At 43.9% G+C, this 288358-nt stretch overlaps 4 protein-coding genes across 10 annotated transcripts in view; 2 read left to right on the top strand and 2 right to left on the bottom strand.

Moving 5' to 3' along the window:
* Positions 1 to 95433, top strand: part of XPO5 (exportin 5) — a 149803-nt gene extending 54370 nt beyond the window's left edge. For both annotated transcript variants that reach the window (XM_033936609.1, XM_033936608.1), the window contains 17 exons: positions 1249 to 1290; positions 11130 to 11219; positions 15363 to 15562; positions 24845 to 24944; positions 38952 to 39133; positions 53465 to 53565; positions 57858 to 57954; positions 71668 to 71804; positions 81271 to 81368; positions 82509 to 82555; positions 82700 to 82794; positions 84100 to 84159; positions 84348 to 84430; positions 91749 to 91856; positions 92109 to 92246; positions 92576 to 92740; positions 93893 to 95433. In XM_033936609.1, coding sequence (XP_033792500.1) covers positions 1249 to 1290; positions 11130 to 11219; positions 15363 to 15562; positions 24845 to 24944; positions 38952 to 39133; positions 53465 to 53565; positions 57858 to 57954; positions 71668 to 71804; positions 81271 to 81368; positions 82509 to 82555; positions 82700 to 82794; positions 84100 to 84159; positions 84348 to 84430; positions 91749 to 91856; positions 92109 to 92246; positions 92576 to 92740; positions 93893 to 94054 — 1905 coding nt within the window. In that variant the 3' untranslated portion in view covers positions 94055 to 95433. The remainder of the gene's footprint in view (positions 1 to 1248; positions 1291 to 11129; positions 11220 to 15362; positions 15563 to 24844; positions 24945 to 38951; positions 39134 to 53464; positions 53566 to 57857; positions 57955 to 71667; positions 71805 to 81270; positions 81369 to 82508; positions 82556 to 82699; positions 82795 to 84099; positions 84160 to 84347; positions 84431 to 91748; positions 91857 to 92108; positions 92247 to 92575; positions 92741 to 93892) is intronic.
* Positions 95434 to 120326: 24893 nt separating this feature from the next.
* On the bottom strand, positions 120327 to 134303 carry POLR1C (RNA polymerase I and III subunit C). The gene is made up of 9 exons (XM_033937081.1): positions 134160 to 134303; positions 131425 to 131496; positions 131037 to 131144; positions 127156 to 127288; positions 126538 to 126657; positions 124793 to 124945; positions 123932 to 124081; positions 122659 to 122775; positions 120327 to 122327 (listed from the first exon to the last, which is right to left on the bottom strand). Exons 1-9 carry the CDS (start codon positions 134232 to 134234, stop codon positions 122209 to 122211), a joined length of 1047 nt encoding a protein of 348 aa, XP_033792972.1. The 5' UTR covers positions 134235 to 134303; the 3' UTR covers positions 120327 to 122208.
* Positions 134304 to 134305: 2 nt separating this feature from the next.
* On the top strand, positions 134306 to 168384 carry YIPF3 (Yip1 domain family member 3). Of its 4 annotated transcripts, none has more exons than XM_033937082.1 (10): positions 134306 to 134438; positions 141516 to 141643; positions 143830 to 144042; positions 148549 to 148655; positions 149747 to 149792; positions 150842 to 150934; positions 154564 to 154695; positions 164873 to 164986; positions 166389 to 166512; positions 166947 to 168384. In XM_033937082.1, exons 2-10 carry the CDS (start codon positions 141572 to 141574, stop codon positions 167069 to 167071), a joined length of 1026 nt encoding a protein of 341 aa, XP_033792973.1. In that variant the 5' UTR covers positions 134306 to 134438; positions 141516 to 141571; the 3' UTR covers positions 167072 to 168384. The 4 variants fall into 4 exon arrangements, with proteins under 4 accessions (XP_033792973.1, XP_033792975.1, XP_033792976.1 ...); XM_033937084.1 differs by having other exon boundaries at positions 134361 to 134489; positions 141544 to 141643; XM_033937085.1 differs by having other exon boundaries at positions 134389 to 134438; positions 141544 to 141643.
* A 16853-nt stretch (positions 168385 to 185237) lies between these two features.
* TJAP1 (tight junction associated protein 1) lies at positions 185238 to 283273 on the bottom strand. Of its 3 annotated transcripts, none has more exons than XM_033938793.1 (10): positions 283215 to 283273; positions 244354 to 244414; positions 239978 to 240082; positions 235374 to 235532; positions 227756 to 227784; positions 214037 to 214198; positions 210700 to 210766; positions 193232 to 193339; positions 192440 to 192523; positions 185238 to 188532 (listed from the first exon to the last, which is right to left on the bottom strand). In XM_033938793.1, exons 4-10 carry the CDS (start codon positions 235500 to 235502, stop codon positions 187306 to 187308), a joined length of 1806 nt encoding a protein of 601 aa, XP_033794684.1. In that variant the 5' UTR covers positions 235503 to 235532; positions 239978 to 240082; positions 244354 to 244414; positions 283215 to 283273; the 3' UTR covers positions 185238 to 187305. The 3 variants fall into 3 exon arrangements, with proteins under 3 accessions (XP_033794684.1, XP_033794682.1, XP_033794685.1); XM_033938791.1 differs by lacking the exon at positions 283215 to 283273 and adding an exon at positions 250178 to 250359; XM_033938794.1 differs by lacking the exons at positions 244354 to 244414; positions 283215 to 283273 and adding an exon at positions 250178 to 250359.
* Between the last annotated feature and the right edge of the window lie 5085 nt (positions 283274 to 288358).

Below are 288358 nucleotides of genomic sequence, written 5' to 3'. Positions count from 1 at the left end.
GGTTAGCCACTTGATATAGAGTCCTTAAGCTTGCTCCTGCGGTTCCGTACTTGGTGCGTGTGGTGGACCTATGTTCTCAGGATTTGGCAGCTGCCTATGACAGAACTTATTTTTTGGATCTTTTTGCTAATATTTCCCTCTTCGTGGGGTCTACTGACCTTAGAGAAACACAATTTAAAATCTTATACCGGGCCTACATCTCCAGAGCTAAGGGTAAAGCTATGGGTCTTTGGGAAGATGCCACTTGTTCTCATTGCCAGAAGGCCGTGAGCAACCTGGTTCATATGTTCTTGGAATGCCCTCACGTGGCCGTTTGGTTCAGGTTCTCCCCTTTTTGGATGACTTGGTTAGGTAACGAGTGCCCCGGGATTATGGCCTGCTGCTATTGGGGGATCAGGGTTTGCTGCTGCAGAAGGGGTTTTCTTTTCCACACAGGAAGTTTCTCTACACTGTGATTTTGTTGACGAAAAAACTTTTGTTACAGCACTGGGTGAGTCAGACGCTGGCCTCCTTTAAGCAATGGGTCCAGCGGATGCGGAGCTTGCTTCCTTTGAGATTCATACTTATCAATCCGCTTCTTCCACCGATAAACGCCTTTACATTTCTCTGTGGAGGGTGTTTCGTATTGCAGCTGGGGCGGCTGAATCTCTTGCGTCGCCTTGAGTTTGCTTTGCCGAATCTTGGCGACTCGCTAAAGTCTCTGGGATCTCTTGAGCCGGTGTGTGGTTAGGGTGTGCATGGGTGGTATGAATGGGGGGTTTGACAGGCGCATGGCTGGTGAGATAGGTATGGTGTGTCTGGTTGGTAGGTATGTGTTGGACGAATGGTAGGTGTGTATGGGACGAGGAGTCCATTTATCCACTCACTAAGGAATCTACTTGTAGCTCAGGAAATGAGCGCTCTGTAGATTTTGGAAGGTCAGGCTCAGCAATCTAGAGCATTCCCTTTTCCGTAGCCCATTCAGGAAATTTTGTCTTCAGGGTGGAGCATATTAGATGTAAGTCCCTCCAGCTGAGGCAAAGTTTGTCAGATGCAATCTTCAGATTTGTTTGTACACTCCCAGTTTATTTTCTAGGCTCCTCTTTTTGTCATGCTTTCTATGGTGGTGTCCTCTCTCTGGTTTCCTCCCCAAAGTATATACCACTGTATCTCACCTTTGTATGTTTTGGGATCCTTTGGGTGTATTTGATTTAACTATGAATACAGGGTACCTTATTAATTAATATGTGGTATTATTCTATTCTACAGCTATTTGCCTCGGTCACATTTGAAGTTATTGAGGAGAGTAAGGTGAGTGTTGCATTCAAACAATACTGAAGCTTGGGCTGTGCTTTTCTATACTTCTTTAGATATGCTTTTGTTTTGGGTACTCTGCTTTTGAAATGATATTTCTCAAAGGAGAAGTTGTAAGAACCTTGAGGAGAGGAAATATAGAAACAGTTCTATGATAGATGAAACGAAGAAAATATATTTGTTTGTTATCTGTGGAAAGCAAAGTAATGAAAATGCTTCTGAAAGGTTTAGTAATAATAAAATACCCTGAAGCCAGTGGGTTACAGGATCAAGGACAAAATTTTATCACCTGGGTAAAAAGTTGGTTTAGCAACAGTACTCGAGGCAATGTTCTTTTGTGGATTAGGAATTAGTCACTGGATAGAAAACAGAGGGTAGGGCTAAATGGCCATTTTTCTCAGTGGAGGAGGGTGACTAGTGGAGCGCCACAGGGATCTGTACTAGGACCAGTACTGTTTACCATACTATTGAATGATGTGGAAGTCAGAATGACAAACAAGGTGATTAACTTTACAGATGACCACAAATCTATTGAAAATTAACACACAGGGACTGAAAAATTACAGGGTGAATTCAAGAAAAGTGTAGTTACTTACCTGTAACGTAGGTTGTCCGTGGACAGCAGGATAGTCAGCCACATATGGGTGTTGTCCCAACACCTCCCAATTTGCGGATAAGCTCTCCAATAGCTCAGAGAGATTTTTTTTTTTTTTTTTCTCTGAGCATGTGCAGTGCCCGGGCCCCACTGGGCATGCCCGAGCCCTACCCATTTCCCCCTGCTTCCCCCTAATCCCCAGGATGTTCCTAGCTGTGGCCGGGTCGGCCGTATGGGGAGGCGGGTGGGTTGTGTGGCTGACTATCCTGCTGTCCACGGAGAACCTACGTTACAGGTAAGTAACTACACTTTCTCCTAGGACAAGCAGGATGAGTCAGCCACATATGGGTGACTCCCTAGCCGAGGGATGTACCGACTGGACCTGCGCCTTAGCGCTTTGTGAATCCCTCGCCTGGCTGTGGAGGCCGAGCCGGGCAGGGTAATCAGGCAAAGCAGGTAAGGTTGTGGAAACAAGGTTTTAGATAAAGTGCTGTGTTAACTGAGCAATAATACTCACAGAACAGTGAACTGGTCAATGACAATCAATGAACAGTGAGAAACCAACTGGTCCAAAGTGACAATTCGTACTTGCATGTGAGAATTCATACTTGCCTATTCCACATTCAGTCTAGACAGGAGTGCTGGAAGACCTACTTAACTCACAGAACAGCGAAACTGGTCAATGACAATCAATGAACAGTGAGAAAACCAAATGGTCAACAGTGACAATTCTTAACTGGTCAACAGTGACAATTAGTACTTGCATATGAGAATTCATACTTGCCTATTCCACATTCAGACTAGACAGGAGTGCTGGAAGACCTACTTAACTCACAGAACGGCGAAAACTGGTCAATGACAATGAATGAACAGTGAGAAAACCAACTGGTCAACGGTGACAATTCATAACTGGTCAATAGTGACAATTCGTACTTGCATATGAGAATTCATACTTGCCTATTCCACCTTCAGACTAGACAGGATTGCTGGAAGACCTACTTAACTCACAGAACAGTGAAATTGGTCAATGACAATCAATGAACAGTGAGAAACCAACTGGTCAACAGTGACAAATCGTACTTGCATGTGAGAATTCATACTTGCCTATTCCACATTCAGTCTAGAAGGAGTGCTGGAAGACCTACTTAATCAATATCTATAACACCCTACTTGAACAGTGTTTGTCGATATTTATAACACCCTACTTGATCAGTGTTTGTCAAGGCTGTGCTAGTGGTTGCTGTCCCTCCTGGGAGGGAACCTGTGCTTGGTGAAGGTGTGCATGGAAGACCAAGTGGCTGCATCGCAGATGTCCCCTATTGGTGTGTGGTGCAGATGTGCCGTTGTGTTGGCTATGGTTCTGCGCTGGTGGGCGTTGGCTCCCACCTGCGGTTGATGCTGCGCTTTTCTATAGGTGAAGGGGATGCACTCTTATATCCAGCGCGCGCGCCTGCGTTTGGTGGCCGGAAGTCCTGGTCTGTTTTGGTCGTAGGAGACGAACAATTGAGGTTTGTCTAATCTGCTGCATAGTCAGGGCCCGCACACAGTCCAGGAGGTGTTGCTGAGGTGGCAGTGTGCCTCCCTGTGGGGAGATGTAGAGTGCCGGGAGGCCCGCTGAAGCCGCCTTCGGCAAGAATCGGGGGTGGGTACTGGGTACCACCCTGTTCTCATGAGGGAGTGTGTCGGTAGACACGATGGTCAGGGTTTTCCCAGCCAGGAATACGGGATCTGCCTCCCCCAAAGGTTTGAAGGGGTCGAGGTGAGATGATGCGGCACCAAGTTGAGGTCCCATCCGGGCGGTGGTGGTCTGACCGGTGGGTGCAGATTGGACAGTCCCTTCATGAAATTTTGTGATTACTGGATGCCTCGACACTGGTTTGCTGTCTAGGCCAGCGTGGTATGCCGTGATTGCACTTAGGTGGACCTTGATGAAAGTGGGTTTTAGGTCCCCCTGAGATAAGCTCAGTATGTACTGCAGGATGTCCGGTATGGGGCAGTTGTAGGGGTCTCGCTGCGTGTCTGTGCACTGGTAGCGGAACCTTCTCCCTTTCAACCCATAGCGTTTTCTGGTTGAAGGTCTTCTGGCTGCCATAAGAGTGTGCTCCACGTCTTGTGGTAGGTTCATCCTCTCATCATCCATGCGGTCAGGGCTAAGGAACGCAGGTCGTGGTGGAGGGGGTAATGAGAACTGCACTGATCTGGAGCGGGGAGAGGTGGGTGAACCGCTATCCCTTGCCAGAACGGGAACCATGGTTGCAGGAGCCCGATCAGGGCAATCATGATCACCGTTGCTCTGTCCTGAAGAATCTTCTGCAGGACTTAGGGTGTTCCAACTCACAGACAGACCGTCGGGGCTGAGATGGCGATGGGTTGATCTCTTTGCGCAGAAGGTCGAGTATTTTGAGTTCGGTTCGGTTGCAAACAGGTCGATGCTCGGTGTGCCCCAGGTGCTGAAGATCTTCTTAATCGCCGCTGGGTTGAAACACCACTCATCGGGATCCAGCTGGTGGCTGAGTCTTTCTGCCAGGTCGTTCTGCTCCCACAGGAGGTAAGTTGCCTGGATGGTGCATTGAATGGAGTTGGAGAATTCCCACATGTGGCAAGCTTCCTTGCATAGCGAGGTTGACCCTGTCCCTCCCTGTTTGCTGATATAGTGCGAGGCCACCTGGTTTTCTGTTTGGGTGAGGACTGCCCTGCCTGTTTGAAGGTTTCGAGGGCATTCCCTAAGGCCCTGAGCTCCAGTGGGTGGGTGGTCAGAGGTTGGGTACACTGGTCTCAGTGATGTCTGAGGTGCCCTTTCAGGGATCACATGAGTAATCTGGTGTGCTGCACAACAAAGACCGGAGCGTGCTGACGATGAGCTGCTGGCAGGGATGCACTGGGATAGGGATGTCATGGCGTCGATCTGGTAGTCCCGTAGGACGACCTTGGTCTGCGTGGTGTCGATGACTGCCCAGATGAACGATATCCCCTGGGTGGGTATCAGGTGGGGCTTCATGTAGTTGATGAGGAACCCCAGTTCTTGGAGGAGGGTTATGGTGGTTAACGGGGCTGCCAGCTGTCGAGATAAGATAGGACGCGCACCCCTTGAAGGCGAGGATGTGCCACTGCCACGCACTTTGTGAACGCTCTTGGAGCCGTTGAGAGTCCAAGGGGCAGGACCTTGTACTGGAGGCGTCTGTCTTGGCTTTAGAAGCGACGATGCCTCCTGTGGGCTGGGTGCATGGGATACTAGCCAATACTCGGGCTGTAACAGGGCCAAGACTGTACCCAGAGAGTGCATCTGGACCTTGTGTATGTATCTGTTGAGCTTACAGAGATCCAAGGACGAGCGTTGTCCTTGTCCATGTTGAAGCGGGGGTTCCTGGAGTAGAAACCCCTTGGTGATCTCCTCTGTTCGTCACCGCATCTATTGATTCTGCCGAAGCAGGTCCTCTCCTTGCTGCAGGAAAGTTGGGTCGTCAGATGGAGGGTGCCCCGCCCACTCGGGGGGGGGGGCGGGAGTGGAGACGAATTTGGAATCCCTGCTTGATGATGCTGAGGGCCCACTGGTCGATGGTGATCCTGGGCCAAGCCTTCGCCGACAATCTGTTCCTGCTGGGCCGGAGGGTGGTCAAGGTTCTGTTTTTGTCTCAGGTAGAGGGCTGCCCTTGGATGCCCCTGCCCCTCGGGCGGTGCTTGTTTGCATAGCAGTTATGTTACTGTTGTGAGCGCTGGGGCACAGACTGCTGCCAGTGTGGACTGGCTCAGTTGTGAGCTGGAGTCTCTATTTTATTTTATTTATTTATTTCCTCTCACTGGCCTCCTGATAAAGCCGCATCTGGAACTGGAGCGCAGCAATTCGTGCGCTCAGCATTGCACCCTCGAAGGTCTTTTTCCCCGTGGAAACCAGGGTTTTTCAGGTTCTTCCCTGACGGGGGTTGGAGGGGGGGGTCGTGCTGCCCTGTTTCTCTTAAGCTACCGCAATGTCCATGTATGGCTGCTGCGGGTTGTCGAATCCCTGGGCTGGAAAGATCTGGTACTTCAATCCCAGTCTCCTTGATGTTGGTTGCCCTGAGGAGGGAGTCAGCCAAATCTCGTCTCTGCAGTCCAGGAGGTTCTTGTGGACTGGAATCGCCACTGCCTGCGTGAAGTACTGGTACTGGTAGTTCAGGCCTTGTAGTACTCTGTCTTGGGTACTTGTTGTCCACCCACGTGGATCTTGAGAAAGGCTGTGTTTCTGGAGGGACTTGGGGTGAGTCCTCGTTTGTTTTTGTGTTTTTTTGTTTTTTAGTAAATATTTATTTATTTTTGTGGGTGGTGACTCGGGGCGTGGCTGGAGGCTGGTGTGTGGCTTGTTCCTCCGTTGCTTGGGTGCATGGCCTGCCGCTGAACCGCGCCATGTTGTTGTGCGTGGCTCCCTCTAAAGGGGGGCATTGTGGGGAGTGTAGCCCGCTGAGAGAGGAGTGGGTCAGCAGGAGGATTAACTGTGGCTGCTGGTCCCACCCCTGGTGGTTCGCAGGTTCATGTGCTGCTCCACTTGACTGGTTGGGTGGCTCCATGTACCCCACCACCCTTCTCTGTCCTTCTTGAGAGGGGGGGAGAGCCTGCAGAGAGGGGGCAGGATGCACCCCTTCATCTGTGCCAGTGCTCCTGGCTGCGTTTCCCACTGTGCCTGGAGGCAGAGAAAGAGGAGTGATAATGCCTCTTGAGTGGGCTTCTCCTGCTGTACTGCCTATTGTATATTAAACTGTACAGCGCTGCATATGCCTTTCAGTGCTATAGAAATCATGAATAGTACAGAGTCCCTCATGCTAGCTGGAAAAACACTCTGCCTAGGTTTTATGAAGAGCAAACAGCTTTTTAGACTGAGGAGTTTTAAACCCCCACCCTTGGAGAGGCATGGTCTGACATGCCGCATCTCTGAAGATATCAGCACCCTGCTGAGAAAGGCAGACTCCTTGTTCCCAACCTGAGAGGGGGAGGGGGGAGGGGTGGGAAAGGTGTGAATTGTAGACTCTGCAGGACCCCAAGAGGGAAAGAAACATCGAGTTGGTCTTTTTTTTTTTTTTTCTTCAGCATGTCCTTTATAAGCTGAACTCTGGGGCAGCATGTCTCCTACTGGGGGGAGAGGTCTGCAGGTCCCCTCCAAGGGAAAGAAGCATGGGAGATTCTTTCTCCTTAAATTCAGATTGGGAGGAGGGTGGGGCAGAGCCCTCGGGGCTGCAACAGATTATCAGAGGTTTTCCCAAAAACAAGCAGATAGGACTTACCTTTGAACCCCAATCGGCTCCCTTCAGAGGCCGGCTGTAAGAGGCAGCATGCCGTCTGGAGGGTGAAAGCCCCGATCTGTTGCTTGCAGAGGCTGTGGATTTACGCAGCAGCATGCAAGACTCCTATCGGCTGCCCTGCAGAGGATGGCTGCGTGGCAACATGCAGGGATTCCTGGAGAGATCTCTCGGTCTGGCGAGACTCCTATCGGCTGCCCTGCAGAGGCTGGTTCTAAGCGGCAACATGCAGGGACTCCGGGAGATATTTCTCTACCGGGCCAAGTGCAGGCGGGGGGATTAGCTGAGCCAGGGCATCCTGGAGGCTCCTTGCCACTGTAGCATGTGGATCCCCCGCTGCTGCATTCTGATGAGGATGGCTGCTGGAGGAAGATTCTCGGGCCTCACTTCTCTTCATGCCCTGCGGAGGCTGGCTGTCAGCAGCAACATGCAGGAACTCCTGGAGAGATCTCTCGGTCTGGTGAGACTCCTATCGGCTTCCTGCAGGGGCCGACGGCTAGCGACAGCATGCAGGACTTCCGGGAGAGATTTCTCGACCGGGCAAGTTGCAGTCGGGGGGGTTGACTGAGCCAGGACGTCCTGGAGGCTCCTCACCGGATTCGTCTGTGGATCCCCCGCTGCTATGCTCTGATGAGGATGGCTGCTGGAGGGAGATTCTCGGGCCTCACTTCTCTTCATGAAGTCTCTCAGTGCCCTCTTCCTTAGCTTGCGTGCACGTGGTGACATGTGCGCACAATGCAAGCCACACGGAAACCTTGAGCGCCGGATCCAATCAGTGGGCGCACAATTCATGAGGATCCAGTGTGTTCATCCTCCTCCTGCATCCCAGTTGTTTCTTTAGATGATTCAGGCATCTTCAGGTTGAGTAGAAAAGTTGTAATGGAGAGCTGTAGAAAAATCCGACCGATGGGAACGGGCGGAAACTAAAGACTGGGGATTAGGGGGAAGCAGGGGGAAATGGGTAGGGCTCGGGCATGCCCATGCTCAGAGAAAAAAAAAAAAAAAATCTCTCTGAGCTATTGGAGAGCTTATCCGCAAATTGGGAGGTGTTGGGACAACACCCATATGTGGCTGACTCATCCTGCTTGTCCTAGGAGAAGTGCAAAATGCAAAGTGATACAAATTGGGAAAAAGAATCCAAATTATAGTTACCAGATGCTAGGGTCATTATAGACAATTTGCTGAAATTTTCTATCTAGTCTGTGGTGATGACAAAAAAAAAAAAAAAAGTAAATGGGGTGATAGGAATTTTTAGGAAAAGGATGATAATTAAGATACAGAATAATATTATGCCTCTGTATTGCTCCATGGTGCAACCTCACCTTGATTACTGCATTCAGTTCTGGTCATTTTATCGCAAAAAAAAGAAAGAAATAGCAGATTTAGAAAAGCTTCAAGAAGAGCGACCATAGTCTGCTATTGAGACAGACATGGGGAAAGCTACTGCTTGCCCTGGATCATTAGCATGGAATATTGCTACTATTTAGGTTTTTTTGCAAGGTACTAGTGACCTGGGTTGGCCACCGTAAAGACAGGATACTGGGCTAGATTGAGTATTGGTCTGAATCAGTAAGCCTATTCTTATTTTCAAGTTAGCCTCATTTACCAGTTGGCCTCCGGCTGGGTCAAAAATACAGTTCCAAGTTTTACTTGGCCTACCTGTTACAGTTGCAGTCAGATACACGGTGGAGGCCTGTGCCTCTCTAACCTAGCTGTGCCTTGACCTTTAATCTTCTTGGATCCTCCCATGTCATTTCTCCTGTGGTCAGGCCTTTGAATTTTCAGATGGTTCCACCAGGGTGAAGGAGTGTCAGTAATGGGGGAGACTCCCTCACAGGCTGTTACAGATAAGCAACTTGGATTCTGATTTTCCTTATTTATGCTGTTCTTTGGATGCAATGAAGATTAGTTGATCAGAAATGTTAGTTTCAGTGCTTTTAGATTTTCAGTGTTCTAGTTTATAATTGTATACAGTGGTGCCTCACACAACGAACTTAATTCGTTCCAGGAGCAAGTTTGTTATGCGAAAAGTTCGTTATGTGAAACGCATTTTCCCATAACAATACATGTAAAAAAAAATAATTCGTTCTGTAGCATAAAATATGCTAAGATGACATAAAAAAAGATAAATTTACCTTGTTAGAGCTGTTAGCATGATATAGAGGGGATATATGTGAAGGGGAGGGGAGACAGGGGTTTTGTTGATCCTTGCTGTGTATTATAATCACCCCCCACATACTCCCCAGTACCTTTTTTAATTCCTCCCATCTTTCCCAGCCAGTGGCGTACAGGCCAGAAGCGCAGAGATCAGGAGCAATTCCTCTGCACGCCTGTGTGGGCCCATGCCGATCTCCGAATGGCTGCAGTTAGTTCTTGTGAGTCCCGCGAGAGCTGGCTGCAGTTAGTTCTTGTGAGTCCCGCGAGAGCTGACTGCAGCCATTCAGAGATCAGCGCAGGCCCAGGCGGCGGGGGGGAGGTTTAAAAATATGCGGTGGCGGCGGGGGGAGGTTTAAACATATGCGGTGGCGGCGGGGGGAGGTTTAAACATATGCGGTGGCGGCGGGGGGAGGTTTAAACATATGCGGTGGCGGCGGGGGGAGGTTTAAAATATGTAGCGCCAGTTAAGCGATGCAGCTCGGGCGACTTCGTTGTGTGAAACGAAGTCCGTTGTACGGATCAAGACAAGAAGTTCGTTGTGCGCAGCGTTCACTGTGCGAGGCGGCCGTTATGCGAGGCACCACTGTATTTAAGTGGGGGGGGGTCATTTACAATTATGCATGTAATCATGGTCTTTGGTTTTTAAATAAAAGAAAATATTTTTTTGGTTACTACATCAAATCACAATGTGCAAAAGAAAATCAATTTCAAGAAGTCTACCTACAGCCAGACCTGATGCAGAACTTGCGTGTTAGAAATTTATCAGTTTCAGTATGGTTCAAACGTCTTTAATGCTTGGGATAATGAAACTTTATTTTCGGAATTTACACCAAGATTTTTCTGGACAAAGAATTTGGATTGATCTGGATGTATCTAAGATAACACAGGACCGCAGAAAATAATTCCTTTCTATGCGTGATGAAACAAAAAGTTTGGGGGCTTCCTATCTTTTGGCATATCCCTATAAATGTTTGATTTGTTACCTGGGGATCAAGTACACTTTCTTTTTACCATCACAATTGAGAGCCTTTCTAGACCTTAAAAAGATCTCTGGAGATTTGTAATATATATGATCAGCTGGATTTAAAAGACAAGTGGGGTTGTTGAGCGTAGTCAGCTTTCCTAACAATTAGGTTTCTTGTTTTATTTCTCTCCACGGAATTAATGGATCTCTCCTCTCTTTAAATTAGTGGTCTAAGAAAGATGATAATTGAAATGCCACATTGGCAATGTTTCTTTTTGATGCTTTTTACTTTCTGTATTTCTGCAACAACTTGTGATATTTTTTTCAAATTAATAAAAATAAAGAAAAAAAAAAAATGCTTGGGATAATTGATATAAACAAAGAAAATGTTGCCTTATCAAAATATTTTGTTATGAGAATGTGGTATTAAGGCAAGTAAAGAACAAGAGAATATTGCTGTGGTATAAAGACTGTATCACTGAATTAGAAGGACCTTCATTGACCTTCATTGTAGCAGTCAAACTAAAGAAGAATGAATCGAAATCCTCATCGACTGCATGTCTTTCATACCCCTTGTGTATTAAGTGACCTAATGCGGTGCTTAACGCTGTCCTAGAGACATACTTAGCAAGTTAGCTTTCAGGATTACTTCGGTGAATATATAGGATATGTGTTTTGTTTCCAGTATGCAAATTTATCTTCTGCATATTCAGTCTGGTAATCCTGAAATCCCCTTTGATTAGGTGTGCCTTTAGGAGAAGGTTGAGAAGCACTGGTCTGATGGTTATGATGATGTGTATTGCTACTGTTAATGTGCTGTATCAACAGTAATTGGTTTTCTGTTCCTGTGCAGGCTCCCAGAACTCGAGCTGTGAAGAATGTCAGGCGACATGCGTGTTCTTCTATCATTAAGATGTGCCGTGACTATCCGCAGCTGGTCCTGGTATGTGATGAAGCTAATGTGAGGCACAGAAGGGGTTAAAAGAACTTATGTGAGGCACAGCTTTCTAGTGAGGTATTCAAGATTACCACAATGTATACACATCGGATAAGTTTGCAGACTTTGGATATACATTCAGGATAATGCTGAGAACCAGACTGATTTAGACTTGCATCCAGGAGAGGGTTTGGGTAACTATCTTTCCATGAGATGAAATTCTCATGTCAAGAAAAATGCACAAAAAAAGACATAACAATGCAGGGGTGCCTATTATGAGCTGTCTTAATATATATTTAATTTATTTGTTTTAAAAATTTATTGTCAAATATATTTTATTGAGCCCAACAGGAACAATAAACAAAACAGCACAGCAATACCAGCTCAGAGTTTCAACAAATATCCATCCACCCCAACCCCCCCCCAGTCCTCCTTCACCAAAAATCAATCAAAGGTAGCGAGCCAAACAACAGGTCAAAACAACAAATTAACAGTTCAATAAGCGGCTACGTGCCACTGGAGTCAAGGTATTCCAAAAGGGTTCCCAGGTGTGTTGAAAGGCTCACCCAATCAATGAGGAGAAATCCTGCATTCCCACATCAGGAGTGTAATCATGCGACAGCGCCAGAGATAATAGTCAGAAGCCTCCGCCTCCAGCCACTTGAGCAAAATGCACTTCAGCGCAATCAATACAGTCCACTAGAGGAAAATTCCCGCCCCAGGTCGATGAGGATGAAAGTGAAAAGAGGCACCAAACAGGAGAGGAGAACGTTGTGTGGTAACGCTCCAAGTACTGTCTACAAAGAGAAAAATAGTATCCCAAAAGGATTGGATGGATGGGCAAGTCCAGAACATGTGCCCTGCTTTGGGGGCACTGCAACGAAGGCAGGCAGCAGAGGCTCAAATCCCTGCCAGGTGGGCTCGCTTAGGAGATATGTAGAAGTGAAGAACCAGTTTATAATGAAGTTTCAAGTTTATTAAAATTTTGATATAAACGCAATATCAAATATTTTCAATGCGTATGGACAATAAAAAAAAAAATTGGGGGGATGACAACAAAAAACAATTTAAACAGGCAAACATACAATCAATGTACACAATTAATAAGTGATACATAAGGAAAAAGGATTGAACTACAATTATTAAAGAAAGTAAGAGAACATTTAAGGAAAAACAACATCAGGAGGGTAATTAAAAATGTTTTACAAATAAAACAAGGTCTAAAAATGAAAGGGAGAAGTTGTGAACTATATATAGATCTGGTTAGATATAAGTATTTGAACCTGAGATTGTTGATAAAAGAGTTATCCTGTTTATGACTCGAATGCATCTTTGTATAGGTGGCTTTTTAATGTGCTTTTAAATTTTTCTAAAGAAGTTTCACCACGCAGATAAATTGGTAACTTGTTCCATAGATGGGGGTGCTATGATTGAAAAAGTTGTAGCTCTTCTGGTGCCTATTATTTTCAGAGACGAGATGGTCAGCAAATGCTGATCTATTGATCTTAAAGATCTGGCTGGGGAATATGGTATCAAATAACGATGTAAAAATATTGATGTGTTGGTTTGTTGAATTTTGAAGGTTAATAGTGCAATTTTATAGATTATTCTATGTGAAATTGGTAGCCAGTGTGCTTTTTGTAACAGGGGAGTGACATGGTCGTAATTTTTGGAGTTAGTAATAATTTTTATTGCAGTATTTTGTATAATTTTTAACCTTCTTATTTCTTTCTAAGATATGCCATAGTATAATGTATTGCAGTAATCCAGCCTGGAAATAACCAAGGAATGAATCAGAACATTAAGAGCTTTTGGTTCTAAGACTTTGGCTAAGGATCTAATGAGACATAGTTTGTAAAAAACAGTTTTTAACTACGGAGCTAATGCTGCTCCCAAAAAGTCGTGTATTTACCTAAAGCAGGCAGTTTTTTAACTGCTTTCAAAATCACATCCTCGGGCAATTCTACATTGAGATCACGAGCCCAGGCCTCCTGCATTTGAACAGAATCAAGCAGGGGAGATGTTTTAAAAATTTGTATCCTACACTATCCTATCCCAGGGAGGTTATAAATAAAGCATACATAATTAAAACATAAAATTAGCTATTACGTTTATACAATTCACAAATGTCCCATTGGAGTAGACAAAATAAACTGGGATGCCTCGAGTATTCTTGTAGGATGAGCTAAATAACAAGCTCTCATATATGGGTGACATCTGACAAAACTGGTGATGGTAAGAGGCTCTCTAAGGATTTCATTAACTTTCCAGAGCAATGTACTATACATGTGCAGGAGTTCTGCTTTGGTTAGAAGTAATTTTAAAATGTATTATTACAACTCTAGTTACAGGCAGGGATAGTGTTCTATCCCTTGCTTTTATGCATAATAAAAGCTTCTCGGTATAATAAAAGCTTACTTCTCGGTATAATAAAATTCATGTATTAAGGGATTGGTTGGAGGAGTTTCAATTGGAATTTCTGTTTATAACTAAGTCTTAGTTGAAATCCTCTACAGACCTTATTAATGAATTATGTCCTTTGAGATATAAAATAACTTCTTTGAGTTAGAATAGGACAAAAGGGTGGAAGTATTGCTTTGCTTTTTAGAGATATTTTTACAGTTAATGCTAGACTCTCTTAATGTTCAAGAGCTTGAAATCTTTGCTTGTCAGTTGAAGAGATGGTTTTATGCATTGTATTTTTATTGTCCTCCTGAAAAATGGTCAAAGGCCAAAGATTTGTTTTGTGATTTTGTTTTTAGGAATTCCCTACAATCTCAAATATGATTCTAGAGTAATCAGTCTTATCATTTTTACTTGCACTGAATTATTTCTTGCCTCAATTTCAATCTACTCAAATAAAAGCTCATCTAGATTTGATAGCCTACATGAATAATAACTTAGACTGTTCTTCAATAAGATATCTCATCTATCTTGGTCCCCTGTTATTTGGGTAAATCATTATAATAGTATAGTAAATGATGGCAGATAAAGAACTGCATGGTCCATTCAGTCTTGGTGGATCTGTGAAGCCAGCCTGCTATTTGCCACATTCTTAGACTTGGGGTCCGTTCCTCTGAGAGTTCGCTTGCCCGCTGACCTTGTCACAGGTTTTAAGCGCAGGCTATATGCATCTGGAGCACAACCCCCTGGATTTCAGGGTGCAGGCTGCATTTCTTGCCCCCCTATTGCATGGAGAGGATCGTGGGGGCAGAGGTTACAGTTGGTGTTCGGCCAACTGGCAGTCCAAAGATCTTCAAGTCTGGTCATTTGGTACTGTTTCTGAGGCATAAAATCTTTTTCCTCCATTCAGCTGCTATAAAAGTGCTGACAGGCCGGCACTGTTGAGACTGAGTAAACTTCCTCCATTATTTTGTATGGGAACTTTGGAGGTGACTTGTTAAATGCTTTAAAACACATTTTTCACAGTTTGAAGGTAGGATTCTGGTCTCCCACCTCCCAGACCCCAAATCGCTATTTTTTTTATTTTTGAATTTTGTTTATTTTTGCCATTTTTGGTGTGAATTTGCTGATGGCAGCCATTTTTTAATTTTAAACTATCTTTTTTCAAAATTTGACAGGGTGATAAAATACATATGTATTTAATTTTTTGTTTTTGTTTGTGAATTGTATGTTGCTTTGTTATATATATTGAGCAGAATATAAATTTTTAAAATAAGAGACAATACAGTATTACTTGGAAGTGCTGTCCTCGGAGAAGTCTTCAATACCTTCCTACCTACCCACCCATCTTCCCAGGAATTAACTTCTACCAACTTTTAGCTTTATAAAATAAAAAAACAAAAACCTGAGATGATTGTGGGCCTCAGCACTGTCATGGAAATCCCACCCATGTGTGATACACCATTCTGAAAACTTTAAAAACGTTAGGAGAAATCTCAAAATAACACCTATTTGTAAGAACATCTGCTGTCCTTTGAGAAGCCCTGCTACAGATAAGTAACTTCACTTTCTTTAACTGTCTTTGGTCTTGTAAGCACAGTGTAGTAGGAAGTCCCATTGGAGCGGGTCTTGTTCTTTGCCTCTCTCCAGGTAAAAACACAGTACTGGAAAGCCCTAATTGATGCTGTTCTTTCTAGCATTCTGCATTTGCTGTACTAACTCTAAATGTGTCTTTCTGTTTTTTAGCCAAACTTTGAGATGCTGTACAAGCATGTGAAGCAGTTGCTGGGTAATGAACTACTGCTGACTCAGATGGAGAAGTGTGCACTGATGGAGGCCCTTGTGCTCATCAGCAATCAATTTAAGAACTATGAACGCCAGCGTGCTTTCCTAGAGGAGCTGATGACTCCCGTCGCCTCTCTGTGGCTTTCAGATGAAATGAGCAGGTAATGTTCATACCAATGTTTCCCATAGCACCTTGGCAATTGAAGCCAGAACAGATACTATTCTGAAAAGCAACCAAAATTCAGCCAGTTCATATTAATATTGTGTACCATCTAGAGCAGTGGTTCCCAACCCTGTCCTGGAGGACCACTAGGCCAATCGGGTTTTCGGGATCGCCCTAATGAATATGCATGGAGCAGATTTGCATATCTGTCACTTCCATTATATGCAAATCTCTCTCATGCATATTCATTAGGGCTAGCCTGAAAACCCGATTGGCCTGGTGGTCCTCCAGGACAGGGTTGGGAACCACTGATCTAGAGGTAAAGAAATGTTATTTCCTTATCCTGCTGGACCAGTACAGGCTAGTGGATTTTGAAATGGAAGCAGAAGGGAAAAAATCCCTGAAGATTCTAATGATATCACTAGTGTAACATGGTGCAGCCAGGTTCCTGTTAATATTTATTTGCCTTCAGCAGATGGTGCAGATCTGACTTGATGCAGCAGGACGTTTGTGGGAACAGGTGACTCCCCTAGACACATGCAATGGTCTGTGTCCAGTAACTGAAGCTGACTGATGTAGGTTCCCAGGAGTCTGATTATGATCCTTCTACTTGAGCCCATAAGGAGTTTGCTCTGAGTTTTTGCTGAATGAATGAGACTATCTAGCATTGGTTTTTTATGGGTTATTACCAGAGAGGGTACCAAACATACTCACTCTCTGCACAAATTAAAAATAAATTATTTTAGATCTTTTAACTTTATTCTCTTGCTAAGGGAGTAAAATTAACTTCTAAAAACAAAAGCTGGTCAGACAGCTCAAGCTTCAGTCCCTTACAGCATAAGGGAAGAGTTGCCTGAAATAGCAGCTGTGTTTAGCATTGTCTTTTTTTTTTTTCTCTCCATGGTTGTTAAGCAGAATTGCTTCAGCCACACAATTAGTGGTGATAGAGATGCTGTACTAGTTGGTGTGCACGTCCAGAGCTTTTTTTTTTTTTTAAACAAAAAATCTCGAATAACTGAATCTGCGGATACTGAAACCGTGAATTCGGAGGAAGAAGTGTATAAGCATCCCAATATAAAGGGACAAGAAGAGCAAAGATACCATGAAGGATCTTGAAGGCAATACAGACACATTTGAAATGAATCCTGCAATAAGACGGGAAGCCAGTGAAGTTTTAGGAGCAATGGAGACAAATGATCGAATTTACTTTTTCCAAAGATCAGCTTAGCAGCAGTGTTTTGTATTAATTGAAGTCAATGCAAGGAGGTCTTAGTTATGCTCGAATAAATTGCATTACAGTAATCTAACTGAGCTAATATAATGGATTGGACCAAAACAGAAAAATGCTGCTAGTGAAAGAGGGCCCCTAGCTTTTCTTAACATATGAAGACTGAATAAACACTTCCTAACAAGGGAATTTATTTGGTCCTTGAAAGTAAGTGAAGAGTCTATGAGAACGCCCAGTATCTTAGAAAAAAAAATCAATTTGTAAAGATACTCCGGAATCCAAGGTCACAAAGGAGGGAAGACAATCCAATTTCGGACCCAACGATAAGAGCTTTGTTTTAATTTCATTTGAACCGACATTACCCAAAATTGAAGTTTGGAGATACATTGAGTTATTTTAGAAACAATGTTGAAAAGATCAGAGTCGACCTCAATCAAAATGAAAATGTCGTCTGCATAAGTGAGTAGAGTTTCCCAAGCTGTCAAGTTGTAATGTTTCAGTGTACTTGTGTAAAGATTAAATAAAATAGGAGATAATGGGGAGCCCTGGGGAAACCCCACAGGGAGGCACCCAAGACTTCGATATGTCACCTTCAATGTAACTGAATAAGAGCGGGACGAAAGAAATTTAGAGAACCAGTCCAAAACAACTTGATCAAGACCAGTGTCTGAAAGTAAATAGAGTAGGATGTCATGATGGACGACGTCAAACACCGCAGACAAATCAAACTGAAGCAGAAAAGCATATTTGTTCTGTAATTGCAATTGTTGAATTTTTGAAAGTAAAGTGAGTAGAAGAGTTTCAGTAATACTTATGGGGAATTTAGGAGACACCTAAAACATATCTGTTCCTGAAGTACTTAGGTAGCTGATTTTACAATCTTATTTCACAATAACTGATCTTTAAAGCTTTTTAGTTACTAGCTTTTAACTTTGTAAGTTTTACTTAATTTGTAGCATTTTTAACCATTGTAAACCGCATAGAACTTCACGGTCCTGCGGTATATAAACTGTTATTATTATTATTATTATTACTGAAGTTGGAACGGAACCCATGTTGAAAAGTAAGAAGAATTGTGAATCTCTCCAGATAGGTAGCAAGTTGACTGGGGACAATAGATTCAATTAATTTGGTCAACAATGGTATATTAGCAATTGGTCGGTAATGAGAAGGAGTGGTAGGGTCCAAGTCAGCTTTCTTTAGAAGTGGAGTAAGACTGATCCGCCCCATATCATGCGAGAAGTACCCTTTTTCTAGTGAATAATTCAGTAGTGTTGTCAGCCAGTAAATTGCTTGGGAAGGAATATTAGCGAAAAGGTATGATGGAAAGGGATCCAGAGAGCATTTACATTTTCTAATTTTTTCAGATAGTTGAGAAACTTGAAATTGAGTTACTGGGTTGAAAGAACACCGGGAACGATCCACTGGGATATCCCTTGAACCATCCTTAGAGTCTATAACAATTGGTTCAAAGTCCACTGAAGGAAAAGAGTTCCTGATAAGAGAGATTTTATCTTTAAAAAAAAGAAGCTAAAACATCAGCTGTAGGAGAGAGGGATTGTTCAGACTTTGTATTTGTAGTAATCAGAGAGTGCCAGAGTCAACAGAGTATTGTTTTGATTATCAGACTTGATTATTTTGCACCCATAAATTTTTTTTCTCGCTTTCCTTAACTCTAGGTTATATTTCCTAATATTCTCCAATTTAATTTATCTGAATCTAAATTAGATTTTTTTTTCCATTTTTGTTCCAGCTTACTGCAATTTTTTTTTTTTAGATCCCTATGAAAAGTGGTAAACCAGGGAGCTTTCTAAGCATAACAAATTATTTTAGAAGTGAGAGGGGCCAAGGAATGATAGGTGTTTTCTGAGATATTACTCCAGCTACCAGCAATAGAGAGGTCACTGGGTGAACGAGGGAGAGAGTCTAACAACTGAGACCAGAAGAGTTCTGGGTTAATTTTCCTTCTGAAAGTGATGAGCTTTTTTTGCTGAGATTTCTCCTGAATATGAGACATAAAAATAGGCAGAAAGAACATAAGAACATAAGAAACGCCTTCACCGGATCAGACCAAGGTCCATCTAGTCCGGCGATCCGCACACGCGGAGGCCCATTTAGGTGCTCCTTTTTGGAGACCCGGTTTTCCCGTATCCCTCAATATGATCTGCAATAAGGTGTGCATCCAACATGCATTTGAAACCCAGCACAGTATTTTCTGCCACCACCTCCTCCGGGAGAGCATTCCAAGCACCCACCACTCTTTGTGTGAAACAGAACTTCCTGACATTTGTCCTGAACCTGCTGCCACTCAGTTTTAGGCTATGACCTTGGCTTCTCATATGATGTCCTAAATTGTTCTAATTGTGTACCAATGTTGCCTCATGCCAGAAAAGATAGAGCTATTAAACTAAATGAATTTTTGAATGGCTTTCCTTTTTCAAATCAGAAGGAACAAAAATTGCATGATATTAAGAGACAAGAACACAAAAATCCATGGTTCTCACACAGACAGTTGAAATAAGGGAATATGGAATGTAAAGGATGATAGCTCTAAAAGAGCTATAAATAAACTCAAGAGATCGTTTTTAATAATAACAGTTTATATACCGCAGTCTATGCGGTTTACAATGATTAAAAGTGTTACAGATTGAGTAGAACTAGCAGAGTTAAAGTTTAGCGGTCAATTATTGTGAGGAAAGATTGTGCAGAGCGGCTGCCTAAGTACTTTAGGAACATATGTTTTTATTTATTTATTTAATTTTATTATTTATAAGATTTTCAATTTTTAATACAAGCATTGCGTTTGCAAATTGCTACAGATCCAGAAATTATATTCAATAAAACATATAAAGGAAACATTAACTATCTCTTATTTAGTCCACAAAAATGAGGATCAGGAAAAGAAATATACTTCCATCAGAATAACAAAAATTAACTTAAGGTCACGGCATTAGATTCCCGAATTACAGCCAGATGGTAGGTCATACATCACTAGACATGGTTACTAACCTTTCTTTTGATTCAATAAATTCTAAAAGTTGTTTAGGCTCAAAGAAAAGAAAATTCTTATCTTGATAAGATACTTAACACTTTGCAGGATATTTAACAAGAAATGAAGCCCCCAAAGCAAGAGTTCTTGTCCTCAAGGACAGGAACTCTTTCCTACGTCTCTGGGTTTTCTGAGCCAAATCTGGAAACACTCGAACATTAGAGCCTAAAAACTTATCATTTATATGACAAAAATACAAACGAAGAATAAATTCCCTATCGCTCTCCAAGGCTAGGGTTAACAGCATGGTAGTTCTTTGAGTGACAACCTCAAGGGAGTTTTCCAAAAATGAAGACAAATTCATGTCCACTGCTTTATCTACCGGAATTTCTGTAGGAGTGGATTCCCCTTGTGGCGTCTTTATATTCAAATAATAAGCTCTAACAATTGGAAATAAATTTTCTGATGGAATGGTTAAAGTTTCACGGAAATATTTTCTAGCCATCTCAACTGGTGATATAATAGGGCACTTTGGAAAATTCAAAAATCTTAAGTTATTTTTCCTCAGTTGATTCTCAAAATTCTCCATCTTACGAGAAACATAAAATCTCTCTTTAACCAATTCCATTTGCACCTTCTTTACTTCACTCAAATTATTTCTTTGTTCCTCCAACTTTTCACTCAAATTAGTTAGAAGTACCCCCTGTTGTTCCACCTTGGAGAAGACAGTTCCATAGTCTGTTTTAATAGTAGAAAGAGTCAATTTAAGGTTGGAGTCCATGACTGATATGGCCTGCCACAACTCCTCCATATCTATTTTCTCTGGTTTCTTCATCTCCCCAAAGCTGGTAACATTCCCTCCCGAAGCACCGCTCACCTCCTCTTCTCTGTAGTTCTGATGACTCCCATCTCCACCTTCTTCCAGAGAGTTCAGTAGAGATATCCCTCCTGTACTGGGGTCGAACTCTCTCTCTCGGGGCTGCCGGACTCCAGACATTCCCTGCACTGGAATGCTTACGGGTTGGGGAACATAAGAAGTTGTCCCTGCTGAGTCAGACCAGAGGTCCATCTTGCTCAGTGGTCCGCTCCCGCGGCGGCCCATCAGGCCTAGTGCCTGAACAGTGGTCCCTGATTAATTTTATAACTTACCTCTAATCCCATCACTATAATCTACCTCTACTCTTATCTGTACCCCTCTATCCCTTTGTCCTCCAAGTACCTATCCAAGGCTTCTTTGAAGAACCAGCCTAGCTCAGGGCTTGCTGATTTTCTTTCCTTTTGGTCCAGACACCCGCCCAATTTGTACATTCTGGTTTTATCTGTATGTTGCATATACTTCAGCTTTTAGGTCTTCTCTGTAAAGCTTTTCAAACTGACTTCAGTTATTGCTAAAATTTGAATTTAAGCTCCATATTTTTAAACAAAAATTAAAATAAAGGAGAGGATAAAAAGAAAGGAGAATTAATACAATTTGAGGTGTCTTTGTTCAAATTCTAAACCTGTCTGTTGGAGCTAATGAAAAGAAAATTAGCAGGTAAGACCTAATTTCTCCTTTTTTTTCCCTCTGACTCCTAGGCTAGTCTAGGACTTAAAGCCTGGAAAACTTAGGGTTTTGGAATATCTTTGGGTTCTTGACCTGCTACTGACTCTGTAGAGGTGTCCCAAAATATTGTATCTGTTTTTATAATAGTAGCTTTGGCATTAGCATACCAACAGGGCTCTGGATGCACTCTGTTATCCCAGTGATGTCATTAAAATCTTCAGTTGTTTCTTTGCTTCCATTTGTTGGGAAGGGTCAAGCCTACTATTCTGATAGAATTCAAGGAAAGTAAATTATTAGGCAAGTAATTCTAATGCAATAGTTGTGTCATTCTGAATGGATGGGTAACATCCCAGTGCCTGCGAGCTGTGCAGAAGGAATCCACTCTGGTTTATGAATCCCTCCTACTTCACCAGAGGGCTCTGCTGCCCCTTTAGTTTGTTCCTTCTGCACGTGAGCCTGAAGGAAGTCTTTCTGATCTGCTCTACTTATTTTTTTTTTTATTTTTGTTGATTTATTTCAGTCTTTTCAAGGGATATTCAGAGGTAATCATTGCTACTCTGCTGGGATCTAAATAAACAAAACAACGGGGTCTGCCTATTCTAAGGCTTGGAAAACTTTCCAGCACTGGTGCATCAAGGAAAAGGAGGAGCCTTTCTCTGCTCCAGTCTCAGTGATGTTGGCCTTCTTCCAGGCTGGCCTTGACAAGGGACTCACAGAGTCCAAGTAGAAGGATTCTCTTGTTTAAGAGCTTGAGATCAAAGAACTACACCAACGTCTCATCCAGACATAACTAGATTGCTAAAGGGAATACTATGTATCGGACCCCCCTTTTCCTTTCATGGGATCTTAACGTAGTTTTGCAGGGTCTCAGCCAGGCTCCATTCAAGCCACTGAAGGAAGCGTCCTTGATGGATCTGATGATCAAAACTGTTTTTCTGGTGGCTATTTCCTCAGTAAGAAGTGCGTTGCAGGCCCTTTCTTACAGAAAACCTTTCCTCAAATTTACTGAAGCTGGAGTCTTTGCGTGCCATTCCATCATTTTTGTCAAAGGTTATTTTGGCATTCTATGTGAATCATTAATGTTTTCTGTTTGGCATGATTATTTCACTGTTCTGGTTGTTCATTGTTTAACATGTTTGTCATAATTTCAGATGAAAACAAAAAAATCCTCTGGATATGTGATATAAATATTCAAGACTATTGAAATGGAATAAATCGGCAAACACCACTGTATGGTATAGATCAGTGGTCTCAAACTCAAACCCTTTGCGGGCCCACATTTTGGATTTGTAAGTACTTGGAGGGCCGCAGAAAAAAATAGTTAATGTCTTATTAAAGAAATGACAATTTTGCATGAGGTTAAACTCTTTATAGTTTATAAAACTTTCCTTTAACAGTTTTACTTTATGCAAAATTGTCATTTCTTTAATAAGACTAACTATTTTTTCTGCGGCCCTCCAAGTACTCTATTTTTTCTGCAGCACTCACATTTAAAGTTTAATATATTTTCTTTCTCAAAACTGGCACATTTCTATTACTAAATTGAAAATAAAATCATTTTCCTACCTTTGTTTGGTAATTTCTTCAGTCTCTGGTTGCACTTTATTCTTCTGACTGTGCATCCAATATTTCTTCTCTTCTTTCAGCCTCCTGTATGCTTCCTCTCCTCCAGACCTCATTCCCTCCCCCAACTTTTTCTTTCTTTTTCTATGTCTGTCTTTCTCTGATTCCTTGTCCCATTTTTTGCTTTGTTTCTGGCTCCCTGTCCCCCCCTTCTTTCTTTTTTCCTTCTGGCTCCCTGCCCCCCCCCCTTTCTTTCTTTCTTCCTTCCTGCCCTCCCCCATGCCACCGCCACTGGGGAATAGGCTGCTGCTGGCGCCATTGGGAACAGGCCGAGATCTCCACGGGGCCGACCAACTCTCGCTGCCCGACGTCAGTTCTAACGTCAGAAAGGACGTTCCGGGCAGCCAGGCAGCGATTGGCTAGCCAGAACGTCCTCTTGACGTCAAAATTGAGGTCGGGCGGAGAGAAGCAGGGAGATCAAAGAGCATGGTGCCGGCGGTGAGAAGGGAAGGGAAGCAGTTGGGCACCCCTGCTCTAGACGAGCCGCGAGCCGCACTCTATGAAGAACAGTGGAGGGTGACCAGTTGTGCGGACCGCCCCCCCCCCCCTTGGTACGCCACTGGAGCAGCAGCGTGTCTGGCCGGCTCATTCCATTCAAAGCCACGGGTGGCGGCTCCTTGCGAGATCTGCGCCTGCGTCTGAAGCCTCTCTGATGTTGTGATGTCAGAGAGGCTTCCGATGCAGGAACGAATAGCGCAAGGAGCCGCCAACCTGCGGCTTTGAACGGAACGAACCGGCCAGACCCGCTGCTGCTCCAAAAGGAAGGAATTATCCAGTCCAGACCGCGGGCCGCAAATAAAACTTGGAGAGCCACATGTGGCCCGCGGGCCGCGTGTTTGAGACCGCTGGTATAGATATATGTAGTGTTTGTGAGGGTCCTCTGTTCCTAACGTAGGCTCACCAGGACTGAACCACATAGCAAAAGGCTTTTAGGCCACAACCCAGAAGGGTACAGTCGGTGAGAACATCCCAGGATCTCTCGCAAACACTACATATCTATACCATAGAGTGGTGATTGCCGATTTTATTCCATTTCAATAGTCTTTGACTATATTTCATATCCAGAGGATTTTTTGTTTGTTTCTTTTTATACCTTTGGTGTGGGTTTTATTTGTTATAATTTCAGCGCAGAACAGATTTGTTAAGGCAGTTTCCCCATACCCCTCCTTCACATATGTTTTTAGAAGGGGTTATCGCCTGCATTGGAACAAAACTGAAGGGGCAACAGAGCCCTCTGGTGAAGTAGGAGGGATTCACAAACTGGAGTAGATTCTTTCTGCACGGCTCGCAGGAACTAGGATATTAACCGTCCATCCAGAATGACATGCCTATCTACTAGAAAAGATATTAGCAAGGTAAAAACCTAATCTTTTTATTCCACATATATGTATGTCTCTTGAAAATTGCTATGTTGATTCCCAAGTGTGGCTCGGCAGAAATAATTTTGATGTCTAGCAGTGTAAAGCCCCCACAAGGCTTTCAGGTTCACTGTATTAAAGGGAAAAGGGATGGGACTTGTATACCGCCTTTTGAGGTTAGCACATTCAAGGCGAGAAAAATATATATACTTACCTTGTATCTATGGCAATGGAGGATTAAGTGACTTGCCCAGTGTCGCAAGGAGCAGCACTAGGATTGACCTGACCAACAGCAGCTCTAGCACTAGGCCTCTCCTCACCTAATGATTGTCTGCTGTAGAAGAGGTAAAACGGTGATTGCAGGATGCTATTGGAAGAGATGCTAACCTTACATTACAGTAACAAGATGTACTCTAGGTAGAGAAACTGTTGAAGTAGATTAGTGCTTCTCAATAAGCTCTTTTTAACATGATCTAAAACCCCATTATCCCCAAGAAGGGCTAATACTATTCTTTTCTTCATCCCATGGATTTACCCAGAATGTTGTCTAGCCCTGAAGCTTTCATCTCTTATGTTGGTGCGGATAAAGAGATCAATGACCCAGTGCTGGAAGACCCCAGTGGCTTGAACCGTTCAAGAGTAAGTATTCATTACCTTAGTGCTTCAAAATCCACACAGAGTGACCGGCAAAACAGGTAAAACAAATCATATAATGGCTGGAAATGCAATATAGTAGATAGCTCTGTCTAGAGCAAGTGACAGTATATCTTTTAAATGGAGGAAAAAAAGACCTCAGTAGCCAAATGTTGCAAAGAAATTATTTGTGGTAAAAGGCTTAGGATTTTAATGTTTGGTTTAAAAAACAAAACGCTCCTAAGTTATTTGTACTTTTACTTAATTTCTGTTATCCGCATTGACATCCCAAAAACCTATAACATCCCCCCCCCAAATTCACTCCTTAAGCCCCTTAGTGCATATACAAGAGATTCAGTGCATATCAAAAAGACTTATCTTTCATTCTTGTCTCCTTTTCCATTAATTCAAACACACAGCTTTATCTACATCTAGGAACTGTATCTGCTATATTGTATTTCCAGCAATTATAATACCTTAAAAGCAACCATGGCCTTTGCCCAGCATGACTAGGGTGATATCCTCTCTTAGATTTCCTGTCATATACTTGGGTAACAAATGGATGACTATGTATACACGTGAAGGTTTTCCCTGCTTTGGTAATCCTTTGTTTCAGGTATCTCTTGTTGGCAAGAAACTATTTTTGTATTGTGGTGTAGCAGCTCTGAGATTGAGAAGGAAGCTTAACAATAAAAGTACTCTGTACAGTGCTGCATACATCTGGTAGCAGCGCTCTGGAAATAATAGTAGCAGTAAAAGTGATTTTCTAAATATCCCTGCTTAGCAGAATCTTTTGAGCAGGCCATAAATGACAGGGTGAGGGGCTTGTTAAATAATTCTTGCTAAACCATTACTAGGTATCTTTGTTTTCCACCTGTTAGTTAGGCAATGCAGTTCTATTTCATTCTCTTTCAGATCTGTACTACTGAGTACAAATCCTGTGGCCAGCAACTTAAGCTAAGAGCACTTCCCCACTCTTGGCAGTTTTTTTTTCTTTTTTCCCCCCGATGATGGTTGACCTCCCTAGTTACAGGGGATGCCTTATCGGGGGTCATGCCTCTCAGAATCTCCTCTTAGGTGACCTTCACAATGATGCCGGCCTGAGCGGCTGGGGAGTAGACACTGACACAGGGATAGAATTTGTCCCTGTCCCCATGGGAAACCATCCCCATGTCATTCTTTAAGCAGAGAAGGAACAATCGGAGTATGATTGGGCACAGCCATTGACCCTCAAGCCTTCCATTGAAGAATGCTGGTGAAGAAGGACTGATGAATGACACAGGATGGTTTCTCACAGTTATCTGTGGGGATGGGGACAAATTCTGTCCCCCTGCATTCTCTACTGAGGAGTCCACTGCTGCCGTCACCCTCTTCAGGGTAAATGGTCTCCATTGGAAAGCAAGTGGTAAATAAATTATCTGGAATTGAGAGTCATTCATTTGCCACTGAAGGAGCTGCAATCTTTGCTGTTGGGGAAGGCAGTCGGGGTTTTTTCAGACAATGGCTCTGTAGTAACTTATGTGAATGGACAAGAAGGCACCAGAAGTGCTCCCCTATGCCTGAAGGCACAGATGATGGTCCAGTGGGTGGAAGTTCACTTACAAGCCCTCTCAATTGCCCATTTGGCAGGAGTAGAGAACGTCCCAAGTTGATTTTCTCAGCAGGCAGACCCTGGATCTGGGGGAGTGGTCTCTGTCCCAGAGGGCGTTCTCCCTCATTGTGCAGCACTGGGAAAGACTGGAAATGGATCTTATGGCCTTGCGAAGGTGGATCGCTTCTACAGTCGAAGAACCGAGCCAGGAAGTGCAGGGATGGATGCTCTTATTCAGCCCTGGCCCACCGAGTTTCTTCTCTGTTTCCACCATGGGCCATGGTGGGCCAGATCATCTGCAGAATAGCCGAGCCACCAGGAGCTGGTAGCTCCGGACTGGCTTCGTCTGCCTTGGTATGCCTCCAAAAAGGCAGACTTCTGTCTGCCGGTTCATCTTAGTCTACTCAGCCAGGGTCCAGGGCATTTTGGTCTTGAGCACATGGCCCTAACTCATAAGGGTTATTCAGAGGTAGTTGTCTCAATCCTCCTGAGAGCAAAGAAGTCTGCAAAGTTTGTGACTTCTTCGAAGAACTGGAAGGCTTACCAGGTATGGTGCACCAAGGAGCAGGTGGAGCTTGAGAGGGCTCCCATCCTGGTGATTCTAACATTCCTGCAAGCCGGACTAGAAAAGGGCCCAGCAGTTTTGTGTCTCAAAATACATAAAATACATCCTGATGTTACTTCCTTTGTGTGGAGTACATTTGTGTGTACATATCCACATACCTGGGTTCAGCAGCACGAGAATCCAAAAGGGTTTGCAACTCTCCTTGTGCTGCAGTCCTTGGGCAAGGAGACAAATAGCCCTTGCTCTGCATCACCGACACTAGAGGGCATTTCCTTCTGCATTAGTACTGGCAATGTGCAGTCCATGACAGGGGAAAGGGCTGAACTGTGCTGAAAATTTAATCCATTTTGGCTACTGAATAGATTTTTACTCCACATCCCCTCTCCCTACCAACCACTTTCAGGTACAGCATGCCATAAGAACAACATAACATAAAATTTTATTTGTATACTGTGATATACAGTGAAGTTCAATGTGGATAACAGAAATTAAGTAAAAGACCATACATGAGAGGTGAAGGTACAAGTACAAATAACTTAGGAGTATGACAAGATCAGTGTTGAATGCAATCATGGTAAGTTAATATAAAAAGCTCAAGTAACTCTTACATGTAAGGATCATTGAGTGGGTACCCACATCTAAAATCCACCAATACGATACTTCCTAATTCCCAAGAAATCAAGGGACATGCCTGTAATCCTAAATATCAGGAAATTTTAAAAAAAAAATTCATCCACAAGCAGAATTGCCAAATGAACTCCTTGGGCACCATCCTGCTCCTATTGAGGATGGATGACTGGCTAGTTCTGCTCGCATCCTCATTCATCCGCAGATAATTCCTTTTCTTGCTATCGATATCGGGTGCAATTTTTTAATCTATCATTAGCACCTTGAGTCGTTACCAAAAGTGTGACTCTCCTAGCAGCCCATTTACGCAAGCCTTTTAGAACAGTATTTCCCTACTTTAGTGATCGACTGATTAGGAAGTGAGCACAATAAGAGGCCTTGGAAACATTTCACAAGTCTTTCCACACATCCGTTTTGTCATTGTGGAAAAATATTTCGCCACAATCAAGTCATTAGTGTTCATAGGGATTTATTTGGATGACTCTCTTCAAAGCTATATTCCCAGCTCACCAAATACAGGCTAACCGTGCATTAATGTTGTCTCATCTACACCAAAGATGACAATAGCCAGAAAGTTCCTCTGCCTCCTCAGACATGTCGTGGTGGTGATGCATATCATTCAGCTTGTGAAACTACATGTGCGTCTCCTTGTGGTATTTTTGGTCACAGTGAAACCAGAAAGGTTATAGACACTTGAACAGTTGTAGTAGCGGTTATTCAACACCATTCTCCTTAGAGGGAGCCTAACCCACAACCACGGCATCAACTAGTTTTAAAAACAGATGCTTTGAAATAGGGCTGGCAAGCTTATTTCCTTTTGTATAAAAATCCAAAGTCTTGGTCCCCCTAATCCAGTGGTCTCAAACTCAAACCCTTTGCAGGGCCACATTTTGGATTTGTAGGTACTTGGAGGGCCGCAGAAAAAAATAGTTAATGTCTTATTAAAGAAATGACAATTTTGCATGAGGTAAAACTCGTTATCGTTTATTAATCTTTCCTTTTGGCTAAGTCTTAATAATAATATTGTAATTTATAGCTAAAGAGACATATGATCAAGAAACTGTTTTATTTTACTTTTGTGATTATGATAAACATACTGAGGGCCTCAAAATAGTACCTGGTGGGCCGCATGTGGCCCCCGGGCCGCGAGTTTGAGACCACTGCCCTAATCAGAGAAAGAGGCATATCAACTGAGAACTAAAGGTGATTTACTGTGCTCTCAAAATGTGCTTCTAATATAAAACATCATAACTTGATTGCCTGTATCAACAAGCAAGGCGAAAATGATTCCCTGATATTTTGTGTAGGTGTATCGCATACAGGTGTTTCTGTGTCAAATTGTTTACTGCAAGCAATCTATCAGCCAGGAAATAGCTTTCAGACACATGCACACATTCCCAAATTAAACCTACATGAATGGTGCAGCAATAGTAAATATCAACCATAGGCTTCTTTTCAATTAAAGAGAATGGCAGGTACAGCCAGTTGTCTTCCAGAAGACCAACTGAAAATTGGCTGACAGATACGTATGTTCTTAATTTCACTTCATGTACACATTCACTCCAATTTCACTGATAGCCAGAGTTCTTCAGAAGATAAAGCAGGATGCAACTATCATTACCCTAATAGTCCTGTTTTGGCCATGTCAAATCTGGTTCTTGTATTGCCACCAGTTGGCGTTCTGAACTCTGCTGACATTCCTGACACACCTGGGCCTTGTGACCTACAGTAGTAAAAATGACTCTTTGCTTCATCCAGACGTCTTAGCCCTAGCACTGACTATGTGGAGGGTTGAAAGGGTCTTGATTAACTCTTTTCATCTTTCTAAGGAGGATCAAGAAATGCTAGCATCAAAACTTCCTAACAAAATAAATTATAGTTTCTTGCAATGGTGCAGTTCAAGACATCAAATCCCCTTCGCTTGCACCATAGGACCTGGGGAGAGGAAGAAGCGATATGGATTGCTCTGAAAAGAGAAGATGGAACTTCTATCTACGTGGGTGTAGTCTACAGACCTCCGACTCAATCGCAGCAAATTGATAAGGATCTGATTGTGGATATCCAAAAGTTTGGAAGGAAAGAGGAGGTTCTGCTGTTGGGAGATTTCAACCTGCCGGATGCGGACTGGAATGTTCCGTCTGCGGAATCGGAAAGAAGTAGGGAGATTGTGGATGCCTTTCAAGAGGCTCTGCTCAGACAAATGGTGACGGAACCCACAAGGGAAAAAGCGATATTGGATCTGGTCCTCACAAATGGAGAGAGTATCTCTAATGTTCGAGTGGGTGCTCACCTGGGTAGTAGCGATCATCAAACGGTTTGGTTTGATATAACGGCTAAAGTGGAGAGCGGCCGCACGATACTTAAAGTCCTAGATTTCAAACGTACGGACTTTAATGCAATGGGAAAGTACCTGAAGAAAGAGCTGTTAGGATGGGAGGACATAAGAGAAGTGGAAAGACAGTGGTCTAAGCTGAAAGGAGTGATAAAAATGGCTACGGACCTTTATGTGAAGAAAATCAATAAAAACAAAAGAAAAAGGAAGCCGATATGGTTCTCCAACCTAGTGGCTGAGAAAATAAAGGCGAAAGAGTTGGCGTTCATGAAATATAAAAAAACCCAAGAAGAGGAGAGCAGAAAAGACTACAGGGTGAAACTGAAAGAAGCCAAGAGAGAGATACGTTTGGCGAAGGCACAGGCGGAAGAACAAATGGCTAAAAATGTAAAAAAGGGAGATAAAAATTTTTTCAGATATATTAGTGAAAGGAGGAAGATAAAAAATGGAATTGCTAGGCTAAAAGATGCTGGGAACAAATATGTGGAGAGTGATGAGGAGAAAGCAAATGTGCTAAACAAATACTTCTGTTCTGTGTTCACAGAAGAAAATCCTGGAGAAGGACTGAGATTGTCCGGCAAAGTTACACGAGAAAATGGAGTAGATTCTGCGCCGTTCACGGAGGAGGGTGTTTATGAGCAACTTGAAAAACTGAAGGTGGACAAAGCGATGGGACCAGACGGGATCCATCCCAGGATACTAAGGGAACTCAGAGAGGTTCTGGCGAGTCCTATTAAAGACTTGTTCAACAAATCTCTGGAGACGGGAGTGATTCCTGGGGATTGGAGGAGAGCGGATGTGGTCCCTATTCATAAAAGTGGTCACAGGGATGAAGCAGGAAACTACAGGCCGGTGAGCCTCACTTCAGTTGTTGGAAAAATAATGGAAGTGTTGCTGAAAGAAAGGATAGTGTATTTCCTTGAATCTAATGGGTTACAGGATCCGAGGCAACATGGCTTTACAAAAGGTAAATCGTGCCAAACGAACCTGATTGAATTTTTTGATTGGGTGACCAGAGAGCTGGATCGAGGACATATGCTAGATGTAATTTATTTGGATTTCAGCAAAGCCTTTGATACAGTTCCTCATAGGAGGCTGTTGAACAAACTTGAAGGGCTGAAGTTAGGACCCAAAGTGGTGAACTGGGTCAGAAACTGGCTGTCGGACAGACGCCAGAGGGTGGTGGTTAATGGAAGTCGCTCGAAGGAAGGAAAGGTGACTAGTGGAGTCCCTCAGGGTTCGGTGCTGGGGCCAATCCTGTTCAATATGTATGTAAGTGACATTGCTGAAGGGTTAGAAGGAAAAGTGTGCCTTTTTGCAGATGATACCAAGATTTGTAACAGAGTAGACACCGAAGAGGGAGTGGAAAATATGAAAAAGGATCTGCAAAAGTTAGAGGAATGGTCTAATGCCTGGCAACTAAAATTCAATGCAAAGAAATGCAGAGTAATGCATTTGGGGATTAATAATAGGAAGGAACCGTATATGCTGGGAGGAGAGAAGCTGATATGCACGGACGGGGAGAGGGACCTTGGGGTGATAGTGTCCGAAGATCTAAAGGCGAAAAAACAGTGTGACAAGGCAGTGGCTGCTGCCAGAAGGATTCTGGGCTGTATAAAGAGAGGCGTAGTCAGTAGAAGAAAGAAGGTGTTGATGCCCCTGTACAGGTCATTGGTGAGGCCCCACTTGGAGTATTGTGTTCAGTTTTGGAGACCGTATCTGGCGAAAGACGTAAGAAGACTTGAGGCGGTCCAGAGGAGGGCGACGAAAATGATAGGAGGCTTGCACCAGAAGACATATGAGGAGAGACTGGAAGCCCTGAATATGTATACCCTAGAGGAAAGGAGAGACAGGGGAGATATGATTCAGACGTTCAAATACTTAAAGGGTATTAACGTAGAACAAAATCTTTTCCAGAGAAAGGAAAATGGTAAAACCAGAGGACATAATTTGAGGTTGAGGGGTGGCAGATTCAGGGGCAATGTTAGGAAATTCTACTTTACGGAGAGGGTGGTGGATGCCTGGAATGCGCTCCCGAGAGAGGTGGTGGAGAGTAAAACTGTGACTGAGTTCAAAGAAGCGTGGGATGAACACAGAAGATTTAGAATCAGAAAATAATATTAAAGATTGAACTAGGCCAGTTACTGGGCAGACTTGTACGGTCTGTGTCTGTGTATGGCCGTTTGGAGGAGGATGGGCAGGGGAGGGCTTCAATGGCTGGGAGGGTGTAGATGGGCTGGAGTAAGTCTTAACAGAGATTTCGGCAGTTGGAACCCAAGCACAGTACCGGGTAAAGCTTTGGATTCTCGCCCAGAAATAGCTAAGAAGAAAAAAAAAAAAAAAAATTTTAAATTGAATCAGGTTGGGCAGACTGGATGGACCATTCGGGTCTTTATCTGCCGTCATCTACTATGTTACTATGTTACTATGTTACATAGAGACACTTCCTCGATGTATCTTGGATCCTATCAAACTTAGGGTGCCTCTCTGCACAGTCGCAGCTTGCCTTGATCTTATCGACAAGCCAAGTCTTGTTTCGCACTTAAAATGCATGTTTTTAGAAAGATCTGTCCAATATTTGAGCACCCTTGAAACTATCAGTGCCTGCTTGGAACCTTGCCATAGTCCTCACACAATTCATGCAAAGTCCTTTTGAGTCAATGAATGCTACTTTCTCAAATTAGCCTCTTGGAAAACCTTGTTGCTAGTAGCTATTACATTAACAAGTGGCAGTCTTCTGAGAACTTTGTGTAGTGTATAAAATTAAACCAGGATATTGTACTACAGACTCAACCAGAACGCCTTCCAAAAGTGGTTTTACTACTAATTATTTCAATAGTGCCACCAGACGCATGCAGCGCTGCAGAGTCACAAAGAATAAGAAAACAGTCCCTGCTCAAGCTTATAATCTAAACAGGCAAGACAAACAAAACAGGGTCAACAAACTCCATACCTTAGATTCTGCACATTTGCTAAATTCTTCATAAGAACATAAGAATAGTCATACTGTGTTAGACCAATTGTTCACCTAGCCCGGGGGTCGGCAACCTGCGGCTCCAGAGCCGCATGCGGCTCTTTTCCACCTTTGCTGCGGCTCCGGTAGTGTGTCACGCAGGCACTTACAAGTCCGGCGTCGCGGCGGGAAATAGCCATGCTGAGTGAGCTCAGCACATACACAGATGAAAGCCTTGCTTGCTGATTGGTCCGGCGGCCCCGCCCCGCCGTGCCGCCGGACCAATCAGCAAGCAAGGCTTTCATCTGTGTAGTGCTGAGCTCACTCAGCATGGCTATTTCCCGCCGCGACGCTGGACTTGTAAGGTGCCTGAAAAAGAAATCATCCTGGCCGGGGTCGGTGTCATGCTCCGGAGATCTACAGCCTTCCTATCTCCCTCTCCCTTCTACCTGCTTCCGGCCACATCCCCTGCTCCGCGGCTCTCTTCGGCAACTCAGCAACAGCGATCGACACAAGCTTCTGACGTCGGGGCCTACCCTCTGCGAGTCCCGCTTGTTTCAACTTCCTTTTTCCACAAAGGCGGGACTCGTAGAGGGAAGGCCTCGATGTCGGCAGCTTGTCTTGATCACTGCTGCTGACGAGTTGCTGAAGAGAGCCGCGGAGCAGGGGGGTGTTGCCAGGTGCAGGTAGAAGGGAGAGGGCCAGATGCAGGACTCGTGGGTGAGGGAGGAGAAGAGAGAGAGAAAGAGAGAGGGGAGGGAAACAAAAGGAAATATTTCATACTGGGCTGGGCCGGAGTGGAGGGAGGGTGGAAAGATTCTAGCTACAGGGTGCAGTAACAAAGGAAAAGGGGGGAAAGCTGAAAATGGAGATAGTGACACAAAGAAGAGAAAGGGTAAGCAGGACCTACTGAATAAGGATAGAGATACAGAGGGGACATGAATAGGAGGTGAAATAGAGACATAGAAGTAATGCTGAAAAAGTGTGTGGGGGGAGATAAAGACATTGAAAGGGCAAATGGTGAACATGGCGTAAAGATAAGGACAGAGACAAATGAAGATTCTGAAAAAGTGGTGAGATAGGGATATAGGTGAGATGGACACAAAGAAGGGTGATGCTGGAAAATAGGTGGAATGGTAATTCTGACAGACACAGAAGGGAAATGCTGGATCAAGGAGAGATGGGGCTCAGGCTGGATGGAATGAGGAGAAATGCCTTGTTGGCCCGGAACTTCCTCTCCTACGTCAGAATTGACGTCAGGGAGCGGAATGCTGGTCAGCGCAACACTTCTGCAGGGAAAGCTTGGGACGGCGGTGGCTTGGGGGCTGTTCCCCGATTGCGGTGGCAGCAAACCGAGTGGCTTGGGGGACGGCACGGAGACAGAAAGAAGGGGGAACAGGGAGACAGAAAGAAAAAGTTGGGGGAGAGAATGAGGTCTGGAGGAGAGGAAACATACAGGAGGCTGAAAGAAAGGAAGAAAGATTGGATGCACAGTCAGAAGAAGAAAGTGCAACCAGAGACTCATGAAATCACCAAACAGCAAAAGTAGGAAAAATGATTTTATTTTCAATTTAGTGATCCTGTATATAGCATTAAGATAAGAAACAATATATGCAGTGTTAGATTTGTTTTATAATGGTTTTGCGGCTCCAAGTTTTTTTTTCTTTTCGAAAACGGGTCCAAGTGGCTCTTTATGTCTTAAAGGTTGCAGACCCCTGACCTAGCCCAGTATCCCGTTTCCATAGTTGGCCAATCCAAGTCGCTGGTATATGGCAAAAACCCAAATAGTAGCAATGTTCCATGCTATTGATCCCAACGCAAGCAGTGGCTTCCCCTATTTCTGTCTCAATAGCAGACTAAGGACTTTTCCCCCAGGAACTTGTTCAATCTTTTTTTTTTTAAACCAGCTGTGTTAACCACTCTTACCACATTACTCTGTCAATGTGTTCCAGAGCTTAACTATTTGAGTGAAAACATATTTCTTTCTATTGGTTTTAAAAGTATTTCCCTGTAATTTCGAGTGTCCCCCTAGTCTCTTGTAATTTTTGATGGAGTAAAATATCGATCCACTTGTACCCATTCTACACCGCGTAGGGTTTTGTAGACCACTCAGCTATTTGTAACTTACGTTCCAAACAGACCAGGGTACTTTGCAAAAAGAGCCCTTTTACAGTGGGTCTCCAATTGCATTTCCTTCTGCTACCAGCAAAAAGGGCTTCAGCTTGTAACAAAGTGAAAGCCCATCAGCTTAGAAAACTAGCAATAACCCGCAAGCAACAATGGTATCTGTAGAGCAGTAAAAGTGGTCATCTCATAATTTCAAGCAGTACTGACTCAGAAAACATTTGAACTACCAGTGAAAGAGCGTAGAGTTCTTTTGTATCCTTCCATTTTAATTCTCTTCTAATGGTAGAACGGATTGCAGCACATTACAGCCAAAGTTCTGAATTCTTGAAACCCTAATGAAGACAAGATAAGAACATAAGAATGCCTTACTGGGTCAGACCAATGGTCCATCAAGCCCAGCAGCCCATTCTCACAGTGGCCAATCCAAGTCACTAGTACCTGGCCAAAAACCAAGGAGTAGCAATATTCCATGCTACCAATCCAGGGCAAGCAGTGGCTTCCCCATGTCTTTCTCAATAACAGACTATGGACTTTTCCTCCAGGAAATTGTCCAAACCTCTCTTAAAACCAGCTACGCTATCCGCTCTTACTGCAACCTCTGGTAACTCGTTCTAGAGCTGAACTATTCTCTGGGTGAAAAATAAATTTCCTCCTACTGGTTTTAGAAGTATTTCCCTGTAACTTCACCGAGTGTCCCCTAGTCTTTGTCATTTTTGACAGAGGAAAAATTGATCCACTTGTACCTGTTCTACTCCACTCATGATTTTGTAGACTTCAATCCTACCTCCTGTCAGCCATCTCTTTTCCAAGCTGAAGAGCCCTAACCGTTTTAGTCTTTCCTCATACGAGAGGAGTTCCATCCCCTTTATCATCTTGGTCACTCTTCTTTGAACCTTTTCTAGCACCACTATATCTTTCTTGAAATAAGGAGACCACAATTGAACACAATGGTCCAGTTGAGGTTGCACCATGGAGCGATACAGGGGCACAAAAAAGGGAAAGGGTGTGTGTTTTATAAACTTCTTAACATAAATACATTTTTGTTCGATTTGTTCACCAACACCATGGTGATTCCCAGCATTTAGCTGGTCCAGAGCATAACACTGCATGTTTCTTGTTGGAAGTATTATTGAAACAGCCTAATACAGGAAATATAATTGGTTGTTTTGCTTATTTCATGAATAAAATTATTAAAAAAACAAACACTTGTTGCACTCCAAATCACTGTGTTCCTATAAGCAGCTTCATCTAACCAAAGTATGCACAGGATACAAAAAGCCTCAAAACAGGGTGGGGGCAGGGATCAATCCATAGCTGGTACCTTTTGCATCCCTAAGCTTTGGGAGTTACCAATGGGTGACTGGGGCTCTCTGTAGACAGCAAGATAAGTCAGGCAAACAAACCATCCTCATCATCTCTAGTAGCAACTTTGGGAACAAATGGTTAGTACAAAGGCAGAAGATCCTGCACATGATGTGGGAAAGTGAATGCAGATTTGTCACCTTTGGATAGTGTCCCCAGTGTATGGATGACGCATTTCGCTGTGTGGAAAATCCCCCATTTCAGGTAAGCATCATCAATGTATTTAACTGCAGAAAAGGCTCATCTTTAAAACAATGCAGATTTATAGTTGTTCCTTTTCTAGTTTTCTTTTATTTCAATAATCAAGCAAATACGTTTCCCCTGCTGCAGTCATAATTAGGTAAAAGATGTGGTTTAGCTTGTTGCCATCTTTGGTGAGAGAGATTTCTTCAATGATAGTGTTATGGATTCATTTGTACATTAAGATTTATAAAGACTCCACAAATTGATCAAGTTTCACATAAAAACTGAGGCATTCTGGAGTCAGTCAGTTGGATAAATGAGGGATGTGTTTTGTTTTGGTTTTTAATTTAATTTCTCAAGCCACTAAACAGAACCTTTGATCAATTATATATTTAAAATGAAGAGCTGGAGGATGGCAATCAGCCACATTAAACTGTCATCCAGTTGAAGGTATTGGCACTGACTTATCTGGTTATCTCCTTTAAATATCCAGTTGAAGAACAGTTTTCCAAAACTCAGTCCATTTTTTGTCAATTTTGAGCTATGCAATTTAATTTTGTTCATCGAGACAAGATTCATTTGCTGTAACTTATTCCTGTGCCAAAACTCATTAAGTCTATAATCTATAGTAAACAAATCTTGCCTTGAACAAAGTTAATTACATAGATCAAAACTGACAAAAAAAAATTGACTTGAGTTTTTGATTAATGTGTTGACGCTGCAGAATACATTAGTATCAAATATTATCATTTTATGTATTATTTTTGGAGTTCAATGAACTTTGTCTGTCATTTTCCAAGTAGTATTAGAGCACCTTGAACGTGCATTCACAGCTGCTCAGGAATGGGTTGTTCTGTTTGTTTTGGTTTTATTTATTTTTTTTAATTCCCTAACCCTGTGCTATCACAGCTCTGCTTTCAATGGGAGCCCTTGAGTTCACATATACCCCTGTTTCACCTGTGAGTTGTTATTCTTTTGTGTTTCTGGTATTACCTATCCCTTGGCATTGCCAATTCTGGGAATGGAACCCAGGACTCGCACATGCAGTTGTGTAGCACTAGCTTTCCTGTAGGTACTCCCAGACAAAACAAGAAAAGGTTAAGCCAGATCTTTCATTCTCTTGACCACTGACTCCCAAAGAGTTAAATCTTACCGATTAGAATACATCCTTATTACTAGTCTCATGAGACACACAGCACATGAAGACCTTGAAATATCCTTCACTAAGCTTACTTGTGTGTGGTATAGCACTGGATTTATGTGTAGAGATTTCTGCTTTAAAGGTACCCCAACTTTGCACTATCGGAAGGTAAGGTTCCAGATTTCTGGGCTGGTGGGACAGGATTCTGGAGTGTTGTAATTCTGGAAAACCTGTGAGCTGGTTTTTAGCTGATTTATGCATCTGTTCACAAAATGGATGCTGCTAGTTAGATTCCTGCAAGTGTATGTGTTTTTGTACAGTAAACAGTAGCTTAAACATACTCTTGTACACTTAATCATTTAGAAGTGTGTCCAGTTTTCTCTCTACCTCAAGAAAGATAGGATTGTGGCACTGGTGAATTTCTAAGAGCCTCACTAGATGGTTTGTAGCTGCTGTTCTTAAAAGACATGAATTTGAAGCCATTGTTTCTTATTGAAGGGTCCCTTATCATGCTTGGCAGTCTTATGTATACCCCTCCTCTGCCAGCTACATTGCTGTTCAGGTTTTTAGCATGTTGCAGTAAAGCTGCTGTGCAATATGTAGTTTCTGGCTGATTACTCTTCTGGCAATCTATGATAAAGCATATTAAAATCCTCTTCATATGAAAGGTGCTGTATACATTAGTGAAGAGCCAGAAACTCACACTTATAAGTCCCACTCATAGTCCATGGGTTTGAGTGGAACCCCAAAGATCAGATTCTAGAAACATTCCAAAACACTGGGGACAAAATTATAGTCCCCCACATAGGTTCTGGGGTAATTCTTAAACAATTTTCATCTGATCTTGCACAGTAAACATTGTGCAATATTAAATGGCCAGTTTATGGGCAACGCTCTTGATTAGATGCTGGTTGTGGCGAGACTGGCAGAATTCACATGTATAGATTATGTCTGAGGATACTGAGTAAAAAAGAGGTCTTCCTGGTGGTATAGGGACCCCCCAGGTGGCATTTCTCTGGGTTCTCTTTTCTCCTGCTGTGTTTTGAAAAGAGTTCGCTCCTTGTCTGTTCTTTCTTTCTCCCCTTTTATTTGATCTTTATGTTATTTTTTTTTTTTTTTTTTTTTGCTGTAGATCAGCTTTTGCGTGTACACCATTCTGGGAGTTGTGAAACGGGCTCGTTGGCCCAGTGACCTGGAGGAGGCTAAGGCTGGAGGATTTGTGGTCGGTTGCACGCCCTGCGGCAATCCGATCTACCGTAACCCCTGCACTGAGCAGGTGCTGAAACTTCTCGACAACTTGCTCGCTCTCATAAGGTGGGTCGAGTTGACGTGATACAGTAACTGCAGACTGTACCAGCCTGTCTTCCAGTAATGCCTGATCTGTATGTTGTGCTCCAAGCCCGTTCTCTCATTGAAGGCAGTGGGAGCACAGGCTGGGGGGTGCACCCATCAGTGCTGTTCTTCACTGGTCTCCGTGGGGAATAGGACTGAAGAAGCCTCCAAAGACGCAAGGCTCAGCTCTCCAGTGCCTCCCTCTCTCCAGCTCCCATCCTTCCTTTACACTCGTTTCTGTTCACAGTAATGGAAACTCGTGCAGAGGCTGTCCATCAGTTTGTTCTACCAGCAGTACTAGCTTTCATTATGTGCAGTGGGAGATGACACTGTTCTTCTCAGCGAGTTTGTCTAAATTCCTTTGCATGCACTCTAGAATACCTTCAACTTGATCTGCTTCACAAGGTTGCTTATAGTGGGTTCAACTTTTCTATGTGGTGGTTCTCTTTCTCATTAGGGTTTGTATGCATAATCTTGATCTAAGTTTCTATTAGTTTTGTCCTTTAATTGATGGAATGGCTTGTGCCTTTTTCTATAAAAAAAGATTCCCAAGATCTAGTTCAGAGCCAAAAATATCGATCAAAAGAGAATTCCTCAAGAGGAAGACTTCTTAATTTCCATTTAGATGTTATAAACACTTAATCTTTATATGATGGACATGTTATAAAGTATTTATCACAGCTGTGGAGAACTAGTGTGCATACCATAAGTATAGCTAAGGTTCCAAACCAAATACATATGTAAATGCAAACAGGTTTCTCTGTCCTATGAAGAGAGAGACTCCCTGTTCTGATGAGAAGGGGAAGACAGAATGGGAAAGGGTAGGGTCCTTTTTGGAGGAAGGGCAGAGCCAGGGTGAGTGTCTATTCTGGGGAAAGGGAGGAATATAGTTGGGTTTTTCCTGGGGCTAGAAAGGCAGCTGTCTGAGTGATAAAAGCTAGTCCTGTTTTGGGTAGATTTAGAATCTGTCAGAAACTTAGTCTCTCTTAGCCCAGCTTCTGCTTTCTGAGGCTGCTAGGCTGGGTTTGCTGCAGAGCCAATACACTCATCCCTACAAGGTAACTTGCTTAAGTTACTGGACAACCGGAAGATGTCATTTGACTTTATTTTGGCAAATCCCATGGTGCAACTGAACTACTGAAATGAGGTAAGGAGACTATAAGAAATGGGCAGAATCCTAAACAGTGGTAAGTAAAGGTCCATGGTTACCTGGATGACATATCGCTGATAGGAAATGTTACTCCAGGGGGAAATCTGTACTATTACATAATGTAGAATTTGTGCACAATTCTCCAGAATGCAGAATTTTCACAAGTTTAAAGGTGATAAAACCATTATTTAGAAAAGTGGTTCCCAATTCTATCCTGTAGGGCCACCAGCCAGTCAGGTTTTCGAGATAGCTCTAATGAATATGCATGAGAGAGATTTACATATAATGGAAGTGACAGGCATGCAAATTCTCCGCAAGCATATTCATTAGGCTATGCTGAAAACCTGACTGGCTGGTGGTCCTTCAGGACAGGATTGGGAACCACTGATTTAGAAACAGTTGGTGCCATTGTCTCCCTGCATGGTTCTGAAGTCTTATACTGTACTCGTAAGACTTGAAAAATAGTAAATGATTTAAAGTACCTGTGTAGCATAGAATTACATTTTGAATAGAGCTCCATGATGCAAGAAGAATGATTTGCACTGGGTGAGCTACCTTCACCTCTGGGGTAAGTGCTGGAGAGGCAGTGTTTGGGGAAGAGACTTGCTGGAGAAGAGGCTAAGAAGATATGAGGGAGAAATAAGCAGGAGGGCGGGAGTGGAATAATGGGACTTATTTGTATGGAAAGATGAGCTAGAGAAAGTGGGGTACAGAAAAGAACTGAAAGAGAAGGGGTAAGAGTCCATGCAATGGGTGATGAGCTAGAGAGACAGCATATAAGGAACCATGTGGTGGGAGATGAACTGATGGAGAGGGGGGATCAAAGTCCATGTGGGTGAATCTCATAGCTGAAGAGATGGGGAATAAGTTGACATATTTGGAGGGAAGATGAGCGGAGAAAGAATGTTGAAGGGGGTGAGTTAAAGGAGGAAGACTCCATGTTTGTAAGGAAAGAATAATCTAGTGCCGTATGTTACATTGTTTTTTAATTTCAGGGCTTTTCATTTGAAAATCCTGCAGTGGCCAAGACTATAATCAAATACAAAAGATTGTGTAAAGCTCCCCTTTCATAACCTGATGAAGGAGACTATGCTTAAGAATTGGGAAGCACTAAGAAAGATAGAATAGACTCCTTTATATAGCATACAATCATGTCTGGTTTTTGACAAACCACAGCTCCAGCATCGGTCACTCCTGGTAGTCTGCCTTAAAATTTTTTTTAAAAAAGCTAGCAGCTCTAGAACTTATGCAAGCACCCCTCCAGGTAGGGAAGGAAGAACCTTAGACAAATTCAGTCAGAGGCTTTTTCAAAACTCAGTGCTCACCAGCAGGATTTTGAGCTATAATTTTTATGACTTTTTATATGAAGTCATTAATTCAGCAACTTGCACAATTTGAACAATATCTTCCAAATGACCAACTACAGTGTTTTTCCTACATATCACAAATGACCTGGAAACAAGAAAATTTATGGCTAGGTCAGTGTTTGACACCTTTTGATGTCACCTCAAGAGCATCTGCATTATCTGTCACCTTGAGGAGGCAAACGTGGCTGTGAGTATCCAATTTAGATGCTAATGTTCAAGAACGACTAGCATTCCCTGCTTAGGAGATGAGCTGTTTGGGAAGAAAATAGAGAAGCTACCAAAAGATCACTAGGCATAAGCAATCCATGACAACATTATTTGCATCCAAATCTTCCAAAGCTCAGACTACAAAGCACCTTTGTGATCCCAAGCTCTCATCATATTGCTCTTAACGAAGATATGTACCATCATCTACCTCATCCAGGCCTCCAGCGCAAAGACCTCAAAAGACCCAAACTCTAGCAGTCTTTTTGATTTGATACTAGAGAGCCTAGCCAGTATACAGCCTCTTCCCTAGTCACTTCCTGTCAGGGTTTTCTCATTAATTTTCATCAACATTGGACTCTCATTACATCAGACAACTGGGTCCTTCAAATTGTGAGACATTACTATTCATCTACAAAAAAACACTCCCCAAACCATCCGCCGTTTTCAACTCCCAGCAGACAAACCACCTTCACCAGGAGCTCTCAGCCCTTCTCCAACTCAGTGCAATAGAACTAGTTCCTCTATGGGAGAGGGGCTGAGGGGTCTACTCCAAGTATTTCCTCATACCGAAAAAGCCTGGAGGCCTCTGTTCTCTCAACTAATATTGGTGAAGGAAAAGTTCAGAATGATTTTATTGGGAATCTGATTGCCACTGTTGGAATAGCTTTGCTCTCTAGATCTTGGAGGTCTACACACATTTCCATCCTCCTAGCCCACAGGAAATACCTTCGCTTTCAAGTAGGCACACACCACTTCCAATACAAGGTGCTTCTTTTTGGCCTGGCTTCAGCACCTAGGGTGTTCATAAAATGTTTAGTTGTAAGGGCTGCAACACTCCGCTCTTAAGGCTTTCATGTGTTCCCTTACCTGGTAGACTGGTTGATCAGGGCACAGATACCTCAAGCAGCTCACCTAACTCTCAACAATGTGACTCCTAAGGTTCCTGGGATTTGCAATCAATTACCAGAAATCCCATCTCCAATCGACACACCCTGGTGTTTATTGGATCCCTTCTGGACACAATGTAAGTTTGAACATTCTTAACCACAACAGAGACTGGACACCCTGGTTCAAATCTGCCACGGATGTCTGCTCTCCAATGCATCAAATGATGTGTCTTCAGGTCACATGGCATCAACAATTCATTTTAACTCTATTTGCCTGTCTATATCGCAGGGAATCTCAATGGTCTCAAGCCTTACAGCTAATATCCCAGAGGTTGCAAGTGACCTCAATAATTTGTTAGTCACTTCAGTTGTGGTTACAACCGACCAATCTCTCAAAGCCTTCTCTTCCACATTCTGCCTCATTAGAAAATATTTACAACATATGCTTCCATGTTTGGGTAGGGAGCCCATCTCAGTGGCCTATATGCTCAAAGCAATTGGAGTCTTCAACAGAAATCTCTCCACATTAGTCTCCTTGAATTGCGAGCAGTCTGCAGTTCCATTCATACCTTTCAAGATTGCCTTCTCAGTCAAGTAGTACATATTCCGTTTATTGTAAAAAATTATGGAGGGATTGGTACACACCCAACTGATGGATTATCTGGATCAGTTCTCTCTCTTACATGAAACTCAATCCAGTTTTAGACCGTTATTCAGTACTGAGACAGTAATTGCTGCTATTTTAGACAATCTGCGCCTACTGTTTAGTAAGGGCCTTAATGCCCTGGTTATGCAATTCGATATGAGTTCTGCCTTTGATCTAGTAGACCACGGGAAACTGCTGCAATGCCTAGACGCCATTGGTATCAGGGACGAGGTGCTGAATTGGTTCCGTGGCTTCCTTATGTCCCGCACTTATCAAGTACGTTTTAATTATGAACTTTCAGATACCTGGAGCAATCCATCCGGTGTGCCACAAGGGTCTCAGCTATCTCCATTGCTCTTTAATGTCTACATGTCCTCACTAGGCACGCAGCTAATCCAGTTAGGGATAAAACTATTTAGTTATGCAGATGATTTTACGATCATCATCCCATTCATTAATTCTATCTCTGAAACTATTCCTAAAGCTTCAGAAGCCATAAACGTGATGGAGCACTGGATGACAGCCTTTAGGCTCAAACTTAATTCAGAAAAGACAACTTTCTTTGTTGCTTCGAAACATCCGCTTGACACAAATCACCACTATGTATCAATAATCTTAATTACCCTATCCAACCTACCATAAAGATACTAGGTGTAACTTTGGATCAGTGCCTAACCATGAGAGACCAGGTGGACTCCTTGATCAGAAAGGGATTTTTCACTCTCTGGAAACTCAGATCCATTAAAGCTTATTTCGATACAGCGGCATTCAGAACCCTAGTCCAATCCCTCGTACTGAGTCTACTTGACTACTGTAACATCGCCTATTTAGCAATTTCCCAAAAGAACATGCAGCGTTTACAATTGATGCAAAATGCAGCGGTCAAACTGATCTTTGGGCTGAGGAAGTTTGACCACGTGACACCCTACTACCGGCAGCTGCATTGGCTGCCAATGGAGGTGCGCGTAAAGTTTAAATTTGCCTGCTTCTGCTTCAAAGCACTACACGGACTTGCCCCTAAATATATAACTGACCTTTTCATCTTCTCAGCCAACAGACACAAGAGAAGCTCACATTCCAACTTCATTTCCCCCCCAGTGAGAGGTTGTAAACTGAAAAAACACCATGAACATCTTCTCTCGCACCAAGCAGCATCATGGGGTAAAGACCTAGAACAATTGCTTTCGCCCACTACTTATGAGGAATTTAGGAAACGTCTGAAAACACACCTGTTCCTAAAGTATCTAGACAACTGATCCTCTCTTCTCTCTCCCCTCTATAGCGATTAACTTGTTCTATTGATCACTCTCTCCTCAAAAATGGATTTCCTGTCCTATTAACCCTCTTTCTTCCTCCCCTCTTAAAGTCAATCAATTTGTACCTTTGCTTAATCTTTGTAAACCGCATAGAACTTCACGGTATTGCGGTATGTAAGCTGTTGTTGTTATTATTATTATCTGAACAGATAATCAAATAGTCATGTGGTATGTGAGCAAGCAAGGGGGGGGCGGGGATAGGATCTCACCTCCTTCATCAAGAAGTGATACATATTTGGTCCTCGGCAATTCCCTTCAGCATATTCCTCAAAGCAGTTTATCTAGCAGGAAAACAAAACATTCTAGCAGACAATCTGAGCAGATTCCTACACCTCAACTCAGTTGTGTTTCATCAGATATTTTCCCATTGGGGAACTCCAGAAATAGATCATTTGCTTCTCCTCATAGTCACAAACTTCCAGTTTTCTGTTCCAGGGTATATACTCCCACTTGCCTGGAGTCAAATACCTTCCTTCTGGACTAAGCCAACAAATTTCTCTGTTTCCCCTCCAGTTCCCTTAATAGGGAAAACATTGTTCAGACACTACCAAGAACCAGTTACAATGATCCTCATAGCATCTTGGTGGCCGAGGCAACCATGGTGGTCTTTTCTTCAACTCAATGTTTGGGGATCCATCACACTTCAACTTTTTCCAGTCTTGATCACAAAGAACAAGGGTTGCCTTCTTCATTCCAATCTCCGTTCATTGACTTCCACAGTGTGATTTCTCTTTCAGTGAGAAGTTGTGGTTACACTATCCGTTCCAGTCTCAGCTATCATTGAAGCCTTCAGAAAACTATTCACGCAGTGTGGTTACACTATCCTCTTCGGTATCAGCTATCATTGAAGGCTTCAGAAAACTATTCACGCAGCGTGGTTACCACTTCAAATGGGCTCATTTCACTCTCTGGTGTAACCAACAATCATTACACCCAGACACGTGTCGTCTCCCATCAGTCCTCTCCCATCTCCTACATCTTTCCAACTCTGGCCTTAAGACCACTTCAGTCAGAGTTTTCTTGGTGCTATTAGTGCTTTTCATACACCTCTCGATAAAAGGCTCCTGTTTGTGCATCTATTGATCTCTAGATTTATGAAAGGCTTTTTTTATACCAAACCACCAATCAAACCTCCAGTTGCTTGGGATCTCAATATTGTGCTTTCAACACTAATGAAACCATCCTTTGAGCCATTTGTGTCTTCATCTCTCAAACATCAGACTTGGAAAGTAGTATTGAGTAGCACATTGAGTCATTGAACTTCAAGCACTTGTCTCAGTCCCACCTATACAATGTTTTACCATGATAGGATGGTTCTTTGCACTCATCCCAAGTTCCTCCCAAAGATCTCAGAATTTCATCTGAACCAATCTATAGTTTTTCCTGTCTTCTTCCAAAACTGCACTTGCCCTGGTGAGGCTGTTCTCCACACATTAGACTGTAAACATGCTCTTGCTTATTACTTGGATCACAGAAAATCCACTCAGCTGTTCTTGTCATTTGATCCTAACAGACTGGGAGTTTCTGTCACCAAGAGAACAATCTTCTACCTGGCTTGTGGACTGTATTACTTTCTGCTTTGCTCGGGCTGGACTGACATTAGAAGGTCATGTCACAGCACATAAAGTTAGAGCAATAGCAACTTCAATAGCTCATTTCCAATACACTCCCATTGATGACATCTGTAAAGCAGCCACTTGGTCCTCAGTTCATACCTTCACATCCCACTACTGCGTAGAGAATTATTCCAGACAAGATAGTCAATTCAGTCAAGCAGTTTTACAAAATCTATTCTCTATATAAAGCCACTTCCCTCCTCCTTTTTTAAGTTTCATCTAGGGAGTACCACATGTGAGAATATACTGCCTGTTTGTCCTGGTTAAAGCACAGTTACTTACCTGTAATGGGTGTTATCTGGGGACAGTAGGCAGATATTCTCACAACCCTCCCACTTCCCCTAGTTGGCTTTTTAGCTTTTCTTACTGAAATAATGGTCCTGCGAGCCATCATTGGATGGAAAGGTACCAGTGCATGTGCAGTACAGTCAGTCTCGAGACTTTGACTTTTGTATTGTCCATACTGGGCTCCGTGGATGACATCACCCACATGTAAGAATATCTGTTTGCTGTCCCTGGATAACACCCATTACAGGTAAATAACTGCTTTATCTACCTTCATTGGAGGTGAAGGAATAGTTCTTCTGTACACACATCCTCCTATATCTCTAATTTTCAATACCTTAATAAAATTCAGATTAGACTTGAACAAAAAAAATTTAAAGTTGGAATCTTACACAGCCCTAAGCACTCAGAGTGTGAGATCCATTGTTTCACCCCAGCAACCAAGCTGTGGTGCACATGACCTGAATATAGAGGGAGATGCATTAAAATTCTGTCTATCTTCAAAAGCACCCTTTGGAAAGGAGTCCCACCATAAGATCTTATAGCTTTAAATACTGTGCATTGCTTTTAAATCTTTATGCCTTGCTGGACCAAAATATTTCTATCCATTTACATAGAAACAGAGAAAACTCTGCCCACATTACTCTTCTCAAGTCACTTCATTGACTACCTATCCTTTTCTGCATACAGTTTAAACTCCTCTGACCTAAGAGTGTATTTGCTCCACTGTTCTTCAATATCTCTCATCTTTCCCCACACACACACCCGGACACTCTACTCATTGGATAAGTCTTTTCTGTACCCTTCTCTACAGCCAACTCCACTTCTACCTTGCTGCACCATATGCCTGGAACAAACTGCAGACTCTATACGTCAAGCTCCGTCTCTAGCAGTATTCAAATTCAGACTCAAAGCCACTTCTTTGAAGATGCTTTCAATTCCAAACTCCAACCTACCTTCTAAGCACCAGTCTTATCATTCCCTCGATAATTACCCCACCTGAGCACAGTGCATTGATGTACCTTCTTGTCCAGTTTTTCTGTCTTGACTAGATTGTAAACTCTTTTGAGCAGAGACGGTCTCTTCTGTGTTTTGATGTACAGTGCTACATACAGTCATGTGAAAAAATTAGGACACCCCATGAAATATTCAGTTCTTTCTTAAGAAATGTTCATTTATCAATTGTCAAATCTTTTTTTATTTATCTCTGGAAAATAAAATGATGTAATTGCAGGTAAACAAATATTTTCCTTGATTTACTCATGAAACAAAAGATATCCACAAAAATGTGTATTCTACCTGAGGAATAAATTAGGACACCTTACACCCTAATAGCTAGTGTTACTCCCTGTGGCTGAAATAACTGCAGTGAGACACTTGTAGCCATCTACCAGTCTCTGACATCGGTCTGAGGAAAGTTTGGCCCACTCCTCAATGCAGAATTCTTTCAGCTGTGAGATGTTTGAAGGGGTTTCTTGCATGTACAGCCCATTTCAAATTGCCCTCCAGCATCTCAATGGGATTAAGATCAGGGCTTTGACTCGGCCACTCCAGGACTCTCCATTTCTTAGTTTTCAGCCAATCCTTGGTGTATTTACTGGTATGTTTGGGGTCATTGTCGTTTTGTAGGGTCCCGTTCCACTTCAGCTTTAATTTTATTTTCAGATGGTCTCACATATTCCTCAAGCACCCTCTGATACATGGTAGAATTCATGGTGGATTCTGTGATGGTGAGCTAGCCAGGTCCTGCTAAAGCAAAGCATCCCCAAACCATGACATGCTTCACAGTTGGTATGAGGTTCTTTTCCTGGAATGCTGCATTTGGTATAAACCAAATTTGTCCTCTTTTCTGGTCAATTTTAGACTCATCTGTCTATAGAACACTATTCCAGAAGTCCTGGTGTTTGTCTGTGTTCTCTCTGGCAAACTTCAGTCTTGTTTTGATGTTTCTTGAGAGCAAAGGTTTCCTCCTTGCACACCTCCCATGCAAGTTAAATTTGTGCAGTCTCTTTCTGATTGTAGAGACATGCATTTTTACATCAACAGTAGGAAGAGCCTGTTATAGATCCCTTGATGACATTTTAGGGTTTTTAGAGACTTCTTTTAGCATCTTGCAGTCTGCTCTGGAGGTCAGCTTGCTTGGACGATCAGATTTGGGCATATTGGCAGTTGTTTGGAAAGTCCTCCACTTCTACACTAGTTTCAGGACCATGAAATGGCTAATGTCAAATTCTTTCGAGATCTTTTTAAATCCCTGACCAGACTTATAAGCTGCTACAATCTTCTTTCTGAAGGCCTCAGACAGCAATTTTGATCTCACCCCATGGTGTTAACTCTGACTGCAGCAGTCATGAGTCATGTGGGATCCCTGAGAGGGTGGAGTTAAGTATGGGTCATTTGGGGCGTCTCTAGAGCAGACTTAGGGGGTGGGTCTGTGGAGTGGGCAGACTTGATGGGCTATGGCCCTTATCTGCCATCATTTTTCTATGTTTCTAAACTAAATGTCTGTTTAAGTAGGGCAAACTTCCTTCAAAATGCTGAGTAATGATGTTCTAATCATATGCACCTGATGTCATACACCTGTGTGTGATTTGAGCCACTTTAAGTGGGAGGATATGTGGGGATGTCCTAATTTATTCCTCAGTTAGAATACACATTTTTGTGGATTTTTTTAAATGAGTAAATCGAGGAAAATTTGTTGTTTACCTACAATTACATCACTTTCTTTTCCAGAGATAAATAAAAAAAAGATTTGACATCGATATGTGAACATTTGTGAATATTTCTTAATAAAGAAATGAATATATTTCATGGGGTGTCCTAAATTTTTCACATGACTATATGTCTCGTAGTGCTATAGAAATGATTAGTAGTAGTAATAGTAGTAAAACTGAAGGCAGGTAAAGACCATATGGCTTATCCAGTCTGTCCATCCATGCCATCTACTATCCGTTTCTTTCTCTTTGAGGACCTGTGTACTTGTCCCAAGCTTTCTAGAATTCAGATAGTCATCTTACCACAAGGATAGTCTACTACCTCCAGCAGGAAACCATTCCATGAAATAGCATTTCTTTTGACATGGTATATTCTATCAATATCTTTTCAATATGAGAAATATCTTTTCAACATAAGAAATAAGAGCTGCCATACTGGAAGAGACCGTATGTTCATGAAGCCCAGTATTGAATTCTCAACAGAAGCCATCCCAGGTCACACATACCTGGCAAGATCCCAAAGAGTAATACTTATTTTATGCTGCTTAAAATAAGCAGTGAAACAGCAAAAAGTGTTTAAATAAAGAATTAAAAAAAAAAAAAAAAAAGCAGTGGATTTCACCACATCTATCTTAATAATGGCCAACCTGAGTTTTATTAAGGTTTTGGAAACTAGAGATATAGGAGGATGGGTGTACAGAAGACCTACGGTAATTCCGTACTTTGTTAAATGTTCCAGATTAAATTTAGAAGTTTTGGAATAGATCTGTTGTTTCTAGTCATCTTGCTCTGTTTTTGAAAAATCTTTCCTTTGGATTTTTATCAAGATACTGTTTATTTCACAAAAAGGCAAAAACTTGGCTCTTTGGATGTTTTATTTATTGGTATAGACACATGACAGTGACTTATGAATTGGGAGGGTGAGTAAAGTGTCAAGAGGGAGATGGTTGGGCAGATCAGTATGTAGTAGTTTTAATATTTAGTCATTTTTATGTTTGTGGGTGCTTTATATTGTAACTCACTTTGAACTTTGTTGAAAAAACCTGTACTGAAACACAATGAATACATTTAGGGCTCCTTTTACGAAGCCGCGTTAGCGGTTTTAGCACACGCAGCTTTTTAGCGCGAGCTAAACCTGGGCTTCATGGCTAGAACTAATGCCAGCTCAATGCTGGCATTAGCATTTAGCGTGGACGGCAGTTTAGCGTGCGCTATTATGCGTGTTAACCATTAACGCGGCTTGGTAAAAGGAGCCCTTAATAAACGAAGAAGCTCTTCAAGTCAATGTGAGGGCAAATTCCTAGATATCTGCTCTTGTCCCACATAAAATTTGCTTGGATGTTTTCTGCATCTTTCAAAATCTGTCTTTAAACTCTCTATTAGAATTAAACTAAAACTTGAGTTTATAGATCATGTCATCTCTATAACAATAAAGCTCGACTCAGTTTACAGTAAGTAAAATAGAAAAGAAATAGTGGGGGTGAAGACTTTATAATTTGGAGAATAGCCATTTGCCTTGGAGTAATTGATGCTTATCGCCAGTCTTGACCAGATTTAAATAGTGTTTGTTTCATGCGACATCTCTCTCAAGCCATCCACATTGTCATGGAACATCAATATTTTCTCAATGGAGTTCTTCTTAAATTGAGCTTCTTGTGGGCTTACCGTATATACTCAAATATAAACTAGGATTTTGGGGCCAAAAATTGGCCCCAAAATGGGGGGGGGGGCCCGGTTTATATTTGGGCCAGAATTATTGCAGGCCACCGCCAGGCTCTACACCCTGTCCCCCTACCTCCTCTGCCGATCCCTGGTGGGTCCAGAAGTGCAGCGGGCAGGAGCGAGTATTCCATGCTCCTGCCCCGCTGCTAACCCAGTGGGCGCTAAGTGGCTTCTTGACTGGCTCCCGCGAATTCTCAGCACCGAGCAGGAGCACCATTGCTGCTCAGCAACAGAAGAAACCAGGTCTCACGGCAGCCACCACTGACTGGATTAGCAGAGGGGCAGAAGCGTGGAAAGCTCGCTCCTGCCCACTGCACCTCTGGACCACCAGGGATTGGCAGAGGAGGTAGGAGGATAGGACAAGGAGGGGACAGGGTGCAGGGCCTGGGAGGAGAGGGGCTGGGTGCAGAGTCTTACAGGAGGGAGGGAAGGAAGGGGACTGGGTGAAGAACTTGATGGTTGGGAGGGAAGGGAGCTGGGTGCAGAGCCTGACAGGGGACGGAAGGAAGAGGCCTGGTTACAGTGCTTGACAGGGGCGGGAGGGGGGCTGGGTGCAGAGCCTGATGGAGGAGGGAGGAAAGGGTGCAGTGCCTAACAAGAGGGAGGAAAGGGGGCTGGGTGAAGTGCCTGGCAGGGAGGGGGCTGAGTGCAGGGCAGAGCCTGACAGGGCAGGGCACTTGAATATTATATGCAAGTCAACCATTTTCCTCCTTTAGGGGGTTAAATGGGGTCTCGACTTATATTCGAATATATACGGTAAGTACCTTGACTGTAAGGATGCATTTTTGGTGGCAGTTTTGCTTTCCAGTGACTTATGTACCTTGTACCAAATTATATCACGTTTTGATACGCTGTGTATCTCAAGTTCTTTTCTAAGTTATCCTAAATTTTTTTCCTAGAATTTATCTCCTTGAAGGTGAATAGGTCCTTCCCTCTCATTGGACCTTAAGTATGTTTTCGCCTATCTGAAACTGACTGTAGTCCCTGAAGTCCATATAACTTTCTTTATTTTGACCTACATAGCCTTTTGGACTTCTAAAACCTGCTATGTCAAATTAGATAGTAAATTATATCCCCTTTTAGGTCCAAGTAGTCCTGATCTTAGAGCAGCATGTAGGCATTAAAATTTGAAAGTATTTTATGCAGGAAAATTCTGCTTTCCCATATGCTAGCAATACTTTCCTCTCCCCTTCCCTTTTTTAAACTGTAAGTAAGTCTTCCAAATGGAGCTTTGCTTTTTTGTGACCTTTATGCACTGCTTATCTTCAGAGGACATCTAGTCCCCCAGATAGATAGGAAGAGAAGTTGAGGACATGAGTTATTTATCTACAGTTTCTTGTGGGAGTTTATTTATTGTGAAAACAGAAATGTTCTAGGCTAGGGGTGTGAATTATTATTATAGCCTGATAAAGAACAAAATGAAGATAAACCCCCCAACAGTGTTTCTTCCATGTTGTGAGAAGCAATATAAGTGAGATGGATGAGAAGAGCCTCTAATAGTGATCTGATTGTCCTCACCTTTCCCTATTCCATTGTTTTTGTTGGGGGGAGAGGGTGGTTGTTTCTTTACACAGAAGTTTAAAAAAAAAGTTCTACCCTGAGCTCTGCACCCTTTAAAGAAAGAATTAAGGATCTTTAAGACAGCTGTGTTACATCTAGAAGAGATCTTATTTAGCTTTTGCTGCCACCCCTGGCGATCATGTGGGAGTTGTATACAGTAGGGATTTAAGAAAAGCGTGGGATAAAAGAAGAGGATCTCTAATTAGAAAATGAAGGATGTAAATTAAAAAACTAAGGCCGGTATTGGACAGACCTGCACGGTCTGTGTTTCACATATGGTGATTCGGTGTAGGATGGGCATCAATAAGAACTCCACTAATGTAGAACATGAAGATGTTACTAGCCAGACTTTACAATAGATATCCTGCAAACAACGGGATGGTTGGATAGGCTGGAGTGAGCTTGGACAGCAACTTCAGCATTTGAAACCTAGGATAATACCAGACTTTACAGTCTATGGCCCAGAATATCAAAAAAAGAGACGTTAATCTAATCATGTATTTTTTTAATGTGTATAACTTATGGGCAAACTGGATGGACCGTTCAGGTCTATCTGCCGTCATTTACTATATTACTAGTTCTCTAGCAGGTGCTCAGATGTTGGAGGAAGGACTGTTAATCAAATGGTGAAACTGTCTGGCTGAACCCCTGTAGTGCATGGTTTATGATTTTTCCTTCTTCCTATTTGCTAAAGGAAGAAAATTATACAAGAAACAGATTGAATCTCTCTTACATTCACTAATGCCATCCTTTCAAGGCTCCATACTTAAACCAAAGAACCTCCTCTTAAAAGGGTATCTCCTATTCAGTAGGTGTATGAAGCAAACTTTTTTCTCTTTACAGGACTCATAACAATTTGTACATGCCAGAGATGGTGACTAAGCTGGCTGAGCCGTTCTCTCGAGCACTGGATATGTTGGAAGTGGAGAAGAATGCCATCTTGGGTAACAGACTTTCTTCCTGGAGCTGTCCATCTTACAGTGCCAGACTTGTCATCTCCTTGAAAGACAGCTTGTGTGTTAGAGCCATGACTTAAAAGGGAAATCTAAAAGTAAATGAGGGTCAGATGCACCAGAATATAGTGCTGTGTACTCTGAAAAGGAGAGCATCTCTTTCTAAATTAAGGTATTAACACAATTTAGGATTTGTTTCAGATGCCACAAACCAGTCAGTTGCCTGATAGACCCTATAAGAATCTAGTATATGTTTTAGAAGGCACTAAGGATGGATAACACTAAGTAACAAAGTTTTACTTTTTTTTAAATTGCCTATGCCACAAAAGTACAGAAAATGGCTCATTCCCCCCTCAAACTTTGATTTTGTGACCAGGACATTGATATTTTGAAATTTACCTTTTTTGCAAAACATTCCAAATAAATTCTAAGCTGAGTAAACTTAGGGGCCCTTTTACTAAGGCGCAAACATCCAGCAGATGCATTTTGCTATGCATGCAGCCAATTTATGAAGATGAGGGAGAAAAAGTACTTTATAGAAACATCTGCTAAGATGTGCAATGCCTACAAGGCTTATTTCAGCATGCCTGTTGGGGATCAAAAGTTCAAGACAAATCTTGGGCACCTCACTTCACATGCTAACACTGCCCAAAATTTCTGGAAGGTAAGATGATTTTGTTTCTCACTAGGGTGGTGGAATTTTCTGCTATAAAAGTTCTTAGAATGCTTAATTATTTTTAATATTTAAATTTTAAAATTTTCAGTGTTTGAAAATATATAAAATATGTTGCGAGAATCTCATCCACATAGGTGAAATAAATTTGTTTTCATTACCACAATTTCATTTTGTTCTACAGGATGATACAGAGGGGAAAAGAGCCATGAAATTCACTATCCCAAGAATTTGGTGGGAATCCACTGACCACTTGAGCAACTGCTACTTCTGCATGCTGCACCCTTCCAAACATCGAACTGGCAAGCATGCATCTTCAATCACATATCCAGATATTTTTTTCATATATCGCCCTGGTGCCACATTGCCCTAAGCTCCCCATACCCACTCCCCAGAGAAAGTGAGCAGCTGTCTTCCTAAGAGAGCAACAAGTCATAGAGTGAGGGAGACGTTGTACATCCAGTTTACAATATCAGTGGTGCAGCTGATGAGAGAAGCCCAAACTATCCGACCCTAAAGGGCCTCAACAACATGATCATAGATCTTGGTCTCGCCAAGTCCAATGTTTATGTTTATTAAAAACTTTATATACCGCATAATGGCCTAAAAGGATCCAAGTGGTTTACAATGCATAAATCACATTCATCAAAAAAAGAACTCCATTAAAAATAGAAAAGGAAAGATTAAGAACAAAAGTTAATTTTATTTTCCATAAATATTATAACAAGCTACATCTCCATAAAAACCATTCTAGTGACAAAACAGTAAAACATTCAAATCTCAATGAACCATAATTTATACAGACAGCTAAAAATTGTCCATTACAAAATCAACCATTATATAAACCCAGATCACAGTCCCTAACTCCATTCTAATTTGGGAAAGCCAATTTAAAAAAAAATGTGGCTTAAAACATCTTTTAAAATTTATATAGGATTCTTCTTTTCTCAAGTCTAACACAATGCCGAGCTTTTGATGTCTAGTCTCAAGCAGTGGAACTTAAATGAAGATCAGAGGTAGTGTCACCAAGCTTTTACCACCTTTTTTACCCATCAAGATGGGCTCTGCTTCTGCCATAGTGTGACCAGTCTGAGGCAATTGGAATCGCCTGTAACTCAAGAGTGGCATCTCTTCATTGACAACTCATCCAGGAGCATCAAAGCCGTGCTGCTCCATAATGGGGAAAAAGTACTTGTCTCTTCCACTGGCTCATTCAGTGCAACTCAGAGGATTACAATAACAGCATCAAGACCTTACTAGACACCTTGAAGTATGATGAGTACGGCTGGGAGGTCATTGGAGACTTTAGAATGGTGGCATTCCTAATGAGTCTCCAAGGTGTTTTTACCAAATTTCCCTACTATCTCTGCCTTTGGGACAGCAGAGCACAAAAGCTCACTACAAAAGGCAGGTCAATCCACAGCACAGAGTTCGCTGTGGGGAGACAGTGTCAAATGGGAACCACATTTGAACCTCCAGAAGGTGCTGATGCCACCACTGTACATTAAATTGATCTTAATGAAACAATTTGTCAGAGCTTTAGATAAGGAATCTGCCTTCATATACCTTCAAGACATATTCCTTAATCTGTCTGATGCAAAGGTCAAAGCTGGTGTCTTTGTCAGACCACAGGTAAGATCCTGGAGTGCAAGGAATTTCCCAAGAAGCTAACTAGGAAGGAGAAAGTGGCTTGGCCGGCTTTGTCACAGTGGTTCGGGGCTTCCTGGGACATCAGAAGGCTGAAAACTACATGAAGTTGGTTGAGAATCTGGTGCAGAATTACAATAAGATGTGCTGTCTCTCAAAGTCCATGTCCTTGATGCTCATTTTGAGACATTCAAGGAGCATACTCGGAGAAGCAAGGTAAGTGCTTCCATCAGGATATACTGGACTTTGAACACTGAGACCAAGGATAATATAATGAGAACATGATGGGAGATTACATCTGGGGGCTGATTCGTGAAAGTGACTTACAATATAATCGCAAATCTCAAAAAACTACTCACTTCTAAATCTTCTGTGGTCATCTTTTTATAACTTCAATATAAATACATGTTAATTGTGATGCATATATTGCTTTTTATGACTTTGTAAGAATAAAAAGGTGGAAATTTGGTGTTTTCACATTTTAAATAGGTAAACTACAAAATTTGACTATCCTGGTCACAAAAGCAAATTGTAATAGTATATATCCATGCAAAGAATTCAACAGAGTTCTGTGGAGAACAAACACTGTACTAAGTCATTCATAGGTTGCTGTATAAGAGAGCCTTGCTGTACTAAGTCATTCATAGTTGCTATATAAGAGAGCCTTACTGATTTCTAGTTCATATTTGTCAGCTTATTAATTACATATCTTCATATATTTGGCCTGCAACAAAATTTAGTGGGTTGCCCTATGCTGAAAAATCTGTGCTGTCAGCTGTGGGTTCCTCAAGGAACCACTTAGATGTTTGTTCCATAAGCTGTGTGCCACAAGGTAGCAAAACTGAATCCCATTCTCAACTCAAATGTGTGCAGCATTAGAAGTAACTTCTGGGGATGCTCTATATTCTGATAATATTGCACAAGATCTTTGCAATTCGTTTATAAATCTAGTAGATGCTGTGCAAATGACGGTCCTTTCCTCTAAATCGGTAAAGAGGAGAGGTCAAGTTTGACATTTGATATACCACCTATTGCTTTAACATCTGTGCAGATTACAAAAATAGTATTAAAAAAATTGCAAACAAAATACACATACATATATGAGTACAGTGGATCCTTGATGGAAAGAGGTGAGGTGGGAGGATGGGTATGCTGGAGCAATTTAACTTAGAAAAATCAGTATACTTTACAACAATTTTAACATAAGAATTGCCGCTGTTGGGTCAAACCAGTGGTCCATCGCGCCCAGCAGTCCGCTTACGCGGCGGCTCCCAGTTCAAAGACCTGTGCTCTAACCGAGACCAGCCCTACCTGCGTTTGTTCTGGTTCAGCAGGAACTTGTCCAACCTTGTCTTGAATCCCTGGAGGGTGTTTTCTCTTATAACAGGCTCACGAAGAGCATTCTAATTCTCTACTACTGAATAGTTTCTAAAATAGAAAAACCACAACTTGAAATCTTCCCTAAGGAGAAAAATAGCTTTTCTAGATACCTGCCTAGTTTGTGGTTTGACACATGAGCTAATTTCAAAATTATATAACCTTTATGGGATCACACAACTTAATACTATGAGACTGCTCCTGAGGCAGAGGACGCTGACTCGGTGTTAAGTGTTGTTCCTCTTGTGGGCCACGTGTGGCAGTGGTGGTGTCAAGGCACATTCAGCTCAAGGGACAATACTTGGCAGTACCTGTGGTATCACAGGTGGCAGACCCACTTTTCTTACCCAACTTTGATTTGATCAGTTCAGCCTATTTTAAAAAATATATATATATAAATTTGGTTAGATTTGAGTCAAGAGATGCTGTACTAGATTATGAGGATATAAGTCTTTTGTGATTCTTAAGCCCCTAAGCAGGCAAATGTACATTGACTGTATTACTGTACTTTACATTTCAATTAAAAATAAAAACCTATTTTCATTTTGTAGAGCATAATATATATGTGTCATTTCTCTCTCATCAGGCCTGCCTCAGCCTCTTTTGGAGCTTTATGACTCTCCTGTGTACAAGACTGTGCTGGAAAGGATGCAAGGCTTCTTCTGCACCCTCTATGACAACTGGTAAGGAATTCAGAGAATCTTGTTCTGACCATGGCACATCCTTAACACCTCCCTGCCCTCTATGCTACCTTTTTGTGAGATCCATACTCTCTCCGCCTCATAGCATGATCTCACACCACCTGCTGCACATCCTTAAAATCCTCCATTCATAGTGTTTTCTTAAGCTAGAAATATGCTATCTTAAAAAAAAAACTAAAAAACCCTGCCTCCTTTATATAAACATTTTCTCTTCCATTGACAAGCAGGATAATATCCGCACAAGTGGGTGGTGTTGGAAAAGTTGGACAACCACATTGCACAAGCTATCTCTTTTTGCTCACCTATAACTAGATACATTTTTTTTTCTCTTGTGGACTGATTTCTCCCTTTTTATTTTGAGTCATCTTGATTGTTCCAGTAGATTCATTAGTTGGGGAATTTTGCCGTTTTTGAGTTTTTCTGTAATAATCCCTTCCTCTTTGACAGTTGGTGTTTACCATTTATTAAAGTTAATTAGTTTTCTTTCCAGTTTATTAATATCAGTTAAGTAATAATTGCTATCTGACAATTTGAAATATATGCTCTTGACTTATACCCAAGATGAGCTTTATCTGATTCCATCCCTTTGTCCATATTCTTGCAGATTAGTTGAAAAAAAAAATAAATTAAGTGAGCTAATGTGCCAGTCTGTATATGACAAGCCCAAAACTTTACAACAGGGGTTCTCAACCCATTCCTCAGGATAACCCCCAGTCAACCTGGTTTTCAGGATATCCAATGAATAGTCATGAGGTAGTACATGCAAATTTATCTCATGCATATTCATTGTGGGTATCCTAAAAACATGGCCAACTGGGTGCATCCTCAAGACTGATTTGATAATTCCTGCTTTACTACTACTACTATCAACACTATTAACACCAGGAAACGTCCCTATTTCAGCTGCTGTCCACAAGGCAGGTTGAGCTAAAAAGTATAAAGAATGGGTTAACATTTATTTATAGGGATTTATTTAACCGCCTTTATGAAGAGAATCACTCAAGGCAGAACCTTCTTCTCAGACTTTAATAACTTCAACAAAGTATTGACTACTTCAAGTTTTCAGAAACAATAACATTTCAAGAGCTCTGGGTTGCTTAGAAATAAGCAACACACCTGAAACATTGAGCTTGACAGCTTTTTGTTGCTGCTGTTAAATCATTTTTTTTTTAATTGAAAAATCTATTTACAAATCAAATAGAAGGATATATAAAAGAGTCCAAGCAATATATATAGGAGAAAAATACATATTGGTAAAACATTCATCAGTATTAACTTCATCTTATTTCATCATAATATATACTGGAACTGTATCAAACCCAAAAATAACATGCAGAGTTTGGATTCTTAAACTTTCTGGGTTCTTAGAACATCCTTTGGACATTAACATCATGGTCCCATCCCAGTCCTTGGGTTCTGAAACCCAATTCTAGTGCAATAGATGAGACATTCTAGACAAGTGGATTATCTCCCAATGACTGAGCCATCTGCAGAAGGAATCCACTCTAGATTTTTTTCTCGGACCCTTTCTGTACTTTACTGAGAGCTGTACTGCTACCTGTAGTTTTTCTTTTCTGCACATGAGCCTGAAGGAGTGTTTCTGTTCTGCTCTCCTTTTTTCTTATTTTTTTCAGTGGTTTTTCTCAGCTCTGTCTTTTGGCCTGGCAACAGTACCTCGTACCTTAACCAAAGTGATGGTGGTCATGGCAGCTCACTTGAGGAAGATGGTGCTGCAAGTATACCTTAACTTGGAACAATTGTCTAATCAGAGCCCCCTTGTTGGCCAAAGAGTTAGAGCACAGTGAATCAGGTGGTCCAAGTCCCGGAAGGCCTGGGTTGGATTGCGAATTACAGGAAAAATAATATGATCCTGACACAGTCCCTGGAATATCTAGGGGAATTAACATAGAAACATAGAAAGTTGATGGCAGATAAGGGCTATAGCCCATCAAGTCTGCCCACACCATTTACCCACCCTCTTAAGTCTACTGACCCCCTAAAGTACAATTGTAATTATACTGTCACTCTACTGACCCGCTCATTCAAGTCCTAGTGACCCTATCCCTTGGCATGACCTCATTAGGGATCCCACATAGGTATCCCATTTGTTCTTGAAGTCTGGGATGCTGCGTGCCTCGACCACCTGTACTGGAAGCTTGTTCCAATGCTCAATCACTCTCTCCGTGAAGAAGTACTTCCTGGCGTCTCCACAAAACTTCCCTCCCTTGAGTTTGAGCGGATGTCCTCTTGTGATCGAGGGTCCCTTGAGAAGAAAGATATCATCTTCCACCTCGACCCGTCCCGTGATGTACTTAAATGTCTCAATCATGTCTCCCCTCTCCCTACGCTCTTCAAGAGTGTAGAGCTGCAATTTGCTCAGTCTTTCTTCGTACGGGAGACCCTTTAGCCCCGAGACCAACCTGGTGGCCATCCGCTGAACCGATTCAATTCTGAGCACATCCTTACGGTAATGTGGCCTCCAGAATTGCACACAGTATTCCAGATGAGGTCTCACCATGGCTCTGTACAATGGCATCATGACTTCAGGTTTCCTGTTGACGAAGCTTCTCTTGATACAACCTATCATCTGCCGTGCTTTAGATGAAGCCTTCTCCACTTGAGTGGCTGCTTTCATGTCAGCCCTGATGATTACTCCTAAGTCTCGTTCTTCCGTAGTCCTGGTTAAAGTTTCTCCATTCAGGGTGTAGGTTCTGCAAGGATTTCCGTTACCGAGATGCATGACCTTACATTTCTTGGCGTTGAAGCCCAGCTGCCAGATCAAGGACCATCTTTCTAAAGTACGCAGGTCTTGCTCCATAGCATCCTGTAGATTATAGCCGTTTACTATATTGCATAGTTTGGCGTCATCAGCGAATAAGGTTACCTTGCCTTGAAGCCCTTGAGTCAGATCCCCAATGAATATGTTGAAGAGGAGTGGGCCCAGGACTGAACCCTGTGGCACTCCGCTAGTCACCTCTGACATTTTAGAGAAGGTACCGTTAACCACCACCCTCTGAAGTCTGCCACTAAGCCAATCTTTAACCCATGCAGTTAGAGTCTCTCCTAATCCCATCGATTTCATCTTGTTCAGCAGCCTGCGGTGTGGGACGCTGTCAAACGCTTTGCTGAAGTCCAGGTACACGACGTCCAAGGACTCTCTTGAGTCCAGTCTTCCTGTTACCCAGTCAAAGAAGCTGATTAGATTGGACTGGCATGACCTACCCTTGGTGAATCCATGTTGGCTGGGATCCCGGAGATTTCCCTCGTTCAGGATCGTATCTAATTTATATTTAATTAGTGTTTCCATGAGTTTGCACACTATTGAGGTGAGGCTTACCGGTCTATAGTTCGCAGCCTCAGCCTTGCAACCCTTTTTATGTAGAGGAACGACGTTGGCTGTTTTCCAGTCCAACGGAACTATCCCCGTACTTAGTGAGAGATTGAAGAGCACTGCCAACGGTTCCGCCAGAACATCTCTCAATTCTCTGAGCACTCTTGGGTGTAAATTGTCCGGTCCCATGGCCTTGTTTACCTTTAGCCTTGCCAGTTCGTTGTAGACGTCCCCAGGTGTGAACTCAAAATTCTGAAACGGGTCATCCATGTCTTGTTTTATCATCAACTGTGGTCCGTGTCCCGGTGCTTCGAAGGTGAAGACTGAGCAGAAATATTCATTTAGTAGTTCTGCTTTTTCAGAATCCGCCATCGCGTAGTTTCTGTCCGATTGTCTAAGGCGTACTATACCATCTGTGTTCCTTTTCCTATCACTGATATACCTAAAGAAGGATTTGTCCCCTTTTTTAATGTTTTTTGCCAGAGTTTCTTCCACTCGAAGTTTGGCCTCCCTAACTGCTGTTTTGACCGATGCAGATCTGGTCTTATATTCTACTTTAGTTTCTCTTCTCTGCGTACGTTTGTAGGAAAGAAATGCTTTTTTCTTCTCCTTAATGAGGTGCGAGATCTCTTCAGTGAACCATTGGGGTTTGTTGTTTCTTTGTCTTTTATCTACTGATTTTATGTAGCGATTAGTTGCTTCGTGTATAGATGATTTCAGGTATGACCACATAGTTTCCACATTGCCGGTCTCTGCTTGGTCCTGCAGCGTCTGATGAACGAAATCTCCCATGCGTGCGAAGTCGGTGCCCCGGAATTTGAGCACCTTTGTTTTTGTAATTGATTTAGGGGATCCTTTCCCAAGGTTGAACCATACCATGTTATGGTCGCTGGAGGCTAGCGTATCTCCTACCGAGACCTCTGAGACGCTTTCCCCGTTGGTGAGTACCAGGTCTAGGATCGCCTGGTCCCTAGTGGGCTCCGTTACCATCTGTCTGAGATGTACTCCTTTTATGGAGGTCAAAAGCCTCCTGCTGCTGCTGGTTGTTGCTGAAAATGTGTTCCAGTCTGCATCAGGCATGTTGAAGTCTCCTAGCAGTACAGTGTCGCCCCGTAGAGTTATATTCTCTATGTCTTCAATTAATTCTGCGTCCATGTCTTCCGGTTGTCTTGGAGGTCTGTATACGACACCAAGATACAGGCATTTTTTGCCACCTCTTGCCAGGTTTACCCAGAGGGACTCCCCGGTATACTTGACATCAGTGATCCTGGTGGTTTTGATGTCCTCTTTAATGTATAGTGCTACCCCTCCACCTAACGTGCCCTCTCTGTCCTGACGAAGTAGATTGTACCCCGGTATAGCCATATCCCACCCATGTGCGTCCGTGAACCAAGTCTCGGATATTGCCACCACGTCCAGGTTGGCATCCCTAATTTCAGTTTCCAGTTCTAGAATTTTATTGCCTAAACTGTGTGCATTAACATACATGGCCCTCCACACTTTGTGTTTGTTGAGTCCCTGTAAGGCTATTCCTGACTGAGTCTGTGTGGCTCCTAGAGAACTGTTTGCAAATTGGGTCCTTACCTCGGAAACAGAGTGTCGACTTGTCCCATCAGGATAGTTCCTTTCCACACCAGTATATGAGTAGGTTCCCTCCCCCAACTTACCTAGTTTAAAGCCCTGCGAAGCAGGCGGGCTAGTCGGTGTCCGAAGATGTTCTTACCTCTGCTGGTCAAATGGCGTCCGTCTGGTCCCTGTAGTCCCTGCAGTGCCTCTCTATGATCCAGGAATCCGAAGTTCATATCTCGACACCATCCTTGTAGCCATTCGTTCGTTCTCCGGATGCATTCATCTCTGGCTCTTCCCTTGCCTCTAACTGGGAGGATTGATGAGAAGACCACCTGCGCACTTGTCTGCTTCAGCCTCTCACCCAAGGCTCCGAAGTCTCTGGTGATGGTCTCCGGGGTGTTCCTGGCAGTGTCATTCGTACCTATATGGATAAGAAGCATAGGAAAATGGTCATGAGGTGTAAGTAGTTTACCCAGGCTGGTGGTGACGTCCCGTATTTTGGCTCCAGGCAGACAGCAAACCTCTCTTGAGTGTGCATCCGGTCTGCAGATTGGTCCCTCGGTGCCCCTCAGCATGGAGTCCCCAATGACTATAACTCTGCGCTTCTTCCGCTGTGGAGGGGGAAGTCGGTCAGCAGATGGGGTTGCGTGTTGGGCCTGCTCCTGTTTTTCGAGTTCTTCGTGCTGGGCCTGCTCCTGTACCTTGTCAGCAGCTTCTTCCTGAAGAATCTGGAATCTATTCTTCAGGACGAGTTGAGGGGTTGATGTAGGGTTGGCCTGTTAGGAAGAAAAAGAAGAGGATGAAGAGATTGAAAAGGGGGGGGGGGGGATCTTCTATGTTTACCTGTGGAAGAGGTCACTAACTGCCAGGTGTCATTGCCGCCAGCCATTTCCTGTATCCCAAATGTTGGCTTCAAAGCTGATGATTTGGGTGTCTCGAGAATGGACTTGTCGTGGGTCTGCTCTGTAATTTGGGACAACTCCTGAATGACTCCGTCGATGTAGGCTTCATCCTCTCGGATGCTTCTCAGGCGAACCACCTCCTCCCTGAGACTCCACAGTTCCTGCATGAGGGCTCCATCCAGCTGAGCAGCCTCCTCTGTCTGCGTGGAGACTGTAGTGTAGTGCCGGGGGGTGGATTCGGTCTGCACGGAGACCTCTGTCCACCGTCCTGAGTCCTCCTCCCTTCGTACACCGTCCGTGATCTCCTCCAGGGTCCCCATGGTGGCTGGAATGCTGGATTTGATTGTAGCCTTGGCGCTTCTAGTCCTCCCTGCCATTTCCAAGTTGTGAATTAGGTCTGCCTGTTAGTAATTAGAAAAGGAAAAAGAGAGTTAGAAAAAATCTTACTGAGAGCTAGTGCGAGATTATGAAAGATTTGGTTGTCTGAGAGAATAAGAAGTTAAGAGCTGAGAGTATCTGAAAGGGTTGGCTGAGTGTGAGTTAGCTCGGCGTGCAGCTAGCTGAAAGAATAGGGAGAGAAGAGAAGAATGGGAACAGAAGAAAAAGGTTTTGTTTTTTTTTTGTTTTGTTTTTTAGTTAGAAGTTTAGGATTCGCTGCTGGGCTGCCTGGGCTCCTTCCAAGGCTCCTTCGTAAAGGTGCTCTCGCTAAGGCGAGTGCCTTTGCCGCTCGCCTTCGCTGCGTGCCGAACGGCCGCGCGCCGTTGGCACCACCCCTCTTAAGGGGGAGTCCGGGCGCTTGGTGTCACGGCTGGTGACGCGGGTGGGCGGAGCTAACTCTCGCCGCTACCCGCTCCTCACCGCCGCTCTTCTCCTCTCCCGGCTACCAAGAAGCTGCTGCTTCTTTCTTCTGCCACGCGGCTGCTGTGGCTTCCTTCTCGCCGGCTCCCTTCTCTTAAGGGCATGGCAACTGGTTGAGTTTATCTTCCAGAGGCATACAGACAGAAACTGTGCTCTCGCATTTCTTGTCTTCTGGACAAAGCACCTCCATCTGCAAGAGACTGTCTCCAGGTCCTGGGGTCCTTGGCAGCCTCCATAGATGGGCAAGAGCGCATATGTGACTTCAACAGCACGTGTTGCTCTCTTGCTGGGCTCCACAGATGGAAACATTGTACATAGCTCTTCCTTGGACTCTTGAGGCCTGGGCCAGCAAGAATGAGTGGTCATCCCACAGTCCTCCAGGGGCATGTCACTGCAGATTGCATCTTGGGTGGTTGTGACGACAGATGCCACTTTCTATGGCTGAGGAGCCTATTACACCTGTCGTCCCATTCAGAGGCGTTAGATGCCCTATCAAAAGATATAGTCAATCAACTGATTGGAACTGTGGGCCATTTGCTTGACTCTGCTGAAATTTCAAATGACTCTGGAGGGACAATGCGACAGTGGTGGCATATGTCAATCGCCAGGGAGGAACCAAGAGTGCTTCTCTGGCTCAGGAAGCCCGCTTGCTCTTTCTCTGGGTGGAGCATTTCTTCAGGTCCTTTCAGCAGTGCATGTGGCTGGAGTTGACAATGTTCAAGCAGACTTCCTCAGCAGACAGACCTTGGATCCAGGTGAATGGGCGATGTCCTTGTCAGCATTTCAGGCCATTGTGCGACGCTGTTGTTGGCCCCACTTCGACCTAATGGCAAAGAACTCGAAAGCCATCCAATTCTTCAGTCGAAGATCCGAGCCCGGAAGTGAGGACCTAGATGCTCCGGTACAGCTGTACCACAGGGAGTTCTACTTTGTTTTTCCTCCCTGGCCCATGTTAGGTTCGGTCTTATGCTGGATTGCGACTCAGCAGGGAAAGGTCATTCTGGTGGCTCCAGATTGGCCTCGCAGACTGTGGTACACAGATCTGATGGCGTCTTCGCGTAGGTCATGGCCTCCAGCTGCAGGCTCTTCCAGACCTTCTCTCTCGGGGTCCAGTCTGTATGGAGGATCCCGATCGCTTTGCTCTTATGGCATGGTTATTGAGCACGAAGCATTAGAGTGCAAAAGATATTCTGATGCAGTCATTTCTACTCTTCTAAAATCTAAGAAGTCTGCCTATGCTAAGACGTGGAAGATTTTCCAACATTAGTATGACCAGGCCAGCGTGGATCTGTACCAGTTTCAGTGGTGCTAGCCTTTCTCCAGGTGGGCCTCGATAAGGGCTTCACCATAGCTTCCCTTCGGGTCCAAGTTGCTGGGTTTTTTTGTTTCAGAGCCAAGGACCTTAGTCCTTTGCTTGCATCTCACCCTGACGTGGTCAGATTTTTTAAAGCTGCTCTTTGCATTAGACCTCCAGTCAAACTGCTGTTCCCGTTGTGGGACCTTAACTTGGTTTTGTCTGACCACACCAAAGCTCCATTTGAATCTCTGAAAGATACTTCTCATCTTGGACCTGACACTATAGTCAGTTTTTCTGGTCGCCCTTACTTCAGTGAGATATGTTTCGGAACTCCAGGCTCTGTCTTGTAGAGAACCTTTCCTGAGGATCTCTGAGACAGAGATATCTCTCCGCACAGTTCCTTAATTTCTGCCGAAGGTGGTGTCTGTATTCCATGTTAATCAGGTAGTGCATTTGTCTGTTTTTCAGCCTACTGGTTCTAAGAAACAGGACCGCATTTTGCAGAAATTGGATGTCCGCAGATATCGCTATTTAGAGGTCACTATTGAGTTTAGCCATGACCTTTTTGTGCTGCCTCATTCTTTTAAGCAGGGCACTCCCACATCCACGGCTACTATTTCCAGATGGATCTGTAGGGCTGTTTTGTCAGCCTACTTTCTTTGTGATAGTCACAATACATGGAAGGGTTCTTGCTTGTCGCATATACAAATCAATCCCCCTCTTTGAATAAGAAGTCAGTTCTTTACACTCTGTACACCTAGAATTTCAAATTTGCCAAGAGAAGTTCAGATGGATACAACATCTTTCAATTGCCTACTAGTCCTCCTAAATAATGTGAAACAGCTCTTCCTTCCCCACCCCTCCCATCCCTATGTTACCATCCCATCCCTATGTTACCTATGTTCATTTCAGTCTCCAAGTTGTGAGCTTTCTGGAATGCCCTTCATTTCAGGATTGCCTTCGCAATCAAGTAGTACCTATTAGAGAATGACTTAGGGAAAAAATTTGTGCCCGTCACCACCCCGTCCCTGTCACCGCCCCATCCCCGCAATCACTGTCTCTGCCCCATCCCCGCGACTACTATCCCTGCAGCATCAATACAAGCCTCAGTACTGCAATATTTAGCTTATTCCTTCCTTGTAAATCAAAGTTCTGGCTGCTGAACTAGAGAAAGAGATGTTCAGCTGGCAGGGCTTTGTTTATAAATTTTTATCAACACAACTAATATACTACTTTAACTTAAAGCAAAAAAGAAATAAATAAATAGAAATATTTTTTTTTTCTACCTTTGTCTGGTTTCAGCTTTCCTCATCTTATCATTCAATTTCTTCCATCCATTGTCTTGTCTTCTCTCAGCGTCTTCCATCTGCTCTGTTACTGTGCCTCTCCCTTCACCCCCCCAATTGGTCTGCATCCATCTTCTTCCCTCCGCTCCCCCATAGTCTGGCATCTCTGTCTTCTTCCCTTCCAGCGTCTTCTCCCCACTCTCTGTTCCCCATTTCCCTTCAGCGTCTTCTCCCAACTCTGTCTTCCCCGTTTCTCCCCTTCAGCGTCTTCTCCCCACTCTGCCTTCCTCATTTTTTCCATTCAGTGTCTTCTTCCCACCACCACCCTTCCCTCTCTCCACCTCACCACCCTTCAGCACCCCTTGCGTGGCCCGAGAATCTCCCTCCCTCTCCCTTACCTTTGTGGCGCGATAGTAAAGTAATTTGCTCAAAGCCAGCCAAGCCTGCCTGCAGTCGCGTGTGTGTGAGCAGAAGCTTCTTCTCTGATGCAAACGGAAGTTGCATCAGAGGAAAAGCTTCCACCCACACACACACGACTGCAGGCAGGCTCTGCCGGCTTTGAGCAAGTTATTTTACTAATGCCACAACACGCCACGAAAGTAAGGGAGAGGGAGGGAGATAGATTTGGTAGGTAGGAAGGAGGGAGGGGGCCGCACGCGATCGGTGACCTTGCATGTTCCCTCTCATAGCTGCGGGGACAAGGCGATTCATCACTCCATGGGGCGGTGGATGGCCTTGTCCCCGAGCACTTTTTCCCCTCCACCGTTTCGGCGGGTTACCCGCGGCTAGCCGCAGGTAACAGCCACCATGTCATTCTCTAGTACCTATTCGAACAGACAATCAAGTAGTGATGTGCTATGTCAACAAACAGGAGGGAACAGGATCTCGCCTCCTAAGTCAAGAAGTGATACAGATCTGGTTCTGGGCAATTCCCTGCAACGTATTTGTAAAAACATTTTATCTAGTAGGAAAACAAAACATTCTAGTCAAGCTGAGAAAATTCCTACAGCCTCACGAATGATCCATCAACTCAACTACTTTACTTCTGAAATTTCAGTCAAACCAAGAATAATGTTAGGGGAAAGAAAATATTAAGATCAAAAGATGAATATATAAAAAAATAGAATTCAGTGATCCCTGTTTTGAAATGTTGTATAATCACATAATCTGTGGTTGAAACGGTGACATACGCTCAGAGTTGGGTAATCTTCTCATGCCCAAGAAAGGCTCAGAAGATTGGAGGCCTATTCTGGATATGCAGCTCGTGAATGTAGCTTTCAAATGGAGGCCGTACATTCAGTTGTTGCAGCAGTGGCCCCAGGAGAGTTTCTTACCTCTCTGGATCTCATGGAAGCATTTTGCACATTTCCTTTATTCCGGCCCACCGCAACTTTTTTCAGTTTCATGTTCTTGGACAGCTGCCAATTCTCAGGTCTGGCGACAGCACCCCGGACCTTCACCAAGGTGATGGTTGTAGTGTTGGCTTACATGCGAAAAATGGGTCTCCAGGTTCACCCTTACTTGAGGTGCTGGAGGACTTGGGCTGGATTGCTAACTACAGGAAGAGCCATCTGACACACCCGCAATCGCTGGAATACCTGGGAGTTCTCTTTGACTCAGCTGCGGGCTGAGTCTATCTTAAAATGCCTACTGGCAGACACTGACAGCTCCGTCGGCATGGGATTATCTTCAATTTCTGGGATTCATGGTTGCCACAGTGGATGTGGTTCCATGGGCGAAGGTGCACATGCGTCCTCTTCTGTATGCTTTGCTCTCTCACTGGGCTCTGCATAGGGATGCTTTGCCAGCCTGTCTGCCTTAGACTCTGGAAGTTAGAGCAAGCATGGATTGGTGACTTCTACCGTAATCGCTCCATGGGGGTGTACCACTACACATTGCTTTCTAGATCGTGGTGATGTCAGATGCCAGCCTTTGAGGCTGGGGAGCCCTTTGTAATCATTCTCCTGCTCAAGTTAGTTGGACATACTCTCAGCGAAAATGGTCACTCAACCAGTTGAAGCTCAGAGCCATTTGGCTAGCTCTGAGGAGATTGCAGAAAACTGGAGGGCCAAGCAGTCAAGGTCTTCTTTGGTAATGCAACGGCAGTAGTCTATGTCAATTGCCAGGGAGGAACCAAGAGCACTCCTCTGGTTCAAGAAGCCCGCCATTGTCTCAGCTTACATTCTTACAGGGAAACAGTCCCCTGTTTCCGTCAAGGTGCTTTCTACCAGGAGTGTGGCTTCCTTGTGGGCCGAAGCTAGATCTTCTGAGGAGATTTGCAAAGCAACAACATTGTCTTCTCTTCACACATTTGCGAAGTTCTACAGAGTAGATGTGGTGGCAAGACTCCACCTTTGAGTCCTTGGTCTAAAGGGTCGGCATAGCAAGCCCACCCTAGCTTTTTGGGGGACTGCTTTTGTACGTCCCTACTGTCTAGAATGTCTCACCTATTGAACTGGAAAAAGAGATTATGTACTTACCCTGGTAAGCTCTTTTCCAGTAGATAAGTGAGGCATTCTAGACTCCCGCCTAATCCTTCCTGCGCCTGCTTACACTTTTCAGTCTGTTTATGTTTCTTCAAGCTGATTCTTGGGTGTCTATCAGCCCTTGAGGGCTGGGAAGAATTTGTATATATGTTTCAATTTATTGGGGAGTGGTTTCTAAGCCTTTGTTGGCGGTTACTGGTACTGTTTACTTACTGTTTGTGCAGAACAATTTATTTAAGCCTGTTGCTACAGGTGCCTCTACTTCATGTGTATTGGGTGGTTCTATGTGCTTGGGTACTAACTGAAGGTGGAGCTAGAAAGCCCAGTGAAGTACAACAGATACAGAATGAAAAATCCGGAATAGATTCCTCCTGCAGTAGCTATGAGGAAATAACCCTACTGTTTAGAATGTCTCACCTATCAACTAGGGTAAGTACTTAATCTCTCTTTCATGAGATTGATTTACATATACTGCCTCCTTGGTATGCAAATATCTCATTCATATTCATTGTAGATATTCTGAAAACCTCTGACAGGCTTGGGTTCCTCCCGGACATGTTTGGGAACCCCTGACCTAGGGACTGATCATACTACTCTGAAGTCTAGGAAAAAGCCCAGGAACCATCTACTCTTCCAACTCATCAAACTAGTATTCCTCCACTTTGAAGTTGGCCTTGAAATGTTTTGGCACAGAGTATCAGGCATTAGAACTAAGGCACTATTGGGATCAGTAAACCCCATGTCTTTGAGAAAGTATAACAGCTTATGACGTTGATTATGCCTTTATGAAATGAAGTTTCTAAGTTTTTATTAATAATTTGCTATACCGACCATCAACATGTATCTGGTCGGTTTACAATATTAAAAAATAGAGATTTAAAAAATATAAATTGGTGGGGTGGGGGGGCTGGTTAAAAGCAAATCAGTACGAAGACATTGACATAGATACAAGAGGAGTTTGGGAAAGGGGAAGGTGATAATTACATCATAAAAATAAAATACATTTATTATGCCTTCCAAACTTGTGCTGTTATGAAATTATGTTCTGGTGAAGTTATTGCAGCTGCTCCCAAGCCCATCTCAACCTCTTTTACAGAAATGGTGGCAACTCTTAGCCCAGTAACCTTGGCAATAGCTATGGCAGCAAGTTGCCCTAGTTTGAGGAGTTCTAAACAGATAACTAGAAGCGATACGAGTACCCTCATAATAGTTTTCCATATATCTTATCCCTGGACTGGTCATTCTACTGTATACTATTTAAAACTATAAACGGAGACAGCCCAATCTACCTAAACAACCGCCTCATCCAAACTACCTCTACCAAGCATAGAAAAACACACACCCTATTCACTTACCCCCCAATCAAAGAAGTAAAACGGAAAAAACTATACGACGGCCTACTAGCCACTCAAGCAGCAAAAATAGATAACCAAATCTCCAACCTATTGATAACAACCCCAGACTACAAGATGTTCAGAAAGGAAATAAAAACTATACTCTTCAAGAAATCCCTGAATAAAGCTTAATACCACAAATACCTCCTTCTTACCATCCCCTCCCTAACCCCTGATCCTACTTAACCCTCTCTTGGAAACTATCTCTGATCTAACTTTGTAACCCAACTTCCTTAACTCTTTTGTAATCCGCTTTGAACCGAAAGGTAATGGCGGAATTGAAATCTGTAATGTAATGTAACTCTAATACATGAAAGTTTAAACCTAACATGCTTTATCAAGTTTCCTTAAACCACCTTCTGATATGTATCTATGATCATTCTCCAGGGCGGTCTTGATGAACGCCTTTAGCACCTTTCAGTCTTACAGTGATCATCACCTGACTTCAACTCATTAAATATTTTTTCTTCCTCTTGGTGCTTTATTCCTCTTTCAGATGCACTGGGAGCACAAGTAAGCTTGCTTGTTGGTTTCATTACATTTCTCTTCTGATGTCTATTGTCTGATTACAGTTTCCACATACTGGGGAATGCGGGGCCTTCTATGCAGCAAGATTTCTACACCATCACTAGCCTGGCGGATCAGCTGCTCAACTCCTCCTTCATCAGCCTGAACAACATCCCAGACTATAGGCTGCGCCCCATGCTACATATCCTTGCTGTTAAAGAATTCTACTCTCATAGCAGAGGATATTTTAGATTTTATTGGTTTTGCGATATGGAAAATGATGGGAGATTTGTCATTTGAAAATTTGTGCTGCGATTTTCTGTGGTTCAATCATTTTTCTCCTTTAATAGGAAATTGGCAGTAGAAGGAGTATGTGCAGTGTTGATTAGATGAATTAAAGGGTTAACATTGGATTTCTGGACATGTTAGGACATTTGTTGAATCAGGAGAGCAATATGTAAGTGGGTGAGATATTGAACAGTGGTTAAAGAATCTTAAGGAGTGGATAAGGTTACTCCTTAAAGCAATTAGTAGGAAAAAAGAAGCCGGCTCTCTGGTTTAAATATTCATTTAAAGAGCTAAAAAGGTTTAGGGAAGTTAGTCTTTGATGGAAGAGTTGCTTAGTAGAGGTTAGGGAGATTTGGAAGGAATGTACTACAAAGCAAAAGTAGCTATTGCATCAATCTAAACGAGAGTATTTTTTTATTTATTTTATTTTATTCATTTTCTATCCCTTTTACTCAAAGAACTCAGAACGGGTTACAGGATAGACATACATATACTATACAGCTAACAGGTTATGATTTTCCATAATTACAGTACATGTTTACAATGCAAGTTTTTTATCATAACTTGACACATACTAGGGGTTTTAATACTAATATACAGTTTACAGGTTACAATTTGCCATAGTGCAAAACTGATCAATACAAGTTTTTTCCTAATGTGACACATACCGGGATCTGGTACCAATATATATTTCTTTGTAATCCATGGGTCACGGACAGGGGAGTTACGTGAAGAGGTATGTTTTTATTGCTTTCCTAAAGTTGAGGAGTCCTTCAAGGAATCTAATCTACGGAGGCAGTCGATTCCAGTGGCTTTGCATGACGTGGGAGTAGGAATGTCGTTTTAATGGGAAAATAGAGCATATATCAGTAACAGACAAAGTTGATTTTGCTAAGGGAATTGGTAGGTGGATATTCAAAAAGAGGTGAAGTGGATAAGTGGTTACATTGTGAAGATTTTGCGGGTTTATATTAAACTAAACTAAACCTTAGGTTTGTTTACCACAGCTTCTCCACAATCGTAGGGAAGGTGGTTCAGGTTTGGGAATTATTGAAGGAAGATAATGTAATAGAAGAGATGAGCATGGACCTTTGTTAGAGGAGAAGCAGGAGTCAGATGGCTTATTGGAGAGTAGTTTAGTAAAAATAAGGGTGGAGTAAAAGAAAGGACTGTTTGAGTCTGTGGATGAGAAACAAGTACCGTATTTTCACGCAAATAACGCGCACCCGTATAAAACGCGCACACGGGTATAGCGCGCAGAAATCACGATGATATGTACAAAAACTTTGGTATACCGCGCTCACGGGTATACCGCGCATGCTGCCCGACGCTCCTTTCGCCCGCCCTGACTTTCCGTGCGCTGTCCCGACTCTCCGTTCACCCCCCCTGACTTCCGTGCACTGTCCCCCCTTGAAGGTCTGTCCCCATCCTGAAAGCCTGATGCCCCCCCCGACGTCCGATACATCCCTCCCCCCCGAAGGACCGCCGACTCCCCAACAATATCGGGCCAGGAGGGAGCCCAAATCCTCCTGGCCACGGCGACCCCCTAACCCCACCCCGCACTACATTACGGGCAGGAGGGATCCCAGGCCCTCCTGCCCTCGACGCAAACCCCCCCCCCCCCAACGACCGCCCCCCCCCAAGAACCTCCGACCGCCCCCCAGCCGACCCGCGACCCCCACGACCCCCCCACCCCCCTTCCCCGTACCTTTGGTAGTTGGGCCAGAAGGGAGCCCAAACCCTCCTGGCCACGGCGATCCCCTAACCCCACCCCGCACTACATTACGGGCAGGAGGGATCCCAGGCCCTCCTGCCCTCGACGCAAACCCCCCTCCCCCCCAACGACCGCCCCCCCCAAGAACCTCCGACCGCCCCCCCAGCCGACCCGCGACCCCCCTGGCGACCCCCACGACCCCCCCACCCCCCTTCCCCGTACCTTTGGTAGTTGGCCGGACAGACGGGAGCCAAACCCGCCTGTCCGGCAGGCAGCCAACGAAGGAATGAGACCGGATTGGCCCATCCATCCTAAAGCTCCGCCTACTGGTGGGGCCTAAGGCGCGTGGGCCAATCAGAATAGGCCCTGGAGCCTTAGGTCCCACCTGGGGGCGCGGCCTGAGGCACATGGTCGGGTTGGGCCCATGTGCCTCAGGCCGCGCCCCCAGGTGGGACCTAAGGCTCCAGGGCCTATTCTGATTGGCCCACGCGCCTTAGGCCCCACCAGTAGGCGGAGCTTTAGGATGGATGGGCCAATCCGGTCTCATTCCTTCGTTGGCTGCCTGCCGGACAGGCGGGTTTGGCTCCCGTCTGTCCGGCCAACTACCAAAGGTACGGGGAAGGGGGGTGGGGGGGTCGTGGGGGTCGCCAGGGGGATCGCGGGTCGGCTGGGGGGCGGTCGGAGGTTCTTGGGGGGGGGCGGTCGTTGGGGGGGAGGGGGGTTTGCGTCGAGGGCAGGAGGGCCTGGGATCCCTCCTGCCCGTAATGTAGTGCGGGGTGGGGTTAGGGGGTCGCCGTGGCCAGGAGGGTTTGGGCTCCCTTCTGGCCCGATATTGTCGGGAAGTCGGCGGTCCTTCGGGGTGGGGGTGCGAGTGGTCCTGCCGGGGGGGGGGGATGTATCGGACGTCGGGGAGTCGGCCGGGCAAGAGGGCTTGGGCTCCCTCTTGCTCCGATCGTGGATGCGGGTGCGGGTGGGAGCGCGTGCGAGCGGTCGTTCGGGGTGGGGGTGAGGGTGCGAGCGGTCTGGCCAGGAGGGTTTGGGCTCCCTTCTGGCCCGATATTGTCGGGAAGTCGGCGGTCCTTCGGGGTGGGGGTGCGAGTGGTCCTGCCGGGGGGGGGGATGTATCGGACGTCGGGGAGTCGGCCGGGCAAGAGGGCTTGGGCTCCCTCTTGCTCCGATCGTGGATGCGGGTGCGGGTGGGAGCGCGTGCGAGTGGTCGTTCGGGGTGGGGGTGCGAGCGGTCCTGCTGGGGGGGTGAATCGGGCGTCGGGCGGGGTGGGAACTATGTTTTAAAACTTTTGTATACCGCGCTCACGCATATAACGCGCGAGGGGTATGCGCGGTAGGTAAAAACGCGTATAACGCGCGCGTTATATGCGTGAAAATACGGTAGTTAGTGTGTGTTGGAACCTGATCTTTCAGCAATTGGGTAAGAGGAAAGGTATGTTGCCTGATCCTTTGAAAAAGGCTTTGGTGAAGCCAGTATTAGATCCTGTGGTTCTGAGTAACTATACGAGGGACCGCTGAGAAGTTCTCAGCCCAACCAAGAAGAGAATGATGTGGAGCCATGAAACTTAATTATTCAACACTTGTCTTAACACTTTTTGTTTCATTTCATATTATTGAAATGAAAAGTGTCAAGAAAAGTGTGGAATAACTAAGCTTCATGGCTCCACATCATTCTCTTCTTGGTTGGGCTGAGAACTTCTCAGCGGCTCCTTGTAGGCGTGTCTCTAATAGCCCTTTTTGGGGGGAGTTGATTCAGAAATTACACTAGATAGAGTTTGAGCCCACCGGGATAGATAGGGAAATATGATAAAGTACCTGAATGTAAACCACTTAGGATATAAGTGGTATATAAATAATAAATAAAAATAAAAAATAGAACACTTGGTGCAGCATTCTGTGGATAGCAAGTTTCAATCAGATTTCTAAAAACTATTGTAGCACTAAAGCCTTTTTGATAGATTTTATGTATCAACCACTGAGGGATTCTAGATTTGGTTGGTGATTTTGATATAATTCAATTTTCCTTCTTTAAAGATGATTGAAGAAAATAAGTATTAGGGGTATAGTTCTCCAGTAGTTTTGGTTCATTGTTAGAAAATAGAAAGCAACAGATGGTGCTCTATAAGTATTCTTGCAAATGGGAAATGCATTGTGGCATTCCACAAGGGTCTGTTCTCTGCTTAGCCCTTTTAAATATTTTTATGACTTTCCTTTCCAAATAGGAGTTGTTAATTTCTTCTCATATATACTGACTGCAAGCCATCAAATTTGGATTTGGTATAGCAAAGTGGCCTAATGCTTAGAGCAACTGCTTCAGCACTCTGAGGTTGTAAGTTCAGTTTCCACTGCAGCTCTTTGTGACTCTGGGCAAGTCACTCAACACTTCATTGCACCTAGCCCAGTTCCATGGCACTACCTCCAAATACTAGGCTCCATTGCGACCATAATAGAAGTCTTCTCCAGAGCATGGACTCCGGAAGCCAGGGCCAGTATGAACTTGTGGCTCTTCCACAGGCATCATCAAGGGGCATGCCTCTCAGAGTAGCCTTGAGGGTAATTGTGACAATGGATGTTTGGCTGTGGGGCTCGCTGCAACAGACGCCTGATCCAGGGGCATTGGTCCGCCTCTCAAAGGAAGTGGTTGATCAACAGGTGAGAACTTTGTGCCATTCGAGGAGAGGCAAGCTGTCTGAGTCTTCTCAGACAGTGCTACTGTGGTGGTATATATCAATCACCAGGAAAGCACCAAGAATGTGCAGTGGAGTGTGGAGGCCCATTTATTCAGGAGGGCAGAGTTTCATCTTCAGGCCCTTTCAGCAGTGTATGTATCGGAAATGGACAAAGTTCAGGCCAATTTCCTTAGCAAATAGATACTGGATCTGGGAGAATGGACACTGTCTGCAGAAGCCTTCCAATCCAATTCTTATCACTGGGGTCGCCCAATGTTTGTTCTGATGGTGACTGTAAAAAAAAACAAAAAAAAACAGGAAAGCAGACCACTTCTTCATTCGAAGATTTGAGCCCGGAAGCACAGGGCTAGGCACTCTGGTCTAACTGTGGCCAAAGACTGAGCTCTTGTTCGTGTTTCCTCTGTGACCCATGATAGGCCAGATACTCCACAGGATTGCAAACCATCAGGGAGGGGGGCAGTCATTCTCATGACTCCAGTTTGGTCACACAGTCTATGGTATGCAAAACTAGCATGTCTTCAGAGAAGTGCAAGTCTCCTACTGCATGCTTAGCTGAACCTTCTTTCACAAGGGCCGGTGGTTATAGAAGATTCGAATCGCTTAGCTCTTGAGCAGCGTGGCTCTTGAATGCATGGCATTAGTATATAAGGGATACTCAGAAATAGTCATTGTTACTCTGCTTAAAGCCAAAAAGCCTATGATGGTCTCTGCTTACACCAATGCATGGGAAACATTTTAGCTCTGGTGCATTAAAGAGAATGAGAAGTTGTTCTCTGCTCTGATCTCTGTGGTGTGTTAGCTTTCCTCCAGGGGTTTACAGTGGCATCCCTCAGTGTCCAAGTGGTTGGGACTCTTGTGTCAGGGTTTGAAAGTGTAAAGTTTCATTGACATCTCATCTGGACATAGCCAGATTCCTATAGAGGGCGCTACTGCCCAGGCCCCCAGTAAAACATCCGTTTCCATCATGGGACCTTAGCGTGGTTTGCACATCTTCGGTCAGGTTCCATATGAGTCACTGCAGGAAGCGTCCTTGATGGATCTGATGCTGAAAGTGTTTTTTCTTGTGACTATTACCTCAGCGAGAAAGTCTCTTGGAGTTTCAAGTTTTCTTGCAGAGAGCCCTTCAAGTTCACAGAGGCTGGAGTTTCTTTGCAGTCCATTACATCCTTTTTGCCGAAGGTTGTTTTGTCTTTCCATGTCAATCAAGAACTAGTCAGATTGCCAGCGTTCCAGTCCACAGGTTCTAAGAGGAAGGATCGGATTCTGAAAATGTTGGATGTAAGAAGAGTGCTCTGATATCTTGAGGTCACCAACGAGTTCAGGCTCTCATCTTGTTGTGCTCACTAATCAGGCTAGATGTGGCACACTGGTTCCGAGGCCACAGTCTCCCGATGGATCTGTATGGCCATTTTGTCAGCATATATTGCAGGTGAAAAACAGTCACCAGTCTCTGTAAGGGCGCATTCAACTAAAAATGTAACTTCTTCATGGGCAGAAGCTTGGACAGTTTTTTCCAAGCAGATTTGTAGGGCAGTGACTTGGTCCACTCTACATAATGTTCCAAGCTTTATAGAATGGATGTAGTGGCAAGGGAGGACTCCACCTTTGGGCCCTCAATGTTACAAGCCACCACAGAGGTTGTACCCTAGATTTTTGGGACTGCTTTTGTATGTCCTATTCATCCATAATTACACACTTATTGCACTAGAAAAGGAGATTAGGTTCTTACCTTGCTAATATCTTTGCTAGTAGATAGGTGTGTCATTCTCAAGGCCCACCCTGTCTGCTATCTCCTGTGCCTACCTAATGTGTCAATCAGAAAATTTCAGTCAAACTGAAATTTGAATATTAGACCTTAAGGGTATGAAGAATAATCTATTGGTATACCACATTGGGATATTATTTGAGCTCCATAAATGTTTGTTTGGCATGATTGTTTCGCTGTTTCAATTGTTCAGTAGCAATGTTTAACATGTTTGTTATGATTTTAGAGCAGAATAGAGTTGTATTTCAGGGAGTTTCCCTGTACCCCTCCTTCACATGTGTTTCTGTATTGGGCTATTGAAGGGGACAGCAGAACCTGCTAGTGAAGTAGGAGGGATTTGAAATCTGGAGTGGATTCCTTCATGCTGATATTACCCTCCTTTGACCTATATCAACAAAATTGCAAGAAATCTTTAAAATGATGGAATATTGAATGGAGTCTCACAGCCATAACCAACATAGAGAGAAACTTATGTATCCTCAGCTGCCTTCTATGAAGCTATTGGGTATGGTAATAGATAGATAGATGCTGTACTCTTCAAATACAGATCAACAAATGTGAAATTTGTGACTTCTTTTTTTTTTTCTTCTTTTTTTTTAAAACCTTCTGGTCCAATCCCTAGTGTTGGGATTGCTGGATTGTTGCAACATCTTATATCCGAGTCCACTCAAAAAAAACATTCACAAAAAAAAATCCAATATTCAAATACTTATACAGGGATTAAATCATCCACTAACTAACACGATGAAGAAAAGACCTCAGTGTCTCTAAGGATATATCAAAAGCTTAATATCCATAGGACGTAACCTAACTTTAACAAATTTAAGTTTGAAGTAGGAGGCACATTCTTGGTCAGAAAAACTTCACCGTTAATACTATGGCTTCCTTTTTATCACTAATTTTAACTGTATAATAATTATAAGCCCAAAAAATACTTTAACTTATCTTTGGATGGAAAGTACCCTTGTCCCTCAGTATATAGCAAAGATCACAGGCTGGTGCGTGTCCAGGCACTGCAGAAACCGCAAGCTAGTATGTGTGTCCAAGTGTTTACACAGTCACTGTATTCATATCCAAAAATATCCTCATTTCCAAAGCTTCCGGATTCCCAATAGGGTCCCTATTTTTTGATTGCTTCATCAAGGGAACCACTAGAAACACAGAAAGAAAATCAAATCTAAATCTTCCAAGAAAAGAAAAAAACACACACAACAGTTGAACATTATAAGCACCTAATCTGAGCTGCCCACTTCAAAATTGCTTTCATAAAATGGCTCCTCAGCATTCTGGGTGGTTTAACTCCTGAGTATAATGACATCAGCATGTTGTAACCAATGGACCAAATACATTACCTTTCTCCTTCAATTCAACCCAGACATTTACGTATTTTCCCCTCATCTTATATCTGCCATGTCCCACTGTAATGATAAAATAGCTACAAACCATACAAAATACAGATCTTAGATTGAAAAAATTTGATCATATATCCTTCGCCTACTTAGTCACACTGGCTTTCTGTAGAGGCACAAATCTTATTTTAAATTGAATTACCTATTATTTAAAGTCTTGAATGGTTTTGTCCCAACCTACTTGAATGAGTGCTTACATGCTGAAAAACATGACTAGGTCAAGAAGAGTCCAGAACTCATTTACTTACTGTTTAACTAGGGTATAAAGCGAATGAGACTATTTGTGGGTCTGTTGTCATTCCTGGCAGTTAACCTGGACCCCAATACTATTAGACTTCTATTCACATTGTCATATTGTAGAACTTACTGCAAAGAAATAAAAACGTGATATTCAGGAAATATGTTGGGATGTGTTAATTCTACTCTATAACAGGCTTAAATATTAGCCTTAGAAAAGCAGGCAGCATATTCTTACATGTGGGTGTCATCATCCAGGGAGCACCAGTACGGACAGTGAAAAGTGTAGTATCACTTTAAGCTTTCACAAGCTTTTTAGACTGCCCGCACCGCGCATGCGCAAGTGCCTTCATGCCCAACACCAGCTTGCAAGGTTGTCAGTAAGCCACTATGTCATTTTAATTTTATGCTTCATAGCTTTAGCTTTTCTTCTAGGATAGTTCCTCCTTTTTATCCTCTCCAACTATGCTTTTCACGAGAACCATGCTTTTGTTGCTTACGAAATTTCTTTCCCTTCTCATTCGGATCTACTCGGAGACCTGGCTGATTTCACCTGCTCATTTAGTCTGCTACTTCATAAGGGTGCATTTACCAGTAGTCCTTTCTTACTTGATTCTTGAATATTTTTTTGGGCATCTCCATCGCCTATATTTAGATTCACCTGCCTCTAGGAGGTCAATTATAATTTTCTCAACCTCCATACATATGAGTTTTCTCGGAATTCTCCTTTTACCTCTAGTAAAGCATGGAGTTCCTCTGTTCATTTTTTTCCGTTAGTTTCCTTCCCTTGCCTCTGCGCGTTCAGCTCAGATATTAAGTCATGGTTCTTATGAGGCAACTTGAATTTTTCTGAGTTCTTGGAACCCAACTCTCCCTTCATCCCTTTACTATAGCCAGGGAGTCCCACAAGTGAGAATATGCTGCCTGCTTGTATAAGGATAAAGCACAGTTACCATAACAGGTGTAATCCTGGGACACCAGGCAGATATTCCAACAACCCGCTCACCTCCCATAGTTGTCTTCTGCACTTGGGCATAGAAACTGACAACCTCGTGAGCTGGCGTCGGGGAGGAAGGCATTTGCTTATGTGTGATGCAGGCATTCTAAAAGCTTGTTAAAGCTTAAAGTGATACCACACTTTCCACTGTCCATACCGGGGCTCCATGGATGATGCCACCCCCATGTGAGAATATCTGTCTGCTGTCCCAGGATAATACCTGTTATGATAAGTAACTGTGCTTTCTGTAATATACCAGGATGTGTAAAAACTGCACTATAATAAGTACTGAATTTGTAATCTCGCTGGGTGTGCTCATTCTTTTTTTTTCTTATTGTAATCCGCCTAGAACTGCAAGGTTAAGGCAGAATAGAAGTCGACAAATGTACAACAATATTTTGGAGGGACTGAACTTTACTCCTTGATATCTTTAGTAGACCAACATAGAAACTATTGCATTTGTTTATTCACACAGTAACAAAAACATGAATTATAGCAGCAAGATCATCTTTGAACAAAGTTTGTTGGTAGTGTTTATTTCCTTAACTGGCTTATCTACGTGTATTTGTGAAGCCGCTGGTACTCTCCTGTCCTCCAGAATATTATGAAACACTAGTCTGCCCAATCCTAGGTCCACTCATCACCTACCTACAACTGGTAAGGAATGTCTTTTATCCACAGGTTATTAAAAGCCATTGACCATTACAACACCCTTAGGGGTTTTGGAAGAGCTTTGTGTAATCTTAAGTCACCTGACAAAAGTGCCTATGCAGTCATTATTGCTCACTCTGTCTATGTGATCTGACATCTGATCCTGGTGACTGTGTGCCATGGTTTAAGGAGATGGAGCAATGTCCTGTGATCCTCCCAAAATTTATTGCTAAGACTTTTAAGGAGAGCTTCTCGATGGCTCTATCATTATGTTTTTTGTAGTGGTAGGATCAAAGTACACTCAAGAGATTAGAACCTCAGTTTAGGACGCCCCTGTTATGCTGCTGCATTAGCAAAGCACATAAATTCAGCAAGAGATCTGCCAATTCTATAGGCCACACTGCAGTCATGCCCCCTTCCATTGGGGTTTTTATTTAAGTAACAGGAAACTTGTGCAGGAAGAGGGCTTGGGGCTGCTAAGGGCCTGCACAGTTTAGGGACCCTGCTGTTATTTGGTGCTTTACTGCTGTAGCAGCATGACAGTAAGGACATCTCAACTCTGAAGTCCTAATCTGCCCAACAAGGGGGCAGAGGGAAAGAGAGGAGAAAAATAGTGATCAATTCTTGCTGGGAAGTATTGATCAGGGTATAGGGAAGAGGGAGACTTCATGGAAGGTATGTTGCAGAAAAAAAAGGGAAGGGAGAAGAGAGGGAGTGTGTCATTGGGAAGAGAGAAAATGCATATCCCACCCACTGTTTAATGTCCCTGTACCATTCAACTCCACTTCCATCCTAAATTAGGTAGTTAAAACAATACCTGTGTTATGCAGTCACTACTGCACACCCCCACAGTCTGCATGGTCTGAGGCCTAATGCTGGTGGCTGTGTGGTCCTTAGTGCCCACTGTCGCGTTGAATGTCTTTAGATACCCAATACCAGTAGCAGTGTGGTCTCTAGTCCTTGACATTTGAATATTCAGTTTGTAACCATGTAGAATTTTCAGAATTTATCAACTTAATATTTTGTCTTGCTCTCCTTTGACAGGAGCTGTCATTTGCAACTTTTGATGAATCATTGGTGTCTTAATTCCTATGCAGTGCTTACTGCAGAGATATTTATTGTACCCTTGTGTGATGTGTTTTGCAGAGACTGTCTCAGAAGTGGCAGATTATTAACCAGAGTAGTATGTTGAGGTAAGAGATATGTCTGGCTGCCATGGTGGAATCTGCAGAAGGGGGCTCCCTTGGGGGAGTTTTGTGCCACTACACACATCCCAAAAAATCATATTCCATATTCATTTCTGCATCCTGAAGTTTTTGTGCTGTTCTTCATTGCAGTGATGAAGATACAGCAGATGAAAACCCAGAGTCCCAGGAAATGCTAGAAGAACAACTTGTCCGTCTGCTGACCCGGGAAGTCATGGATCTTATCTGTGAGTCTGATGATGGGAATTAAGTCTAATGATAAATGAGATAAAGAAATAGATACTGAATTGTTGATTTATAGCACCTTTTGTCCTATGTTGGGCTATATATGAAGGATGGCATGTTACACATGCAAAGTATCTCTCCCAAGAAAAAAAAGTTCCCTACCACTGATGACAGCCCTCTCCAACACCCCCGACAAAGGTGGCACCGGGAATTCCCCTCCCCCCAAGAGAAATTTGGCATGAGGGATGCCCGCTCCCTCCTGCCAGGCCATCGCTACCCCCTTGAGAGAAAATTTGCAGGAGGGATGCCCACTCCTTCCTGTCAATGGAGCCTCCCCCCTGAACCATCACCTACCCTCCCCCTTGCTCAAGAAAAGAGGCAGGAAGCATGCCACTCCCTCCTGCCATGGAATGCTCCCTTGAACCTTCATTCCCTACTCCCCGAAATCCTCCCTCTCACCCCATACTTTTGGTAGAAGGGAGCTTGAGAGATGCACGGTCCCTCTAGCCCCAAGGCTCACCCATTGAAAATGGATGGGACGGGCCTTCCCCTCCCCAGTGCACCATGTGATGCATGAGTAAGAACCTAAGGCCCTGATTGGCTCAGACACCTAAGGAGCCAAAGGGTCCATGGAGGAGGGGAGGGGTAGTTGGGAAGGCCATCAGCGCAGGGGGCTTTTTCTTTTTTTTATTGGGCAGATTGAGTGTGTAACACACATACAACATCTGTGCCATTAAAAACAAAGAAGCCCTAACAGCAGTGACAGGATGCTGCTTCCCCTATCACTGCTATTAAGGCTCTGCGCATGTGTCAATCGCTCATTGAGCAATTGATTAGTCAGGTTTGCATGCAAATGATTTGCACCTCTGTGCAAATCATTTGCATGCAAACTTGGAAGCGCATCAATCACTCGTCCAGAATTGGCTAGAGAATCAGCCAACAGCGACTTAAGTACATCTAGCCTTTTGTCCGGTACTAGTGAAAACAGGCATTGAAAATGGTGAATTGTCCATGGCTCAAAGTAGTTCATTTCGTAGCCATTCGCAGTACAGAAACAGTCCTGACATTTGGCACAAACAGCCAAATGATACAACTTCAGATTTCATTCCAGTGTTTTAATTTTGGAAATTTCTCATATGATGTAAGATTATAATTAGTCTTATACAAATAAGTTTGAATGGGTAGAATATAAGCCTATAAATTTTAAATTAATTTCTTACATCAGAGCTGTTCCATTACTGGGTGTGGAAAATTTGTGATTCTCCACATTATAACAGTTTTGACAAGTTGTATATGTTTGCTTGCAGCGGTGTGCTGTGTTTCTAAGAAGAGTACAGATCACAGCACTACCGGTGCTGATGGAGAAGGTAAGAGTCATACCTAATCTTGCAAGATGCATGGATTTCTGTAGAGTACAGAGGTGGGGAAGATGAGGTTCATTCATTGCAGAAATCTCTAGAAAGCGTGCTAATATGAAATATATCTGTAAAAGAGAATTTCTCTCTAATTTTTGTTTCTTTGAGAGCTGATTGTATCTCTTAATGTGTCTATGCAGATGAAGAAATGATGTGTACAGATGTGGCCCCACCCTCTTCTGCAGAAATGACTGAATTGGGCAAATGTCTAATGAAACAGGAGGTAAGCTGGAATGTTCAGAGCTGATCTGTTAGTTGCCAGTGGTCCTCCCTTGTTAAATGAGAAAGGAGCTGATTGTGCAACTTACTTCAAAGTTGCGGGTCAATAATCCACCCTAGTGAAGGCTAATTGGCTGCAAAGCAACATTTAAGGATTTCGTTTGTTCTTTGTCATCATTTAGCAATATTTCAGAGATGGACTGGAGGAAAAATTAGATCCATTTGCAAATGGTACAGAAATCTGAATCAGCTTAGACTTACTTGGTATAATTTTTTCAAACCAAAGAGGATTCAGTGGGACCTAGGAGTGGTACATCAGATCTGTTAGGCTCTCGGAACCCCACCAGCAAATAAACCAAAGCACAACATTGTCTGCTCTTTCGTTGGGTGGAAAAACATCTTCTAGCAATTTTGTCAGCGCACCTCGCAGTTGTGGACAATGTGCAGGAGGATTATCTCAGCCAGCAAACTCTAGATCCGGGAGAATAGTCTCTGTCCCATATAGCCTTCCAGAGTATAGTAGACAGATGGGGGGTCACCTGTCGTTTGACCTTATGGCAGCGGTGCCTTAACAAGAAAGCACCTCGTTTCTTCTGCTGCCATCGCAAACTAGGAAGCAAAGGATTGGATGCACTGGTGCAGCCATGGCCGCAGGAGGGCCTTCTTTGTCTTTTCTCTGTGGCCCAATAGGCCATCTTCTGTAATAACTCAAGACTTGCCAGGGCCAAGTGATTCTAATAGCACTTGATTGGCCAAGGCACCAATGGTATGCTGAATTGGGGTTTCAAATTTCCCTGACATTCACGCCTTCTCACGTAGGGTTCCATAGCTCTAGGTTGCTACACAAGAGTGATTGTGACCACCTTGCACAGTAAGAAGTAGTCAACATTGGCAGCATATGCAAAGGCTTGGAGGTGTTTTCAAAACTGGTGCGCTTTAAAGCGTGAAAATCCAAGCTTGATGTTGATTGCCCTTTTGCTCACCTTCCTTCAAGAAGGCCTAGAAAAGTGCCTTGCAGTCAGCTCCTTTAGAATGTAGATAGTCAGACTTTCCTGTTTCAGTCCTAAAATCCTGAGGGGCTTTCTGACTACCCATCCAGTTATGGTCAGGATTCTGTGAGGCATGACATGGCTTCTCCCTCCATTGCATCAGCCGTTCCCGACTAGTTCTCCATTCACTTGCTAGTCCACTCTATGAGCCATTGGACCAAACTTCTTTGATGGATCTCACCATCAAAATGGGCTTCTTGGTAGCCATTAAATTGGCCTGCAGAGTTTCCAAACTTCCAAGCTTTGTCCTACAGAGATCCATTTCTTTGGATCACGGATTCCTGCATGATCTGTGTGTTGTACTATTCTCTCCTTTCTTCCAAAAGTGGTCTCCAGTTTCTACATCAGCCAGGAGATAACGGTTGCTGGCTTTTGAACCCTCTGGTTCAGGCGAGCATGACAGGGTGATGAAATCGCTGGATGTGCACAGACTTTTACTGAAGTACTTAGAGGTTACAAACAAATTTTGTTTGACCGATCATCTGTTCGTGCTTAAGGGGACTGCCCACGAGGGCAAACCAGCTTCAAAGGCCACCATTTCCAGATGGATCTGAATAGCTACTTCATCCACCTATGTTGAAGCTGGAAAGCAGCTGCCTCCTTTTGATAAAGGTGCACTGCATATAAGGTGTTGCTTCCTTGTGGGCAGAGTCTTCAGTGGTTTTCCCTGAAGAGATTTGTAGAGCTGCCACATGGTCCTCCTTGCATACCTGTACGAAGTTTTACAGATTAGACCTGGCAGCAGGGTTTTCTGTTCTGGTAGCTAACTCATCAGTCCTACCCTGAATTTGAGGGAGCATTCTGTTATGTCCAGGAATAGAGTGTGATTGTACAAGAATGTAAGATTAGGTTCTTACCTTCATTAATCTTCTTTCTTGTAAATCCACACACTATTCCTGGAACCCACTCTAGGAGTTGCAGATTGTCTACCTGAATAAGTACTGATAAGTTGGACTTCTGTTTCTTTGGCCAGCCTTTCTAAGATTGTCATCCAAACATATTGTGCACTTTGCCCCGGGGGTTTGTGGCTACTGTGTCCCATCCTATTGGTATAGGCTGTCTCCCCTTATTGTTCTCTTATTTTGGTTTATATGAATTTTAAGATGTTTACACTCTTATGATCATTCACGATTATTATGCAGTTTTCTAATATGAGTAGATTAGACTTTGGGGGGAGTATCCCTGTACCCCTCCCTCTTTTCTGTGTCTTTTTCTGTGTCTTTTCTGTGTCTTGTATAATGGTCTGTTTTATACCAGCTGGAAGTATTGTATTGTGTGTTTATTTATTATTTGCTTTATACAAAGTCAGAGTGTTTGAGGAGAGTCATGTAAAGGTTGCAAATTATCCCTGTTGACTTCTAAACAGCTTGTAGATGTAAGATAAAAACACATTTCAGGTATCTATGTACACATGCTAGAAGCTTAAAAAATTAGATGGTAGAGTTAGAATATATAGCACTAAATGAAAGGGTAAATATAAAAGACATCTCAGAGAAGTAGTGGAAGGAGGGCAACCAATGGGATGCTGCTACCAGGATACAAATCATATTGCAATGATAGGATGGATCAAACTGGAGGGGGGTTGCACTATATATAAGAGGGAATTGAGTCAAACAAAATGAACAAATGTTTCTGCAGGAAACAGCAACATGGAATCCTAATGGATAGAAATTCCATATGTGAAGAGAGAGAGTATACTGGTAGGGCTGTACCACCATCTGCCAGGCCAGAACGATCAAACAATTGAAGAAATGTTAACAGAAATTGATTTGGATAAGTTATATTAGGGGATGCTTGGAAAAGAGATGGCTAAGGGGAGATATAATTGAAGTCTACAAAATCCTGAGTGCAGTAGAACGGATACAAGTGGATCGATTTTTCACTCAGTCAAAAATTACAAAGACTAGGGGACACTCGATGAAGTTACAGGGAAATACTTCTAAAACCAGTAAGAGGAAATATTTTTTCACTCGGAGAATAGTTAAGATCTGGAATAGAGAATGACATGGGGACAAATTTTTCCCCATCTCAGCAGGAACTCAATTTCCCCGTTCCATTCCCACAAGTTTGTCCCTGTCCCTGTCCCATTCCTGTAAGCTCTGCCTTAACTGCACTAGCCTCAAACGCTTATGAGGATGGTGTCTGCAGGAATGGGGCAAGGACAGGAAAATGAGTTCCCGCTGGGATGGGGAAAAATTTGTCTCTGTGTCATTCTCTACTCTGGAACACATTGCCAGAGGTTGTGTTAAGAGCAGATAGCGTATCTGGTTTTAAGAAGTGTTTGGATAATTTCCTGGAGGAAAAGTCGATAGTTTGTTGTTGAGAAAGACATGGGGCTAGCCACTGCTTGCCCTGGATCGATAGTATGGAATGTTGCTACTCTTCGGGTTTTGGCCAGGTACTAGGGACCTGGATTGGCCAACGTGAGGACAGGCTACTGGGCTAGATGGACCATTGGTCTGACCCAGTTTGGCTGTTCTTATGCTCTTATATGTGCCAAGTATAAAACAATCAAGCCATTGTAACATCACTGATGAGGTTGGCTTTGAGGCACTGGGGAATGAGGCATTATGACATCACAATCTCAGCTCTGAAATGTTGCTCTCAATGGGGTTCCAGAATCTTGCTATACTTTGAGATGCTGGAATGTTGCTAGACCTTGGGTTTTGGCCAGGTACTAGAGAACTTGATTGGCCACTGTGAGAACGGGCTACTGGGCTTGATGGACCGTTGGTCTGACCCAGTAAGGCTATTCTTATGTAAAATTTCTAAGTATAATAAATGACTGCTTCATGTCCTTAGTAACATGCAGGCAGTATGAGAAGTAACAGTGTTGGGTCCTTAGGGAAACATTGATCATAACATGTTCATATTTGACTTCATAATTGGAGTGAAATTACTAAGAAAATCTATTGTAGCAGCATTTAATTTTCAAAAAGGCAACTATGATAAAATGAGGAAAATGGTTTAAAAAAAGTAATAAATAAATAAATAAATCTGCTGCTAAAGTTAGGAATTTAAATCACATAGATGTTTAAAAATACCACATTGAAAGCCCAGACTAGATATATTGCATGTATTAATAAAGGTGGAAATAAGAGCAAATGACAGCCAGTATAGTTAGAGGAAGAAGTGAAAGAATCTATTAAGGCCAAAAGTAGGTCTCTGATGTGGCTGGATGTGAGGGAGTGAAGATCCATCGGGGCTGTGGTGAAAATTGAGCAAAACTCCCTTGAATGGTTGTGAACCCGTGCCTTCCATACATCTCCCTTACCACTATGGCCACACTGCAAAACTTTGACTCCTACCATTATGCTGGTGGGAAATCTGGAGCGGGACTAGAAAAACCTTGTAGTCCCTCTGAGACAGCTAAGATGGTGGCGGCGGCCTTGTTGGAGGACTGTGTGGAGTAGCCCACATAATGTGGAGGAGCCAATGGTAGAGTCAGGCTGCAGTTGGAGGACAGAAGTGCTGCTGACTTGATGCTAGATCTTAAAAGGGATATTTTGACCATCTGATTAGACATTAAGCAAGCTTTGATGGATATTAAAGCAGGCTTGCAAGAGCTTACACAGCGTCAAGAAGATTTGGAACATCGGATTTATGAGGTGGTTAAAGACTCAATAGATGTGCAAACTGTGTTTACGTCTATGCAGACCACAGACACTGAGTTATGAGACTATCCCTGCTCAGAAGAGCTTACAATGTAATTATGACAGACATACAGAGGGGGCTAAAAGGTAATAGGGAATGACAGATATGTTGTTTGGATCAGTGTTTAAAAGCGGCTTCAAATAAGTGGGCTTTTAGTCTGCCTTTGAATACTGCCAAAGATGGAGCCTGACATAGCGAACCTGGCAGGTTGTTCCAAGCATGTGGCACAGCAAAGTAGAAAGGATGGAGACGGGAGTTGGTGATAGAGGAGAAGGGTACAGAAAGGAGGGACTTGTCTGATGAGCAGAGTTCCTGGAGGGGAGTATAGGGAATGGCAAGAGAGGAGAGAGACTGAGGAACTGCAGAATGAGTACACTTGAAAGTGAGTAAGAGGAGTTTGAATCGTATGCGGAAACGGATTGGGAGCCAGTGAAGCGACCTGAGGAGAGGAGTAATGTGAGTATAATGACCCTGGCAGGATATGAGGCATGCAGCATCATTCTGAACAGATTGAATTGGAGAGATATGGCATAGTGGTAGACCAGTGAGAAGTACATTGCAGTAATCCAGAGAAGAGGTGATGAGGGTCTTGGCAGTGTGCTCAGAAAAGAAAGGACAGATTTTAGCAATATTATAGAGAAAGAAACAACAAATTTGGCAGTCTGTTGGACATGAGAGGAGAATGAGAGTGACGAGTGAAAGATGACCCTGAGGTTGCGAGCTGACGAGGCAGGGAGGATGAGGGTGTTATCCACTGCTGTAGAGGTGGGTTTAGGAGTTAAAATAAGGAGTTTAGTCTTGGCCATGTTTAATTTTAGATGGCAGTGAGACATCCAGATAGCAATGTCGGAGAGGCAGGTCAAAACAAGGGCCTGGATTCCCATAGAAATTCCAGGCACGGAAAGATAGTTTTGCGCACCATCAGCATATTGGTACTGTAACCCGTGGGATGAAATTAGAGTACTGAGAGAAGAGGTGTAAATGGAGAAAAGAAGAGGTCCCAGGACAGATCCCTGAGGTATGCCGACCAGTAGCAGAAGGCAGCGGAAAAGAATCCTCCAGAGCTTACACTGAAGGTGCAACAGGAAAGATAGGAAGAAACCATGAAATAACAAAGTCCTAAAACCCAAGCGAGGACAGTGTTTCATTGAGTAGGCAGTGATCTATGGTGTCAAATGCCGCAGATAGATCAAGGAGGATAAGGATGGAGTAGAGTACTTTGAATTTGGCCAGGAGCAAGTCATTGGAGACTTTAAAAGGGTGGTTTGTGTGGAGTGAAGGGGGTCGAGGATAGCTCGAGCTGAAAGGAAGTCAAGACAACGGCGGTGGACAGCTCATTCTAGTAGTTTGAAAAAGAAGGGGGAGAAGGGAGGTAGGGCAATATTGGAGGGGCAGGTAGGGTGCAGCATAACTACAACATGTTTGAAAGACTTAGGTACAGTTGCAGTGGAGAGCAATAGGTTGAGGATATGGCAGATAGGGATTTATCCAGTAGGTTTACCCTAATTAGTGTAACAGTTGTGTGTGCTTTGAATTTGCCTATGACTAGCTTACTGTGTTGGCAAGCAAAGCATTTTATTTAGTTCAGAACACAGCTCTAATGCTCAGTTTTCTGCATCTGCCTCAAAGGCAGGAACTGCTGCACAGATTGTATGGTTCTGGGCTTTTAGAGAGCAGGCATATGGCTCCCTGACCATATGATGTCGCCTACAATGTCTGCATTATCCTGAGGTTGACAGATAACCCCTGTTATAGATGCAGAACTCCACTTTTCCCTTCCCTATTGTCTTTTATCCCCTTCCTGGGCTTGCTTATTCCTCCCCTCATCTGCTGCTTCTGTCATTAAGCAATTCTTAAAAACTGTGAGTATGGTTTGAGACCCTTGAGCGCATGCATGCATTCAGAGGGCTGTTGCATTCCACTTTTTCCTGTGCAAACTTCCTGCTGGAGGAGACAGGACCCAGCAGACGTTTGAGTAAGTGAAGTTGCTTACCTGTAACAAGTGTTCTCCGTAGACAGCAGGGGAATGCAGCCACCCTTGCCCGCCATCCCCTCTTACCAAATACCTTCTTGTCTTCGGAGAATGTGCCATATGCTCAAGGCCCCTATACCATGCTCAGTTTTAAGTGCTCTGTGATGCTGCGCTAGTTTCATGCTGCTTTGCCCCGAGTTCTTCTACTCTAGGTGGACGCCTAGTCTGCCTAGAACTTGAACCAGGCTTTTATTCAGTGCTGTGACAGTTTTTTCATTGCCACTGTCATTGCCATTGAATGATGTCACTCGTAAGTGTGACTAGTTTGTTTTGTTATCCACAGAGAACATCAGTTACAGATAAGCAGCCTAATTTTATGGTAGGTTATTGCTGCACATCTAAACAGATTATGAGCCAGGAAGGAGGCTCTGTGACTGCAGTAGCACAGATTTTATGCATATTTTGGTTATTTTTATTTAATGCAACTTGTCAAGTTTTGTAAGGTATATCTTTCTTATATTTTTGATTAGATAATATGTCAGACTAGTATGTGTACCTGGCTACAATCTAACAAATTAGTTTGTATTCTATCTTTCATTACTTCTTACGGTACATAATAGCTTTATTTTATCCCTCCTTTCCTGCAGGATGTGTGTATGGCCTTGCTTATCACCTCATTTACATCTCTTTCCTGGAAAGACACACTATCCTGTCAAAGAACCACTACCCACATATGCTGGCCCCTTCTCAAGCAGGTACAATGCTGCATATAACAGATTAGGGCACAGAAAGAGAAAACCAGGAAAGGATATGTGTGTCCCCAAATGTGGAGCACTTTGTGTATTCTTGAAGAGAAGATGAACATTGTGGTATGTTTCACATATCCCTGAGTGTGGAGCAGAGAGCCCACTGGATTAAATATACGTGAAGATGGAATATTCTGAGAAGTGGTCTACAGCACACTGTAATATTTAAAGGTGAAGATCCTCTTTTCTCGCTTGTTACAGGTGATTGCAGGGATTCTACTGAGTGATGCCGTTACATGGTTTTTCATCAGTGTTCTGAAAGGGTTACAGATGCATGGGCAGCATGATGGCTGCATGGCAGCTCTTGTTCACCTAGCATTCCACATCTACGAGACCCTGGTAAGACATGGCAAGGAGTCAAGCGCTCTATCTCTAACATACCGAAACCTGGCCCTAGTGCCTTTAGCCTTTGCTTGCCTTCGGGAACTGATTCCTGATTCCTGTAATCCTTGCAAGTGTGCAAAACGCAGATACTGTGTTCCCTACAACTATATGCAAGACCCTAGTTTCTTTTACATGTGCGCCTAATCCCAGTGCTGGCCTCTTGCATCCTGGCAGCAGCATGACACTGGTCTTTGCCATACTGATATGCCAACAGGATCTCAGTTTTGGTTCCTGCACTCTTGGCTGTCTCTCACTGTGCTTAACCTTTATGACTTTTTCCTCAGCGCCCTCGCTATCCAGAGCTGAAGGCAGTGATGGAGCTGATCCCAGACATTCAGAAGGAATCCCTTGAGCAGTTTGACTCCAAGTTGCTGAACGCAACACTGCAAAAAATTGCTGATAAAAAGAGGAAAGAGCATTTCAAGCGTCTCATCTCAGGCTGCATTGGGGTAAGGAGGAAAATTCATCTATTTCTCCATCTGCAAGCCTTGCAAAATAAGGACATTTGAAATGGTGCCCCCCTCAACCTTCTGCAGTTAATCTATGTACACAGTGAGGGAGCTCTATTTAAGTATGAAGGAGGAATGTTTGTGCCTATCTGCACACAGGGGCAGTGAGGAAGACTGTGGTAATGGGAGAGCATGGCAGGGGAGAGAAGAGTCAATGTCCATTTCACACAAGGACAATGAGGGAGATGTGCTAGTCAGGGGGGAAGAGCATTGCCAGTGCCTATGTGCCTTCTCTTTGTATCAGAGGTACCTGCATGCAAGGACAGTGAGGGAATTTATTCCCTTGTGCATCTAGATCAGAAGCCCTGTACTATCTTTGTTTGGAAGAGAGAGTGCCTTTCTACATGCAGGACAGTGACAAGCCTTGATATTTGGATAGGGGTGGGTATTCTTTGCAGTTCAAGTGCATACAGGGTCAATAAAGAAGCTCTATCCAAAAATTAGAGGGGGAATATGAAGTGAACAGTACAACAGAATACTGGGAAAAAAAACATAAATGCACTTTGCTACTGTCCCTTCACTGTTATGGTGGGTGTCAGGTCAAAAGCGCGCCGGGACAAAGGCGTGAGCAGACAACTGAGCGCAGTGCGGAGGCGCGCGCTGAAGAAAAATACTGTTTTTAGGGGCTACGATGGGGGGTGTGGAGGGGGAACCCCCCCACTTTACTTTATACAGATCGTGCCACGTTGTGGGGGGTTTGGGGGGTTGTAACCTCCCACATTTTACTGAAAACTTAACTTTTTCCCTGTTTTTAGGGAAAAAGTTACGTTTTCACTAAAATGTGGGGGGTTACAACCCCCCAAACCCCCCACAACGCCGCCGCGATCTGTATTAAGTAAAGTGGGGGGGCTCCCCAACAAAACCCCCCGTCGCAGCCCCTAAAAACAGTCTTTTTCTTCGGCGCGCGCCTCCATCTTCCGCTCAGTTGTCGGTGCACGCCTTTGTCTTCCGCATTACTGTCTATGAACCGTTACGGTGACATGTGGGCATTCTTTAGCAGATACATTTCTAGGACAGTGGCAGGAATAGAGAAGGGTCTTATGGGGTTTTTTTTTAAACAGTCTTATGATGATTCTTTGCTCCAATTTGCAGAAACCCCTTGGTGAACAGTTCCGTAAGGAGGTACACATTCGCAATCTGCCATCCCTCTTCAAGAAGCCAAAGGCACCACTGGATGTGGAGGTGGATGTGGAGGTGGTGCAGTTGGTGGAAAACAGTGAGGAAGGACTACTGTCTGCTCTGTTTGAGCCATGAGCATAATGCACTTGAGTCTTTTCCTTTCATCATCTTTTCCTTCCATACTTCCCTCTTTTGTTTTCTCTCTGTCGCCTCCTCAGGGACTGGGCTGAGAGAAGAGCAGCAAATGTCTGCACATTCTGGATGGAGGGCAGCTGATGTCTTCTCTTACCCTTTCATTAGTCAGTACTTGCTCCTTTTGCCCAAGGTCTTGTTGATTCTCTGTCAGAATTTGTAATGTAAGTGTCACAATAATGGAACTGGCTAGCAGCAAAGGGGTTTCTTAAGTCTAGAGCATTTTCTCCAGGCCTGGAAAGGTCTAGAGTGCTATGATTCAAGATCAGCACAGAAAGAGGAAGAAGCTGGGACTGGATGAGGATGAATAATACTGGGGAACCAGTAAGTCCTGGTCTCCAACATGAAGCACTCACTCTGCATCTTATGTGTGTTTGAAGTGGGGAAGGCATAGGAGTACCAGGCCTGTCAAATCCGAGAGACGACATATACTAGGATACTGTGGGTTGTATTACCAGCTGGAACTCTGCAGAACTGGGCACTAGAATGAATGCCATTTTTTCACTAAAACAAGAGCTGATCATCGGTAATAACCCTAAAACTCTATTGGAGCAGAGAAGGGGGAACTAGGAATGATAAGTGAAGAAGGAGAGGCTCAGAGTACAACTTGGCTCTGTGTGCCTTCCAGTGGCTCACTGTTCTAACTGCTTTAATTCTTATTAACACTACCTTTAGGATCGATTCTCCTTTCTCTGTCTGTCCTTCTGACCCATGCTTCCCTTTCTTTATCTTCCTCCTCTGGATCCTTGGATTGATTAATTAAATTCTTGGATTGATTGATTCCCTATTTTATGATGCCTGACTCCATCCTCGGTTCTCTCCCACCGTTTTTGTTTTACTTCTTCTCTTCCCCTGAGCCTGGTGTTGGTTCTTTTCTCTCCCTCCCCTGATTTCTTTTTGTTCTTTCTTCCTTGATCACATCTCCCATTCATTACCCATGTGTTTTTTACTAGCTCCATTCTTTTTTTTTTTTTCTCTGTCCCTTCCCATGACTCCATTTTTGTCCTTCCTCTTACCCTGGTTCTGTTCTTCCTCCCCAGCCTTCCTTTCTTTGCCGTTTTTGAACAAACCAGATGAAGATCTTGTTTCTTAATCTCTACCTGATCAAGTGATCCTCTCCCTTTTAGAATGGGAGGGGAAGTGTATATTTATTATATTGGTGACATTTTTAACATGTTCAGCGATATCATGCTAGAAGCAAAACAAGGATTTTTTTTAATGCTCTTTTAAAGATCTTTTCTTTTTGTTTTGTAGTAATGTCATATTGACCCTTACAGATTTGTGTGAATACCTTGGTGTCAGTAAAAGTAATTTCTGTTTAATACAAGTAGTAGTGATTCCTTTGGTTATTTGTATTCTTATAAATGAAGCAGTATGAATATATCATTGTTAAAGTAGAAATATATATTTAAAAATTTATAAAAATCCCGTGGTACCAGAAAATTTAAACTTTTTACATTTTGTCTCTTATATTGATTATCCAGTAAACCAGTGGTCTCAAATTCAAACCCTTTGCAGGGCCACATTTTGGATTTGTAGGTACTTGGAGGGCCTCAGAAAAAAACAGTTAATGGCTTATTAAAGAAATAACAATTTTGCATGAAGTAAAAAAAAAACTCTTTATAGTTTATAAATCTTTCCTTTTGGCTAAGTCTTAATAATATTGTAATTTATAGCTAAGACGACATGATCAAGAAACTGTTTTATTTTACTTTTGTGATTATGATAAACATACCGAAGGCCGCAAGTTTGAGACCACTGCAGTAAACTGTTACTGTATTAGAAATTATATCATTTGGAACTAAGGGATCCTTTTACTAAAGCTTAGTGTATGCTAAATGTTAAAACTCCATAGGGCCTCTAAACTTTGTAGTTTTGCTCAAAATCTGGATTAAAGAAATGTAATGATTTCAATTAATATTCTGTTATCACCTTCAGCATCAAAGTGGGCTACAAAGAAAAATGCCATAAATCAAAAATGAACTCCATAAAATAATAAACAACAAAAACACCCTTACATTATTCTTACCCCCTTCCAAACTAGAAGCTATTTATCCATAATTAAACATGGATTGTTTTATTAAGTTAAATAGCTATCATCCTACTATTAAATTTTAAAATATACATGTCATGCCTCTGAAATGGTCTTTTTGGCTGTGGCAGTTTACCAGGAAGGGCAATTCCACACTGCTGTGCCTCATAAAGCTACTGATGGGGATGTATTCTCTCATATCGCAACAAGGTATTCCTATCGTCTTAAAAACAGCCTATCTTCTCATTTTCTGCAATATCATCACATGTGTGATTCAGACAGATCTGCTCATATGTCAACAAAATTTTTAAGAGCAGGATTATCCAAAAATGAGCATTCATCAAGCTCTGAAAGAGTACTATTCAGCATCAGAGAAATTACTGCTACATGCCTGTGCCAGATCCACCTCCATGAAGTCTGTTGCATGCGTGCTTTCAAACTGAATAGCTGTCATCAAGAAACATTGATATGTTTTTGGGGGTATGCACAAATGTATGACCTCTGTACGTTGTATAATGTCATACTCGGATAACATGAATTTGAGTGATCATTTATGCAAGCCAGATGTTTGATCAGTACCAGCTCAGCTTAATGTGAGCCATAGAATGTGGGCCTTGTTTTATTTTTGAGATGTTTATAGAGCAGGGATCTCAAAGTCCCTCCTTGAGGGCCGAAATCCAGTCAGGTTTTCAGGATTTCCCCAATGAATATGCATTGAAAGCAGTGCATGCACATAGATCTCATGCATTTTCATTGTGGAAATCCTGAAAACCCGACTGGATTGCGGCCCTCCTGGAGGGACTTTGAGACCCCTGTTATAGAGGGTTCTGTCTTTTTGTGGTGATAAAACTGACAGTCAATTTGAGCTTTGAAACATGTCACAAGTTAAACATCCGCTAATGTAGGCCTTTCCAACCCAGTCCTCATGACATATCAAATTCCATTGGGTTTTGTGGATATCCACAAAGAATATGCATGAGAGAGATTTTCAGGCCATCAATCTCATGCATATTCATGTGGATATCCTGAAAACCTAATGGGGACTAAGTGTGCCCCAAGGACTGGGTTGAGAAAACCTGTACTATTGTGATCTATATGATTAGGCGTCCTTATGCTTTATATTGGACAGACTTCCCATCCATTTAAAGTGTAGATCAGGGATGCCCAAATGCCCAGTAGATCGCAAAGGCAACGTGAGTCGATCGCGTTGCCTTTGCGATCTTTTTTTCCCTGCTGCTTCCCCAAGCCAGGCCTGGCACGTACAAGCGCCAGACTTACAAAACTTCACCTCCGACGTCAATTCTGACGTCAGAGTGGAAGTTCTGGGCCAGCCAATTGCTGCCTGGCTGGCCTGAAACTTCCTCTCTGACGTTAGAATTGACGTCGGAAGTGAAGTCTTGTGGGCCCGGCGCTTGTACGTGCCAGGCCTGGTTCGGAGAAGCAGCAGGGAGAAATCGCGTTGGTGGCTTGGGGGTGGGGGTAGAGAAAGAATCGGGGAAGTGGAGAAATCGGTACGATGGCTTGGGGGGCAGGGGGGAGAGAGAAAGAAAGGCAGAAAGAAAGAGGGGTGCTGGGGAAAAGAGAAAGAAAGAGGGATACAGGGGGAAAGAGAAAGAAAGACGGAAAGAAAGAGGGGAGCCAGGGGGAGAGAGAAAGAAAGGCAGAAAGAAAGAAATATTGGCTTTACAGAAGAAGGAAGTGCAACCAGAGACTCATTAAATCACCAGACAAAAAGGTAGGAGAAATGATTTTATTTTCAATTTAGTGATCAAAATGTGTTCGTTTTGAGAATTTATATCTGCTTTCTATATTTTGCACTATGGCCTCCTTATACTAAACCGCAATAGCGTTTTTTGGCGCAGGGAACCTATGAGCATTGAGAGCAGTGCAGGGCATTCAATGCAGCTTCCTGCACTAAAAACCGTTATTGCGGTTTAGTAAAAGGTGAGGAGGTATATTTGTCTATTTTTGTATAGTTATTACTGAGGTGACATTGAATATTTTAAAGTCATCTGCCTTGACCTCTGATTAAAACCCTGAATACAAATGATAATTAACATTTTCTCTGCGTACAGTGTGCTTTGTGGGTTGTTTTTTTAATTTTATTGTTGGTAGATCATTTTGACTTGGTCATTTTAAAAGTAACTCGCAAGACAAAAAAGCGTGGGCACCCCTGGTGTAGCTGATTGAACACAGACATGTTTGATCTATAAAGATGGAAGAACTGGTAACACAGCATTGTCTGCAATTTCAACATGACTTTGCTGGTCTCTGCCATATGATGATTGACCAGTTTGATTATGTTAGTCTGATAAGGGTGGCAACAGGAAGCAGTTATGGCAAAGAGCAACACTGAATTTATGGTCTTGATACTTTGGAAGCCAGTGCTTTGAATATAACAATGAAATGGAAAGCTTTATTTTTTGTAATCATTGCCTAGGGTTGCAATTTGCTTGGTGTAGTTATATTTACTAGTAGAAGGAAAGAAGGAAGCAGTGGCATAGCAAGGGGGTGGGAGTGCCTGTCATTCGTGTAGGCGATGTTGCAGTAATGTAGGGTAGATAAGATCAGCGACTGCACCAGTAATCTAAAGGATGTTGTGTCAAAGTATTTTTTAATAGTCCTTAGCTTCCACAGCGTGTGAAAGCATTTCTTCACCAGTATGTTTGTGTGGTCAGCCATGGTTAAGTGTGTATCTAGAGTGATACCCAGTATTTTTATGGTTTTGGAGATTGGATATTCATGATTGTTTTCGTCATTGGGGCTTGCCAAAAAGACTTGTTTTCTCTGTGTTTAGTTTTAGTTTGAAGCTGGTGATCCATTTTTCGATTTCTATCATTGTGTGTGAGAGGTTATCTATAATTTCATTTGTGATGTCATTTAAGGGGATTAGGATGGATATATCTCTGCGTATATATAGTGCTTTAAGTTTAATTTTTGTAGTAGGTGACCTAAGGATGTGATGTAGATGTTGAACAATGTGGTGATAGTGGGGAGCCTTGGGGCACCCCCGACGGGTTTCTCCATTTCTTTACCTTTCCCAAGATTCCTATTGCATCAAGGCACAGTAGCATGATTTTGTGGTCTACTAGATCGAACGCACTGCTAAGGTCTAGTTGCAGAATCAGTGCGCTTTTGCCTTTGCTGAAAAGATCATAGAGGTGGTTTAGTATGGAAGCTATGACAGTTTCTGTGCTGTATCCTTTCCTGAAACCTGATTGGTGTTCACTGAGGGTGTTAAATTTGTCTAGGTAGTTTGTTAGTTGAAGGTTGACCAATCCTTCCTGTAGCTTTGTGAAAAGGGGAATGCTTGCTATGGGTCTGTAATTGGATGTTAGTGCTGTTGAGGTTTTTGATCTTTGGGGATAGGTGTAATCAGTATGTGTCCCATATCCTTGTTTAATGTTCCGTTTGTAAGGGCAGTTGTTAACCAAGTGAATAGTTCCAGTTTGAAGTTGGTGGGGGGGTGGCAACTGTCATGATTTTAGGGGGACATTCGTCAAGTAGGCAGTTTGATTTGGTGTATTTGTTGAGTAAACTTAGGAACTGGTGCCTGTTTGGGAACTCGAAGTGGTCCCAGATCATGTCTGCTCTGGGATCCTGATCATGGGGTTCAAGGTAATGAAGTATATTGGTTTTGGATGTGGGTAGAGTTGTTTTTAAGTCAGTGATTTTATTTTTTTTAAAGTTAGCTAGGGTTTGAGCGGATGGGGTGCTCTCATTGTCCTTTTTCAGGATTTGTGTTGTGTCTGTTAACGTTTTTACTAGTTTGAATAATTCTTTACTGTTTATTTTTGTTGTACCAATTTTTTGTGCGTAGTGCTTTGTGCGTTTTCTTTGATCAGATTTTTGTATATTTTCATTTTTTGTTTCCAGTTTGTCTTGTCTGTTTGTTTTTTGCCAGATTCTTTCCAATTTTCTTAGTTCCTGTTTGTTGGTTAGTAGTTCTGAGTCGAACCATTCGTTTGGTGGTCTGTCTCTTTTTGTATGTTTGGTATGGGGCTTTATCCCAGAACAAGCAGGCAGCATATTCTCAACAGTGGGTGACATAGAAGCATAGAAATAGACGTCAGATAAGGGCCACGGCCCATCTAGTCTGCCCATCCCAATGACCCTCCCCTACCTTTCTCTGTGAATAGATCCCACGTGTCTATCCCATTTGGCCTTAAAATCAGGCACGCTGCTGGCCTCAATAACCTGAAGTGGAAGACTATTCCAGCGATCAACCACCCTTTTAGTGAAAAAGAATTTCCTGGTGTCCCCGTGCAGTTTCCCACCCCTGATTTTCCACGGATGCCGCCTTGTTGCCGCGGGACCCTTGAAAAAGAAGATATCTTCTTCCACCTCGATGCGGCCCGTGAGATACTTGAATGTCTCGATCATGTCACCCTTCTCTCTGCATTCCTCGAGTGAGTACAGCTGCAGCTTATCCAGCCGTTCCTCGTACGGGAGATCTTTGAGTCCCGAGACCATCCGGGTGGCCATTCTCTGGACCGACTCCAGTCTCAGCACATCCTTATGGTAATGCGGCCTCCAGAATTGCACACAGTATTCTAGGTGGGGCCTCACCATGGATCTATACAATGGCATAATGACTTCAGGCTTACGGCTGACGAAACTCCTGCATATGCAACCTATGATTTGCCTTGCCTTGGATGAAGCTTGCTCCACTTGATTGGCAGTCTTTATGTTCTCACTGACAATCACCCCTAAGTCTCGTTCTGCTTCAGTTCTTGTTAGGATCTCGCCATTAAGGGTGTAAGTCTTGCATGGATTTTGGCTGCCCAGGTGCATGACTTTGCATTTTTTGGCATTGAAGCTGAGTTGCCAGGACCTAGACCAGCGCTCCAGTAGGAGTAGGTCGTGCATCATGTATACTCTCCCCTGACCCAGATCGGTGTTTACCTACCTTAGTCTCAAAAAAGTATTGGCAGCTTAGCTCGCCAGGTAGGTTGTTTGTGCCCGTACCCTCCCCCAACTTACCTAGTTTAAAGCCCTGTGTAGTAGGCGGGCTAGACGGTGTCCAAGGACGTTCTTCCCTCTTCTGGTCAGGTGTAACCCATCTGGTCCCTGTAGTCCTTGCAGTGCCTCTCCATGGTGCAAGAACCCAAAGTTCATCTCCTTGCACCATCCCTGCAGCCAGTTGTTTGCCCTCTGGATACGATCCTCCCTGGCACTGCCCTTGCCCCTTACTGGGAGGATCGAGGAAAAGACCACCTGCGCATCCATCCTCCTCAGCTTCTCACCCAGGGCTCTGAAGTCTTCAGGTATGCTCTCCGGGGTTCTCCTGGCGGTGTCATTGGTTCCGACATGGATGAGAATCATGGGGAAGTGGTCACAGGGCTTGATGAGTCTGCCCAGGCAAGCGGTTACATCCCGGATCCTGGCCCCTGGCAAACAGCAGACCTCTCTTGATTGCAGGTCTGATCTACAAATTGGACCCTCGGTGCCCCTCAGCAGCGAATCCCCGATGACCACCACTCTGTGCTTCTTAGGGGTGGGCCGATCTGTTGACTTGCGGAGCCCTGTAGCGGACAGCCTCGAAAGCAGACTTGCTTGAAGATCTTTGTAAGAGCATGCGCGAGTGCCTTCCCACCTGAGTTAGGGCGCGCATCTCCTGTGAGGAACTCAGTTCAACATTTTCCGTAGAGCCGAGAAGTCATCTATACTTTAGCTCTGCAGCCTTCGTTGCCTTCTCTCACCGCGGCTTTTTTATTTTTATTAAGTCGCTGTGCTCGCGTTTCTCTACGGTTTTCTTTTGTAAAAAAAAATTACAACTTTTATTTTATTTTATTTTTTGTATTTCTTCCGGCCAGTGGCTTTTTGGCCTAGGCCTGGCCGCTCGTCTCGTTTTATATGTCAGCCTTTATTTTTTCTATGTCCCGGCCTCTAACCAGGTTCAAAAAATGTAGCCAGTGCAACAAGACCCTTTCAATCACCAATCCTCATAGTCAGTGTATTCTCTGCCTGGGTCCTGAACATTGTCCCGACGCTTGTTTGCGCTGTGCTACCCTCCAACCTCGGACACTTCGGCGCTGTGCCAAGCTCCTCCAGCTTTTTGGCACGATGGACCAGCTGGCTGACAAGGCCTCGACCTCGGCTTCGGGGACGACCTCAACCTCCAAGTCTTCGACCTTGACTCCAGCCTCTGCCTCCACCAAGGCCTCGGCGGCACCTCCTCTGAAGACCTCGACGGGTAAGTATCCTGTCTCTCCTTCAGGTACCATTCCTAAGAAGCCTCCAGAGTCTCAGGCATCTCAGGCCGTGCCTATGGTCCTGCCAGCCTCTTTGAGACCTCCAACTAAGCGTGCCTCCAAGCATTGGGAATACTCAACCTCGAGGTCACCCTCCTTGGAGCGCACTGCTGCACCTTCGAGACCTGATCCCTTTGTCTCGGTGCCCATGCTTGAGGACATGCTAAAAGCCATTCTGACCACTCAGATTTCCTCGGTCATGGCTCAACTCCTTCCGTCCTCGACCCTGCTTCCTGCGAGCCAGCCTGAGCAGCAGTCTGAGACCCCGGTGGAAGCACCTAGAGGCAAGCCTCAGAAGTCTCGTCATCTCTCATTCAGTGACTCTTTGCCTACTCCTCGACATCAGTCTCCTCAACCTCGATCGAGGCATCGCTTGAGGCATCTCACTTCCAAGCTTAGTCGGGAGTCCCTTCTTCACCAGAAACCATCTACTCCTCCGGATACTGAGTCTTCCATGCCTCGTTTATCAAAGGTTATTGAGGCTTCTACAAAACTTAAGCATAAGTCTCGCAAGGCCCTTACACCAGCTGCTTCTCCTCGTAGTCCATCGAGGTCGAAGACTCCCCCGTCAAGACCGCCTCCAAGGGACTTTTCCCCTCCTACCTCGACCCTCTCTGTTCCTCGAACCCCGAGAACTTCACCATCGAGGGTTTTGAAGCACAAGCACTCTTTAACGCCTCCTGTCGCGAGTAGTGCAGCTTCTTCAATCACTGTGCGCCTAGACTCTGAGCCTCCTTCGCAGTATTCCAGGGAGGCTTCTCCCTCGTATTCGGCAGTTCCTAAGTCTCGCACTCCTTCTCCTTGAAGGTGCCTCGACCTCGAAGTCTGCCTCTTTTGCCAAGTTTGTTTTTGACATGGGACAAGCTCTTCAACTGGATCGCCACTCAGATTCCAAGTACACTCCTGAATACTTGGCCGATATGGAATTGCCTTATCCACCTAAGGAGACCTTGAGGCTTCCTATGACTCCAGTATTGAAGCAAACTTTCTTCAGGAATATGGAAACTCCTTATTCCATTACAGCCATTCCATCCAAGCTGGAATCCAGGTATCGCACAGTACCTTGCAAGGGCTTTGAAAAATCTCAATTATCCCACCAGTCCTTGGTTGTGGAATCTTCTCTAAAGAAAGCTCATCCATCTAAGCTCTACGCTGTGGTCCCTCCAGGCAGGGAGGACCGTACCATGGACAAGTTTGGCCGCAGGTTATATCAGAATTCCTTGATGGCTAACAATTCTCAATTACAACTACACTTTTATTGCTTCTTTCAACTATTTCTTCAAATTGATGCCTAAGTTCTACCCGGCTCTCGAGGAGCAGAGTCTTACTGAATTTAAACAGATCATCAGAACTCTGTCTCTGCTTTTGCTGTAGTCATGCGCGTCTAGCCTGGCTCCGCATTGTTGATATGGATCCCAATCTGCAGAACTGTCTAGCCAACTTGCCCTGCCAGGGGAATGAACTCTTTGATGATTCTATTGAGGCTGCTACAAAGCGCCTCTCTGAACATGAGTGCTCTTTTGCTTCCTTGATTCGACCGAAGCCTAAGACTCCTCCTGCTCAGCCATATAAGCAACCACCGCGTCGGTATCCCCAAAAAACGACACCAGCTTTCTCCAGGCCTCCACCTAGATGGCCTCCACAAAAACAACATCAGCAGAAGGCTCAGACTCCTACTGCGACTAAACCAGCTCAGTCTTTTTGACATTCCCAGTCTGAGCATGCCAACCTCCCTGCATCCAAATTCTCTTCTGCCCATATAGGAGGTCGTCTTCACCATTTTTATCACCAGTGGGAGATGATCACCTCAGATCTATAGGTTTTCACCATTCTTCGAGAGGGATACTCACTTCACTTTCTTCAGGTGCCTCTTGATCGCCCTCCAAGAGAGTGTCCTTCCAATTCGTTGCAACTTCCCCTTCTTCTTCAGAAAGCTCAAGCTCTTCTTTGCCTTCAAGCTGTTGAGGAGGTCCCTCTAAACCAACTGGACATGGGCTTTTATTCCCATTATTTTCTAGTTCAAAAGAAGACGGGGGATTTGCGACCCATTCTGGACCTCAGAGCCCTCAACAAATTTCTAGTCAAACAAAAGTTTTGGATGCTATCTTTACCAACATTATATTCCCTGATGGATCAGGGAGATTGGCTATGCTCTCTGGATCTAAAAGAGGCTTACATTCATATCCCGATTCATCCAGCCTCTCGCAAATATCTTCGATTCAGGGTGGGGAATCTTCATCTACAATACAGAGTTCTTCCTTTCGGACTCGCCTCATCCCCCAGAATCTTCACAAAATTCTGGTGGTGGTGGCTGCAGCCCTCCGTGCCCAGGGTCTTCAAGTTTTTCCATACCTGGATGACTGGCTTATCAAGGCCTCCTCTCAACAAGGGGTTATTGCAGCGACCCAACAGACTATTATGTTCCTCCAAAGTCTGGGGTTCGAAGTCAACTTTCCAAAATCCCAGCTGACCCCATCTCAGTCTTTCCAGTTCATTGGGGCCATTCTAGGACACTGTCCAGCTCAGAGCATTTTTACCTCCACCACGTCGGGATACTTTCATTCACCTTTGCCATCAAATGTCTCATCTCGCATCAATTTCAGCAAGACAAATGTTGGTTCTGCTCGGTCACATGGCTTCTACAGTTCACGTGACTCCTTTTGCCAGATTTCACCTTCACATACCTCAGTGGACCCTGGCATCTCAGTGGCAACAAGCTACTGTCCCGCTTTCTCAACAAATTACAGTGACTCCTTCATTGAAGCAGTCTCTCCACTGGTGGATGCTCTCTTCCAATCTTTCCAGAGGTTTATTGTTCCACAATCTCCCTCATCAGAAGGTTCTCCCAACAGACTCGTCAACCTATGCATGGGGAGCCCATCTCGACGGTCTCTGTACTCAAGGTCATTGGACTCCTGCGGGCCGTCTTTGTCACATCAATCTGTTGGAACTCGGAGTGATTTTCAGTGCTCTCAAAGCTTTTCAACACCTTCTTCACGACAACGTAGTCCTTGTCCAAATGGACAACCAAGTCGCCATGTACTATGTCAACAAACAGAGGGACAGGATCTCACTCCCTTTGTCAAGAAGCTCTGGAATTGAGCAATCCATCAGAACATCTTTCTCAGAGCAGCATATATTCAGGGTCAGCACAACTGTCTGCTGGACAAATTGAGTCATCTTCTGCAACCACACGAATGGACACTCAATTCCTCGCCTCTACGTCAGGTGTTTGCTCGTTGGGGGACTTCTCACATAGACCTCTTTGCCTCTCCCCTCAACAACAAGCTGCTTCAATTCTGCTCCCGAATATACTCTCCCCAGCTTCTCGAGGCAGATGCTTTCCTTCTGGATTGGACGAGTCAATTTCTCTATGCCTTCCCTCCATTCCCTCTGATTCTCAAGACTCTTGTCAAACTCAAGACAGAACATGTCACCATGATTCTGATAGCTCCTTGGTGGCCCAGACAACCGTGGTACTCCCTTCTACTTCAACTCAGCACCAAGGAGCCTCTGCTTCTACCAGTTTTTCCATCTCTGCTTACTCAGAGTCAAGGGTCCTTGCTACATCCCAACCTGCAGTCTCTACACTTAACAGCTTGGTACCTTTCAACCTGACGGACTCTTTACAGTTCTCTCAGTCTGTCCAGGATATTTTGGTAGCTTCCAGAAAGCCGTCCTCTAGGCAGTGTTATGGCCAGAAATGGACTAGATTTTCTGCTTGGTGTTCCACTCGCCATATGTAGCCAATGTCTACCTCTTTGGCTGCTGTTTTGGATTATTTACTTCACTTATCACAGTCTGGACTCCAGTCTACATCTATCCGAGTCCATCTTAGTACGATTGCTACTTTTCATCAGCCTCTTGATGGGAAACCTCTCTGCACACTCTGTAGTTTCCCACTTTATGAAAGGACTTTTTAATGTTCATCCACTGCTCAAACCACCTCCAGTGGTCTGGGATCTCAATGTTGTCCTGGCTCAGTTGATGAAGCCTCCATTTGAACCAATTGATAAGGCTCATCTCAAATACCTTACTTGGAAAGTAGTTTTCCTGATTGCCCTCACGTCTGCTCGAAGAGTCAGTGAGTTACAAGCTTTGTTTGCGGATCCACCTTTCACAGTTTTCCACCATGACAAAGTGGTACTCCGTACTCATCCCAAATTCTTGCCTAAAGTTGTGTCAGAATTTCACATCAATCAAGCTATTGTTCTTCCAGTATTTTTTCCAAAGTCTCATTCTCATCCTGGAGAAGTAGCTCTCCATACTTTGGACTGCAAATGTGCCTTGGCTTTCTACTTGCAACGCACTCGACGTCACAGAACAGCCCCTCAACTTTTCATCTCCTTCGATCCAAATAAGTTGGGGCATTCTGTCTCGAAGTGAACCATCTCCAACTGGATGGCTGCTTGCATCTCTTTCTGCTATGCTCAGGCTGGTCTCCCTCTGTAGGGTCGAGTCACTGGCCACAGAGTTCGAGCAATGGCGGCATCTGTAGCTTTCCTCAGATCAACTCCTATTGAGGAAATCTGTAAGGCTGTCACTTGGTCCTCGGTTCATACTTTCACTTCTCACTATTGTCTGGATGTTTTCTCCAGATGGGATGGCCAGTTTGGCCAGACAGTATTACAAAATTTATTCTCCTGGATTGCCAACACTCCCACCATCCCATTATGCTTAGCTTGGAAGTCACCCACTGTTGAGAATATGCTGCCTGCTTGTCCTGGGATAAAGCACAGTTACTTACCGTAATAGTTGTTATCCAGGGACAGCAGGCAGATATTCTCACAACCCACCCTCCTCCCCTGGTTGGCTTCTTAGCTAGGTATCTGAACTGAGTTCCTCACAGGAGACGCGCGCCCTAACTCGGGCGGGAAGGCGCATGCACAATGCAGCACTCAGAAGCTCTTACAAAGATCTTCAAGCAAGTCTGCTTTCGAGGCTGTCCGCTGCGGGGTTCCGTCAGTGACATCACCCACTGTTGAGAATATCTGCCTGCTGTCCCTGGATAACAACTGTTACGGTAAGTAACTGTGCTATTTGGTCTAAGAGTTCTTTACTGAACTTTTCCCATCTTGTTGAGAATTCCTGTATTTCATTGGTGTTGGAACGTAGCTCATAGTGAACCCAGAATTCTGTTGGGTTTATAGTACCACGACTGGTTATTGTTTTGTATTTTTATTTTTGTATTTCGGTTGTGAACTCTGTTTTTGCCAGCGTAGGTTGAAATTGCCAATGTAGTGGTCTGACCAGATGCATTTTTTACAGGTCCCTGTGTAGTATTGTATTTTGGGATCAAGGGTTTCTTTTTGAGAGAAAGTAACTATGTCTAGTTTGTATCCTTTTTCATGGGTTATCTCTGTGTCTGGAATTGGAAAATCAAGTGACATTAGGAAGTTGGCAATTTCGGTTACTTCTGGCTTTCCCTATTGTTCTAGATGTATGTTTATGTCCCCCAGAAGATTAAGAATGTTATAATGCCTCTGTATTGCTCAATGTTCTAGTCTCCTTATCTCAAGAAAGATATAGCTGCACTAGAAAAGGATCAAAGAAGAGCGACCAAGATGATAAAGGGGGCGGAACTCCTCTCGTATGAGCGACCAAGATGATAAAGGGGGCGGAACTCCTCTCATATGAGGAAAGACTAAAAAGGATGTCTCTTCAGCTTGTAAAAGAGACGGCTGAGGGGAGATATGATTGAAGTCTATAAAATCCTGAGTGGAGTAGAACAGGTACAAGTGGATCAATTTTTCATTTGTCAAAAATTACAAAGACCAGGTAACACTTAATGAAGTGACAGAGAAATACTTTTAAAACCAATAGGAGGAAATATTTTTTTGTTCTGGAGAGCGTTGCCAGAAGTTGTGGTAAGAGCAGATAGCATAGCTGGTTTTAAGAAAGGTTTGGACAATTTCCTGAAGGAAAAGTTCATAGTCTGTTATCGAGACAGACATGGGGGAAGCTATTGCTTGCCCTGGAGGAGTGTGTGGCGCAGTGGTTGAAGCTACAGCCTCAGTACCCTGGGGTTGTGGGTTCAAACCTCGCGCTGCTCCTTGTGATCCTGGGCAAGTCACTTAATCCTCCATAGCCCCAGGTACGTTAGATAGATTGTAAGCCCACCGGGACAGATAGGGAAAATGCTTGAGTACCTGATTGTAAAACCGCTTAGATAACCTTGATAGGTGGTATATAAAATCCTAATAAAACTTGAAATTGGTGGAATGGAATGTTGCTACTCTTTGGATTTTTGCCACATAATAGTGACCTGGATTGGCCACCATGAGGACAAGCTACTGGGCTGGATGGACTATTGGTCTGACCCAGTAAGGCTATTCTTATGTTCTTTAGCCTGTACTCACTGTACTGTGGTGGGAACTGCTGAGCTGCCACTGCAGCTGACAAACTGAGAAGACTTCTGCCTCAGACAAGCAGGTAGAGATCCAGATTCCTGTATCTTTGGGGGCTTCCAGTCAGACTGAAGTCTGGACTGAGTCTTCAGACCCCCCAAGCTCCACACACATCGAAGGGGGGAGGAAAAAACACAGCAAGCACCCACTAAAGTCCAAAGACCAATCCAGAGCCATACAGCTTGCGCTCAAGCTCTTGATAAATCAAGAGTGAGCCATGCTCTCAACGGAACGGACCCTTAGCCTTCAAACTTATTACTTATTTATTTATTCAATTTTCTATACTGTTCTCCCAGGGGAGCTCAGAACGGTTTACATGCATTTATTCAGGTACTCAAGCAGTTTTCCGTCTGTCCCGGTGGCTTCACAATCTATCTAATGTACCTGGGGCAATGGGGGGATTAAGTGACTTGCCCAGGGTCACAAGGAGCAGCGTGGGTTTGAACCCACAACCACAGGATGCTGAGGCCATAGCTTTAACGATTGCGCCACGCTCTCCCCCCAGCTAGGCAGGTGCATTGTATAAGGGGGTATCCTGCTAGCTACAGACTTCTTCACCTAGAGTCTGTCTTCTCGTGGTTGGAGCTGTCCCAGGACCGCTAAGCATCTCTTCAGCATCAAACACCTCCAAATCTGGATTAAAAACCCTAAAATAATAGTGATCTCAGAGCAGATCAGAAAGACACCTTACATCTCCCATGTAGAAAGAAATACTGAAGAGCTACAGCACAGCACACTAGGGAAGGAGGCGGAGTCGAGAAAAGATAGTGAATGCCCTCTACAATCTTATGATTAAAGAGGGACACAGCCCAAGCATTCAAGACTACTGTACCCTTTTGCACCAGAAAATAACTGTGGAAACCTGCTGAGAAGAAATTAAAAACTCATGGGCATCTAGGTAAGATTGGAAACTTGCTCCAAGAATTGCCTCTACTAGCTTAGCTAAGAACAGAAGACTTTGATATAGGTCAGAAATGTGAATACTGAGTTAAATCTGATTTTTCACAAGCAAAGTCAATCCAATAGTATCTAGTGCTTTCGGTAAACAGCCTTCTGATAAGATTTTATTTACTAACGGCACAATTCTATATCTCATGCCTACAAATTTCAGCACCAACTACCGCGGCACAAAGTGAGATTCTATAAAAGTTATGTACAACTTGTAGAGTCAAAATTAGCACCCCTTATCCCAGGACAAGCAGGCAGCATATTCTTAACACATGGGTGACGTCACCGACGGAGCCCTCGGTACGGACCTTTTTAACTAGAAGTTTCTAGTTGGCCGCACCGCGCGTGCGCGAGTGCCTTCCCGCCCGACGGAGGAGTGCGTGGTCCCCAGTTTCTTCGTTTCCGCGGAGCGAAGAAGACGCGTGTGTTTTTTCAACGGCCGTTGAAACCACTTTTTGCCTTCCCGCTCGCGCTTTTTTTTTTTCCTTATTTTTTCTTTCTTTACCTTCGGGTTTATTTTTCTTTGATTTGCAAAAAAAAAAAAAAAAAACTTTGCTTTTTTCACCTTTTTTCTTTCGTTTTTGCCCCGGCGGGGCCTGTTGCCAGTATACAGGCCTCGGGCTTCGATTTTGCGGAGGCTATCTTCCCCTTCATGCCCCCGCAGGTCGGTTTTAAGAAGTGCCAGCGGTGTGCACGCCCGATCTCCATAACTGACCCACACAATTGGTGTTTGCAGTGTCTGGGTCCGGAGCATCGGGCGGACTCCTGCACCCGCTGTGCCACTCTTCAAAAGAGAACCCTTAAAAACCGAAGAATTCAACAAACTCTTCTCTTCGGCACCGAGTCGGCGATGGACTCCTCAACTTCAACGGCGGTACCTCAAAAATCGGCACCGTCGACCTCGACCGACCCCACATCGGCGTCGCTGGCGCCAGGTAAGCCGGCTAAGAAGCCTTCCTCTTCCCTCGAGCGCCCTCCAGCTACGGTGGCGACACCATCCCTACCGGCATCGCACCGGTCCCGCAAACGCTCAGCCCCGATCTCGGTGAGTGCCTCGTCATCGGCCTCCTCATCGCCGGGGCGTGGAGCGGCATCCAAGGAACCGAAGAAAAAGAAAGCGGTTCCGATGCCACCCCTAGATGACCGTATCTCGGCCATCTTAAAGGCTCAACTCCAGGAGCAGTTAAAGAAACAACTTGAACACCTGTTGCCCACTATCCTGGCACCGCTCCTTCCGGTACCAGACCGGCCCGAGCCCCGTACCGAGACCCCGGTGTCCACCCCTTCGGTACCTGTGAACACCTCCATGCCGATCCTTTCGGCCCAACAACTCCATGGCGATCCGGTGGTTCATTCTCAGGCCACATTGGATCCTCCTCGGCACCAGGCGGTACGGCATTCTTCCCGGGACCGAGATCGACGCCGGTCGTCCTCTCCTGGTACCGTTTCGGTGCGCTCTGGAAAGTCTTTGTCCAAGACTCGCCATACCGCGCCCTCCACCCCGGTGTCTCGACATGCACCAGAGGTCAGGGATCCTGACTTATGGGAGGAAACTCCTCTCGGTACCGAGGAGGATCCCTCCTCATCTGATGAGGAACCATCGGCACCCGATGCCACCTCTAAACCAGAGCAGTCCTCATTTTCTAAATTTCTGAGAGAAATGTCTGCTGCCCTGTCCCTTCCCCTAGAATCTGACTCAAAAAAGTCTCAAGCCTTTCTAGAGGCTTTAGACTTTGAGCAGCCTCCTAAGGAGTTCCTCAAGCTTCCCGTGCATGACATCCTACGGGAAACGTTCTACAAAAACTTGGAAAATCCCCTCACGGTACCGGGAGCCCCCCGTAAACTGGACAACCTTTACCGTGTCATCCCTATTCCTGGATTCGACAAATCTCAATTGCCCCATGAGTCCCTTCTGGTTGAATCCACCTTAAAAAAGACTCAGGGCTCCAGTGTCTATGCATCTACCCCTCCTGGCAGAGAAGGTAAGACCATGGACAAGTTTGGCAAGAGGCTTTACCAGAATGCCATGCTTGCCAACAGGGCAAACAACTATTCCTTCCATTTTTCTTTCTATCTGAAACATTTGGTCCAACAACTGTCTGCCCTCCAGAAGTACCTTCCTGAGCGCAAGGTCCCGCTATTCCAACAACACATCTCTGGCCTTCTCCAAATGCGCAAATATATGGTCCGCTCAATATACGACTCCTTCGAGCTCACCTCTCGGGCCTCTGCCATGGCCGTAGCCATGCGTCGCTTAGCCTGGCTCAGAGTCTCCGACCTGGACATCAACCACCAGGATCGTTTGGCCAACGCCCCCTGTCTCGGGGATGAACTCTTTGGAGAGTCACTGGATTCCACCACCCAGAAACTCTCGGCCCATGAGACCAGGTGGGACACCCTGATCAAGCCGAAAAAGAAGGCTCCGCCTGCCCGACCCTATCGGCCTCAATCATCTTACCAGCGGAGGTTCTCAGCCAGGCCACTCAATCCGCCTCCCCAACAATCTCGGCGACCCCGTCAACAGCAGCACCATGCCCAGGCTCGATCTCAGGCCACTCAACCCTCTAAGCCTCCTCAGCCTGCTAAACAATCTCAGCCCTTTTGACTCTTCCCTCCAGGGCATAGCCAGTCATCCACCCTCGCTGCCTCTTCCACAGCCTATCGGGGGTCGTCTCACCATTTTCTCCAGCCGTTGGGAAGTCATCACGTCGGACCAGTGGGTCCTCAACATCATCCGCCACGGCTACTCTCTCAACTTCCAGACTCTTCCACCGGACAACCTTCCCGTAGAGTCTGCTTCACACTCATCTCAAACCCCCCTCCTCCTGAGGGAGGTTCAATCCCTCCTCCTTCTCAATGCCATCGAAGAAGTACCTCCAGATCAAAGGGGTCAGGGATTCTACTCCCGCTACTTCCTGGTTCCCAAAAAGACGGGAGACCTCCGTCCCATTCTCGATCTCAGGGACCTCAACAAGTGTCTGGTCAAGGAAAAGTTCAGAATGCTCTCCCTTGCCACGCTTTACCCTCTTCTTTCTCAACACGACTGGCTATGTTCCCTGGACCTCAAAGAGGCCTACACTCACATCTCCATCAATCAGAATTCTCGCCGCTACCTGCGGTTCCAGGTGCTACACCACCACTATCAGTACAAAGTGCTACCGTTTGGCCTCGCTTCCTCCCCCAGAGTCTTCACCAAGTGCCTTATAGTGGTGGCGGCCTTCCTCAGGTCTCACAACCTCCAGGTGTTCCCCTACTTGGACGATTGGTTGGTGAAAGCACCTTCATCTCAACTCGTGCTACAAGCTACTCATCACACCATCTCTCTCCTCCACCTCCTGGGGTTCGAGATCAACTACCCCAAGTCGCATCTGCTTCCCGCCCAGCGACTTCAATTCATTGGAGCAGTTCTGGACACCACGCTGATGAGGGCCTTTCTCCCCTCCAATCGCCAGCGGACCCTGCTCCATCTCTGCCGTCAGGTACTCATGCATCCCTCCATTCCTGCCCGACAGATGATGGTGCTCCTGGGTCACATGGCCTCGACGGTGCATGTCCTTCCTCTGGCACGTCTCCACCTTCGTACGCCTCAGTGGACTCTCGCCAACCAATGGTCACAGACTACGGATCTTCTTTCTCATCCCATCTCTGTGACATCATCTCTTCAGCAATCTCTCCAATGGTGGTTGAACTCCTCAAATCTTTCCAGGGGTCTACTTTTTCATCTGCCCCCCCACTCTATGATCATCACCACAGATGCGTCCCCCTACGCGTGGGGAGCTCACCTAGGAGATCTACGCACCCAGGGACTTTGGACCCCACAGGAGCGTCGTCATCACATAAATTTCCTGGAACTCAGAGCCATGTTCTACGCCCTCAAGGCTTTCCAACATCTTCTCTGCCCTCAAGTCCTCCTCCTGTGCACAGACAATCAAGTCGCCATGTACTACATAAACAAGCAAGGCGGCACCGGATCTCGCCCCCTTTGTTTGGAGGCTCTGCGCATCTGGACCTGGGCCACGGACCGCAATCTCTTTCTCAGGGCGGTCTATATCCAGGGCGAACAGAACTCTCTGGCCGACAATCTCAGCCGCATCCTTCAACCTCACGAGTGGACGTTGGACCCTCCGACTCTGCTCTCCATCTTTGCTCGATGGGGCACTCCGCAGGTGGACCTCTTTGCAGCACCTCACAACCACCAGCTGCCCCAATTCTGTTCCAGACTCTTCTCTCCTCACCGTCTGGCTCCGGATGCATTCCTGCTCGACTGGAGGGATCGGTTCCTGTATGCCTTCCCTCCACTTCCTCTGCTGTTGCGGACCTTGTCCAAACTCCGCAAGGACAACGCCACCATGATTCTTATCGCACCTCGGTGGCCTCGCCAACACTGGTTCTCACTCCTGCTCCAACTCAGCTCCAGGGAACCCATTCTCCTTCCTGTGTTTCCTACTCTACTTACGCAGCAACATCAGTCTCTACTGCATCCCAATCTGTCTTCGCTCCACCTGACAGCTTGGTTTCTCTCGGGCTGACCTCTCCAGAGAACCTATCTCAGCCGGTCCGCCTCATCTTGGACGCCTCCAGGAAGCCGGCCACCCTCCAATGTTACCATCAGAAATGGACCAGATTCTCCTCGTGGTGTCTCCGGCATCATCAGGAACCCACCTCCTTAGCGGTGGAAACTGTATTGGAATATTTGCTCTCGCTGTCCAATGCTGGCCTCAAAACTACCTCCATCAGAGTCCACCTCAGTGCCATCACTGCGTTTCATGAGCCTATTCTCGGAAAACCCCTCACGGCTCATCCTCTGGTTTCCAGATTTATGAGAGGTCTCTTCAATATCAAACCGCCTCTCAAGCCTCCTCCTGTCGTCTGGGACCTCAATGTGGTTCTCTCAGCACTCATGAAACCTCCGTTTGAGCCTCTTGCCACTACTTCGCTCAGGCTTCTTACCTGGAAGGTGCTTTTCCTAATTGCCATCACCTCTGCCAGGAGGGTTAGCGAACTGCATGCACTGGTTGCTGACCCACCATTCACTGTTTTTCACCATGACAAGGTTGTTCTGCGTACCCACCCTAAATTCCTTCCCAAGGTGGTCTCGGCTTTTCACCTCAACCAGTCCATTGTGTTGCCCGTCTTCTTCCCTAAGCCTCACTCGCATCCTGGGGAACAGGCGTTGCACACGCTGGATTGTAAGCGTGCCCTTGCTTACTACCTTGATCGTACCAGAGCTCAACGAACATCCCCTCAGCTATTTTTATCTTTCGATCCCAACCGTTTGGGTCGTCCTGTCTCCAAACGGACACTTTCAAATTGGCTTGCTGCCTGTATTGCATTCTGCTATGCTCGGGCCGGTCTCTCACTGGAAGGAACTGTCACGGCCCACAGAGTCCGAGCTATGGCTGCTTCTGTAGCTTTCCTCCGTTCCACGCCCATCGAGGAAATCTGCAAGGCGGCCACTTGGTCCTCAGTTCACACGTTCACTACTCACTACTGTCTGGATGCGTTCTCCAGACGGGATGGACACTTCGGCCAATCTGTGTTACAAAATTTATTTTCCTAATGGCCAACCATCCCACCTCCCTCTTTGTTAGCTTGGAGGTCACCCATGTGTTAAGAATATGCTGCCTGCTTGTCCTGGGATAAAGCACAGTTACTTACCGTAACAGGTGTTATCCAGGGACAGCAGGCAGATATTCTTACGTCCCACCCACCTCCCCGGGTTGGCTTCTTAGCTGGCTTATCCTAACTGGGGACCACGCACTCCTCCGTCGGGCGGGAAGGCACTCGCGCACGCGCGGTGCGGCCAACTAGAAACTTCTAGTTAAAAAGGTCCGTACCGAGGGCTCCGTCGGTGACGTCACCCATGTGTTAAGAATATCTGCCTGCTGTCCCTGGATAACACCTGTTACGGTAAGTAACTGTGCTTTATGCTTGCTAACTGTTAGGCGCACCCACTTAGGCCAGCTGAAACCAGGTCTAAAAGCCTCTGCCCAAGTTGTGTGCACATTGGTGCATAGTCTATAAACTTACACACAACTCAAAACCATGTCCATGATCTGCCCTTAATCACACCCCCTTTTCACATTGCACACGACGCGATGCATAACTTTTATAGAATCATGCCTAACTTCCAACTCATGTCAACGTCAATTATGAGTATTGTCAATTATTGGCGCTTGTTCAGTTGAGGTGTGCATGTTCAGCAGCTGTGCACAGCACACCAATGTTGGTATAACATTAGATGCCATTTATAGCAGTGGTTCCCAACCCTGTCCTGGAGGACCACCAGGCCAATCGGGTTTTCAGGATAGCCCTAATGAATATGCATGGCGCAGATTTGCATGCCTGCCACTTCCATTATATGCAAATCTCTCTCATGCAAATTCATTAGGGCTAGCCTAAAAACCTGATTGGCCTGGTGGTCCTCGAGGACAGGATTGGGAACTACTTGATTTATAGAATTTGGGGGTAAGTCACTTAAACAGATCATTTTGGTTAAAAAAAGAAAAAATTAAACAACTTACTAGGACAAGACTCCAGCATTTTCTTGGGCAATTAATCTCTGAAGCTCATGCACTGATCCTTGTGCAAAATGGATCCAAGAGCACACAGCCCTAATATACTATGGCAGTCTGTGTGATACTATCATCATTCTGAGTCTGGTCCAAATTAAAGCCAGGACCATTGCTGACATCTGAAGGATCAAAGTCAATTGGACCCTTAAGCATACATCTAAATCTTTGGGTTTAACTGAAATGCCTAAAGTTTGTGGTGAAATAAGCAATGGTTTGTTTTTCATGGCCTTCTACACTGCTGTTAATCTGAGTTTATGCTTATGGGAAAAATCTATCCTGCTACTGACTAGGTGAAGGATAGCAATTTAATTTATTCTGTCTTTTTATATATAAATAGCAAACTGATAAATTTATCTGTGAAAAAGTAAAATTCAATTCCAAACTTCTCCATTTCATTAGTTAAGGATGTCTGGTAGAGAGTGATGAACAGGGGCTAATATAGTCCCTTCACATACACCACATCACAGAGACCAGAATTAACATTTATCTCCCCCACCCCAAACAAATATAGTACATGCTTTCTGAGAAAAAGGATGTGAAACACGTTAGTAGAATTCATTAATACCCTATTTGGGGGGCGATTCTTTAACTGGGCACCACAAGTTTGACGCCATTCACTTAGTGCTTATTCGATGTGTCAAGATTCTGTTATAGAATACTAGCATAAGTTGGCATCTGTGTACCTCCATTTAGGCATTCCCACATCAGTAGCAGGCATAAATGTGGCACTTTAGCATGTTCCATATTTTTCGCTCTATAACACGTGTAGAGAAGGAAAAACCAAGAAAAAAAAATTCTGAACCAAATGGTGTACCCTGTCCTCCCCTGTGGTGATCTAGTGGTAAGCCAGAACAAGGCAGGCCTAGTGGCAGGCAACCCCCTCCCCTCCCGGGTACCTTTTTTTAAATTCCAGTGGCCCAGCGCTGTATAGGCAGGAGCTTTCCGCACTCCTGCCCCTCCCTCGCTGGACGGCTGCTTTCTCCTCTTACGGCAGAGCGGCGCACAAGGAAAGGCGCGTGCTTTCTACGCTCCAGCCTGGTCCCACACTGCTCCTGAGTTCATGAGAACTGACGTCGGCCATTCAGGGAGCGATGCGGGACCAGGCAGGAGCGCAAAAAGCTTGTGCCTCGCTCTGCTGCAAGAGGAGGAAGCAGCTGTCCAGGGAGGAGAGGGCAGGAGTGCGGAAAGCTCCTGCCGATTCAGTGCTGGACTGCTGGAATTAAAAAAAAAAAAAAAAAAAGTACCAGGGGGGGTATATTCGCTCCATAAGACGGACCTACATTTCCACCCTTTTTTTTTTTTTTTGGGGGGGGGGGGAGTGTGCCTTATGGAGCAAAAAATATGGTAATTTACAGTATTTTGTAAATTTTTTTTATCTGTTTATTGAAATGTATTACATGTACAATGCCATAAAAACTGAATAACAGCCATGTACATCATTGCAAGATTAAAAGTATGCAGTATATTGTCCAGAAAGGTATTTGAGCAGAAGAAACTGCCATCTACAGTTATAATATGACACATTTTACCTTTTTTTTAACTTCTTTTCTATTTATTTATTCAACCATTCAAACAGTACAAGCACAACATGTTTATTTGTAACAGCTGGGTATGTTCATGATACAAAAACCCAAAGTTTTGTGTTGTTTTTTTTTTTTATTTCTCTACTTAAACATTTCCTATATCTTATTAGAGGTAAAGTAATAGAGTAAGAGTTTACCAGCAGTGTTGAGCACAAAAGAATAGAGTAAGCCAAATGCAAATAGTCTAAACTTAATTGTAATGGTATTGAACAAGCGTTACCAAAAGGACTTATAAGAACAGATGAGGGGGTGCTGAAAAGTTCTCAGCAGAGAATGACATGGCGCCAGAATTTGTCACTGTCCCTGTGGATAACCATGGGAAACCATACCATGTCATTTTTTAGTGTCTTATCTCAACCTCAGTTCTTCTACAGTAGCATTCTTCAATGCAAGGCTTGAGAGTCAGAGGTTGTGTTCATCATACTGTGATTCTTTCCTCTCTCCTTAAAAAAACAACATGGAGATGGGTTCCTGCGGTTATCCACGTTGACAGTGCCAAATTCTGTCACTGTGCCACTCAGCCCAACCAAGAAGGGAACAATGTAGAGTCATGAAACTTACAAGTTATTTCACATATTCATCCCTAGGTTCAACACACTTGACATATTATATCTGAAGTTTCTGTAACCCTTCTAAGAAAATCCTGTCTGGTCATTGAAATACTGTTCTGCTGCTGCAACCGCCTCTGATTCACTCAAAAATTGTCACCCTTTCAAACTTTTAAGGTTTGGGATTAGAAAATAGATGGAGCAAGATATGGTGAGTAGGGTGGATAGTCTACGCACTGAAACTCCAACTATTTCAAAACATCCATTGTTTTGGCAGCCTTCTGAGCAGGTTCATTGTCTATCAAGAACACCTTTCTGTAACTTCCCTGTTCTTTTTTCTTTCAATGCCTCCTTTATTTGGCACAGCAAGGTACAGCAGTATTCTGCATGTAACTGATTACAGTCATTACACCACCTTTCTGATCCCAAAACACTTTGGCTATGACCTTTCCTACTGACTTTTGGATCTTGAATTCCCTTGACCTTGAAGAAGCTGAGTGTTGCCATTGCATATACAGTACTCCCCCGAGATTCGCAGGGCTGCGAATCTCAAAAAACCTCGAATACAGTTTTTCATGGGGGAGCCTTAAGAGGACAGCAGCCGGAGCACTGCAAGTGCAGGAAATCACTCGCGGTACGCTCCGACCGCCTCTTCCTGCACTAAGTCGGGCCTTATCCAATCAGGAGCTGCTTTGACACGCAGCTCCTGATTGGATAAGGCCCGACTTAGTGCACGAAGAGGTGGTCGGAGCGTTATCGTGAGTGATTTCCTGCACTCACGGCACTCTGGCTGCTCTCTCCCGCTGCCCTCTCCTTGGCAGTTTGCGGTCAGAAAATACCACAAATGACCAGGACCACGAACCACCGGGAGAACACTGTACTATATATTTTTTTTTTTTCTCTCTGGATCATAGTGATGTAACCATGTTTCATCAACAGTAACTAGTCGTTCCAAAAGCTGGGAACCAGCTCACTGAAAATGCTGCAAAATCAATTTGGAGTTGTCCACTTGATGTCATTGTCTGCATTCAAACATTTGGCCACTCACTTGGCTAACAGCTTCCGCCTACCCACCTACCTGCTCATAGATTATAGCAGAACCGTGGAGTTGGAATTCTGGAATTAGAGTCAGTGAAAATGTGCTGAATCAGACTAGAATTAAATTGTCATGCAAATATTATAATGCTTAAATTGACCCATTTTTTCAGGTTATGTTTTACTTTTAGATTATATTTTGAGATCAAGTTCTTTGATGTTTACAAAATGTAATATTTTATGATATTTATATTAGTGAAAGGGGTACCCTATGAAGAAAATCACAGTTGACTGTTTTTGAACACTTCACAACAGATGGGAAGCATTTTGTGTGTCAGTGTATTATAGTAGATGATGATAGTGAAAAAACAGGTAATGCAAAAATTAGTGGCTTCAGTGGTTCTGATAAAAAATGCACCTACATGAGCATTAAACTTGAGCCGCAGCATTTTCATCCAAAATGTATAAGTTACGACTCAAAAAGATCTACTTCAGGGCAAAAGAAAGAGCAAGGCCAAAAACAAATATCAACATTCTTTGCATCAAAGTTACTGTAACAATGATACCAGGAAAGTTCAAGCATCAAATCATTGAAATGCCATTAATAAAAAGGAAAAAAAAAACAACAGCTGTGGGAACCATGCATACTCCCTATCGCCTTTGAGGAGCATGGGCAGTTGGACTCCTTTTATTGTTACAGCTCTTAAAGTGTATAGTGTTGTTGTTTTTTTTTTTCAAACTGTGCTCAACTAACAGCGAATGCCTCTACCTCCCATTTGAAAACTTCACAGCTTGTTCTCTCAGGAATAAAAAGGCATAAACTATAGTATTTTATAGAACTCTAAAAATTAGGCACAGATTCAACATGCGACAGTCTTAATAGGATTTCTTTATGGGGATTTATTAATTGCTTTTTCATGAAGAGATTCCAGTTTACAATACATTGAACAGTAATCAGGTACATTTAAACTTTTTCCCTATCTGTCCCTTAATTTGAGAGATACTGAAATGGCCTCAGGGCAAGCCAGAAGTTCAAACAACAACAAAAAAAAATGGCACAGCAAGGTGATTAGAATTGAAGAGGTTTGAAAAGCCAAAGCACCACTTTTCCTAAGAGTAAGGACAGGCGTGGCTCCCCTGTAACATCCCCATTTGTTCATTCAGTACAGCTCTGAGCTAATTCCCCCTCCATCTCCTGAAAACAACATGCAACACACATTTTATTTTCTTACACAGTCTCCCCATCATTTTCAGATACAAGTTTAAAACACCCATAAAGTACAAAATGAAGGTTAGCAAATGAGATCCTGTTTAGAAAGATGTTTCTTCCACTTATAGCAACAAACCAGCACTGAAGTTCACTGCATGCTTAAGTCTGTATAATAGATTACTGTTGATTCTTACTAGTGTAGCACTCAAGTCAGTTTGAAGAGAGATCCGGGTTATTTTAGTACAAAATACAAAAATAAAACAGACAGGAAGGGAAAGACTCAAATTAAAGTACAGATTGAAGGTATTTGGCTCTGCTCATCCCTGCAAACTTTCCCAATGGTTTTCCCCTCTTAGATTTGTGTGACCTGTGGTGGCTGCCATCTTAGAAAAGGCAGCACAGCCTGGACCGAGATATATCACTTCCTGTGACATTACCAAAAGGGACAGGTTTAAGGAGAAGTTATGATATCATCACTGGTGACAAAGGATAGGGTGAAAAGGGAATAGCATAGGCAGATCCTCAATTTTGATTGTCTGACAACCCAGATGTGGGCACGGCCACTATTAAAACCAATTATGGAAATTAGGCTTGACAAAAGCTAGTGTACCTCATACATGAGGCTAATTAAAAACTGAGGCAGTTACGCACCTGTGCGAAGCACAGAAAGAACAAACATGCTTAGAAGTTTTGACAAGAAATTCTGAGCTCCAAGAATGCTGCTTTGTCCCAGCACTGTTGGATGACATCATTCGTGTGCCTGATGACTGGACATAAACCTTTTGGTTTATCTGAGCTTAGGCCATCCTTGTCTTGGTGCCGTCAATTGACACCATCCTCAAATGGTTAATTTAGCTGGCTTGTTAACAGAGAATTTGATTTGCATCAACTCATACAGACTCCTCAGTGTAATTGTGTCTGATGATCTTTTATAATGAATCTGTGGAATAAGACAATGGTCAGAGCAAATAGAAAAACAGAGGTGAAAATGGCCCCGTATAGAGCTCTGCTGAAAAGCCAACTGAAGAAGTACTGTATGTGTAATTCTGAAAGACTGGACCTCTTCATTGCCTTCAGTATTTTTATTCATAAAGATAATAGTAAATAGCATGATCTACTTTATCAGCAGACCATATGTGAGAAAATAGTATATCATTGCTTAGTTTCAATGTAAACGGTATCTGTTGACAAATTGCACATACACTTAATGTCCTTTCCGAGCAGGTGTTCCACTGGTCCTGAAAAAGGGACTAGCCTACATCCTGTTCTCATGAATCCACGTACCTCCTGGCAAGATCATGTTACTGTGAGGTACCTCTACAAAGTCCTTCCCTTACAAGAATATTCTGTACTGACTTTCAGCTCCTTAGTGTTCTGTCAGATGTCCTGCACTTGGGAAGGGCCTGCTCACTGGGTTCACATGGTGTGCACAGCAGCCAGGGCTGGGCCTTGTCTGTAGAACTCACTGAGGGACAACCTTTCTTCTTTAAACAGCAGCCCTTTCCTTAGTCCATCTGGCTAAGGTCCAGCTCATCCAGAAACTTCTGACATTTACCCATCAGAACTTTAATGGCTTCACTCATCAGAACATCAGGAGGCAGCACACCTGTAGACTCCACAGAGACTGTGTGAAAGAGAAAGAGAACATTCTGGTCAGAGTACAACCTGAAAGGCACAAGAAAGATCACATACAGGCTGCTATTAGTTTTAAATAAAAGCGCCTGTACTGTCTGGCAATTAGAGAGTGAGAGGAAGGCTGGTAATTCTGAAGAAAGATAACCTGTCTGTCCCAAGATGACCTTAGAGAGGGACTGCTGCAGCATAGCTGAGGGAGAGAATACTGCCTCCTCTCATCAAGGAACAGAGGGATGCGTCTATAATTAAAGACTCCAAACATCTTATATAAGGAGCACAAAGAACTGATACCTCCAGTCCCACCCCAGCACCAGACTTACAGATATAATGATCCCGAACTCGTGCCAGGCGCACCAGATTCTTAAATTCCTCATGCCGAAAGATCTCTCGACTACAGGTGTCCAGGCGAGCGTTTGCCACTTTTGCCACTTTCCTACCTGCACCAAGAAAATGTTTCCTATGAGAACAGGTGTCAAGTGACTTGCTTAAGTTCTCAGAGCTTCGATTATTGCCTAGTTCTGTAAACTTCAGAAGCCTTTGCTGTAAATGTTTCACCAGCTCCAGGAGAAAGGAATGCAGTGAACAAGCGGCATTTCCCTTCACAATAAACAGCATTACAAAAGTGCAACCAAAACAACAGTCTACGGAGATTACACTTCCCCCTCCAAATCCGCAGTTTCAGCATCCACGGATTCGGTTATTCGTGATTTTTTTTTTTTAGGGGAAAAAAAAAAAAGCTTTGTTTCGGACCTTCCCCACCTCTCTCCAGCCGGCATCCTAGCCTTACCTGGTGGTCTAGCAGGCTTTTGGGGCAGGAGCAATCTTCCTACGCTCCTGCCCCATGCAGATCACCAATAGGAAATGGCTGCCATGAACTCCCGTCGTAGTCTCAAGAGACTATGGGAGCTCATGGCAGCCAATTCCTATTGGCGATCTGCACGGGGCAGGAGCGTAGGAAGATCGCTCCTGCCCCGAAAGCCTGCTAGACCACCAGCTAAGGCCGGCACAAGCTGCCCAGCCCAGAGAGGAACAATCTTCATTCTGCCCGGCCCGACACCAAAGCGGGGAAAGAGGAGACCAAAGCACCCGCATTGGCCCCTGCAAACACGCACAGAAGGAGGCGGAGACTACCAGGTAAGGTCAGGGAGTGGGTCAGAGCCATCACAAAGTTATTTGCGATTTTTCACACTTTTCAGTCCGGTTCTGCCCCTAACCCCCGCGAATACCGAGGGAGAAGTGTATTCCACTCCTAATAACTCCATATAGGAAGAAGATGTCAAAAAGAAAAAGGGATATATAAATGAATGAATGGCAGGTTGGTGTGGGTAGGATAAGAATACAGTCCTGCAGTACCTCTTAACCAGAAAGATTTTCAAGATATCCACAGTGAATATACCGTACATGGAAGATCTGCATACAATAGAAGCAGTGTATGCAAACCAACCTCATGCATATTCATTGTGGATATGCTGAAACCTGACTGACAAGGTGTTACACCAGGACCAACTAGGGAAACACTAGGATAAGCTACTGCAGGACACTTCAGTTCTCCTCAAAGAGAAGAGGCTAGAAGGTGGTAGGTTAGTAACATACCATTGAGATTTTGAACCTCAATGACCCCAGGAGAGAAGCATTTTTTCAGCGTCTCTGCCAGTTCCCCCTCTATGGGCTGCAGCAATGAGATCTCGGGGAGCAGGCGATAACTGGCTGTGGCCACTGGGGAGAACTTGGCATGGTCTTTCCCTGCAAATGCACAAAATCAGGAGTTACAGATTTCAGCAACATATCACATCCTTTCAGTCACCAGCCCCCTACACATATAATCCCTCTCAAGTCACATCACCGGCTCCCTATCTGTTTCTGCATAAAGTTCAGACCTCTCTTACTGACCTGTAAGTGCATTCATGTTCATTCTGCAGCTCCTCAATACCTCTCCTTACACCCCTCCCTAGGAACTCTGTTCATCAGCTAAGTTACCATTCTCTCTGCCACTTTTCACCTCCCTACACCAGTGGTCTAGAACAAATTTCTGGGGAGGGTGAGTCATGTTCCCTCTGGCCTAAAAGCTCCCCTTTTGAGGCTACTTTTAAATGTTTAACCCCTTATTCTCCTTTACTCATGTTATTTTTTTTACCATTCCTGTAATAAATGAAACTCCTCCTTAATTATCTTACTTGTCCTATTTGTTTGTCTTGAATAGACTGTAAGCTCTATGGAAAAGGGACTGTCTCCTAGAAATAAACAGTTGCGATATTCAACACCACCTCCTAGTTGCACAAATCTTCACAATTATTCATTGTACACTGACCTCATAGCATGCAAACATTTCCAATTTCAAAACGTTGAACAACCCCCCCACACACACATGCATAATCTCCCTCATTCTTCTGTCTATCTGACATGCACAGCTCTCTTTCACCTCCTCTCCCTGGGGACACGCATGCATGTACTCACCAATGCCCTTGACACAATGCATGCAGAGATCCAGCTCCTGCCCCGGACGTAGCTGTGCGATGAGTATGTCCTCATGCACAGGACGGATAGCACTGTCCGGAAACATGTCCGCCTGATTTCCAATTGGAACCCACTGCATGTGCTTTGTATATACTGGACAGGAAAGAATAGAATAGAAGCATGAGCTCAGGAAGAGGCAATGACGAAGGGAAACGTAACTGAAGAACTAAAAAGCAGACAGGATCAAAACACAGAACTCAGCTTAGGGATAGTCAGAAATATGAAGGAGAACAGAAAGAACACCTCAGCCCAGGAAATGGCAGTGATTTACAGAAGGATCAGAACACAGCTTTCAGTTCATGAACAAATAACCTATCTGAGTTTGGGGATGTTACTAAATAAGACTCCTAACCCGAATTTCTAAGTAGATTAAAGCACAAACTTATAAGGTGAATTCACATACACTCAGAATTGTGTAATTCGACCAAGAGCCGAGGCTCCTATAGTCAAACCCACCACCCAATCATTGTGTATAGTGATTGTTGAAAAAGTGTTAATAAAAAGTACTATTCAAAATGGCAGAGAAAAGAAGGGAAAAAATCCACTTAGCTTTCAAAAGATTTTAACAGGTCCCGACATGGGGCATGTTTCGAATTACTTTTTTCAAGGAACCCAAATTGGAGTTGGAACATTTCAAATGCCAAAGAACTGGCGACACTGCAATTGAGGCAGTGATTTGGTATTCATATATAGGTGGATGAAAAAAGGTTTTTCTTGCTGCTTGCTTTTGTGAGGCTATAGGAGCCTCGGCTCTTGGTCGAATTACACAATTCTGAGTGTATGTGAATTCACCTTATAAATTTGTGCTTTAATCTACTTAGAAATTTGGGTTAGAAGTCTTATTTAGCAACATTGTATCATTTTGACTTCCTAGTTACTTTATTATTTAACAAACAAGCTCTCCTACTTTATTTGTTGTGAGTTTGGGGATGGACATATGAGACTGTGGGAAACTGCAGAAAACTGGGCATTTAGACTCAAAATGCAATTTCTGAAAGTAAGATGTGTGGCATTAGTTCTCAGGGGAGGGGTTATCAAAGCTGAGCCACTTTGGCAACTGAGATACAATTATTTGTGGCAGGGAGAAAATTAGGCTTGAGATGTGAGACTGCGATTTGGCGAAAAGTTAAAATTAAGGGATTAACATCTTCTTGGTTGAGCTGCAGCTAACCGGGGTGGGGGCAATTATATTTGAAGGTTGTTACTCATAGCTCAGTAATTTACAGTTGACCGAGGAGTTATTTTTTTTAAACACCTTAGTGACTGAGGTATAGTTAACTGAGAGAGAGACTTTCTGACTTGGAGACTGCAGTATATTTGATAGGATAGCCGAGGAGGGTAGAGGAAGATTAGATTCTAAGATCACTATCTCAGTGGTTGAGTTACAGCTAATTAGGAGGGAAATTATTTTGGTAGTTGATTAAGAGGGGGTTTAGGTTGGTGACTGATATACAAACAGTTGGCTGGGGGACAGTTGTTACCTCAGAAGCTACAGTTCCTTTGATGAGATATTCAGGATGCAGAGGGAGGTAGGAGGAGGATCAAAGTATGATGATATTACCTCAGTAGTTGAGTTGTTCATTGGGGGAAGGTGAGCATTATTATCTCAGAAGCTGAATTACAGATTGGAAAAAGTAGACAGTATTACCCAAGCAGCTGAGATAAAACTGATTGGGAGTTGCTACCTCGGTGGTTGAGGTACAGTTCATTGGGATCAGATGAATCCTTTGAAGCTCTTGGGTTTCGGGTACATTTAATTTTGAGCTGAAACTGCAGTGTATCAATCTCTGTTCCTTCCTCATCACCTGCAGAGACACATGAAGGAGAATTAGATAATGGGGCAGAAGTTCCTTCTCACTCCCCCAATACAGCCATAAGCACCCCTGAGAACTCTGTTTTTTGATCACTCAGTCTGGCACAGATTAGTAATGGGGAAAGGAAGAGAGAAAAAGGTGAACTCCATCCTCACCAACTCATGTCCAAACCCAGCACTGTTCTCGTCCTTGCTTTCAGCCATGACTGCAACAGTCAACTCTCTCACCTGTTCAACTACAGATGTCTCCTCCTTTTTCTAGCCCATGTGTCCCAGTGCAACACTGCTTCCCTTCCTCAGGCCCATGTAGGCCGATTCAGTGCTAGCACCCTGAGCTTTCTAGTGTTTATTCAGAGACTCAGCAGCAATTCATGCAGAATCCTGGAATCTCCACGTGAAACCCAGAGAATTTCCAATAAAAAATAACTAGCCTCCATGTAGCTTTTCTTATTACAGGCCCTACTGTTCTCTCCCCAGCACCAAGACATACCTTGATTCCTGTATTCAAATAGTCGGGGGTCAGCTTTGATGGGAATGAGTCCCAGTCTGTGGGCAAGAATTTCATCCTGAATAATGGATGTGTTGTTATACACAAAAACCTTCTCCACAGCCATTGTGGGAACCTAGAAACATTAAAAAAAGGGAATTACACCCTAATCCCCAACAAGCTAGAAACATTCCCAACTTTCCCACCAATCTAAGAAACAGGTGCCTCGGACGCTTCCTTAAGCAGTAGCCCTCTGTCAGCACAGATCTCAAACTCCTCCCTTAGCAACAACCCCCAAGCCAGCACACACCTTGGGATCCTCCCTTCACTATTTCCCCCAACCAACGCAGCATGTCTTGGCTTCTCCACTAGCAAGAACCAGCCTAGCCAATAAATGCTTTGGCTGTCTCAAATGTCATCAGATAAATGCAACCTTGGGCCACATGAATTTTTGGAAGTACTTACATGCGCAGATGCTCAAGGCCCAGCAAGAAGAGGAGGCAGATCTTCAGGCACCGGCACCAACCCACAGGACATGCCGGTGCCGGTGCCCAGAAGACAGTAAGAAGCGGCGGGGGGGGGTGCCCGATCGCGGCGGGGGGGGGGGGGGGGGGGACTCGTAAATCGAGCCATGCTCGGTTTCCGAGGCGCCGATTTTGCGAATGTTTTGTTCGTCTTGCAAAACACTCGCAAACCGGTGCACTCGTAAACCGAGGTACCACTGTATTTCTTTATTCTTTGGGTGGGCAGGTGGTTTGGGGAGGGGGGGTTGGATTGCTAATACGATTTGTTCAAACAGATTTTGTACTGTTCTGTAGTGCTGCCCGATTCGAATCGGTTCACCGATTCGAATCAGGTGAATCAATTCGAATCAGTTCATTTTTGTGAAAAAAACGGCCTCACCGATTCAGCCCCGATTGAAGTTCATTATTTTTTTCATCGCCAGCCGTCAGACTCGTTCCCATCTAATGTAACTTCCGGTTTTGCGAAACTGGAAGTTACATCAGAAGAAACGAAAGGACGTGGGAGAGTTGAGGGGGGAGCGAGCAGATCTCCTGCAGCGGACCTCAGAAGCAAACAGTATTTTTTGCTGGCTCTCTCTCCGCATTTCTTCTCTCTTCTCCGCAATTCCACATCCAGTCGAGTAAGTATATGAACCGGCAGGGGGGCTGAGAATCGGCAGGGGGGGGCTGAGAATTGGCAGGGGGGGCTGGTGAGTCTTGGCTGGGGATGGAAGCTAGGAATCGGCAGGGGGCTGGTGAGTATTGGGACTGGGGATGGAAGCTGGGAATCGGCAGGTGGCTGGTGAGTCTGGGGGTGCTGGGGATGGAGGCTGGGAATTTTTGATATGATATTGCCTTGGTTAAATAAAATGTTTAAACTTAAAAAGCTGTGTCATTAACAGTGAATCGAATCGAAAAATTGATTCAACAGGGTGAATCGAATCGAAATATTTTTCTCTGAATCGGGCAGCACTAGTCTAGGATGATTTATTGCAGCCATTTCAAGCACTGAATCATCCCATGAAACATCCCACAATGAACCTCCCCACCAAGCAATGCTAGAGGTTTCTGGTGGTCCTAACCCAAAAAGGCCTACCTTGGCATGACTCAGAAAGTGGTGAGCAATACAGGTCTGCTCCAAAGAGCTCCCTCTGCACCAGAAACTGCTGCCACTAACTCGCCCCGAGAAAAAACACCCATCCCCCAAAGACGTTTCCCTTCAAGCAATTTCAGCATCTGGGGGGAAATGACCCCTCCACCCAAATTCTGCACTCCCCCTCCACAGGACAAACTGCCGCCACTAACTCTCCACCTGACAATAAACATCCCAATAGACACTTTGGGATAGATTCACTAACCTGACTTCCAGGGCTGTAGATAGTCTGCGTATGTGTCTAAGACCCATCTGAGCCACGACTTTTTTTTTTTTTTTACTTACTAGCCCAGCAAGCCCGTGGTTTTAACCCATTTAAACCCGTGGGTTAAAACCACGGGCTCGCTATGTGGGGAAGGGCAGGAGAGATTCAGGGAGGCAGGTAGGAGAGATTCGGGGGAGAGCAGAGTGGCGATTCGGGGCGGCAGGCAGGAGAGATTCAGGGCAGAGAGATAAATATTGTTGGGGCAGCAGAGAGCAGGGCCGCAATGGAGCTATAGAGTCAGAAAGGTCCCCAGCAGTTGCTTCTTGGGTTGATCGGCCAGCCCAGTCAGTTTACAAGATTTCATTAATGAATTGGGTCCCTGCCTACTTTGCATGCCGTTTCCCTCATCTCCATGCAAGGACTGGAATCGGATCGGCAGAGAGGTAAGTGAATCGGGCAGGAGTAAAATCGGGTCGCAAACCGATCGGTACACGATCAGTTTGCTTAGTGAATCTAGCCCTTTGTTCAGCGTGCAACAGATCCTTCAGTGTCTGGTGCTGAAAGCCTGTCTGCAAGACGCCAGGAAACAGGAGCTACAGGCTTTTCCCCTGGGCCCAACACCTCATTAAGCCTGGATCTCAAAAACCATCCTGTGCAACCTTTGACAACCAGCAGTATTTCTGCCCAAACCAGCATTTATTTTCCCAAAGAGGTGTCAAATTTGCTAGGGCAAGGTGATACCAGCAGAGCAGGAATAGCTGAGAGCTCCTTGCAAGGGCCAGGTACCCAAGCTGTGCTGCAAAGTCAGATATCTTTGACACTGGAGACTGTGGGGGGTATATTGGGAGCAGAGATTTCTGAAGTGCGTCAGGACACTAGTGGAATTTCCTCTTCAATGGTAACTGTTTCAATTCCTTTTTCTTTGGTCAATCGCCCCTCTGTAATAACTTTAGATGTAATTTGGGAAGCTCTATCAGAGATGGCAAAGATATTAATTTCACAAACTAATGCTTTTAATCTGAGAGTTCAAGCCTCATTCCACTCGGCATCAGGCAGCTTCTTGGGCTGAGTCTTCTCTTGTACCTCCAGTGGATATCTGTAAAGCTGCAGTTTGGTCTTCTCTCCATTCCTTTGTGTGACACAACCGTGTGGACATTCAGGTGCATTGGGACACGGTTTTTGGTGAGCGTGTTCTATGGCGGCCCTCCTGGGGTCCAGACCACCCATGATGGGTACTGCTTTGGTAAATCCCACCGCAGGGAAGCAACTTTGAACACTGCACATATTCAAGTTTTTTGAAATATAAGTATATTTATTCAATTATTTATTCACATGAAGTTTTTACAACACTTTTCAATGGACATTTGAACTTTTTTAATACATTGTTTCAACACTACAAGAAACAAACTTCTAACTAACTCTAAAAAGGAGCAATGATAGACATTGAAACACGATTGAGGGCTTGTCCCCGTTTGTGATTTCTATACCTTCAATGGTTCCGAGCTCCTTTGTTAGTTATTTGAAATAGATTGCGTGTTCCTTTCATTGTTATATACTGAGTTTTTATAATACAAACTTCTCCAAAGCACAATTCCAATCTGGAAGACCAGCCTTCCTGGCTCATTCTTTCACTGCTTAGTTTTTCATTTACAAATTTTAAACATCAGAAGATGAAGACCAGACATTCCCCTCCCCACTAGCAGCTGATTCCCTCTTCAGCATCTTTATCAGCAGTCTCTCCTCCTCTCTACATGCCACTAAAGTCTCTTGAGAGGACACCATCAACCTAGTTACCTCTGCCAATAGGATGCACCAGCAGAGCAGGGAGCTAGGCCATGGACAGGAGCAAAAACAACTGACCTATCACCTGCTAGAAGGTAGAGAAAAATACTGGATGCACCACAGATTATAGTGATGTCACTGGTAGAATTCAGTTTTCTCCACTTTCAGCTGTTGTTAGGAGGAGATAACAACCCGTTAGCTCAAAACAGTGGAAGTCAATGCTAAGAAAAGCACTCTTTACCTCTGCCAATAGGATGCGCCGAAAAGCATTAGCAAGTGCAGCATCGATCCCAATCATATCAAATTCAAGTGTATCCTCCATCATATTCATCACATTCACCTGGAAATTCTACAAGAACAGAGATGTACAACAATAAGGATTTGCCTGACACCACAGTGGGAGACACAATAAGGGAATGAGACTCTCCTGACATTGCAGTGAGAAATAGACACAGGGAGGCAATAAGGAAGGGCTCTCTCTTGGCACGGTGATGCAAGGCAGAGGGATACATACAGTAGTGAGGGGTCTGTCCTGACCCTGAAGAAACATTAAGGGATATGCAAGGAGATTAATAGAGATGAGGCGTGGACAGATCGGCTCCACAGGATTCAGTAAAGGTAATGCTTACCTTCTCAAACTTCTCCTGATCCCAAGTATCATCATAACCTGGATAATTCCCAGGGAAATCTGTTGTGTGAACCTGGAAAATGGAAAGCAGTGAGAGGGAGACCCAGACATATACCAGTTTTATCATTTACATAGAATATGATGGTAAAGATTATACAGTTTATCTGGTTCATTCTTCAAAAATCATAACATTCAGAAAAAAAAAATCTATTGCATTCTCCTTTATTCAGGCTTTTTTCCTCTATCTGTGGGTACTTATCTGGTTTTAGTTTATTTTGATATGCGCAACATATGAGGTCTGTTTAAAAAGATCCAGGACTGATTTTATAAAACTTTATTAAACAATCTTACAACTTATTTCATTGGGTCCCCTTTAAAGTACTCCCCTTCCCTAAGTATATATTTTTCCCAACATCATTTCCACTTCTGGAAACAGTCATTGCATTGCTTTCTTTTATGTCTGCAATGGTGTTGAATCACTTTCCTTTCAGCGTGGATTTAAGTTTAAGAAACAAGAAGTCAGCAGGGACCAAGTCAGGAGAGTAAAGTGGCTGGAAAAGAACTGCAATTTCATACCTCTAGCTCATTTGCATATTACACAATAGGATGCTAAAGAACTTGAACATGAAATTGCTGATCTGTTGTTAGTGATCTGTAGTAACCTGTCGCTAAAATAATCTGTAGTTCCTGAAGAGTGGAGGGTGGCCAATGTTGCACAGATTTTTTAAAAGGGTTCCAGGGGAGATATGGGGAATTACAAACTAATAAGCCTGATCTCAGTGCCTGGCAAAATAGTGGAAACAATTATAAAAAATAAAATTGTGGAACATGTAGACAAACATGATTTAAGGAGACAGAATCAGCATGGGTTTAGCCGCGGGACGTCTTGCCTCACTATTTGATTGACTTCTTTGAAGATGTGAATAAACATGTGGATAAAGGCGAATCAGTTGATGTACTGTATCTAGATTTCCAGAAAGCTTTTGATAAAATTCCTCATGAGGCCCTCCAGACGCGGTCAGAGCTTTTCAAAACCCAGACCAACTGCTAGGTTTTGGAAAGTCTGTCCGGGCACCCGGACAGTCCTCTAAAAAGAGGACATGTCCGGGTTTTCCCAGAAGTCTGGTAACCGAAAATTACAGTGAAGGGGGAAGTAAGAGAGAATTGTGGGAGAATAAAAACAGAATGCAGGAGGGGTGATGGAGACAAGCAGGAAAGAGAAAATCATGCAGAACAGAAGGGATTTAAGAGAGAGAGAGAGGAAGGGGTGATAGATGAAAGTAAATCATTTTAATATAAATTAATCCCCTCTTTTTTCCTGTGTATGCACCTGACATCATTGTGTCAATGTCCATGCATGCGCAGAGGCCCTCCAGGCACGGCTTCGAGCTCGGGGAAGGAGACAGGAATTCATGTGGGCATGGGGCTGGGAGCAGAGGCCTTCAGTAATATGTTTCTTGCACAACTCTGTTCCCGTCAGTGTAACATAGTAGATGACGGCAGATAAAGACCCGAATGGTCCATCCAGTCTGCCCAACCTGATTCAATTTCAATTTTTAATTTTTTCTTCTTAGCTATTTCTGGGCAAGAATCCAAAGCTTTACCCGGTACTGTGCTTGGGTTCCAACTGCCGAAATCTCTGTTAAGACTTATTCCAGCCCATCTACACCCTCCCAGCCATTGAAGCCCTCCCCAGTCCATCCTCCACCAAACGGCCACTCATGCACTGACAAGAAGGGTGACATTTTCACAATGAGCTGTGAATTTACAGCACTAATTTAGCTGTGGAATATTTTAGAGATAATTCAGATACCAAGTTACCCAATTGTGAGAAGGGAACTCTTTATAATACTTTTTGTAATAATCTGATGTCACGACTGTGGAGAAGATGCGGTATATAAACCCAAGGTTTAGTTTAGTTGTTATAGATGAATGCAGGAACAGCAAAAGAGAGAGGAAGGAAGGGGGGGGGGGGGGAACTGATAGGCTGCCTGAGAAGAAAGGGAGATAAAGACATTCTTTGCAGTTGCTTGAGATCATGTTGTCAGCAACTACAGAACAAAATTGATAGTAGCAAACTGAGAAAACCACATACAGGTAAAAGTAAATAAAGTTAGGGTTGCCCAAAGGGGAGAGCAGGAGTAGTGGGAGAAGTAAACAGAAGTGGGACAAAAAGAAATACAGTAAGTAAAAGTTGGTACGTCACCTAAGGATGTGAGCTACCTTTACCCTGACCAATGGGCACCTAGACAGGAGGGACCAGGATGAGAGAACAAATTGTATAATGTAAAGCTGCAGTCAGCTGTGTGTGCCTGTGTATGACACTCTTTCTTGCAAGAGAGTCCAAATAAAACTGTTTGCTGTTTCACATCGGCGGTCGCGTCCTCCTGAGTTAATCCAGGGAGAGATTGTTATTTCTCGCACCAGTTCAAGGCTGGAGGTATATCCAAAGCAGTGAGGCATTTGTACTGCCTGATCCTGCCTACTGCAATCAATGCTGAGTCCCAAAATCTCCGGAACTCAGTAATTTGGCATTTCTAGATAATTTTGCGTAAGAAACTGGAGCATGTCTCTGCATCAACCCTTGCACAAGTTTATTTGCTTTTACTCGTCGTTAAAGAGTTTCTGTTTGCCATCTATGTTAAGCCGCCAGCACAACAAAGTTCAGTGACCACAAGCGTGCTTCTTTCCTCGGGGAAGAGCCGCTCTTTCCTTGCTCCCGGGGCAGATACTTACGTTACGAACCCCGAACTCCCCAAGAACGACCCGACTCCGCATCTCCTCCACGATATCGCTCCCCGGCGCCGCCATCTTTCCCCGTCCAATCTCGCGAGCCTCCGGCTCCGCGCGCAGGCGCACGACCCTCGCAGGCAGCTCGGCGTCGCCATTGTGGGAGTGGCGTCTCCCGTGCTGCGTCAGAGGGCTGAGGTGAAATGTGGGCGGACGTCCCACGTCACCAGAGTGCTGTTTACTTCCGGGTCTGCGAGCACAGAAGGGAGAGTGTCGTGCGGACAGGTGAGCTGGGAGACCCTGGGATTCAGAAACGGACGGCAGGAGAGGCCGAGGGTAAGTGCAGTGTAGAGAGGGAAGGGAGAAACCCCGGGGGAAGAAAGAACTTGGGGAGAAGGGGGCGGAGAGGAAGAAATTAGGGCCAAGTGTATTTGGAACAGGAGCGAGGGAGATACTGAGGAAAATACAGTAGAAGAGGAAAACTACACTGGGGGGGGGGGGATGGGAGAAGGGCAAAGAGAGCATGTGGTGAAAGTAGTTAGCAGAGTTTAAAAATGGTTTGTCTAATTTCCTAAAAGAAAAAAAATTCCCCTCTTAAAGTCAATCAATTTGTACCTTTGCTTAATCTTTGTAAACCGCATAGAACTTCACGGTATTGCGGTATATAAGCTGTTATTATTATTATTAAGATGGACTTGGAAGAATTCTCTGCTTATTTCTAGGATAAGCAGCATAAATTCTGTTCGCTCTTCTGGAATCTTGCCAGCGGTGGCACCTGGCATCACCGCGCCGTGCACCCCCCTACTCTTCCCTGCTGCACCTTGCGCTTCCCGACGCTTGAATGCCTCCCCCGCCCCCCCCATACCCCTTGAAATGTTCGCCGGCGTGAGCAGCGTCCTCTACCAGCTGTTCATGCCAGCCTTGGCTCCCTTCTGACATCGCATCCTGGTCCCGCAACCAAGAAGTGACATCATAAGGGAGCTGAGGCCAGTGCGAGCAGCAGGTGGAAGATGCTGCTCACGCTGGCAAACATTTCAAGAGATGCTCGGGAGGAGGAGGAGAGTCGTTGGCGCCCCGTGAATATGGCACCCGGGGTGGTCCCCACCCCCTCACCACACCACTGCTTGCCAGATTCTTGTGACCTGGATTGGCCATTGTTGGAAACAGGATACTGGGCTTGATGGACCTTATGTTCATATGTAAGTGTACTGGGGATGGAATGGGAGAGGCAGAAGAGATTGGGGTAAATATACTATTGATGGCGGAAAAATCCTGGGATTACTGCACTGCAAAGGGAGAGGAAGCCAGGAGACAGGAATACTGGAGGAGGTGGGGAAGGAACTTTAGCTATACTAGGTCAGACCAATGGTCTATCTAGCCCACTATCTTGCTTCCAACAGTGGCCAATTCAAGTCACAAGTACCTGGCAGAAACCCAAATAGTAGCAAGATTTCATGCTAGCAAGCAGTGGTATCCTCCTTGTTTATCTCAGACTATGGAGATTTCCTCCAGAAACTTACTCAAACCTTTTTAAAACCCAAATGTGTTAACTGCTTTTACTACATTCCCTGGCATGGAGTTCCAGAGCTTAACTATTTGTTGACTGAAAAATATTTCCTCCTATGTGTTAAAGTATTTCCATGTAACTTAATTGAGTATCCCCTAATCCCAAGGGAGCCCATGATCAACTAAAGCAGGGGAGGTGGGATGTGGGGAGAGCCTGAGGGTAACTGCACTGGGAAAAGGAAAGGATAAGGATAGAAACATAAAAATGAAGGCAGATAAAGAGCATATGGTACTTCTAGTCTGCCTATCTATGCCATCTACTATCTCTTCCTAACCCCTTAGAAATTCAGTGTACGGTACTTGTTCCAAGCTTTCTTGAATTCATATGCTTTTTGTCTCCACCACCTCCATTGGGAGGCCGTTCAATGCATTCACCATCTTTTCCATGAAAAAGCGTTTTCTGAAGTTATTTATAAGTCTTTTCCCAATTCACCTGGTATGCCCCCTCATTCCAGAGTTTCATTTCAATTGAGACTCGCCTCATTCGCATTTATGTCACATAGGTATTTAAAGATCTCTATTGTATGTATATCCTTGCTCCTGCCTTTCCTCCAAAGTATACATATTGAGATCTTTAAGTCTGTTCCCATATGCTTTAAAACAAAATCTTGGAAAATATATATATAAAAAGGGACTAAATCGCTATCACAAAAATAATAATACTTTGTTAGAAATTTTATGAAAATATTATGAAAAATAAATGGAAACCCTCAGGTATCAAAAACTGTGCTCCAATCACCATTAAGAGCAAGATTCTGTGTCTTGGACCTCTCAAAGGATGTATACCATCTAGTCCAGGCAATTTGCTACTGTTAAATTGACCCATTACATCATCCAGCATTACAGAGATTTGTTTGAGTTTCTCGTCTGCACCGAAAGAAGTATGAGGAGAGACTGGAAGACCTGAATATGTATACGCTTGAGGAGAAGAGGGACAGGGGAGATATGATACAGACATTTAAATACTTGAACGTTATTAATATAGGATCAAATGTTTTCCAGAGAAGGGAAAATTGTAAAATTAGAGGGCATAAATTGAGGTTGTGGGGAGGTAGACTTAGGAGTAACAGTAGGAAATTATTTTACATGGAGAGGGTGGTGGATGCCTGGAATGCCTTCCTGAGGGATGTGGTGGAAAGGAAATCAGTGATGGAATTAAGGAAAACATGGAATAAACACAGATGATCTCTAATTAGAAAATGAATGGTATACTGTATATTGAAGAACTAAGGTCGATACTGGGCAGACTTGTATGTTCTGTGTCCCGTATAAGATGGGCTAGGGAGGACATTGATGGAAACTCCAATAACTTGGAACATGAGGAAGCTGCTGGGCAGAATTTATGGTGTGTACCCACAAATGACAAGATAGTTGGACATTTCAAGAGATGACAGGAGTCGCCATTCAACATATCACAAATATTTGGAAAAATCACAATAGACTCAATTATAATTTCTGGTGGAACTCATTATGTCACATCTATAAAATGGAAAGAACAATAGCTATACAACAAGGGAATTATAATAATTTTAATAAAATTTGGGAGCCATTAACATCTTATTGTAATGAGTAGACACCATTTTCTATTGAAATATACACTGTCTAATGTTGGGAGGGGGGAGGTTTTATATATTATTATTCATACTGGGAAAAATAATAGCGGGAATGATGGGAGGGAAGAGAGATAATTTTATGTATTATAAGATAAATTAGAAAGATTATCAAGTGATATATTTAATTTTAATGTTTTGATGTTTGTACACTTGATGTAAGATTGAAAATGAATAAAGATTAAAAAAAAAAAAAAAGATAGTTGGAAGGGCTGGAGTTAGCTTCAATGACAGCTCCAGTAGTTGGCACCTAAGGACAGTCCTGGGTGGACTTTATGGACTATGGCTCAGAAATATCAAAGAAAAAAGACAATTTAATTTCATCATGAATTTTTAATGCATGTAACTAATGGGCAGACTGGATGGACTGTTCAGGTCTTTATTTGATGTCATTTACTATGGGCTAGATTCACTAAGCAAACCGATCGTGTACCGATCGGTTTGCGACCCCTTAGCGACCAAATTCCTCTCCGGCCCGATTCATTAACCTCTCTGCCGATCATCCTCTGATCTGTGCATGCAAATGAGGGGAGGGACATTCAAAAGTAGGGAAGCCAGCGATTCACAACACAATCAATCCGATCTGACTGGGCTGGCTGATCAATTCCAAAAGCGACTGCTGGGACCAGTCGTTCAGTAGTTTCCGACTGCATATCCTGCTCTCTGCCCCAACTCAAGCAGAAGTCTCCTGCTCTCTGCCCCGAAGCCCTGCTACCCTACACTGCCCCGAATCTCCCCAAAGTCCTGCTGCCCTGCACTGCCCTTCCCCGCCCTGCAAGCCGCAGATAAAAAGCGGGTTAAAACCATGGGCTTGCAGGGCTCAAAACTATTTAAAAAAAAAAAAAAAAAAAAAGATCGTGCCTCTGATGGGCATGCACAGACCATCTGCAGATGGTCTGCGCAGCTCGCACATGCACGATCCATGCAGGCAGATGGGGGCGTTCCTCCGATCGCCCCCATCTGCATATTTTACTTTTGTGAATTCATCGGACCTGCCCGGGTCGGGCTCGATCGGGCAGGTTAGTGAATCCAGCCCTATGTTACTATGTTAAAGATCCCTGATACATCAGTGGGGTTTTCATTTGAAAGTGACTGTAAATCAATTGAAAATCATAGGAAACATAACATCACAAAAATTGTCCCACTAGTGTCGTGTCCACCAAATTATAAACAGTGTCCAAAATTGACCATGTTTTGTAACTGGATTTCAGATTTTTCTATTCCCGACAAAGGAAGAGATTCCGAAATGGAGCTCTGTTGAAACCATGGTAGAGTCTTATGAAGAGGAGCATATTTTTTTCATTTACTTGGTGAAAGCGAATTTACAGCCAATTTTGGACATTGTGAATTTATTTTGGACACTGTTTATATTTTGGTGGGCTTGACACAATTGGGGCAATTTTTGTGATGTTTTGTTTGCTGTGATTTTCAATTGATTTATAGTCACTTTCAAATAAGAAAACCCATTGATGTATCAGGACCTTTAAACTTCCTTTAAGAGGTCCAAGACTCAGCACCTTGCTCTTAACGGTGATTGGAGCTTGGTTTGTGATAACAGAGCTGGTTTCCATTTATTTTTCATAAAATTTCTAACAAAGTATTATTATTTATGTATTTTTGTGATCGCTATTTGGTCCTTTTTAAGATATATATACAGTCAAACCTCAGTTTGCGAGTAACATGGTTTGCGAGTGTTTTGCAAGATGAGCAAAACACTCAGCAGACTTTTGTCTCGCAAACTGAGCGCCGCCCCAATAAACGAGCACTTATAGCTGCAGGCAGCGCCGCTTCAAGGAAATGCCTCTTCTGTCTGCCAGCCGGCCTTCCGCACCAAGTGCCTTCTGCCATGCGCCGTCCCACATGCGCATTATGTATAATCACGCATAGCGTCGGTCATCGATGTGCATGTTTTTACATAATGCGCATGTGGGACGGCGCTCGTCTACGTGGGCTCAGAGGTTCTCCAACGTGGTGCAGGAAGCTGGTTGGCGAACGGAAGAGGCATCTCCTTGAAGCAGTGCTGCCTGCAGCTGTACAGGGACCCCGATGGTTGCGCACAGCTGGCCACCTACAAACTGCAGCACCCGGCACCTGACAGGTACACACCCCTGGGCCACCCCTTGCCACTTCCTCCCAGTTCCTTAGCACCTTTTGGGTTGTGGAATGAATTGTCAGCGTTGCCATTTTTTTCTATGGGGAACTTTGCTTTGGTATACGAGTATTTTGGATTACGAGCATGCTTCTGGAACGAATTACGCTCGTAAACCAAGGTACCACTGTATATACATATATATATATTCCAGGACTTTGGGGTCCTTTAACTAAGGCGCACTAACCGATTTAGCGCGTGCTAAATCAGTTGGGGTGCCTTAGTAAAAGGACCCCTTTGTTTGGTGGTTATTTTTCCTGTGAAATTGTTTGGGTTATATTTAGTGAAACCTACATGCTTTATGACAAATGGGTAACGAGCTTTAAGCAGGTACATTAGGGGAAGTGTAGGAAGAAAGTAAGGGAGCCCAGGATCAACGGAAACAGGGAGAAGAAAGAGCTTGAGGAAGATGGAGGAAAGAGTTCAGGAGTGGGTATACCAGGGGAAGTAGAATAAAATGGTGGAGGTGATTGATAAGCAAAGTTGGAAGACATTTCAGTCCCTTTTATCAAGCTGTGCTAGAGGTTTTTAGCGCAGGCCAGTGAGGCAAATGCTCAGATGCTCAAAGGGATTTACCGCATTTACCGCACCGGCTCAGGTTAAAAACCTCTAGCACAATTTATTGATATATTAAAACTAAAATGGAATTTAATATTAAAGCAGTTGTTGTAGTTAAATCAATAGGAATAGGAATTTGTGCTCTGATGAGATTATATATTTGATATTCTTTGGCCTTTAATTTTTATCTGTATATATAACTTGTTATCATTTAGTCATTTAATTATTTATCAGTATATTTGTTCAGTTATTTATATATTTATTGCTCACTTATTTATTTGTTCAATTGATTAATTTTTATTTATTTATTTAATTTACCCCCCCCCCTCTTCTACGAAACTGCGCTAGCAGTTTTTAGCGCAGAGAGCCGCGCTGAATGGCCCGCGCTGCCCCTGATGCTCATAGGAACTCTATGAGCGGTCGGGAGCAGCGCGGGCCATTCAGCGTGGCTCCCCGCGCTAGAAACTGCTAGCGCAGTTTAATAGACGAGGCCCATAGTTTATTTCATTACTCTATGAATCGTTTACTTTTGTATTTATATTTATATGTTATACATAGTAACATAGTAGATGACGACAGTTAAAGACCCGAATGGTTCATCTAGTCTGCCCAACCTGATTCAATCTAAAAATTTGTTGTTTTTTCTTCTTCTTAGCTATTTCTGGGCAAGAATCCAAAGCTCTGCCCGATACTGTTCTTAGGTTCCAACTACTGAAGTCTCCGTCAAAGCTCACTCCAGTCCATCTACACCCTCCCAGCCATTGAATCCCTCCCCAGATTGTACTCACTCATTTATATTTTGTACACTGTATTTTATTTAATAAAAATGATTTCTACTAAAAAAGCTCTAGCGCAGCTTGATAAAAGGGGGCCCTCCATGAGATAAGTGAGATCATAAAGAAGTGCATTTTCTGGTCAAAGGCTACTGTTGTTACTATCATTTATCATTTCTGTAGTGCCCCTACTAGACCTATTATGTGGATAATGGGAAGGAAGAACCTGTGTTTGGGGTTATAAGACATGTGCTCTTCGTATCAGGCTGGATTTGATTTAAATCACTAGTCATTAAGTGTTATTGTTGTTACTAATGATATATTCCTGTAAGTTTTCAAAATGAATAAAGAATATAAAAAAAAAAAAAAGGCTTGATTTAAATCATGCCCCTGACATTATGAATTCATTACCATAATGGAATTCTTTGCAAACAAATTTAAGCATTTAGTGCTCCGGGCTATGGTAGAAACCTCTACTGTGGCTTGGTAGAAACCTCTACTGTGGCTTAGTAAAAAGGGTGGGGGGTAAAATTTTGCATGAATATATAGCCCCATGCTGATCCTTATTTCATGATGAATAACTTTTGGACTATAATGTATTTTAAATAGAAAACTAACTTTAGATAGATTTTTCATCAAAAAAGTATTTTATTTAAAAAATCCAATTTAAATAATTGATTTTTATCCACCTCTGCTTCTTATTCAGCTCTTTGGCATCCCTTTCCCCTTTACAGCAGCCAGCCTGGTGGCAAGTGAAGCAGAATGGCCAGCCCAGCAGGAGGCAGCAGGAGCCTGACAGGCACAGAGTGGGCAGGTTTCGAGGAGAACCTGCAGGTAAGAGTGAGAGCAACATGTTTCTCATGGCCCTGAACACTTGCAGGAATGGATGGGAGCAGCATTTCGTTTTTAGGTCCTTTTTGCACAAATCAGTACAGAAATGAACTTCACTCGTATGCTGGGTATGACGTCAGTCTCTCAAATATACTGGTAGTGCTGCTCTCCTTTCATTGAGCAAAGAGTTAAGTGAAGTAACATGCCCAGGATTGCTCGAACACTTTGTAATCAAGCTGATGGTGTCCAGTACAGTTTTACTTACTTTAGATTTGTATTGCACCTTTCTTAACAAACTCTGGGCAAAATATCACTGTCTTTTTTTAATTTATTTTTCTTTCTTTCTTTCTGCCCTGTTTTCTTAGTTTCTGATTGCACATGCTGGTATGTGAGTTTCTCTTTTCCCTACATGGCACTGATGCCTCTGTTAGTACACTTTTCCCCTCCCGATTTGCGGTTTTAGGACTTGCGATTTCGATTATTCGCGATTTCCTAAAACCAGAATCACCCCCACCTCCCTCCCGGACCTTACCTGGTTGTCTAGCGGTCTTTCAGTGCAGGAGCGATCTTCCTACGCTCCTGCCCCATGCTGATTACTCATTCAAAATGGCTTTGGGTGCATGTACACCTTGCTGTCTGCCCTCTTGTTTCATGATAATGATGTTTTCAATCTGATGGCAAACTCAGTTTGTCTGTCCCAGGAAACATCTTGTAGGATGAAACCAGGCAGTTTATCAGTGTATAGCTTTGGGGGATATTACTTGGGTTTTACTTTGGGAGGAGTGTGCTTATTAAAACTCATTATGTTTTTAGTACAGTAAGTGAAGTGAGTGTGTAAGGTCTCATGTCTTTGGTATAGGGAAGAGGGACTGCAGTGAGTGAGGTAAATGTACAGGGTGTCATGATGCTCCTTCCTCTGAAAAATGTATCTTAGACTTCTAAATAATGGCATAAAATCTAGGGAAAAACATGTCTAGCAAAGGTCCCCAATTCAGAATTCCCTCTTATTATTCACTGATCAGCCACACAAAGTACACAGAGGAAATAGAGAAAGATTCTTGTATTTACAAAGATAAAGTGCAAGAACAAGGTGTAAACGGAAGTAAAGTTTTAGAACAATTTACAAGTCCTTAATAGAAACATTTAGGATAATATAAAATGAAAAGAAGTCAGATGAAACAATACGCACGTCCTCCTGGCCAAAACCACCTGTAACTCAGCTGATAGTGATTACAGAACTTAAATTATCTATATGTCCTGAGTCTGTTGATATCGGATTATCTCCTCAGATAGGCAGCTGGAATGGCAGGTGCAGATCACGGTAATCTAATGTTGTATTGGCACATGTTGTTGTCATTATTATTTATCAGGATTTATTAATCACCTTTTCATGATTCACCCAAAGTGGTTTACAATACATTGGAAGAGTAATCAGGTACTCTGGTATTTTTCCCTATTTGTCCTGGCAGTCTCACAATCTAACTATGTGTTATGATCATTGTGTGAGTCCTATACCTTTTGCAGGTGCATCTTATAAATGATTTCTTATCAGAGATAGCTTTCTTTTCATGATACCATCAAAACAGTTGATTGGGCTGTGCCCTTTTGTTGTAGTTATAGCAAACCACAAGAATGTATTTGAGGTCAAATTTGGATATCCTGTAATTCCTTGAATAGCAAGTAGTATGGGGCTGAATAAACAATAGCCCTTGTTCAAGGTTATCTGCATCCCTTCAAACTGAGTCAGATGTGTCACTGAATAGACAGTTCCTTAGTAATATAGCTAGGAGTCCTTCACAAATATAAGGTACAGATCTTTCCATACAGAGCAGTCAAGTGACATCATAAGCCGGCACCATAGGTTTATAAGATAAGTCTATGATACTGGTCTGATTATATTGTGGCAGGAGGCTTTCCCCATGCAATGTCTTTAGAGCAGGGAGGAGGGACTGCCATGAGTGGGGTAGGGTGTCATGTCTCTTGTAGGGTGGAGAGACTGTTGTGAGTGGGGTAGGGTGTCATGTCTTTGGTTCAGGGTGGAGGGACTGTGATGAATGAGGAAGGGTGTTATGACTGGTTCAGATAGAGACTGTAGTAAGTAGGGTAGGGTGTTAAGTCTATGGTGCAAGGAGGAGGAGGGACTACAGTGATGAGGTGAACATGTCAGGTTTCATGACTGTCTCATACAGGGAGGAGGGTCTGCGGTGATTGACATGGAGAACATGGATGACACATCTGGATCTAGCTTTGAGGATATGGGAGAGATGCATCAACGGATGAAAGAGGAAGAGGATGTGGATGAGGAGGCTGATGCCACTGCGACTGTTGCAGATGAGGAAGATGGAGAGTTCCTAGGGATGAAGGGTTTCAAAGGGCAGCTTGGTCGACAGGTTGCAGATGAGGTGAGTCCTAGATTAAAGTGAAGAGACATAGGATCTCTTCATCAGGCCTTCCCATTTACTAGCCCTTTCCCCCCTTTTATGTTGGTGCTACTCATACACCTTTTTTGTACCCCCTCAGCATATTTCTGCTTGGTATAGCACCCCTCATCTCTTAGCAAGTGCATCTTTGCCTCTTGCCCTCCCCTCTGTGTTTGATGCATCTTTCCTGTCTATACTTTCTAGTACTAGGTATCAGAGGAGGGTTTTATTAATATTCTTGCCTGCACTAGAAAATCGGTGTAATCTTAAGGGCAAAGCGCACCACATTAATTTACTTATTAATCTTGTGTGTCAGTTGACATGGGAGTCAACCCAAATGTGAAGAACAAACTTCTTAAATAACATTGTTATTACAGATCCCCATTCTGAGAACGCAGGTCTAATCATATATACCACCCTGTGTGATTGTGCCAAGTTGTTATTTGCAGGATTTATTGCTTTCCGTCTTCATTGAGCGGATTGGCTGCTTTTTCATCTCTCCAGCATTTCATCCCTACTCCTGACAAAGATTCTGAAATGGGGCTCTGTCGAGTGGAGATAGAATGACAATGTGAACCTGATGGGACTCATCTGAGTTGAACTATACCTTAGCAACATTGTCTTAAGTATAGACAGTGATTTTTGCATCTTTTTCATTATTATTTTGATTGTTTTTGAAGCCTTCCTTCTGGGGGGGTTTAAAGCGCTTCTCAGTCTTTTTGCTTCCGCTTTGAATTCACACTCGGCGTTTCTGTGTTTATAAGCACTTATATTTAATTTTGAAAAAATTCTTTCGGATCATTGTGATGTATGGGGCAGTGTTTATTTAGACATTATTGGTCTGGTGCTAGTCATCAATAAGCATTTGCCCGGGACTAAAAATGAATCGAAGGGCTGACTGAGCTCGTACTGAGGTCCCTTTATCTTCATTATTTATATATTTTTCTTTATTAGATTGGACGCTGGTGTCTATTCTTATCGGGAGTTAAAAGCTTTTGCCAATTCTTTTTTATTTACTTTTTATAACATGACATTCAAGATGTTCAACAAAAGCTGAAATAATATCCAACATTGGCAACACTTATCTTCAAAGGTTGATACCAGTTTCCAGTGCTGGTGAAGTTTCCAAAACTCCCGACGCTAACTCTCATCAAAGCGTTTCAGTCTCAAAAGATCTTCTTTGGGGCTTTTAATTGCGTCAAGAGCCGTTACTGTTATAAACCTGGAAATTTTCGTTTGACAACGAGGGTAAAGTTTCTCCCCCAAAGAAGATCTTTTATCAACCTTTGTTAAGTGTTGCCAATACTGAATATTATTTCGGCTTTTGTTGAACATCTTGAATGTCAAATTATAAAAAGAGCATAAGTAGTTTAGATTTTGCAAATATGAAGTATTTGAGATCAGTTTATGTGCAGGGTGGTATATATGATTAGACTTGAGTTCCCAGAATGGGGATCTGTAATAACATAATGTTATAAGAGATCTTATGATCTGAACAAGAAAGGCACTATGATATGCTAGTTTAATATTATTTAAGAAGTTTGCTCTTCACAGTTGGGTTGTCTCCCATTTCAATTGACATACAAGACTAATAAGGAGTAAATTAATGTGGTGCTCTTTGCCCGTAAGACTACACTGATATATTTTCTAATGTGACAGACACTTTGTTCCTGAAACTGTGGGTAGTCAATCTATTCCCATGAGAATTCTTGTAGAGAGCCTCAGTATTCTTGTCCTCTGCCTTCATCCCTTTGTACACCGATTCCTCAGTTGTCTCTCTACAAGCGAGATGGTAGGAGCCATTTTTTTCTGCTTGTGTTTATTTTTCAATTAAATCTTACAATCAAAACAGTGTTTTTGGTGGCGATTACCTCAGAATGTCGGATCTGCAGGCTTTGTCAAACAGAGATTCCTTCCTCAGAATTTCGGGCTAAGGCATGGTCTTGTGCACAGTCCCATCTTTCTTACCGAAAGTGTTTTCCAGCTTCCATGTCAACCAAGAAGTGTGCTTGCCTGTCTTCACTCCTTTGGGATCATGGAAAAGTGATATGATGTGAAATGGTTAGATGTTCTAAGTATTACTGCGATATCTAGAGGTTACAAACAAATTTTGACCATCAGATCATCATTTCATACTGGTGGGGGCTGCTGTAAATGTCGACCAGCCTCGAAACAGACGATTTGAAGATGGATCTCTATGGCCATTTCTTCAGCCTATATTGGAAGGGAAAGCATTTATCTATGTCCGTCAAGGGGAACTCCTCTAGTAGCGTGGCTTCCTCATGGGCGGCATCTTCAGCGGTGTCCCTGGAAGAAATCTGTAAAACAACCACATGGTTCTTTTTTCATACATCCACAAAGTTTTACAGGTCGGGTGGACATAGTGGCCAAGAAGGACTCCACATTCGGATCATCTGTTCTATCAGCAGGCTCATCTGTCTTGCCTTAAACTCGGGGGACTGCTTTGATACGTCCCACAGGTTCAGGAATAAAGTGTCTGTCAAACTAGAAGGAAAGATTAGGTTCTTACCTCAGTAATCTTCTTTCTAGTAGACAAGATTACTGAGGTAAGAATCTAATCATTCCTTCCCTGCCTGCCCTCTCCTCCCACCCTTACCGCTGTTTTTCTCTCTGTACCTCCCCTTCCCCTCCCACAAGACTCCTTTTTCTGTCTGTACCTCCTCATCACCTTTCTTCCCATTCAGGGCAACTGTCCTGTTTATATCTTCCCCCTTCTCTCAGTGTACCTTTTTCTGCATCACCACCTCCCCTGATGCCCCTTTCCTTTCTGTTCCTCAGTCCTTTCTGTCTTCAGCATCAATGTTCTGTATGTATCTTCCCCATTGCAGTTTCACTTTCTTTTTATATAATTTTTCATACACTCCTTGCACCTTTTCTCTCTGTGAGATGCATGTTTCTTCCCTATGATGTGGTACCTCTTTCTACCTGTGGCTTTATTTACTGTACTGTACTTTATTGCTGTGGTTAAAAGGATTTTGTAGCAAGGATCCAGAACTGTGAGAGTTGATTTATTGAGACTGTAGTTTCCCTGACGCAGCGGCATTGGAAGCCGCGAAACATTGTCAGCGTCGGACAGCTTGAATGCTAAAAAGGCGCTCCAGGGAAGTTCTGTTTTATTGGCTAAATTTAGAACACAGCAAGTATTTTTGAAAGTTTCTATAGCTTATAAGGAATTAACTCTATTGTTCTGAATTGCACAGTGAGCATTTAGAAAGTTTCTATAGCCTGTACCATTTTTCTGAAACTGATTGAAACCAAGTTTAAACTTGAGAAAACAAAGGCACCAGAGGCAGTGGCGTAGAAAGGGTAGGAGGTGCCTGGCGCGTCCCCCCCCTTGCTCCTTCCAGCCCCCCATTCCACACTTGTGCTCTCCCTCCCCACCCTCATGTACCTCTAAATCTTCGCCAGCGCGAATGGCTTTGGCAGCATGCTTCTCATGCCAGCGTTGGATTTCCCTCTTGACGTCATTTCCTGGCTTTGTGATCCGGAAGTGATTCAAAGAGGAACCAGGCTGGCGCGAGCAACAGGCAGAAGTTGCTCACGCTAGCAAAGATAATACAGAGGTGGGGGGGAGGGATGGCGTGAGCGTGGTGGGGCGCGGCGGAGAGGAACCAGCGCCCCCACTGACTTTGCACCCGGTGCAGTCCCCATCCCTCGCACCGGCTGACCAGAGGGGAGGTTTTTATGCCAATGACTGAGCTAGGGAGTTTAGAGAAGTTCTCTGTATGACTCCTGTAAAAATTCTGAGGCTTTTCCTTCCCTCTGTTTGCCCTTTGTGCTGCCTCTGAATGATAAATATTAAGTGTGCAATGGTGTGTTAAACTGAAAGGTGTTAGCAAGAAAGTAGGAGCTGGCTCCAAGGCTAGAGCACTGTTACTGTACTCCTTTCTCCCCCCATTTCCCCCTTTTCTTTGTCTTCACCTCTCTCTTACTTAATGTGCTCATTTCAATCTTTCTCTTGACCTCTCTCTCTCTTATTTTTTTGCTGTCGGTACCTCTCCTCCCCCTTCCTTGAATGTTTCTTCCCCTTAACCCAGAAATGGGCAGATGGTGAAGACCCCAGTCTCTACATATTCTCACTTCCTATGGAGTGTCCTATACCCCATCTAATATACGGTTCATGACCCTCTGTGCTTATGTCAAGTCTTTTAAAAATTTGTTACTGTTTTTGTTTACAAAGAAATATTTTCTGGTGTTTCTCAAGTCTTTCAGGTCTAGAGCTTTCTTTCCAGTGGAAGATGCTTATACGGAGCGATTTGATTGTCTTGATTATATTTCCCTCCTCTCTCCTTCTCCAGGGCATATATATATATTTAAATCCTTCCCACTTCATGGAGTTTTTGGCCCAAACTCTGTGGGAACTTGTCCTACATGCAAAGCCTGTCCCAACCTGTAACCTCTGCTTCAAGGTACATGTTGGGACTCTAAACCCTGCTGAGGAGTCTGACACTTCTCTTCTCTCCTCAGATGTGGCAGGCTGGCAAGAGACAGGCTTCCAAAGCCTTCAGTCTATATGCCAACATTGACATACTCAGACCTTACTTTGATGTGGAGCCCCTCCAGGTCCGGAACAGGTATGAGCATTCCAAGGAAAGAAGCTTGTTCACTTTGGGATTCATTCAAGTTCTGAGAGCACACATTCTCTGTGACTCTCACCACCAAGTCACTTACACTGTCTCTCACCTTCACCCTGTGTTTCTGCACTTCTGCTCTTCCCATACATCTGCTTCCCCTCCCTTTCGTTCTACCCACATCCCTCGTTTCTTCTTCCCCTCCTGCTCTTGTCCTCACCCACCATCTCTGATCTTGCCCTCACTCTCACCCCATGTCTTTGCTCTTTCCCTGAAGCTTCTCTTGCTCTTACTGTCTCTACTTCTCCTCCTGTTCCTCTTGCTTTCACCCTTGAACCATGTCTTTGCTCCAGCTCCTGTTCCTCTTGTCTTTGCTCTCACTCTGTATCTCTGCTACCTCCTCCAATTTCTCTGTTTGCTCTTATCCTCACCTTGTTCCTCTGCTCTCACCCCGTCTCTTCTTCCCCTCCTGCTCTTGTCCTCACCCACCATCTCTGATCTTGCTCTCACTCTCACCCCATGTCTTTGCTCTTTCCCTGAAGCTTCTCTTGCTCTTACTGTCTCTACTTCTCCTCCTGTTCCTCTTGCTTTCACCCTTGCACCATGTCTTTGCTCCAGCTCCTGTTCCTCTTGTCTTTGCTCTCACTCCGTGTCTCTGCTACCTCCCCCGATTTCTCTGTTTGCTCTTATCCTCACCTTGTTCCTCTGCTCTCACCCCTTGTCTCTTCTTCCCCTCCTGCTCTTGTCCTCACCCACCATCTCTGATCTTGCCCTCACTCTCACCCCATGTCTTTGCTCTTTCCCTGAAGCTTCTCTTGCTGTCTCTACTTCTCCTCCTGTTCCTCTTGCTCTCACCCTTGCACCATGTCTTTGCTCCAGCTCCTGTTCCTCTTGTCTTTGCTCTCACTCCGTGTCTCTGCTACCTCCCCCGATTTCTCTATTTGCTCTTATTTTCACCTTGTTCCTCTTCTCTCACCCCTTGTCTCTTCTATCTCCCTTCTGCTCCTATTGCTGTCACCTACACCCTGTGCCCTACTCTTCCCCCTTTCTTTTTCTCTTGTGCTCATAACTGAATCTCTTTGTTTTGTCTTCAGGTTGCTGGAGTCAATGATTCCTGTTCGTATGATTAACTTTCCTCAGGTGAGTCTTATTTGTTTTGTTTGGTTCTATCCCTTGGATCTGGTCCAAGGAGGAGAATCAGTCCCCTAACCCTCATTCTTCAGGACCATTGCAATGTCTGCATCTCATTCTCTGATGTGATCCATGAATTCTCAGTGCTCAAAGTATTGACTGATTTTGAGACATGATGTATGACTAGTTTTGTCTTTGTGGTCCTCACCCTCCTCCCAGGAGTCCAGAGGAGTGTTCTTTTTTTTTTTTTTTTTTTTTGCACTACTGACCTACACATTTACACAACTAGCACTATGACTGGCTTATGTGCTTGTCCCTGTTCTTTTCATCCTAGCATTGAAATGTAGAAACTGATAGCAAATAAAGTTCTGGTGCAATGTGTCTAGGAGTCCTACAGTAGGTAGAAACATAGAAAGATGACGGCAGATAAGGACTACATCCCATCAAGTCTGCCCACACTATTTACCCATCCTCTTAAGTCTACTGACCCCCTAAAGTATAATTGTATAATTGTAATTGTACTGTCACTCTACTGACCTGCTCATTCAAGTCCATACCCTAGTGACCCTATCCCCTTTCTTTCTAGTTGTGTTGTAGAATGATGAAATTTATATTCTTCAACTCCACCTCCTTCACCAGTGGTTGTAGTGCCCCTTTCAGTCTTTCCTTTTGCTATTGAGTTGAGAAGGTGTTTTTCTGATCTGCTCTATCCTGGGAAGTAATTTCTGGAGAAAATAGATATTCTTGAAAGGGAACTGTGATTTAAAAAATTGCAGGAAAACAGGAAGATCCAGTCTTTTGCCTTATCTCACACTTTGTTGTTTTGTTCTCTCTGTTCCACTTTCATCTTCCTGGTCTCTCTGACTTGCATCCATGTATCTTTACTTATCCCCCTTCTCTTCCCATGTTCCATATTCTTCCCCTCCACATTTGTTTGTTTGCTCTTTCTCCCACCTCCTTTTGCTTTCTGTTGTCCATCTCCCCATATGCATTCCTTCCCGCCTTCCTTTATTGTTATGTCTCCTGCCACATTTCTCTCCTGTTTTTGGCTCTTTCAGAAGGTAGCTGGTGAACTGTATGGGCCACTCATGCTGGTCTTCACCCTGGTAGCCATCTTGCTGCATGGCATGAAGACATCTGGGACGGTCATTGTAAGTACTTGCCTTTTCTACTTGGCATGTACGGGAGGAGGACAGGATTACTCGGAAGAAGGAGAGCCAAATAAGCCAAATAAAGATCCTACTTTGGTTTCAAACTACAGGCCTATATCTTTAATAAATGTGGATAATAAACTTTTGGCGAAAATTTTGGCTTTGAGATTAGCCAAAGCTCTCCCACATATTATAGACACGCATCAGACGGGTTTCGTTGCTAAAAGACATTCCTCTAATAACTCTAGATTATTGTTTCATATGTTAAATTTATCAAAAAAAATGGATGAACCGGCTTTTACAGTTTCCTTGGATGCAGAAAAAGTGTTTGATAGGGTAGAATGGAATTTTATGTATCAGGCTTTAGAATGGTTTGGTATAGGTTCTGGATTTATACAAATGGTAAAAACATTGTATAGCTTCCCGATTGCAAGATTAAATATTAATAATATGATATCTGATGGTTTTCAATTGCAGAGGGGAGTTAGACAAGGTTGTCCTTTATATCCTTTGTTATTTGATGTTGTATTAGAACCCTTATTGTTAGCAATACAGCAAGCAAGGGGATACAGGGTATTCCATATTCTGATATGGAATATAAAATTTTGGCTTATGCGGATGATATTTTACTTTATTTGAGGAATCCAGAGTCTACCTTATCTTGTCTATTGGAATTAATTGATATGTTTGGCAAATTTTCAGGTTATAAAATTAATTGGAGTAAGTCTGAACTTATACCTTTAAATGTTCATTGTGTAAAAGGATTATTTGACACTTTTCCGTTCATATGGAAAGAAGAAGGATTTAAATATCTTGGCATTCAAGTTAAAAATACAATTGAAGATACAGTAAAAGAAAATGAAAAATTTGTATTGAAAAGAGTTACAGAGTTATGTGAGCAATGGAATCCGTTACATCTTTCTTGGTGGGGGAGAGTTCAAACTATTAAAATGATGATCTTGCCTGTAGTTTACTACCAAATGAGTATGATACCTATTTATTTTCAGGGGTCCTTTTATAAAAAGCTTAATAGCATTTAACGAATTTTCTTTGGCTTGGTAAAACGCATAGAATAGCTTTGGTATCTTTGCAAAAATCAATTAAGGAGGGAGGGGTAAATTTTCCAAATTTTTATAGGTACCATCAAGCCTATATTTTACGTCAGGGTATGTATTGGATCCTCCCAGAACTGATAGATAATGCACCGGATTGGTTATATTTGGAATGGCGCTTTATGTTTCCCCTAAATTTAGTTCATCTTCCAAGTATCAACATGCCTAGAAGATACAGAGAAAATAAGATATTAATGGATACTTGGAAAACGTTGAGGTTTATTAGTAAATTAACACCTGTCCCAATAAACAAGTCAACTAATCAATCTTTATGGATAAACTCCAAGATTAAAATTGGCGGAGCTCAAATCCTTTGGAAGGACTGGATTATTGCAGGCATTAGATCTCTGAATGATGTTATTTCGGAAGGTAAACTGCTGGAATTTTCACAATTGCAACATAGATTTGCTCTTAGTAAAAAACAAAGTTTTAAATGGTTGCAATTGAAGCAGGCCATTCAGGTTGGGTTCCCTGAATGGAAAACATTGAATAATCAATATAGTTTAGAGTTCTTATGCTTCCAAGCAGACTTCCTAGGGCATCAAGCCGCATTGTGGTATAAATTAATATCTGAATATTTGAAAAAAAACCAAAAAATGATCTAAGAGACATTTGGAGCATTGAGATTAAGCATTAAATTACTCCATCTCAATGGCCACTAATTTGGTCTTGGAGAATGAGATGTACAGTGTCAGCATCTATGAGACAAACTTGGTTCTTTTTATTACATAGAGCTTTTTGGACCCCTATACGTTTACAAAAATTAGATAGTTCTAAGTCCAATAAATGCTGGCACTGTAATCTGGAACCTGGGACGTTGGATCATTTACTGTATCATTGTCCCTACATTAAAAGTTTTTGGAATGCAATTTGGCCACAAATTAATAAATTGATGGAAAATTATGTAGCAATATCATATGATACAGTGTTATTTGGAATGATGATGAGAAAAAAAAGTCAAATTTCACCAGAAAATAACAAGCTTTTTACTAGTCATGACAGGGGTTGCCATTCAGCATATAACCAATAACTGGAAGAATCATAGTAACCTTAATTATACATTTTGGTGGAATACAATTTGTCATATATTCAAAATGGAAAGAGTAATAGCAATACAAAGAGGGACATATCCTAAATTTATAAAAATATGGGGGCCATTGACAAAATATTGTACTGAATGAATAGTAGGATTAATCTTCTTCTTTTCTTCTTTTTCTTGTCTTCTTTATGGCACACATGGAGGGGGGGGTAGTGAAAATAATTTTACATAACGTGTTATAATATGGTATAAAATATGTATAAGGTGATTGGAAAGTACTTGAAGGGTGGGGGTGGGAGAGGGGATAAAAAAATTTGTTCAGAATATTATGTAATAGATATAAAAGTGATATTGTGTATTCATTAGTTGTAACTCAATATTTTGTACACTTCATGTAAAATATGAAAATGAATAAAGAATTATAAAAAAAAAAAAAAAGAAGGAGAGGGGAGGTAGTATAAAGAATCTCCAGCATGAATGACTGGACCATAGAGAGAAGTCAGTGTAGGACCAGGGGTAGGCAATTCTGGTCCTCGAGAGCCAGAGCCAGGTCAGGTTTTCAGGATATCCATAATGAATAGGTATGAGATGGATTTGCATGCACTGGCTCTTTGAGATGCAAATCTATCTCATGCATATTTATTGTGGATATCCTGAAAACCTGACCTGGCTCCGGCTCTCGAGGACTGGAATTGCCTATCCCTGGTGTAGGAGATCTGAGATGCTGGGTGGGAATTAGTATGAAAAATATGGGGCCCTGGGACAGATGGAAGTATGAGGTAGGGGGTGCTGATTTAAAATGGATAAAATTGAGTCAGTAATGTATCTTGATTCTCAGAAAAATTTTGCCAAAGTTCTCATGAGATTCCTGAGAAAGCTAAAAAGCCATGGGATAGGAGGCAATGTCCTCTTATGAGCTGGTAACTAGAAGATCCATCAAGCCCAGTATCTTGTTTCCAACAGTGGCCAACCCAGGTCACAAATACCTGGCAAGATCCCAAGGAGTATAACAGATTTTATGCTGCTTGCTCTTACCTAGGTAAGGGCCTAATTTCTTCATTTTATGGGATCCTATCAAGTACTTGTGACCTTGGATTAGTCATTGTTGGGAACAGGATACTGACTTGATGGGCCTTTGGCAATTCTTTTTTTCTTAAGAGTGTAAGAGAAACATGGTCCTGAGGTGGCAGAGGTAGTGTGAGAGAACCTGGACTGTGGGATAGATAGTACAAGATGGTACAAGAGAGCTAGGGAATGGAAAGGAAGGCAATACAAGAGCCTTGGGATAGGTGAGAGCGTAAGGAAGAGGGAAGATGATGCAAAAATGTTGGGCCCCAGTATAAGGTTGTATGAGAGAGAGCAGGGCCTTGGGATAGGTGGAGCTTGAGGAGTGCAAAATAATTTTATCTTGGGATATGGTCTGGTACTGATTATTCACCTCCATTTCTTTCTCACACAATCTTTTGGTACACTCACAGAGGGAAGGCACTCTCATGGGCACTGCCATCGGAACATGTTTTGGGTACTGGCTGGGCGTCTCCTCCTTCATGTATTTCATAGCTTACCTTTGTAACGCACAGATCACCATGCTTCAGACACTGTCCCTTCTGGTGAGTATTGGGTCATATCTGAGAAATCAGCCAAGGACATTCAATAAACAAATAACTACAGCTAGAGGAAAAATCCCTTATGACAAAAAAAGCTTCTTAAAAAAGAAAATCTGTGAAAAATCTGCAAAATAACCCATCATTATAAAAAATATCTCTTTTTAAAAGAATATCTGTCAGCTCTTATGCTTGGAGAGATGACTAGAGATGTTTAGGTGCCCCAGGGTCATAAGAGACAAGGCCCTGGGATTTCTAACCCCTGTTAGGGTTTCCCCTGCATTATTGTGGTCTGTTGATTGGGCAGGGAGGGGGTGGATAGGGTTTGGGTGGAGCCATATTACTATATTACTCTGTTTATCTCTTGTATTATGGCAGAGCTTGATGTACTTCTTGCTGAGCGGTTCTTTTTGGTGTTTGTTGTTGCTCTGTTTTTTGTATTTTCAATAAAAACTGAACGTAAAAGAATATCCTCTCTAAGAATCCTCTTCTGGATTCAGCTTGAGATCCTAGGTTTTTTTCCCTCTTGAGAAGAAACAATTTACTGTGATATCATTTTCTCTAAATGTTTCTTCTAATCCAGGAATGTGATGCATAGGCACTACACTTCCCCCTCCATATTCGCGGAGGTTAGGGGCTAAGCCGGCCTGCAAATATGGAAAAACTGCAAATAATATTCGGGCCGGTTCTGCCCTTACCTCCCACTTCCCCCGGCTATTTTTAGCCCTGTAAGCCCCCCCCCCCTTAAGCTTTACCTGGTGGTCTAGCGGGTTTTCAGGCAGGAGCGATCTTCCCACTCTCCTGCCCCGTGCAGATCGCTCACAGGAAATGGCTGCCTTGAGCTCACGTAGTCTCTCGAACCATTTCCTGTGAGCGGTCTGCACGGGGCAGGAGAGTGGGAAGATCACTCCTGCCTGAAAACCCGCTAGACCACCAGGTAAGGCTTAAGGGGGTGCTTACAGGGCTAAAAATAGCCCGAAAAATGAAAAAAAAATTTTCTGGTCAAAAATCGCAAATAACCGAATCCGTAGACACGGAATTCGCAAATACGGAGTGGGAAGTGTATACTGCCTGCCTATAGCTGGAGAACTTTGTCTAAGTTTTAGCCTTGCAGAGCCTGGTTCAATAAATTTTATAACTCAGTTCAAATAACTCACATGGAGGGTTTATTTTACACTCAGATATCCCCTCTTTTTGACTATGGGATTGGGTAACTGAAAGTGCTGTAGTTGTGAGTTAGACCTAGGGCCTTGGCTTGCATTGTGGAATTCTTGTAGCCTGACAGGATCGGTTATATAAATCCGTATTCTATCAGCAAAAAATTGCATCATCTGCATGAGAGGTGTTTCTTTCCATATGCCTGATTTCTTTCCACTAGTTCTCCTATTATAGTAGAGAAAAGGGGGAGATAATAGACAAATCACCAGATCTCCCTAGAGCAGGGGTGAAGAATCTGTTTTTGACCGATGGCAGCATCCCCACTAATGATTTCCTGGAGGGGGTCATATTGCCAAAGATGGACTTGTATAAGCAAGTGGGTTCCCCTGTCGGTATCCCACCCACTCATCTTATTCTTTTCCTTCTAGCCATACTACTCTGCTCCACCTTAACTGAAACCCCTCCTCCTAGTTAGGGAGGAAGAAAAGATGATGTGGGAGCTCTTGCTCTGCTCCCACTGTGAAGGCTTGGTTTGGAGAGGGAAACGTGACAGGAGCTCTTCTTGTGTTCCCACTGCAAACAGATGGTTCAGGATGTGAGGGAAGGAGAAAATGAATATGCCACTGGATAGATGCAGTTTTGCCAAAATGTAATGTCCATGGATTTTACACTGTGAACTTGAAAAAAAAACCCCACAACAAAATGTTTTGTCATATCTTCCACAGAACTTGGCCAAATATTATGAAATTTAGTACAACGTGTCCTGAATGAAGTTGATGTAAAATATTGTAAATATTTCCCACTGCACCACAACACTACCTTGCAAAAATGAATAAAAACACATCAAAAAGTTTTGTGGCATATCTGGCAAAAAAATGTAGTCAAAAAGTAATGTTTCAATTAAGCAGATGTTTGAAGTGTTCTCCCTTTGCACAAAGGCATGCCCTCAACCTTGACCGCCACTGATCTGTTGGCTTGTCAACGATGTTCTGCTTCAAATGAGCCCAGAGATGAGATGCTGTTTAAGGTCTTCGATATCAGATATTGCTGTCTGGTATGCACATTCCTATATCAGTCCTCAGATCCAGTAGTTAACTGGGTTTAGATTTGGTGAATTCACAGGCCAGAGGTCTGGACCAATGAAGTCTGGGGTCTCCTGATATAGCAGTTCTATGGTGCCCTGTGCCCGATGTGCTAGGGTGTTGTCCTTTGGAAGATAAACTAGTCTCCCAACATGCGATGGATCACTGGCAACAGCTTCTGTGTCAAGAGGACGTCCTGGTAATATGCGCCATTGATCTTAACCCCAGGACCAATGAAGTACAGGTCTGTGAATCCAAGTTTCGAGATCACAACCGAGACCATGACTGACTGGCTGAAGGTTTGGGCGGTTTTGTAGTAGGTGTTTGGCATTAACCTCATACTTCATTGTTGTTGAAAGCAAGTACAGGCGATCGTTCTGTGTGTTAATTGGTGGAACTACTGTAAATATATTTTCATCTGTAAACCAGATGAAGCTGATATTGTACTCTGGGTACTTGGTCAAAAGCTGCTTGCACCATTTCAGGCATGTGTCTTTGTTGTGTAAAGTTAACTCTTGTGCACAGCGGTTTTTAAGACACTTTAATTTCAGATCGTCATGAATTATCCTAACCACAATTGTCTGGCTTATTCCTGCTTCTCTTGCTATTTGGCAAGTTTGTTCAATGTGTTTGCGGCGTGTCCTCCTGGCTCAGTACAAGGTTGCATACAGTGTCAATATACTCTTGTGTGTGAATTGAGCACAGTTGTCCGCTGCCTAGCTTACGATACACAGTACCCATTGCTAAGATCTTGCATAGCAGTACATCAAACGGGAGTTGCATTCTCAACCAGCGCTGGTTCATGGATTTATACCGTTTGAGATAAGTGTTGCTTTCCCTCTTCACACATGATTTGAGGGTTACATTTACTATTTTTGTGATTAGTGGTTTTTTTGATTTTTTTTTCATTATTATACAATATATTTAGATGATACAGCTCATGAAGCACCTGCAGATGTAGTTCTGTAGTTTTTTTTACACAGAATAGGTGAGGCAAGTAGAATGGGACAGGTGTAGGTGATTAAAATTTGGAGTCAGGATGGGGACCCTGAAATAATATGGAAATTATAAGAGGTCCCTATGATCTGATCATCCACGATTATGATATGCCTGTCTCTTACTGCAAGTAAATCTACTGTTTAGAAAAAGATAGTAGCTTATTTTGTTCTATATGGTAACAGCTAATATTGAATATAAACACACTTAAGTTAGCCTGTGGTAGGCCTTTTCATATATTCTTCAAGTCCTTTGGAAACATCCATTTTAGACCCAATTTGCTCTACGCCACATGTCATTCTGGGTAGGATGATTATACAATAAGGAAGTCCTCTTCTTCTTGGTTTACCTTAGCAGTACATCAAGGTCATTTTTGTTCCAACCCTGTAGAAACTCAACAATCGTCAACTGCTGTAACCTTTTAGCGGTACCAAGTTCTTTATCAGAATTCAGTCTTTTGCAGTGAAAATCATTTTGATTCAGAGACTTACAAACTATCATCTGCTTCTGTGTGTATCACATAGCAACAATTCATTTTCACAAGGTAGTGTTGTACGCTGGGAAATATTTACAACATTTTACATCAACTTCATTAAGGACACAACTCACTAAATTTCATAAGAATCAGCCGAGTTTTGTGGAAGACGCAACAAAAAACTTTTTTTTTTTTTTTTTTTTAAGTTCACAGTGTAGAAGTAAAACTTGGACCTCTTGGATAGAAGTAGTATCCAAGTATCTGTTAAACTGTAACAGTCTGGCATGTTGTATTCACTAGGAACCTTTATTATGTTCTAGGGCTGGAACAATGCTGCTTCTTTTATAAAGAGGGTTGTAGCCATTTGGGTATGATAGGGTTTTATTTTTTACTTCAGAGTGCTTGATAATAGAGGGTTTTTTTGTGCTGTTATTGAGATGACACCAAAAAGCAGGTACGTACCCATAGTAGGTATTCTTCAAGGATAGCAGGTGTATATTCTCACATGTAGATGTCATCATCCACGGAACCAGGTATGGACACTGCCAAGTGTACTGTCACTTTAAATCTTTAGGCAGTGCCCATTACTGTGCATGTGTCACTGCCTTCCTGTCTTGACATCCGCTCACAGGACCATATCAGTTCAGTAATCAAAGCTAAGAAGCCAACCTAGGAGAGATTGTCGGGTAGTGAGAACATTATGCCTGTTGTCCTCAGAAAACACATGCTACAGGTGAGTAACTGTGCTTTCTCCGAGGACAAGCAGGCATAATGTTCTCATATAAGGACTCCCAAGGTGCCAGGATCATATCTCGGGAAGAAGTTTAACATTGAATATACAGGAACCTGGTGAAATCCTATAGGGTTGGAGGGAAAATTGGCTTTGAGTAGAGAATAGATTCTGCAGAACTGCTTGCCCAAATCGGCTGTCTCTTATGCAGTTGTGTTCAAAACAGTAATGAGAGGTAAACGTATGAATTGAGGACCATGTAGTTGCTTTGCAGATTTCTTCAACAGATGCAGAGCAAAAATGAGCTACCAAGGCAGCCATAGCCTGTATATTATGGGCTGTTACCTAACCTTGTAGCATCAGCCCCAAGTAGAGCCCTGACCGCTCTCCTACAGAGGAACAGAATTCTGTTGCATTTAGCTGGAGAAAGGCCAAGAATTCCTAGTGGAAGAGGGTTTTCTGGAGGGAGTTAAAGAGAGACTTTTGGTGGGTGGTTTGGAGGCTTTTTGACAGACATAGAGGATAGCTCCGAGTAACAACTTGAGACGCTCACTGGGGTAGAAGGGAAACATTGGCAGTGTTCTCTAGAAAAGGACAACTGCTGTTTGGACTGAGAATGAAGTTGGGACTTTTGTGCCTGTTGTTTTACACGAGGATGCTGACCAGCAGGCCCAGAGAATGACGAAGATGGTTAGCTATAACAGCATTTCATGTTGCAGTAATATGAACATCTAGATGCAACAGAGTATCTTAAGAAGGCTGAGAGGTTTGAGGCTTAAACAAAGTGGTCATGGTGTCTATGTGTTTTTCATTTTATCAGCCACTTCTTTAATCTTGTCTCAAAACAGATCATCACCCTTACAAGGAACATCTGTAAAGTGCTCATGGACTGAAGTTTCTAGATCAGAGACCCTGAACCAAGCTAAACAGCTCATAGCAATTGCCACTGCTGATGTTCTATAAGGTACATCGAATACGAGGGTGAATCAAAATTTAAAGGCAATTTGTTAAATTATGCGATAACCAGAAAAAAGCTAGCAAAATGCAACAAATGTACTCATACATTGCCTGTTGGATAGTTTGTCCACGCACAGTGCAACGCCTTTAGTCATGTGGCAGCCACATGGTTAGAAACATGGGCGCTAGATTGCACCATCGAAGAACAGCATGTAGTAGTGCGCTTTCTTTGGGCAGAGGAAGTGAAACCTGTGACATAGCACCACGAATCAGTGAAAGGTTTATGAGTGGGTAAAAAGGTTTAAAGCAGGAAGAATAGGTGTAACCAACAAAGGTCGTTCTGGTTGCCCATCAAGATTGCCTACACAAGAGCACATTGACAGGGCAGATGCCTTGATTAGAGAAGACTGACGGATAAGTGTCTCAATTGGCTGCAAATTTAGATATCAGCTATGGATCTGCATTTGCCATAATGCATAATGACTTGGGATACAGGAAAGGCTGCGCATGATTGGTTCCCAAACAGCTTATTGATCTGCACGAGCAGGATCTGGATGTCATGATGAAACCTTCCGCCCAATGTGTGGTGGCGGCCAAAAAAGCAAACAGGATGCTAGGAATTATTAAAAAAAGGGATGGTGTGATCTATCCATGGTGTGACCACATCTGGAGTATTGTGTTCAATTCTGGTCTCCTTATCTCAAGAAAGATATAGTGGTACTAGAAAAGGTTCAAAGAAGAGCAACCAAAATGATAAAGGGGATGGAACTCCTTTTGTACGAGGAAAGACTAAAAAGGTTAGGGCTCTTCAGCTTGGAAAAAAGACAGCTGAGGGGAAAAGCATGTGGCATTATCTTATAATACCGGTACTATTTGGTATGTCAATGAGGAAAAAGAGCCAAATATCATCCAAAATAACAATAAACTTTTATTGATAATGACAGGATAGTCGCCATTCACCATATCACAAGTAATTGGTAGAAAAATTTACAGTAAACTCAAATTTAATTTCTGGTGGAACTCATTATGTCACCATATATAAAATGGAAAGAGCAATAGCTATACAACAAGGAAACTATAAGAAATTTAATAAAAATTTTGGGAGCCATTAACTTCTTATTGTAATGAGTAAACACCATTTTCTATTGTAATATACACCGTCTAATGTTTGGGGGGGAGGGGGGGAGGTATATTTTACATTATTCATATTGTGAAAATAATAGAGGAATGATGGGAGGGGAGGGAGGTAAATTTTATGTATTGTAAGATAAATTAGAAAGATTGTCAAGTGGATGTGTTTAATTGTATTGTTTTATTGTTTGTGCACTTGATGTAAGATTGAAAATGAATAAAGAATTTAAAAAAAAAAATATATAATATATAATATAGTGGTGCTAGAAAAGGTTCAAAGAAGAGCAACCAAGATGATAAAGGGGATGGAACTCCTTTTGAATGAGGAAAGATTAAAAAGGTTAGGGCTCCTTCAGTTTGGAAAAGAGACAGCTGAGGGGAGATAGGATTGAAGTCTGTAAAATCCTGAGTGGAGTAGAACGGGTACAGGTGGATCGATTTTCACTCGGTCAAAAATTACAAAGACTAGGGGACATTCGAAGTTACAGAGAATTATTTTTAAAACCAACAGGAGGAAAATTTTTTTTCACTCGAGAACACATTGCCAGAGGTTGTGGTAAGAGCGGATAGCATTGCTGGTTTTAAGAAATGTTTGGACAATTTTCTGGAGGAAAAGTCCATAGTTTGTTATTGAGAAAACATGGGGGAAGCCACTGCTTGCCCTGGATCGGTAGCATGGAATATTACTACTCCCTGGATTTGGGCCAGGTACTAGGATCTGGATTGACCACCGTGAGAATGGGCTACTGGGCTTGATAGACCAATTGGTCTGACCCAGTAAGACTATTCTTATGTTAACAGCATGAGGAGGTTTCAACCCAGTTCCTGAGATGGTATGAAGATCTGAGTATTCTGGAGAGATTTGTCACTGGCAATGAGACATGGGTGCATCAGTGCAACCCAGAGAGCAAAACATAAAGCACAATGAAGTAAAGGAAGCAGTGCTCACCTGGCTTCAGGAGCAGCCAAAAATCTTCTTCTGTGCAGGAATGCAGAAGAGAGTTGAATAATACAACAAATGTGTCGTCTTGCATGGGGACTATGTGGAAAAGTGATATGTTCAATTGTTCACAGTTTCTTCTATTAAAGCCATTAAATGTATTTTGCTTTTACTTTTTGATTTACCTTCGAATGTCAAATATGCCTCTAGCTAGGAACTTCTTGTAGTAAGCAAGTTCTTGGATAAGTGTTAGAATCTTATTTCTTGTAAGGGAGGAATTCCTCATACTCTGAAAACTGTTTAAGCAAGGACTTCAATAAATGAAAGAACAGAACTGGGAGTCTATAATTCTTTTGATGATTGAAAAATGCATTTACCAAGAGTCTAGTGCTCTGGCTTCCCTTCCTGGAGGAGCAGAAGTGTAAGACCTTGAACTGCGTGAGCGTTTTTAGAGCAGATTTCACAACTAGAAAATGATAAAGTTGTATTCTCTCAAACCCTGGACACTTCTGTCAATTTTTTTTGGTACCAGGGCTGATAAGGGTATCTTTCATGACCCTTTGGGAAGGCGCTTTGATACAGTCAGTTGGTTTCAGATGTCTGTCTTTGTTGTGTAAAGTTAACTCCTGAGCACAATGCTTTTTTTAAGACACTTTAATTTCAGATCATCATGAATTACCCTAACCACAGTTGTCTGGCTTATTATGGCTTCTCTTGCTATTTAACAAGTTCTGTGTATTTACAGCACCGCGCATCCTCCTGGCTTAGTACAAGGTCGCATACAATGTCAATATGCTCTTGTGTGCGCATCGAACTGTCTGCCTGGCTTATGATCAACAATGCCCGTTGCTCAGATCTTGCATAGCAGTACATCAAGACCGTTTTTGTTCCAACCCTTCTGTGGGAACTTTTTTAACAATCGCCGACTGCTGTAACCTTTTAGCAGTACAGTACTCCCCCGATATTCACGGGGGTTCCATTCCAGGAACCCCCGTGAACGTTGAAAAACTGCAAAATATGGTTTTTAGGCAGGAGAGGGGCAACCGGAGCGCCAGCGAGTGAAGGAAATCACTCGCGATATGCTCCGACCGCCTCTTCCTGTACTAAAGTCAGGCCTCATCAATCAGGAGCTGCTTTGACACAGGGTCAATACAGATGCTGGTGTTTATGTAGGCTGGGGCATTGGGTCCCAAATATCCTGCATGCTCGATGTCGAACTAAAAAGTCTTTCATACTTAAGTGTTCTCTTGCCTACTCGGACAGAGGTCACAACAGATTACCCGATGTTCAGGACTGCTGAACAAACTGGGGGGTCTGAGCCTGAATTACATCAAGTACATTTCTTGAAGCTGGCATGGCACCCTCTTTGCCATGGAGGGAAAAAATGGCCGCACAAAATCAAAAGGCTCAGTGGCCTGGGGAGCTCAAGTGAAAAGTATGCCGAAAACCGCTGATGCTTCCTTGGGCAGAAAAAAGGCCTTGAAAATGTCCAAAAAAACCACAAACTTAAAAATTAAGAAAATTTAACCAGATTCAAGAGAATGATTAGAAAACATGAAAAAAATGAAAAATTACAAAAAAAAACTACAATAAAATATAAATGTGAAGTCACAAAAAGATGTGTAAGTTTGATGCGCTGATGAGAAACTGAAGACACAGCTTTTCGGCTCTGTGGAAAACAGAACTGATGGTCCCTTAAGCCAATGTTGGGAGAAAAGGCACTGGCACCACGTGGTAAGGGCTAACATCATTTATCTGGTGTCTTTCAAAAAAATCACTCTCAAACTCCGAATCATCCAAAATTCGGCAATCTGATTGATCTTTAGGTTAAAAAACTGGGAACACCTAACTCCCTACTACCAAAAACTCCACTGGCTGCCCCTCGAAGCGAGAGTGGTATTCAAATTTGCCTGTCTCTGTTTCAAATCCATTCTAGATTCGGCCCCTCTTGTACTTAGTTCCCCACTTCAACCTAGAATGTCCATCCAGACCCATATGCAAAGTCCATCTATTCAACCACCCAACACTAAAGGCCTGCCGTTATAAAAGATACCTGAACAGAACACTTGCCTTCCAAGAAGGTCAATGGAATGATTGGTTGGGTAGCATTATCACGCACGTCACTCTTCCTACCAAAGTTTCAGAAAACTTATAAAAACAAACTTGTTCAACCTATTTGTAACCAAGTCCTCTTAAGCCCTACCTCTCCATCTCCAACCGAATTGTTCCCAAGTTCTCATGCCTCACATCTGTATCATGCTCTCCTGTATTTTGATGATCTTACATTGTACCTATATTCGCTGATTGTCCAGCTCTTCTTTGTTATAAACCGCCTCGAACTACCACGGCTTTGGCGGTATATAAGAATAAAATTATTATTATTATTAAAGATTTTAAGTGACAGTACACTTGACAGTGTTCGTACTGGGTTTTGCGGATGACATAACCCACATGTGAGAATATGCCTGCTTATCCTTGGAGAATGTACATATTCTCTTTTGTATTGAGAAACAAGAGGACGCATCCTAATTCAGCTCTGCATTTGATAGGAGATGGTTTTATGTATGTGGAGATTCTCTTACGGAATTGCAGGTGCAGGATTTTTATTTGAGGGTTCTGTGTCATTGTGGAATTTGGGGTTGATTTATAGATCCAAGACCTTAACTCTCATATAAGATTTTTTTTATGATTCTCACATACTCTCTTTTTCTCAGGGCTATGGACTCTTTGGACACTGCATTGTGCTCTTTATAACCTACAATATACATTTCCACTCCCTGTTCTATGTTTTCTGGCTGATCATTGGAGGGCTTTCCACACTGCGCATGGTAAGAAAATCTCTTTCAGTGTACAGTGTATTTCAACTGCAAATATCTGCCCTACTCCCTATCATTTTTTACTCCACCATACAAAAGCTGTATTTCATCTACCCATCTTCTAACTGTAGCTAGCATGCCATACCTCCTCCACCTTACACATACAGCAGGTCAAACTTCCTTTTCTCTTTCTTCCACTGTATATATACACAGTAAGCTGCACTCCCTTTCTCTCTCACTTTATGCATACACATAGCAGGTCAGTTCTCCCAACCCCTTAATAATTACTGGAGTTGAGACCCCAAGTTGGGTGACATCCCATGTATGGGATCACAACCTGGGTGGGCTTTCCATAGGTGCATCATTATCCTGCACCTCTGCGGGGATCACACGATTTTATTTGATCACAATCTATGGTGTTCACATTCACAAAAATATTGTTAACCCTGCCCTAATCAAACACCAGTCTTTTGCCTATCTGCACACAGCATACCCCACAACTTACCCTTTTAAGGGGAAAGGGGATGCAATTTGATATACCACTTTTCCATCTATCTAATCTAATCTTCCACTTGTGAGTCACACACACCTCAACAAGCTCAAGGCAACTGATTTCGATCAAATCAGTTACAATCAAAGCAGTTTTACATATTTATTTAAAAATGTATATACCGTATATTACCTATACGGTTTACATAACAATCAAGAAACGTTGGACAAAACATACACAGTGGAACCTTGGTTTGCGAGCATGCTCGTAAACCAAAGTGCTCATATATCAAAGAAACTTTCCCCATAGGAATGAATGGAAGCATGGGCGTTTCGTTCCACATCCCCAAAAGACAACTCCCCCCCCCCCCCCCCCCCAGGCCACTGGTGCGCTTCCACCCCACCCCCAACACATCCCAAAAAGACCCTCCCCCCACCCCCGGGAACCAGATTCGTCCACTCTACCTCCGAGAACCACCTTCGTCCCCGAGAATCGACATCAACCCCGCCTGCCCAAACCCACAGGACGTGCCGGTGCCTAAAGAGCCTGTCACCTGCCGGTGATCTCTTCTGGTTCTCGGGGGTGGGGGTCTCCATATCGCTCAGTTTGCGAGGCAAGATTTGCAAGAGTGTTTTGTTCGTCTTGCAAAACACTCGTAAACCACGTTACTCGCAAACTGAGGTTTGACTGTATTTCAATTGTTACAAATCACCATATAGGTGCATATTTTGTACTTGGGGCAATTTTAAGTAACTTGCCCAGTCACAGAAAGCTGTAATAGGAATCGAACCCAGTTTCCCTGGTTCTCAGGCCACTGCACTACCCATTAGGCTACTCTGCTTCACTTTACTTCTGTGTTTCTTTCATTCCCACTCCTTCTTCCTCTGGGTCTCCAGTAATTTTTTGTATTGCCTCACCTCTTAGATTGCAGTGCTGGTGTCGCGGACAGTGGGTCATACCCAGCGCCTCATTCTATGTGGCTCAATGGCTGTCCTGCACATGCTTTTCCTCCTCTACCTGCACTTTGCATACCACAGAGTGGTAGAAGGTAAGAGTGGGACAGGGGAGAACAGCTTTAGAGGGAGGAGATATTTGCAGGCTGAGAATGGGGGCATCACTTCTGATGTTTAGGGGAAGGAGGGAGGCCAGCCATGAGTCCATTGCAGTGTAAAGAACAATGAGGAAAGTTTGTCTCCTCTTAACAGCTCTGATTTGTTAGAGGTTAAGGTTAGCGCTGATGTCACCCATGTGTATTGCCTCACATTAGATATGAGACAAACACACTTTTAGACAGTAGAAAGTGCTACTAAGAATATGTATTTTATTTTAGTTAGAGTAATTTATTAACTGTCTTGAAGAGAGCCTTATGTATAAGGAAAGGAGGCTTTCTGTCTCTTAATCCCTTTCTCTCTTCTCCTCTGCCATCACTTTCCTTTCTTTCCCAACCCTTTCTTCCATGTCATCCCTCTCCCCTCTCTCTAGGTATCCTGGACACACTAGAGGGACCAGCTTTTCCCCCCATGCAGAGAGTGCCTCGGGACCTGCCCCTAGTCTCATCTTCTATGCTGAATGACACTTGGAGATTGCTGGACTCACAGACCCATTGATTCCAGGGTTCCCATGGCTTTGCCCAAGGGCAGACTCCACAGACAGCCCTAGGAGTGATGAAGAAGAATGTACACACATTTCTTAGGCTGCTATGTGTCATATCATTTTTGCATGGTATGAAAGAGGAGCAGTGGGAAAAAATAAGTCACCAAAGGGACACCTGCCTCTTCTGTAGATGTGCCTCCTAGGGAAAGCACCTGTTCCTTCACTTGAGGTTCATGCTTGGAGTGTAACTCTAAATCATGAGCAGTTCTTGAGGAATGCACTTCTAGAGTGGAGGTGGGAGACTCTGCAAAGAGGTGCATTACTGGGACTCTCCTTTTGCCCTCTCTGGACATATGGCCTTCTGAACCTGTTACTCTCTGGACACTTATCCTTAGAGGCTTACTCTCTGGGATTACTACCTGGTGCCCTCTTGGGAAAGACACCCCTGTGGGAGAGGGGGATTTTATTCTGGATAGTGCTCATTCTGTATTATTTTGCCCTCCCTGACTGGACTTTGCAAATATTGTCTTCTCTTTGACACATTTTCCTTATTAAATGTAAATCTTAAAACTATTTGTTTCTGTTTCTGGATCGAGAGAAGGCAGGTCAGAGATAATGAGGATCAGCTGTGGCATGAATAGAGATTTAAATAGAGATAAATAGAGGGGGATGAATAGAGATGAAAGTAAAGAGGGTTATTATACTGATATGTATCTGCATATAATCAGCACCAGTTCCTAACAGTGTAGGGAATGGTATGTTGAATCTAAGGGTCTTCCATCTGCTCCTACAAGTCCATTGCAAGAGAAACTGATCACATGTTTTCAGTATCACCTCCTTCCTGCTCTCTGCTGCCCCCCCCCATTATTTCTCTGCAAGTGAACCTGCAGGAGTAACTTTGATCTGCTCATTCTTCTTTATTTTTTGTGGTTTTCACAAGGGACTTCGTGTTCCAGTAAAACTCCGGTAAACTGCCTAGTCTTTGTGAGAGGAGCAGACTATTGGTCTGCAGCTTCCAGGTAGATCCTGCAGAGACCTGCTTGAACGGTGGAGCAGCCTCGTTATGAATTGGTTGAAAGCTAACATCACCTAAGTCATGAAGAAACTTTATTTAACACAAACATGCACTACACTTTGGTATTGAGACCAATCTTAACAATACATCTTTTCTAAAACCCTCCTCTTCTACAATTCTACTTTACTTTGGGGGAACCTGTTATGAATAAAACATTATTCACTTGTGGTATTTGATATAACAATGTTGCCTTTTATTTATTTTCTAATTCTTAATTTTTAATCTTAAATCATACTTACTTTGCTCAAACCCCTCTGTCATTTTAATTACTTCCTTATGTGGAATATTGTCTGAATCAACTTAAAAACGTTTTTATTAAAGTATAGATGGGCATACTCACTGCCGTTTAGATTGTCCAAATCTACACTGCAGCCTTTAGAGTTGTGAGCAGAGAATAGGAACTGCCGACTAAAAAGTGAGTAGTGACAATATGGGAGGTATTGAGTGGTGTAATGAAGTAGATTTTGAATAGACAGCTTTATGTTATGTTTACCAGTTTGTCTGGTTTTTGTCCAATGCCCTGACGCAGCAAAAGCAAAAACGCGGGCAGGGCTTCGTCAGCAGCGGCCAGCTGACTTGTAACATAAAAGAAAGCCAAGTACTCTTACTTTTCAAGTTTTTTTATTTTTCAAATAATCAAACTGTCTGAATTAAAATATAAATAGTAACCGGGAGGTTGAAGCCAATGAGAATAGTCCCGTCTAGGTTTGCAGGCTGAGTCAAATAGCTGGTGGCAAACTGGGACCTGAGGTTCTTCCTCCATTAGTTAGAACATTTGAATGTTGTTCTAACTTAATATAGACCACCCTAATACATCTATATTTTCACTAATTCAAAGAATGAAAAGAATTGAGGAATGAAAAGAGTATTTTTGATGGTGATTTGATTTTTTTTTCTCTTGAACTGCTTATATTTAGTACATGTTTTATGGTAAGAGAGGTCTCCCAGTTCTTAAAGTGAGCATACTGACTGTGTGAAAAGGAACTTTGATGTACTCTTTAGGGCTATTCTTCATAGTCTTTAGGCTGTTCCTCATCCCATCCTAATAGGGAGAGCCTGACATTTGGCAAATAAAATCAGATGGTATGCCATAGATTAATCTGCAGAGAAGAAGGTCAACACAACTGTGGTGATAAATCTGAATCAGATTATCAAAGTATTCTCCTTGTAACAAGGAGTGTCAAGTGTTGAGAATGCACTGAGGAACCCACGAGGGAAAAAGCGATACTGGATCTGGTGCTCACAAATGGTAGAAAGTGTCTCTAATGTCAAGTGGGGGCCCACCTGGGAAGTAGCGATCAGCATAGGGGTTGGTTCAATATACCAGCCAAAGTAGAGGATGGCCACACAAAACTCAAAGTCCTGGATTTCAAACATGCAGACTTTAGCAGCATGGGGGGAGTACCTGAAGAAAGAGCTGATTGAATGGGAAGTAGAAAAAAAGTGGTCTAAGTTGCGATAAAAAGAGCTACTGCCCTTTATGTAAACAAAATATATAAAAATAAGAGAAAAAGGAAACCGATATGGTTCTCCAAACTAGTGGAAAAAATAAAGGCAAAAGAATTGGCATTCACAAAATATTTAAAAACTAAAGAAGAGTACAGAAAAGAATATGAATGAAACAGAAAGAAGTCAAGAGAGATACAGTGTTCCCCCAGTCATTCACGGTATTCTCCGACCGGGACTTTCCTGGTGCTAAAGTCAGGCCCAGAAAGATGATGAGTTCCTTAATCTTCTTGATCTGATAAAGCAATATGGCCACCTTCATGGCAGATACACTTGGGTGAAATTAAAGTTTTAATTAAAATTATACATGTAGCAATCTCTGCTAGGTTTATGACTACTAACAGTTGGTCCCCCTCTCCTTAAATCACTTCACTGGCTCCCTATCTGCCTTTGCATACAGTTCAAGCTCCTATTGCTGACCTACAAGTGTGTTTATTCTGCTGACCCTCAATCTCTCTCCTTATACACCTCCCAGAGAACTGTGTTCCTCAGATAAGCTGCTCTTAGATGTACCCTTCTCCTCCACTGCCAATTCACATTTTGTTCCTTTCATCTAGCTGTCCCCCCTATGCATGGAATAAATTATCTGAGTTTGTTCGCCAAGCACCTTCGACTGAAAACCACAGAAAAAAAAATCGAGAGTGGATTCCTTCTGCATATGGCACGTGGCCATTGGGATACAACCCACTTGTCTAGAATATCTCAGCTATTGCACTGGAAAGAAGGAAATACATCAAATAATAGGCAAGAGAAATAGAGAAGCAAATCCAGAGCAGCATTGTCCAGAGCCAGCTACCTGCCAGTGTGCACAAAGATAGGAGCTATAGCATCATTAAATAAAAAAGGTTTAAACCAGATTTATATCCAACTTTTCAAGTTTAAACCAAAGCTCAAAACCTCTCTATAAAGAAGCGTACGAGCCCTAGACCTTAATGCTTAATCTTAAACCTCACAGGATGTCCTTTTGTTCTGTTCCTTCCCCACCATCTTTCATTTTATTAGCAATGTAACCCTTCCCTTTTCCCTCTTCTACCTGGTGTAGTTATTTATGAGATTCGTCTTCTAAGTATTTTTACTGTTCTTAATTTTTTTAATTGTAATGATGTAAAAACCGCTTTGGAAATGAAAAGTGGTATATCAAGTCATAATAAACTTGAAACTTAAGGGATTCTTCCAAGCATAGAGAGCCAGTGAGTGTGAGTGTGTGTTACCTATTTCACTTTTAATCTTTTTTTTTTTTTTTTGCCCTGGAGTAAATAGCTCCTCAAAAATTAAGATCGTTTTGACCGTTGGCTGCTAACGGTCAGGGGGGCTTTTTGCCTGCTCCTGCCATCTAGTTCCAAGGTGGCGATTCTAGGGTGCCAGCTCTGCTACTTTGACTCTTTGGTGGAGCAGCACAACCGGTCAGACCTGTTTGGAAAATTTATAGCCTAGGGCTGGTGGTGTTCCTGCTTCTTCAGCCAGGGCCTGCTGGTCTTTTCAGATCCTGCAATTTCTGTCTCTTGTCCGGCGATCGAAGGGCTGCAGCTTCCCTACCTACTTCGCCTTTCAATCCTCCCCCTCTTGTCGCTACAGGGAGATCATTGCTGGAGGATTGAATTGATCACGCTGCCGGTTGTTTCCTGGGAGGTGGTGGCGTCTGATCTCTCATCGCATCAGGGGAGGTGGCCTGCAGCTGATGCATCGATGATGAGGGTGGCCTGGCTGATGCGGAATGCAGCGGATGGCTGAGTGCTGGATCCTCTTTCTCTCCTTGGCCTGTCGCCTCTGCGGACTATTACTATCAGGACCTAATGTCTGACTTGAATTTATTTTATTTTTTAATTTATTTTAATTCAATTTTTAACCTTTTTATTTATAATTTAATTATTTTATTTTTGTTTTTAAGGTAATCTTTGTTTTTATCCTCACTGAATACTTGGGATGTTCATATCTTGTCTCTATCTCTTCTATCTGAATATGTTCAATGGAGTTCCTTTCATTATTCAATTGTTACATTGTAAACCGCTTAGGTCAGTAAAATGCAGGAGCGGTATATCAAATCTTAATAAACATAATACAAATAAAGTCTTAGCAATGCACAAAAGGAAAGAAGCTGCCATAATCGGAGAAACACTTTCCAAATAGTACCCATTAACCCTCACACCAATGGCCATATTTTGTGTCCCTCACCAGGGTGTGTCTGAAGAGTATCCATACATTTCTCTTGCAGTCAGCATACCTGACATAATCAAATCCAGTTCTGCAGCCTAATCGCGATGGATATCTCCCATGGGTTTAAGCAGCAGCTGCCTGACCAAGGTTCCCTTGGTGACAACTGAATACAAAGCATTCTTTCCCAGCAACAATCGGAAGCCTCCAGTTACCTCAGTTAAGAAGAGCTGAAAAATGCAATCCTACCACGAGATAAGCATGTTTATTTTCACAGTTCTGTGAAAAATTCTGTAGCTTTCAATCAGGATGCAAATTAGATCAAAGAACCAGAAAAGTAGGGAGGTAGTGGATGAAGAAATCCCAGACTCCTCCAAGATATCACAGTTCCATGGGGCAAACAATTTTTTTTTATTTTTTTTTTAAATAAAAAGCTTAAAAAACTAAGCTCCTCCTGCTCAACATGTGTAGAAGATGCAAGGTCTATCTATCTCCATCTATTGGAAACAGAGAAATACTGAAGGCCCTTGGCTAGCTGCATGGTTCCATTATAGAGGCAGAGCTCATAAGAACATAAGAATTGCCGTACTGCGACAGACCAAATGTCATAAAGCTCAGTATCCTGTTTCCAACAGTGGCAAACCCAGGTCCCAAATAGTAAAACAGATTTTATGCTGCTTATCCTAGGAATAAGCAATGGATTTCCCCAAGCCATCTCAATAAAGACCTATGGACTTCCCCTTTTAGGAAACTATCCAAATCCTTTTTAAACCCTGTTAAGCTAACTGATTTCACCACATCCCCGATAACAAATTGGTTTTTACTATCGACCCCCCAGGACAGACGGAGGAGACAGACTCAGAAATGATAGAGGAAATTAAACAAGAATGTAAGACAGGTAATGTAATAATCATGGGAGACTTCAATTTCCCGGGGATAGACTAGAACCTGGGAACCTCGAACTGCAGCAAGAAGGCCAAGTTCCTGGAAGCACTAGGGGACTGCTTCCTGGAAGAAATGGTGGGAGAGCCGACGAGAGGAAACGCCACCTTGGACTTGGTCCTAAATGGCATTACGGGACCGACAAAAGAAGTAGAAGTCACGGTCCCGCTGGGGACAAGCGATCACAACATGATCAACTTTAAACTTGACATCGGGAAAGGGAAACATACCACGACCTTAAACTTTAAAAAGGGAAGATACGATAGCATGAGAGCCATGGTGAAACAACGGCTCAAGAAAAAGATGGACAAAGTTAAAACGGTAGATCAGGCATGGTCCCTACTGAAAAATACTTTCACGGAAGCACAAAATCTATACATTCTGTGAATTTCCAAAGAAAGGAAAACTAAAGGCAAAGGCGAACCGGCATAGCTTACTAGAGAGGTGAAGGAAGCTATAAAAGAAAAGAAGGACTCCTTTAAAAAAATGGAAACGCACGAAAACAACCGAAGCTTGGAACAAAGATGATCAGAAGAAATGTCACAAGGCGGTGAGGGATGCCAAAAAGGACTATGAGGAGAAAATAGCGCAAGAGGCCAAAAATTTAAAGCCCTTCTTTAGATACGTAAAAGGAAAAAAACCTGCAAAAGAGGCGGTGGGACTGCTGGATGACCAGGGAAGAAAAGGGTACATCAAGGAAGACAAACAACTTGCAGACAGACTAAATTCCTTCTTTGCGTCTGTCTTTACAAAGGAGGACACCGCAACATTACCAGAAGCAGTGAAAGTGTTCAAAGGAGTAATAGAAGACAGCCTTACCACAGTAGAAGTGGACTTGGACCATATATACTACCAGATCGACAATCTTAAAAGCAACAAATCCCCTGGACCTGATGGAATTCACCCAAGAGTCTTGAACTGAAGGTTGAAATCAGAGAGCTTTTGCAAAAACATGCCAACCTGTCAATTAGAACTGGACAGAGACCGAACGATTGGAAGATAGAACGTCACGCCAGTTTTCAAAAAAGGATCAAGAGGAGAACCGGGCAACTATAGACCTGTGAGTCTTACGTCTGTCCCTGGAAAGATGGTTGAAGCATTGATTAAAGATAGCATAGTCCGGCACTTGGATACACACGACGTGATGGGAGCCAGTCAACATGGCTTCAGAAAAGGGAAATCATGTTTGACGAATTTCCTTCAAATTTTTTGAGACCGTGAACAAACAAATTGATAGTGAAGAACCGGTGGACATAATATACTTGGACTTCCAGAAAGCGTTCGACAAGGTTCCACATGAAAGACTCCTCAGGAAACTACAAAGCCATGGAATAGAGGGAGATACACTAAGATGAATAGGCAAATGGCTGGAGAACAGAAACAGAGAGTTGGCATAAATGGGAAGTTCTCAGACTGGGAGAAAGTGACTAGTGGTGTGCCCCAGGGTTCAGTACCTGGGCCCATCTTATTTAATATTTTCATCAATGACCTAGAAGAAGGAACATCAGTGAGATCATCAAGTTTACAGACAACACAAAGCTATGCCGGGCAATCAGATTGCAGAAGGATAGCGAGGAACTCCAGAGTGACTTGTGTCAGTTAGAGAAATGGGCGGAGAAATGGCAGATGAAGTTTAATGTGGAAAAGTGCAAAGTAATGCATTTAGATAGAATGAACAAGGAACACGAGTATAGAATGTCAGGTGCAACTCTGGGTAAGAGCGAACAAGAAAAGGACCTGGGTGTACTGATAGATAGGGACCTTGAAACCGTTGGCACAATGCGCAGCAGCGGCAAAGAAAGCAAATAGATTGTTAGGCATGATAAAGAAAGGAATCACGAGTAGATCGGAGAAAGTTATAATGCCGCTTTATAGGGCAATGGTCAGACCACACTTGGAATACTGTGTCCAACATTGGTCTCCCAACCTAAAGAAGGATATAAAACTGCTGGAGAGGGTGCAGAGACGAGCAACGAAGCTAATAAAAGGTATGGAGAACTTGGAATACGAGGAACGACTTAAGAGATTGGGATTGTTCTCCCTTGAGAAAAGGAGACTGCAAGGGGATATGATCGAGACTTTCAAAATACTGAAAGGACTCGACAAAATAGAGCAGGAAAAAAAATTATTTACAATGTCCTATTTACAATGTCCAATGTGACACGGACAAGAGGACATGGACTGAAGCTAAGGGGAGACAAGTCCAGGACAAATATCAGAAAGTTTTGCTTCACGCAACGAGTGGTGGACACCTGGAATGCTCTCCCAGAGGAGGTTATTGCAGAATCCACCGTTCTAGGATTTAAAAGCAAACTAGATGCATATTTCCTTACGAGAGACATAGAGGGATATGGGTGACTAAAATTACGCCAGGTGTACACCTGGCTGAGCCTCCGCGTGTGCGGATTCCCGGACTTGAAGGACCGAAGGTCTGATCTGGAGATGGCAGTTCTTATGTTCTTAATTACACGTGATGTGAAGAAATATTTTCTCCGGTTTGTTTTAAATCTACTTTTAGTAGGTTCATCACATGTCCCCTAGTCCTAGTATTTTTGGAGAGAGTGAACAAGCAATTCACATCTACCCTTTCCACTCCTCATTATTTTATAGACCTCTATCATATCACCCCTAAGCTGTCTGTGTTCCAAGCTAAAGAGCCCTAGCCACTTTAGCCTTTTCTCATAGGGAAATCGTACCATCCCTCGTTTCATTTTTGTCACCCTTCTCTGTACCTTTTCTAATTCCGCTACAACTTTTTTGAGATATGGCGATCAGAACTGCACACAGTATTCAAGGTGCAGCCATACCATAGAGCAATGCAAGGGCATTATCACATTTTCATCTTTGTTTTTCATTCCTTTCCCATCTCCATCTGCTGGTCAATGGGCATAACCCACATGTTATGGACTGGCCTGGTAGGACCATTAAGAGTGTCAGATTCCTCAGTCAGTAAATTTTACAAAGAAAACAATTTCAATATAAACTAAACTAAATCTTATGTTTGTATACCGTATCATCTTATAAAGATAGAGCTCGGTACGGTTTACAGGTAAATTCAATAAATGAGGGAAGGACATAATAAGAAATTACAGGTTATGAAGAGGATAGCTAGCTTTACATTTTAAATAGATAGCTTTACGTTTTGGAGAAAAGCCAGGTTTTCAGATGCTTTTGGAATAATTGGAATGAGCAGCGGGGCAGGGAGGTTATTCCAAAGTTCAGTGAATTTGAAGACAAGGGATTTCCCTAATTTACCTCCATACATGACGCCTTTTAATGAGGGGAAAGATAGTTTGAGTTTGCGGGCAGATCTGGTAGTGTCAGATCTTGAATTCTAGGATAGTGGAATTAGGGGAGGAAGAATTCCATGTAGGATCTTGAATATTAGGCATGTACATTTAAAGTGAATCCTAGAAATCACCGGAAGCCAGTGAAGTTTTGACAGAAGCGGGGAAACATGATTGAATTTACTTTTTGCGAAGATCAACCAGTGTTCTGGATCCGCTGAAGTCTTTGAAGATTTTTCTTGGTTAGACTTAGATAGATGGAATTACAATAGTCCAGTCTGGAAAGAATGATTGATTGTACAAGGACAGCAAAATGTTGTTGGCAGAAGCAGGATCTCACTTTCCTCAACATGTGAAGACTAAAAAACCAGAGTTGAGATGATCATTAAAAGAAAGTGTAGAGTCAATAATGATGCCCAAAACTTTGCTTGAGAATTTGATCTGCAGTGTGGGACCAGAAGGTAGTGGAATGAGCGTGGGTAACTGATCTAATTTTGGACCACGCCAGAGTAGTTTTGCTTTGGACTCATTCAGCTTCATTTGTACAGAGAGGGCCCAGGAGTTTCGTTATGCAAGCTGTTATATTTTCAGTGAAGTTCGAATCTATCCCGAGAAGGACAAGGATGTCATCTGCATATGTAAATAGAGTTTCAAAGGGAGATAGAAACATAGAAAAGGGCTATAGCCCACCAAGTCTGCCCATTCCAAGTATCCCCTCCCCTGAATTTACTCCCTTAAAGATCCCACGTGAGTATCCCATTTTCTCTTAAAATCCGTCACGCTGCTGGCCTTTATCACCTGGAGTGGGAATCTGTTCCAATGATCCACTACTCTTTCGGTGAAGAAATACTTCCTGGAGTCGCCATGAAACTTCCCTCCCCTGATTTTCAGCGGATGCCCTCTGGTGGTCGAGGGTCCCATGAGCCAGAATATATCATCTTCCTGACTCGATGCGTCCCGTGATGTACTTATATGTTTCAATCATATCTCCCGTTCTCTTCTTTCCTCAAGTGAGTACAGCCGCAATTTTTTTAATCTTTCTTCATACGTGAGATCCTTGAGCCCCAAGACCATCCTGGTGGCCGTTCGCTCAGCACGACTCGATCCTCAGCACGTCCTTTCGGTAGTGTGGTCTCCAAAACTGAACACAGTACTCCAAGATGGAATAATTTCAAAGAAGACATATAAATGTTGAAAAGAATAGGGGACAGGGGTGATCCCTGGGGAACACCATATAGCGGTCTCCAAGGAGAAGACATGGTTCCATTCATGTTAACAGTGTAAGAACAGGATCATATAAATATACAAATGTGTTTCAAAAAGTAACAGCAAATTGACAGTATTTCAAGAACACAAACATCCCTGCTATTTCAAACTCCCGCGCATGAAAGATACATTCTTAGAGGAAGTGTCGCACATCTCCAGTCAAGAAGAAGTTAAAGTTTCAACCCTCTGCTGGAATATGAATAGACCAATTTTGGAGCACTATCAGGAAAAGGGTGAAACAGTGAATGGTGCCTAATACAGTGCAATGTCAAAGATGTGTGGAGGCCAATAATAAATTATCATAGTGATTAATGTTAATTTATTATTCTTTTTCCTTATATAATTGAAAGAATGGGGGGGATGGGGGATGGGTGGGTTATGATAATTTAATATATATGTGCATAATTTAATTGATTAATATACATAGGAATTATATTATTCATGTATAGATATGAGATGGGGGTGGGATATAAATCTTTTAGTTATATATTGTTATAGAATTATCAAGTGATAATGTAATATGTTGTGTTCATATTTTAATGTACACTTGATGTATATGTTAAAATGAATAAAGATTTGGAAAAAAAAAAAAAGAGGAGGAGCTGAAGTCAAAAATATGCAGAAGACTTGACTAAAGGTGTTCTTCTCCTTCATGATAACGTACATCCGCACACGGCCACTGCAACTCTTGCCACCAGTCAGATTTCATTTTTTTTTTTTATATAACCTTTCGCTCAGTAAAAATGTCCCTTGACCCAGGGGAATAATCAGCCAAGTCAAGTTATTTTTAAAATAGTTTATTTTTCTGTTTTAAAATATACATCAGTTCTGAAAAAGTTCTGGAAAATAAAACTAGTTAAAAGACTTAACAGTCATGTTAGAAAGTGTAATAGAAGATACAATACAAGGACTATAATACTGCCTGAAAGCAACATATTCCACCCCTCACCTTCTCAACATAAAAATGGATCCTTGCTGCTCCATGAACTCCCTTGGGTCACACTGCTGTATAACCTTGAGGGAACTTACTTCTAGACATCCGGGTAGAAGCATGTAAGACAGGGTCAGAGCAATAAGGGTCACATAACGCAAAAGCTGATAGCTTGTGCCTTGGTGGTAGGACATGGGCTTATTCAGTCACAAATAATCCCACATTATGACGACATAGCTCTTAATCCTGTTTCGCTGTCCATATCCGGTGACGGGACAAAAGCACGCGCCGACAATTCAGAGCAAGACTTCAGCACGCTGCAGGAAAACCTTCTTTTAAAGGGCTCCGACAAAGGGTGTGGGGAGGAACCCCCCCTCTACTTAATAGGGATCGCACTGCCGTGTGGGGGGGGTGTAACCCCCCCCCCACATTATACTGAAAACTTAACTTTTTCCCTAAAAAATAGGGGAAAAGTTAAGTTTCCAGTATAATGTGGGGTTACAAACCCCCAAAACCCCCCCAATGCCAGCACGATTCCTATTAAGTAATGTGGGGGGGTTCCCACCAATACCCCCCATCAGAGCCCTTTAAAAGAAGGTTTTCCTGCGGCACACTGAAGTCTTGCGCTGAATTGTCGGCATGCGTTTGTCTCGTGCGCTTAAGACTATGAACCCCATATCCTGATATGCTTCCCTTCTCATCCCTCTTTTTGCCATTTCAGTTTTCTTTTGAGTAAACTCAGTAATTTGTTCTAATCTTTGTTTACAGCTTTAGGATAAAAACAAAGGCTTCTTTACCTAACAATATCAGTCTTTCCATTCTCAGTCCAAGGCAACTTTGCAAAGACTCATTCAGAAAATGCATCCGTTAGGATTCTGTTTAGAGAAAAAGAAGACTTTGCAGTAGCAGGTTCAAATCTTACTGTCAATATTACCATAAATACTGCCCCCTCCATCTCCAAATGCTGCATAGGTAGCAGGCTCAGATCTTACTACCCCCCCCCCCCAGATCTTTGGAAAATAGCAGCAGCAACATAAGAAGAAAAAAACCAAAACACCCCCACTTATTTGTATGGCTTTAGCCAGAATGATTTAAAAATTTTCACTTGCATCAAAATTCAGAGAGAAGCAAATTATATACAATGTCACCTCCTGGATATAAAAATCAGAAAATGAGTATTACAACACAACCACATAGGTTTGTATCACAGTTATAACACTGAAGCCCATTTCCCCATCAGACTACCAGAAAAAAAAGCACCACTGATTATTAAAAAAAAGTTTATGCATGCTGAAAATACAAACAGAATTTTGAAAATAAGCAATGCCACCATTTGATAATGGGAAAGTGCAACTGGAAATGGCTTTATCTGGTCACACTAGCAAGCACAATTACTTACCGTAACAGGTGTTATCCAGGGACAGCAGGCAGATATTTTTGACTGATGGGTGACGGCACCGACGGAGCCCCGGTACGGACAATTTTAGAGCGATTGCACTCTAAGAACTTGGAAAGTTCTAGCAGGCCGCACCGCGCACGCGCGAGTGCCTTCCCGCCCGACAGAGGCGCGTGGTCCCCAGTTAGGATAAGCCAGCTAAGAAGCCAACCCGGGGAGGTGGGTGGGACGCAAGAATATCTGCCTGCTGTCCCTGGATAACACCTGTTAAGTAACTGTGCTTTATCCCAGGACAAGCAGGCAGCATATTCTTGACTGATGGGTGACCTCCAAGCTAACAAAAAGAGGGATGGAGGGAAGGTTGGCCATTAGGAAAACAAATTTTGCAAAACAGATTGGCCGAAGTGTCCATCCCGTCTGGAGAATGCATCCAGACAATAGTGAGATGTAAAAGTGTGAACTGAGGACCATGTAGCAGCCTTGCAGATTTCCTCAATAGGCGTGGAACGGAGGAAAGCTACAGATGCTGCCATAGCTCTAACTCTATGGGCCGTGACAGAACCTTCCAGTGTCAGTCCAGACTGAGCATAACAAAAAGAAATGCACGCTGCAAGCCAATTTGACAACGTACGTTTAGTAACAGGACGTCCTAATTTATTCGGATCAAAGGACAGAAAGAGTTGGGGAGATGATCTGTGGGGCTTAGTACGCTCTAAATAGTAAGCTAGAGCCCGCTTACAGTCCAAAGTATGCAGAGCCTGTTCTCCAGAATGAGAGTGAGGTTTCGGAAAGAAGACAGGCAGAACAATGGATTGGTTGAGATGGAATTCCGAGACAACCTTAGAGAGAAACTTTGGATGTGTACGCAGAACCACCTTGTCATGATAGAAGACTGTAAAAGGTGGATCCGCAACTAGTGCATGTAGCTCACTGACCCTCCTGGCAGAGGTAAGAGCAATAAGAAAAAGGACCTTCCAAGTGAGAAACTTGAAAGAAGCGGTAGCCAAAGGTTCAAATGGAGGCTTCATTAAGGCGGAAAGAACTACATTGAGGTCCCAGACAACAGGAGGGGCTTTAAGAGGTGGTTTCACATAGAAAAGACCCCGCATGAATCTGGACACCAAGGGATGAGCTGAGAGGAGTTTTCCCTGGACTGGCTCATGAAAAGCAGCAATAGCACTGAGGTGGACTCTGATGGAAGTAGACTTGAGGCCAGAGTCAGACAAAGAAAGAAGATAATCCAAGAACGTCTCCACTGCGAGGGAAGTGGGATCAAAATGATGGAGAAGGCACCAGAAAGAAAATCGAGTCCACTTCTGAAGGTAACATTGCAGAGTGGCCGGTTTCCTGGATGCGTCCAGAATGGAGCGAACGGGCTGAGACAAAAGAGTATCAGTCAAAGTCAGCCCGAGAGATACCAAGCTGTCAGGTGCAGAGACTGGAGGTTGGGATGTAGAATGGTCTCCTGCTGTTGTGTAAGCAGCGAAGGAAACAGTGGAAGAAGAAAGGGTTCCCTGGAACTGAGTTGAAGTAGAAGGGAGAACCAATGTTGCCTGGGCCACCGTGGAGCAATCAGAATCATGGTGGCTCGTTCCCTCTTGAGCTTGAACAAGGTCCTTAACATGAGAGGCAGAGGAGGGAAAGCGTACAGGAACAGATTGGACCAATCGAGGAGAAATGCATCCACTGTCAGACGGTGAGGAGAGTAGAGTCTGGGGCAAAAGAGGGGCAGCTGGTGATTGTGAGGAGCTGCAAAGAGGTCTATCTGAGGAGTGTCCCACTGAGCGAAGATGGACTGCAGAGTCAAAGGATCGAGTGTCCACTCGTGAGGCTGGAGAATTCTGCTGAGCTTGTCCGCCAAGGAATTCTGTTCTCCCTGAATGTAGATAGCTTTCAGGAATAGATGGTGATCTGTGGCCCAAGCCCAAATCTTCTGGGCTTCTTGGCACAAGAGGCGAGAGCCTGTCCCACCCTGCTTGTTGATGTAGTACATCGCAACTTGATTGTCTGTGCACAGCAGGAGGACTTGAGGAAAGAGAAGATGCTGGAAGGCCTTGAGGGCATAAAACATTGCTCTGAGTTCCAGGAAATTGATGTGATGCTTCATTTTCTGAGCTGTCCAAAGTCCTTGAGTTTGGAACTCGTTCAAATGAGCTCCCCAGGCATAAGGGGAGGCGTCGGTGGTGATGACAAGTTGATGGGGAAGTAGATGGAATGGAAGACCTCTGGAGAGATTTGAGGATATCAACCACCATTGTAGAGACTGACGAAGAGATGATGTTACAGATATGTGACGTGAGCAAGGATCCATCGCTTGGGACCACTGGGTAGCTAGGGTCCATTGAGGAGTGCGCAGGTGAAGACGTGCAAGTGGGGTGACATGAACTGTGGAGGCCATGTGACCCAAGAGTATCATCATTTGCTTGGCAGAGATGGAACGTTGTGGAAGCACCTGCTGACATAGAGATTGAAGCGTTTGAAGACGGTTGGACGGCAGAAACGCTCTCATGAGGACTGTGTCTAAGACTGCTCCAATGAATTGAAGTCTCTGAGTGGGGATGAGATGAGATTTGGGTAGATTGATCTCGAACCCCAGCAAACGTAGAAATAGTATGGTCTGGTTGGTGGCCTGGAGTACTGTCTGAGATGAATTGGCCTTTATCAACCAATCGTCCAGGTAAGGAAATACCTGAAGGTGGTGGGAACGTAGAAAAGCAGCCACCACAATCAGACATTTGGTAAACACTCTTGGAGAGGAGGCAAGACCGAAGGGTAGTACCTTGTACTGGTAATGACAACGATTGATCATGAAGCGTAGGTACTGTCTGGAGGCCAGATTGATCGATATGTGAGTGTATGCTTCTTTGAGATCGAGGGAACATAGCCAGTCGCCTTGATTGAGAAGAGGGTAAAGAGTGGCCAAAGAGAGCATTCTGAATTTCTCTTTGACCAAGCATTTGTTGAGATCGCGAAGATCTAGAATGGGTCTGAGATCTCCTGTTTTTTGGGGGACTAGAAAATAACGGGAGTAGAATCCCTGCCCCTTTTGATCTAGAGGAAATTCCTCTATGGCGTTCAGAAGGAGGAGGGATTGAACCTCCTGAAGAAGGAGTGAAACGTGAGGAGTGTTCAAAGCAGACTCTCTTGGCGGACTTTGGGCAGGAAGAGTCTGAAAGTTGAGAGAGTAGCCGTGGCGGATGATGTTGAGGACCCACTGATCCGAGGTGATGGTTTCCCAACGGCTTATGAAAAGAGTAAGGCGTCCTCCTATGGGCTGCGGAAGGAGGGCAGCAGGATGGAGACTGGCTATGTCCTGGAGAACTAAGTCAAAAGGGTTGAGTGGATTTTTGTGAAGGGGGAGGCTTCACCTGTTGTTGCTGCTGTGCTGGTCGAGCAGCTTGCCTCTGTTGTTGCCTCTGACGCCTGGGTTGTTGCGGGGCCTGTGGTAAAGGACGAGCCACAAATCTATGCTGATAGGCAGACTGCTGGCGAAAAGGCCTGGTAGGTGGGGGTCTTCTTTTTCGTTTTAAGGAGAGTGTCCCACAGAGTCTCATGAGCTGAGAGCTTTTGGGTAGTGGAGTCCATAGATTCTCCAAACAGCTCATCCCCTAAGCAAGGTGCATTGGCCAGGCGATCTTGGTGATTGACATCGAGTTCTGAAACTCTTAAGCCAGGCCAGTCGCCGCATGGCCACTGACATAGCCGTGGCCCTAGAGGTCAGCTCAAAGGTATCATAGATTGATCTGACCATGAACTTACGAAGTTGTAAAAGCGATGAAGAAGTTTGGCGAAAGGCAGATTTTTTACGGTCAGGAAGGTATTTCTCAAAAGTTGACAAAGTTTGAATGAGATGCTTAAGGTAGAATGAAAAATGGAAAGCATAGTTCCCAGATCTATTGGCTAGCATCGCATTCTGATACAACCTTTTGCCAAACTTATCCATGGCCTTACCTTCTCTGCCAGGAGGGACAGAGGCGTACACACTAGCCCCCGTGGATTTCTTTAAAGTAGATTCCACTAGTAAAGACTCGGGGGAGTTGCGGTTTGTCAAAGCTAGGAATAGGTATGACCTTATATAAGGAGTCAAGTTTGCGGGGAGCTCCTGGAATGGTCAGAGGTGTCTCCAGATTTTTATAGAAAGTCTCTCGCAAAATATCATGGAGAGGTAATTTTAAGAATTCCCTTGGAGGCTGGTCGAAGTCCAGTGCATCAAGAAATGCCTTGGATTTTTTGGATTCAGCCTCCAAGGGAATAGAGAGAGAGTCGCACAACTCTTTAAGAAAAGAGGTGAAAGAAGTTGCATCAGGTTTGGAGGACAGATCTAAACCAGAAGGATCCTCGTCCCCTGACGAACACTCTCCCTCAGAGAGGAAAGGCTCCTCTGAATCACCCCACAGATCAGGGTCCCTCACTTGAAAGCTACGGTCCCGTGACTCCGGTGTGGAGGGCTCAAGGTGTCGAGTTTTGTGAGTCGACTTACCAGACCTCTGAGAAATGGTACCGGGAGATGTTATGGGGTGTGCCGGTGCCGAAGTTTGCACCGCCTGGTGCAAAGACCTCGGTTCCGGCGCTAAAATTGGCATGGACGCCGAGGAAGCTGTATGTACCGGTACCGACAAAGTGGATACCGATAAAAGAGGCTGCTCCACTGTCGGTACCGGTAGCTCAGGCCGGACCGGGACTGGAAGGCTCGGTGTCAGAAGAGCAGGCAGGAGCTGCTGCAATTGCTCTTTGAGCTATACTTGCAGGACGGCGGCAATTCGCTCGTCCAGCGAAGGCACCGGTACCGCTTTTTTCTTCTGCGGTACCTTTGGTGCCGCTCTACACTCCGAAGAGGAACCCGAGGTCAAAGGGCTAACCTCAATCAGAGCGGAGCGCTTCCGCGGGCGCCTCGAGGTCGGCAGGATTTGGCTCGCTGCCACTGAGACCGGAGGACGCTCCAGCGGGGAAGGCTTCTTAGCCGGCTTACCTGAGGGATGCGACGCCGGCGCGGTGTTGAAGAGGTAGGTGCCGACTGCGTCGGGGCCGAAGTCGGGGTCGGTGACGCCGAATCAGACATCTCGGTACCAAACAACAACCGCTGTTGAATCTGGCGGTTTTTTAGAGTTCTCTTTTTCAGAGTGGCACAGCGGGTGCAGGTGGACGCTCGATGGTCAGGACCGAGGCACTGTAGGCACCAGTTGTGCGGGTCGGTAAGAGAAATGGGCCTTGAGCACCGCTGGCACTTCTTAAAACCGGGTTGGGGGGGCATGAACGTAAAAACGGCTTCTGCCAAATCGAAGGCCGAGGCCTCGATGGTGGCAGCAGGCCCCGCCGGGGCGAACCCGAAAAAATGAGAAAAAAGAAAGAAAAATTCTTTATCTTTTTTTTTTTTTTAAAGAAGAAAAGGAATAAAATACCGAAAAGGTTTACGCGAGCGGGAAGGCGTTTGAGAAAAAATTTTCAACAGCCGTTGAAAGTGCGTCTTCTTAGCTCCGCGGAAACTAAGAAACTGGGGACCATGCGCCTCTGTCGGGCGGGAAGGCGCGTGCGCGGTGCGGCCTGTTAGAACTTTCCAAGTTCTTAGAGTGCAATCACTCTAAAATTGTCCGTACCGGGGCTCCGTCGGTGCCGTCACCCATCAGTCAAGAATATGCTGCCTGCTTGTCCTGGGATAACAGCATGATACCTTTATACCAAAAGAGTACTAGGGAGAGCACCTAGTTCCAACTCTCAGGAAATCAGACAATAAAAGAGAAAACCTAGAAAAACAGTCCATCAATTTCTTCTAAATGTAAGAAGATACCCTAGAATTAATCAATGCAAAATACCTCATACAGCACCTTTTATACTGTCCTGCAGAACCTAACCTATTAGGGGACTCAGGAAAAGCCTCCCTCTTTTCACTTGAAAGCTGATTGCACTAATGATATCAGGGAGAGAAATGCACCTAATTGTGCTTGTGCACGACAATGATGGCTACCGAGAGGAGACCCTAAGTATTGCCATCACTAAAGGCACAGGAGACTAGACTTCAGCTCCTCATGCTCACCTTATCTAGGTCTAGTACATTACATAGTAGAGGCATGGCAGGCAGACAGCTTAAACTTTGCAGCATTAGAGGAATTGCTTGCCCCATGCTGTCCCTTTACAAAACAAACACAGAATGTGATGCTCACTGGCATTGCTAGCCTTTTCCTTAGAGAATGCCACGATGACAAAATTCATCACCGTGGGAAATAATCTCATGTCATTTTCTAGTGTCTATTTCAACCTCAGTCCTTCTACACCAGCATTCTTCAAAGCAAAGCTTGTGGGTCAGTGGTTGTGGCCATTCATACTCTGATTCTTCCCTCTCTCTTTAAAGAATGACATGAAGATGGTTTCCCGCAGTTATCCGCGGGGTTGGGAACGGTGATGAATTTTGTCACCCTGTCATTCTCTACTTTTCCTACATCCTTGCTGGTGCTCTCCTCATCTTAGTTCAACTTGAACTCCCCTGATGACCTGCACAACAAAACTGGGGTCACCGTCACATCCACTAAGAAACCATGGCAGATATCTACAGTGAGGTACATAAAACCAAGAAATACAAAAATATCAAATTTTATGATGTGAGGTACAGAAAGACAACATCTAAATGAAAGTGGACTGACTATAAACTATTAGCAGCTGGAGAGACAGGCAGAAAGCTAGCAGGGACCTCTGGAAATTTAGACACTACTGGGTATCATCTACCTGACCTGGGATTTGCTTCTTCATTTTAAAACAAAGCCAGGGACAAGAGAAGTCAGTAGCCACGCAGCGAGACAGAACACACAAAAAATATGCAGGACACATATGCATACGTACATGCACAGCAGAAAAAATTCTAGCAGTTCCCCCCAACCAGCACCATTGAACAGTCTACTGTGGGCCAAGGCTTGTGGTTTCTCATTAGACATCTCTCTGCTTCCAGAGATTCTTAGCAGCTGTCACATGTGCATCAGTCAGGGAATTGACATACTTCAGTTTCTTGGCTGCCTCTGGCCACTCCAAGAAACACTGAAGTACCGGAACCACTGTCATTAGCACATGAACAAAAGTTAAACACTGGGCAAAAACAAAATAGAATGCCCACATGACAAATATTAATGCTTTTGTTACCAGCACACAGCAGACAGGCTGCAGGTACACAGGGGATGTACACCCGCTGTGAAAAAGGTGGTGGTGGGCTGCAACTACAGCTTTCTCCAACCATGGGAGAGTTCTGCTTGAATTGAAGCCCTGATGCAGGCAAAAAACTGCCTACACTAGTGTCGGTACAGCTGACTTGGTGCTATGCACTGGAGCCAGGTTCCCATGGTTCTTGGCCGGAAGAGGGGGCACGTGTGAATTTGTTTTCAGCCCTGGCTTCTGGGACTCTCAGCCAGACCATGTATGCGCTTAGGTCTCAACTCTTGGTCAGGGTAGGAAGAAATTTGGGTGGCAGAAGTATGTGTGCTGAGGCCTGGCTACCAAAACAATAAACCAAGTTGTGTTCACACTCATGCTGAGGTATTGCTACCAGGCCACTCACATAAGGCTCTGGGAAGCTAGATTAACAGGATCCTTACCAAACAGTGAGTGTGATTTGAGGACTGCGGGCTAGGACTGTCTGACAGGCTGCATGTATGCTAGTATAACACTGTATAGCTCTCGCCTTGGAAATGATTATGATGATTCTGCTTTCAGATCTAGAGCAGCACATTTCCTTGCTCTTGTGCCCGGGTCAGGCTGTCTTTCCGGTGGAGGTGGTGTACTCCCATTCTCTTGGGGCTGCGATGTGGTCGACTTCCACGAGGTTTCTCACAAAATCCTGTCTCCTCCTGGGCACAAATACTACTAGAGAGTAGCTTCTCTTTCTCCATGAGTCCCTCACCAAGATATTCTTTGATGCCACCTTCTTCCTCAGAGGTAAGCAACAGGGCCTGGGTCTCATCATGAGAGAAGTCTTCCTCATACTCATTGGGTAAGTGGCTCTTGCTTAGCTGCAGCTCTGTGCTGTCTAAGTCAGCACTAGAGTCCCTCTGTGCAAACTCTTCACTGTCAGAGTAGGTGGTGATGGTAGTACCAAGATCCTGCAATGACCTGCTCAAACAGCGCTGCAGTTCTTGAACTGTCTCATGGCTGAAAGATGTACGGTTGGCCAGTACCCCGTCTGAAGTAGGTGGTGCTCTGTCCACAAACATCCTTTGCCAGTTGGCCAGCAAATCCTCCTCAGAGCTTGCTGAGCTGGTGAAGGTGCTGGGGCCTTGTGGGGGACTACTGTGTGAGGAATTGGGTTCACTCCTAGAACCATGGACCGGGCTGGGCCTAGGCGAGCAGCTGGAGGAAGCAGGGCTGCCAGAAAGGGTGTGTTGCCGGTCACCTGCCTCATCCTCACCTTGAACCAGACTCAAGGAGATAGCCTGCCGAGTGGCATAAGTGCAGTTCGGCAGTGGGCTGTTCTTTGGTATCCTCACTTTGTCATCCGAGAACTCTATGACTTTACGCCCAGGGTACATAGTGTGAGGTGGGGGTGGAGGAGGGTATGGGTTCAGCTTCTCAAATGTTGGGGGCTCATCAGGGACACTATCCAAGCTCTTCTGCTGCTTTAAATTCCTGTTATGATGCTTCGGTCTCTCTTCACCTTCCCCTATGCTGCTATCTTCCCCCTTAGATTCTGGTGGCACAGTAGCATCAGTTGCACCACTACTCATGTCCACATGAACAAAAACATCCTCTGGTACAGGACCACTGCTGCTGCTTGACTTGGCCGAGTTGAGGATTAGTGATTCAGGCTTCTCCAGAACCTTGGCAATGACAGAGGTGGGCACGATGTGAGAAGATGCGAGGCCAGTGGCTGGGTCTTGTTCTGAGCTGGACTGGTCAACAGATCCCTGCAGGTGCTTGCTAACCAGCTCCTGAAGCTCATATGGAAGCTATCAAGAAAGAGAAACCAGCAGAAGAGTTAATTCCATGAAGGTTGACAGAGTTACCAGGTTGGGGAAGGGAGATGTTTTTCAAAGTGTAAACATTCAGACATCACAGTACCCCAGCCACTGACACAGAAACCACCTTCCTCCTCTCTCCTGCACAGTGGTTCACAGCTTCCCTCTCTCATTCTAGAACTAAGGTGGTTTATGCTGGCTCAGAAAGTAATAAAAAAAGATATTGCATCATAAAGTAACCCCATCGTATACCCACACCTAAGAAATAGGAGCTTTATGCTAGAACCATGCAGGAGAGATGAGTTCATAGTGCAGGGGGCTGTATCTAAACAGAAGGAAAGTACACACAAAATGCAGAAGAAAAAAAATTGTTCATGGGAAGTGTTGCTTTAAAAAAACAACAGTTGTACAACTCTCAAGATAAATGTCATATGTTCTGCCAAGGTGAATCCCAGTAGCACAGCGGAATATAAATGAAAAAGGGCACATGAAGAACAACTATGTAGATGAAATACGTAAAGGAAGTTACAGATGGTAGGGGAGAAATGGTAGGAAAAAGGTGGAAGCAGAGCTTTAATCTTTTCATGAGTGTGTCAGAGTACTATCAGGGCTGATGGACCTGCCCTCCTGGTAAGCAGATTAGCCACTAGACAGCAAACTCCAGCTTTACAGTGATTTTCAAAGCCATTTCTGGGGGTAAAGAATACTTTATCTGTGGTTGTGGGGTTTTTTTAGTACACATCCCCCTCCCTATTCGCGGTTTCGATGTTTGCGGTTTCGATTATCCACGTCTTTTTTCCCAGGCCCCCCCTCCCTCAGAATTGCTCATTGGCATAGAAAAAAACCCAGCCTCGGGACTTGGAGGGAGGCGATCGGAGGCAGCGGGGGGAGACAATAGGAGTTAGGGTCGTGCGCTCAAGAGCCAAAGCATTCTGGATTTTCTATAGAAACTGGACCCGGGATGAACCAGCAGCCTGAGAGATCTGCCTCTTCGGAGGCATACCACATCCATATACCAAGGCCAATGAGGCTAGTCCGGAACTGCCAGGATCACCAGCCCCTTTCTCGGACACAAGTCTGTTTGCTGAGAAAAACTGGCCTGGATGTTCTCTACTCCTGCCACATAGGTAGCCGAGAGGGCTTGTAAGGGAACTTCTGCCCACTGGAACAACATCTGTGCCTGCAGGTATAGGGAAAGATTGCAACTCCTACGTCAAATGAATGGCTCAATTCCAGAAGATTTATGGACCACTTGCTCTTCGACAGCCGGCTGAGGAGAGAAACGATTGAAGTCTACAAAATACTGAGTGGAGTAGAACAGGTACAAGTGGATCGATTTTTCACTCCATTAAAAATTACAAAGACTAGGGGGACACTTGATGAAGTTACAGGGAAATACTTTTAAAACCAATAGGAGCAAATTTTTTTTCACTCAGGAAATAGTTAAGCTCTGGAATGATTTGCCAGAGGTTGTGGTAAGAGTGGATAGCGTAGCGGGTTTTAAGAAAGGTTTGGACAATTTCCTGGAGAAAAAGTCCATAGTCTGTTATTGAGAAAGACATGGGGGAAGCCACTGCTTGCCTTGGATCGGTAGCATGGAATGCTCCTCCTTGGGTTTTGGCCAGGTACTAGGGACCTGGATTAGCCACCATGAGAATGGGCTACTGGGCTTGATGGACAATTGGTCTGACCCAGTAAGGCTATTCTTATGTTCTTATGACAGAGTACAGTTGCTCTGAAGAGGGCAACTACAGCAGTGGGTTCCTCAGCCGCTCAGGCTGGCATTGGTCATGAAGGTCACCCAAAAGGAGATTCTGAGGAGCATACTCCTCAACAAGGCATCCCCTTGGAGCCACCAGTGTAAGCTGTGTCTTGCCCCCAAAGACCAGGGGAGCCGCTTCTGTAGGGAGTGCCTTTGGGAGACCACCTGGAAAGGAGAAAGTCCTGGAGTGTTCACATAAGCACTCCTGCCCAGGGGACAACTTCCAGGAAAGCCACCATCAAACCTAATATGGATCAGAGATAAGTTATTCCTTATCCTTTCACAAAGGCAAGACTGTAATGTTATATTGATTTGTTATAGTGATACTGGCTGGCAGTGGACTGCATAGGACCCCATAAAAGTTAACATCCTCAAACAAGAGGATCTCAGTCTCCATTTGCCAATAGAAGGGCATAAACACACAATCTGATCAGGAGAAAGAGCGAAAGGCTCAAGGAAAGAATATAAGTAAGACATAGTTTTTTCCTTCTTGCAATGCTTTCAGCGCTTCCTCTCTCATGTGTATTCTGTTGTTCCTCCTTGCATTGTAAAAGCCAGGCCAAATGGGGATAGCCAGTGATGCCTGATGTTCTCACTCCAGAGTTTAGCCATTACATGCAAAATTGCTACACATACGCAACATGGTAGAAGAATGATCCTCAAACAGACTGCCAGATTATAGATTTTGTATCTTTAAAAACATAAGAATTGCCATACTGGGACAGACCAAAGGTCCATCAAGCCCAGCATCCCATTTCCAACAGTGGCCAACCCAGATCCCAAGCAATAAAACAGATTTTTAATCTTAGAAGCCACACCAAAATTGTGAGAACAGGTCAAATTTGTTCTAGTAGGTCTAAGACATGATGGGCTCAGTCTGCTTTAATGTGAGGATCCTCTTCTGGCTACTCACAAGTAGGTGCAACAATTTGAGATTCCATAGAGTTTCAGAGTGTGAATTTGGAGATTGCTTTGAAGTGGCAGTAATATTTTCTAAGTCCAAATGTGTTCAATGTTGCCAATCACATTGTCTAGTGTCTCAGTGTGCTCTTCAGAACATGCTTCCTAAGCTCAGTAATGTTCCCACAAAGGTCTGAAATCATGGCAGCAGTCATGCTACATATGCCTTAATCTCTGGACTTCACCAGGTCAAATTTTTTCCTCATTCACTACTCCTTCACTGTACGAGTTCTCCTGGTACCAAATTGGATCTATTATGCTTCAACCCACAGTACTGGCCAAGACTGAAATGGTATGGGGATTTCAAAAAGCTGACAGTAGAAGATCCCTTATCATTCCTGAGGATGAAATGACCTTCCCCCTTCAGAATTAAATTTAATGTGTCTTTTCTTCCTCTGAAATGATATAGGATCTCCTACCTTCAGTCAAATAAGATCCCCATACCACAGCTGTCTCAGTCAGTACCATGTGCCATTGCATGACAGATCAAGCATAGCACCTGAAGAACTCATGCAAAAGTCCCACTTGAATTTGAAAGCAGGGAACAAATTCTCCTGCAGATAAACAATCTTCTTTTTGGAGGTCATCAGGCCATGATTCAACATACTTCAGGGTACTGAATATCAACAGCTGAGTTGCTAAATTATTTAAGATGTGGAGGGAGCAGAAGGAGCTCACAGCTCAAGCAGTCATCCACGATAAGAACATAAGAACATAAGCAGTGCCTCCGCCGGGTCAGACCATAGGTCCATCCTGCCCGGCAGTCCGCTCCCGCGGCGGCCCAAACAGGTCACGACCTGTCTGCATCACCAGAAGGGGCTCCCTTGCCACCTTGGTTTCTCATTTAAGTCCTATCTTCCCATCGTAGTCCTAACCCTCCGGTCTTGCACATGCACGACCTGTTGGCTTTCTATACCTGTGTTACATCCCAGCACCTCTCTCAGTATCCCACGATCCCTTTATCCCTCAGGAATCCGTCCCCAATTCAAGTGCTTTAGCTACATTCCCCCTATCATACAATTATAAATAGATGAAAGGAAGGTTGACTTAGCACCAATCTTGCTCATGCTTCAGGCCTTTGCTCTGCATTTTGTGAAAAAAATTGAAGTTTAAGAAATCAGTGAACACGGAGATTTGGAGAAAAAGTAAATAGGAGAAAATTGGCTTGCTACTCACATCGGCAAACTTATGGTTCCTGAAATGGGATTTGTTGCACTTAAGGAGCTGCACAGCCAAATTACAGTCTCGACGATATCGCTCCTGCAAAAGGTATGACAATCAGAAGAGTCTAAATAGAGACCAACCAACCTAAGGACAACATGGTTCCACATGGGGCATAGTATACAGACTCAATAACGTATCACTGCTACCTGGAGTGGGGTCCAGGTAGCAGTGATAAGCATGACCTTTCCAACCTGTCAGCTAGGGACCTAATCACCTGTGACAGTGCTGGAGGGCAGGAAGATTAGAAAAAAACATAATGAGGTGGTTATGTAGGTTTCTGGATAGCACTCATGGGAGGAGTGGGAAGCAGGGATTGATAGATTTATTCCAGGGAGCGGGGCTGAAAAGTGTGCAGATGTCTAGGTACAAACAACAGAATGTATGTTGAGATAGTTACACCAAGGGATTGGGGAGCAGAGATGGTGGCAGTGGGTAGGAACATTATCTTCGGTGTTGACTTAGCAGTGAAACTGGTGAAGCGAGACGGTTAGGTAGGGATCATGGGAAGAAGTAAGGGATAGGGAAGGTTGTATGGCAGCAGTCAAAACAGCAATGACAAAAAGGATGAGGATGTCGGGTTGTTCTGAACAGTAGTCAGAAGGCAGTGGGTAGAGGAGGTTATATTAAAGGCGAGGGCTAGGAAAGTTAAGTGGAGGCAGGGGGTCCAGATGGCAGGGATAGACTAGTGGGTTGAGATTAAGTTAGGTACTTTATTAGCATGAACTGTTCATAAGGGACACATACGTTCAGCTCCTCCAGTTTGTCAATGGTGGTCTTGGCGTCCAGCAGCTTATTTGTGAGCTCCACTATCTCCCAGTCCAGAGTCTTCTTGTCCATCTCGGTCTTTTTAATCTAAAGCACAGAACAGACAGGCAGGCTGTTACACCCTGCATTGCCTCCTTCCTACCCCATATAGGCCATCACACCCTACATTGTCTCCCCCCACCATTATGGTGAAACCAAGGGTATATGCATTCTGATCAGATGCCCACCCCCTAGCTCAGCAGGGAAAGCTTTTCTTTGCACCAATTCAAACTGAGGCTTGAACAGCATGTTTCCCAGTATTACAAACATTTTGCAATGTCATCACAGCCCAGAACGTTTCAAAACTAGAGCGTAGAGGAAGCAGATCCGAGCTCAGGTGTGTAATGCTCTGCACATACTAGTGAGGGCACACTATCCTATACCTCCCCATGCACTAGCACCAGCATCGACTACAGTGGAATTTGTCTAGTAGTCATAACTATACAGATCCTTGTTATTGTTACCTGTTGGTTGTTTACAGATTAAAATCTTTTTCTTGTTCATTGTTTTACTGTTTTGATAAACATTTCTTAATATATCTTTGATTTGCCAAATGATACACAGTAGCGAGTTGCGGGGGGATCCAATAAGTTTGTATATGGCCTGGGAACTGGTATTTACAGTGTCATAATGTTCTTAGAATACACCAAGGGTTAGCTTGTGAGGCAGTGTACTTGCCAAGAGTCAAGCAGGCAGCAGGATGCTGGTGTAGGGTGCATATATGTAGGTGGGGCCCTGAAAAATGCTTGTTGAAAGTCTCCCAGCAACCCCCAATCCCCAAATATAAAACATGCAGAGTATCATACCCTGCATCATCCCTACCATAGAGAAGACAATCACCACTGTTTCCTGAATCATAGATGAACTGGTAGAGGGGTGACATTATAGAAGCACAGATAAATAGATAGCAAAGCAAGGCTAAGTGGTTCAGAGTGATGGAAAAACAGCAGAAGCCACACTGCTCATATGTGAGAATATGAAATACTCGAAGGCTTGTTTTATCTTAAGCTGCAGAAGTATTGCTTTGCCCAGGGAAGGTAAGTTAGGTTGCAGAGGAGAGGGTTTGCTGGGTTGAATTAACAGTGTGTTTGCTCTAATATCTATAAAAGAATGTTGCTGGGTTGAAGGCAGCACTTGCTCAGAAAAGCATGGCTTGAAATGAAGCATCTTTAAAGGATATTAATACAAATAAGAACAAACACACTTAAGTGCCTATATATGAATGCTAGAAGTTTGTGTTTCTAAAAAGCAATTTGGAAATAGCTTCTAGATGAAAATGGGCGAGACTGCATATGGAAAGCAGTTATGAAAGTGAATAAATAGGAAAGCTGAAGCACTCATTGGAGATCACCGATGTTCCTCCTCTGAGGGGAGCAGTACTTCCTATGAAGGTGGCTCAGGTCAGAGGAAGCAGCACATATACACATTTGATTCACAATAATACAAGGGAAACCACAAGCCAAAAAGAAAACAATGCAACTGCTTAGATCCTGAGAATACCCACAGCAAATGCCAGCATAAGAGAAAGGAAGAGAGAGAGAAAGAGAAAGAACAGCCATAAATTTTACAACAGTTAATCAGAACAAAAAACATTTGTTCAGAGAAAAATATGAGTTGAATTGAACCCAATGGGTGCAAATTCTTAACTGTCAAGACAGGAAAGGGTCTTTGGTTTCCAGCACATATAGGTCACATGACTTGTCTCAGGCCAGCATTAGGGATTCTTCCAGAACTTTCTAGCAAATCCTGACCATACAAAGTTATGTGAATAACTGTGTTCCTCTCATTTGTTACCTTCTCTCTGAGAAGCACAATGAGCTTCACAGATGGGACTAACTAACTTTGGCTAGTTATCAACAATAAAAAAATGTGAGAGCAGCCAAAAACATATCAACTGGCTAAAACATGTAAGGCCTCCAAATGGGTTAATTCTGCACATACCATAACAGGCATAAACCTCAATACCTAATCCAGAGTACTATACACTATATTAGAAATGAACTAAATTGCTTATATATAGTTTCATCTCAATATTTGCGCTATTTGAAAATAACCCTTTACAGATGTCTTTGAAAACCGCTCAGAATCGACTCCCCAGTGAGTGACAGCCCTTTTAATGCAAAAAAAAAAAAAAATAAATCTAGCAGTATTAAATAAACCTTCAATATCTGCACTTTATTGTGGAAAATAACAGAAATTTAACATACTTCACTAATAGCTAAACAAGTACACTTTGGTGTAGTCATCTACCAACAGTGTTCAAAACACTCAAGCATTCAATATCTTCTTGAGTTGGTAACTGGGAGACTTGGTTGGACCTGAATCACATTTCCTATTTCATGCTCTTGGTAGTACCAATGAATGGTTGGTAAAGCCAGTGGACAGATGGTCTGAAAACCCAAACTTCCATATTGCTGAACAGTTTGTCAACACAATGAAGGTAGTTAATGACACAGCCAAGCAAGGTGTTAAACTAATAACTGACTGCCGCTGGCATCGACACAAGACCCAGAGCATAGTGTCTGAGGATCTGAAGGTGACCAAACAGTGTGACAAGGCAGTAGCTATAGCCAAAAGGATGTTAGACTGTATAGAGAGAGGCGTAACCAGCAGAAGAAAGGAGGTGTTGCTGTACAGTCGTTGGTGAGGCCCCACTTCGAGTATTATATTCAGTTTTGGAGACCAAATCTGGCTAAAGATATAAGAAGATTTGAAGTGGTCCAGAGGAAGGCGACAAAAATGGTAGGGGGTTTGAGCCAAAAGACATACAAGAAGAGACTGGAAGGCCTGAATATGTATACTCTAGAGCAGTGTATCGCAAACTGTGTGCTGTGGCACACCAGTGTGCCTCCTGAGATTTCAGGTGTGCCGCAATACACTGGCGAGGAGAATCGTCCACGCTGGCTGATTGCCTATAGGACGTGCCTGAGACATGTCCTGTAGGAAGTCAGCCAGCGCAGATGACTATCCTCCTAGCCAGTCTCTCCCCTACTCTCCTTGCACCTCCCAGATCCCTCCACCGAAGCGGGTCACAGCCAGATGGGTCTCCGTGCATGACGTTATCGCATAGCTTCCCTTGCACTTCAGGGTGCCTTCCAGCTGGGGCACTGGATTTAGTGTGCCGCCGGCCGGAAAGTTTGCAAGACAATGCTCTAGAGGAAAGGAAGGATAGGAGTGATATGATACAGATGGTTAAATACTTGCAAAGTATTAATATAGAACCAAATCTTTTTCAGAAAAGGGAAAATGGTAAAACTAGGAGGACATAAATTGAGTTTGCGAGGTAGAGACTTAGGAGTAATGTTATGAATTTTTTTTCAAGGAGAGGGTGGTTGATGCCTTGAATGCCCTTCCAAAGGAGATGGTGGAGAGGAAAACAAACAGTGACAGACTTAAAAAAAAAAAAAAAAAGCATGGGACAATCACAGTCTGTGTCCTGTATATGACAATTCGGTTTATGATGGGTTGGGGAGGGCTTCAATGGGAACTCCAGTAATTTAGAACATGAGGAAGGTGCTGGATGGACTTTTATGGTCCTGTAGTTCAGAGAGATTCTTGGGTTGGACTCTGCCAGTTAGCAGATCACTAAAATCCCCCATTAAGGCCTTGATGTTTTAAACTCATTGTTATTCCTTGACCTCCATCAGAGATGGAAGAAAAGGTTGAGTAGGAAATCTTTTCATCTAGTCATTCAGAGTAAACGGGTTCTTCTGCTGTTTCCATTTTAATGGGAAGAGCTTGACCCAGATGCCTTATAAAGCCATTAAAAGATATGCTCTCTGGTGAAGACTTATACCTTTTGAGGTGGAGAAGGATCAAAAGGTATGCCATAGGATTCATTTGCTGAATATTCTGACAAATCCTCATCTGAGCAGTTGGAGATATCCGAGTCACCTTGTAGGGAGTACTTTGAGGAGTCAAGAGGAGTGTTGACTTTGCAGTGAGGTGTAGTTCAATGAGATGTAGACAACTCCTCTGCTGACGACGATGCATGCATTGAATGGGTCCATGCCGATCCCAATGCTCAAAGTCAAGCAGGGGTGGGTGACCTCATCCTCATCAATGCTTTGATGCATCCTTGGGCTGGCTTGAAGCAGGCATTGAAGCCTTTAACACCTGTAAAGGTTGCATCTGTAGTAACCCCAAAAGCTCTTGTCTGAGCACAGCCCGGGTCAAGTACCACATGAATCAAAATGGAAGCAGTCTGCTGTGCCTGACGTCAAAAAGTAAGAGACCTCGATGTCAAAGCACACTTCTGAGAAGACATCAGTTAGATGGAAGGGGAGAGGTTTTCAGTGTGTCAATGCTTATTTTGCATCAGAGAAATAGATACTTGGCAGGACGTAGTGCCATGCCTAGAAGGGGAAGAATGTTATGCTTCGTATGTTTCTTACTTGCTGTGGCCCTCAGTGCTCAAGGCACAGATGAAGATGATGTAGAGTCCTGCCTCTGTAAGGAGCATGATGCCCAAAGCTCTGGTTGCAGTGTCAATGCACATGGTGCTGATGTTGATGCCTGAGTCATAAGAGGCTGGGTGTCAGGTTATGAGTCGTCCTCCTCCTTCCTCCCCCCCCCCCCTGCCATGCTTGGTTGATGCCAATGTAGTACCAAAAAGGTTTTTCGAACTGAGGTTTTGGGCTTTCAGTGTCCTCTTTTGCATACGGAGACACAGGTCATAGCAAATGTCCCGATATTCAAGATCTTGAGCCTGAAATGGTCTGATTACATCAAGAACATTTCTTAAAGCCACTCTGTACCCTCTTTGACATGGACGGGAAAAACGGTCAACACTTAAATTGAAGGGCTCAATGGCCCGGAGAGCTCGACTAACTAGAATGCTGAAAACAGTTGATGCTCCCAGGAGGGATAAAGGACTAAGGGAAAAGTTGAAAAAAAGAACCAAAAGTTGGGTAAAATATTGAACACAATAAAAAAACAATAAATTATTTTTTTTTGGTTTTGAATCTTTATTCATTTTCTTATGTTACAACAAGTGTTTTAAATAGATTCATTAGAAATTTGAATATACACACTTGATTAATTCACATATTAATTTTAAATTTAACATTTCTTTAAAAACTCAATATTATATAAATTTATAATATTATGTCAAAAATCTAAATTTATATAATTCTTATTGAATATAATAATCCCCCATCCCTCCCTCCCTTCCAATCTTGAAAAAGAATTATGAACATGAGAACAGAAAGAAAATTCCCGTCCATTAAAATGAAGTATTCGCCAAATATCTATCAAATTGCAGGATTGTATCAAATTATCTAATCCCATAGATTTCATATATCTACTTGGTTAATATTGGCCAGCTTTTGGAATCTTAACAAGACTTATTCCTGGCAACCATTGCTGCATTTCTTGTTTTATTACTTTGAAATGATAACACTGGTATTATATTGATTAGAAGTTACTCATGGTTATTGCCTTAAAAATTTTCATATATTTATATATATGTGTATTTAAGATTCATATATATTCAGAAATATATATATATATATATATATATATATATATATATATATAGATTAAAATAAAACAAAATAGAGAACAAATTATAAATAAATAAATATAGATAAAATTCTCTTACATATCCTATAATACAGATATGAAATCTGAGATTTTATACTAAGAATTAATAGACAGGAAAAATAATTGTAGTAAATACAATAGAATAGTGAAATAGCTTGTGGGAGTTAATTATACCTAACCTCAGTATGCGTATCCAAGTTTTCGTATTTATATGAGGGAGGGAAAGGGAGGGTAATATTTAATAAAGGGATGGGTAAGGATAGGGATGGGGACATAATAAAATATTTAATATATTGGGATAAGTTAATAAAAACAATTATTCAAAGTTCATACTTAGGAAAAAAGATACTTTAACAATTAAATGGATATTAAAATTTTATCTTTGAATGTTAATGGTCTTAATCATATAATAAAGGAAAAAAGCTTTACTATTTTTAAAAAGGCAAGATGCAGATATATGCTTTATACAAGAGACCCATCTCTCAAATATTGAATCAAATAAGTTGAAAGAAGGTTGGGTCAAACATTAGATGCGCTAAAAACTGAAGACACAGCTTTATTCAATGTTTTATTAATGACCTAGAAAAAGGGACGAAGTGTGAAGTTATAAAATTTGCGGATGACACCAAACTCTGTAGCAGGGTAGGAAAAGTAGAGGACTGCGAAGAATTACAAAGGGATCTGAACAAGCTGGAGGAGTGGGCCAACAAATGGCAGATGAGCTTCAATGTGGAGAAATGCAAGGTCATGCATGTGGGGAAAAAGAACCCGAGATTCTGCTACAAAATGGGGGGTTGGTACTGGGGGAGAGTAACCTTGAAAGGGACTTGGGAGTGCTGGTGGACACCACAATGAAACCATCAGCACAATGCGCAGCAGCGTCAAGGAAAGCAAACAGAATGTTGGGTATCATCAAGAAGGGTATTACGACCAGAACGAAGGAAGTTATCCTGCCGCTGTATCGAGCAATCTGGAGTACTGTGTTCAGTACTGGTCGCGGTACCTGAAGAAGGATATGGCGATACTTGAGAGGGTCCAGAGAAGAGCTACACGTATGATAAAGGGTATGGAAAACCTTTCATACGCAGACAGGCTAGAGAAACTGGGGCTCTTCTCCCTGGAAAAGCGGAGACTCAGAGGAGACATGATAGAGACATATAAGATCATGAAGGGCATTGAGAATGTGGAGAGGGACAGATTCTTCAGCCTACGGGGAACTAAAATAACAAGGGGGCACTCGGAGAAACTAAAAGGGGACAGGTTTAGAACCAATGCCAGGAAGTACTTCTTCACTCAGAGGGTGGTGGATACCCGGAATGCACTTCCGGAGGGTGTAATAGGACAGAGTACTTTACAGGGTTTCAAAGAGAAATTGGATATATTCTTGAAAGAAGAAGTTATTGAGGGATATAGATAGGGAAGATATAGGATGAAGAAGGGTACAGTTAGAAGGATATAGATAAGGTAGAAAAAAAAAAAAAGGATTGAAGGGATAGAGGGGTACATATAGAAGACTACTACGCAGTGTGACAAATCTAGCGCTATCCCTAGCTTTGACACAGTGGTGAAGAAGGTAGGTAGTCCCCGAGGCAGGAGAGCTGGTCAGGTTGGCCCTGCAGAATATGGAAAGCTGACTTCACTTGGACTATCCCAGGAGCTAAGAAACTACAGCTCCCAGAAGGCCAGTCTCAGCACAGAAAGCTGCGACTGAGACAGGCAAAGCTGCAGAGTTTTTTCTCTCCCTTCTCACTCTACAGCAGGGAGGGGAGAATTAGAGGGGGTTAAAAGAGAGCAGCTGAGAGAGAGTCAGAAGGAGGAGCCGAGGAGGCTTCAGGGTGTGCTCGGTGGAGAACCCTCTCCTCCTCAATGGAATGCTGAGGAGCTGAACCAAGACTGGCAAATGTTGGACACAGAAGAGCTTACCGCTGACCCAGGGAGTGAGGAAGGTACCCCAGGGGAACCCATGGAAATCCAGGAGAGTCTGGTAGGACCGGAGGAGGTGTCCATGGACATAGATAAGCAGTAAGGGGATGTGTATTGCCTGTGTCCACAGTGTGAAGCTACCAGTTATGCCAGTGATAGTTTAAAGGGGAGTTGTAGTTCTCTCCCTGCTGATAAGGAACTGTGAATTGCTGCTTGAAAGCTTTAGTTGTAAAGCTAGCAAATGTTTTGGCATTTTTTTTTGTTCTCTCTGCTAGCAGCCAAGCTGAGCAGCGTTCTTCCTCACAGCTGTGCATAATTAATTACTTGCAAGTCACAGCAGGGAGCTGTGCTGAGAGCCTGCACGGATCTTGTGAATTCTGTGCTAAAGAAGAGAATACGTTTTACAGAACTACAGTATGTGATAAGCCACGTTAGGTTGTGAAAACCAGGTGACATGCTGGCCAGGTTTTTGTTGCACAATTTTTGGGTTAAAGTTTGTTTCTGTTCTGAATGTTTCATGCCTGTGAAATGACACAGCTGCTGGAGCTGAAGCAGCTCAGTGAAAGTTTCTAAATCCAAACTGCTCTGGTGAACAGGACTGTTTATAGGTGTGCTAACAAAGTCCAGAGGCTGTGGAACTGTAGGTTAAGATGGGACACACCCAAAAACCTGGACACTGGATTTCTTTAAAAGTTTTGCTCTGTTTGAACAGCTTGTGTTTTGCCTCATAGTTTTGAGTGCTTGTTTTGAGGTCTGCTAAGCTGAAGCATTTTTCCTTTTGTTCAATGCAACCAGTGAACATAATAAAACCTTTGTTTGATTATTCTATTATACTGGATTTTGAGGTGTGTGAGTTTCTTTTCCCTTGCCTGCTTTTCTTTTGGTAATGTCAGGGAATCTGATATTATACCTCAGGCAGACGCCTAAGAAGGCCTGAAGGGTACCTTGGTTAAAGGGTACACGTATGGACAAGAACAGTCACAGTGTTCCAGCTCGCTGCCGTGAACAGGAGCTGGGCAGGTGTGACAGCAGGCCCTAGACCTGATGGGCCGCCGCACGAGCAGACTGCTGGGCACGATGGACCTCTGGTCTGACCCAGCAGAGGCACTTATTATGTTCTCAGCTCTGTGCAAAATGAAAAAAACTATGGTTCTATGAGCCAACATCAGGATGGGAAGGCACCAACACATGCACAGTAAATGGGCAATGCCTAAAGATTTACAGTGACAGTGCACTTGGTAATATCTGTACCGGGTTCCGTGCATAACAATCATTCACATGTGAGAATACTATACTTGCTTGTCCTTGGAGAACAAGAGTTACAATGCGATCTACCTTACTGGACTGACTGGATGGGCTACGATGCTCTTTATCTGCTGTTATCTACTATGTATTTCAATCAGTGGAGGGTGAAGTAACTTGCCCAAGGTGTCAGTGAGAGAAGATGAAATGTAAAATTACCTGTTAAATTTCCTTTCCTTCAGACCTATCCACCAGTCCAGCAGGTATATTATGCCTCTTTGCCAGCTATCAGTCTAGCTTTAACATAGTATATTAACAAAAAATTCCTAAGCTTCCCAAAGCCTGAGAAGTCAGAAGTCACTGGTCCTTCTTCCGAAACACATATCTGGGAAAAGGCAAATCTGCCAACAAAGTAAATCTAAGAAGAACTCTAATATGGGTAGCAAGATCTTCCACCTGAGTTCTCTAGAGCAGTATTCTTCAACCGCTGGTCTGCAAAACTTTCCTGCCAGTCCATAAAGAATTAGTGTCTCCGCAAAAATTTCCTGCTGGTCCCTGAAGAATTAGTTTCTCCTGCAAGTGCGTGTCCATCTTCCATCCGGCTTGGCTGCTCCTTATCTTCAGCACCAGCTGCACTTGTTTGCCGGGACAGCGCACAGTAGCTCTTGCATGCTGCACGAGGCTAACCCAGAACCGGGTCAGAAGCATGCAGCGTGCAAAAGCCACCTAGGCAAACAAGTGCAGCTGGCGCTGAGGATAAGGAGCAGCCAAGCCAGAAGGTAGATGGACACGCATTTGCAGGGGACACTGATCTGGCTTCAGCAGAGGCTGGACGGCCCTGAACAAGGGAGAAAAGAGTGTGGGAGGGGGGAGGAGGAGCGCGTTGGGACATGTGAGGGGTATGAATTTGGGACAAAGGTTGGAAGGCAGGGAGGGGAGACACAAACTCAGGACACAGAAGGAAGGGAGGAGGCATGAACTTGGGACACAAGGGAGGGGATAAAATGGGAGAATTGTTGGGGATGAGTGTTTAAGTGAAAGGGAAAGATAGTGCACATGGGGAAAGGAAGAAAGAGGAAAACTGTTGGGCATAGAGAGAGGCGTGAGGAAGAGATACATGAGGAAGAGAAGGATGAGAGGGAGAAATGTTAGATATGGTGTTGGAGAGATTGAAGGGGAGGAATGTTGGACATAGTGATAGAGGGAAAGGCGTGGCATGGTGCTGGAGAGGGGTGATAGAAGGAGAAATGTTGGACATGGGACTGGTGGGCAATAGTGAAAAATGCTGCACATGATCCAGGGGATGAGAGAGGGAAGAAAGCAATGTTACTTACCGTAACAGTTGTTATCCAGGGACAGCAGGCAGCTATTCTCACTAGTGGGTGATGTCATCCGACAGAGCCCCGATACGGACATCTTGCAAGCATGTCTTGCTTGAAGAAACTCAGAAGTTTCGAGATGCCCGCACCGCGCATGCGCCAGTGCCTTCCCGCCCGATGTACCGGGCGTGTCTCCTCAGTTCAGGTAGCTAGCCTGAGAAGCCAACCCAGGGGAGGTGGGTGGGACGTGAGAATAGCTGCCTGCTGTCCCTGGATAACAACTGTTACGGTAAGTAACATTGCTTTATCCCAGGACAAGCAGGCAGGTATTCTCACTAGTGGGTGACCTCCAAGCTAACCCCAATGGGATGGTGGGAGAGTTGGCAACTTAAGAGAACAAATTTTGTAACACTGTTTGGCCAAACTGTCCATCCCGTCTGGAGAAAGTATCCAGACAATAATGAGAGGTGAATGTATGAACCGAGGACCAAGTGGCAGCCTTACAAATCTCCTCAATCGGTGTCGATCTGAGGAAGGCTACAGAGGCTGCCATTGCTCTGACCTTATGGGCTGTGACCTTACAGGGAAGGGATAATCCAGCCTGGGCATAGCAGGAAGAGATACAAGCCGCCATCCAGTTAGAGATGGTGCGCTTCGATACAGGTCGTCCCAACTTGTTTGGATCAAAGGAGACGAAAAGTTGAGGAGCAGTTTTGTGTGGCTTAGTGCGATCCAAGTAGAAAGCTAGAGCACGTTTACAGTCCAGAGTGTGCAAAGCAGATTCCCCAGGATGAGAATGAGGCTTTGGAAAGAACACTGGAAGCACGATGGATTGGTTGATGTGAAATTCAGAGACCACTTTAGGCAAGAATTTTGGATGAGTACGGAGAACCACCTTGTCATGATGGAATACAGTGAACGGTGGATCCGCCACTAGGGCCTGAAGCTCACTGACCCGACGAGCTGACGTGAGGGCCACCAGAAAAACCACCTTCCAGGTGAGATACTTAAGTGGAGCCGTGTTGAGAGGTTCAAACGGAGGCTTCATAAGATGAGACAGGACAACATTGAGATCCCAAACCACAGGAGGAGGTTTGATAGGAGGGTTGACATGAAAAAGCCCTTTCATAAATTTGGAAACCACAGGATGAGCAGACAAAAGTTTCCCATGTAGAGGCTGATGGAAAGCCGCAATAGCACTCAGGTGGACTCGTATAGAGGTAGACTTGAGACCAGACTGAGACAGGTGTAGAAGATAGTCCAATACAGAAGATAGGGAAGCTCGCTGAGGTTCCGTGGCATTGGAAATACACCAGGAAGAGAATCTAGTCCATTTTTGGGAATAGCATTGTCGAGTAGCAGGCTTCCTGGAAGCCTCCAAGACCTCCCTCACTGCTTGAGAGAACTGGTGAGGAGTTATGTTGAAAGGAACCAAGCTGTCAGGTGGAGAGACTGCAGGTTGGGATGAAGTAGTGAACCTTGATGTTGAGTAAGTAGTGAAGGAAACACTGGAAGAAGTACTGGCTCCCTGCTGCACAGTTGAAGTAGAAGGGAGTACCAAGGTTGTCTGGGCCACCGAGGAGCAATCAGAATCATGGTGGCATGGTCTGATCTCAACTTGACCAGAGTCTTCTGAATGAGAGGAAATGGAGGAAACGCATATAGGAAGCGATTCCCCACTCCAGTAGAAAGGCGTCTGCCTTGAGGCGGAGAGGAGTGTAGATCCTGGAGCAAAACTGAGGCAGTTTGAAGTTGTGGGGGGCTGCAAAGAGGTCTATCTGAGGCGTTCCCCACTGAGCAAAGATCTGATGAAGGGGTTTGGAATGGAGCGTCCATTCGTGAGGCTGGAGAAGACGACTCAATTTGTCTGCTAAGACGTTGTCTTTCCCCTGAATGTAGACTGCTCTGAGGAAGGTGTTGTGGCGAACCGCCCAATCCCAGACTCGAAGAGCTTCCTGACAAAGAGGGGCCGAGCCCGTGCCCCCTTGTTTGTTGACATAATACATGGCGACCTGATTGTCTGTGCGAATAAGGACCACCATGTCGTGAAGCAGATGTTGAAAAGCTTGGAGAGCATTGAAGATGGCTCTGAGCTCCAGAAGATTGATTTGATGGAGTCGTTCCGCACTGGTCCAGAACCCCTGAGTGCGAAGACCATCCAGATGGGCCCCCCATGCATAGTTCGATGAATCGGTCGTTAGAACTTTCTGGTGGGGAGGAGAATGAAACAGCAAACCTCTGGATAGATTCGAAGAGGTCATCCACCAGAGAAGAGACTGCCGTAGAGCAGGAGTGACCACAATGTGACGGGACAACGGGTCGGACACCTGAGTCCACTGAGATGCCAGGGTCCATTGAGGAATTCTGAGATGTAGTCTGGCAAAAGGCGTCACATGAACTGTAGATGCCATGTGGCCCAAGAGGACCATCATGTGTCTCGCCGAGATGAACAGGCGAGAAGACACCGACTGGCAGAGTAGAAGGAAAGCATCCATGCGTTGAGGAGGGAGGAATGCTCGAAGTTGAACGGTATCCAGAACAGCCCCGATAAAGGGGAGAGACTGGGTAGGCTGAAGATGTGACTTGGGGAAGTTGATCTCGAAGCCCAAACTCTGCAGGAAACAAATTGTAGTCAAGGTCGCCGAAATGACCCCTAGAGCCGACGGTGCCTTGATGAGCCAGTCGTCGAGGTATGGAAACACCTGAAGACCCATGTTTCGGAGTGCAGCGGCCACCACCACCAGACACTTCGTAAAGACTCTGGGAGATGAGGAAAGGCCGAATGGCAGCACTCGATACTGCAGATGTAGATGTCCCACCCGAAATCTGAGGAACTTGCGGGAGGCCGGATGAATAGGGATGTGAGTGTAGGCCTCCTTGAGGTCCAGAGAGCATAACCAATCGTTCTGTTCGAGGAGGGGATAGAGAGAAGCAAGGGTCAGCATGCGGAACCGCTCCTTGACCAAAAACTTGTTGAGGACTCGAAGGTCCAAAATGGGACGCAGATCGCCCGTCTTCTTCGGGACCAGGAAGTACCGGGAGTAGAACCCCCGGTTTTGCTGATCTAACGGTACCGGCTCGACGGCCCGAAGCCGAAGCAGAGCCTGAGCCTCTTGGAGGAGAAGGGCGGTCTGCGTCGAGTTGGAAGGATACTCTCTTGGCAGGTGGTCCGGGGGGACCCGTTGGAAATGAAGAGAGTATCCTTCTCTTACGATGGTAAGGACCCAGAGGTCCATGGTGATTGTCTCCCATCGATGACAAAAATGATGGAGACGACCCCCGATGGGAAAAACGGGGGGAGACAGAATGAAGTCGGTTATGCTCCCTGGAAGAGAGTCAAAAAGGCTGAGTAGCCTTGGGTGCAGCCGGCATCTGAGGCTTCTGTTGAGGCTTCTGAGGAGGCTGTCTCTTTGCAGGCTGTCTCGCAGGAGGAGTCTGTCTCGGCTGATAACGCCGCTGGTAAATCAGAGGCGGCCTAGAGGGACGAGACTGCTGAGGCTTAGGCTTAGGCCGCAGAATAGACTGGAAGGACTTCTCATGGTCCGAAAGTTTCTTAGTAACAGTCTCGATAGACTCATCGAACAGATCCGCCCCCGCACAAGGCACATTTGCAAGTCTGTCTTGGAGGTTCGGATCCATATCAATAGTACGAAGCCATGCCAGGCGACGCATGGCGACCGAACAGGCCGCAGCACGTGCCGAGAGTTCGAAGGCATCGTAGGAGGATTGCATCAGCTGCAGGCGTAACTGAGAAAGGGTCGCCACCACTTCTTCAAACTCGAATCGAGCCTGAGCATCGATAAAAGGGATGAACTTGCGGAGCACCGGCAAGAAGAAGTCCAAATATGAAGAGAAGAAGAAATTGTAATTGAGCACTCGAGTCGCCATCATCGAGTTCTGGTAGATACGTCTACCAAATTTATCCATCGTCCTCCCTTCACGGCCCGGTGGAACTGAGGCGTAAACCTGGGAGGGATGAGATCGTTTGAGGGAGGACTCGACCAGAAGTGACTGATGAGAAAGTTGTGCCCCTTCAAACCCTTTGTGATGGACGATGCGGTATCGAGCATCCAATTTACTGGGAACTGCAGGGATGGAATACGGTGTCTCAAAACAACGCATGAAAGTCTGATCAAGCAGTTTATGCAGAGGAAGGCGAAGTGTCTCCGCTGGAGGGTGAGGCAAATGCATAGTGTCCAGATACTCCTTAGAATATCGAGAACCAGTGTCCAACGTCACATCCAAATCATCCGCCATTTGTCGAAGGAAGGATGAAAAAGAAAGTTGGTCCGCCAGCGCCGGCCGGCGAGACGGGCTAGAAGAAGTGGAAGCCTCCGGATCCAGAGAGAGTTGAGAGCGGCAAGGAGAATAGGAGGTAGATGGTTCCTCATACTCCGGTCCCTCAGGCGGGGATAAATCTGACGAGGAGTATCCCATACGCTGGATCTTCTTTTGCGGGGACACCTCCGAATAACGTGAGGAGTGTCGAGATGAGTGTCGAGATCGATGCCCCTCCCGGTGACGTGATGGGGAACGAGATCTTCTGTGCATCACACGATCCCCCGAAGCCTCCAAGGAATGGATGGGACTCGATGCAGTGGATCGCAGAGGTGGTAAGGATGCGGACTCACGCAGCGCCACCCAGGTCTGGTATGGAGTGCGGAAGAACTCTTCCTGCGATGCAGTATGCCCAGGACTTCGACTATCAGGGGCTGACACAGCACTCTGTTGTCGAGGGGGCGTGATGGGCTCCAAAGGTGGCATATCACTAAACGAAGCCCGCCTGGAAGCACCTTCCGCCCTCCGCCGATCCTCCTCGTCGAGCAGAGAGATCGTACGACGAGGGGGAGGGGGAGAGGGCGGACCGCCCCCCGGGACCGAGACCGGGAGGTCACCCTGAATGGAGGCGATAAGCCGGGGTCCCATAGAGTGCATAAGCTCGACAAACTGAGCTTCCAGCAGGGATCGCAGCGAAGCCGATATGGAGGGATCCGCACCGAAAGGGGGTCCTCCAGCACGGTCTTCGCGCTCCTTTGTGGCCAAGTGCTTCTGCTTGCTAGCTTTAGGCACTTTGATGACCACCGGAGGGACAGTGGAAGGCGGTACCTGAGCCGAGGAGACGGGGACAGGCACCGATGTTGAAACTGAGGCAGAAGTCGGAGTGAACGATGCCGGCTTCACGATGCCAGATGCAGGAGTTGTCGATGCAGGTTTCGAACGAACCGGCGAAACCGCAGTAGAAGTAGAAGCAGACGGCTCTTTGGCAGACTCCATCTTAAACATCGACTCCCAAAGTAAGCAGCGCCGTTTGAACGATCGCGCAGTGAGCGTGGAACAAGGCCGGCACGATTTCGGAACATGTTCTGGACCAAGACACTGAAGACAGCGTCGATGCGGGTCCGTCAACGAAATCGCACGCTGGCACTTGCTGCACTTTTTAAAACCGGTGATTGGCCGGGACATAGGCCGGAAAATCGTCGCCGCTAGGTCGAAGGCGCTCGGCCTAAGCCACGAGGCCGGCCCGGCCGAACCGCCGGATGAAATAATTTTAACTTTTTTTTTTTTTTTTAGAAAATAGAACGTAAAATTGAAATAAATCAAATAAATAACAAAACGCGGTAGTAAAGAAGGCAAATTTACTGAAATTCAGTCAGCGCAGAATGAAGTGAAACTTCTCAGCTCCGCGGAAAGAAAAGAACTGAGGAGACACGCCCGGTACATCGGGCGGGAAGGCACTGGCGCATGCGCGGTGCGGGCATCTCGAAACTTCTGAGTTTCTTCAAGCAAGACATGCTTGCAAGATGTCCGTATCGGGGCTCTGTCGGATGACATCACCCACTAGTGAGAATACCTGCCTGCTTGTCCTGGGATAATGTTGGATATGGCAGATTGAAGGGGAGGAATGTTGGACATAGTGATAGAGGGAAAGGCGTGGCATGGTGCTGGAGAGGGGTGATAGAAGGAGAAATGTTGGACATGGGACTGGTGGGCAATAGTGAAAAATGCTGCACATGATCCAGGGGATGAGAGAGGGAAGAATGTTGGATATGGCAGTAGGAGTGGGAGAGATGCACCATGGATCTCTCTCTCTCTCTGTCTCTCTTTCCCCACTCCCTGTACACAGGATGGAGACAGGGACAGAGTTCACAGAGACAGGCCGGGTGTTTTTTTTATTTCAGTCTTAGTAGTTTGCTGGTCCACAAAATAATTATTTTATTTCCGCCGGTCCACAGGTGTAAAAAGGTTGAAGAACACTGCTCTAGAGAACACCAAGGTTTTTCCAAATGGGTTCAGACTAATCAAGTAGGATGAAAGAAATGAGATTTGAACTCTGTCTTCTTTGGCTCTTGAGCAAACTGGTGGATCACTTCTTGGTAATGATTTTAATACTAATCAACAGGTGAAAGATGACATTTTTCAAAGCCTAAGATATACCGAGATAGAAAACAACCAATTGGGCTGCTGGGGACTGATCAACATTTTTCTATCGTGCTATTAGAATTATGTAACATGAAATACAGTTCCACAAAGAGGAAATTGTAAGTAACAAGATGGTGGGAGATAGCTTAAAAAGCAAAAAGAACCCCCCAAACCAAAATTAAATATCATCCAAGACCAACAGGGGGTAAAAAAAGAAAAACATCAAATGCCTAGAAGAAAAATCCTTAAGGTAGTGAAAAGGAAAGCCAAAAAAGAACTCTCAAGCCTAAACTGTCTGCAATAGCAGTCTGGTCAAATGTCATGAAAGATAAAGTACACTAAGCGCATAATTCAACCTCTGAATATGTTCAAAAAAGTTTTATATCAATGAAAACAAGTGTGCTCACTGCCATGCCAGCATAAAACAGTCATGTGACTCATCTGTGCAAATTTCTGCACCAGCTTAAACATCAGACAAAAGAACCACCATAATGGTAATTCTACATAAAGAGAAGTCACAGGACAGGGAAAGGTAAGTACAGTGGGGTGGTTGGGGAGGGGGAGAGTTCCAAGACAATCCAAGCATATGGAGAGTAGAGTGTTCCTGTGCAATAGAGAAGAAAGGTTTATTGCAGAGGGATTGGGAATGGGAGTATACCCATGGGACAAAGAGCAACTGCTACCAAGTTAAGTTACTGAGGACTATGGTATTTACCAGCATTCACCCTAATGTATAAAAACCAACAAGGATGGAAAAGGTAGAGATGGATATCCAGGACAAATGATTAAAGAACAGATAGCAGGCTAAGGGGGGGGAGTGGAGCAGGAAAGGAATGGACAACGTATGATACAGGAGAGAGCAGACATCGAAGAGGAAGCAGGAAGCAATGGGCAGGAAGATAAGTGAAACAAGCCAGTAGCCAAGTTGAAGACCAGAGGAAGACAGTTTGCTTTGCTTACTATGGTGTGTAGTTTCTCCTCCAAGTCCTGGTTGGTTCTCTGGGATGCTGTGTAGCTGTTCTGTAACCTAAGGCAGGAGAAAGAGAGGAAGAAGATGTGCGATCAGAAAGACAGGCTCAGATATTTATAGCCATTTTTTATATTTTTATATTCAAATATTTATTATAAAACAGCTGAGTTAACACTTATTTTAATCATAAAAAAGAACAAATGAAATCCCAGTCTCTAAACCCTAATATTTTCCCCTACCCTGTCCCTCCAGAACATCTCAATTTCCATATCACCGCCTCCACCCTCCCTCAGCTAACCAGCACATTAGTGCCATGATTCCTTCCTCAGAGGTCACTAAATCAGTGCACAGAGAAGCACATTTTGGTTTAATGTTTCCTCCCCAGCCCAAGCAGAGGCAAACCCTCAGCACCTTCCAACTCATTTACAGGAGCCACTACAGGATCAGCATGAATCTTGTATATTATCTTTTTAGGCTCAAATACTCATTGGAATAGAGTAGAAACCTAATATTTAGGGCAGTAGGCTAAGACTCTGAGGACCTAGGTTCGATTCCCATTGCAGCTCCTTATGACTCCAGGCAAGTCACTTAGATTGTGAGCCTACTAGGGACAAAGAAAGTACCTGTATATAATAAATATAACCTGCTTCAGTTATACAACAAAAAGGGAGTATAGTACTCCCCCAAAATTCGAAGGGGTTACGTTCCAGGAACCCCCGCGAATTTCGAAAAACCACGAATACAGTTTTTAGGCAGGGGAGACAGAAGAGGGCAGCTGGAGAGGCAGGAGAGGGCAGCCAGAGTGCCAGTGAGTGAAGGAAATCACTCGCTGTATGCTACGACCGCCTCTTCTTGTACTAAAGTTGGGCCTCACCAATCAGGAGCTGCTTTGACACGCAGCTCCTGATTGGTAAGGCCCGACTTTAGTACAGGAAGAGGCTGTTGGAGCATACAGCGAGTGATTTCCTTTACTTGCCGGCGCTCCAGCTGCCCTCTCCTGCCCGGTCATTCACGGTCGGAAAATATTGCGAATAACTGGGATCGCGAACCACCGACCACAAATTTGCAGGGGAGCAATGTATATCAAATCCATGACTCTTATCTTAGTTTTAATAATCCATGACCTTTGCTTCATTCCCTCAACCTGCTGTGGTCTAGTAGGAGCAGCAGGTTTGGAAGAAAAACACCTTTGATAGAAGACTTGAAAGGTTTGGAAGTTGAAGGTTTAGACTTTGATTTAACCAAAGTATCCCAATGTTTCTCATGGTCAGTGAGCTTTTGGGTAGCATTTTCAATAGAATCTTCAAATAGCTCATCACCCAAGCATGGAATGTTAGGCCAATCTATCGGAGACTCTGAGCCATGCTAGACATCTCATTGCAACTGACATAGGTGAGGCCCTGGAAGACAATCTCGGCATATACCTTCTAGCCAGAGCAAGGGTGCGAGAGATGTGATGAAAATTCTGTAAGTGTTGTAAAGAAATGTAACTATCAAAAGAGGACAATTTCTTAACCAGATATTTGACACAGCAGGAAATATAGAAATTGTAGTTTAGTACTCTGTTAGCCAATATAGAGTTTTGGTATAGGCGACAGCCAAACTTGTCCATAGTGCGCCCTTCACGACCTGGGGGCACTGAGGCATAAACCCTGGATGGGGTAGATTTTTTTTTGACTCTACAGGGACTGATGCTGAAATTGTGGTTTGTCAAAACCAGGGGAAGAGATAATTTTGTACAAAGAGTCCAATTTTCTCAGAGCTACTGTAACGGTAAGAGGGGTGTCCCAGTTCTTATGCAGAGTCTCTTTGAGAATACCATGTAATGGTAGTCGCAGAAGTTCCTTAGGAGGCTCATCATAGTCCAATGCCTCCAAATTTTCAGTACTATGAGTAGAGTCAACTTCTAACTTGAACGGAAGCTCTTTGCCCAACTGCCGAATGAACTTTGTGAAAGAAAGTCTTTCTGTTGGAGACTTAGCTCTGTGAGGAGACTTTTGAGGAAACTTTTCATAAGTAGTGTCATAAGCCTCTGTAGTAGACTCAGGGACATCATCTGCTGAGTCAGATTGTAAGTCCGAGTCAAGTCTTTTGGCAAAGGAGTGTGTTGGGACCGATGAAGATGATGTAAGTGACTTCCTTGTACGCTTGGAAGAGCAGGAAGGAGAGCTTGAAAGGCTTCAAGGAAGCTGAAAATGACGATGCTGAGCAGACTTGGATCGTCGAAAGGATGAAGAAGAATGCCGATGTCTGGAAGTACTGGATTGACACCGTGATGGAGAAAGGGATCTGCAATGAGATGCGCTGTTCTTATGCGTGGAACATAGGCTTGGTACCAGAGATCCAGTATCGGTACCACAGGACCTGGTGGCCTTATGCTCGGGCTGGACCGGTACCGATGGGAGTCAGTGTCGGAGCAAGTCATTGAACATGTCATTGACTTGGAAAAGCGCTTTGAGCTTCTCACAGTACGAGAGCATCGGTACCGTTTGGCATTCTGCCAATACCATCGGTGCCTTGTCTGGCCTCAGCGAGGGTGACCGTGAAGAGGATGCACACCTCGATGTCTGTAAGAAATTAAGTAAACTGTTCCATCTATTCCTATAGACTTTGAATGCAAAAGCATTAAAGAATGGTCAAAGGCTGATGAGAGGTCCAAAGAGAACCAAAAGAGTTATTTTCCCAGTCTCAAGTGTCAAATGAAGCTCGTTGTTTAGAGCAGCTATTGTGGTTTCCATATTATGACGTGTTCGAAACCCAGTTTGCCAGGGGTGCAAATCAAAAGTTTATTTACATAGTCTGAAAGCTGGTCAAAGACTACTTTCTCAACAATTTTTGAAACTATGCAAAGATTAGAAATTGAACGAAAAATTTCTGTAAAGATTTATCAGCAGATGGACTCTTCAAAATTAGTAAAACACTAGCAAATCTTCCACATGGAAGAAACTATAACATCCTTTAGTCTAAGATTGATAAGTTGCAACACCATTGACAGTAACCCATGTCTTGGATTCTTCAAGCAGCTTGAAGACAACGGATCTAACAAAGATGTTGTTAAGTGAATTTTGGAAATAAGAGTATTGAGCTGTTGAAGAGATGGAATTGTAAAAGAAGGCCATGTTGTACCTATAGAAGAGTCTGAAACTGAAGAGGGACCTTCTACTGAAGAGTTATCAATAGAAACAATTTTACAAAGAAAGAAATGCCAAAAATGAGAATGAAGCAGCAAAAACAAAGGCTATGAGACTTGAAAGAACAAGAGGAAAATGGAACAGTGCTGAGGGAGCCAGAGGAAGTGGCGAGATAGTGGACAGAAATCAACTGTACCTTCTGAATTTATCCTTGAATTTCTCCAGCTCCTCTCGATTCCGGCTGAGCTCCATTTCTAAGAAGTGCCGGCCAGAATCCAGTTCTCTTTCCAAAGATTCCACTTTGTTGACAGTGTATGCCAGCCTCTGCCGTAGCTCGTCGTTCTGATGCTGCAGAAGCCTGAAGAGACCACAGAAGCAAGAGGAAATGAGACTTGGGAGGAGCCATTTTATAGTTATTCTAGCCTCCACAGGACTAATATCTTACTGCTGAACTAGCTGGTACTGCATTCTACAAAGCACATGCTCATAGACAGAGTATTATAAATCACTGCAATGGGATCTATATAGCTCAATGATTTAAAAAAAAAAAAAAAAAAAAATATTGCCCTATATGTCTCCAGCAGTGGCCAACCCAGGTCTCAAGTACCTATGAGTAACTAGATCCCAAGTAATAAAACAGATTTTATGCTGTTTATCCTAAGAATAAGCAGCGATTTCCCCAAGCCATCATTTTTTTGAAATAAGATAACATTTTTTTTCTCTCTTTTATTGTTTTAAGAGAATGGGGTTAATAATGTACATATGATTGAATGAGTGAGTAAGTGTTCCTTTATCAAGTTTGGTTAGGTCTGTTCTGTTTTCAATGGGGTTCCTTTCTTTGGTATTTAATATTTTTATTATGTAAACTGCTTGGACCTGTTGTAAGAACAAGTGGTATAACAAGTTTTAATAAAACAAACATAAAACATAATAATGGCCTATGGTCTCACAAGGTCTTTTTGCAATGTTTCACAGTCCTCTTGCGATTTAACAACTTTGAACAACTTTGTTAAAAAGCAGCATTTTGAGTGTTCATACATTCGCCGAGAGTCCACTGCCCTGATCAGTTATACAGTGAAACGCCAGCTAGCTTTACATCAGCAGGAACAGACCGAAGCAAAGAAAACGGAAGCTGAGAGATATAAGAACTCATAAAAACTCCCTGCCTAATTGAAGCTAAGTTCATTATCAGTTTTTTGAGAGTTTTTTGATATACATCATCTTAAAATTAGGCAGGAGGGGGAGAGTGCCGATGAGGTTAGTTCCCTATCTAATGCTGTTGTATAGTTAATCACTAAGCAACAAAACAAAAAGAAGAGTTCCAACTTAAACTGCAGTAAAAAAACAACCAAGAGCAAACAAGACAAAACTGCAGATCTGTACAAGACGTAGGCAAAATTTATTTGTGACCAAAAAATTATATGCAAACCCTTTACCAATCAGGGGACCCGACACGGTCCGTGTTTCGGACAAACCTTCGTCAGGGGTCCATGGTAAAAATAGGGGGAAAAAAACAAAAAGTCACAAAAAAACTGTATAGTGGCAGCTCAAATGGTGTAACCCATGACCCAGCGCTGGTTGAGAATGTACAACTCCCAACATGTTTCAATCTGTCCAAAGGAGATAGCGTTGCCCCTCGTTGTGTAAAGGCAAGTGCAACCGTGCAATGTGGTTGCTTCAAAGGACCGCTAATGGAAAAGAGTCATCTCTCATTGCAAAAGTGCCCACCACAACTCTATGATTTTGCTGTTATTCAGAAACACCAAATGGACCTAAAGGAACTGTCACGTGACATGGTCGGGTTGGGCCCATGTGCCTCAGGCCCCGCCCCCAGGAGGGACCTAAGGCTCCCGGGCCTATTCTGATTGGCCCAGGCGCCTTAGGCCCCACCTATAGGCGGAGCTTTGGGACGGATGGGCCAATCTGGCCTCATTCCGTCGTTGGCTGCCTGCCGGACAGGCGGGTTTGGATCCCGTCTGTCCGGCCAACTACACAAAGGTACGGGGAAGGGGGGTGGGGGGGGTCGGCCAGGGGGGGGTCGTGGGTCGGCTGGGGGGGGGGCGGTCGGAGGGTCTTGGGGGGGGCGGTCGTTGGGGGGAAGGGGGTTTGCGTCGATGGCAGGAGGGTTTGGGCTCCCTCCTGGCCCGAACAACTAGCAAGGGTGGGGGGGGGGGTCGCCAGAGCCAGGAGGGCTTGGGCTCCCTCCTGGCCCAATATTGTCGGGGAGTTGGGGAGTCGGCGGGGCAAGAGGGCTTGGGCTCCCTTTTGCCCCGATCGTGTCGGGGGGGCAAGAGGGCTTGAGCTCATTTATATGTCGGATTGGTTAACCAATCAAACTTAAACTTAATCCAGACAAATCAACATCTATAGTCTTCATGTTAGTTTGCCTTTAAAAATTCAACTAAATAATAAACCAATTCCTTTGGTCACATCTACCAAGATTCTCAGGATAATGTTTGATTCAAAGTTTATCATATCAAATACAAATTTCAGAGGTGGTAAAACTATCTTCTTTTTTTTTTTTTTTTGTTTAATTAAGATTAATTTGATCTGTTTGCTGTTTACTTTTTCTAGAAGCTTTGAATATATTGGTACATTCATTAGTGATCCAACAATTAGATTATTGTAATGCTCTTTTATGGTGGGGTACGTCAAAAAGACATTCAAAGACTTTAGAATATTCAAAACTAGCTATTCAATTAATAAGAACATAAGAACTGCCATCTCCAGATCAGACCTCAGGTCCATCAAATCCGGCGATCCGCCCATGCGGAGGCCCAGCCAGGTGTAACCTGGCAAATCCTTAGTCATCCTTCTATGCATCTTGCGAGGAGATGTGCATCTAACTTGCCCTTAAATCCTAGAACGGTGGGTTCCGCAGCCACCTCCACTGGGAGAGCGTTCCAGGTGTCCACCACTCACTGTGTGAAGCAAAACTTCCTGGCATTTGTCCTGGGCTTGTCCCCCCTCAGCTTCAGTCCATGACATCTTGTCCTAATCACATTTGACATCGTAAATAACTTTTTTTCCTGCTCTATTTTATCGATTCCTTTTAGTATTTTAAAAGTCTCAATCAGATCCCCTCGCAGTCTCCTCTTCTGAAGGGAGAACAATGCCAGTTTTCTAAGTCGTTCTTTGTAGCTCAAGTTCTCCATACCTTTTACTAGCTTCGTTGCTCGCCTCTGCACCCTCTCCATATTACCCCATTTTTGAAAGCAGTCCATTGGCTTCCCATTCCATATCTTATCAACAGCACCCTCTCTGAGACTTCGGAGGTGACTAGCGGAGTGCCGCAGGGCTCAGTCCTGGGACCATCCCTTTTTTTTTTTTTTTTTTTCAAATCTTTATTCATTTTAACATATACATCAAGTGTACATTAAAAATCTGATTTTTATCCACCCTGAACACTGCAAAACATAGCTATTCATCTTGTTTGCTGAGCCTGTAAATATAGTCATGTTACTCCTTTACTATTTCAATACCATTTGTTTCCCATTAAGTTTTTTTTTTTGATTTATAATATTTCTTTATTGAGCAAATTCAGCAACGTACAGAACAAGAAAAAGAAGCATACGGCCGCAGCTCCCGGTAAAGTGCTAAAACAAGGCAGCCAGGGAACTCAGAAACAATACAACAGGAGAGCGCCCAGGCAAAAATGCTAGAGTGCCCAATACATGGTTTTACCAGAATACCCCACCCCCCCCACACATCCTAAACCCCCAACCCCCCACTCCCCCAAAGATACCCCCCCAAACCCAGACCCGTGTGATTAGATGGGAAGACAAGAAAAAACTGACCACAAAGAAAACAGGCCAAAAAGAAAGAAAGAAAGGTGGAACAAGACCAAGAGGAAAGAAAGACGAGGCAGACTACATAGAGAAAACTGCAGCACCCAACTCCCACCCACGTCACCACAGCTGACAGGGTTAGCAGTTCAACAGCATACTCCGCTCCCTGTGCGGAAGAGACAACCAGTACCCCTCCCACACACCCTGAAATGTGGCCCACCGGCCCTCGTCCTGTCTCCCCACCATCCTGCGCTCCAGAAGCGCTAAGTCATATAGGGACAAGTGCCACTTAGAAAAAGAGGGAGCTTGGGGAGCCCGCCACGAAATCAAAATGGCCTTCTTGGCTAAAAGGAGGGCCTTAAACACCAACATCCGCTGCCCAACGGAGCAACGAGAGAAAGCCGCTCCATCATAAAAAAGGACTATAGAAGGGGTGCATGCAGGCAACTGAGGAGAGATAGAAGACAAAAAGGTCCACACTCGCAGCCAGAAAGCCCGTATCCGGGGACAGTCCCAGAACATATGTCCCAGGGTAGCAGGACTCACAGGACACTTGGGACAACAGGCCTGAGCTGCAAAGCCCGCTCGATAAGCCCTCTGTGGGGAAATAAACGCTCTGTGGAGGAATTTATATTCCTGCTCCCTATGGAGCATATTGCAGGAGAGGGCACGCAGGAAGACAAAGCAACGAGAAATCAAGGAGGACAAGATAGTGCACCCCAGGTCAGCGCTCCACGCCCCAGCCAACATGTCCGCCCTCTCGGTTGACAATGGTGACAATAGCGCAGTAACAAAGTAACGCAGGCGCGGAGCCGGATCCTCCCACAAACCCAAACTCAAGCCAAGACCCTGCGCCACCGAGTACCGCAAGGACGGCTCTCCGAGACTGCGAACATAATGACTCAGCTGTAAATAACCAAATGCATCCACATGATCCAAACCGTAGAGGGACGCCAACTCAGCAGGAGAAAGAAGAATCCCCCTCTCAGTGAGCACATCTCCCACTCTACGGATCCCATGTGCATGCCAAATCCGGAATACTCGGCTGTCACTTCCAGGACCGAACTGCGCGTTGCCCACTAAGGGCAACATTGGTGTTGCACTATAATTGACCCCCAAGCGGTGGCACAGCTGTTTCCAGATACATCTCATATATGACCACACCAAATGACCCCTCTGGAAAGAGTCTAACCGAACCGACGGAGCATGCAACAAGAACAATCCCGAGACAGGGGACAGGAAGTCCCTGTCCACAGAGAAGGTCAAAAAGGAGGAACTCTCCAGACACCAATCCCGAATCTGGCGTAAGCCACATGCCAAGTTATAAGCGCGAAGATCTAGAAGACCGAACCCCCCCTGCGCCTCTGGCAGCATGGGACCATCCCTTTTTAACATATTCATAAGGGACTTGACCCGGGGGCTTCAGGGTAAAGTATCACTGTTTGCCGACGACGCCAAACTGTGTAACATAGTAAGGGAAAGCAACCTCAAGGACAGTATGACGCAGGATCTGATCACGTTGGAAAACTGGTCCTCGACATGGCAGCTGGGCTTCAACGCTAAAAAATGTAAGGTCATGCATCTCGGCAGCGGAAATCCATGTAGAACATACTCCTTGAATGGAGAAACGCTAGCTAGGACTTCAGAGGAACGGGACTTGGGGGTAATCATCAGTGCGGACACGAAGGCTGCCAAACAAGTTGAGAAGGCCTCATCTAAGGCAAGGCAAATGATGGGATGTATCAATAGAAGCTTCGTCAGCCGCAAACCTGAAGTCATAATGCCATAATGCTACAGAACCATGGTGAGACCTCATCTGGAATACTGTGTGCAATTCTGGAGGCCACATTACCGGAAAGATGTGCTTCGAGCTGAATCGGTCCAGCGGATGGCCACTAGGATGGTCGCAGGACTCAAGGATCTCTCATACGAAGAAAGACTGGGCAAACTGCAGCTCTATACCCTGGAGGAGCGCAGAGAAAGGGGTGACATGATTGAGACATTTAAGTACGTCACTGGTCGTGTCGAGGTGGAAAACGATATATTCTTTCCCAAGGGACCCTCGGTCACAAGGGAGCACCCGCTCAAACTCAGAGGGGGGAAATTTAGTGGTGACACCAGGAAGTATTTCTTCACGGAAAGGGTGGTAAATCACTGGAACAAACTTCCGGTGCAGGTGATCAAGGCCACCAGCATGCTCAATTTTAAGAATAAATGGGACATCCACGTGGGATCCCTACGAGGGTCAAGTTAAGGAACTAGGTCACTAGCACTCAGACTCAATGGGGTGGGTCAATAGAGTGGGCAGACTTGATGGGCTGTGGCCCTTTTCTGCCGTCATCTTTCTATGTTTCTATGTTTCTAATAAAATACTTCTATTGACCTTCAAAGTATTAACAATAGGTGACCCCCAGTATCGCACACATTTCTTGATCCCATATATACCTTCTAGATCTCTTAGATCAGAAAATAAAAAAACGCCTTATAGTTCCAACATAGAGAAATTGTTCATGAATATATTAGGACAGCTACTTTTTCAGTAAAAGGTCCACAATTTTGGAATTCTATGTCTTTAGATCTCTATCGAATACAATTGATAAGTTTAAAGCTGAATTTTAAAAATATTTCTATTTTCAGATTCTTATCATTAACACATAGTGGCATTTAGCTTTTGAGAGTTTTCTGCAAGAGACACAGAAGTTCTAACTTAATGTATCTTCTACCCTACTTTCCTATGACAATTATAGTTCTGCTTTTAACCTTTCGTTTGTTGTAGTGTGATTTTATTTTGCAACTGATTTTAGATTGTAAGTTGCCCAAGTTTATACCCTTAGAGCGGGATAGCACAGTTACTTACCGTAACAGGTGTTATCCAGGGACAGCAGGCATATATTCTCACATGTGGGTGACGTCATCTACGGAGCCCCAGCGCGGACAGCTTTTCAAGCAAACTTGATTGAAGTTTCAAGTTTGCACACTGCACCACGCATGTGCTAGCCTTCTTGCCCACTAGAGGGCGCATCCCCACCTCGTGGTCCTCAGTTCCATATCAAGCAAGATAAAAGCCATCCCCGGGGAGGAGGGCGGGTTGTGAGAATATATGCCTGCTGTCCCTGGATAACACCTGTTACGGTAAGTAACTGTGCTTTATCCCAGGACAAGCAGGCATGATATTCTCACATGTGGGTGACCTCTAAGCCAACCAAAAACGGGCAGGAGGGAGGATGGCAATTTAGGAAAACAGATTACGTAACACCGACTGGCCAAACCGGCCGTCGCTTCTGGACAAAGTGTCCAGACAGTAATGGGAGGTGAACGTATGAACCGAAGACCAAGTGGCAGCTTTACAAATGTCCTCCACAGGAGTAGACCGGAGGAAAGCAACAGAAGCTGCCATCGCTCGGACCTTATGCCCCGTGACTCGACCCGAAAGCGGGAGATCAGCCTGAGCGTAGCAAAAGGAAATACAAGCAGCTAACCAGTTTGACAAGGTGCGCTTTGAGACCGGGTGTCCTAAACGATTAGGGTCAAAGGACAAAAACAATTGAGGAACCTTCCGATAAGACTTGGAATGTTGGAGATAAAAAGCCAACGCCCTCTTACAGTCAAGCGTATGAAGCGCCGCCTCACCAGGATGCGAGTGGGGCTTCGGAAAAAATACTGGAAGGACAATGGACTGATTGAGGTGGAAATCAGACACAACCTTAGGCAAAAATTTAGGATGGGTGCGAAGAACCACCTTATCATGATGAAACACCGTGAAAGGAGGATCCGCCACCAAGGCCTGCAGCTCACTAACCCGACGAGCGGACGTGAGCGCAATCAAAAAGACCACTTTCCAAGTGAGAAACTTAAGATGAGACTTGTCGATAGGCTCAAAAGGAGGCTTCATCAGCTGAGCCAAGACTACATTAAGATCCCACACCACCGGAGGAGGTTTCAGAGGAGGATGGACATTCACTAAACCCTTCATGAAACGAGCAACCAGAGGATGAAGAGAGAGAGAACGACCCTCGAGGTGCCGATGGAAAGCGGCAATGGCACTGAGATGCACCCGAATGGAAGTCGTCTTCAGGCCTGACTCAGACAGATGCAATAAATAGTCCAGAACCGAAGACACAGGAACCGAACCTGGTTCCAGATGATTCAAAGAGCACCAGGACGTAAATCTGGTCCACTTTTGGGCATAACAGCGCCGAGTCGAGATCTTGCGCGAGGCCTCCAAAATCTCCCTCACGGCCTGAGACACCGGAATCGAAGTCAGGGGGAGAGAAACCAAGCAGTCAGATGTAAAGACTGAAGATTGGGATGTAACAGCGAACCCCGACTCTGAGACAGCAGAGAGGGAAAGACCGGCAGAAGTAGAGGTTCTCTGACACTTAGCTGAAGAAGCAGGGAGAACCAGTGTTGTCTGGGCCAACGAGGCGCAATGAGGATCATAGAGGCTCCGGTCGATCTGAGATGAACCAGCGTTCTCAAAATCAGCGGAAAAGGAGGGAACGCATAAAGGAACTTCCCTTCCCAGTCGAGAAGGAAGGCATCTGCCTTGAGACGGTCCCGGGAGTACATCCGAGAACAATAGAGGGGCAGTTTGTGAGTCTCCGGGGAGGCAAACAGATCCACCTGAGGAGTCCCCCAGCGGTCGAAGACTTCGCGCAGGACCCGGGAGTTCAGAGACCACTCGTGCGGCTGGAGAAGCCGACTGAGTTTGTCTGCCAGCCGGTTCTGCTCTCCCTGAATGTAAACTGCACGCAGGAATATGTTCTGGGAGACCGCCCATTCCCAAAGACGAAGAGACTCCTGGCACAGAGGCCAAGAGCCCGTACCCCCTTGTTTGTTGACATAGTACATCGCCACTTGGTTGTCAGTCCGCACGAGCACCACCTGATCGTGCAGCAGGTGGACAAAAGCTCGCGCAGACAGAAAAATGGCTCGAAGCTCCAGCACATTGATGTGGCACCGACGGTCCTCGGCAGACCACAGACCCTGCGTCCGTAGGCCGTCCAGATGAGCCCCCCACGTGTACTCTGAGGAGTCCATGGTCAGGACCTTGCTGTAAGGTGGAACGAGAAACAGCAAACCCCCGGAAAGATTGGAAGAGTTGGTCCACCAACGGAGCGATCGACTCAAAGAAGGAGTCACTGATATCGGGGAAGACACTGGATCTCGATCCTGCCGCCACTGAGAGGCCAGAGTCCACTGAGCGAGCCTCAGATGCAGGCGGGCGAAGGGTGTGACGTGAACCGTCGACGCCATGTGCCCCAGCAGAATCATCATGTGCTGGGCTGACACCACCGATTGCTTCCGACAGTGGTGACTCCACCGAAGCAGGGCCTCCCGCCGGAGAGGGGGGAGGAAAGCGCGGAGGCGAACCGTGTCCAGCACGGCCCCAATAAACTGGAGAGACTGCGCTGGGCACAACTGAGACTTGGGAAAGTTCACCTCGAACCCCAGGCCTTGCAGTAAACTGATAGTCTGTTGGGTCGCTAAGATAACCCCCTCCCTGGACGGTGCCTTGATCAACCAATCGTCCAGGTAGGGAAAGACCTGCAGCCCCCGAGAGCGCAGGGCCGCCGCAACCACCACCATACACTTGGTGAACACCCGAGGGGACGACGCCAGACCAAAGGGAAGAACCCGATACTGCAGGTGCAAATCTCCCACTTGGAACCGCAAGAACTTGCGGAAAGCGGGATGCACCGGAACATGGGTGTATGCTTCCTTCAAGTCCAGGGAGCACATCCAATCCCCTGCTTCCAGAAGTGGATACAAAACCGGAAGCGATAACATACGGAACTTCTCCCGGACCAGGCACTTGTTGAGCCTCCGAAGGTCCAAAATGGGGCGCAAGTCCCCTGTCTTGTTCGGGACCAGAAAGTAGCGGGAGTAAAACCCCCGCCCCCTCTGATCCGGCGGCATCAGCTCTACGGCGCGGAGGCTCAACAAGGCTCTGGCCTCGATCAGGAGAAGGGACAACTGACTCCGCGACTGCGGCCAGGCTCTGGGTGGCATGTCCGGAGGCTGCACGGAGAAGTTGAGCGAATAGCCCTCTGAGATGGTCTGGAGCACCCAAGCGTCGGACGTGATCCCAGACCACGCCCCGGTAAATGCGCTGAGGCGACCCCCGATGGGGAGGGGGTTCAGCGAAATCGCGGAGGGGGCCCGCCCCCAACCGCACACCCCGTCAAAAAGACGGCGCGGGCTTGGCCGCTCCCTGCGTGGCGGGTTTAGAAGGGCCACCCCTACCCTGCTGGGGAGGGCGCCGTGGTGGTGGTCTAGAGAAGGCCGGCGTAGACTTCTGAGGATACCTCCTCGGGGGCTGCCGGAAGGGACGCTGCGGAGTGGGTTTAGGCTTCGGACGCACCAAAGAGGCCAGGGAGCGTTCCTGTTCGGAAAGCCTCTTGGTCGCCGCATCCAATGAGTCGTCAAACAGTTCCGCCCCGACGCAAGGCAAGTTAGCCAAGCGCTCTTGCAAATTTGAATCCATCTCGAGGGTACGAAGCCACGCCAGCCGGCGCATGGCCACCGCACAGGCAGATACCCTCGAGGCAAGTTTAAACGCGTCGTAAACTGCGTGGAACAAGTAGAGGCGCAGCTGGGAAAGATTAGAGCTGAAGGTGGCAAACCTGTCTCTATGGGACTCCGGTATCACCTCGCGAAAAGAAGGGAGGTCCTTCACCATCGTACGCAAGAATGACGAGTACGAAAAGGCGTAATTCAGCACCCTCGTCGCCATGAGAGAGTTGGCATAAAGGCGACGGCCGAATTTGTCCAGGGTCCGGCCCTCCCTACCCGGCGGGACCGCTGCCGACACCCTGGAAGGCTGCGATTTCTTAAGTGCCGACTCTACCAGAAGGGAATTGTGAGAGAGCTGCCCCTTCTCGAACCCCTTGATGGGAAGGGTGCGATATTTAGACTCCATTTTGGAGGGCACCACTGCGACCGTCAAAGGAGCCTCGAGATTCCTAAGGAAGGTCTGATGGAGGACCTTGTTGATGGGAAGGCGAGGGGATTCCCGAGGGGGAGCAGGAAGATCCTGCTCCTCTAAAAACTCCTTGGTGTAAGTGGATCCCTCCAACAAGTCCACACCCAAAGCCACCGCCATATCCTGCACAAACCTCGTGAAGGATGAAGGTCTAGCAGGAGGAGAGGGTGACCGAGACTTCCCTGCCGAGCCGAAGGGAGAGGCCTCGTGAGAGTACCTCGGCTCCCTCCCCGAACCCGATCCCAAGGAGGCACAGTCCTGTGACCTCGAGGGGGTTGGAGACCGAGGTTGTCGAAAGGAACCCTTGGGGGATCCCCCCGGGGTCCGGGGCACCGAAGCCCGTCCCTTCGGCCCCGGCGAGGACGCTCGGGAACTCTCCCTGGCAGGAGACCTGAACAAGTTGGGATTATCGACCCGCAGGTCCCGTACCCTCAAGGTATCGACCCCGGTAGGCGACGAGCGACCGCGCCGCCGAGGCGAGGCCCGAGACCGCTTGGCCTTCCTCGCACGGTGCCTCGCCCGAGGCTTGCCCGAAGGTGATGAACCTCACGAGGACTCCGAGGACGACGACGAGAGCCGCCGCACCCGGCGCACCTTGTCGCGTGGGCGCACGCTACGCTCCGGCTGTCCCCTCGAAGCCGAGTCCGAGGGCAATGCCGAGGTCGAGGCCGTGGGCGCCTCGGAAGCCGAAGCCCCGGTACCCGAGGCCGAGGTCGCCAACTGCGGGGGCATCGAGGCCGAAGCAGTCGAGGCCGAAGCCTGCTGCAGGTGCTCAATAGCCCCGGTGAGCTCCGAGGCGATCAACGCCCGGAGCAATTCCTGAAACACCGGGATCGACATCCCCTGGGGCAGCACCTGCCGACGCTCCTCAGAGGGCGACCTCGGTCTCGAGTATTCCCTCGGGGCGATGGACTTGGGCATCCTGGGCTGAGCGGAGGTGGACCCTCCTGCCGTCGAAGAGCCCGAGGATGGCTTTTTAGATGATCCTGGAGCTGAGGAGGGAAGTGGAGACTTACCCGAGGCCTTGGATGCAGCAACCGGCTTAGATGGCATCGAGGGACGAGGCGAAGCCGAGGGTCCCAAAGCCGAGGTCGAGGCCGAGGTCGAGGTCAAGGCCGGGGCCGGGGCCGAAACCAAGGCCGAACTCGAGGCCTTCCCAGGCGGGGACTCGACGGAGAAAAGATCCGCCATGCGGGCCTTACGGCGCGTGAGTGCCCGCTTCTGAAAGGTGGCACACTTGTCACACGCGTCTGTCGGGTGCTGGGGCCCCAAGCACCGTAAACAGCAGCGATGAGGGTCTGTTATTGAAAGTAATCGGTCACAACGACCGCACTTTTTAAACCCCGTAACAGGCCGGGACATGGGCCTACAACGTGGCCGGGAACGAACGAGGTTCCCGGGCCGTGGCTACCGGGAGCCCCCGGAGCGACGGAAAAAGAAATATATTTTTTTTTTTTTTTTTTGGAAAAACTAAAAACAAGAAAAGAAAGAAGATCTACACGCAGCGACCGCGTCGAAAAACGTCCACAGCCGCGGCGACAGAAGGCAATTAGAGCACAAAAATATCCACAGGGCTTCTGGCTCCGCGGATGAATTAGAACTGAGGACCACGAGGTGGGGATGCGCCCTCTAGTGGGCAAGAAGGCTAGCACATGCGTGGTGCAGTGTGCAAACTTGAAACTTCAATCAAGTTTGCTTGAAAAGCTGTCCGCGCTGGGGCTCCGTAGATGACGTCACCCACATGTGAGAATATCATGCCTGCTTGTCCTGGGATAAAGTAAGATATGAATAAATTTGGAAACTTGGATTCCCTCTATCCCCATATTATTCAACCTCTTTAAAAGCTCCCTTCACCAAGGGAGAATGCCTTCTATCCTACGCAGATGACATATTTCTATTCATCCCACTTGGAACTGACATAAATGAAGCATCCACAAATGTATCAAGACAGCATAGTAAAAAAAAATAAATCTACTCCTGGGCATTAAATAACAAACAAACTCAAGCGAACACAACCAAAACCAAATTAGTATGGTTCCCACAACCAAGATTATTATTTCTTTGATATACAGTACCAGCTATCAAAAAAGTATCTAGACAGTTTGCAATTAATAAAAAGCATTCAGACAAAAATATTTTCCAACCCGCCCCCTTTCTCCCTCCCTGAAGCCCTTAAATCTTCCAACTCCCCACAAACCTCCCTTATTACTACTGTTCAAGAAAAAAATTAACACGAACCAGGCACTCAAGGTGTCCGCTTCCCCCTTATAACAAATGATATACCACAAATGTTCTCGGGTTTATCAGTTTGATAAGAACCGCTCAGCTCTTCAGTCTGGCCTGGGTTCCACTCAATAAACACAGGAGCCTGAGATAAGCTGGTAGACCTAGTGACCTACTGAGTCCCAGACACAGTCAAACCTATAACACTGATAAGGCTTCCGATAAGGAAATGATGACAGTAAATTGTCCACAACTTTTGGAAAGCTTCCATACATTAAAAAGATCCTAGGTGAAGCCTTTGCTGTGAGACATGTCTCTACATAAAGATTTCTCTCTTCTTTCTCTAATTCATTTTCTATCCTGTTCTCCCCAACAAGTGGAAAGAAAATGATACAAATCCAGGCTCGACAGTGACAAATCCAGCTGGAAAAAAATACACAAGAATACAAACAAGCTACCCTAGACACAAAAAAAACTATACTACTCTCAACAACTACTAAAGAACCCCAATAGATCAAAAAACCTCTCTGAACTAAAAAGATATTCACAGCATCACAAAGAGATAACCAAAGCCTTAACACAAAGGAAAGATACAGAATGCTCGCAATTCTTACCAGGAACACAGTGTGTGATGTCTGCTGTGACAGAAAGAAGAGCTTTTAACATGTACACTATCATTATCAGAGCCATGGAGATTATTGTGAGTGGGCCTACAGGATGCACATTACTGACACAGCCATCAGATGCATTCAATGCAAGGTGCATGGCTTGCAGCTCTCAAACACATCCACTCTTCAGCTAACACAGCATGCTATCGGAGAGAAGCCCAGTAATGCTATCATTGAACAGGCTGCTGTAGGTGTTTGGTAACTAGTACCGATATGCCATAGTAGAAAAACCAAAAACCAAAGCCACTTACTGTACTTGCTCCAAATCTGTCCAAGCCTCCTGTGAAGAAAAGGAAGACAGCTGTCATACTGAATGGCAGAGAAAGGAGGAATACCCTCCCCCCCCAAGTTTCCACCATTCTCCAAGTGCTGTGGCAGTCATCCCCTCACTGTGAAAATGTAAAAACAGACAAAACAACAGCACTCTGCAGACTACAGCAGGTATATCTAAAACAAGGTAGTCCCACATGTTGTGTAGAATCTCTTTTATCCCCCCACCCCACCTTCTTGAATAAAGACATATAATGTTATAATTAAGAAAAGAACAACTATTCTAGAAGTCAAACTGTCAAAAAAAGGCAAGAAAAAGAACTCAATTTTAGAACATACAGTGGACAGAGCTCTCTCCATCATATAGACGGCTTCACCTTTTCCCTCCCCTTGAAAGGAGGCGGCAACCTACACTGCACTCAGAAGAAACAAGGTCTTGCAGCACTACAGAAGAGGGATCATCAGATGAGGGCAGGAAACCTCCAGTCCCAATGGACACCAGTACAATCAAGTTTTTGGGATGTCCCTATTGATTATGCACACACAGTGCTTCAATCTTATGCAGATCTTTCATATTGATTAGGGATATTTTGAGATTCTGCAAGGTACTTTTTTGAATTCCACCAGGAACTTTTGACCTGGATTGCCTCCTATTAGAAACAAGATACTGGGCTAGATGAGTTTCAGGATAAGAGCATGAGAGTTGCTGTTCTGCGCCACCCCAAAGGTCTGAGTAGATGGTTTTATAATTTTATTATTTTTATAAACTCTTTTGAATACTATATCTATCTATCTATCTATATAGCAGTACATACATTTTATATAAATACTAGTATTTTAGCCCGTTACATTAACGGGTGCTAGAATATATGTCTGTCTGTCTTTCTTTATTTCTATCTCTCTCTCCCTCCCGCTGTCTTTCTTTCTGTCTGTCTCTCTCCCTGGCCCCCTTTGTCTGTCTTTCTGTCTCTCCCTGCCCGTGTCTTTCTTTTCTTTCTGTCTCCCTTCCTCCCACTGTCTGTCTTTCTTTCTATCTATCTATCTGTCTCTCTCTCCCTGCCTCCTATGCAGCAGCATTTCTCTCCTCCCCACTTCTCTGTGCAGCAGCCACAGCAGCATTCCCTCCCCCTCCATTTTTCTCCCCCTACCCCCCTTTCCCTTCTCACAGGCTAGCCAGCTTCTTTAGTCCATTGCCGCTGCTGCACCCCCTCCTTCCCCTCCCTTCCCTTACCACGGTCCCGACAGACCTGCCGACTCCATCAGCATCTGCAGCACTGTACATATGCTGCTTCGGGGCCTTCTACTGCCCTGATTTGCTCTGCTGCGTCTCTGATGATGTCATATTACTGCCACAACTGCAATTTAGTGTCCCCACAAAATTTATATGGTGTGCTAGAGGCAACTGTCACTCTCTGCACCCAAAGGTACAGCAATGTTGGTAATGGCAGCAGCAGAAAGGGTGGGACATATCAAATTCTCACCACTGAACTCCACCCCACTAGATCCAAAGGGAGACAAGAGGATCACAAGGTGTGGCCAGCCACATAAAGTTTTTTCTCCCATGAAGTCCTAGGCTGCTTTCTCTTTTTTTTTTTACTTGCATTTGCTGTTGGGCACTCAAGGTTCCTGGGAGGGGAGGGACAGCCGAAGCACAGTACTGTGTGAGAAAGTAGTGGGGAGGGATCCAGCCAACTGTGTGTAATAACCCTGGGGCATAAAGGCCATCATGGACCTATAGCCCAACAGCCTGAAGGGAAAGGCAACAGAGGATAGGGAATGGGGTTTTAAAAAATAAGAATTATAGTTGGGGGGGGGGGGAGAGAAAACCACAACTTAAGTGTGCCTCCAAGGTACCCCACCCTCCACCCAGTTCTACCAAACAAGCTAAAAGCCCACTTTTTTAAATCTGTTTTCAACTCCTAACTCCTACTCACTGCTGTCAGATACCTATACCCACAGTATCATTCCCTCTACCATAATGTTCCCAACCCCAAAATGTCCTGTCTAAATTAGATTGTAAGCTTTTCTGAGCAGGGACCGTCTATTGCATGTTAACAAAAGGTACAGCGCTGTGTACGCCTTACAGCGCTTTAGAAATAATAAATAGTAGTAGTAGCAGCACTCAGACTGCACAGGCTAGCACATCCAAGGGTGACTAAAATATTGGCTGGCTGGGAATTACATAGGGTATTTGTACTGTTCAGTCTCCATCTACTGGTATGTGTGCAAAATCCAAGCATCTGGGCCAATCTGGAGGGGTGATAAAGCAGCTTTTATTTTATATTGGGGATTGGAGTATTTCAATGTTGGACTGTTCTCTGGGTATGAAAGCGGTACTTTGTCCTGTGGATACCTTATTAAGAGAATTGTGTGGTGTCTTCCTGGTTCCAGAAGGATAGAGGAAGACTTGATCTCAGTCGAACTGATTGTGCCACTGCAGTCTCTCTTGCGTCTCATGGATTTCATTGTCCCAATAGGTGCACAGCAGACTCCTGCCAAGCTGTGTAAAACCTGCCCAGAAAGCATCTCTTTACTCTGGGCTGTATGGTCCCACATGAACTGCTCTCATGCCCCACAGCAGTTTTCTCCTTACCAGTTGCTCTTTCCAGGTACTCTTGCATCTTTTGGCTTTCTGGCTCTTGTGGAGGTTTCACTTTGCAACTTTCCTGTTCCTCTCTAGCTTCAGTTTGGGCCCCAGGGATGAGGTGGGAGATGCTTTCCTTCCCTCCAGGCTGGTGAACTCAGCACAATGAAACAGATCTCAACCATAAGTTGAGAAGATGTCAAAGTCTTTTGGGTAGCTCTGAACACACACAATTAAGGGAGTCCTTGTCTTCTGTGGTGAATATGCCCTAAACAAAAATTCAGGTCAGAGTTCCTGAAGGCCAGAATGTTTTTGAGAGACCTGTAGATCAGGGCTTCTAAACTCAGTGACTATGGATAAGATTTACATATAATGGAGGCAGTGCATGCAATTCTCTCTCGTGTATATTCACTATAGATAGCCTGGAAAAACCCCAAGAACAATTGGCCAGGGGTACCTTGAGGTCTGGATTGAGACCCCCTAAACTGGCTGCACTTGGTACTAGAACTTCTGCAGCCTGCTCTATGCTTCTGTATTTTTAAAATAGGGTGAACTTGTCCTCCACATAATAATCTAATCTAAATCTTGGATTTATATACCGTGTCATCTCCCCACAAGGAGCTCAACTCGGTTCTCATTTTAAAAAAAATCGATAATCGAAGTGAAAGTAGTTAGATTAGAGAAAAAATAACTTATTAATGAAGACCCTCATCCAACATCCTAGAGAGAAGATAGAAAATTGTTCTAAGGAAAATTAGTTAAGACCTGTTGAAATAAGTGTTTTCATAGATTTATGGAAAATCTGGAAGGAGAGAAGAGTTCCAACATAAGAGGGAATCCCATTCCAACTCACTGTAAAAAGTATATGAGAAAGATCGAGTAATATTACCAATAGATTTTATTCCCTTTAAAGATGGAAAGGACAGTTTAAATTTCTGAAAGTTTCTTGAATCAGAAGATCTCTGATTATTCAAAGATCTATCAAAGACGTAAATAGCCCATGTATGATTTAAAAAACCATAGAAGAGCATTTAAACTGTACTTTCAGAGCCAGTGAAGATTTCTTTTCTCTTACATAGTAATATAGTAAATGAAGGCAGATAAAGACATGAACGAGCCATCCAGTCTGACTATTAGTTATATCCATTACAAATACATGATTAAATTAACTTGTCTCTTCTTTGATATTTCTGGGTCGTAGACTGTAAAGTCCACCTGATAATGTCTTAGGTTCCAAATGCTGAATTGACGTCCAAGCTCACTCCAGCCTATCCAACCATCCTGTTTGCAGGATATCTACCATAAAGTCTGGCCAGTAACATCCTCATGCTCCAAGTTACTGGAGTACCCATTGATGCCCTCCACAGCCCTTCTCAAATATTAGCTTTGCTGCCATATTTTGGATTAGCTGTAACTGTTTTAGATTCCCCTTACTCAGACCTATATAGATTGAATTACAGTAATCTAATTGTGCTAGGATAATAGCTTGCACCAGTACCGCAAAATGTTGCTGGTGAAATTGATGTCTAACTTTCCTTAACATTCGTAAGCTGAAAAAACATTTCTTTGAAAGGTGATTAACCTGACATTCAAATGATAAAGAAGAATCCAATATTATTCCCAGAACTCTACACGAAAATTCAATTTTCAAAGATTCTCCAGAATTCAGAGTTACAGAGAGAGATAACAGTTCAATTTTTGGGCCAAACCGTAATAATTTTGTCTTGGCTGCATTAAGTTTCAGTCGAACAGAGGTAGCTGATATTTGAAGTCTGGAAATACAAGAATTTATATTTAGATCAAAGTTGCTCAGTTTTGGATCTACTTCTAATAGAATAAAAATATTATTATTATTATTATTATTAGGTTCTTATATCCCGCCATACCCAAAGAGTTCTAGGCGGTTCACATCCGTTACATTAGGATCCGGTCTGAACACGGATTTACAAAAATTTTGTCGGAATTGCAGGTAGCGCGGAAGGAGGCAAAGTAGTTTTAGCACAGGTTTATCATAGTTGGGTTAGAAGATAAAAAGGAGGGAGTGGGAAACCAGAAGAGGGGGGGGAGAGGGAGGTGGGGGTGGGGGGGGGGTTGGAGTGTAAGCGGGGAGTAAGGACTAAGGGTCTTGTTCGCGGAAGAGGTGTGTTTTGAGAAGTTTTCTGAAGTCTAGGTAGGTCGGGGCCTCTAGCATCATTTGGGCATATGTAAAAATTGTTTCAGAAGCAGCTAAATTGAGGCTCTTTTTTTCATAATCTTTATTCATTTTTGCATCTTACAACAAGTGTATCAATAAATTGACAATTGAAATTAAGTACATCACTTGAATTTCTTTCATATTTAACAGTAATACATCAAATTTAACCCCTTCCCTCCCACCTTTACCTAGTCATATAAATGTTAAAAAGTAAAGGAAACTACAGAGAACCCTGTGGAACTCCACAAGCAGACTTCCATGGGGCAGATGTTTCACCATCAATATATACCTCATAGATGCATAATGTTAGAAAATCTGTAAACCATCAATATTTTCTGCTGCTCGGCGCTGAGCGGCTTCCTGACTGGCTCCTGCGAATTCTCGTTCCTGCTCGGTGCCGCTCAGCAGCTGAAGAAACAAGAACTCGCGGCAGCCACTGACCAATTGGGTTAGCAGCGGGGCAGGAGTGTGGAAAGCTAGCTCCTGCCCGCTGCACCTCTGGACCACCAGGGATCAGCAAAGGAGGTACGACGGACAAGGCAGGAAGGAGGGATAGGGTGTAGAGCCTGGCGGTGGCCTACAATAAGTCTGGGAGTGGGGCGCTGGCCCGAATATAAACCAGGACCCTCATTTTTGGACCAAATTTTTGCCCAAACATCCCGGTTTATATTCGAGTATATATGGTATTCAAGGTGTGGATCACTAACTTTCTCACACAGCTGAATATCAAGAAATTATTTGTAAATCATTGCTAGACCTCCACCCCTTTTACCAACTCTAAATAAAAAAAGGCTGTTAAAACCTTACGGACATTTCCCAAAATGGCTCTACACAGGAGTGTCCAACCTGCGGCCCCGTGAAGTATTTTGTGCAGCCCCGGTCAAGGGTGATGCAGTGTTTTCCTCTTATGCCCCTGGATGTTTTTTGTCTTGCCGGCTCCCTCCTCTGTCTTGCTGCAAGGTTTGTGCGGCCCCAGAAAAACATTTTCGGCCAATACGGCCCAGGGAAGCCAAAAGGTTGGACACCCCTGCCCCTACAGATTCCAGGTTCTGCCACTTTTGCTTACATATTCACATTCTCTACAGCTTACAATAGGGCTCCAACGATTTATTGGGGGGGGCAAAAGCCCACGGATGACATATGTTAGAGCTTGTTTGCCGAGAGAGCGGGGTGGCTATGGATTGCTTAATATTCGTTGGTATTTGATTGCCTGCAGATGAGACACATTAATGATTGGCATAGAGGTACTTCATATTTTTCTGACTTAAGGTTGGAGTTATCAGTACTTTCTCCTTACCATATTAGTTGCATCTTGCATGTATCGGCTCCCACCCTCTGACCCCTGGTGGCAATGTATCCCCTATTTGCTCCTGTGAGGATGATGTGGCGCTGGGTTTGTATGTGTCTTAAACTGTCCTCAGATGTCTCGCCTTTTCTCCCGCTTCAGGCGAACTGTAATTTTCTACTGGGGCTACAGGACTCTCTCTTTCACAGATGGGCCTAAAAGGCCCATTTTACCTGTTTACAGAATCTGGACAGTTGGCCTCTTTTACAAATTTACAATGGACTTATGGCCTCCTGGAGATGGACATTTTTTCATATTACCAAATACGTCATTATGTCCACTCATTACCAGCTTGTCATTTAACTGAAACTTGTAGAAAAGCCTTTTCTGAAATGTTCAGTCTTTCAGCTCAACAACATATCCCTTTAAGATTTCATCAGGTGGGACTTCTGGACTGTGAACCTGGCATTAACTTGGATATTTTGGCGACATCCTGGGCAGAAAATCTTCACTGCTCTCTTTCAGCACAACACCTCCAGCGAGCGTTAAAGTCTTCAAAAAAACTTTCTGTTAATATTGTTCATTGGGAATTAAAACTTAAGATTATGTTATGTCTTTATATTCCACCGATGCAAACCTATCGGATGGGCATCACTCCATCTCATGGCTGCCCGAAGTAAATTCATGCTTATGCATCGCTGGGACATATGCTTTGGGCTTGCCCATATATTGTACAATTTTGGAACCAGTTGGGGCAGTATATTTTTGCTATTTGGAGTAGGCGATGGACTCCAACACCTAGAGCTCTTTTGGGGATTTATACGATAGCTTCTCCCAAACCCAAAAGATTGTCTGCATTTGTGGCTAGAGCGGTATTAATGGGAAAGAAAGCCATTTTGTCCAACTGGTTGTCTACTGACCCACTGACTTATAGTCAGTGGAGGTCTCTGATGATCGTCAATACCTCTTTGGAGTGTCAGCAGTTTGGGGACCTGGACACTATGGAAAGAAGTCATTTTTGCTCAATTTGGGAACATATTTGGATGGATCTCACCCCACATGCTCAAAGCAGATTACTGAACGTTTGCAGCTAAATATTTTATTTTTTCTTTATGTGCTCAATATTGTTTGATTAGGAGTGGGGAGGGATATAGCTGGTGCGTATATACAAGAAAACTGTTGTATTTTGTTTGGCATATTGTCTTGCACTTTTCCATTCAATAAATACATTTAAACATAAAACCTTGTGGACATAATTCATTTTGAATGAATAAGTCATTCTGAGATAACCAAGTTTCAGTAATAAAAACAAAGCCAGGGTAGTTATCTGTTAATAGATCTTTGCTATCTGTTCCTTGAAGACCCTGTGCAGCAGAAACAGAGAGGGTGCATCCCTTACTACTTCCCTCAAAGCAGTATCCAGCTATCTTTTTGTCACTGCTTGACAATAGAGTCTAGGAGGAAAAGATGTTACCATTGCAAATATCACTTCTCAACGTAAGGGTGTGCAACATTTATACCCCCAAAATAAGTTACCTGGCATTGTTCAGGGGCCACAGCCACCTCATCCTGCTCATCTGTAAGTGTTGGTGGCTCATAGCGAAGCTCTCGATGCTGGGGAGGAGCCTTTCTGTATGGTTTCTTAGCTGGAGCAGCACTTGCCATGCTCACCACAATTGCATGGAAATTCCTTGCCTACAAAGAAAGAAAGAGCGTGTCACAAGAATGGCAGCAATGCAGACAGACTGAAAATGAGGCAAGTTTAGGCTCCATCCCATTCTCCTTCCCCTTGTCCAACTGCCAACTACAATCCGCACATAGTAGCTAAACAAAGACCAGAGCTGCAACTAGCAATTGTACAATGGACATTGGCTGTAAATTAGACATTGAACATTCACCCCCCTCCCAAATGTTATATCACAGGCACAAAAAGGACACTGGGGTTGCTTACATAGCCTGGAAGACCAGGACATTGGGAATAAAGAATATCTAAAGATTACCAGAGTGCTACCTCATATCTATATTCCCCAAAAATCCAAATCCCCTATTCAAATAGAATTTCTGACAAACAATAAATAAGTAAACTTAGCGGGGCTTAAAAAAAGGTTTGGATAATTTCCTAAAAGAGATGTCCAAAGGCCATTATTGACATGGCTTAGGGAAATCCACTGCTTATTCCTAGGATAAGCAGCATAAAATCGTTTTTATTACTTAGGAGAACACAGGAAGAGTCCCCTTGGACTGGAAAACAGCTAACGTCATCCCACTTCACAAAAAGAGCTGCAGGACGGAGGCTGCAAATTACAGACCAGTGAGTCTCACATCCGTAGTGAGTAAACTAATGGAAACACTAATTAAACATAAACTAGATACAGTCCTGGATGAGGAGAATCTAAGTAATCCCCACCAACATGGATTCACCAAGGGTAGGTCCTGCCAATCCAATCTAATTAGCTTCTTTGACTGGGTAACAAGGAAGCTGGATGTGGGGGAGTCCCTAGACGTCGTGTACTTGGACTTCAGTAAAGCTTTTGATAGCGTCCCACACCACAGGTTATTGAGCAAGATGAAATCAATGGGACTGGGAGAAACTTTAACTGCATGGGTCAATGATTGGCTAAGCGGTAGACTAAAGAGGGTGGTGGTAAACGGTGCCCTCTCCAAAACGTCGGAGGTGACCAGTGGAGTGCCGCTGGGCTCGGTATTGGGTCCGATCCTATTCAACATATTTGTAAGTGACCTGACTCAGGGGCTTAAAGGTAAAATAACATTGTTCGCCGATGACACCAAACTCTGCAACATAGTAGGTAAAAGCACTTTGCCCGACAGTATGAAGCAAGACCTACTTCTACTGGAACATTGGTTCGCGACTTGGCAGCTCGGCTTCAATGCAAAAAAATGTAAGGTCATGCACCTTGGAAGCAGAAATCCGTGCAGAACTTACACACTAAATGGTGAGACCTTAACCGAGACTGTAGCAGAACGGGATTTAGGAGTAATAATCAGTGAAGACATGAAAACTGCCAATCAGGTGGAGAAGGCTTCATCCAAGGCTAGACAAATGATGGGTTGTATCCGCAGAAGCTTTGTCAGCCGGAAGCCCGAAGTCATCATGGTGAGACCTCACCTGGAATATTGTGTACAATTCTGGAGGCCACATTACCAAAAAGATGTGCTGAGAGTCGAGTCGGTTCAAAGAATGGCCACCAGGATGGTCTCAGGGCTTAGGGATCTCCCGTATGAGGAGAGGCTGAATAAATTGCAGCTGTACTCACTCGAGGAACGTAGAGAGAGAGGAGACATGATTGAGACTTTTAAATATATCACAGGCCGTATCGAGGTGGAAGATGATATCTTCTTTCTTAAGGGGCCCTCGGCCACAAGAGGTCATCCGCTAAAAATCAGAGGAGGGAAATTTTATGGCGACACCAGGAAGTATTTCTTCACCGAAAGGGTAGTTGATCATTGGAACGAACTTCCACTGCAGGTGATTGTGGCCAGCAACGTGCAAGATTTTAAAAGTAAATGGGATAAGCATGTGGGATCTCTAGGGGGGTAAAGTCGAGGGGGTGGAGTCATTAAAGTGGGCAGACTTGATGGGCTATGGCCCTTTTCTGCCATCATTTTCTATGTTTCTATGTTTCTAAGGTACTTGGACCTGGATTGGTCACTGTTGGAAACAGGATACTGGGCTTGATGGATCTTCGGTCTGTCCCAGTAGGCAATTCTTATGTTCTTATGTATTAGAAAAATAGAATATTTATTTCTATGTTAAGTACCAAATTATAATGATGATCATATAGTGGAACTTAGATATGAGACTTTAGTAATAGTCAAGCTAGGATGCAAAGGAAATACAATAGCCCTACTGCATGAATTACTTTGGAAGTAAACACACATTTCCCTATAAGGTTATGAACTTGCCTCCTGACCTAACCCCAAAATACACACAAGAGTCAATTCAACCTGTGTGCAGAAGAGAGTATGTTTGAAAATTTCAATAAAATGTTACAATGCAATATATGCCAAAAAATGGCCCAAAAATAGGGGTCTCTGTTTATATTCGGGTCCTCAAGTCTGTGCGCTACCCCACCCTTCACCTAAACCCATTGAAGGCCTCCTGCGGGCCTGCCTTAAGCCTTAGTGGTCCAGCAGTGAGTTGGGACAGGAGCAATCCTTCCCACGTCCTGTCCTGGCCAGCTGTTAATCACCCCACTTCCCTCCTGCCTCCCAGCCTCTTTGCAGGCCTCCCACAGGCCTGCCTTAAGCCCTGGTGATCCAGCGGTGAACTGGGACAGAAGCAATTCTTCCTTAATCCTGTCCTGGCCAACTGTAAACCACCTCGCTTCCCTTCTGCTTCCCAGACCCCTCTACAACATACCTTTTGAACCCTGGTGGTCTAGCAGTCAAGTGGGGCAGGAGAAATCCTTCCTGTGTCCTGTCCTAGCCAACTGTTAACCACCTCGCTTCCCAGACTCCTCTACAACATACCTTTTGAACCCTGGTGGTCTAGCAGTGAAGCGGGGCAGGAGCAATCCTTCCTGTGTCCTGTCCTAGCCAACTGTTAACCACCTCGCTTCCCTCCTGCTTCCCAGACCCCTCTACAGCATACCTTTTGAACCCTGGTGGTCTAGCAGTGAAGCGGGGCAGGAGCAATTTTCCTTTGTTCCTGCCCCATGAGGAACCGCAATCAGAAATGGCTGTGCAAGTTCCCGGGGCAGTCTCGCAAGAACTCTGAGAATTTTGGAGAGGGTGGGAGCTGGCAAGCTTTGAGCATGCACAGAAGTTCAAGGCCCCGCACCAGCTCAGAACCTTGGTGTCAGCTTCTTTGAGCACCGGAACAGTAAGCCTAATGCCAACTGGGCAGGGGAAGACGGCAGCGCCAGTCATGGGGGGAGAAGGGTTTGTGCTGAAAATAGCACCAGTCGGGGGAGAAGGGTTTGAGCTGAAAATAACACCGGTCATCGGGGGAGAAGGAGTTGTGCTGAAAATAACACCAGTCGGGGGAGAAGGGTTTGTATTGGAAAATAGCAGTCATCAGGGGAAAGGGGTTTGTGTTGGAAAATAGCACTGGTCATTGGGGGAGAGGATTGGGTTTATGGAGGGCTACGTTTGAGAAGGCCAATGAGGATATGAAACAGAATTATGTAGAAGAATCTTCCTAAAAGTGTACAGTGTAAAGGAAGCTGTCTTGTCATTATTAATCTTGCATGGCTTATTTAGGATGCCCATTTAACATACTCCTAGGAAGCTGCCTTTTCCTTTCCACACCAGTACTCTTTCTCCTCCCAGCATCAATGGCAGCCCAGTATTAGAGACTACTCATGCTACACAGGAGTAAAGAGTGGGACAGGTTTGTCTTCTGCTGGCAGGACAATGAGGTCACACCATGATCACCCAATCTCGGTTTGTATTTGAGTCAACCTTTTTGGGGGGAAATGGTTACCTTGGTTTATATTCAAGTATATATGGTACTTCATAAATACCTATCCAAGAATCATAATCCTGTAGCAGGGTTATTTTAAAGTTTTTATTTATGTTTAGCTACCTTTGGATTCCATCCCAGTGATTAGTTTTAATTAATGTTATCTGCTTTGAATCTTTTTTGTTGGGGGGCGGGAAGAGAAGAAGGTGGACTAGAAACACACATAAAATAAAACTTCTCTTTCCTTTCCCTCCCCCTTGCCTCCAATTGATGCCCAATTTCTCCTACCATTGTTTTCCCATGCACAGCTACTATACTGGCTCATTACTAGCCTCTATCTGCAGAATCTCCAGAAGGAGAGTTAAAATGGCAGGGATTCCCACATAGAGGAGACGAACATGGTACCAAAAATAAAAATAGTCCTACCTACCTCTCCACCCACCAAGGCATTACAGAAACACTAGAAAAGTTACATGTACAGAAACAGAATAATACAGATTTGTCTTCATTTACAAACATTAAACCAGAAGGCCCAAGAAAAAGCCAAAGTGGGGGGGAGCTGAGAGCAGGAGAAAACAGCCTCTCTGGAAAACCTTAGGAAAAGCCTAGTTACTCCCAACCCCCACCTTCTCCAATACAGATGTGCTTTTCATCAGGAAAAAGAAAAAGAAAAACTACACCCAATGTCAACTATTTTTCTAAAATTCTTACTTACATATTCAGTGCGCCATCCAACTCAAAACATCTCTCACTCTTTCCCTCTTCCTGAAGTCAGGCATCTCTGAAACTCAATCCTGGCTGCTTAGCATCTTGATGGCATCTGAAACATGAGAAGACAGGTGAGCAGGCAATGGATACCATGGTTTTGCTCTAAAAACAGACTAAGCACATAACAACACAAGAGAGATCTCAGCTACCACACATACAAGGGATGTTTAGCCTTTTCTATCCGTTCCAGACTGCAGATAGGCTAGCTCATCACCACTCCAGTCACAGTGCAATAAAAAAGGTCTCTCTCTTTAGGCTTGCTGCCTAAAGGCTCCTTTCCATCCAGGACAACACTGTCACTGGGGCACTTTCATCGTTCTTGTTCCATTAGCAACACTTTGCCATTTAACAAGTTTCAGGCCACTGACTTTAGTGCATCTCTTCATTAGTGCATGGCCACTCCTGGAATAGACAGCCAATACATTGCTGGTGCAAGATCAAATTAATTTTTTTCATTAGAAGAGAAGCCATGTCGTGTCTTATTACAGGAGCAACATCCTTTCCCTTTCTTAAAAAATAGTGCTTGCCAAGGAACACACACCACTGCTGATGTCCCCTCTGCACTATTCAGTCCTTATAAATCTATCTGCTTTCTCCATGCAAGTCATTTATCCTCACTAAAACATCAGGAGGAGGATAAATCACTTTCTTTCCCCAAATCTCTTTTTAAGAGCTCTAATGTGGGCTTACAGGATAATTTGAGATTATAAATGGAGTCCATTACTGGCCCTGTGCATGAATGAATCATACTGCTGATCAGTTCCCAGTGCTGAACTGTCAGTCAAGTTGCAATGGCATCCCTCCAGAGTCCAGACCACTACCAAATACTAGGAATCCAATGAGGATGTGCATTCTGGATAGTAATGGGTCTCACCAAGTTCCTCTCACCCAAAGTCATAGGCAACTCCGGCCTGGTTTCCTGGCAGCACTCAGAAACTTAGATTCTGCAGTAAGAATCTATGACAATTCTGTAACAGGTTCATTAAATTTGAAATTTTTCCAAATTTTAAATAATGTTACATTTTGCATAATAAAGTAATTTTCCAAACCTCCTTTGTGTCAGTTATCACTTCAATTTGGAAGGATGTGGGGGGAGGAAAGAAGAGATGATAGTATTCAAAATTAACACTGTGGACCAATTACCCCCTTCTCTGGTCAAGTACCTGGATTTTTTTTTTTTTTTTGGGGGGGGGTGTTAAGAAACTTCCCAATCTCTTCTAAAGCTATCAATGTGAGTCAAGGAGGGACACATCTATCTAGGTTTTTTTTAAAAATGGATGCATTTGTGCTCTGTGCATTTATCCTCTGTGTATCTTTTAAAACCATTTTTTGAAAAAAGAAAAAACACATCCAAAGGAAAAAACGCACAGAACAAGTGACTGAGATGTAGGAGGGGGCCATCATTTCATAGTAGACAGGCCACACAAACATCCCAGCAGAACATGGGGGCATCATAGGGGGCACTATAGTGAACTACACATAAAAAAGTTCCCAGGTACATATCTCACTCATCTCAGTGGAATTGATGCCTCTGACGCAGCGAACCAGAGCGAAACGGAGATCTTCCCGTCGGGTCAACATGTTGAAGAATCCGGGTGTAAGAACAGAGAGTGTGTATATTTGGGAGAGAACCTGGACATTATATGCAGCTATAGTGTTTATGTCTTGTTCTGCTCATTATGCAATATTTGTGATTGTAGTGTTGAAGTGCTTATTCATCCACAAGTATCACTGTTTGGAGCTTTTATACTGGCGTGCTGAATGACATTATGGCGCTCTACAGGCTGTTATAATGCTGGTTTTTCACTTTTTTTTTTCACCTTTTTGTGTAAAGTCATATGTGCAAGTGTGTATCTTAATGAAGTGGAGTTTTTTTGCCAGATGAAGCAGAACTGAGGCTTTTTCTCCACTTCTTTTTTGTTTTCGTGTTTTGTCCACTTATGTTTGAGTAACTGTAATGTTTGGTTGGGTGAAGCCTTTACAGTGGGTGTAGAGTCCCCTGTTAGTTCCATATAGGGTATTGATTAGAGTATAAGAATTAATTTACAGACCCTGGTTCCTTAGATGTGTGTGTAGAACGCTAGCAAACCCACCCAAAAACCTACTGGACTATACTGTGCTCGGTTGAAGATGCTGTGTTTTATGTGCTTTTGAAGCAACCCTAGGTGAGACAATGGCACCTAATTTTAACTACCGAGAGCAAGATTTATTGGAGTTGTACTGTCCAAGAAGGGAATTATAATTTGAACATGGTATGAGATTATCCTTGACGAGAGAAAGGAATGTGATGCATGCTAGGGTTGGGAACTCTATGCTTTCAATAGTAGGAGTGAAATTGTGGATTGCATTGACAGGTCACTTACTCTTATGTAAGTCCAGGGATATTTAAAAAAAAAAAAAGCACATTTGAAGACTCAGCTATTTGTTAATGCATTGCTAACTATGGAAGATGTAGGATACCTTTTGTTGAGTATGTGTTATATTGTTACTATTTATTTGGTATGTTGTTTGTAAACTACCTAGATTTTAGGCGGTATATACATTTTTTTAAATAAAGAGTTTGATTTTCTCATCAACCTGCTGTTATCTGTTTTTTCCACATTGGATCCTGTTAGCAGACTGCCTTGTTGTTCTTTGGGTAAGCAAACAGTACGCATACATTAGCCTGCACTAGTGGCAGCTGTATTGGTGCTGCATATGGATATATCCACACATGTGCTGGAATGCTACTCTGCACCTAAATAGTGTTACTATTGCAAAACTTGTATGCACAGAGTAGCATTCCAGCACATGTGTGGATATATACGCATGCAACTCTGGGGCTAATGCACTCTTCACAACACCAACAATATTTATGAGCACATAGAGAGCTTGCATGCACATTTCACACATGGAACGTTAAGAAATAGATATGAAATCCTGACTTAATGCTGCCTGTGGAAAATGAGCCAATCTTTTACTCCTCCTCTGACCCTAAATTTAAGCCCCTACCCCCCCCCCCCCCACACACATGTTAGAAACTTGCACTCAGCTTTTGTGTTTTCTGCATACCTTGGTTGAATTTAAATCTCATTTATCATGGAATTTAAACAAGCTATGTGCTGATGTTGGTGCTTCTTTGCATACAGTTAAGTTCACTCACAAAACTGTGTGCAAAGACAAATGCACCTCTCAGAAGACAGAAGCATAAACAGGAGCGCACAACCAGAGCACTTAAAAGTGGCAATGCTGGGAATATAACTGAACCCTTATATAGCAAAGAGCCCAAAGAAAAGCAGATGTCGTCATCTCCTTTATCCACTCCATTCCAGGACATCCCACTATACTTCCACTGAAGCAAGGAAAAATTCTGGCATGTTGGAAAGAGGAAATACAGCCCTCACCTATAGCAATTAAAAATCTTTTGAAAATCACCATTTTCTCATCCTGCCCACCCTTGCAATTCATACTTGTGAGCTGTCATGCATACAAGTACCTAGTGTATATGAAAAGTAACTACAGGCTGTCCTCGGATTAAGAATGAGTTACGTTTTTAAAGCTGTTCTTAAGTTGGATTTGTATGCAACTCAGAACTTGTAGATTTTAAGATTCTTGCTGTGTACCTCTGCTCCCAGCTGACAAAAGGGCCAGCTGTCCCTAACCAGTGTTCCCTCTAAGGTACAGCATGCACAACCACACACTGTTCTTAATGTGGCCATGCATTTTTCCTGAATTTGCTACAGGAGAAGTGTAGGAATCTATGCCACTGGAAATTCTCCTCAGTGAAATCAAATGAAGCCACAACTGCAATAAGTACGAGTTGTACTTAAGTCAGGCATCTAACTCGAGGACTGCCTTTATATACCAGCCATAAGCCAATAAGAACTACACTTGGAAATATACTACAAAATGCACACAGAACACACAGTTACACACTGAGTAGTCACTGTACATATGTGTGTGTATATATTTTCCCATTAAATTATCCTTACTCACCTTGCTAGTATCCATCGACTCAGCAAGAGGAGTTGGGTCACAATTATCCAGCACCAGTAGGGTGCCACTGACTACACATTTGCTACACACTCACCCATGCAGACCTTTCAGCAGATAGAGCTACCCCAAGCTACAGAGCTAGGACTGTCTGTTCTCTTCCTATTACACTGAATCTGAAAACAAACAGCAGAGGGGGAGGGTGGTTTTGGCATGCAGAGAGAGAGAGAGAGTGGGTGTATACAGTTCTCAAATGCACGGTGACAAGTGATCCTCCATCTGAGAAACACGGTTTGTTGTTTCATCATGACAGAGGGAGTGATGGAAAGCAGCAAAAAGAAAACGAGATACCTGAATTACAATACAAATTGGAGAGAAATGGGGGATATCAAACATCTCCCTCTTGCATCACCTGTAAGAAAAAAATAATAATCAGGTATTAAAGCACTCAAGTCATTACATTACATTACATTAATGACTTCTATTCCACCTGTACCTTGCAGTTCTAAGCGGATTACATCAAAAAGATAACTGGACATTTCCAGGAAGAGGAATACAATTAAAGATGTTGGGCCTAATACATCAAAACGATAGCTGGACTTTTTCAGGAAGAGGAATATAATTAAAGTCGTTAGGTCTAAACCAATTTTGAAGGGAGGATACTAAGAGGGAGAGAGAGAGGAAAAGAATGGGGGTTAGGACATTTGGATGAATTTCTTGAATAGTATGGTTTTGTTTCTTTTCGGAAAGCTTTGAGGTCAGTTGAAGCTGTCAGTAGGTTGGTGATGGAGGGGTCCAATTTAGCTGCATGTGTTGCTAGTAAGTATCCCCTTACTCTGCAATTCCCAGCCAATACCCCATCCCCTGGCGCCATTCCCTCACACTGCAACCCCAGAACTCAGCCAATATCTTCCACCGCTGCTCAATGCTTGCACTCCCCCCTAATTACTAATCTACAAACACACACACACACTTTCCTCTTGCAGATATTCAAGCTTCAATATCTTATAGCAATACTGGCAGTTGCCTGTTATTTAGAACATATTTTATTACACAGGGCACATTCCACATCTTGTGCTTTGTAGCTTAATTGTTTTAATTGTTCCATTTCTGCTCCCTGAATCCTTACCATTTCGCTCCTGTCTTCTCAGCTATGGAACACCTAAGAGTTTTGTGTTGACACATGTTTTTCTAACTTGCCAGTTTCCTTCAGTTCCACTGGGCTTTCAGCTCAGCTGGAACCAGGACCAAGTCCTGCACTATAAGCTTTCACTGTGATCATAGACATTTTTGCCCTATAATTTTTTTTTTTAAACATTCTAGTAACATATCCCGTCATGGTACATGGGTTTGTCGTGCCACTAGGGTTTATGCGCATCTGAGAAGCTGAAAGCTATACTATCAGTAGTTTCACTACCAGCAGGGCCTTCCAAGACAGATTTCAGCAGAGATGTCAGACTCATGATGTACCACCCATCTGTGCAGCAGCAGATAGGCAGTGTTGGAGGCGAAGGATCGCATTTGATGCGACGATGGCAACAACGTCAAATTTATACTGTGCAGAAGAAAGGCCCTGCAATCTACTTCTGTATTCTGCCACAAAAACTTGATGTTCATCAAGTCGCTAGGATTCAAACATGAGTCGACACACATGACAATAGAGGACTATTTCAATGCCTCTGACAGTACAAGAGGCTGTGGGCAGAGTGATGAACATGCTAAGAATTAGACAATCACAGAAGGGACCCGCTGCAACCCAGAGAAGGTGGAAGGGGATAGGTGAGGGGCACAAGGTATTGAAAGGGTGGAGGGGGATGCAGCAGGTAGCCAGTGTGGCAACAGAGGGGTTTTGGACAACAGAAATGGATGCACAGAAAAAGTAATCGGGTCATAGACTCTCTCAGGCTTAGACCATCTATAAATCACGAATAAACTCCACTGCAGTATTCCCTAAGCCCTGGTGTAGATCTTGTGCTGATTGTACATCATTGTGCTATCTGGAATCAGGGATGGACAGAAGATGCTGCACCTCCCATGACACACCCCTGTACCCCCCCCCCCCCCTCAGCATGCATCTGTTGGCACTAGACATTTTAGTGGGCTTATATGTTTTGGCCATAAAAACAGTAAGCTGGGATTTTAGCACTTGTAAAATGACCACCACAGCGAATGAAACCTTGACTTAGGTTCTCTCTTTATTAATGTATTTTTTTTAAACTTATATTACTTGCAAAACACCGGTTGGTGCTTTTGATGGATGGCATTTCAAATGATAAATAAACCTGGATCAAGGCCTCAAAAAATGTGCTATACTTTAAAGTATATTAAGGAAACTGACATTTTCCTAAAACACAAAAGGTTAGCTATGACCAAACCTTGCCCTCTCAAGAACCAAGACGCAAGACAGAATGGAGACATGACCTTCACCTGCACCAGCTACCCTTTCACTCTGGACAAGAGCATACGATTCCCACTCTCTGTCTCATTAGATCTCTATACCACATTCTCCTTAACCAATCTGTAGCCACCAAAACTAGGTCTAAATGACCCTCTTTTAAATGATTCTGCCCAGTAAGGTCCTCAGCAGAAATACATACAATAGCACAGTCCTTAAGCCACTGCTGTACCAGGTCATATATTCCCAATGACCACCACTCTTTTCTGTCACAGAAGAGTTTGGCAACCTTCATGTTCACAGCATTGCCATGAGATCCATAGATGAAATTTCCCAATGCTGTGTACACTGTGTATGAAGGCTTCTTCTACCAGGGTGTTTCTGCTTTGGCCATATGCACTGTGGTTAAGTCTAAAGATGGTTTCTCCACCTAAACCAACATCAGCCTGGCCTCTACCAACAACAGTTGTTGACCTCTGGCTCCTCCCTGACAATTTACACAGCCCACCGTCATTTTCAAACTGAGCGTCAAGACTCCAAATGAAGTCACATTAGTTAAGGCAATTTCACTTCACTGTAGACCTCTACTGTGACCCATACTCAGCAGCAGCTATCAGTCTGGAGCTGGGAGTCAGTACATGTTCACAGATATGACCACTTCCTGTGTTCAATGCCTTGCTCCAAACCAGTGGAGCCCTAGCCACATGGCCCATCCACCATCTCCCAACAACTTCTTTGCTGTATCCACTGTTAGGAAGACCTTCCCCTGCTAGGTGTTAAAGTGTGCCCCTAAATATTCCAGTACCTGCAACAAGACCATTTGCTCTTGGATGACCATTTGCTTATTTGCTCTTCCAATTCCTACAGAGAATTCACCCTCTTGTAGCTTCCTAGCTTTTCTTGTATGACTTTGTTCCTATCAACCAGTCAACCAAATAGGAATGAATAAATACTTTCTCCTTGCACAACATGGCTGCCATTCTCAGTACAGTGATGAACCCAAATGGAAGCGTGTGAAACTAAAAATGCTCATCCAGAGCTGCAAACTTAAGGAAATGTTGGTGCTCTGGCTGGATAGTGATATACAAGTAAGCTCTTTCAGATTCAGAGATGTTAGAAACACTTACTGATGCACTACTTACTACATTCACTGATGTCTCCATATAGAAACTTGGTAATCATAATGGCTTGTTTGCACACACAAGGTATACTTTTTTAATGGGATAAAAAGATCCTTCCTTCATGGGTGCCATAAAATAAATTGAATGCCAAACCTGTGCCTTTTTCTACAATGGATCCTTCCTTCATGAGTGCCATAAAATAAATTGAATGCCAAACCTGTGCCTTTTTCTACAATGGACCCTGCAGCCACAACAACCTCTAAGTCTGGACAGTTGCTGCCTTTACCCAAGGCCAGAAGAGAATCTAAGAAGGCACCAGAAAGCTGTTAAGCAAACTCCAGAGCATAAACTTTACATACGACTTCCAGAACCCACTAATTCATGTTTTTGGAACCTACTTCTAGCAAAGATGCCTTAACCATCCTCTCCCTGGAGGGGGACTGAAGAACATGTCCCCAAAACCTCATCATGAACCTCAAGAAGGGCCTGAGCTCCTTGGCTCAGACTTTACATGCACTCCAAAAGAACTAGCACCTAAGGAAAAACTGGTTCTGATGCATACCGCTCATGCTCTCCTCCTGTCCATACCTCCTGGATTCCCTAAACCAGCTCCAAGTGAGTCTCAACTATATCATCTAGCACGGTCCTCCAGGAATCTATAGACATTTGAGTTCCCAAAACTCATAAGCTTATCCAGATCCTCACCAAAACAGTAGCTTTCTCTTAAATGGCAATTTGCTAAGATGGTCCTTTGAGGTCAAATCTGGCAACTAACCCCTCAACCATAGAAAATGATGAGCCAACATTAACAGTTCAATTTTCTTAGCCAAAATCTGATGAGATCAAACAAGGTATCCACCAGAAAAGCTTTTCCCATCTCAAGCTGGTCTGCCTCTGAAAACCTAGGATCCCCTGGGCAACTGCTCAGAGCTCAGAGCATATAATCCCCTCAGATTTCTGTCTGCAGAGCCTGAATGGCTATCCTGATAGCTTGCTTTAGCAGTTACTCCATCCAGTAATTCTAGTACCTTTACAGCTGCACCTTCTTCTGTGGTATTGTCGTTTTAAGCATGGCAAAAACAGCACATCCATATTCAGGCTGATGCAAGCCTTCCTTGCTCCTTCACAGAGATCTGATAGAACCTAGTCATAAACCGTGCTACCCTGAAACCCCTATCCAAACCCCAACCCATTTGGCTGCTATCATTTCCTTGATAGAACTGGGTTGGCCACTGTTGGAAGCAGGATACTGGGCTTAATGGACCTTCAGTCTGTCCCAATATGACAATTCTTATGTTCTTAATTTGGAAGAGGGCACATAATCATCTTTCATGGATGTAGCACCCAGATCATTATTCCAACTAGAGAATGATATGGAGACAAATCCCATCCCCATGAGGTCAAGGACAGAATGAGTAGTTCTGTCCTTGTCCAATCCCTGCATGCTCTGTCTTCACCTGCACAAGCCTCAAATGCTTTAAAATCATAAGTACCCTATATCATGTTACAACTTCATTCTGGGTCTGACTTTATAAGACTTCACAAGTATGACAATGTCTTATGATCCAATATCTACCTTCTCTAGAGTTACAGGAAGCATAGAAAAATCAGTGCAATATAGTCTGCTGTACACTTAAGAGGTCTGTCTCCTGCAAATATGTAATGTGAGCCTGTGGACTTTTAACACTCTCCAAATTCTTCCTCACTTCAGCTGACATTTAGACAGATCACATGGATGATTGACTTGGAAACATTTAAAATGTTAAAACAGTAGCCCCCAAACTGTTGATCAGGGCCCCAAATAAAATCATATCATCAGTTAATGGAAAAATAAAGATCAAGGCCCTGTGAGCCCCTACTTTGATCTATACCAGCAGCATCAGTCTGGAGAGCCTGAGTTAGTAGTAAATGTGTATAGGTCCATCCTTCCCCTCCTTCAGTTACAGTTGTATAAGTGTGTGTGCATTGGAGTGGGGGATGAAGTAGATAAAAGAAGAGGGGAAGTCTGTTCCTCCACCACCACCACCATCTAGGAGTCACAATTTTTTAATGTGGTCAAAGTTTGGGAAGAACTGCCTTAAAATCATTACGCAGGTTTTCTTTTTCTAAGATAGAAGACCATCATCCTATGCCAGCAACCGCCAGTCCTCCCCTATTCTCTAAGTTTACCAAATTTCCAGGTCAGAACCTCAAAATTTGCAAGGTGTCTGAACTGAATTTGCTATTCAACTTTTCTTCTCCCCTCAGAATAGGGATCTTTGCCTTAAGAAAACGCCCTTCCCTTCAGCAAGCCAAATTACTCTCACAAGCATCCTCTCGGGATTCTCTAAACACCCCTTATCCCCCCCCCCCTCCCCAGCAATCTCAAAACTCCCACAACTCCCCCTCCACGTTCCCTTGACTACGCCCGAAACTATTCCTCTCCTGGGCTCCCCAAACACTGCGCACTCCTTTAACTAGTGCCTCCCCCCCGCGGCTCTCAGAAGTTTCCCCTCAAACACTCCACTTTCTCTTAACTACCCCCCCGGATTAGTAGTAGAGACGGCCTTTGCAGCTACGCACTCGCTCGAACCGAAGAGCTCGTCAGTGACAACGACCCTGGGGGGGGGGGATAAATACTTCGCCGACATCCCTCAGTCTTCACCCTCCTCATCCTCACCTCGCTCTCCCGCCGCTTCCAGGCTCCTGCTCCGCTCGGTGATCCGCACCGTCCCCTGCAAGGCCACATCAATCGCTCCAGAGCGTTTTCCCTCCTCCAAACACTCCCACAACTTTATTAGCACGAGCAGGCTGCACGCGCTGACAAGAGGTGAGAGGCGCATCAATCGCTCCAGAGCGGTGGTCTCAAACGCTAACCCTTTGTAGGGCCACATTTTGGATTTGTGGGTACTTGGAGGGCCTCAGGGAAAAAAAAAATAGTTAATGTCTTATTAAAGAAATGACAATTTTGCATGAGGTAAAAAAAACTCGTTATCGTTTATTAATCTTTCCTTTTTGCTAAGTCTTAATAGTGATATTGTCATTTATAGGTAAAGAGACATATGATCAAGAAACTGTTTTATTTTACTTTTGTGATTATGATAAACATACTGAGGGCTTCAAAATAGTACCTGACGGGCCGCGAGTTTGAGACCACTGCTCCAGAGCGTATTCCCCCCTCCTCTCCCCAACACTCAACACAACTTTATTAGCAGGAGCAAAAAAATAACATGGGCAATCGTTCTCCTCCCCTCCTCTTTCGAGCACAAAGGAAGAGAACTTGTGCATGAGGGTACAGTTAATAGCTTAGTGATTAAAAGTGAATCTAAAGTTCATTTTAATTATTATGTAAGCTATTATTTTTATCAAACAGAAATAGGAAAATACAGGATTCAGAGGGGACAATGATAAGAACCAGTTCCAGGTTCTGTGGCCACATTTTGGGAGCTAGGGAAGGGGGATTACTTTTGGAAAAGTGGAGTACTTGCCATTGGAATGTAGAGTATTTGGGTGCTCAAGGGAAGGAGGGTTCTTAAGGGTGAAATTCAGCATCTTCTAACGCACAACATCCATCTCTCAGAACCGGAATACCTATCAGCGAGACAACATAACCATATACCAGCACATGCCCTGCGCACAAGAATTCCTGCTGGAAATACCCTCCTTCAAAGACATCAAATACAAAAGCTTCAGGTCAAGAATGTTCTCTGTGATGGCCCCAATGTGGTGCAACTCCCTTCCGAAGGAGTTAAAACTAGAAAAGACACCAAAAAATTCAAGAAAGGGATTTAAAAAAACATCCTTTTCACTGACTACTTTTACTAATAATGCAACAACCAGGCGTAAGCAAGTAGGTTTTAGATTGAAACTAGATTTACATATATATACACATTATATATATATATATATATATATATATATATATATATATAGGATAAAAGCATCGTAGTATAAACCTAAGATGAGTATTTACATAGAGCATATATAACCTAGAATGAGCATCTATGGAGCATTTACATAGAGTAATGCACCATTACAGAAATTCATGTTTTGTACCACCATTACAGAAGCTTATGTAAGCCGTTCTGAATTGACTCTCCAGTTATTAGTAGTGGTATAAAAGCTTTCAATAAACAATAATGAAGGCTATTGTTAAGTTGATTATTTTACCACAGGTCAGGATATTTTACCACAAGATGGATTAGTTTAGCTTAGGGTCATAAAATAGGACCCTTTGTTAAAATAACTGTAGCCCATGTTGATAACTTCCACCCAAGTATTATTTGCCCCATAGTATAACTTAAAAGGCCCTAATGAAGCCTGACTTGTCTTACTGCAGTGATATATAGGTTGTCACAAGTTACAAAGTAATGAGATGTAAAACAAGCAAATGCATCAAAAGCAGTCACATAATGTGACTTGCTGTGGGCACTGTGTGCACATCATAAGTTGCATTATGACTATGAGCAAAAAATGATGGTAAAATAACTCCAGCCAAAAACAGAGTTATTTTACTGTGGCGGCAACATTGGATTCAAAGCTGCTTAAAAAAAGCCTCTTATCATGACCCCTGATCAACCTCCTCCCCAGCATCCTAAGGCCACCCCTCCATCAAGGATCCTTTATCTATTGGTCTAGTATTTTTTACAGGCATGAGTAATTTCCATTCACTCCTGCCCCCAAAATACAGAATTATGACTTTTAGTGGTAGTAGCATGAGACTACCATTAGGGGCACAATTTTGGAAGCAATAGTGACTGGGAAAGAGCAAATGGGAATGGAGGGGATGCTGGGGTGGGGATGGGAGGTCGTAGAGGTCTTCAGGGGGGAGATTTGAACTGGGGTGGTAATAGGAGGTTATTACCAGCAGCTCTGCAGCCCCTTTAAGATCAGGCTCAGGAGCATTGGGCTGTGGCTTTGAGGTCTGATGATCCCAGGCACATACACTAGAATAATGCTGCTTTCAAGGTGGCTCACAAGCAGAGTTATTCTTATACCAAAGGATTCAGCAACCTGGTTGCTGGATCCTGTGGTAAATCAATGTGTAGTAAAATCTCCCACCTTGATAACTACCCCCTTTAGAAAGTTGAAATTCAGAATCCCCAGGATAGCTTTCTCAGAAATACTCCCCATTCCACTCATAGGACCCAAGAGGCAGGCAGAGCTCCAGAGTCTCAATGCAGGGATGAGGGATTTAGAAACTCAGCAATATTCTTGGGAAGAAGCAGCCTATTCTGTAAAGATGGACTCCAGGGTGGAACCAGGCTGCTAGCAATAATATTTGAAAAGGAGGGAAAGCTGACAGCTGCCCAGGACCATATGGTTTGAAGAAGGATATTAAAACAGATTACCACAAATTGCAATGATTACCAAAGAGGGTCGAGATATTGATTTTCTAACGTGTCTGAACATTAATTTTTCAGTTATAAAATTTTCACGATACCAGTATTTTATATTTTGCTGTCTGAGCAAAAAGAAAAGCACCAAGGACCTCCAGGATTGGGATAGCAAATCTTTTATTGCAAAATCTGACATGGACCATGTTTTGACATTTACACCTGCGTCAGGGGTCTGTTAAAATAATATAAATATATATATAATAAAGTTAAACTACCTAAAAACCAAAAACATCAATGAAAATCATTGAGTTAATTGAAAAAAACATGTATCAACATGCAATTATGGTTAGTTAGGTGCCATCGACTCATGTTCGAGTCCTATCAACTTGATGAATTACAGATCTAAAAATAAATCAGTTTTGTGCTAATCCGGTAAGGTCCTCCAGCACAGTGGTTCCCAACCCTGTCCTGGAGGACCACCAGGCCAATCGTGTTTTCAAGATAGCCCTAATGAATATGCATGGAGCAGATTTGCATGCCTGTCACTTCCATTATATGCAAATCTCTCTCATGCATATTCATTAGGGTTTCCTGAAAGCCCGATTGGCCTGGTGGTCCTCCAGGACAGGGTTGGGAACCACTGCTCCAGCATCATCCTCATGGTTGTTTTCAATGTGTCCAGCCATCTGATTGCAGGTCACCCTCTTCGCCTGGTTCATTCGATCTTTGCAAACATGATGTCCTTCTCCAAAAATCTTCTGACAGTGTAGCCAAAATAAGACAGTCATAACTTCATCATGTGGGTTTCAAGTGACATAGCCAGTTTGATCTCTTCCAGAATCGATTTGTTAGTTCTGGTGGTCCACGGAACACATAAAATCCTTCTCCATAACCAAAGCTCAAATGAGACAATCTTCTTTCTGTCTTGTTTCCATAGAGGGGCATAATCAAAACAAACGTCTAAGTCCATTTTGGGCTTAGGGCACTAGTCACCTAAAGTCGGCAGCGTCCAAAGTCCATTCTTGAAAAATATGTCCAATTTTTTTTTTTTTTTTCAAAAATTGTTTCCTTCTACATCCAGCCTTTTGATTATCCAGACCACTAGTACGTCTATCTTTATACTACATTCTTGTCAAAAAAATTGTCTTAAGTCCCAAATGCCTAGAACAAGACCTTTTAGACATGGGAGGGGCCAGCAAAGTGATGGACTGGTCACACAGACATAGCAACATTGTATTGGGGCACCTTACAGGGCACTGCTGTGAACTTCACAAAAAGAGTGCCACATAAACATCTCACCACAACTCCCTTGCAGGTCTTGGTGAGCCCCCCAACACCCACCCAACACTATACCCACCCGTCTACAACCCCAATAGCCCTTATGGCTGCAGGTGCCATCTATATGGCAGTCGAGTAGGGTTTTGGTTTTTTTTTGGGTGGACTCACATTTTTCACCATGAATGCAGTGGTTAGAGTGGTTTATGGGCCTGAGTCCTCCTCTCTATTGTTCACTAGCCCACCCGCCAGACTACTTAAGCCACCTCTGTGCAGTTCTACTAGGCTTTCCTATGCCAGGTGCTGATGTTCTGGATGCAGGTATGTATGTTTTTATTCAAATTTTTATGGTGGTATGGGGAGGTCAGTGATCACTAAGGAAGAGTGTGGGGTCTGTACTTTGTGTTTGTAGTGGTTATCTGTTTACTTTGGATACATTCTGGGCACTTAGACTTGTTTTTAGATCGCCTAAGTCACAATGTATAAGTTCTGTCCAGGCAGCCTCGTAAAACTTTTGATTATCCCTGCAGTACGACTAAGTCTAGGTCGGCCCACATCACACCCTAACCACTCCTTCAAAAATGCCCCTTTCTGCTCTGGATGCACAGCAGAATTCAGAGGCCTAAAAAGTGTCTGGATATGTCTTAAAACCTCATTTCGATTATTGGCACTTGGACGGCCTGTCGTTTGGTGCCAACTTAGGCAGGTTTTTAGACATATTCCTGTTTTGATATGAGCCCCATAGTGTCCAGCTTTCTCTTCCATAATTGACCACTGAGAAAATTAGTGCATGGAAAAGTCTGATCTTCTTTTGGAGTCTTATTTCCTTGCCTTTGAATACTTTGTCAAGAGCCTCCATTGAAGAACGATCTAGTGCAGTGGTCTCAAACTCAAACCCTTTGCAGGGCCACATTTTGGATTTATAGGTATTTGGAGGGCCTCAGAAAAAAATAGTTAATGTTTTATTAAAGAAAAGACAATTTTGCATGAGGTAAAACTCTTTATAGTTTATAAATCTTTCCTTTTGGCTAAGTCTTAATAATAATAATAATATAATTTATAGCTGAAGAGACATATGATCAAGAAACTGTTTTATTTTACTTTTCTGATTATGATAAACATACCGAGGGCCTCAAAATAGTACCTGGCGGGCCACATGTGGCCCCTGGGCCGCACGTTTGAGACCACTGATCTAGTGTTATTCTGTAGAATATTTCTTCCCTGCTAATTGCTTCTTTGTTTACGAAAGAGCCCAGGAGATTGAAATCATTTACAACTCCTATTCTATCATCTTCAAGCTCAAAATCTTCATTTTCCACATTCATGATCTTCATCTTGTTTTTGTTCAGTTCTGATCTCATTTTATAACTTTCGGCTTTGACTTTTCTCAGTAGATACAGCATGTCTTCTTTGCTGCTGGTGATGATCGTTGTATCATTTGCATAGCGCAGGTTGTTTATATTTCGGCCACCAGCTTTGAAACCAACACTCTCTTCTTCCAAATTTGCTTTTCTGAAGATGGCTTCACCGTAAAGACTGAACAGGTAAGGTGACAAGATGCATCCTTGCCTGGTGCCATGTTTTATTGGAAACCAATCAGTGTTGCCATATTCTGTTCTCACTGCAGCTTCTTGATTTTTGTAGTGGTTCTTTATCAGCTGAGTTATGTGTTTGCAGACTCTAGTCAAATATGAAAATTGGGGACAAGTTACACACAATGTAACAAGAGTGAAAAGGTGCATATATCAGAAAGAAAAAATCACTCTATGGACCTGTTCAAAGAGTAAAGTTGATTGAATGATGTAACACAGTTCACCAAAACTTGATTCCCCTCCTTGATTCTGAGCAAGTTTTGGTGAACTGTGTTACATCATTCAATCAACTTTACTCTTTGAACAGGTCCATAGAGTGATTTTTTCTTTCTGAGTTATGTGTTTGGGCATTCCCATTTGTGCTAAAGTTCTCCATAGTTTATCATGATCTACACAGTCAAAAGCTTTGCTGTAGTTGATGAAGCAAAAGTACAGGGGCTTATGGTCTTCTTTGCTCTTCTCCAACATCCATCTAACATTGGCAGTAATGTCTCTTGTCTCTCGACCTTTTCTGAAATCAGCTTGAACTTCAGGTAGTTCTTGCTCAACGTATGATTGTAGCCTTCATTGTATTATTTTCAGCAATATTTTGCTAGCATGTGGAATTACTACAGTTGTTCTGTAGTTGTTACAGTCCTTGGTGTCAACTTTCTTCTCGAATCAGCTGGCCATGTTTTTTCCTTCCAAATCTGTTGACACAGTCGAATGAGGGCCATGATAGCACCTTTTGAGCCTTTGATTTATTCAGTTGGAATACTATCGATACCAGGTGACTAGTTTTTTTGATAAAGCTTTAACTGCTGCTATGATTTCTTCTTTTAAAAGATCTGGTTCTTCTTCAGGGTCAAATTAAAATGGGAAATCTGGCAGAAGTTTAAATTCTATACCAAAAGACATCTAAACGTGAGACAAAGTGAAATTCTTAAAGAATTAAGGTCTCCTTTTATAAAGCCATGGTAGAGGTTTCTATCGCGGGCCTGCAAGGTAAATGCTCCAATGCTCATAGGAATTCTATGAGAATCAGAGCATTTAACTCACCAGCTTGCGGCTTGTAAAAGTCAGAGTAAATATGAGATAGGTTATTGACAAGGGATTCTGTGCTTGGGGAAATGTGTAAAGATATGGATTATTTTTTACAACATTTGGTGACATCTCTTTGCTCCTACATCAAGGATACTACACAGTTTTTTGAAATTTTTGCAGGAGTTGGATGCTTTGTACCCACCATTACTAATTTAATATCTCTAAATGTACAATCTTTCTGCACTAGTGTACCACAAGGAGAAGCATTAGCAGTGATGAAGAAGAGATTGGAAAGAGTTTCTCCAAGCACAGTTGGTAACAACCCATTTATTTATTTTTACTGGAATTGACTGAGGTGGCCATGAAGTTTAATTTTTTTTTGACTACCAATTCTATCAACAGATTTCTGGAATAGCCATCAAAGTTGCTTTTTGCTCCCACCGTTGTGAATTTGTTTATGGCGAATTTTGAGAAGTGGATGTATCTATCAATTTTTTATTTTTTTTAAAATCCTCAAGTGATTTGCTAGAGGCATTTCATCAACAAATGTTTTTTCATTTGGAAAGCGAAGGAACTTGATTTTATATGAAGAGAAGTTAAAGGTTAGGGCTCTTCAGCTTAGAAAAGAGATGGCTGAGGGGGGATATGATTGAAATCTACAAAATCCTGGCTGTTGTAGAACAGACAAAAGTGAACCGATTTTGTACTCTTTGAAGATTAAGGGACACTCAATGAAATTATATGGGTTTAAAAAAGGTTTGGATAATGTTTTCTGGAGGATAAGCTCATAGACTGCTATTGAGATGGACATGGGGAAGACACTGCTTGCCTTGGGATCAGTTTGGACAAGTTATTGGAGGAAAAGGCCATAGTCTACTATTGAGGCAGACACGGGGAAGCCACTGCGTGCCCTGGGATTGGTAGCATGGAAATGTTGCTATTATTTGGGTTTCTGCCAGGTACACACTTGTGACCTGGATGGCCACTATTGAAGCAGGATTCTGGTATAGATAGACCATTGGTCTGACCCACTGTGGCTATTCATATGTTTATATGTTTTTATTGGTTGTTAAATATCTAAGAACATAAGCATTGCCTCCGCTGAGTCAGACCCGAAGTCCATCGCGCCCAGCAGTCCGCTCACGCGGCGGCCCAACAGGTCCAGGACCTGCACAGTACTCTTCTATCTATATCCTTCTATCCCCTTTTCTAGTAGGAAAATGTCCAATCCTTTCTTGAACCCCAATACCGTACTCTGCCCTATTACGTCCTCTGGAAGCGCATTACAGGTGTTTACCACACGTTGAGTAAGGAAGAACTTCCTAGCATTTGTTTTAAATCTGTCCCCTTTCAACTTTTCCAAATGCCCTCTGAAATACCATTTTTCTGAAAATGGATTTTTGGATGTTTTGGTTGTTTACCAACAGGATAAACTGACCGCTACAGTTCATGTCAAAACCTACAAATCACAACACTTTATTGCATTTTGACAGCATGTAATCCCAGGCATTTGAAAGCCAGCATTCCATTTTCTCAATTTTTACATCATCACATGATTTGTTCTTCAACCACAGAGTAAGAGAACTAAGACATTTAATTTTATGGGGAGAAAACCTATAATTTTGGTTACCCAAAGAACATAGTTAAACAAGTAGAAAAACATCCTTTTTTTAAATCCTAGAGATGCTCTGCTTATTTATGTTCAGCAACAATAACAACAAGATTAACTGATAAGAGCATAAGAATTTCCGAACTAGGACAGACCAAAGGTCCGTCAAACCCAGTATCCTGTTTCCAACAGTGGCCAATCCAGGTCCCAAGTACCTAGCTATATCCCAAGTAATAAAAACAAATTTTATGCTGCTTATCCTAAGAATAAAACAGTGGATTAATTCCCCCAAGCCATCTCAATAGTGGCCTATGGACTTCCCTTTTAGGAATCTATCCAAACCTTTTTTAAACCCCGTTAAGCTAACTGATTTCACCACGTTATCTGACAACGAGTTGCAGAGTGAAAGAGCAGACGAAGAAGGTCAGGAGGCATTTGGAGTGGATGAAGTCGGCATGAGTGCAGAATTTAAGTCAGTGGTTCAGCAGACGTAGGTAGTGGATTTTAGAGCTCAGCCAGGTCTGGGGTTTGGCGCACCTTATGGAATGTGGAGTGGGGAGAGGTGTCTAGAGCAGAGGAGAGAATGGTATTATAGGAGGAGACAGCCTCATTAACAGACTTGTGTAGCATAGTGGTTGTGAGAAGGGGTGAAACAGTAATTGAGAAAGTGCAAGGGTCAATAGCCTGGAGATTCCTAAATGTATTTGTGGAGATTGGCCAGATCGGGGGGGGGGGGGGCAATGGATGGTTAAGTGACTTGTCCTGGGTCATAAGGAGCTACAGTGAGAATCAAACCGTTCCCCAGGATCTCAGTCTACTGCACTAGACATTAGGATACTATAGCTTCATAATGTAAGGTTCCACATTAGGAATCACTGCCCAGGAAAAGAATCTAGGTGCCATCGTTGATGATACATTGAAAGTAGCAGCAGCAGCTAAGTAAGCAAAGAGAATATTAGAAATTATTAGGAAAGGAATAGAGAATAAAACTGAGCATATTATAATGTCTTTATATCACACCATAGTGTGACTGTACCTCAAATATTGTGTGCAGTTCTGGTCACCACATCTCAAAAAGCTCCTCACAGAATTAGCAGAATTAGAAAAGATACAGATAAAGGGAATAGGATGACTTCCCTATGAGGAAATAGCTAAACAGGCTAGGGCTCGTCAGTTTGGAGAATAGATGGCTAAGGGGAGCTATGATAGAAGTCTATAAAATACTGAGTGGAGTGGAATGGGTAGACCTGAAGCACATGTTTACTCTTTCCAAAAATACCAGGACTAGGGACCATGCAATGAAGCTACTAAGTAGTAAATTTTAAACAAACTGGAGAAAATATTGAATCACTTAACATGTAATTAAACCATGGAATTTGTTGCCAGAGAATATGGTACAAGCCGTTAGTTTAGAAACGTTTTTAAATGGTTTGGACAGTTTCTTAAAAGAAAAGTCCATTATTAAGATGGACTTGGGAAACCCCACTGCTTATTTCTAAGATGGACATCATATAATTTTGCTTGTTCCAGGTTTCCGGGTCTCGCTGCGTCTTTGTCAGATAGAAGCCAACATTTCAGCCAGCATGCTGTGGCTTTCTTCAGGGTATGCTCTGAAGTCTGCATTGTGACTTTGGAAATAGTGGGTTCACTGTCCTGATTGGGAACAGGGCAGTCCATCAATTTGAATTTTGACGGGAAATCAGTTGGTCGGAAATTGGAATTTTGTTGCGAAAGTCCATAGAATGGAAAAGTCTCTGGTAGGTTTAAAGATGTTCTGCCCATGGACCTGGGTTAGATGTTCTCTCAGGGTTTCCACAGCTTGCATATTGTAAGGATTGTAGTGGCCCCCACAATGTTAGGTTGTAGGGGTTACGTGAGAGGCGCCCTTACAAACGCCAGGTCCCGGATTCAATACCCTCACAGAAGATTCACCAGGAGTAGAATCAAATAAGAAACACAGCCAGAGGTGATTGCATAAAGAATATATTATAGAAATAGGCTTACAGAAAAGCAATATTCATAAGCATTACAATTAAGCATTAGGGTTTCCGAGACAGAGAGAAAGACTAGAGAGAGAGAGAGAGAGAAAGAGATAGATCCTTGTGTGTTGCAGAGAGGAGGCTTTTATAGCTTGGAATCTTATTCTGAATATAGAAACTATTGTATTTCCCAGTATCTTTTCTGTTTAGAATTTGTAAACTGTTTGAAACAATGGTTAGTTTAATTGATAAGGAGGGTGTGATACTTGCAGGCATGGTAGATGGGATTAGTCTCTGGCTTCTTTGTCCCGTTCAAGCAGCCTATCTTCTTGATAAACAATCCAGTCTGGCTGGGTGCTTAATGTATGTGAATTCTAAACTAAACTAAACCTTAGGTTTGTATACCGCGCCATCTTTGCAAGCGCAGAGCTTGGCACGGTTTACAGAGTTAGGATAGAAAGGAACTCCAATGAAGGGTTAAAGGAAAGGAACTAAGAGGGTAGAGAGGGGCCAGGGTACGAGAGAGCGGGAGGTATTAGATTTTTGAGAAGAGCCAAGTTTTCAGGTGTTTGCGGAAGAGTTGGAGGGAGCTGGAATTTCTGAGCGGGGATGTGAGGTTATTCCAGAGTTCTGTGGTTCTAAAAGGGAGGGATGTTCCAGAATTCTGCATCAACATTCCAGAGTCAGATTGATATAATTTCCCATAGGCCTTTGCTGACATTGGTTAGGGCAACCAAAACTGCTGATTGCTAGCAATGCTAGAGCTGACACATATAATTTGTTTTGCTTGGGATCTTACTTTAAATTGTGAGGACGCAGACATAATAAATATGTCAACTGCCATGATATAAACATACTGCTATGCAAGTATTGTTAGGACCACCATTCAGACCATGAACAACTGAAACAAGTAAATCATAAAGACAAAAGTGGAGGAAAACAGACCTCAATATCTTGGCTCCCAGACTCACAAAGTGTCCATTGGACATCATAGGTCTGTAAAACTACTCCACATAACATAGGAATAAGCACTCAATCTTTGTCTCCTTGCTTACAAACATATGTTTTCAGTAGGAGTCCACAACATTAAACTTTTGAAATTGTGCAACTATTTCAAGTGAAAATCAGAAACTATCACAGTGACTGTATTTTCAAAAAAACTTCTTATAAGGAGTGTTCCAAGCAAATATCATCAAAAAAAAAATCACAAGTAGATCGGCGGACGTCATAATGCCGCTTTACAGAGCAATGGTCAGACCACACTTGGAGTACTGTGTCCAACACTGGTCTCCCTACCTAAAGAAGGATATAACCCTGCTGGAGAGTGTGCAGAGGCGAGCCACGAAGCTAGTAAAGGGTAGGGAGGATTTGAGCTACAAAGAACGCCTCGGAAAACTGGGCTTGTTCACCCCGGGGAAGAGAAGACTGCGAGGGGATATGATAGAGACTTTTAAGATAATAAAAGGATTCAACAAAATAGAGCAAGAAACACCATTATTCACGTTGGCAAAAGTGACTCGGACAAGAGGTCATGGACTGAAATTGAGGGGCAACAGGTCCAGGACGAATGTCAGGAAGTTCAGTTTCACACAACGAGTGGTGGACGCTTGGAATGCTCTCCCGGAGGAGGTTGTGACGGAGACCACCATTCTGGGATTCAAGGGCAAGTTGGATGCACACCTTCTTGCAAATCACATTGAGGGATACGGGAAAACAGAGCCTTCATCAGGGAACACCTAGCTTAGCCTCCGCGTGTGCGGGTCGCCGGACTTGATGGACCTAAGGTCTGATTCGGTGAAGGCACTTCTTATGTTCTTATGTTATGATTCTTATATTCAGTGAGCTAGAACACATCTCCCAATGTTTCTCCCGAAAGGGTTACTTCTGTTTCACTGCTTAATTGCGCTACATCAGAGGAAAACTCAGCATTTCTTTATCCATTTGACGCCACAAAGCCTTAGAATTGTTTTCAAAGATGGCTCCAAAGATGGGGCAAGGGCTACCTTTGAAGTGAGAGGCAGGGAAGTGAGGGGTTTGAATTTGTGGAGAGTGGGAGGAAATTGAACTGGAGGGCCCAGAAGCCAGGGGGATCCTACTATGCCAGTCTGGGTGCATCGTGCTGAGGCTTGGTGGCCTGATGCACCCAGACCATGTGAATAATGCTACTTGGAAGATGGCTTGCAAGCAGCGCTATTCTCTTAACCCGGGATTCAACAGATTACTGAATCTGGCAGTACATCAAAGTATGGTAAAAGGAGGTTTACTGCATCTTGATGAATTCCCCCTAAGCAGCCATTGCACCACATAAAGAGATTATGTGATCTGATTTAGCTTGCTCAGCAGCAGCTTTGACATCTGGAAGAGCACAAATGTAGCTTTCTCTATCAGAAGATGTAAGGAAACATTATATTTGCTGCAGACTAGTTCACTCGTATATTAAGGCACTGATCTTACTTGCCTAGGACAGGTAGGAGTGATATGAGACACCAACAACTTGCTCTCTATCAATCCATTCATTGGCTAGATCATCCATGTAAGGCTTTTGGCTCACAATCTTATTCACCAGTGATTTGCGATCAGGGCTTTCAGGGGATTCAGTGAATCCCCAGCTCTACAGACCTGCTTTTTTGTTTGTTTAACTGCTCAACCAGTCAAACTGCATCAAGCAAAAAGTAAACAACAACGACAAAAAAAGCAGGGCTCTAGGGCTGGAGATTCACCCAACCCCCTGAAGGCCCTGATAGTACTGATCTGAATTTGATTGGTTGAGCAGTTTCTGCCTGCTCACCCTGTCAGATTCAGAGCAGTGCCCTCAGGGCCTTCAGGGGGTTGGGTGAATCCTCTGAAGGTCCTGACTGTATGCCACTTATTCACTGAGAGGAGTGGGTGCTTGGCGGAGACACTGCCATCTGGCTCACCTCATCCCTGGGAGCTTGTTCTATTTTATTCCATCTACTGATGTATGTTAAGCATCAGGGTCCTGCAATTATGGTCCCTAAATCCTACTGCTGGGTATAATTGTTAATAAATTATTTTCACTCTTGAGGATATGAATCCTGACTGGCCCAGGGAACAGAAGATCCTATCTAGGTCAGCACTGCCACTGAGCCAGCCTTCATTTCCTCCTGTGTTAAATATACTGTACACCCTCTTTGTAGGTGCAACGTACATGAAGCTTGCATTTTCTCTAGCATGTCTATAAATATTTCTAATTTCCTACACTTTAATCTCTTCTACCCAGTTAACATTGTCAAAGAAATGATTTACCTGTTTAAAATTGGCCTTACCAGAAATGTTCTATTTTAGTCATGGCTGTCGTCTAGCTTAGGGGTTTATATGAGTGCTGTATTCTTATGGTCTTTGAAGAGGGCACATGCTATATAGCTGGAAGGTGTTCACAGTAAGGATGAAGGTGAAACAAAAACCTGCTACAGCTTTTGATTCTGTCTTAATTACTGCCCCATTATTTATCTAATCAGGGAAGAGGGGGTGGGGGGTGAGATGTAATAAAATGCACTAGACTTTGTGCACAGGTTAGCTCTGCTGTAGCACATGGTTTTGTGGGTGCTCAACGTAGAAACAATTTTTATACATGAGCTAATTATACACAAAGCCTTGGGTAGATGCCAGTTCATCTGAATTCCATGGAAATTCATCACAGACAGAGAAGTGCACAGAAGACCATAAGACTGAGCACAACGCTGATGTTTTAATTCAAAATCTGAGGAAAAATAATGCTTGTTTTGTGGTCAGTTTTAAGCCAGCACCTCCAGCAGGAACTAGGCATCAGGGTTGGGTATAATACAGGCATCAGGGTTGGGTATAATACAGAATTGCACACTTTGTTTCCATTCGATCAAGGAAAACAGCAGAGCTCTTCACAGCATCCCCAACAGTGATTACTGCCTAATAGAGGAGAACATTCTGGAAAGCAAATCCCAAAGACTTGCTGGAACATTTTGCCAAATTACGTCTCATTCACCACATCTGCATTTTCTCTATTGATGATTACAAAAAAAACCCCAAAAAGCAACTGTCCATGTGTTCATTCTTTCAAAATTGGACTATTGTAACTTCTTGTACTTGGTTATTCTGAAGAAGCAGTTGAACTGTTTGCAGTTAATACAGAACATGGTGGCTAGGGTTATTCTTTGTCAAACTAGATTGAAAGGGGCGACTTCTTTAATGATTCCTTATACTGGCCATCTGTTTCTACTCATAGAGAGTTTAAGAATTTATAGACTATCTCAGTAACGCAGGTTGCTGACTCCTGTGGTAAATGAGTAACTGCTTGTGAGCCACCTTGCAAGCAGCGTTCTTCCATCAGCCGGGAGGCATCAGGCCTCGCAGCTGTGACTTGATGAACCTGAGCCTAATCTTAAAGGGGCAGAGGAGCCAATCCTAACCCCCCTCCCTGATCATGACTCTCACCTCCTGATCACCTCACCACCACCACCCCCATGTTCATGACCCGCTCCCCTCTCTGGATCAATAGCCTCACCCCCCAATAAAGGCCCCATCTGCATCATCAGGGGCCTAAGAGCCCTAAACCCAGTGGTCCAACGGCATTAGCGATCCACAGCTGCTCCTGTCCTGCTAGTGTTGTCCCCAAAATGGCACCCCTAGCAATAGTCTTGTACTATTATCGGTAGGGTTTATGTTTCCATATAGGGCTTTGAAGTCCAATTTTTATGGCCACTACGCTACTTGTAGTGGGTACCCAGTGAACACTGCAAGTCACATTATGATTTTTACTTAATAATAAGCTGCTTTGCATGTTTTGCATCTCTTTTATATAACCCATAGTGACCTAAATATCATCACATCAGAACATGACAAGCTGCCTTAGAGCCTTTTAATTCATGTTAAGGTCCTAACAAAGCTTGATAATTTTCTCCCTAACACAGATAAATAAACATGATATGCTTTACCTTTTATTGTAATTTTGAACAGTCTTGAGCTATTTGGTACTGACAGTACATAAAATCATATCATAAAATTGTAAAAATTTTGGGTAGTCAAGCTTGATGAAGGTAATCTTGGAACTACAAAATAGAAAGTTGAAAATAATGAGTAAGATGGAAGAAACGAGACTATGAAAACGGAAATCACCTTCTCTGGAACTGCTTTTTCAAAACCGAAACTGTGATCACTGCTGAGATTCTCCTAAATTGGAATAAAAAGGGAAGTGTGATACCTGAGAGAGAACACTAAGGCCTCCTTTTGCGAAACTGTGAGCAGCACGGGCCATTCAGCGTGGCTCCCCCGCACTAGAAACTGCTATCACAGTTTCATAAAAGAGGGGGGTAAAAAAGAAAGAAAAACATCCAAAATGTGGCATAAAAGGGCAGATCATGGACGTTTTTCTCACAATCCCTTCCAATTCACTATTTTACAAATCTATTTTGCAGATGGATTTCTTTGGTACTTGTCTGCAGTGCGTCTAAATCTCAAGGGGGTGCGACAGAGGTATAGTTTGAATGGGACTAGGACAGGCTTATGATATGGATTGTTTTTCTGCAATGTAATCAAACATTTTAGAAGATGTTCTCTTAGACTTCTATGGCTGGCCTCATGATTGTTGTAGTTGTCTGGGTCTCGCCACATCTGGATAGGATGAAACATCGGTTCTACCTAGGGTTACCAGATTTTCCATGTGGAAAATCCGAACCCTTAGTCCCGCCCCCCCAGGCCCGCCCATCATGCCCTGGTTCCGCCCCATCACACACCTGATCCCACCCCCAGGCCCGTCCCAGCCCCGCCTCCAATCCCCGCTGCCTGCTCTTGCCTGTATGAAAGAAAGCATTTCAAAACCCGGACATGTCCGGGAAAAACTGGACGTCTGGTAACCCTATATAAGAAGATTATGGTGATATGTGTATGTGGGCCTTTTATGTGAAAATCACTGTAGTGCCTCATAAGGTGCCCATTGCTCTGCTGGGATGTCTGTGGCCAGTCTACTAAAAATGCTGGCCCCTCCTACACCCCAATGGCTTGTTTTGTGTGGTTTGCTTTTGGACATACAGTGGTACCTTGGTTTACGAGCATAATTCGTTCCAGAAGCATGCTCGTAAACCAAATTACTCATATATCAAAGCAAGTTTCCCCATAGAAAGTAAGGGAAATTTGCTTGATTCGTTCCCCCACCCCTCCCAAGGCCAGTGGAGAGAGCAGGAACTAAGGCCTTGAGCATGCGCAGATGCTCAAGGCCCAGCAAAAAGGACGACAGATCTTGGGGCACCGGCATCGGCATGTCCTTTGCGTTGGGGCCGGGTGCCAGATGGGGGGTAAGTGATGTGTTCGGTTGGGTGATGGGTACGAGGAGGATGTCAAATCGCGCGGGGGGTGTTCGTACATCGAGGCACGCTCGGTTTCCGAGGCGCCGATTTTGCGAATGTTTTGCTCGTCTTGCAAAACACTCGCAAACCGGTGCACTCGTAAACCGAGTACCACTGTATTTATTTTCAAAAATGGTCCAAAAGATAGCTTCACTGAGGACAAGCACATCTGAGAAAATGGCCATTTTTTGAAACAAAAAGATCGATGTTTTTCTGTTTTGAAAATGGTCATGTTCGCTGCTGGATTTTTGTGCGTGTTCCGCAAAATGTCCAAACTCAAATTTGGACGTCATCAAAAATGGCCTTATAAATCACGTCAGGTTGGACACCTCCTGAGAATACAAGCTGTTCCAGGAAAACATAGGGACTGACCACGGTTTTTTAAATTTTAATCTGCCCACTCACTGCACAAACAACAAATAAAACACACATAAATAATGCTAAAAAAACCCCCAAACATCCCACACACACACAACAAGCACAAGATACACATTAAATAAAACACAGGAAATACCACATCAAACAAATCAAAAAATCAAGCAGGTCACCGACAGTCCTCAGGTCATTGCCAAAACCAAGAGCCACAAAATTAAAAGGTTCTTGTTCAACTGTAGGTGGGATAAGAGAGTGGAGCTGAAATCTCTAGGATATGAGCTGGGTGGAGTACAGAAGCCCAGTTAGTGAGCAGGGCTGAATTCTTTGTACAGTGAAATGAAGAAACCCATTCCTGCCACTCATGAGGCAGTTCAAACCCACCTGCCACTCACTCATGCTGCAGGAATTCAGCCTAGGTGACACTGCACAGGCCGCTCCCTGCTGCCAGTAAACATGCCTGAATTACTCCCCCCCCCCCCCCCCCCCCCCCCCCACACACACACACACTACCATACACAGCCTGGGCCGTGACTCACCAAGGATGAGGGAAAGAGAACTGGCAGTACAATGAGGACACAGAGTAAACAGGATGGGGTTCAAAAGCAGGTAACTATGAGATCTCAAAGCTACGGAACAAGAGGGAGGAAGTCCTGCAGGTCTCAGCACGGATTAGGCTCTGTAAAGGAGTTTGGGATGCGATGCCCAAGCCTGAGCATCTGTAAATGCTGGACTGTGAGGTAACATTACATTCAACCGAGAGAATTTTTCTCACAGCGTTACCACTTCATTCACACGTGTGGTTAATCATTCACTGTTCCTCAGCGGGCCACCATGCGCTCAAACAATCTCATTGAGCATGGCTTTACGTCCCCACTCCTCATTGGAACCAGCGTATTTTCTTTTATTATGAATTTTATTTAAATTTAGTATAAGTAGAGTTTAAATTCTAAAAGTACTTAGCTTTTAGTTAGGTGTTAGACCTGGGAGTCTTAGTATGTACCGACATGTTTCGCCCATATAAGTTGCTGGGCTTTATCAAGGTTCATGCTCCCTCATTTACACTTTCACCACCATAGCGTCCAAACGGAATCCTGTGAGGTAAAGCATTCCAAAGTACAGGGTACAAGAAAAGACACATCTGGACCAAGATTGTCACATGCTTCACCAGGGCACAGTCTCTGTGCAATCATGCCTGTACAAACACACTTTGCACAGAATTAACACACCTGAACACACACAAATAACATCCTGCAACAGCACTACCTGAACATATATTGGTGCTCATAACCAATATGGAGCAACACAACCTGAACCACACCCCCAAAGTGAAAAGATAAACATATAGCCACACTCACAATCATGCAGTAACTTAACCCGAGTATAAAAAAACACGCATGTGTAAAAGACAACATATGGCTTTTTTCATCCTCTTTTTTTTAAGTTTTCTCCCGGAAATGTCATCGTTACCTCTCGGAACTCTGAGGATGTCCTCGGGCCATCTGCCTGCAACACTCTTCATGTAGAGAATGATACGGGGACAAATCTGTCCCTGTCCCATTCCTGCACGCTCTGCCTTAACTAAATAAGCCTCGAACACTTATGATTTTTAAAGCGTTTGAAGCATGTGCAGATGAGGCTAGAACTTTGCAGGAATGGGATCAAGGACAGAGCTCACGGAGACAGAGAGATCCTTTGGGGACGGGGAAAATTTGTCCCCATGTCATCCTCTAAAATAGCAAGTGTTACTCTGCAATGTATTTGCACATCTCATAAAATCATCGAAGGATGGAACTTGGTGGCAGTAGCTGTTTCTTGTTTTGCTAAGTTCCAAATATTTTCAGCATCACTGTCTGTTATCCGTCCCAGAACTTCTCTCTCCATCATGTTCTCTAGATTGTATCACTTTCCTCCTGCACACTAGAGAATGACACGGGGACAAATTTGTCCCCGTCCCCGCAGGAATTCAAGTTCCCCCGTCACGTTCCTGCAAGTATTATCCCTGTCCCTTTCCTGTAAGCTCTGCCTTAACTCCACAAGCCTTATGCTTTTGAAGTATTTGAGGCTTGTGGAGATGAGGACGGAGCTTGCAGGAATGGGGCAGGGACAGGAAAAGAACTCATGGGGATGGGACAGGAAAATGAGTTCTCTACTGCATACCAGTGCTTCATCTTTTGTCTTTAATTTAATTTCTGTTAATAGAAGTAAAACCTGGACTGGCTCAATCTGTTCTCCATGACCTGCAGAAATCTGGGAGTCCTCTTAACTCTCCCCTCACTTCAATGTTCTTTTCTGGTATGTGTCTATCTCTCTCTCTCACTAATGCACTTCTGGTAGCCACGTTGGTCCTAGAGAAAGCTGTGGATGAACAGGAAAGATGTTTTATTTTTTTTCTTTTGCTAAATTCTCTTTATTGCTGTTGGTGCTACAGATCCAGACACAGACACCATACGCTGTCAGAATCCATCACCTCAGTCACACATGTAAAACACAGACACTCACAAAATGCAGAATTAAGGGACCACAGACTAGAAGCAGAAAGAGGCAAACAAAAGCTGAAACCCCAAGAAGATGGACTCTGCATTCACTGCAATACTGAAGAAATGATTTCCTAATGTAATAATAATAATACCTTTATTTTTGTATACCGCAAATACCACAAGCAGTTCAGAGCGGTTTACAGAGGAAGAGACTGTACACAGGCAGCGATGTCACAGAAAATATTTTCAAATCCAGGAGTAAAAACAGGGGACCATTTGACATATTTACAAGTGAAACATTATATGGTGGCTTAGGGTTGGAATAAAAGATTGCCCTCTGAAAACGAGGATTTAGAAAATTTATGGTTAACATTACAAAAGGTTCCGAGGACTATTTCAGCTATATATAAATATCTACAGGGAAGAGATATTCCTAAATTGAATTTTCGACAATGCTGGGAAAGGGATTTACAATGTGTATTTACTGTTAAAGAATGGGATTCTATTTGTTTTGAGGTAGGTAAAATATCTGTATGTGCATTAATTCAAGAAAACGCTTATAAAGTATTGAGTCGTTGGAATTATACCCCAGAACGACTTCATATGATTTACCCCCAGATTTCAGATTGTTGTTGGCGCTGTCAGAATGCTGAGGGTATTTTCTCCATATATGATGGGAATGTCCTATATTATCACCTTGTTGGAATATGGTAGTGAATTTTTTGTCCCAACTGTTAGGAACTGCGGTCCCTAATACTCCCCAATGTTGTTTACTAGGGTTGTATACTATATATGAAAATAAATGGCAAACACGTATATTACGCATGGGACTAGCAGCAATTAGATGTCTTATAGCTGCCTATTGGAAACAGCCCCTGATACCAAATGAACAGGAATGGAGAGTGAAATTTTTAATGATAGGAAAAATGGAAACTTACGTAGCTAAGCGACAAGGACATTACCAACAATCGTTACCAACCTGGACTGTTAGCATTAAGAAATTAAACTTATTGAAGATTTAGAACTAGAATTATGAAGAGACCAAGATCCAGATTTTAATATATGTATTTGATAAATAGGGGCGGGGGGAGGGACGGAATTGAATTTGATTTATGGCTATGAGTATTTATTGTTATTTCTAATGGAGATGATTACTTATTGTAAAAGTGGATTTTTATATGTTGTAACTCTTTATTATGTTTAAAATTTCAATAAAAAATATTTTAAACAAAAAAAAAAAAAAGAAAATATTTTCAAATTACATTGGTAAGTCGGGAGGGTTAGGTATATCCGGAAGAATAACATGGATACAACAAGTATTTCGGAGGTACAACAAGGTGGGAAGGAGTCAAATAAATTTATTGAAAAGATAGGTTTTAATTGCTTTCCTAAAGGAATGGTAAGAGGGTGTATTAGAGATGAGGGTGGTTAGGCATTTATTCCATTTGCCTGCTTGGAATGACAGTGTTCTATCGAGGAATCTCTTGTAGGTACAGCCCTTCAGGGAGGGGAAGGCAAATAGGTAGGCATTGCGTGTGCGAGTGGTGCTTGGAAATACAAAGTGGTGTACTGTGCAAAGAGATCAGAGAGATACATTTTCAAAATATAACAATTGCTCGTCAATGCTTTTTTTATAGGGTCTGACTTGTCCCAATCGAAGATTAACTGCGAATTTAAATTCTGTTGTTTTGTCTCTCTTCTGTACTGCTTTTAAGCATTATGTACGTGGATATATTGTAAACTGCCTAGGATTTAGACGGTACAGAAAATTTTTAAATAAAGAAATAATCCAAAGTTCGATTCTATAAAAAAGTAGGCACCTAAACCAAAGCACATAGTTAAAAGTGAGCATGGTTAGGGACAGATCGTGGGCTTGTTTTTGAGTTAGGCACCTATTTTTTACTTAGATACCATTGTGCGCCTGGCTTTGGCATTTAGACCAAGAAAAGTCTGGCATAAATACACATACCCCTCCATATTCGCGGTCCGCGCTTTCAGTTATTCGCTGTTTTTTTGATCGAAGGCCCCACCCCAAATTTATATCACAGGAAATCGCTGCTCCACAGGTTATTTGTGGCTTTTTGTCGGGGGGGAAGGTTTTTTTTTAAAACAGGCCTTAAATGCACGAAACATTATGTGGGTTTTTATTAACCCCCTCTTCTACGAAACTGCGCTAGCAGTTTCTAACGCAGAGAGCCGCACTTATAAATTTAATTTATAAATTTAACTTATAAATATGAGAAAATTAATGCTGACATGCTGGGGCATAATAAGATATTCAAATTAGTTTGGGGGTCCATTGACGTCTTTTGTAGATTTGCTATAGTTGTCCTTTATCTTTATCTTTATTTTCTTTTGTTTTTCACCCACACATCCAGGGGAGTGGAAGCGGAAGGGGGGGTATATCTTTTGTTTTGGTATTATTCCTGATGGTAATGATGGATGGGGGAGGGAATTTTTATCTTTTGTATAGATACTGATTGATTATAAGTGCTTTGCTGATTATTTTTATTTGTATATAAATTGTATTGCACTTTTTGTTGGCATTAAAAACTAAATAAAGTAAAAAAAAAAAAAAGAGAGAGAGAGAGAGAGCTGTGCTGAATGGCCCGCGCTGTTCCCTACGCTCATAGGAACTCTATGAGTGTCAGGAGCACCGTGGGTCGTCTAGCGTGGCTCCCCGCGCAGTTTCGCAGAAGAGGGGGTAAGCTTCCTTCTTACCCAAGCAAATAAAGGCCTTCTAAGATTTGAAGCAAAGCTCTGGTGGGAACTGATATTGAATGGCTTTTGATTTATATAGAGTTTGTTCAGGTTAGGTCCTTTACCTTAATTATACTTTTCAGCGCTATAGAAATAAATAGTAGTAGTAGTGTGTTTTTAGCACCGGCCACAATTTTGTAAAGAGGAGGGGCTTAATGATGTCACTCTCATAACTTATTGTAGTCTAAGGAAAAGTTTCATTTTGATTCTTGTAGTTTCCTATAATATTTTTCATGTTTTTCTTGTGCATGTGCGTACTTGTAATCGTTGTTTCAATTTGATTAATAATTTAAAAAAAAGAGAGAGAGAGAGAAAATCTGTATAATTTTGGAGGAAAAATAGAAATGCATTTCCTCCTTTCCTGTACATAATACAAAGAGATCAGAAATTCACATTTTCCAAAACAGAGAAAGAATCAGACTGAAAAGGAAAATCTCTGTAAAATTCTGCAATTGTTCTTGTTATTGCTCTCTCTGCATTTTATAAAACTATGCTCTCTTTCTTAACTTAAGCCCCGGCAACATATGCGAGATTGTCAGGCGAGTAGAACTTGGTGAATCTGTTTGCCTGTTCTCTGTTTCTAGCAGTACGGCTTGGTGGCAGCACCTCTCTATTTTGAACGCATCAAACTCCCTCAGCCCTGGCTTTCATTGAGGCCTGAAAGGATGGAGTTGGGCTTTTACTCAGCTAATATACTCCCCCGCAGTTGCTTGGACTTGCCCTTCCAGTGACTCCTCACTGCACGTTCCTGCCACATTCCAGGGTTTGGCTATTGAGTGCTAATGTGAAGCTGGAGCGTGGCTGGCGGCTCCTCCCCCGCGTGCCTGCAGGCGCTCAGGTGTGTCCAGGAAAGGCACGAGCTGCACACTACTCTGTGCACAGCAACACACCTTTCATGTCTCCCTGAAAACCTGTAGCCACAGGGCACAAAAGGCACGCCGCAGCGACTAGAGACACGCAGGAATGCAAACCAGCCGCATCCTCTTCCAGCCCAAAAAAACAACACAGAGCAGCAGACAGCATTCCACAGAGAGGGCAAACACAGTGAACACCCCAGTCCTCGGCCTGGATACCCAAGAACTTCTACTATTTATTTATAAAATTGTCGAGGAAAAGGACTGTGGCAATTTCATTTACTGAAGAAAAAAAAAATAGGGTTAAGATTTAAAAGCAACCTCAGAAAAGGGAGATTTTTTAAATATATAAATTAAAGAATTGCTATTTCTACACATAAACGTAATATGAGACATGGCATATTTCTAAAGAAACATTATCACAATAACCCACATCACGGGTCCAAGATGACAAAGTGTTAGCAAAGAAAAAAAAATTATTAGAAATTAAGGGCTCCTTTTACACAGCCACATAAAGATTTATTATCGCCACCGCCGGCGGTATTAGCTCCGATGCTTATAGAATTCCCATGAACGTCGGAGCTAATACCGCCATGGCCGGTGATAAAAGAAGCCTAACGTGGCTTTTTTGTTTTGTTTTGTTTAAATCTTTTTATTAAAGTTTCCAAATTCAACAGCAAACAGATATAATATGTGCTTTTCACAAAGACAATCAACTGTTACAACTTGAAAGCAACTAACCCCATCATAATGTGGCTTTTTAAAAAGTGGGGGGGGGGGGGGGGGGAGTTAAAAAAAAAAAAAAAGCAAGGCCCTATTCATATCCTAGAGCTTTCAATAATGAGAACTTTCACTTCACCTAAATAATTATACTTTCTTGTATGTTTTCAAAAAAGCTTCTGAGTTGGATCTAAAAAAAATACAAAATTCTTTCCTTGCCAGCCCACCATACATTTGCAGGGGAACTGAAAAAAAAAAAAGTGGTTCCTATAGCCAGCATCTGGGGTTTAAAGCCAAGAAATAACTTTCTACGCAGATGTGTAGCTCTTCCCACATCCGGAAAGATTTGAATCTTCAAGTTCTGACTAAAAAAGAAGCATCTTTATTCTTGAAATATGCTTTTAAGACCAATTTTCTCTGAAGAGCACGCCACAAAGAGGGTTGCTCTGGTAGAGACATTATCACCAGAACTTTCCAGGAAATCATTTTACTATTGCAGTCTTTTAGATTTTTTGGTCATTTTAAGTTGAGAGTTTTTGATTATACTCAGTAATAACCTTTGTTTAGCGTGTGCACTTCATACATTTAGATAATTATGATTAAATTCATACGGTTAGGAAGATTAAGTATATTAATATCATCCACTGTTGAGGTTTTAGAAAGATCTATTCACATCACAATAAAATTAGGTAACATGTTTTATGGCTTAGAGATTCACAATAATATTTAATAATGAAATTATATAATTAATAATAATTATTAATTTTCAACTTATTATTAATGAGTTGATTTTGGGAATTATGAAATAAATGCTAATACATCAATATGTTAGGATTTTCACATTTTAAATTGATTATCAAGTTTTTTGGGTTCTCTTTTAGAAATTGGTGCATATATTTAAGGAGGCCTAGCCCCTGATGAAACCAAGAGTGAAACGGTTGGGCAGCCGTCAGGTAAGTGCCTTCCCTTTACAGCACTAGAAGCACTTTATAACTTTTTAGAGCCTGTTAAAACCAATTTTAAAATTAATTTGCACACGTCACTTTACCAAGACCGATGATGAGCACATCACCCCAGTAAGGGCACGAAAAATCAATAAAGTAGTGCCTTGGGTGTTTGAGGTCTGGTAATAAAATCTACTTGATATATCAATGACATGCCAATCAGCGGCTGCCGATATTGGCGCTGTTTATAGAATCTAGGCCTAAACACTTAAGTGCCACTGAATAAGACCAGTTAGCCCCAAACAAGCAATTTAACTGGCTTGAAGCTGATTTGGGCTGGCTAAATCATTTCACATATCAACCCCAATATTTATAAGATGGCCATCCGAAAAAGGAGTAAGGGATTCTTTATGTTTCAGTCTTTTTTATTGGTGTGGAAAAGTTCAATAAACAATTAAAGTTATTTTTAAAAATCCAATAGTTTTTATATCTCACTAAACTAGGGTTACCAGACATCTGGGAAAACCCAGACGGACTTTCCAAAACCCGGTAGTTTGTCCAGGTTTTGGAAAGCCCTAACCTCCCGGAAAACAAAGATGAGGCTTTGTGGGGGCGGGGCTAGAGGTAGAAAGGGGTGGGGCCATGTGTCCAGGTTTCTCCAGACAAAAATCTGGTAACTCTACACTAAACACACATCTAATTACATTACATTGCATTAGTGAAATCCTGTAAGGGGTTCTATAAATCACAGCAACAATACTGCTTCCTAACTGGATGCTTCTAGAAGCAGAAGAGCATCAAGGTAATGCACAATCTGCACCACAAACTGTAGAGTTCGTCTAGGGGAGGCTGTGGGGTACTTTTTGCACACTAGTTGTAAGCTTTTAGTTAAAGAAGGTTTCCACTGTTCTTATGACAGGTTAAAGGTTGCAAGGAGAGATGCTTCTTAGCATTTCAGAGATATAAAACACCGAGTTCTACGAACTTTTCACTCCCTCCCCCTTCTTCCAGGAGCTCCTGCAAGAAAAGAATGCATGGAGGCAACTGGAAAGAAGGAGGCTGCAATTGCACTGAGGAATTTTCCAGTGACATCGTGAACCACAAAAGAAAAAAGGTCAAATCACTGGACCCCTCAGATGGCATTACAGAAGTTACATTTGCCTAATTTTAGTCCGACTCACCTCCTTTTGGGAATCAATAGTAATGTGTTGTTTCTTCTTACTGAAGCTGAAAAAACACCTGTTTTTTTTTTCCACCCCCACACTGTACCTGTCTGTCTCGGTCTCCGGCATGCAGAAAGCTCTGGTGGGCTTGAAGCAGCAAGCTTGTAGGTATTTAAAAAGAATATGTTCTGACTTGCAGGTTGATTAGAAAGCACAGGGGCCAATTGAATTCAAGTTTTCACCTAGTCCTTGAAACACATCATAACAAGCAAGTAAACTGTGCCCTTTGCTAAGCTAGTTCCAACGGTGCATCATTTGCTAGACCAAAAAACAAAACACAATCTGCAGACTATGTACAGGATGCAGGCCAAGTTTATTATACCAGAAGAAATGTAGTAAATGTACAACCTTATTACCAACCAGGGGACCCGACATGGTCCGTGTTTCGGATAACACGCCTTCCTCAGGGGTCCATGGTAAGTAAGGTATGGGTCAAACTGCAATAAAGGTATCAAACGAACGCCTTCCTGAATCAAAGCCTCAAAATGCAAGTGCGTCGCAATAGCAATGTAGATGCTAGACCATACACTGAAACCTTCCACCCAAACGTGTGGCAGTGTCCAAAAAAAGAATCATTAGAAATGGAATGGCGAACAAGACTGAGGGCTCCTTTTGCGAAGGTGCGCTAGCATTTTTAACGCACACACCAGATTAGCGCGCACTACTCGAAAAACTACCACCTGCTCAAGAGGAGGCGGTAGCAGCTAGCGCGCGCGGCAGGTTAGCGCGTGCTATTCCGCATGTTAAGGCCCTAACGCGCCTTCGTAAAAGAAGCCCTAAGAATGTTACTCATAATGCATCTATATCACTATATGGTGCGACCTCATCATGAGTATTGCATTCAGTTCTGGTCACCTTATCTCAAAAAGTATAGTGGACTAGAAGAGGTTCAAAGAAAAGCGACCAGGATGGTAAAGGGGATAGAACTCCTCTCGCATGAGGAAAGACTAAAGAGGTTAGGGCTCTTCAGCTTGGAAAAGAGACGGCTGAGGGGAGATATGATTGAAGTCTATAAAATCCTGAGTGGAGTAGAACGGGTACAAGTGGATCGATTTTTCACTCCATCAAAAATTACAAAGACTAGGGAACACTCGATGAAGTTACAGGGAAATACTTTTAAAACCAATAGGAGGAAATTTTTTTTCACTCAGAGAATAGTTAAGCACTGGAACACATTGCCAGAGGATGTAGTAAGAGTGGTTAATGTAGCTGGTTTTAAAAAAGGTTTGGACAAGTTCTTGGAGGAAAATGTCATAATCTGCTATTGAGATAGACATGGGGAAGCCACTGCTTGCCTGGGATGGTAGCGTGGAATGTTGCTACTATTTGGGTTTTTGCCAGGTACGGTACCTGTAACCTGTATTGGTCACCGTGAAGACGAGATAACTGGGTTAGATGGACTGTTGGTCGAGCATTTTCTTAATGGCACCTGTAATTTGTGGGGTTTTTTTAATGCACTGTTGTGACTTGTTGAACTGTGTTGTTATAAAGAAATAGTATTAGTGATATTATGTTGTTTGTTTCTTAATTTATTATGTATGTATTGTTGTTACTTGCACAGAATTGTAGGATGTAGCGGGATAAGAATTCTTATGTTCTTAATTTAACAATGTAAAAAGAGATGCGGAGCTCAATAAAAAGAGGCATAGAGAGATTAAGGGATTTACCCAGAAATCGTAGAGTCAGTGACAGAGCTGGGATTCAAACTGACAAGCAGAGAGAGAGAGAGAAAGAGACTCACTTAGAAACCACAGACAGTCAATGACAGAGCTGGGATTAGAACTGAAAAAGAGAGAAATAAAGGGACTCATCCTGATCACAGAGTCAGTGAGTTAGCAGAGCTAGTGCAAGCAATGGCGTAGTACGTTGTGGGGGGGGTGTCCGCCCTGGGCACCATCTTCCTCAGAGCGCCGGGGGCGGACCCTCCTCTCCACTCCCCTGTCCCACTCCTCACCCTGCCACACATGCACCCTTTCCCTTCCCCCGTACTTTTTAAACTTTGGCATGGTGCAAGCAGCCACCAGCTTGCCCACATTGGGTTTGGCGCGCTCTCTGACGTCACTTCCGGGACCCGCACCTAGGAAGTGACATCAGAGAGAGCACCGAAGCCGATGCGGGCAGTAAGTTGGTGGCTGCTCTCGCCTAAGTTAAAAAGGTAAGGAGTGCACATGCATGGCAGGGGGGTGGGGAAGGTGGCAGGGGAGGGGTGCCACCGCTCCAGGCGCCGCTCACCCTCCCTACACCACTGAGTGCAAGAGTATTGAGTGCCCTAGGTAAACCTTCATCCTCATACCCCCCCCCCAGTCCCCAATTAATGGTTAAGTCCTTAGCTTGTCTGCTCCCTTTCTAAGATTTTTATTATTAAACTCTATAATTGTGATCACCCTATAAAAACATAAAATTGGACATCATGTCATCAGTGGCATAGCATAGGAGGTTGCGCCCTGTGTCACCGTGCTGTGCACCCCCCCCCCCCCCCCACTCTTCCCCATGACCAGGAAGTGACATCAGACGGGAGCTGAGGCCGGTGTGAGCAGCAAGTGGAAGATGCTGCTCACACTGGCGAACATTTAAAGAGGTACACTCCCCCCCCCCCCAGTTACTGTACCACTGCATCACGCTTTTCAATATTAAACTTTGTTTGGCAGGTAAAGGTAGGCACTGGGATTAGCCTCTTCCCCTGGGGCCACCAGAACCTTCACAGCTGTGTTACTGTAAGAGGAGTTTGAACTGTATTCAGAAGCGGATGGGGAGCCAGTGAAGTGACTTGAGGAGAGGGGTAACGTGGGCATGGCAGCTACATAAGAACATAAGAACATAAGAAGTTGCCTCCGCTGAGGCAGACCATAGGTCCATCCTGCTCAGCGGTCCGCACCCGCGGCGGCCCATCAGGCCCATTGCCTGAGCAATGGTCTATACCTATCTATACCCCCCAATCCCTTTCTCTTCTAGGAATCTATCCAAACCTTCTTTGAAACCATTTAATGTTTTCTTGTTTACAACAGCCTCTGGAAGCGCGTTCCATGTATCCACCACCCTCTGAGTGAAAAAGAACTTCCTAGCGTTTGTTCTAAACCTGTCCCCTTTCAATTTCTCCGAGTGCCCCCTTGTACTTGTGGCGCCCCTTAATTTGAAAAATCTGCCCCTGTCTATTTTTTCTATGCCCTTCAGGATCTTGAAGGTTTCTATCATGTCTCCTCTAAGTCTTCGCTTCTCCAGGGAGAAAAGTCCCAACTGCTTCAATCTGTCGGTATATGGGAGATTTTCCATTCCCTTTATCAGTTTGGTTGCTCTTCTTTGTACTCCCTCAAGTACCGCCATGTCTTTCTCGAGGTACGGCGACCAGTACTGGACACAGTACTCCAGATGCGGCCGCACCATTGCACGATACAGCGGCATGATGACTTCCTTCGTCCTGGTCGTAATACCCTTCTTAATGATACCCAGCATTCTGTTTGCTTTCCTAGAGGCTGTGGCGCATTGCGCCGATGCCTTCAGTGTTGCATCTACCATCACTCCCAGGTCTCTCTCCAGGTTACTAACCCCTAGTGGTGTTCCCCCCATTTTGTATGTGAACATCGGGTTCTTTTTCCCCACGTGCATGACCTTGCATTTCCCCACGTTGAAGCTCATCTGCCACTTTTCGGCCCATTTTTCCAGCTGCGTTAGATCCTTTTGGAGATCCTCGCAGTCTTCCTTGGTTTGAGCCCTGCTGTATAGTTTGGTGTCATCTGCAAATTTAATGACTTCACACTTAGTTCCCGCCTCTAGATCATTTATGTAGATATTGAACAAGAGCGGTCCCAGCACCGACCCTTGCGGAACTCCGCTCGTGACCCCTTTCCAGTCTGAGTAGTGGCCCTTTACGCCAACCCTCTGCTTCCTGTTTGCCAGCCAGTTTTTGATCCATCGGTGGACCTCCCCTTGTACCCCGTGGTTCCATATCTTTTTAAGCAGTCTCTCGTGTGGCACCTTGTCAAAGGCTTTTTGGAAGTCAAGGTAAATGATGTCTATAGATTCCCCTTTATCCACCTGGCTGTTCACTCCCTCAAAGAAGTACAATAAGTTTGTGAGGCATGACCTACCCTTACAGAAGCCATGTTGACTCGGTTTTAGCTGCCCATTTTTTTCGATGTGTTCACAGATGCTGTCTTTAATCAGTGCCTCCATCATCTTTCCCGGGACTGAGGTCAGGCTCACCGGCCTGTAGTTTCCCGGGTCCCCCCTTGCGCCCTTCTTGAAGATGGGCGTGACATTTGCTATTTTCCAATCCTCCGGGATCTCTCCGGTTTTTAAGGATAGGTTGCATATCTGTCGAAGTGGCTCCGCTATTACGTCTTTTAGTTCCTTGAGTACCCTTGGGCTCTCATGAAACAGATGATTTGAAGCCCCAACTGGCTGCATTGCAGCATAAAAACATAAGAATTGCCACGGCTGGGTCAGACTAGTAGTCCATCGTGCTCCTGCAGCAGCCCTTAGGTCAAAGACCAGTGCCCTGAGTCTAGCCTTACCTGCGTACGTTCTGGTTCACCAGGAACTTGTCTAACTTTGTCTTGAATCCCTGGAGGGTATTTTCCCCTATAACAGCCTCTGGAAGAGCGTTCCAGATTTCTACCACTCTCTGGGTGAAGAAGAACTTCCTTACGTTTGTACAGAATTTATCCCCTTTCAACTTTAAAGAGTGACCTCTCGTTCTCCCTACCTTGGAGAGGGTGAACAACCTATCTTTATCTGCTAAGTCTATTCCCTTCAGTATCTTGAATGTTTCGATCATGTCCCCTCTCAATCTCCTCTGTTCGAGGGAGAAGAGGCCCGGTTTCTCTAATCTCTCGCTGTACGACAGCTCCTCCAGCCCCTTAACCATTTTAGTCGCTCTTCTCTGGACCCTTTCAAGTAGCATGATGTTATGAGGGGAAGAATTTATTCTGTCATGAAACAGGGCCCACAACAAGAACTCAATCAGCAAAGAAATAGGGGGCCAGACAAGTAAGCAGAGTAGGCATATGGGTTCCTGTTTTAGGTGTGGGAAGTTAGGACACTACCAGAAGGGTCGCAGATCCTCTTTAGCTGCCCCGGGAAAAGCTCAGACCTCTGCTGATTCACAGCACAGTGAGAGGTCGTGGGGAAAAAAAGGAATGCCCCAAAGCGTTGTATGTGGGCAGTTGTCAATCACCCTCTATTACAGGGGTAGGGAACTCCGGTCCTCGAGAGCTGTATTCCAGCCGGGTTTTCAGGATTTCCCCAATGAATATGCATGAGATCTATTTGCATGCACTGCTTTCAATGCATATTCATTGGGGAAATCCTAAAAAACCGACTGGAATACGGCTCTTGAGGACCGGAGTTCCTACCCCTGCCCTAGTAGATTTGATTGGGAAGATACTTCTATGCCTTGGAGGGGTGGTGGGGCCCAAGACTGCTGCCCCTATCCATTTGGGAGGTGTGACCATCCAAGCTCTGCTGGATAGTGGGTCTCAAGTCTCTCTGGTGTACCATCGTTTCTATGATACAAAACTGTCACACATTCCCCTACAAGAGTGTCTCGCAAACTGTGTGCCGTGGCACACTAGATTCCAGGTGTGCCGCGAGATGCCGGCAAGGAGGAGAGGTGCCGGCTGACTGCTTACAGCGTGTGCCTCTCATATTGAGAGGCGGCCGGCGCTGACGACTCTCCTCCTCTCCCCGCACTTCCCCTCCTCCAGGATCCCCCACCGGCAAAGTGACAGATTCAGGGTCGTGGCCTGAGGGCCTCCGCGCATGCGTGGATGTCGACAAAATGATGTCATCGCGTCAACGAACGCACACTTCTGGCTGCCTTCCGGCCATGGCACCAGGTTTAGTGTGCCACGGCACCAAAAGTTTGCGGGACATTGCCCTACAGCCACTGCAGGGATTAGATTTAAGGGGTTTCAATCATAACTGCCCTTATGCGGGATATATCACGGTGTCTATTGAGTTCCCACAGTATTTCATGGGGGAAACTCAGAAATTGGAAGCATTAATATTGGTGTGTCCAGACTTACAGTTTAAATCTAAAATTCCTGTGTTGCTGGGCACAAACTCTCACTTATTTGGGAGGATATTGCAAGTCTATCAGTAAAATACAGGGAATCAGCACTGGTATCTTGCCCTAGATGTCATCAGTGACACAGCGGCAGAGGGAAGGCCACAGGTAGCGAAGCAGCCTGTTCACTGCTGCCGCCGTTGCTATTTGGAGCAGAGGTATGTCGGCCTTGCGGTGGGAGGGTTGGTGGGGTTCTGCTGTGCGGGATGGGAAGGAGGGATGGAAAGATGTTGCACAAGGGAATCTCTCGCGGCCTGGCTGTCAGATGGCCACAGCCTGCTAGTGGACCATGGATCGGGGGTCAGGGACCCCTGTTATAGATGGACCAGAATCCTGCATGCTGAAAGTGACATGTGATACCTCTGGCAGCTGAGTATTCTAGAGCAGTGATTCCCAACCCTGTCCTGGAGGAACACCAGGCCAATCGGGTTTTCAGGCTAGCCCTAATGAATATGCATGAGAGAGATTTGCATATGATGGAAGTGATAGGCATGCAAATTTGCTTCATGCATATTCATAAGGGCTAGCCTGAAAACCCAATTGGCCTGGTGTTCCTCCAGGACAGGGTTGGGAACCACTGTTCTAGAGAATGACACGGGGGACAAATTTTTCCCCATCCCCGCAGGAACGTAATTTCCCCGTCCCCGTGAGTTTTGTCACTGTCCCTTTCCCTGCCCCATTCCTGTAAGTTCAGCCTTAACCGCACAAGCCTTGAACACTTTGATTTTAAAGTGTTTGAGGTTTGCGCAGATGAGGTCAGAGCTTAGGCATTGGTGGAATGAGGCATTATGACATCACAATCTGAGCTCTAGAATTTTGCTACTTATGAGTTTAAAGTGTTTGAGGCTTGTGCAGATGAAAACGGAGCTTAGGCACTGGTGGAATGAGGCATTTTGACATCACAATCTGAGCTCTAGAATGTTGCTACTTATGATGTTAAAGGGTTTGCGGCTTGTGCAGATGAGGACAGAGCTTGCAGGAATGGGGCAGGGACAGGAAAAGAACTCGCGGGAACGGGACGAGAAAATGAGTTCCTGCGGGGATGAGGAAAAACTTGTCCCTATGTCATTCTCTCTTCTAGACAGAAGCTCAATACCTGCACTGACAGAAAGGAGAACAAATATGGTTAATGTACATTGGCATACCTCGCTTCAGCCCTGAAGTCTCCCAAGGATGGAGGCAATGATGGCAGCTGCTCTTGGGTACAGGATAGACTCTGAGAGCAGAGGAGAAACTGTACATAGGCTTTCACTGTAAACCAGAATCAACAGACAAGCAGCCAGCCCAAAGTCCATCCACTGCTTGAGATGTGGAGCAGGGTCAAACTCCAGGGAATAATTACAGCAGCTGCAGCATTTTACACAGCCTGTATCACCCCACCTCCTTACAACTTTCTGTAACCCATCCTCTACCATCATTGGTATGTGTTGCTTAGGATAAAAACTTGTATTGTAAAATCTTACAATCTAACTTGGACAGACACACAGGACATATAGGGTTGGGGATGCAGAACCCAAGGTGAGAGGAGTTAGGAGTTGAAAGCACTCAAAGAGGTGGGCTTTTAACTGGGCCTTGAACACTGCCAGAGACAGAGCCCGCCGTAGGGATTTGGGTAGCTTGTTCCAAGCATATAGCGCGGCAAGGTGGAAGGGGCGGAGTCTGGAGTGTTTTGTAGACCTTTCTCATATCTCCCCTGAGCCGTCTTTTCTCCAAGCTGAAGAGTCCTAGCCGCTTTAGCCTTTCCTCATAGGGAAGTCATCCCATTCCTTTTATCATTTATCATTTTCGTCACCCTTCTCTGTATCTTTTCTAATTCTGTTTTATCTTTTTGGAGATATGGTGACCAGAATTGCGGCCTACTGTAGAGTCATTTTGTTATAACCCAACCCCTACATGGAAGCCTGAAAAAGATTGTGGGGTCCTATATGCTCATGGTAAAGAAAGAAACAAGCATGAAATCCTTACTAACTCTAATTGCAGAACAAGCTAAAAAACCTTAGCTTCCTCAGGCCTTGCGTTAAAGCTCCAGTATTAGAGAAAGTGACAGGTCAATTGCGCGCAAGACAATCGCACGCCAACAAAAAACGCAAAGACAACTCAGCGCAAAGATAATACCGCGCAAAGACAATAGCGTGCAAGACAATTGAGCGCAAGGATAACTCAGCGCAAGACAATTGAGCGTAATGATAACTGAGCGCCAGACAATTGAGCGCAACGATAACTCAGCGCAATGACAATTCAGCGCGCTTGTCTTGCGCTCAATTGTCTTGCGCTCACCTGCCGGCGCTCACATGACTCTCGCTCAGTTGTCTCACGCTCAGTTGTCCCGCTCGTGCACATTACAGAAAATAATTTGCGCTCAATTGTCTTTCGCTCAATTGTCTTGCGCTAGCTTGTCTTGCGCTCAATTGTCTTGCGCTCACCTGCCGGCGCTCACATGACTCTCGCTCAGTTGTCTCACGCTCAGTTGTCCCGCTCGTGCACATTACAGAAAATAATTTGCGCTCAATTGTCTTTCGCTCAATTGTCTTGCGCTAGCTTGTCTTGCGCTAGCTTGTCTTCGCGCTCAGTTGTCCTCGCGCTCACTTGTCCGCGCCTCTTTGTCTGCGCGCAATTGTCTATGAACCATGAGAGAATGACACGGGAACAAATTTTTCCCTGTCCCTGCCCCATTCCTGCAAGCTCCATCTTCATCTGCACAAGGCTCAAGCACTTTAAAATCAGAAGTGTTTGAGGTTTGTGTGGTCAAGGCAGAGCTTACAGGAATGGGGCAAGGACAGAGACAAAACTCGCGGGGACAGGATGGGAAAATTGAGTTCCTGCGGGGCTGGGGACGTGTCATTTACTACCCAGTATTAGAAAACCCTTCCTGTCTTCCGCACACTTCTCTGTGCCGTGCACTGATGTCAGTTGAACCTTTGTGCACAGTTTGAATGCAACACTTGGTGTAAAATAGGGAACCCATGATAGTTTGGCTTTTGCACCCAATTTTGTGCTCTAAGTTGTGCGCAAAGCCTAGCGGACTTTTTATTATATCGGCCCCTTCGCATGAAGGTCGTCAGGGCATCTGTTAAATGTATATTCCTACCTTCCATCTTTCAACCCTGCTGACAGTTCCTTTGAATATCTGATCACCGCGCACCTTACCTTTAAAGGAAGGTTTTTTTGCTTTCTGTATCAAACACAACAAACAGCTCATCCATGAAATCCAGTGGCATTTAAAACCACCAATAAACAGCATCCTTCTTACATCTGTCCAATAATCAGACATTTATAGTCACAGAAAGGTGTCTTAAATTCGTTTCCCTGCTTTTCTTCTAATCCTGCATTCCTAACCTTTTTCAGCAAGCTCAAGACCCAATATCAAATGATTTGGCAAAATCCAAGCGTGTAAGATCAACACTGCCTCCATTGTTTTTCTCTTTTGTAACTTTCTTGAGAGAGAAAAAAAGTGAAGTTAGTCTGGCAGGACTGGATTTGCCCTGAATCCCTTCTAGTATCCCTCTTTCTCTGCCAGATAATTAATTCTCTTCTCTGTTGTTATTACTTCTAAATGTTTCCTGCTACAGAGATCAGGCAAACAAACCAAATGTGACCTGCTTCCACCCTTTCGCTTTTTTTTTTTTTTGTTGAAAACCGAAGCCACACACAACCAGTCCAGCTCGTGATGGCAAAGAATCTCTGAGAGAATACGTGGGTTCTTCAAAAAGTTTCCGCACTTTCGTGTTTTCATGAGAAATGGTTGGGGGGGGAGGGGGAGGGGGCGGGAGAAGTGGTGAGAGGGCGTGTCGCAGAATGTCATGTGACTAGTCAGTCAGGCAAGCCGGCTCACCCTGCAGAGATAGTGATGTAATTTGCTTTTGAGATATTTAATATAGTGTTTAAAAAAAACTAAAAGTGCGGAAACTTTGCGGTCCTTTTATTAAGGTGTCCATTATATTCTATGGGCATCGTAGCATTTAGCACGCGCTAATCTTTAGTGCGCGCTAAATTGGTTAGCGCACCTTAATAAAAGGACCCCTGTGTGAAGATCCTTCGTACATCAAGGTGGACCTTAATGGGCTGGATTCGGTAAATGGCACTCAAAATTCAGCACCAAAAATAAAAATCAGTACTGGACGGTATTCTACAAGGGGTATTCTGGGATGGTGCCCATTATAGAATAGTGAGTCGCACTGGGATACGCATTAAGTTTGGGGCATGAGGATTTACCAGACGTCCAGATTTCCCCGGACATGTCTTTCTTTTCGAGGACATGTCCGGGGGGTCTGGACAGCTTTCCAAAACCCGGCACTTGGTCTAGGTTTTGAAAAGCTTCCTCAAAATCATGTCAGGTAGGAAGCCACGCGATGAGGTCACCTGCATGTGCACGTGTGTGTGTGACATCATCACATGGCATTCGTGCATGTGCCCAACGAGAGCAGGCAGTGGGGAGCGGGGCTGGGGCGGGACGGGGCGTAACAGGGTGGGGATGGGTGAGGCCTGGGGGTGGGTCTAGGACTCTGGAGTTTAACTAAAGTAAAATCTAGTAACCCTAGATTTACACCTCTCAGGACCTGATTCTGGAAATAGCGCCTGCTACAGTAGGCACCTGCAAAACAGCCGCATACTGCATGTAAATCACCGATAGGTGCCATGTCCAGAACTGTGTCTATTTTCTTCTACAGACTCCTGAAATCGTGTCATCTTAAAAGATTCCTCGAACGAACCTTCTCTTTTCAAGCGGCCAAACTAAATTCATGGCTCGCCCAAATTATACTTGACGCCTCTTCATACCTCCACTTTAGAAAAAAGCTCAAAACTCTACTTTTCAATGGACCAAATCCTTAATGCTCCCCTCTTCCACCTTAACGCTCCCCCTCTCCACATTAGAAAACAGATCAAAAACTCTTCTTTGCAACAGATCAAATCCTTAACCCTCCCCTCCCCCTCCTCAACGCTTCCCACCTCTTCCTTTACTTTTCCCCCTCCTCCCCCCTTCCAAGATTGTTGCTCCCCCCTCTCATCTAATATGCTTTGTTCCCCCTTCTCATAAATCCAATTGTATTCTCTTACAGTACATACTGTATGTGCTCTGTATTAGCCCTTCCCTCACCTAAATTGTCAATGTAAACTAGTTTTGACCTTTCGATTGCCTTGCTATGTTCTTCTTTTTTCAATCGCACTGTATGTAATTCATCTATTTGTTGTGAACCGCCTAGAACTCCCTGGGTATGGCGGTATACAAAAAAATAAATTATTATTATTATTAAATGTAGGCCAGCATTTTACAGGCTGACTTGTGCCTACGAGAAGCAACTAGGCACACCTAGGGATGCCTAAGGCCCACTGCCGACATAAACCACGCATACGCTGGCCGTAGGCATTCATAGCCGTGCCTAGACGCCTCCGTACATGTGTGAATGATGTCTTCATTGCAGGCGTCCGCCCCTTCGATTTTTTTTTTTTTTCTTAACGTGCATCCCAATTGGTCCTTACTGGACCACCTCCAGGGAGAAAAGGAACCCTTAGCTCGGTGTTTTATACTTCCCTCCAAAAGCTCAAGCTTCAATACTATTGGAAAGTTTTCTTAAAATAGATCTCCTCCTATTCATATCTGATTGGCACCTTCCCAGAGCAGGGCCCCAAAATGTTTTCTCTGCGGCTGCAAAGAAAAGTGCATTTTGGCAGCCTGCTACATCTCTCCCCTCTGCAACTCGCAATTCTCAATGGCCAAACAAGTAGTGGGATGGGACAATGGGCTCTCCACAGACAAAACGAGCCTCCTTGTGTCATAGACTGTGGCACTGGGTGATATACTGTAGATATGTGATGTGTATGATGTGACTGAAACACTATCCTGGACAGATAGGGTTACCAGTTGTCCGGATTTGCCCGGACATGTCCAGGGGTCCGGACGGCTTTTCAAAACCCGGCACTTTGTCCGAGTTTTGAAAAGCTTCCCCTGAAATTGGATGCCTTCCTGCCTGACTAGAGCAAGCAGCATGGGCGGGGCTAGGGGTCGGGACTGTGGCATAATGGGGCGGGGATAGGCTGGCCTGGGGGCGAGGCTAGGGGGGGGTCCGGATTTTACAACTGCAAAATCTGGCAACCCTATGGACAGATAACTCTGAAGCTGTAAAATAGGTGGTCTTGAAGGTGGCTAGTTTCCAGAATCCTTTCGGTTGATGATAGACGTCCCCAAAACTAAAAGCTGGGTTTTGCAGGCAATACAGAACCCCAATTTATTATCCCATCATGGTTTATTTGTTTTTGTCATCTGATCAAACAGGTTCTTTAGAACATTGCT

The sequence above is a fragment of the Geotrypetes seraphini genome, chromosome 3 (genome assembly GCF_902459505.1).
Source record: "Geotrypetes seraphini chromosome 3, aGeoSer1.1, whole genome shotgun sequence".
Lineage (NCBI taxonomy): Eukaryota > Metazoa > Chordata > Amphibia > Gymnophiona > Dermophiidae > Geotrypetes > Geotrypetes seraphini.
The sequence above is the reverse complement of the archived record's forward strand: the minus strand, read 5'-3'. Positions and strand labels throughout refer to the sequence as shown.

Bases quoted from the DNA above. Each gene is read 5' to 3' on its own strand.
- POLR1C (XM_033937081.1), bottom strand. From the start codon at position 134,234: ATGGCGGCGCCGGGGAGCGATATCGTGGAGGAGATGCGGAGTCGGGTC. The intron at 131,145-131,424 runs GTAAGCATTACC...CTGTTCTTGTAG, and splicing joins ATCAGGAGAAGTTTGAGAAG to AATTTCCAGGTGAATGTGAT. The intron at 122,328-122,658 runs GTAAGTCTGGTG...TCTTTCACACAG, and splicing joins AGTTCGGGATCATTATATCT to TCTCTGTGGAGTCTACAGGT.
- YIPF3 (XM_033937082.1), top strand. From the start codon at position 141,572: ATGGCCAGCCCAGCAGGAGGCAGCAGGAGCCTGACAGGCACAGAGTGG. The intron at 141,644-143,829 runs GTAAGAGTGAGA...TGTCTCATACAG, and splicing joins GTTTCGAGGAGAACCTGCAG to GGAGGAGGGTCTGCGGTGAT. The intron at 149,793-150,841 runs GTGAGTCTTATT...TGGCTCTTTCAG, and splicing joins GTATGATTAACTTTCCTCAG to AAGGTAGCTGGTGAACTGTA.
- TJAP1 (XM_033938793.1), bottom strand. From the start codon at position 235,502: ATGGCAAGTGCTGCTCCAGCTAAGAAACCATACAGAAAGGCTCCTCCC. The intron at 227,785-235,373 runs GTAACTTATTTT...TTTTCTTCACAG, and splicing joins TGGCCCCTGAACAATGCCAG to GAGGCTTGGACAGATTTGGA. The intron at 214,199-227,755 runs GTAAGTGGCTTT...TGGTCTCTTCAG, and splicing joins ACAGATTTGGAGCAAGTACA to GCTTCTGCAGCATCAGAACG.